The sequence below is a fragment of the Antedon bifida genome, chromosome 4 (genome assembly GCF_963402885.1).
Source record: "Antedon bifida chromosome 4, ecAntBifi1.1, whole genome shotgun sequence".
Taxonomy (NCBI): domain Eukaryota; kingdom Metazoa; phylum Echinodermata; class Crinoidea; order Comatulida; family Antedonidae; genus Antedon; species Antedon bifida.
The window spans coordinates 2,727,862-2,972,673 of record NC_136229.1 but is presented as its reverse complement, the minus strand read 5'-3'; the positions used below and the strand labels follow the sequence as shown (position 1 = coordinate 2,972,673).

The 244,812-nt window shown below is 32.7% G+C and overlaps 13 protein-coding genes and 1 long non-coding RNA gene across 25 annotated transcripts; 9 read left to right on the top strand and 5 right to left on the bottom strand.

The window, feature by feature from the left end:
• Nucleotides 1-12,294: 12,294 nt before the first annotated feature.
• On the bottom strand, nucleotides 12,295-55,463 carry LOC144840017 (E3 ubiquitin-protein ligase HECW2-like). Its single transcript, XM_078695633.1, has 26 exons — nucleotides 55,284-55,463; nucleotides 54,306-54,638; nucleotides 51,897-52,004; nucleotides 49,422-49,586; nucleotides 48,308-48,474; nucleotides 47,431-47,573; nucleotides 46,780-46,877; nucleotides 43,658-45,004; nucleotides 43,188-43,313; nucleotides 34,446-34,599; nucleotides 33,499-33,593; nucleotides 33,140-33,273; nucleotides 30,421-30,603; nucleotides 29,905-30,069; nucleotides 27,761-27,872; nucleotides 27,144-27,240; nucleotides 26,626-26,709; nucleotides 26,101-26,216; nucleotides 25,822-25,942; nucleotides 25,556-25,669; nucleotides 25,029-25,181; nucleotides 24,584-24,815; nucleotides 23,825-23,971; nucleotides 23,457-23,571; nucleotides 15,141-15,339; nucleotides 12,295-14,551 (listed from the first exon to the last, which is right to left on the bottom strand). Exons 2-26 carry the CDS (start codon nucleotides 54,622-54,624, stop codon nucleotides 14,440-14,442), a joined length of 4,806 nt encoding a protein of 1,601 aa, XP_078551759.1. The 5' UTR covers nucleotides 54,625-54,638; nucleotides 55,284-55,463; the 3' UTR covers nucleotides 12,295-14,439.
• Nucleotides 41,486-69,053, top strand: LOC144840027 (uncharacterized). Its single transcript, XR_013611822.1, has 2 exons — nucleotides 41,486-41,636; nucleotides 67,093-69,053. It is a non-coding gene; the product is annotated as an uncharacterized LOC144840027 (long non-coding RNA).
• LOC144840026 (protein tyrosine phosphatase type IVA 1-like) lies at nucleotides 56,617-69,053 on the top strand. 3 transcript variants are annotated; one of them, XM_078695649.1, is made up of 5 exons: nucleotides 56,617-56,751; nucleotides 61,979-62,477; nucleotides 64,001-64,093; nucleotides 64,385-64,590; nucleotides 66,032-69,053. In XM_078695649.1, the coding sequence occupies exons 2-5, from the start codon at nucleotides 62,352-62,354 to the stop codon at nucleotides 66,132-66,134; spliced, it is 528 nt and encodes a 175-aa protein (XP_078551775.1). In that variant the 5' UTR covers nucleotides 56,617-56,751; nucleotides 61,979-62,351; the 3' UTR covers nucleotides 66,135-69,053. The 3 variants fall into 3 exon arrangements, with proteins under 3 accessions (XP_078551775.1, XP_078551776.1, XP_078551777.1); XM_078695650.1 differs by lacking the exon at nucleotides 56,617-56,751 and adding an exon at nucleotides 59,693-59,817; XM_078695651.1 differs by lacking the exon at nucleotides 56,617-56,751 and adding an exon at nucleotides 60,310-60,564.
• A 2,395-nt stretch (nucleotides 69,054-71,448) lies between these two features.
• Nucleotides 71,449-100,653, bottom strand: LOC144840020 (arf-GAP with SH3 domain, ANK repeat and PH domain-containing protein 2-like). Of its 5 annotated transcripts, none has more exons than XM_078695637.1 (20): nucleotides 100,462-100,653; nucleotides 94,203-94,275; nucleotides 92,271-92,419; nucleotides 89,153-89,277; nucleotides 88,721-88,796; nucleotides 88,194-88,247; nucleotides 87,723-87,808; nucleotides 87,136-87,301; nucleotides 86,504-86,756; nucleotides 85,823-86,029; nucleotides 85,213-85,435; nucleotides 84,669-84,846; nucleotides 84,246-84,447; nucleotides 83,587-83,777; nucleotides 83,093-83,273; nucleotides 81,429-81,554; nucleotides 79,140-79,244; nucleotides 77,884-78,116; nucleotides 74,954-75,070; nucleotides 71,449-74,419 (listed from the first exon to the last, which is right to left on the bottom strand). In XM_078695637.1, exons 1-20 carry the CDS (start codon nucleotides 100,576-100,578, stop codon nucleotides 74,348-74,350), a joined length of 2,934 nt encoding a protein of 977 aa, XP_078551763.1. In that variant the 5' UTR covers nucleotides 100,579-100,653; the 3' UTR covers nucleotides 71,449-74,347. The 5 variants fall into 5 exon arrangements, with proteins under 5 accessions (XP_078551763.1, XP_078551764.1, XP_078551765.1 ...); XM_078695638.1 differs by having other exon boundaries at nucleotides 79,140-79,241; XM_078695639.1 differs by lacking the exon at nucleotides 81,429-81,554.
• An 896-nt stretch (nucleotides 100,654-101,549) lies between these two features.
• LOC144840193 (ATPase inhibitor mai-2, mitochondrial-like) lies at nucleotides 101,550-105,085 on the top strand. Its single transcript, XM_078695916.1, has 4 exons — nucleotides 101,550-101,700; nucleotides 104,141-104,192; nucleotides 104,360-104,449; nucleotides 104,582-105,085. The coding sequence occupies exons 1-4, from the start codon at nucleotides 101,642-101,644 to the stop codon at nucleotides 104,723-104,725; spliced, it is 345 nt and encodes a 114-aa protein (XP_078552042.1). The 5' UTR covers nucleotides 101,550-101,641; the 3' UTR covers nucleotides 104,726-105,085.
• Nucleotides 105,086-105,309: 224 nt separating this feature from the next.
• Nucleotides 105,310-109,928, top strand: LOC144840024 (tRNA-splicing endonuclease subunit Sen2-like). Of its 2 annotated transcripts, none has more exons than XM_078695646.1 (10): nucleotides 105,310-105,378; nucleotides 106,024-106,234; nucleotides 106,626-106,713; nucleotides 106,933-106,990; nucleotides 107,300-107,597; nucleotides 107,881-107,955; nucleotides 108,135-108,188; nucleotides 108,735-108,876; nucleotides 109,192-109,343; nucleotides 109,640-109,928. In XM_078695646.1, exons 2-10 carry the CDS (start codon nucleotides 106,040-106,042, stop codon nucleotides 109,799-109,801), a joined length of 1,224 nt encoding a protein of 407 aa, XP_078551772.1. In that variant the 5' UTR covers nucleotides 105,310-105,378; nucleotides 106,024-106,039; the 3' UTR covers nucleotides 109,802-109,928. The 2 variants fall into 2 exon arrangements, with proteins under 2 accessions (XP_078551772.1, XP_078551771.1); XM_078695645.1 differs by lacking the exon at nucleotides 105,310-105,378 and adding an exon at nucleotides 105,413-105,598.
• Nucleotides 109,929-110,643: 715 nt separating this feature from the next.
• LOC144840018 (oxysterol-binding protein-related protein 1-like) lies at nucleotides 110,644-140,697 on the bottom strand. Of its 2 annotated transcripts, none has more exons than XM_078695634.1 (20): nucleotides 140,552-140,697; nucleotides 139,905-140,065; nucleotides 135,511-135,622; nucleotides 134,060-134,145; nucleotides 133,285-133,497; nucleotides 129,856-129,900; nucleotides 129,100-129,176; nucleotides 128,866-128,929; nucleotides 128,400-128,504; nucleotides 127,871-127,993; nucleotides 127,155-127,284; nucleotides 126,533-126,645; nucleotides 116,604-116,944; nucleotides 116,147-116,357; nucleotides 115,426-115,523; nucleotides 114,380-114,556; nucleotides 113,171-113,368; nucleotides 112,911-113,064; nucleotides 112,468-112,702; nucleotides 110,644-112,064 (listed from the first exon to the last, which is right to left on the bottom strand). In XM_078695634.1, exons 1-20 carry the CDS (start codon nucleotides 140,670-140,672, stop codon nucleotides 111,871-111,873), a joined length of 2,958 nt encoding a protein of 985 aa, XP_078551760.1. In that variant the 5' UTR covers nucleotides 140,673-140,697; the 3' UTR covers nucleotides 110,644-111,870. The 2 variants fall into 2 exon arrangements, with proteins under 2 accessions (XP_078551760.1, XP_078551762.1); XM_078695636.1 differs by lacking the exon at nucleotides 140,552-140,697 and adding an exon at nucleotides 140,431-140,437.
• A 777-nt stretch (nucleotides 140,698-141,474) lies between these two features.
• On the top strand, nucleotides 141,475-150,599 carry LOC144840022 (WD repeat-containing protein 48-like). The gene is made up of 16 exons (XM_078695644.1): nucleotides 141,475-141,542; nucleotides 142,347-142,490; nucleotides 143,184-143,262; nucleotides 143,615-143,697; nucleotides 143,992-144,121; nucleotides 144,258-144,448; nucleotides 144,936-145,226; nucleotides 145,731-145,821; nucleotides 145,987-146,084; nucleotides 146,574-146,681; nucleotides 147,124-147,220; nucleotides 147,679-147,765; nucleotides 147,999-148,213; nucleotides 148,499-148,575; nucleotides 148,913-149,096; nucleotides 149,534-150,599. The coding sequence occupies exons 1-16, from the start codon at nucleotides 141,495-141,497 to the stop codon at nucleotides 149,630-149,632; spliced, it is 2,022 nt and encodes a 673-aa protein (XP_078551770.1). The 5' UTR covers nucleotides 141,475-141,494; the 3' UTR covers nucleotides 149,633-150,599.
• Nucleotides 150,600-151,099: 500 nt separating this feature from the next.
• Nucleotides 151,100-155,002, bottom strand: LOC144840025 (ras-related protein Rab-20-like). The gene is made up of 4 exons (XM_078695647.1): nucleotides 154,864-155,002; nucleotides 153,928-154,021; nucleotides 153,567-153,623; nucleotides 151,100-153,305 (listed from the first exon to the last, which is right to left on the bottom strand). The coding sequence occupies exons 1-4, from the start codon at nucleotides 154,899-154,901 to the stop codon at nucleotides 152,802-152,804; spliced, it is 693 nt and encodes a 230-aa protein (XP_078551773.1). The 5' UTR covers nucleotides 154,902-155,002; the 3' UTR covers nucleotides 151,100-152,801.
• Nucleotides 155,003-155,314: 312 nt separating this feature from the next.
• On the top strand, nucleotides 155,315-169,830 carry LOC144840021 (uncharacterized). Of its 2 annotated transcripts, XM_078695642.1 has the most exons (14): nucleotides 155,315-155,644; nucleotides 155,735-155,869; nucleotides 156,529-156,604; nucleotides 160,273-160,425; nucleotides 160,643-160,732; nucleotides 160,837-161,020; nucleotides 161,376-161,494; nucleotides 161,923-162,124; nucleotides 162,607-162,750; nucleotides 162,983-163,226; nucleotides 163,378-163,497; nucleotides 163,828-163,866; nucleotides 166,811-166,861; nucleotides 168,394-169,830. In XM_078695642.1, exons 1-14 carry the CDS (start codon nucleotides 155,455-155,457, stop codon nucleotides 168,720-168,722), a joined length of 2,076 nt encoding a protein of 691 aa, XP_078551768.1. In that variant the 5' UTR covers nucleotides 155,315-155,454; the 3' UTR covers nucleotides 168,723-169,830. The 2 variants fall into 2 exon arrangements, with proteins under 2 accessions (XP_078551768.1, XP_078551769.1); XM_078695643.1 differs by lacking the exon at nucleotides 166,811-166,861 and having other exon boundaries at nucleotides 155,316-155,644.
• A 975-nt stretch (nucleotides 169,831-170,805) lies between these two features.
• On the top strand, nucleotides 170,806-184,204 carry LOC144840424 (uncharacterized). 3 transcript variants are annotated; one of them, XM_078696238.1, is made up of 4 exons: nucleotides 170,806-170,907; nucleotides 180,208-180,367; nucleotides 180,687-180,936; nucleotides 181,323-184,204. In XM_078696238.1, the coding sequence occupies exons 3-4, from the start codon at nucleotides 180,738-180,740 to the stop codon at nucleotides 181,514-181,516; spliced, it is 393 nt and encodes a 130-aa protein (XP_078552364.1). In that variant the 5' UTR covers nucleotides 170,806-170,907; nucleotides 180,208-180,367; nucleotides 180,687-180,737; the 3' UTR covers nucleotides 181,517-184,204. The 3 variants fall into 3 exon arrangements, with proteins under 3 accessions (XP_078552364.1, XP_078552365.1, XP_078552362.1); XM_078696239.1 differs by having other exon boundaries at nucleotides 170,812-170,903; XM_078696236.1 differs by lacking the exon at nucleotides 170,806-170,907 and adding an exon at nucleotides 174,829-174,934.
• A 1,948-nt stretch (nucleotides 184,205-186,152) lies between these two features.
• On the top strand, nucleotides 186,153-192,819 carry LOC144841242 (polyadenylate-binding protein 1-A-like). The gene is made up of 11 exons (XM_078697499.1): nucleotides 186,153-186,661; nucleotides 187,000-187,193; nucleotides 187,583-187,701; nucleotides 187,999-188,233; nucleotides 188,934-189,167; nucleotides 189,640-189,846; nucleotides 190,075-190,225; nucleotides 190,532-190,663; nucleotides 190,776-190,915; nucleotides 191,199-191,426; nucleotides 191,929-192,819. Exons 1-11 carry the CDS (start codon nucleotides 186,466-186,468, stop codon nucleotides 192,010-192,012), a joined length of 1,920 nt encoding a protein of 639 aa, XP_078553625.1. The 5' UTR covers nucleotides 186,153-186,465; the 3' UTR covers nucleotides 192,013-192,819.
• A 1,696-nt stretch (nucleotides 192,820-194,515) lies between these two features.
• On the top strand, nucleotides 194,516-205,090 carry LOC144840380 (uncharacterized). The gene is made up of 4 exons (XM_078696180.1): nucleotides 194,516-194,683; nucleotides 197,121-197,281; nucleotides 197,936-198,021; nucleotides 198,374-205,090. The coding sequence occupies exons 1-4, from the start codon at nucleotides 194,543-194,545 to the stop codon at nucleotides 201,166-201,168; spliced, it is 3,183 nt and encodes a 1,060-aa protein (XP_078552306.1). The 5' UTR covers nucleotides 194,516-194,542; the 3' UTR covers nucleotides 201,169-205,090.
• A 4,064-nt stretch (nucleotides 205,091-209,154) lies between these two features.
• On the bottom strand, nucleotides 209,155-233,323 carry LOC144840385 (dual specificity tyrosine-phosphorylation-regulated kinase 4-like). Its single transcript, XM_078696190.1, has 14 exons — nucleotides 232,772-233,323; nucleotides 222,702-222,821; nucleotides 220,710-220,891; nucleotides 219,625-219,698; nucleotides 218,807-218,970; nucleotides 216,243-216,379; nucleotides 215,268-215,408; nucleotides 213,380-213,600; nucleotides 212,849-213,021; nucleotides 211,729-211,789; nucleotides 211,052-211,181; nucleotides 210,356-210,498; nucleotides 209,868-210,061; nucleotides 209,155-209,447 (listed from the first exon to the last, which is right to left on the bottom strand). The coding sequence occupies exons 1-14, from the start codon at nucleotides 232,916-232,918 to the stop codon at nucleotides 209,280-209,282; spliced, it is 2,055 nt and encodes a 684-aa protein (XP_078552316.1). The 5' UTR covers nucleotides 232,919-233,323; the 3' UTR covers nucleotides 209,155-209,279.
• Nucleotides 233,324-244,812: the final 11,489 nt, after the last annotated feature.

Sequence of the window (244,812 nt, the reverse complement as noted above, 5' to 3'; positions counted from 1 at the left end):
GCCTCTGTGAATGGTTCTTTAGTGTTTAGTAATTCAGTGAACTGTCCTTCAATTTCTGTTGCCTCTGTAAATGGTTCTTCGGTGTTCAGTAATTCAGTGAACTCTCCTTCAATTTCTGTTGCCTCTGTAAATGGTTCTTCGGTGTTTAATAATTCAGTGAACTCTCCTTTATTTTCTGTTGCCTCTGTGAATGGTTCTTCGGTGTTTAATAATTCAGTGAATTCTCCTTCAATTTCTGTTGCCTCTGTAAATGGTTCTTCGGTGTTTAATAATTTAGTGAACTCTCCCTCGATTTCTGTTGCCTCTGTAAATGGTTCTTTAGTGTTTAGTAATTCAGTGAACTCCCCTTCAATCTCTGTTGCCCCTGTGAATGGTTCTTCGGTGTTTAGTAATTCAGTGAACTCGCCTTCAATCTCTGTTGCCTTTGTGAATGGTTCTTCAGTGTTTAATAGTTCAGTGAACTTTCCTTCAATTTCTGTTGGCTCTGTAAATGGTTCTTCAGTGTTTAGTAATTCAGTAAACTCTCCTTCAATTTCTGTTGGCTCTGTAAATGGTTCTTCAGTGTTTAATAGTTCAGTGAACTTTCCTTCAATTTCTGTTGCCTCTGTAAATGGTTCTTCGGTGTTTAGTAATTCAGTGAACTCTCCTTCAATTTCTGTTGCCTCTGTAAATGGTTCTTCGGTGTTTAGTAATTCAGTGAACTCTCCTTCAATTTCTGTCGCCTCTGTAAATGGTTCTTCAGTGTTAAATAATTCAGTTAACTCTCCTTCAATCTCTGTTGCCTCTGTGAATGGTTCTTTAGTGTTTAGTAATTCAGTGAACTGTCCTTCAATTTCTGTTGCCTCTGTGAATGGTTCTTCGGTGTTTAGTAATTCAGTGAACTCGCCTTCAATCTCTGTTGCCTCTGTGAATGGTTCTTCAGTGTTTATTAGTTCAGTGAACTTTCCTTCAATTTCTGTTGGCTCTGTAAATGGTTCTTCGGTGTTTAATAATTCAGTAAACTCTCCTTCAATTTCTGTTGCCTCTGTAAATGGTTCTTCGGTGTTTAGTAATTCAGTGAACTCTCCTTCAATTTCTGTCGCCTCTGTAAATGGTTCTTCAGTGTTTAATAATTCAGTTAACTCTCCTTCAATCTCTGTTGCCTCTGTGAATGGTTCTTTAGTGTTTAGTAATTCAGTGAACTGTCCTTCAATTTCTGTTGCCTCTGTAAATGGTTCTTCGGTGTTCAGTAATTCAGTGAACTCTCCTTCAATTTCTGTTGCCTCTGTAAATGGTTCTTCGGTGTTTAACAATTCAGTGAACTCTCCTTCAATTTCTGTTGCCTCTGTAAATGGTTCTTCGGTGTTTAGTAATTCAGTGAACTCTCCTTTAATTTCTGTTGCCTCTGTGAATGGTTCTTCGGTGTTTATTAATTCAGTGAACTCTCCTTCAATTTCTGTTGCCTCTGTAAATGGTTCTTCGGTGTTTAACAATTCAGTGAATTCTCCTTCAATTTCTGTTGTCTCTGTAAATGGTTCTTCGGTGTTTAGTAATTCAGTGAACTCTCCTTCAATTTCTGTTGCCTCTGTAAATGGTTCTTCGGTGTTTAGTAATTCAGTGAACTCTCCTTTAATTTCTGTTGCCTCTGTGAATGGTTCTTCGGTGTTTATTAATTCAGTGAACTCTCCTTCAATTTCTGTTGCCTCTGTAAATGGTTCTTCGGTGTTTATTAATTCAGTGAACTCTCCTTCAATTTCTGTTGCCTCTGTAAATGGTTCTTCAGTGTTTAATAATTCAGTTAACTCTCCTTTAATTTCTGTTGCCTCTGTAAATGGTTCTTCGGTGTTTAGTAACTCAGTGAACTCTGCTTCAATTTCTGTCGCCTCTGTAAATGGTTCTTCGGTGTTTAGTAATTCAGTGAACTCGCCTTCAATTTCTGTCGCCTCTGTAAATGGTTCTTCGGTGTTTAGTAATTCAGTAAACTCTCCTTCAATTTCTGTTGGCTCTGTAAATGGTTCTTCGGTGTTTAATAATTCAGTGAACTGCCCTTCAATTTCTGTTGCATCTGTAAATGGTTCTTCGGTGTTTAGTAATTCAGTGAACTCGCCTTCAATCTCTGTTGCCTTTGTGAATGGTTCTTCAGTGTTTAATAGTTCAGTGAACTTTCCTTCAATTTCTGTTGGCTCTGTAAATGGTTCTTCAGTGTTTAGTAATTCAGTGAACTCTCCTTCAATTTCTGTTGCCTCTGTAAATGGTTCTTCGGTGTTTAATAATTCAGTAAACTCTCCTTCAATTTCTGTTGCCTCTGTGAATGGTTCTTCGGTGTTTAATAATTCAGTGAACTCTCCTTCAATTTCTGTTGCCTCTGTGAATGGTTCTTCGGTGTTTAGTAATTCAGTAAACTCGACTTCACTTTTGGTGGCCTCTGTGTATGGTTCTTCGGTTTTTGAAAATGTAAGCCTTCCTTCAATTTCTGTTATTCCTGTGGGCGATTCTTCAGTGTTTAAATCAGTGAATGTTCCTTCAAATGTTGTTGCATCTATTGGCGATTCGTCAGTCTTTAAATCAGTGATTGTTCCTTTGAATGTTGTTGCATCAATTGGCGATTCTTCAGTGTTTAAATCAGTGAAAGTTCCTTCAATTGTTGTTGCATCTATTGGCGATTCTTCAGTGTTTAAATCAGTGAAAGTTCCTTCAATTGTTGTTGCATCTATTGGCGATTCTTCAGTGTTTAAATCAGTGAACGTTCCTTCAATTGTTGTTGCATCTATTGGCGATTCTTCAGTCTTTAAATCAGTGAATGTTCCTTCAATTGTTGTTGCATCTATTGGTGAATCTTCAGTGTTTAAATCAGTGAACGTTCTTTCAATTGTTGTTGCATCTATTGGCGATTCGTCAGTGTTTAAATCAGTGAATGTGCCACCAATTGTTGTTGGATCTATTGGCGATTCTTCAGTGTTTAAATCAGTAAATGTTCCATCAATTGTTGTTGCATCTATTGGCGATTCTTCAGTGTTTAAATCAGTGAACGTTCCTTCAATTGTTGTTGCATCTGTGGGCGATTCTTCAGTATTTAAATCAGTGAACGTTCTTTCAATTGTTGTTGCATCTATTGGCGATTCTTCAGTGTTTAAATCAGTAAACGTTCCTTCAATTGTTGTCGCATCTATTGGCGATTCTTCAGTCTTTAAATCAGTGAACGTTCCTTCAATTGTTGTTGCATCTATTGGCGATTCTTCAGTGTTTAAATCAGTAAACGTTCCTTCAATTGTTGTCGCATCTATTGGCGATTCGTCAGTGTTTAAATCAGTGAACGTTCCTTCAATTGTTGTTGCATCTATTGGCGATTCTTCAGTGTTTAAATCAGTGAACGTTCCTTCAATTGTTGTTACATCTGTGGGCGATTCTTCAGTGTTTAAATCAGTGAACGTTCCTTCAATTGTTGTCGCATCTATTGGCGATTCTTCAGTGTTTAAGTCAGTGAACGACCCTTCAATTGTTGTCGCATCTGTGGGCGATTCTTCAGTGTTTAAATCAGTGAACGTTCCTTCAATTGTTGTTGCATCTATTGGCGATTCTTCAGTGTTTAAATCAGTGAACGTTCCTTCGAATGTTGTTGCGTCTATTGGCAATTCTTCAGTATTTATATCAGTGAACGTTCTTTCAATTGTTGTTGCATCTATTGGCGATTCTTTAGTGTTTAAATCAGTGAATGTTCCACCAATTGTTGTTGCATCTATTGGCAATTCTTTAGTGTTTAAATCAGTGAACGTTCCTTCAATTGTTGTTGTATCTATTGGCGATTCTTTAGTGTTTAAATCAGTGAATGTTCCACCAATTGTTGTTGCATCTATTGGCGATTCTTCAGTGTTTAAATCAGTGAACGTTCCATCAATTGTTGTTGCATCTATTGGCAATTCTTCAGTGTTTAAATCAGTGAACGTTCCTTCAATTGTTGTTACACCTCTTGGCGATTCTTCAGTGTTTAAATCAGTGAACGTTCCACCAATTGTTGTTGCATCTATTGGCGATTCTTCAGTGTTTAAATCAGTGAACGTTCCATCAATTGTTGTTGCATCTATTGGCAATTCTTCAGTGTTTAAATCAGTGAACGTTCCTTCAATTGTTGTTGTATCTATTGGCGATTCTTTAGTGTTTAAATCAGTGAATGTTCCACCAATTGTTGTTGCATCTATTGGCGATTCTTCAGTGTTTAAATCAGTGAACGTTCCTTCAATTGTTGTTGTATCTATTGGCGATTCTTTAGTGTTTAAATCAGTGAACGTTCCACCAATTGTTGTTGCATCTATTGGCGATTCTTCAGTGTTTAAATCAGTGAACGTTCCATCAATTGTTGTTGCATCTATTGGCAATTCTTCAGTGTTTAAATCAGTAAACGTTCCTTCAATGGTTGTTGCGTCTAATGGCGATTTTTTAGTGTTTAAATCAGTGAAAGTTCCTTCAATTGTTGTTGCATCTATTGACGATTCTTCAGTGTTTAAATCAGTGAACGTTCCTTCAATTGTTGTTACACCTCTTGGCAATTCTTCAGTGTTTAAATCAGTGAACGTTCCTTCAATTGTTGTTGCATCTATTGGCGATTCTTCAGTGTTTAAATCAGTGAACGTTCCTTCAATTGTTGTTACATTTGTGGGCAATTCTTCAGTGTTTAAATCAGTGAGCGTTCCTTCAATTGTTGTTGTATCTATTGGCGATTCATCGGTCTTTAAATCAGTGAACGTTCCTTCAATTGTTGTTGTATCTATTGGCGATTCTTCAGTGTTTAAATCAGTGAACGTTCCTTTAATTGTTGTTACATTTGTGGGCGATTCTTCAGTGTTTAAATCAGTGAATGTTCCTTCAATTGTTGTTGGATCTATTGGCGATTCTTCAGTGTTTAAGTCAGTGAACGTCCCTTCAATTGTTGTCGCATCTGTGGGCGATTCTTCAGTGTTTAAATCAGTGAACGTTCCTTCAATTGTTGTTGCATCTATTGGCGATTCTTCAGTGTTTAAATCACTGAACGTTCCTTCGAATGTTGTTGCGTCTATTGGCGATTCTTCAGTGTTTAAATCAGTGAACGTTCTTTCAATTGTTGTTGCATCTATTGGCGATTCTTCAGTGTTTAAATCAGTGAACATTCCTTCGATTGTTGTTGCAACTATTGGCGATTCTTCAGTCTTTAAATCAGTGAACGTTCCTTCAATTGTTGTTGCTTTCGTAGTATCGACATCAGTTGTTGGATTTTGTGCAGTTGATTTTTCAGCTAATAATTCAGTTGTTGCTTTAGTGGTCGCTACCTCAGTGGTTGGATTTTGTGCAGTTGATTTTTCAGCTAAAAATTCAGTTATTTCTTTAGTGGTCTCGACATCAGTTGTTGGATTTTGTGCAGTTGATTTTTCAGCTAATAATTCAGTTGTTGCTTTAGTGGTCGCTACCTCAGTGGTTGGATTTTGTGCAGTTGATTTTTCAGCTAAAAATTCAGTTATTTCTTTAGTGGTCTCGACATCTGTTGTTGGATTTTGTGCAGTTGATTTTTCAGCTAATAATTCAGTTGTTGCTTTAGTGGTCGCTACCTCAGTGGTTGGATTTTGTGCAGTTGATTTTTCAGCTAAAAATTCAGTTATTTCTTTAGTGGTCTCGACATCAGTTGTTGGATTTTGTGCTGTTGATTTTTCAGGTAATAATTCAGTTGTTGCCTTAGTTGTCTCTACCTCAGTAGTTGGATTTTGTGCAGTTGATTTTTCAGCTAATAATTCAGTTGTTGCTTTAGTGGTCTCTACCTCAGTAGTTGGATTTTGTGTAGTTGAATTTTCAGCTAATAATTCAGTTGTTGCTTTAGTGGTCTCGACATCAGTGGTTGGATTTTGTGCAGTTGACTTTTCAACTAATAATTCAGTTGTTGCTTTTGTGGTCTCTACCTCAGTAGTTGGATTTTGTGCAGTTGTTTTTTCAGCTAATAATTCAGTTGTTGCTTTAGTGGTCGCTACCTCAGTGGTTGGATTTTGTGCAGTTGATTTTTCAGCTAAAAATTCAGTTGTTGCCTTAGTTATCTCTACCTCAGTAGTTGGATTTTGTGCAGTTGATTTTTCAGCTAATAATTCAGTTGTTGTTTTAGCGGTCTCAACATCAGTAGTTGGATTTTGTGCAGTTGATTTTTCAGTTAATAATTCAGTTGTTGGCTCAGTGGTATCGACATCAGTGGTTGGATTTTGTGCAGTTGATTTTTCAGCTAGTAATTCAGTTGTTGCTTTAGTGGTCTCTACCTCAGTAGTTGGATTTTGTGCAGTTGTTTTTTAAGCTAATAATTCAGTTGTTGGCTCAGTGGTCTCGACATCAGTGGTTGGATTTTGTGCAGTTGATTTTTTAGCTAGTAATTCAGTTGTTGCTTTAGTGGTCTCTACCTCAGTAGTTGGATTTTGTGCAGTTGTTTTTTCAGCTAATAATTCAGTTGTTGCTTTAGTGGTCTCAACATCAGTTGTTGGATTTTGTGCAGTTGATTTTTCAGCTAATAATTCAGTTGTTGCTTTAGTGGTCTCGACATCAGTGGTTGGATTTTGTGCAGTTGATTTTTCAGCTAACAATTCAGTTGTTGCCTTAGTTGTCTCTACCTCAGTGGTTGGATTTTGTGCTGTTGATTTTTCAGTTAATAATTCAGTTGTTGCCTTAGTTGTCTCGAAATCAGTGGTTGGATTTTGTGCAGTTGATTTTTCAGCTAACAATTCAGTTGTTGCCTTAGTTGTCTCTACCTCAGTGGTTGGATGTTGTGCAGTTGATTTTTCAGCTAATAATTCAGTTGTTGCTTTCGTAGTATCGACATCAGTTGTTGGATTTTGTGCAGTTGATTTTTCAGCTAATAATTCAGTTGTTGCTTTAGTGGCCTCGACATCAGTAGTTGGATTTTGTGCTGTTGATTTTTCAGTTAATAGTTCAGTTGTTGCTTTAGTGGTCTCGACATCAGTGGTTGGATTTTGTGCAGTTGGTTTTTCAGCTAATAATTCAGTTGTTGCCTTGGTTGTCTCGACATCAGTGGTTGGATTTTGTGCTGTTGATTTTTCAGTTAATAATTCAGTTGTTGCTTTAGTGGTCTCGACATCAGTGGTTGGATTTTGTGCAGTTGATTTTTCAGCTAATAATTCAGTTGTTGCCTCAGTGGTCTGTACCTCAGTAGTTGTATTTTGTGCAGTTGATTTTTCAGCTAATAATTCAGTTGTTGCTTCTGTGGCCGTTGTAACAGTAGTTGTTTCTTGTGTAGTTGATTTTTCAGTTAATAATTGAGTTGTTGCTTTAGTGATCCCATCAGTACGATTTTGTGTTGTTGGATCTTGTGTAGTTTCAATTGTTGCATTAGCGATTTCTGTTTTAGTAGTATGTTCTTCTATAGTGAATATTTCAGTTGAAATAGTGGTCTCTTCTTCTTGGTTATTTCCTGTAATTTGAATATGAGCAGTAGTATAAATTCTTACATTTGAATAGCGTAGGTAAAAAAACGGAATATGTAATACATAATCACGAATACTAACAAATAATACAATTACGGACAACATTCATAAATGAATAAATTGTCTGTTATAATACTGAAATAGCCTACCTTTAGTTACTGATAGGAACAGAGAATAAGGCATGAAGTTCCCCGGTAGAATATATGTATAAATGATTTCTCCAGTGTGTTTGTCAGCACGAAAAATTCTATCTTCATTTAATTGAGTCCAGTATAGGTTCTGTTTATAGATCTGCAAACTGACAACTGGTACATCAGTTATGACGTCAACTCTGCTACCATCCGAGAGTTCCAAATATGATATCATCCGAGCGACTGTGTCTCCCCAGTAAATTCGATCAGCTATCAAGAACAAAACGATAGAATTAGCTTTACCCAAAAATATGGACTGTTCTTTTCTTTTTCACTAACCATAATCAAATATTGGTTAAGGTTCTCTATTATTTTACGTACGCACGCGAATGCAAGGATTACATTAACGGTTCGTTATTTTAGCCGATTCTCGGTACTGTAATGACGGTACAGAATCATAGGCAAATTCTATAATACAGTGTAACATATGTTTCACATGTGATTCTGTATCATGGCCATAAGATGAACCTAACCAATAGCAGACGCAACATGTTTATACGTGGACATACTATTTCCTTATGTGCACATACAGTAGGCCTATACTGTACCTACAGTACTGTATATGTGGAGTACAGAAGATCTACGGATGATCATTTCTGTACTTTATAAAAGACGCCATGCGAATGTAATACTATATTACTAATAAAGAGCTGTATTGATTTCTGACTTTTACCCCAATCACGTGGCAGATGGACATTTAGGTACCCAAACAAGTACGCTTTATTAAACCAAATTTTTCACTTTAATTATTCTATTCATACTACAAAATGAAATGGTGCAAACTACAAAGAGTTTTACAAGTGTTTACGTCCAAGTAACAATGGAATTCAAGGCCAATTCTCGTGAATTAATTCTGGCCCACTTTGTCACGGTTCTGTCGAAGTTTGTTGTGGTATATAGAATAACAGAAATTAAAATCCGGGTATTACTTACGTTTAGGTGCTATGAATACTGATATCGGTTGTATTAATCCATTTTCTAGCAATGTAATCACGCTACTACCATTAAAGGCGGCCTGTTGAATAGACGGGGCAGTCCCTCCTGTCGACCAAACTATTAGACTATAAAACACACAAAAACTAGTGAAAGTACACTCTTTTCATCAATCGACCCTCTGTTTCTGAATGAATATATCAGCTGCTGACAATTTATTTGTGGATTTTGTAGATTCAAACTAGGACGGAACCTCTATTCGGAACCCATCAAAGTTTCCCTAGAAAAGATGCACCACATTTTCAGGCGTATCGTTAGTTGAAATAATTATAAATGGTCATTAATAAAGTAACATCCATGGTTGTCTTATGCTAAGCTCTGTTTACACTGTCAAGCTAGTTTGACAAAAAAAGTGTGATGTGCCCAAATATAGTAGTTATGGACATCATCGTCACATTTTTTATCAGTTTGATAGTGTGGACAGATCTTTAAACGTACTTTTCATCTGAGTTTACTGCAATGGACAACGGTTGGATTACACCTTCAACAAGAACCTCTCGATTTTCACCGTTTAAATCAGCTGTCTCAATTGTTTGGGAAGCAGAATCAGTCCAGAATAATTGATTAGTACGCACATCAACAGAAAGTGACATATCTATGGAATGGAAATGTGAAATCGAATTCATGGATAGTTATGAAATTGTAAATGAGATGAACGTATGAAATGGGATGAAAGGGTGAAGTGGGATGAAAATGTGGATTGGAAGAAAAGTGTGAAATGGGAAGAAAATGGGGAATGGGAGGAAAGTATGGAATGGGATGAAAGTGTAAAATAATATGGAAGGGTTAAATTGTATGAAAATGTGGAATGGGAAGAAAGTGTGGAATGGGAAGAAAGGGTGGAATGATATGAAAGGGTGAAATGGGATGAAAATATGGAATTGGATGAAAATGTGGAATGGGATGAAAATGTGGAATGGGAAGAAAATGTGGAATGGGATGAAAACGTGGAAGGGGATGAAAGTTTGGAATATGATGTTTAAAGTTAAGTGATGGAAATGTGAAATTAGATGATGAAAATGTGGAATGATATGAAAGTTTGGAACAAAATAAAATTGTGAAAGCAGATGAAGTTTATATCATATGAAAAGTTAATACGGGTAGGCGTTATGTAGAACAAATCAAGTTATCAACTGGTTTGTTCAAACCTAGTTTATAAGATTTAGACATAACTTGCATAGTTGCATATCTTTGTAATTATTACACAAATCCAACAAATTCCAACCTAGCTCTCTGTATTGTGCAATTTTACAATAGACAGTACAATACATTTAGTAGTATTTTGTATGAATACAAGAACCGTACTGTGGGTGTTTGTAAATAAAAGTGCAATGCTTAACTCATTAGTCAATTACATTCAATATTTAAAAAACTAAATTAAATTTAAATCTAAATGAATGAAATAATTAACTTACTTCTTGAAACTCCTGGTATGGATTCTTCTTCAGAAATCACGACCTCGGAGGTCTCCTCTGCTAAGAAGTAGCGCCATATACTACTAGTAAATTCCTCTACCCAATATACAGCACACATTCGTCGATGAAAGTCGACGGATTTTGGGGAGAAATGTTCTGTCATAGCGGGTAGTGGTTCAAAATCAACCTCGAATTCAACATTTTCATAATCGAACAATGAGAAGTATATCCCTGGTGTTGTTACACTACTAACAATCACAAATTCACTCGTTACATCTATTGAATAAAGCTTAAACAGTTAATGACGTTCTGATATTAAGATTATGGGACAGCCAACATCATAAAGATGGGCCGTATCTAAACGCATAATATTTATTTAAACTCGTATTGACTTGATATAGGGCCTTTAAGCCCTGTCTACACTATCAAACTAGTTTGACAAAAAAGTGTGATGTGCACAAATATGGTAGTGATCGTCCCAAATATGGTAGTGATATGACATCATCATGTCCATATATGGGCACATCACATTTTTTTGTCACAAAGTTGATAGTGTAGACAAGGCTTAACCTAGTATAATATTCACCCTCGTGGTGTCCCTTCATTCATTTATATAGTAAACAATAAAAACAAAATATACATACTTATAGCAGTCGAACATTTAAGTAATCCCACAAGAAAACAGAGCCAAAGTTGGATCGTCGTTATAAACATCATTAATTAAAAAAGATTCATGATCCAGTCGTCGAGTGTGAAGAGCAAATAATCTTATATTGATCTTACGTCAAATCGATAAGAAACCGAGATGAAATATACCCTGTTTGGGAAAAATAATGCAACGTAACAATTGGTTAGTGAGTCATGGCTCAATGAATTTCAATGACAATACTGGGTTGTCAGACTGTAAATAGAAAATCCCCTTTTATTATAAAGACCACAGTATTCTATTGTACATTTCTTCGGTGATCCTAATCCTTATTCCTAGAGTACCTCTCCAAATGCATATATGATTTAGTCGCAATTGAATGAACACTGCTTTAAAAACGAAACTTAAAAAACAAAACAATTGTTAATCAATATCATGGAGATATAAAATTAGAAAGCCCCCATTGCAGATTACAAATGCGGTTTACTTTTAAATGTTTACGCCCTGTTTTGTGTTTTTTACATCCTTCTCCATTTGCAAACATTAATTATTCTTTGCTGGTTTTATTTACAGCGTGACGTCATCATGACATCATTGTAAATGTTTTCGCATGGTCCCATAAAGGAATTCATTGATGGTCACACGAATACGTGCACACACCAACATTGACAATACAATAATACAGTAGTACAGTTACGTCACTAAAGTTGAGTGTTTGCGTATCGCAGTAAAGGCCAGGGTTCAAAAGAAATCCATTTATTGAAAAGGATTCCTCTATTCAAACCGGCTACCACGCCAACAATGGACAGGATATTCGGGAATATATTTCCAGTCGAAGATTACAATTCTCGAGTACACTTTTCCCCCTCGGCATAACTCAAAACCTCAAATATTTCGCCAGAAATTGTAATTGAAAAAAAGACAAAAACCTTTCGATGCTATCTCAAATCACGGAGGAAACTCAGGGCAATATGACAACAGGACACTGAGCTCGCCTTGCCAAGATAGGAACTCGTAACAGTCCTTTGATCTTATGTATGGCGGCGACAAATACCACCAATAGTACTGTATGTACATATTTTCCGCGGGGTCTAAGAGGCGACCTGGAACTGATCGTGTCGCAACCATAGATAAACACTTTTAACTCTGGAGCTCAGCATTCTGTTGTTAGATCCCTCCAATCAAGTGTTTCCTCACTTATAGTCTACCTCTTCCTCTTCTTCCAGTACCCTTCAGTGTCAAATTGGCCATCTCAAGACATTTGGGGAGTATAGAATGCTTCTTCCACGTCGCTGCTTCAATTGAGCTTTGGCGCACACAACCCTTGAATGTGCAGAGCTGAGGTTGCAGAAATCGCCATCTCTCGCTCTCTTTAAGTCTCGGCTCAAATCCCATCATTTCCCTATGTTTTAAATTATCTTTCTGACTTCTTTTGTCTTGTTTTATTCTTCATTTGGTCGTGGTATAAGTGCATATGGAGATGTCCTGTATATACGCTATATAAACGCAACAATCATCATTACAATATGCATACCGTAAAGTACACTAGTTTACAATTTCTAAACTGCTAGGTAAAAATATTTTTTAGAAATATACAAAATATTATATATTTTTGTCATTTTTATTTAAACTTTTTGTTGAAGAAAAGATTCATGAACAATATTGGTACAAATTAAAACAAAACAGATAAAACGATGTGCTGAAAATCCAGTAAAATTTGACAACTAGATAATTAGAAAGAATAACAATTGCATATATAACTTTTTACTTTGTATAGAATGACCGCACCTCATATCTAAAAAAAAAGTCGCATGCCAGAAAAATATACAAAACACGTAATATGATACTTTATATAATATTAATTTTACAGTAATAATATATTTATATACGAAACAGTACCATACTGAATACCCCATTTTATATAAGCATTACCACGCCCTTTTTATATTTAATAAGCATTACCACGCCCTTTTATATTTTAATATACTTGAAAATACAATCAGTTACAAATTAAAAAAAATCCTGAATGTGTTGCACAATAATACGATTATTATCAAAACATTTCTGCAAAAAAACTTACGTTAAATTAAAATAAATTTCAGACCAATTGAATGTAACAAACTATATATAATATATACTCTTAATGTGCGATTTTTATATGATCATGTATCTATTTATATAAATTAATAGTATTTTTATATAACAATTATAAATTCAAATTTAAATATAGTCAATGTTATGTTATTCATGATTCTTATATTTACAGTACTATATTTGAATAAAGAATTTAAAGCACAAACTTATTGTTCGCTAGTGCCCAAGTAGTATGTGTGTATGATCAGTGTGATGTATGCTGTATTAAGCTCTGTCTACACTATCAAACTTTATCTGACCAAAAAATGTGATATGCCCATATATAGACATGATGATGTCATATTACTACCATATGTGGCCATATCACTACTATATTTGGGTACATCACACTTTTTTGTTAAACTAGTTTGATAGTGTAGACAGAGTTTTAGTAATGTATCACATATTTAATAATATAATATACAAAATGTAATATTTGTAGTTATATAATACCATGTTGTGTAGCAGTATTACACTTATATCTAACATTATACTTTAATACAAAAAGGGTTATATATAAAAGTCATCTCAACTGGAACTCCAATTGATGTCTTCTGCTGGGTATGGTGATGGCTCTCCTGGTATACTATATTTTCTACACTACTTTAGCCTAATGTATTATAATTGAATTGTTATTATATGAATATAAAAACTTATTTTTTTCTCCTTGTAATAATTAAAAAACTATGATCAACGTTACCATATAAAAATGCCATAATAGTCACCCTCATCATCCTCATAATCAGCTTAAATTATATTAATTTATCTTTATATTATTATTATATATACTATGTTATTACCTTTATTATATCTTTATTATCTTCTATTAATCTAATATTCATCATTTATGGTTATTTTAGTGTGCTGTATATGATGGCCAGGAATAGTCACTTTCATCTCTATTCTATTTCATGGTATCGTATCATTATTATTATCATTATCAAAATCACCTCATTATTCATAATTATTTACTCACAGTATTAAAATTATATAAATAAAAAACATATTAGTTTTCATATTGATATGTAGTTTATTGATAGTAAACCAGTAATTGAAACTTATGTTTCAAGACGGTTTACAATTAATGAACTACATATCAATATACTAATCAAAACCAGAGGAAAATGTTTTCACTACTGTATATTAGTTTTCAGTACATGATAGAATTACGAAAATGAAATACATAAAACAATGGTCTCGTACAAAATGTTGAAAATGATACAGATATTATTGTTAGATATGAAGACAACAAATAAGAATACAATAATGGGGATGATAATATTAATAATAATAATTCTTGCATTTTAGCTTACAAATGTGTTGATTTTATACTATTATAACTATGAATATTAAAATAATTATCTTTGAATTGACCAACAATAAGTTATATATATATATTTCTCACTATGGTTATATTACAAAATGAAAAGCATGATGGGATAGAAAGCCCTGTTTTAACGTACTTTACCCACAATGCCCAGTATTATACTTTTATAATCAGAGAACATTTGTATGTCAGTAATTTACTTTTATAACATTTGAATTTATATGTCCATTGCTAGTAAAGTCTTATATTTATTTAAATCAAGTTTTTTAATTTTGTTTTCCCTGTGATTCCTTTGTTTTAAAATCGGTGCGATTTAATCGATGCCAAACGTACTGGTCTCCTCGACAGCAATGACTAACTTCTCTAACAACATGGCGTATGATGTATACGATGGTAGATCAAGACGATTAAAACATGTGTGAGCTCTGTGGAGAAACAATGCATTAGTTGATGATATTTTAAATATAAATGATAAAATATATTCATGATGATTGTTAAGCTCTGTCTACACTATCAAACTAGTTTGACAAAAAAGTGTGATGTGCCCAAATATGGTAGTGATATACCCAAATATGGTAGTGATATGACATCATCATGTTGTTCATATATGGGCACATCACATTTTTTTGTCACATAACGTTTGATAGTGTAGACAGAATCTCTTCATATAAAACAATATGAAATTTTCTATTCAAAGTTTATATTTTAACATTTATTTTCTTTATTACACAGGTTATTATTACAAATTAAAATAATTGTTTTAGTTTCGTTACAAAGTGTGACAGTTTAGTTACAGTTACTATGAAGTGCATCTATTTACTAATGTGACAGTATTACATTATTATATTAAGCTTTGTCTACACTATCAAACTAGTTTGACAAAAACGGTGTAATGTGCCCAAATATGGTAGTGATACAGTATGATCATGTCCATATATGGGCACATCACATTTTTTTGTCACATAAAGTTAAATAGTGTAGACAGGGCTTAAGATATAACAAAGAGAGCATTACCTTGGAAGACTGGTTGATTTCCCCCATTTTTCGATACAAAATTTCCTGGGTCCGTTGCTGCCACGTAGAGCGGCAAATCCTTCGTAAGGAATACTAGAAGTGCCGGTGACAAATTGAAGTAATCGTAATCGCCGTTCGTTGTCAAAGTATTCAACGGCTGCCCAGAACCAGCCAATCACATGATGATGATCTTGGTATCCTAAAATTTAAAAACAATATTACCGGTAATAATCTAAAGCTCTTAATGTGACAACAAAAATGTGATGTGCCCATATGGACATGATGATGTCATATCATTACCATATTTAGGTATATCACTACCATATTTGGGCACATCACACTTTTTGTCATACTAGTTTGATAGTGTTGACAGAGCTTAACATATCTAAATGAACATGCTTTAAGATATCTCACTACAAAAGGCTCTGACATGTAATGGATTTAAGTAACACTTTACAACCACATACAACAATCCTGTTGAGCAGTAACATCAAGTTTCAATAAACATTTATTTAAGATGGTCATTACAAACAATAAATAACAAACAATATGTTAACAATAAACAATAATCAACAATTAATATATAAGACCATCTTTGGGATCAAAATTAAAAGTAAAACTTGTCTCACAATGACCCCTAAAATAATAATAATAATTAAAAACAAAATAAAACGGTACAAATAAATATACATCCAAAGGCAAATTACTGAAAAAATGACAATGCTGTGGGTATCAGTGGCTGGATCTCAATAGAGATACAAAAAAAAAGCGAAAAGCTAAATCAAAACGATAAAGTAAAACAGCCAGAAAAATTAGCAGAGCTTTCGGGCAACACTAGCCCTTCATCAGTGCAAGTGAATAAATATACACATACAACGGATAAAATTTAATAAATTATACAATGTGCAACATAGTTAGTAGGTTTGGTAACAAGATAAATAAAGGGTTTTTATATGCTTTCTAAATGAATGTACAGTATATAGATGATTTATGGATTTCTTATGTTATAGGTATGATCTAATGAACGATTTGAAAATAACATTGAAACAGACTTTGGTAGTAAACCAGTAACATATTCAAACATAAAAGAAGTAACTTGAAGTGTATGAAGTTATAAACAAAGGTTCTGATGCAGCTTTAGATGGTTCAAAGTTTAATATTCGAACAACGCGTAATGTAAATTTGAAGGGTAATCAGCTGCCCATATAATATTGCAATATAGTAAATGTGGTAATATAAGCGAATTATACAAAGAAAGTAAAATGTGCTGAGGAAAAAAATATTTTATCTTGTTTATAACACCAATGCATTTAGACATTTTGTTTGAAATATGTTTCCGGTCCAATTTAAGTTTTCATTAATTAAAATTCCAAGAAATAAAATTTTGTTTTTTCGGTCCAGATTTTTACCATTTAGAACAACTTGTCTAATGTCTTTGTTACTTAATTTATGCCTGTTACGATAGGAGTGAAATATAATGAAATTTGTTTTTGAAGTATTAATCAACAGTTTAGTTATTTTTTTTTTTTTTATTCAGTATATTACACAGAGGCGCCTTACAAGATGGAATCACCTTAGCTTCAAGGCGGATCAAATTAACAAATAAAACATTTTAAAACAAAAAACTAACATAAACATCAATCAAATCTTCCAGAATTAACAAGAAATTGTTGTACATAATAAAACAATAAAGCATTTTCACAATTCGAAAGAAGATCGGAACCAAAAATAAAAATTTCACTTAAAAATTTAAACTTATACGTTAAAGAAAAATCCTTGGCTAAGATATCCTCAATAATTGAGTTAGCGTCTTTGTGTATTATAATTAGGGCAGTAACATAAGAAATGAAGCGGATTCTCAACATTAAAGCCACAAGTACAATTTGGATTGTCCCGAAGTCCATGGAAGAATAAATGCGAATTGAGAGAGCTGAAACCAAGTCGGATTCTAGTGTGAATTTGGTTAATCTTATTATCACCTGTATCATATTAAGAACGTTTTTTTGTTTTAAACAAATTGGTTTTCAGTAGCAATTTTTTAAACTCAACAAGAGATGAAGAATTTTTTATTTCATTATTTAACTCGTTCCAATTTGTTATAATAGATGGGACAAAAGATAAACGATGTGGTCTTACAAAATGGAATTATTATATTTCGGATGTTACGTTATGTTATAAACTTCAATATTGTCAGAAAAATTAAATAAGGAGTAAAGATACACTGGTGTTAACTTATGAATAATTTTTAAAAACAGTATTTAGTTAAGAAATTGTCTACGTTTTTTCAATGATAACCATTCTTGTCTTAATGCATTATGACTTGTATGTTTCCACGCACCAGTACATATTCTACCTGCAGCAATCTGGATCAACATTTTAGTAGAACAGAACCAATTTTCAATCTTATTTAATTCTAAATTAAAGGTATTTAGTAATAAATCAATATTTTTGTTTGAATAAAATAAAGTTGTATCATCGGCAAAGAAAACAATATTCAGTATATCACTAACAAAGGTTAGGTCATTTAGGTAAATAAGAAATAATAAGGGTCCAAGGACCGACCCCTGTGGTACACCACATGGAACGTTCTTTGCCGATGATTTACAGTTACCAATCTGTACATATTGTTTACGATTACTAAGACAACTAGTAAACCATTTTAATGAGACACCCCTAATGCCATAACTAAAAGTTTTGAAAGTAAAATATCATGATTAACAACATCAAAGGCTTTGGATAGATCAAGAAAAGTGCTTAACAAAAATTCTTTATTTTCAAATGCATTATTAATTGAATGTATAAGTTCAAGCATAGCGTGACAGGTAGAGTGTTTTTTACGAAAACCATATTGATGATTATTTAGGATGTTATGTTTAGTTAAATATGTATAAAGACGAGTATGCATTAATTTTTCTATTATTTTTTAGAGAATGGGGAAAACGGAAATCGGTCTATAATTGTTTAAAAGCAAATTTGCATTCCTCACATTCAATATCTATCCTTTTTTTTAAACAAACATTTCCTATTTCTACAAGTAGGAAAAATAAATTTGATAAAATAACATTTAGATAATTATTTATATGATTATGGTTATGAAATTTGATACGGTCAATATTAATATCTCCCATTATATTACAATATTTATTTTCACAATTTATTTTAGTTAGTAGGTCATTTATTATTGTAGAGAAGGTATCAATATTGGAATCCGGTGGTCTATAGATAACGCCAATAATAGAATTTTTCTTATTCTTATGAATGATTTCTATAAATAGTGAGTCACATATTTCTTTTGGCAATATTAAGTCATTTCTGATATTATAATTTATACGCTTTTTAACAAACAAGCCAACACCACCTCCTGTTTTATTGCCAATGCGATCACTAGATAATAATAATAAAAGTATAATTATGGAGAAATGGATGCATTTTGCTTTCATTCAACCAGGTCTCAGAAAGGCCGATTATGCTGAATTTTAAGTTAATAGAATGTACGAGTTCATTAAGTTTATCAAATTTGTTAGACACACTTCTGATGTTAAGATGTAATAGAGATAGGTGATTACTATCTTGTAATTTGCCAGTAAAATTATTAAATATATTAATATCATAATATTTGCAATTATCAAGCGTGGATGATATTAAGATGAGCTATTAACATGTTGGATTGTTGGTCGAAATTTGAGGTCGTTATCTATCAGAAGATTAAAATCAACATTATTTATTTCTGGAGGTATATGTGATGCATGTAATTATCAGAATAATCTATATCGTGGAATGGAAGTTGAGAAAAAGTTTTATACATCATATTAATTGTACAGTATCATAAATATAAATGTAATGAGGTGCATATAAATTTATAGTTGCGCATTTTTAAAACCGAAATGTCGAGAAAGATAAAATAATAGCTAATATTAAAGTTAAAATAATAAATATAATAATTTTAGTATTGACAATATATAATTTTAGTATTGACAATATATAATTTTAGTATTGACAATATATAATTTTAGTATTGACAATATATAATTTTAATAACAATTTGACAATATAATCTTGCATAATTCTTATACATTTCTATCTACCTAGCTTCTTAGTAGATTTAAAACACACATTTTCATCTTTCTTAATACTAGCTCCTAATTGTTTGTGATATAATAAAAATAATATTAATTTAAAATTAAAGAATAAGCATCAATTGTATCAATATCACCCTTAAATGTTTCTTTTGTTTTGATTTATTCAATATCGGCTCATTACAATTACAACAGAATACATAAAAATACAAAATGAAACAAAAGCCAGGATTGTCAAAAGCGAACCCAATCACTGTTTAAAGACTTTCCTTTAACAGAAATAAAATATAATATAGGCTAAATGACGGTAAAAAAAAAATCAATTAAAATTAAAATAGTAAAATAAAGAAAAAAAAAATATGGTTAAATAAATTAAAATCTAAGACGTTAAGTACAAAAAAAAAAAAAAAACAGCAGGGACCAGGGAAAATCAAATGGAATAGAGGCAAGGAGAGGAGAAATCAGGAATGGATATAGTGTTGGCGAAGACTAGTCACAAATTCGCGAAACCTGCCAAGGAGAGCAAGGTCTCTTCAATCTGAGGGAAGACCATTCCAAAGTTTACAGAATCTAGGAAAGAGTGAAGATTGAAAACAAACAGTTCGAGCAAAGGGTGGCCTGAATAGAAGATCAAATTTATGACGAGAAATAGAAGAAAAAAAGGAAGAAACATCGAGATCAATAAAAGTGTATAAACATTTTACAACAAAAATAATAGTTTGGAAATCAATCCGAGAAGTCAAAGAAGGAAGATGAAGGAGAGCTAATCTTTCGGCGTAAGTAGGACGTTCAAAGTGTTTACCCGGAAAAGAGTATCTTGTAAGAATGCGTTGAGGTTTTTCAAGGAGAGTAAGATGGGAAGCCAAATGTGGAAACCACACAGGAGCACCATATTCCAGAATCAGACGACACAAGGATTTGTAAAGAAGAAGAAGAGAATGAGAGTCATTGGTACCAACAGTACGACGGATAAATCCTAAAGTCCTGGAGGCAGAAGAGTGAACAGTTAAAATGTGGTCGTGCCAAGAAAGGGTACTATTAAGGGTAATACCAAGGTATTTATGGCTGTTAGTTAGAGATAGAGGGATATCATTAAGAGTATAAGGGTAGAGAGTGGGATTTCGAGAGCGAGAAACGTGCATAACCTTACATTTATTTATGTTAAGTGACATTTTATTAACGTTGGACCAAGAAAGAATTTTGTCAAGATCAGATTGTAGGATAAGGGAATCAGAGTTAGATTGAATATTCCTGAAGACTACAGTGTCATCAGCATATTGATTAGAGAATATTAGATTGAAGAGTAGAGGGAAGATCCGAAATAAAAATATTAAATAACAGAGGGCCTAGTAGAGATCCCTGTGGAACCCCAGATGTAACTTGGGCCCAATTGGAGAAAGAACCATTAAAAAGCATTCTCTGTGACCGATCAATTAAGTAAGAGGAAATCCAATTAAGTGTAGTGCCACAAAAACCATAGTTGTGAAGTTTTTGAAGAAGAAGAGTATGAGAAATCTTATCAAAGGCCTTGGACCAATCCAGAAATATAACATCAGTTTTAGGAGAATTACGTTTATCAAGATTAGAAGCTAGGTGATGGTAAAGTTGGAAGACTTGAGTAATAGTTGATCGTCTTGGCACGAAACCATGTTGGGCTTTAGGAATAAGACATAGATTAGTTAAGTGAGTGTTAATATGGGTAGAAAGAAGTCCTTCTAATAGTTTACAAGGAATAGAGCAAAGAGAAATAGGTCGATAGTTTTTAAGTGTTGCACAATTACCTGATTTGAAAACTGGTACAACATTAGCCCTTTTCCAACCAAGTGGAACTTGGCCAAGAGAAAGTGACAGATTATAGATGTTAGAGATATACGAAGAGATAACAGGACCAGCTAATTTAAGAAGTGAAGGAAAAATATTGTCTGGTCCAGGAGATTTATGTACGTTTAACTTAGAAATGGCTTCGGAGACATTAAGGGCAGAGACAGAAAAATCAGTAATAGGTGAAAAGCCGATATGTGAAGAGCAGGGATATAAAGGAGTGTCAAAAGCTTCACTGACAGGAGAAAAGTTTTCTTTGAAGGAAAGGTTGAAGTGATTAGAAACTAAGGTAGGGTCAGATGATAGGTTACCATTGATTAGAAAACTAGAGGAGTTTAAAGATTTACGTTTACACTTAACAAAGGACCAAAAGCGTTTTGGGTTAGAAGATGAGTCTTTGGCCAATTTCGGGATGTATGAGTAGTAATCAGTATTGCATTGATACTATACATTGTTACGAATCTGTTGATATTTCTCCCAGACGAGAGGACTATTAGATCTTTTAGCTTTTTGATATAACCTGTTCTTTTTCTTAATGAGTTGAATAGTATCAAGAGTAATCCAAGGAGAATTTTTTTTACGAGATCTAGATTTTTTGACAGGAACAATATCCTTTACTGCAGCAAACAGAAAGTCTTTAAAGTTTTCCCATGTACTATTTATATCATTGGGATCGTAGCCAAGATTCCAAGACAAGGAGTCTTCCAGAAGATGTAGAAAAGATATATCACTTGAAGGTGGTCTATATACACATCCTATTAACATGTTACCAACAGGTAAACATATTTCAGTCCATACTATCTCGAGACGCTCAATTTCAAATTCATATTTTCTAATAACTTTAAGATTAGAATTAGTAGCAATTAAAACACCACCCCATGTCTATTACGGTCTTTTCTGAAAATATTGTATTCGGATAAAATCTCACAGTCAGTTATAGTATTGTCAAGTCAGGATTCAGAAATACATAAAATGTCAGATTTAATATCTTCAATTACAGCCTGAAGCTCAAAGCGTTTATTAACTATACTTCTGGCGTTTAGGTACATGCAGGACAAATTCTTCGATGTTGTTGAGAGTCACCGGATGAAACAGTGGAGACATCTAACGCTTCACTTAAGGATGATACGTCAAGTTCTGGCAGAAAAGAAAATGTACAACGAGGGCAAATCCATTGACTTATAACATTCAGCTTGTTGATATGCAACTCGTAGTTTTTGTTGCTAATTCGTCCACACTTAATGTGACAATCTTTAGACCAGGTAGAGCAATCAACAGATCTATGATTGAGTCCTGGATTAGGATTAATGTCACCATCCTATGCAAGTAGTATAGCATTAAATGTAGCTGTATGATTACTGTAATAAGAGCATGGAGCTCCAAACTTAATGTGTTGATATTGTTTAATCACTTGTATGGTTTCCCATTTATGAAAAGTTTACCATTTTTAAATGATGGGCATTTTCCCTCACTAACGCTTTAGCCATAATGTCTTTCAGTTCATATTTCTTTCGAACATCCACTGCCGGCAGATCTTCCATGACGTAAAAAGTATCTACCTTATTTTTTCTAGCCATACGAAGTACAGCAGATCTCTGCGGCCTATATATAAATTTAACAATGATATGTCTCGGTTTAGTATCACGGCCTTCGTTTTTTATTTTGCCTGTTCTGTGAGCATTTTCTATTGATATGTTGTTTAGTTTAAGTTTATCTTCTAACAGTCCTTGCACAAGCCGAAGTGGGTCCTCTCCTGTTTTTTCATCAATACCACCGAATCTGAGATTGTAGCTTCTGGAATGTCGTTCTATTCGCAGTAATTCAGCTTCCATGTTAACTATCTTTTCCTCCTTGGATTTGAGGTCAGTTTTAATCTGTTCAACGTAGCTAGTTTACTTGTTTCAGCTTTCATTTTTGGATTTGCTGTAAAATTCCAAAGATTCTTCGATGATTGCTTGCTTTTTTTCTAACTTATCCATTCGATTTAATAGAGCATGTTGACCTTGTTTAAGCGAGTCTATACCATCGTCGATTTTGTTTTGTTTGTTAATGTCCAATGCGAAACAACGTAACTCAGCACGTGAGAAATTTAGTGACGTATCAACAGCTGTTTTCTTATCCATTCGATTTAATAGAGCATGTTGACCTTGTTTAAGCGAGTCTTACCATCGTCGATTTTGTTTTGTTTGTTAATGTCCAATGCGAAACAACATAACTCAGCACGTGAGGAATTTAGTGACGTATCAACAGCTGTTTCTTTACCGGGACATAAATAATAAATCATAAATACTTATAGCATTTTTGGTCTAAACAATTGGTTTCTCTTTGTCCACCTATCAAATAGGGATCCTTTCTAGGAATATATTTTAATCTTAGTTGTTAATTATTTGTTAATTTAGTGTTTACTGAAAACACTTACCTCCCCTATATTCAGTATTCTTGCGCCAGTCAACAGTGTCAATTTCAGCTGTGCCAGCGATCACCAATTCCAACTCATGTGCATCAAATACTGATATAAGCTTAGAGTCAACCACCTGTATGCAAATGATTAATTAATATGCAAACTGTCTTCTAATCAAACTCTTTAACGACAATAAACATTTTTTTCCTTAGAACGCCTTCAGTGTTTAAGATAATTAATATGGTTGTTATTTGTAACATTACATTCATAACTTTCTAGTTGTTTGTTCATTAAGAACCTAGTTCACCTATTACTCTGATGTTCATGGAAAAATGCTTTATAAATACCGCTTTATATTTGTTTACAATAAAACACATTAAACTTACTTCATAGAAACCTCGTACCAGTGTTTCTGTTTGTTCTGAAACACCTCGTTCTATCCTCCACTTAACTATGCGCTCAATGTACTCTTTCTTGTTTTTTTCAGTTACTGGGATATTTTTACCGTTAGTTTTTAATTCTCTTTCAACAACCTGTAAAAATAAATGCAGTTGTTGAGTGGTTCCATTCGGCACTGACCTTTCTTCGAGTTTTCCCATGATCAAATTTAAACCCCATCTTGTCTGCCATACTAAAGACATCTGAACTGGTCGAACCTACAACCTCTCTGTTACAGGATGAGTGCCTTAACCACTGGACCGAAAAGGATGGTATAAAAGCCATTCGAAATGGAATGGAGGTTCAGTGAAACATTTACCATGTGTGTATTTTAAAGAACCCAGAGCATCTTTTGGAAGAGTAAGAGGTTACCACAGTGTTCTAGTCTATTTTAAGGGGTTGCCCAGGAATCCAGGGTCGTAGACACCAAGTAATTTTTGCCAATTTAGTGGCAGAAAAGACATTTAGTATGAAAATTAAGGGTGTTGCCTGGGCAACTAGGGCAATACCCCTGGGTCCGCCCCTGCATTTCAGCCTCAATGAGTGCAGTTTGGTGGCATATGTCAGACAATAGACCCTTATAGAAGATGAAATCATTGAATAAATCATCTAAACCTGTATGCAATTCATAACAGGTAGACTGTACGGTTAGTCCCCCACATTTCCATTTCTAATATTTAAATTCAAATAAGCCTTTTATAAATTACCTGGCCAAAAACTTCTTCGTCAGCGGTAAAGGTCAAATCGTCTAATGCTCCTGTTATATCATTGTCCTTCATCCACAACAGACTCTGATGGAATCCGCTATCTAATGATTCTAGATCACTCAAGGTACATTGTTGCCGTAACAATGCCTTGTAGAACGGACGTGTAAAGAACGCGTCTAAGAGATAGTGATGAATTATTGAAAGACCAATCACTCGTCCACAGAATCGGAACCTAAATATTTGTGAATAAGAAAATAATTATTGGAAATTATTGTCAGAAATGTTCTAAGGGGCCAACAGACAGGTATGTTCTAAGGGGCAATTAGACAGATATGTTCTAAGGGACCAATAGACAGAAATGTTCTAAGGGACCAATAAACAGAAATGTTCTAAAGGACCAATAGACATATATTTTGTTCAGATGAAGTCTTGTTATTATACTTACCATTCCATATGATTGTCCACGAAAGCAGACATGGGACTAATTTGGACTGTGTACGTATCATTGGCTGAATATTCAAATAATCCATAGTAAGGATTAAAAAGCTGCCTTGAAAGTAAGAAAAAGAATTCCCTTGATGGTCCGCCGTAGTCAAGACTGAAATAAAATCAATTTTAACCATCATTTAATACATTATTCAGGAAGGGATTCAAGGGGGGGGGGGGAGCCGGCCTGAGCCCCCTCTAAATTTCACAAATTGTAATGCAAAAGATAGCACATCAAATTAAGTTCAACACTTCATTTCAGTACTTTTAGGCCCTGGGCCTCCTATTTTAAAATCCTGGATCCGCCACTGGTATTCACTTTTCCTATCAATTTTAAGTGACAATCAACTGACTGACTGTGGCAAAAAAATCGGGGCTGCAGCAGTTAGTTTGTAAAGCATGTGTAGTTGTTTATTGCTCTTGTCCATATACATACAGTAGCATGCTACAATCCTGGATGGAGAGACAATATCATTACTGACTCACCCTTCTTCTCCAGCAAAACAGATAAATAATTTGCACTTTCTAATATCTTTGTGAGTAATAGCAGAAATCTTCCCAAAAGCATCTTCAAGAAGATGCTCACGTCTTATTGTGATTCTGAATAAAAGGTAAAAAAAAAGTCATAATAAAATATTAGAGCGATGTCATCTCTAAAGATTTATGAACATGTGATGTGCCCAAATATGGTAGTGATATGCTTAAATATGGTAGTGGTATGACATCATCATGTCCACTAGAGCTTTACTCACTTCAGTTTTGTTGGACCTTGGCCATACCCTTTGTTTTCCAATTTTTTATAAAAACTTCTGAGCTTGGCATCAAAGTCCCTGCGGTAAGGAGCTGGAGCTCTGACATTTGACCTTTGTACAACTAATGAAATAAATAGTAAAAAAAAAATTACAAATCAAAAGTCTGGAAACGATACCAGATAAACACACATACTATGTGAAGAAAATAGACACTTGGAATCCTGTGAATTAATTTCATCATTATAAGCAAATTAAATAAAACATTTTATAAACACGTACCTGGGGATCCTATTGGCGATCTAGAGCGTTGATCTGGATGCGAGGCTAATACGGACTGCGTAGCAATGGGGGCTGCTTGTATTGGTGTATAACTCTGAATTTCATCGTCAAATAAACTATAATAATTCAAGATATTTGATAGTTAATTTCTATTTTTAATATTCTAAAACAGAACGTTTCTCTGGTGGATTTTGAACCAGCGACCTCTTGTGTATAGTGTGTTTATTTAAAGTTGTTGAAATTCAAACAAAATTATTTATTGTTTTTTAAGCTGATTTTGGACATAAATTGTTTGGTTCAAATTGAAAAAAAGTTGACAAAGAAACAAAATAATTAGGTTAAGCTCTGTCTACACTATCAAACTTATTTGACAAAAAAAGTGTGTCCAAATATGGTAGTGAAATGCTCAAATATGGTAGTGATATGACATCATCATGTCCATATATGGGCACATCACATTTTTTTGTCACATAAAGTTTGATAGTGTAGACAGAGCTTTATAAAAGATTATAAATTAAGACTAACCTTAGCAAGAGTGTCACTTCTATATCATTTTCAAGACGGTTCAAAGCTTCAATGCCTTCTTGTCGAATAATGTTTAACTTATCTCTGAAATAAACATTAATACAGTAATAAATATCTATATGATTGTACAGGCAAGTACTGCAGTATCATCTTACTCTTTCATTCATACCTATTTTATTATTATTATTATTATTATTCGCGGTACTAGACGTACCATTTATTACAACAGAATGTATATATACAGTATTTCTTTTACAATAATATTTCTATAAGTTTAATCTAAATCATAATGAAGTTTAAAGCTCTGTCTACACTATCAAACTAGTTTGACAAAAAAAGTGTGATGTGCCCAAATATGGTAGTGATATGACATCATCATGTCCATATATGGGCACATCACATTTTTTTGTCACATAAAGTTTGATAGTGTAGAGAGAGCTTAACAAACAACACACACTAGTTTCGTACTGACCTTCACGCAAACTATAGAGTGTTTAAATAGTATACAACTCTCTTACCTTAACTTCGGACTTGATGAAAATGCAGACTGCCTCTCCTTCAATATATCGTTAATATTTGGTTGTCTAAGAAATGCCACCAATTTCTCATTATATGCTGAAAACAAAAGAGCATAAATATAAACTCTCTATACTTACTGGCAGAGCCAGGAAAATTGTAAAATGAAGTGCTGAACTTAAGCTCTGTCTACACATGTCATATGCCCAAATATGGTAGTGATATGCCCAAACATGGTAGTGATATGCCCAAATATGGTAGTCATATGCCCAAATATGGCAGTGACATAACATCATCATGTCCATATATGGGCACATCACATTTTTTGTCACATAAAGTTTGATAGTGTAGATAGAGCTTTAGAAAGGATTTCTATATTAAGTACCTGCTGGCTAACACAAATAAGTCGTGCATGCTTGAAAGTCATACAAGGTACTAACTGAAAAGGCAGGAGTTTTACTGACTAGAAAAAACTAAATACACAACTAACAGCACCCATGTATTAGTATAATGAGCTGTTCAAGTTGAGCTGCGAACCTACAACCAGACCAGGTCATGTGGTCACGGACACTGACTCTGCTTAAACTATCCATGCTCTAGTAGCAAGGCATCCACATACCAAGTGGTTTTTGTTCAAATGCATATTGTAAAGATGAACTACCGAGTGTTTCTATAGGCCTAGGCTGCACCGGCGGACCAACACCAACTGGTTGATGCAATGAATTCACATTCTGAAAGAACAAGTAACATTAATAATGTAAAAAAATATATATATTAAACCAACATGAACAGATTATGAATTATCAAGTAATGTAAATGTAAATGGGGGGAATAACGTGAGACTTGCAGCGTACTGGGCTGAATTGCGCACAGGTGTGGACGACACATACCACCAGAACAATGGTTGAGGAGTGGCTTGAACCTTTGCTGATTGTATAGCTATGGTTTGCGGCGGCGCCCCTGCCTTAAGCGCTCGGCCACTCGACTCGTTATAATACCCTATTTACATGTTGGTTAATTTTAATATTAAAACTCTTTATATTCATACATTGTTGAATTGTAAAACTACACATAATTTACAGATTGAAAATATTATTAAAGGGGGGTTCCGGGTTTAAAATGAATAGTAAAAAATGTAAAATATATTTGTTTGTCTCTTGAACGGTAAAAGTTTCAATTTATATAAGCGCCCAGTGAAGCAGAACGAAGGCTGTGAAATGAGGCCAGATTACAAGTGCAGCTACGGCGATATGACACTGTGTTACAGAATAGGAAATTCGTGAAATGGTCAATCTTCCGACGACTCGTTATCATTAACCATATCAATTACTTTTGTGAAATTATACTTATCTGATGTAATTTTAGTCGGTCTTCCCATTTATGAAGTCAATTTTCTATGAAAATTTATCAAAACAGTGAAAACTTAGATATGTTTGCACTTTACGTTTGCCGATTTTCGCACTGACTTAGGGAAAGCCTTCAAAATCAATGAAGCGTAACGTATACATTCCTGAGCGAGGAGAGCGATACGACGATACACGTGCTCTCTCTGCCCATGCCTGGCATCGTCACGTGATAAGCAGATACAGTATACAATACCAAACTGGTCGGGTCGAGTATACCCCGTCTATAATCACAACATGAACGATGTACAGTATTTGATTGAAGGTCGACTCGACCTACCGGAATGGTATAGATAATATAGCTCGAATGAGAGAGTTGGAATATTTGTAAACAGTACATAAGTATTGCTAATTTTAACAAGTGTAGCCTATAGTAAAAGGCCTGGTAGTATAGTATCAATTCGCATAGGGTTTTAACTGGGCCGGATCGGCCAGGTCTCCTTCCTACTACCTGGTCTACTTGCTTGATGCAGTATCCGCTTTTTTGGAGAGTAAACTAGGCCTATTTTTTAGGCCTACTTAGACGATCGGGACACCATAGGCATACGTACGTGCGGACGGCGATCGGACCTTGTTTTGCCTCAATATTTACAGCCGATTTTGTAGAACGTTTTAGGTTTAGATTGTTTAGGAGTTTGGTTGATAGGATGGGTTTGGATCCACTGAGTTTTGTTATTTATGGGCCAATCGTTTAGTAGTACTAGTAGGCTAGCTAGGCCCATGATGGGCCCCAATGTAAAACGTAGGGTAGCCATCGTGGCATGGAATCCCTAGTCAGAATGGCTCTCACCCATGACAAAAAATAATACTAGGCTAGGCCTAGCCTAGTACTTAAAGCCGATAATACGATCTGTACTATTCGAGGTATAAAAATAGTATAACTGTATACAATCTATATATAATCTGTACTAAATTTTGTATTTCATTAAATGTCAAATAAATATATGCTACTACTGTTATTATTACACTTTAGGCCTAGCTTAGAAAATCTACAAAAAATGTATTTCACAATGATCGGGTGGTTGTCGTTTGACAGGGGAGAGGGATGTAAATTAGTTGACAAACACACTCGTACATGACGTCGCGAGTTTGGAATCCACTGATGACGTGATTTTGTGAATGTCTCATGAATATTAATGAGCTTCCCTAAGCTGCTGAAAAACAGACTTTCCATGAATTTACCCTAAAATGTATATGAAATTTAATTTTTTTAATTTCTCGTTATTACTTCTTCATTCTGACATGTCTATATTGTTATAATATTTTTTATTTAATAAATAAACGATATTTAAAAGCAATTTTAAACCCAGAATCCCCCTTTAATCTTAATATTTTTTATAAGTAATCACTGAATAATTACCATCATATCAGCATTCCTGCGGACGTCATCCTCCCCCTCACTTCTGCTTCTTTCCCGGAAACCAGTTGGGAGGGGTAGCAAATTGGCACCCTCAGCAGATTGGTCCACTGGAAGACGAGGATCTATAAAGGTTGTTGTTCTCCGGGTATGATTGATGAAGAATTGCTTTAGACAATAGAAAATGTTGAGTTACATAACTTATTAGATATATTCTAATTAGGCGTAACCAATGTTTGATTGAATACCTGGTTAATAAATATGTTACAATTTAAGTAAAGTACATTACCCTTATAACAATCCAAAACTTATACTAAAGCTCTGTCTACACTATCAAACTTTATGCGACAAAAAAATGTGGTGTGCCCATATATGGACACGATTATGTCATAACTACCATATGTCTTTTCATTATCTTTATGTCATGGATGCACCACCAACACAGTGTTATCCAAGTACATTATTAATTAATACATTGATGGATCTCAGAAATAAAAAAATAAACAGTATAGTACATACCTTTCCAGATTTGTCTTTCTTTTTTTCCCATCCACTAGGTAGTTCACCTCGCTCACTAAATAAATTTAACAATGCGACCAAATCACGGTTATGTTGATAGTCCCCGAATTTGTTGGGATCTCTACGTATTTTATTCACCATGTGTTTTAATGAAGAATTTTTCTGGTACATTTTGAATGCTTGCTGTAATGGAAAAAATATAATATTAAAGTTTTAATTTATTTAGTAGATATAAATTGTTTGGGAGGTGGTAAAAATTTGAAAGGTAAATTTTTTGAGACAACCCCTATTAAGGGACACTCTCCTATTATGTGTAACAAACGAAAAGCAATACTATGGCAAAACCACTAATTAGGAGACACCCATATTCAGGTGTATGAAGGTGTCCCCTTAATAGGAGGTTCTATTGTAATCATGAATCATTTTCAATAAAAATTAAACAATAATTGGGGCGAGTTGAAATTGTTCAAAAAGACAAACCTTTGTTTGGCTTTCATTCAGATTTAATGTATTATTTAGAAACCTATCATTTCCTGTTATTTGGAAAATAGCCATATGTACTATTGCATTTGACAAAATACTAAATTAGGATTTATAAATTGTGGAGGTGTGATTTATATATATCATTCTATATTTTACATTAGTTGATAAATAGACTAAACAAATGGTAATGGCATAAGCCCATCATGGGATATAAGAATTATAACAAAAGTAATTTGTTTTAATAAAAATAAAACTATTAATAGATGAGGTAATTTATTATTACTATTAAACAAATCAATAATATTGGGTATCAATCAAGTTGAGTATAAAAGCATAAACAACATGGATGGCAAACATCAAAAAGGAAACAAAACTTGTCACATGCGGACCTATACACATGCTTGCTGCAAAACGTACAGAGTGGCGAACACAAGTGAGAATCGCAATGTCTAACGACGATTAGTGTTTAAGATGATGATGATGAAAGCATAAAGTCAAAATGCAAATATCAGATATATAATTTGTTTTCTTCACATTTGTTAAATATATATAATTGTATGTTGAATTGAATTGAGTAATAAGTGTTTCTAAAGTCAAATAAAAAATTCAAAGATGGAACATGTAAATATTAATATTTTGTTCTAAAATAAATATTAAAATATGTTTCTGAAAAAAACATGGATGGCAAACATTAAAAAGAAAACAGACCTATACACATGCTTGCTAAAAAACGTACAGAGTGGCGTACACAAGTGAGACGTGCAATGTCTAACGACAATTAGCGATGATGATGATGATAAAAGCAAAATATCAGATATATAATAATGAAAATAAGTTTTGGTTGTTGTAAACATCCTTCATTTTGAATTTCTAATCTTTTTACAAGTTTTTTTTTTATGGTTTAATTCTTTCTACTTCTTCATGTATTTTTTTTTCTGTCAACGGTTATTTTTATTTCAATATGACATGAATACAGAAAACGTTTACATAATAAACAACAGAGGTAAATAGAAAAAATTGAAAATATGTTATATAAATGTATGCATTTTTTGCCAATTTCTATACATTCATTCAGATCAAGTATGGCTTCAGACAATGATCATTTTGCTGATATGCATAAAAGGATGGTTTACTAGTACTTGACTTAAGTGATATAAAAGCTAGAATTCTGATTGGCTAAGTCTAGTGACCTACATTTAAGGATGACCCTAAGATTACACAAATCATAATTACTGTAAATATAAACCGCAATTTAACTACTATATTTCAATTTATTTTTGAGAAATAAAAACAACATATTTTTAAAAATGTATAATTTTATTGAATGTGAAATTTAGATATTTCTAAACTATTCTATATTCAAACTGTGTACTAACTCATGAGTGAGCAATGCACACATTTTTCTGTCTGCCTTCAAAACAATTTTTAAAATGTCTAAATGTTGATATATAAATTATAGATGAAAGACAGAAATCATGTATATATTTATATCTAAATATTTTTTAAGGCATCCTATAATTGGCAATTTTTCGCTGTTGGATTTAGTTGAAAAAAAAGAAGAAAAACATACATTTCTGTCATAATGCTATATAAAATAAAGAAAATCTATCGGAGTAAAAAGAATTGAAAAAATCACGACTCGATCTTAGCACTTCTGCTTAGTATGTAAGCACACTCTACCATTAGACCATTGGTATATTCAAATATGATTGGATGAAAATATTTTTAAAAAACAGCAAAAATTGAAAGAATCAAGATTCAAACTGAATACTTCTGCTCAATATGTAGGCACACTCTACCATTAGACCATTCGAATATTCAAATATGATTGGATAAAAATATTCTTAGTATCACCGCGTGATAAAACAGCAAAGGCATTGTAATCATACTTTATAGCTAGGATTGACAATAACTAATACTTATATTCCTGCGGGCAGGTGCGCCAGTTTTAAACGAGAAACATTAATGGTCCTGCTCTGTGTAATTTCACATTTACTATAAAACACAGTAGAAACAAATTACATAGTTTCAAATGTATGCATTCATGAATACATTATTTAAGAGAAATTCAATGTTTTGCATTTTTTTAATGGCTCTGTAAACTAATCTATATATATAACTTGGTTGTTCCAAATGTTGTACTGTATATCATATTACAGTAATTATTCTATTTTTAAAATTTACATTAAAGTTAAATTTAAGATGTGAATAAAGAACATAAAAAGTTAATAATCACCATATTTGCTCGGAGATGTTCAAAAAAATTCCTTTGAATTATAAACTGAACTGCAGGTGCTTTTAATACAGAATTAGAAGATGCTACAGCCGGCGTTTGTTCATCGCTGCGACCTGAATCGGTTTGCTGTTGTGCTAAAAAAAAACATAAATAAAATATTAATAACTGTAGGTCCAATGTGCACATCTACCTCATGTGCACTTTAAAGAACCTATTACGTAATACCCTGGTGTACTAGCACACACACACAGCCACTGATCATAACTGGGCCCTCTGGGAGATCAGTCTTTGACTAAAGAGGTTACCCAATATAAATAAATAACAAAATCAAATTCTATACTAATAACATATATAATTACCAGGAGGAGGAGGTGGTATGCGGGATTCTTCAACAACTGATATTGCAGCTCTGCGCTCAGTGCGATCTTGTAATGTTCGTCGGAAACTTTGATATCTGTAACAGTCAATACAATCACAGATTAGCACATACACTTACTAATTATTGATAAACATTACATACATACTTTATGCAGGGCTGTTAAATTGTTAACATTAATTTAAACAGAACTTCAATTGGAAGACTCGCATTAAGAAACAAGGTTTAATTGTTTTATGAATACGACCAACATTGTTGGGTTCCAACATTGTCTGCTTAATAGAGATTACTGTAATTATTTTAAATTTAATAACCTTTTAGCTTGAATTCCTCGATTTAAAATAAATTATATATAGTCTTAAGCTCTGTCTACACTCTCAAACTTTATGTGACAAAAAATGTGCCCATATATGGACATGATGATGTCATATCACTACTACTGTATATTTGGGCATATCACTACCATTTTTGGGCACATCACACTTTTTGATAGAGCTTTATATTAGTTATTTCTTAAAAATAACATACTTTAAAAAATTAAAAGAGACTGAAGCTAAAGCTTATATCTGAAATTAAAACTATTAAAATAAGTAATTTGCCAACATTTTAAAAATAACTCATTTGACAATGTGCAAAATAAGAACATACGTCAACGGATGTAATTTATCAGTAACAACAATTTTCATCATGTAACGGATATAAATCATTAGCCATTACAAGTGGACCAAGACGAATAGCTAAAGCTCACTATCACACTAGTTTGTAAAAAAGGCGTGATGTGCCCATATATGGTAATGATATGCTCAAATATGGTATTGATATGACATCATCGTGTCCATATATGGGCACATCACATTTTGTTGTCCCATAAAGTTTGATAGTGTAGACAGAGCTTTACAGGTCAATGTTGACCATTTATACTAAACCTACCTTCTCTCAAGTTGTTGTCTACTTTGGTGTGAATCAGTGGACTCTTGCTGTTTTCTGCTTTCTTTATTTAAGGTCGGTTTTGACCATGTTGTCGTTCGGTTTACATGGTCAATATAAAATACACGATTGTACTGGTCAATCCTAGCTTCCCAATCTAGAAAAACAAGTAGAAATAATGAAGATAACAACTAAAATATTCAATTTCCAGACTACTGGCTTCCAGACTATTTTGGCTGTGATTCCAGCCGGCCCGGACCCCCTCTAAATTTCATAAATTGTAATGCAAGAAATAGGACATCAAAGTTAAGTTCAGCACTTCATTTCACTACTTTTAAACCCTGCCCCCCCCCCCCCCCCCCACCCTTTTTTTTTCAAAATCCTGGATCCGCCACTTTTTGGAAGATACAGTACTTCAAACATGACACAGGATTGTCTATTTTCTCAATTAAACTAGATTAGATCACACATTTCACCGACTACAAAAAGGTTGAGATACAGCCTGAAGGCAAGAGGCATCAGTTAAATATACTACTACATTATTGAAACAGTTTCCGAAATTACATAAAACAGGTATTAACAATACCGTGATTAAGGACAATATTGTAATGGAAATCGGCTGGTTAATGACAATATTATGCAATCTTCCTCGATTATATATAATCTTACATTTTGAAGGCTAAACACTGATTTAGTTTCATAAAAGAAGACATGTTTTTAAAAGGAAGAGAACCTTTATTTCTAAAAAAAGGGGAACACTTTATTTCTGTAAAAGGTGGAACACTTTATTTCTGAAAAAGGGGGAACACTTTATTTCTGAAAAAATGGGAACACTTTATTTCTGAAAAAGGGGATAATTTATTCTGAAAATTTAACATTTTCTAACAGTATTTTTTATTGCTGTGATAAAACATACATTTGTTAAATGTAAATAATGATGTATAGTACTATTCAGTGGGAAAAAATATGTCAAAAATGACAAATTAAATTATTTATCACTTAATGCTATAATGAGTCTCAGAAAACAGTCAGATATTTATTTAAAGATAGTATTATATTATATTGTCCCCCTAACATTTTTTTTTTTATAAATTTTTTGTTGAATATGTCATTTTAATGTAATAGTTTCAAATCAACTTTGACCAAAACTTGGATCGAAAAAAAAAAAAAAATGATTTACCTGAAAAAAAATGTAATTTAAAGCAAAAATACTTAAATTGTCTGTCTAAGGAAGGAGTCTGTGTATGTTAAACAGAATGAATTGTAAGAGATACTTAAAGATTGATAGAGTCACATAATAAGCTTGCACTGTTGTAATAAGGTCAGGATGATAATTAATTACAAGCTGCTTTATGGTATCTGCTCATGGCATCCCACGTAAGTACAAATTAGAGGTAGATGTAAAGCTACACACATACTTTGAATCTAAAAGTGTCTCAGCATGGTTAAAAAAAAAAAAAAATAGTATTTAATAACAATAATGTAGATTTTTATAGCGCCAAATCTCCAAAAGCGCCCACGATGCTATCCCAAATCAAGAAGAAGATTAAATGGAGTTGAACATAATTATGTGTTTTGAGCCGTGATTTAAATGCTTTTTTTTCTACCAGTATAGTCTCTAAATAAAAAGAAATATTTCTTACAAAAAAACGCAGCTCGACTTGTTGACGTAACAGTTTTAATTATTGTTCTTTCTTCAGAAATAATGATTTATTATCAATTATCTTTGTTTAACAGTAGTAAACATTTTGTGTAACTTAAATATAGTCTTTTCTACTCTTGACATTCAGTATTGTAATACAGATAATCATAGTATTAACTTTTTTTCAAAGCATTTGAAATCTATTCTAACTATGTGTTCATTATCAACTCTTGTGTTAAATCTGTAAAAACCTACCTAGCGGCATTCTTCTTCAAATAAATTCAACTTAAATCCAACTTATTATAACACAATTAATATTTCCAACTTAGCAAGCAGTCCCGAGGAGAATAATATTTGTAAAAGACTACTATTATATTATATGTGTAAGTGTAAGTTGTACACACCTATAGAGAAACACAAAGATGTTGAAATTGTGAGAAAAATCTGTAATGATTAGGAGGAATGCTAAGGTGTTTCAGCCAATCACAACTCCCCAATTAGTCTGCCGTTAACATTTCATCCAATGAAACGTAGTAATTACAACAGCTTTTAATAAAAAAAGAAGAAATGACCTATGGGTCGTTGACAGCCGAGTAAATTCAATATACTAAGTGTTCTGACTCTTAAAGTATCAGAGAATTCTAGATAAATTTCAGTCAGAATAAACAGTGAAATAAAAAACTTCATTTTACACACTCTATCAAATCATCAACTAAAACAAGATGAATTAAAATAAAGAAATGGAAAACATATTGAGAATTCTTTTCTTCTTTTAATAAATTTATGATATGATTTTGTTTTTATAAAAATGTACACAAATATTTCAGAAATTAATTTGACATATGAAGTTATGATTTCTAATATTTCATTTAGAAATAAGGAGAAACTAATTTATGAGTTTTCCTTTTTTTATTATAAAAAATGTACACAGATATTTCAGAAATTAATTTGACATGAAGATATTATTTTTTTTAATTTTTAATATTTCATTTAGAAATAAGGAGAAAACATTTTACAGTTATTTTTAGGAATTTTTAGTTGAAAAAAAGGAGGCTTTATAAATGCAAGGTGCATTCCTCATTTGGTCTGTGAAGAAGTCATGTCCAGCTACAGGAAATCTCCACTGAAGTGCCTTTAATTGAAGAAGGCTTTACGATAGAAATACTAGAAAAAGGAATCTAATGGTAAAAAGTATTAATAGTAACTTTTGGTAAAATGGATTACTGTATGATGTATGATTAACTGCAGTTGACCACAATCCAACTATAAATAGTATATTCCACACATATGATTAATTTCAAGACTTCTTCTGTCAAATGTTAGAGTAATTCAAATTTATATAAGTTAAATGAACAAAGTTGAAGTAGATGATAGATATCAAAGCACTATAATTATTTATATTTAAATAGAAAATAGCATGATAGTTATGCACTTTTCAAAAATGTGTATTGCTAGATTATGATAAAAACTTAAATTTGTTATGTATCAAACAATTAAAAAATAATACATTTTATTTTATTTTATTTTAAGACTATTTTATATTTATGATCAAATAGAAAATAGCATGATAGTTATTTCTAGATTATGATAAAAACTGAAATTTGCTATTTATCAAACAACAATTTAAAAATAATACATTTACTTACATTTTTTTTACTTAGACTATTTAGACTATTATTATTATGAAAAAACATTATATAAAAAAGTAGTATAATTAATTACTTTTTTAGTAAGTTTGGTGTTTTTAAATTTAGATCTAGCAGGTCTAAATTTAAAAACACCAAACTTACAGTACAAAATGAAATAATGAAAATAATAAATAAAATAAAATAATAAATGAAAATATAATAAAAATAAAATAATAAATGAAAAAATAATCAGTGTATTGTTTATCTAAACTTATTTTAAAAAACTTACGTGACTTTGAAAATCTGCTAAGGGAACAGGAACACTTATAAGATATAGTAACAGACGCTCTATTATGATCCATGGTAACCAAATGGATTCTGAGAAACTGATTTCTAAGTATTAAACCAGGATCTAAATCCTACTCTTCAAAAAGATGAATGTAACAAAAGTCCAAAGTATATCCACTATATCAACAGTCACATCTATATCACGCTTACTCCTCTGATTGCCATCAGCGTAATAGCCCCTTCTCAGATTGTTTCGTCGTATTATATAACACGCCCTCTACATATATTTTCTCCGACACTACACCCTGCGTCATGGTAGTATATTGTCACTTCCCTTTGCAAGCGCCAAACTATCACAAATAAATTTATGAAAGTTTGTTTGATGAAAGTCCTGTCAATTGATGACTCACGCTTTGTTTACTACAACAATTTACAAATTACTAACCGGCCGGAAAACATAAAAACACAATATTAAATCATCCGAGAGGTTTAGTACCAAAAAAAAACATAGCACAGTAATTGTATGTACACCATCAATAAATATCCTTCTTAAATCCTAAATTTAAATATTATAATAGAATATTTAAACAGTATTTATAATAAGTAAATAAAACAATATACAGTAGTACAATAGAACCTGCATAATGAGAGAAGAGAGAAGAAGATCATTCTAGTTTAAAGGAAGTGTTTGTACTTTAAGTTCCTTCCTACTCCTATTAATAATTGCAATGCTAATTACATTTGAGGAAATTGAATTTGTTATTGAAGATAAAATGACAATTAGAAAAAGACTTAATAATCTTAGAAAAGAGCGGGAAAAACAACAAAGGAATTACAAAGTTTATAGAGTATAATTTCAAATAAATATAATCTCCAATAAAAAAGAAACAACATAACAAATCCGAGAGAACAAACAAACAATTCCAAAAGATGTCTGTGATTCACACACAAATAAAAATCTGTCCCAACACAAATCAACCTAAATGGCGCTGTACAGTAATATTTACTGTAAATGTAAAAGGTTATAATGGACATACATATTAAAATATTACTATTAGTAAAAATAAGAGATTTACAATATTTTATTGACAGATTACCTTTGGCATTTTAAGTGTTTTTATGAGGTTGTTTTTACTCTGGTAATTGACTACTCTAGACTAGTACATACAAATTTATTGCATTTTGTATGTTCAAATGTTTATTTATTTAATGTACTTAATACAGTAGTATTTAATACAGTAGTAACTTCTACAGTATTTTCAATGAATAACAATCGGATTCCATCAAAGCTAAATTGTTTATCTAACTCAGTAGGAGGAGCTAATTACTTAATTAGCCCTCAATTAGCATTTCCTGTCACCAACTTTGGTGCTTAGTGCACATAATTATTATTGTTTTGTATTCACTTGATCTTGAAAATGGTTCTATGATGGTACCGAAACGTCGATCTCTCTTTTTGTCATTAAATTTTATATTGAAATTATATAGTAAACGTCTTTTAATTCGTAACTTAAAAATATGTAAATATACACTTTTACATAAAAACATTACAGAAAGAGAATGAAAATATTGCCATATTTTCATTTTTCACTGTCATCAGTGTCGACCTCATTATTTCTTTAAAAAAAAAACAAACAAAAAAATACAACCAAAGATGAACTTTTTTGAAGCAGGGCTGAAATTAACACGAGGGCGGTCGACGAGAACCATATCATATACAGTATTCGCCATGTTCTAGGTAGGGCTACAGTAATAGAACTAAATACACATTGGTTGAAAGTTGGTGATTATCAAAAACATTACTAGCTTGTGTCAAACTAAAAAGCTAATTTAATTCCACAAGCTATTTGACTGTCTAAAGCTCGGTCTACACTATCAAACTTTATGTGACAAAACAATGTGATGTGCCCATGGACATGATGATGTCATATCACTACCATATTTAGGCACATCAAACTTTTTTTTTTCAAATTAGTTTGATAGTGTAGACAGAACTTAACTTTATCAACTGATATATAAATTAGTCTAGTACATTATATTGCACACATTTAAATCTATAAATTTTGGTTACCTCTCTTTATATTATACTTTTACAGTTTATTAAAAATGAAACATTATACTGTACAGATATTATTATTAGGAAAATACTATTTCTCTTAGTATAGTACCTAAGAAAGTAGGATGATTTTCCTCCAATAACACATCTCTTTATCCACTAAATAAAACATTGAAATCATTTTTAAGCATGCTTAGCCATGAACTAATTATAAAATAATTAAAATATATTTATCATAAAACAAGGTTAATTAATGTGGAATCCTTGGTTGTAATTAAAAAGTTTAATCAAAAGGACAACTTTATAAGATAAACTTCCCGATTGAATGACAAAATTCAATATCCAATTAATGCGAGTACCGGTAATGTTTTTTTAACATTAAAAAAAAAAGTCATTCAAGTACAAAAACAAATTTTGCCGCTTACTGGACAGTTCAATTTTTGTTTATATCTATCAGTGAATAAGTTAGATGAATTTTGGAGATCCATATTTAATATTCAAAAGTACAGTAAATCAATCAGTTGTACCTAAAAGTTTTGGTAAATTAAAGATGTATTGTCCCCCTGAAAAAATAATTTTTGTTGTTGAATATGCCATGATTTAATTAATCTTCATTTTTCATGTTTTTGGGGGACGATACATCTTTAAGGTTAGGCCTACCACTGCTTCAGAAGATAGTTGTAGCTGAACCAAAACATCAAGGCTTTCCTAACTGCCTTTAGGAACACATTGTGTATCTGTAAATCCCAGGCCTACTATACTATTATACGATATATTAGGAAAACCAAGGGTTTGGGGAAAGATCTTTTGTGTACAGTACTGTACATACAAATTTCATATGTATGTGAACTACTGTGCTGATAATGAGAAGAGAGTGATATATAATTATAAATGAATAGTCAGCCTTGAACTTAATGTTTTTAATTAAATTTAAATAAACGAAGATGAGTAAGAATGATAGTAGTAGATTTAGTTGCGGCGTGATTCAAACGACCTTTGCATTTCTCAAGGTCATGTGCATGTCACTTTCCGACTCTGAAATATACCGGAATCATAGATACCGTTGGATATTAAATATAAGGGGGGCAATAATTCATGGCCAAGTATTAATTATGACTATTTTTTTTGCTATTATGATGGAAAAAGCAACTGTATTTCAAGAGGGGTGGCTTATTTTTAGCATACTCGCAGCTATCTGTTAGTTAGGTAATAAAATACAATAGGTCTACTAATTACAAGAGGCAGTTAGTAGTAACTGAATGAATTATTATCGCCAGCAATTATACTTGTCATTATTTATGTTCAATGATATCTTCATTTGAACTTTGTATTATTTAGTACTATAAATAAGATGTTGGTACAGCAGTAGATGTGGAGGACATGGCTACAGAAGGTTTAGTAACAATTGTAAAGCCTTGTCTACACTATCAAACTTTATGCGCCAAAAAAATGTGATGTGCCTATATATGGACATGATGATGTCGTATCACTACCATATTTGGGGATATCACTACCATATTTGGGCACATCACACATTTTTTGTCAAACTAGTTTGATAGTGTAGACAGAGCTTAAGAGTGGTCCTATTTTAACTACAACAACTTGCATCATCGAATCATTTGGGCGGGAAACCTTGCAGAAGTACTTTTGTTTTATTTAGTTAATTAATTAAATAGGAAATTTAGTAATTAGTTATAATTAGCCAATGCCATTAGATATGAATACAGCCTTCCTTCTAATCAAATTACACATTTCTTTGGTTTCCTTTATTAAGAGAAATATTTAATTTCATAAAAAAAGGTAAACATTTTATATATTAGTTTCACTACTGTGTGGTGTTTGTGGTAACAGCATTTATATATAAATTATGCTTATTTCTGGAATTGGTAGACACAATGTGTCACCAACTCTGTGTCGGTTAATCACTCTAGCTGTTCCATGTATACCGCGATTAGCTATATTCTACAACATTTTAGCAGGTCTTTTTGACATTGTTCCAAATTCCTCTCTTAGGAATTAGATATCATGAAGAGTTTTTAAACGAATGCGAGCTCACCCTCTAGTTTTTTCAATTTGTTTAAAGAGCTTTAATTTCTTTTTAAAAAATGACTTTTTAAGCTAGGAACGAAATAAACAATCAACTTCTGTTTCTCTCTGTCTCCTAGTAAAATCTGCTAGAATACTAAACTAAAAAATGTACAAAAACGAATAAATTTTTGCACTAGAATATCAACATTCTGAGAGTCGATTATTATTATTATTAGCATGGGTTAGCCGTTTTATTTCTTGCAATGTACCAGCCATAAACAAAATGACACACGAGAGACAAATTAGGTAAAGTGACAGTTGAATATAATGAATGCATTTTAGTGTAAACTATAAACTTAAGCCCTGTCTACATTATCAAACTTTATGTGACAAAACAATGTGATGTGCCCATATATGGAAGTGATGACGTCATATCACTACCATATTTGAGCATATCACTATCATATTTGGGCATATCACACTTTCTTTTGTCAAACTAGTTTGTATAATGTAGACAGAGCTTAACTATAATAATAATCTGTAATGTTTTTAAAAGGAAATTGTAAAATTTAAAATCTTGTTCAGAACTAGAGAATTTATGACCTGTAAATATATTAAATTACTGTACGAACTAAACATCGTTTACAATATTTTATGCTCAAAGCTTGATAATAATGTTGCTACAAATAAATTTATAAAAAATTTTCTACTTCTCCTCTCTACCTCATAACATGGACTTTTACTGTTTTACCATGAGCTAAACCTTAAGCTCTCTCTACACTATCAAACTAGTTTGACAAAAAAAGTGTGATATGCCCAAATATGGTGATATGCACAAATATAGTAGTGATATGACATCATCATGTCCATACAGTATATGGGCACATCACATAAAGTTTGATAGTGTAGACAGGGCATAAGATTAAGACACTAGACTAACCAATTGCTTGAAACAGCTAATGGATACAAGTTGGCTTGTCCTTTATAAAAAATGATTATTATTGCGCATGCTCGGTGACCTCTTCACTCATGAATATTCATGAGGCAAACAGAACCATTGATTAAAAGAATACATAGGTGCAAATTATGATATAAACACTTACTTCCAGGTAATGGTTCCTCTTCTCCAGAGCTCTCATATCTTCGGTATGTAAATTTCTGTGGCGTCGGTAGCGGCGTAGGTGTATCACTCTCATTACGAACCTCCTTAGCAGTCTTGTTGATGTTAACTACAAATATGTAAATATAAAAAATAACGCACATTAAAAATAATGGTAAAAACATAACTAGACTGAATGATCATTATATAAGTGATAACTTAATTTATTAGTAACAGACTGTGGAATTTACAGGTATGTAAAAATTAGGGTATATCATATGCAAATAGAAACATACTTTAATTTCTATACTTATTTGTGATCCGGATACATTTTTTAGATCTATTTAATTTTTATGTTTTTATTTTATTTTTTTTGTATAGCCGAGCTAATCTCAAGATACAATTTATTTAATTTTTAACATTATTTTTGTATATACTAAAATAATGATTTTAAAACAAATTAAATATATGTACCTGTTAGTTTAGGTCTGGATGTCTGGTTTTGTCTTCGATGCCATATAGAATCCTTACTAGGTTGTCTTTTTGCTTGCCGACGATGTAAATCCTGTTTCGCTGACGTGTCATTATGTTCCGCGCCATCCTCTGTCGGTGCAACATCTTCATTGGTACTACTTGATGGTTCAGGCCCATCAGATTCTTCTGGAATTATAGAGGTGCCAATCTCACTTCCTTGAGCACCATTATAAACTGGTTGTGCAGAGGTTTCACCAGTTTCTTCTACAGAGTTCTTTTGTGTTTGTGATAATGGATTGTCAGACTCTTTCTGAGGAGTTACAGATTCCTTTTGGTGAGTGCTTGTCGAACTTTGAGTTGACTCGTCCGTACCATCGTTCTGGTTAGTCCTCGGCGAATGTTCTTTCTGCTGAGGAGGACCAGCTGTGGATGGACTCGGAGTAGATGCTCCATCCGATGGATTGCTCCAGGACCTCATTCTTAATTTTTTAATTTCTTCTTGAATACCCATTTGTAATTGGATATCACTCTCTGTTCGATGCCTCTGTTCTTTGGCATGCTCTCCATCTTCACTGCTAGGTCTGGTATCTTCCGTAGGATCCATGTCTTGTTGATTCTCTGTTATGTTTACTCCATAATCTCTGTTTTGATCTTCCTGTTGTTGACCTTGGCAGGTCAGTATAGTAGCGCTCATAGTTTCTACTTTGTTAGTCGCTGGCACGCCAATCTGACCTTCGTTTGACGCCTTTATCCCCTCTGAATCATCACCAATACCAACGATAGGCATTGAGGATGTGTCGTCTATCATAGGGGGTTCATGGATAGGGTGTTCTGTGTATTCGGATCCTTTTGATATATCAGTCTTACCAGTACTGTTCGACACTAAGTGGTTTGATATATCACTCTCAAGAACCGAGCCTGCTTGACTTCCTGTGTTGGATCCGCTGTCAGAAGTTTGAGGCAAATCATCAGCATTTGGTCTGATTGTTTCATTAACACTATTAGTAGTATTTCCTGTGGTTTCTAGCGATGATTCGCAAGCGATGCTCTGAACGTCGGCCAGTCGTTTACTCAACACTCCGGCAGCGGCGTGTGACAAGTCTTCGTGAGACAGATCGTTGTTAGACGTATTTGGCGTTATTGGCTCCTCGATTATATTTGACGTGTCGCTGGAATGATTTTGAGGTTTGTTTTCCTGATTTCCGTGGGATTGTGGCGTTGACTTTTTTTTTACTTTGCCGGATGAATCAAACACAGGAAGCATTAATTGTGGTACAGAATGTGACCGACAAACTGACTTTGTTGACGATGCTCTTGATAAATTAAAACCATTTGGAAGAATACCATCTAGAATATAAAAATAGAACTATCATTCATCAATGATATTTTTAAATTTTTCAATATATTTAACTTTCTCGATATATATATAGTTTAACTCCCAAACTAAACAAATTTCACACAGGAATCTGGTCAAAAATAAATGATTAACTGAAAAAATATACTGTATATATTGTGCATAATAATGAATGGTTTAAAAAGAGTGTAATATTTTGTCATTTATTAGGTCATTCATATTTTCCATCCACAATTTAAGAATTGACACCTTAAAGATGTATTTTCCCCCTGAAAAAATAATATTGAATATGCCATTTTGATTTTGACCAAAAATTGGATCAAACAAATATTTATTTACCTGGAAAAATGTAATTGAAAGCAAAAATTGGTCAAATTGGCTTCCAGCCAATGGGTTTTTGGTTGAATTTATCCATTTATTTTGTTATTTTATAAGTGAAAACATTTAAAAAAAAATTTTTTTCTATGGAAGTAATTAAATTTATTAAAACTACAAAATAAAGTCTGATTAAATTAATCTAAATTGTTTAACATCTTTAAAACAAACATGATTTAAATGTGTCTTTCTACCTTTAAAGATGATGTAACAGTATTCATAAAAGTAGTAGAAAAAAGGAGGGACCAATTTAATTTTCAAAATTAGTTAGTCAAAATGATGCAAAGTAGACTGTAGTAGGAAAGAGATAAAGGAAATTGGACATCAGTCGGTTGACCTTGGTATGTCAAAGAAAAAAAACCAATGAAACTCACTAGTAGCACTTCAGTAAAGTATTGGGACGGCGCCAGCTTTTTCAATATAGGGGGTCTTGTGTTTGGAAGAGTGAATTAAAGGTCTGCCACATAGCGTAAATAATTGATTTTAGTTTGTTGTATTGCATAAATTCATAAATGGACTTCTTGAACAAATTAACCCCTCGAATCCGCCTCAATTAATTGTCATAGGAAAAGGAGTGAGACCAGAATCCTAATAAAACATATTTGTGTAAGGCAGCAAGACTGCAACTAATTAAACTAACGAGTTACAGCGATCATGGCTGATGTATAACTTCCGAAACTCTAGCCTTCAAAATGTCATGCGTACCACGTGTCAAAAATGATCAAACGCATCAGAATCAAGATATGGAGAGGTAAGTGGACGACAAGAATTGTAATGGGGGAAATAAGATAGAATATTGCGAGATGTAGAGAAGACTCAGTGGTGGGAACTGAAAATCGAGAATGATAATTCCGTATATCCTCGGGTATAATCCCACTTCGGGTATAATCCCATGCCCTATTTTATGTCTTATATCACAAACAGGCATATCCCCGGGTATAGTTCCAGTATTGACTTTTGGTCTAAATGTAGGCCTCTCTCTAGCCAGTTCAGATGAGTTTTTACAAGAAATTCTTACAATTACTTTTTTTCCAACCCCCTAAATCGGTCCAATTTCATGTTCTAGGGGGTGCGATAATACCAGAGGATATACAGTGTATTAAAAATAAAAATAATAAATAAAAGTATAACTGGAGATGGACAAAACAAAAGATGCTGGAGATATGATTGATAAGCTCTGTCTACACTATTAAACTAATGTGATGTGCCCAAATATGGTAGTGATATGTCTAAATATGGTAGTGATATGACATCATCATATCCATAATATATGGGCACATCACATTTTTTTGTTACATAAAATTTGATAATGTTGTTTAGGAAGTGTTGGATAAAACACTGGGGGACTGACAAAAAATTGAAAGACTAACTAACAGAGAAAGCTGAAACTTACCCACGTCTTGGTCTTCCAGATGTATGGTAAAAGATAAAGTTCCTGTGATAGGGTCCGACGGGTGATGTTTGTTTAAATGTAATTGCATTGAATGTTCACTGTTGAGATAAATAAATAAATAATAAATACCAAATACTGTAATAATGAATGAATAATATCTTTCTGAACACCCCTAATAAAGCTTGGTTCCCACTAGAGACGCAATACAAGGACGTCAACGCAACATAAGTGATTTGACCAATCACAAGTGATAGATTATTCAAACTGTCGCTTGTGATTGGTCAATTCGTTTGCGTTGCAGCTTACGTCCTTGCCTTGCGTCCTAGTGAGAACCAAGCTTAAGGCAACACTTTATTAAGTCCCAACGAAGTCCACTTAATAGTGAATTATTAGAAAAGATATGTGGGGTTCGAGTGCTTGAATATTGGTTAAAAAATGGAGAATTAAGTTGGCTCCATGATTCAAAATATGCTGTTGTATTGTAGGAATGGTGATAATAGCACACTCACAATTTGGTACGAGGTGCTTATATCATTTTAAGAATATGCTTGTATGAATTCAATTATTTCATCATCATGGCGGAAACAGGTATGTGTACTTAGGTATAAAACTTTAGTAATAGGAACTATTAAAAATGGTGGTTTTTCCTACTTTTCAGCAACTCGTTGTAAGATGGTTTCGACCGGAATTGTAACTTTGCCGAGGAATCGACTGATGATTGGCCGACTCTTAACAAACTTGTCTTTAACTTCGAATTCAATCATGTCACTTATACGCGCTTGAAGGTTAAATGTCTGAAATACAAATGGCAACATTGTCACAATGAATGCATAGATTAGTTAGTTGGAGGTCATAGGTTACCAGTCTAAAATAGTGTATTACTTATTTGTCTAATGTATAAAATTAACAAAAGTGATCAATGCTAGCGAGGGCAGCAGACAACATTTTGTGATGAATAATAAACATACTAATAAAGAATGTTTTGCAGGGCCGTAGCCACCAGTAGGTAAGGTTTCAACCTGACCACTTTTTCACAAAGGCCTTTGACAACCCAGTGGATTGAACAGATATTGTTTCCTTTTCTTGGGAAAACCGCACCACTTTATTTCTCATGGCTATCACTGTTATATGAGAGTTTAAATTTAAAAGATTAACATTTCAATATTTATTATGTCATCATTAAATCAGTAGTGCAAAACTACTGTACTGTTATAAGTACAACCCTAGCCCTACTACACTTAAATTAATTATTATTTACAGTCCCAGTACTCTCCCAATACCCGACTCTCTGAAAACTGGGTCTAAAGCTCTGTCTACACTATCAAAGTAGTTTGACAAAAAAGGGATATTCCCAAATATGGTTGATATGACATCATTGTGTCCATATATGGGCACATCACATTTCTTTGTCACATAAAGTTTGATAGTGTAGATAGAGCTTAATAGATGCCAGGGTTTCTGGAAAACCAAACAAATGATGTCTGGTATTGGGAGAGTATCCCACTAAAAAAAAAAAACACTTTCTTACTAAATTTTCCCAAGACGGCATGACAGTATTCTGTGCCGTTTGCGTTCTATATTGCTGTTCATGATGCTGTAGTCTGGTACTCTTTTTACGAATGGGTTTTACCATTAATTTCACATAGGGATCCGGGTTAAAAAACATTCCCTTCTTCAAATTCTCAGCATAAATTTCTGAAATATAATCAAATGTATATCATGCTTAACTGTTGTGAAAATACATTTTTAAGGGTTACAACCTTTGACCTTCAAGGTCATCATACCAAGGCTGACAGAATGGAAGAAAAAATAGAATAGTCCCCTTTCTCATCAAATTTTGAAGCTACATGACTTTTTAATATTTGTTTTTTTTTTTTTTATAGAAGAATAATAATAATAATATCCAGTTTAGGTCATAAACAACAAATTAAAACATGGTAGTTAAATATATGAGGTACCAGATTGATCAAACTTTCTTAGCAACAAAATCGTCTTAACTTTGCCTTAAATCCTTGATTTTGTTTAGATCGGATTTATTAATAATACTAAGCAAAAATATTTGCTTAAAGATGTATTGTCCCCCAAATACATGAAAAATGAAGATTAATTAAATCAGACTTTTAATATGTTATTTTGTAGTTTTAATGAAGTTAATCCCTTCAGTAGAAAAAAAAACCAAAACAAATAATGTTTTCACTTATAAAATGACAAAGTAAATGGTTAAATTCAACCAAAAACCCATTGGCTGGCAGCCAATTTGACCATTTTTTGCTATAAATTACAGTTTTTTCAGGTAAATACATTTTTTTTTCAATCCAATTTTTGGTCAAAGTGGATAACTATTATGTTACATTAAAATGGCATATTCAACAAATTTTGTTAAGAATTATTTTTTCAGGGGGACAATACATCTTTAAGTTTATCTTAAATCTAAGATGAACAACAACCTGCCTTCAGATGAAAAACGTTGTTTTATCTGCAACAAAAACATTCGGAAAGGCTATGCTAGTGCGTTTTCTACGGTATCATGAACGCTAATTCAGTAAGATGGTCTAGAAATTAGACGAGCAAAACAAATATTTTGGGATAGGTGTGACCCATTTGACTATCCAGAAGCTACTTGTATCAAATTGATTACTTACTTGATACTATTATTGTATACAGATGATCATCAGCTTCTAAATCATCTGAAGTAGAATCCATACTGTCGTTACGTCCGTCATGGTTGTACACCGTAACCGTCGGTGAAACAGCTCGTAGTTGTCCGGAGTTGCCATGGTAATATTTATAACAGACCTTATTTACTGCTGAAAACAATACATCGAATATTTGTTTTAATCTCATCATGGTTATACTGTACAAACAATACTCTATAATATTCTAATATATATATTCTAATATAATAATCTCAAACATACATTATACTGTATACTGTATTATAATATTTGGAAGATTGTTAGATAATGGACATTGACATTTTGCTGGTAACTAACAATAAAGTAATTTTTCTTTTCATATTAACTGTACAGTAGCAACAATCTTCATTAATAATGGTGATCATTAACCATTAACATTTACAGAATGTAAAATTCATTAATTGAAAATATTACTTTTCACATATTGTACAATCTACAATGGGTGGCTGATGCTGTCAATTGTTTATTCTTATCTTACTGTATGAAACCAAGAATATAGTGTACTACAGGAATTTTACAGTTAAACGACTTTAATTTTTTTATTCAATTTTAGGCAAATTGCCAAGGATAATCACAAGTGAACTCAATCACTGTCCTTCTCTCAAAGGTGGCTCTCCTGTTCACACGACAAACATAAACACAAGATGCTATACATAAGTACAGTAACTGTAGTAACATACATAAAGGGCCCTTTCACACCTGTTCCGGCATGGTTCTGGTCTGGAACTTGCAAATCAAATCGAACGTAACGTTTTAATGCGGCTACGCGCATATCGATTGTTGCATAGCTGCGTGGAGCATTGTGAAAACGAAACATTGGCAACAATTTGATTTGCCCGCGCCAGACCCGTGCTGGAAAGACCCTTTAATAATCCAGTTGTTTTGCACCTGTAAAGGAAGCGCAAAAACTGCCCGGGAAATCCTATTGCATTTAATATACTCAGAAAGCAAGAAAACATACTTTATTTCATATATTTGTGGTTAACCTAGGACATGATTCACTTCCAAATTAATTTTACGAAAAACAACTCTTAAACTCTACACTATCAAACTTTATGTGACAAAAAAATGTAATGTGCCCAAATATGGACATGATGATGTGATATCACTACCGTACTTGGGCACATCACACATTTTTGTCAAACTAGTTTGATAGTGTAGACAGAGCTATAGGTTTGTATTGTAATGCTATGGTTTTGAATCATGTTTCTGGATTCCTACCACAACCCCCATCAAACATCCTTTAGGTCAAAGTTTAAAACAAGACATTGACTTTATAGCATTAAAGCAACATTACCATACTAAGTAGTAAACATCTCAAGTAGTACAACAAATAACCAAAACCGTTGGAACAAACAATGTCACAAAAAACACATAGCATATTTATGAGTTGACAAACAAGAAGGTCTCGAATGTCCCATAATATTGGGTTGAAGTCTAGTTATCATGTATTATATAAGTATCAGAAAAATTAAAAAGATGATATATGAAGAAAATGGGATTTGTGTGACTAATGTTTAAACATTGCAAAATGTAGAAAGATTCAATGCACAAGAATATAAATCCTAGACTTGTTTTTCTTCAATAATACAGATATTATACTGAAACATTTGTAAAGCTCTGTCTACACTATCAAACTAGTTTGACAAAAAAGTGTGATATGCCCAAACATGGTAGTGATATGCTCAAATATGGTATGACATCATCATGTCCATATATGGGCACATCACATTTTTTGTCACATAAAGTTTGATACTGTGTAGACAGGGCTTAACACTATTATTAGACAAAGGAGATCACATCTGATTTTTAGAAAGACGTGGCTGGTGACTACCAGTACACATTATAATAATAATATTAATTATTATTATTTTATTTTACTATATTTTGTTGAGGATGATACCTAGACATCAACTACAATTGTACAACCAAAGGGAAAAAATTGAACACTATTTAATTATTGAAAATTACGATAGATATTATTTCAAAATGAAGATAAGTGCACTGCACAGTACAGTACAATGATGCAACTCAAGTTATATTCATAATAATGAAATGGGTTCTATAGAACAGTACAGTCTAACGCTACAACAACACAATGATATTACTAAACCTAACCATGCGTATAAAATAGATTTCAACAGAAATCCAAGAATTATGCACAAGATTAAAACAAACACTGTAGTACAGTAAAGATGGTGGTTTATACATACTATTTTAATTATAGATTCATAAGAAATATGTTGCCGAAGGATTAGAACCTATCCACAGTAACTTTCCACTAGATCACAGAAGATCCTGTAGTGAGACTACATACAGTACAATACTTACAAAATAATTCTTAATCTTTTTGGAATCAAGATAAGTGCTTGCTGTAGCCATTAGTAAATTATATTCAAAACAATTTATAACTTGCTGTACCTTTTCTAAAGTTGGTATTTTTTTCTAAGTCCCATACCATCTGTCCTTTGCGGGTTCCAGTAACTCCACGATTTTTAAAGTCAATAAAATTTGATGGGTTCATCTCATCTGTAAAAATAATTATGTACAGTATACAGTTGAGAAAATAACGTAATAATTTAATGGCACTTACTCTACTTGTTGCTGGGTTTTTAATCTAAAATGTAGTAAATTGCTTTTTTTTCTCTAAAGATTAATCAAATAAGATATGCTAAATTTATTCCAATATTCATTCTTTTTGTGATACATTAAAATCAAATACTGTTAACAGGTTTTGTGACATTTACTTCTCGGCAACCATGTAACATTTCAATATTAAGATTTAGCGGAAAGTGGTCATAACTTAACGGTCTACATATGAATAATAAAAGAATAGCAAATGGATATAGACCATTAAACTTTAACAAGAAGTTTGATAGTGTGGACAGAGCTTTAGATTTAGACAAAAAAGTCTTCAAGACAAAATATCCCCTTTCCTTAATAATAATAATGTTTAACATTTTTGGTTGTTGAATATGTCACATAATAGTTATCCATTTTGACCAAAAATTGGATCTAAACAAAATTAATTTACCTGAAAAAAATGTAATTTAAAGCAAAAAAGGTCAAATTGGCTGCCAGCCAATGGATTTTTGGTTGAATTTATTATTTGAATTATAATATTAATATTATGTTATTTTATAAGTGAAAAGATTTTTTTTTCAACGGAATTGATTAACTTTATTAAAACAATCATTCCTTCAAAATCTGATTTTGGGTGACAATACATCTTTAAGTAGATGAGCATGTGTGACACATGACAGTTTTAAAATTCATTTTTGTATTTATTGTGTGTGAATGGAATTATTTAATTTTTTAACTGAATATTTTGAATTTTAATTTTGGGATTTGGTGAATCAATGAATGATAATAGCTAATCAGAACTAACATTTTTTTATATTTGTGCAAACCCTTTCATTAGTAAAATACTATTATATTAGTCAATACTTAAAGATGTATTGTCTCCCTGAAAAATAATTTTTTACATTTTTTTTTTTGAATATGCCAATTTATTGTCACATATAGTTATTCACTTTGAACAAAAACTGAATAAAAAAAAAATTATTTACCTGAAAAAATTGTTAGACAGTGGTTTTTTTTGTTAAAACTAAATGTGTCTTTTGTATTTTTGAAAAAAAGTGAAATAATAATTTTGTTATTTTTTTTCAGAAGTGAATAACTTTATTAAAACTGCAAAATGGCCTATTTAAAGTCTGATTTAATTAATCTTCATTTTTCATGTTTTTGGGGGACAATACATCTTTAAACCATTTTGTTACTAATTAGTTGTCAATACTTAATAGTAGTAGGCAGGGTAGCCCTACTGTAAAATAAAAATATGTAGTATTGTACACTATTTGTGTATACTCAGCTGTACATTGATAATACTGGCCAGGAAATTATACAAAATAAAACTACCTTAATACAAATCTGCTAATTCATGTTAAACAATACAGGCTTTGAATATTGTATTCTGAGGAAATGTCACCAAAATAGACACTATAATTGAGCCCTTCTGATAATTCGTGTTAAAGGGTAATTTTGGGTTTAAAATGTCTATTGTTTATTATGAAATACAAAACCTTTTCCAACAACGTGGTGAAACGAAATCCCACTTGTTTCTCTTCTGCGGTAAAGCAGAACAAGCATCATGAAAAAACTTTTTTAAAAGTTTACCTGACTTTTCACTTAAGTACAAACACTAACAGGGTAAAATATTTCTAATAAAAATAGTTTTTTCCTGTGTAAAAATAATAGTTATTTAAATTTATATATTGTCCTAAGAAAAATGCCACAAATTTATATATATGACAGTCAATTTGGCGAATTTCCACGTTATTTCAGCCCTTCTGTGTTTAAATTTTTTTTTTTTTAAGTATATATTTAGGCAAATTGCCAAGGAACCATAAGCGAATTCGTTCATTATCTTTCTTAAAGGTGGCAATCAATTCAAACATTGGCAGTATTAAACAAATGTTGATGCATTAACTACGCCTTGTGCATGTCGCAACATTGTAAATACCCTCGAGTGCGCCGCATCTTCACTAACGTAATCTGACTTGTGCATTATTTGTATAATAACCAACACAACGATTTACTCAAGGAATGCATTATACTTAAAAAATTCAACTGCAATTTACATTCCATTACCAACAAAGTCTTTTTTTAGTTCTTAAGTAATGTAGTGTACTGTGTTACCAATTTAAGCATTAATTAATTTTATTGTTTGAAGGTTTGCATGGCGAAATCAAATGTTGATATAAGTTTGCGGTACACCACGTATATTAGATCTAAAAATTAATTTTATTTGACAAATATCAAATACTGTACCTGAATTGTACAACCCAATCCAGTCAGTTGCACAAACTTCTTCTTTAATATCCCAAAATACGATCAGGCTATCCCCACAGCCGAGTGTGATCTCTTGCTTGCTAACTGATAAACTTGATAGACCTTGAAATGAGCTTCTCGCAAGATTCGGGTCACTGTGCGCCCGATCTTGACGCGTAAGAAGTCGTAGGATCGGTTGATTCGGGAATACACCCATGCTGTGTCGTAACCGATCTTCTAGATCCATCTCTGCGTTTTGTTCAGGAAACTCGCTTAAGCTATGTCTGAATTGGTTCAAGTCTTCTACTTCTGAACTCATGATTATAATAATTGCTGTAAAAAGTAAAATCAAGTTATAATTAATGTAAATTTGGAATGTGAATTTCTTTTAAATTTTAACTTTAATGTATTTGTTTTGTTAATCAATAATTAATGCACCAATCATAAACAGTTTTTTATCATATTATATTACTACTACTTTTGATTTTAATTGTGAAAATCATCGCGCATAACATATTTTTAATTATATACAGTACAAAATGCTAACTTCCTTCACTATACCAAAAGGTAGGTCATCTGCAGACATTCAAAAATAATAAACTAAACTACAGTCAGTTGTTGAGGCGCAGGAGATCAGAGCCTAAATCAAAACAAGTTCAAATTTCCATAATTTATTTATTATTTTATTTCCATTTTTATTTACCAAGGCCTGCCTGCAACATTTGTGACAACAGTAGATATTCAGGCTACGCTACAGATTCATACTGATAGTTCATACCACCAGGCACAAACATACACCGATTATAAATAAAATATGATGTTCCTACCCTTCCTAGCCTACTCCCGCCCGAGTCTAGCCTAGGCTAGGCCTAGACTAGCTAGCTGGCTGTGTGTAAAGCCCTCCTTTTCGATTAGAAAGTAAATATAAATACAGTTTATTGGAAAACTAGCACATGTCAAAAGGCTGTAAAACTATACCTGATGAATTCGGTTTCAAAAAGATTAAATAAATGTTTCAATTCTAGGGCTAGGCTATACTTAGTTCTAGGCTACGCAGGCCCTTCTCTCTACTTCCGTGCACACTGCCACACCAGCACAACGACCGCCATCGGCAGATTTGTTGTTCCTCTTCATAGCGTACAAATCACAGAGGGAAAAGCCACGCCTCCCTCATGAATATGCAAAGCAGGGTTAAAAAGTTCTTCTAATTCCCAAGCGTATTGTAGTACCAGCCTCCAAATAATAACTAATTATTTTGTAATACTAAAAATACAATTTCAAAATGTTATTTTAAAAAGAAAATAAAACGATTATAATGCTATTATTAATATTACAAATTGTGCATCAAACTTCATGATTACATAATTGGATAAAATTATCCCAGTTCAATTTGTATTGTAATTTATTGTCTTTTTTATTTTTTTCTGGAATAATACATTGTGATTTTGAGCTCAATATCATACGTATGAAATGCCATATGTGCCAGAATATTTTTCTTTTTATTAATATTAAGTCGAAACACAGTCTACTAAAGCCCACCATGCACATTGTTACTTGTACATATCTTATACATATCCCCACGTAAAATAATATAAATTATTAATTGAGTAAGATTGAGTGAAGTTCTAACTCCAAAATTAAGCAACAGAGGGCATATTTTAAGAATTCAGCAGTCTCTTCATAATGTCCATATCTATGGCTAATTTTTTAATTTATAAAGCACAACATGCTAAATAAGTGCTTTAAAAAAACATTTTTTTAAATTAATATTTCATTTAAGTATGGAGAATTTAATTATTTGTGATACTTTTAATTGACAGAAGTAGTGATTAGTATAACTAACTTTAGATTATTGTAATATGATAAAAAATTATAAAATAATATTGTTTGACATTGTGTTAAAAATACCATTTATCATATTATATGGCTTTTTGAATAAAATTGAATTGCGCCACCAATCGAATTAATAATATCATGCGGAGCGCGAGCGGGTGTGGGGGAAAGGGGGTTGGGTTGGAGAGAGGAGGAACTACTACTGACATGTGAGACTAAATACCAAACGAATTAATACCTCTATTTTAGTAATCATATGTAGCATAACTATTTATATTCTTTAATTAATTATAATTTATATAGCTTTGAAAACTATAAATAAAAATTTTTAATGATAATTATTTCTTATTTCGTAGTTAATTATGTGAAAACTCAACATAAATTTGATGATTGTCGTTAAATTCTTTTTACCTATTTATAATGTATGCGCATGCGTGTTCACCTTGGAATCTGATTTTGTGTGTGTGGGATATTTCCTATTCTTCTTCAGCACACCGTTGTTTTAGCGATTCGATTCATTCCCCAGAAATCGAAACAGCCGGTACACCAGAATACTCCTATTTTTGTTGGAAGTTTCCTAGGAATTGGTCACTCAATGTGTAAGCCATCAGAAGTAAGTTATCGATAACACGTACTACTTCAGTGTTTAATTTACCACAAGTAACAAGTATTTTAACTGTACTAAACAAAGCAATGCAAATTACCTCGCCTTGTTGCTTGGGGAATCCGTTGCTTGTGCCGTGGGTAGGCCTAGAGTGGTATAGAGATATTTGTGGGAATAAAAGGCATGAAATGGCCTACTCATTGTTGCTAGTTTAGGCTAGGAAAAACCAATGGACGTTACTATTTGTTACGTTTTATGTATTTTCACGTAATAATTCATTCTATAGACTTAATGGATATGCTGTAAAGTAGTTTAGGGATCAGTTTAGTATTGTTTCTTACAGTTTCTACTCAATAAACAATATTTATATTTTCGAATCTCTGATGAGGAAGTTATTCGCATTGACTTTTTACGGTGTGTGTGAAGCGGCCATTCATGCAGCAGCACCGGATGAATCCGGATTTTTCTTCTGTTTGATCTCAGTTGGGGCGCGTCTTAATAACTGTTGCTTTGGCTTAGACTTTAGGCCTATTAATTATTCATTTTACAATTATCCAGCCATTATAATTTTGATTGAAAGAAGAAGGGGAAAATGGAAAATAAGGGATCATTTAATTTAGTATTTTATTATTGAAGTACAATGCAGGCCTAGCTAGGTTTTTCTTGGGGTTGCAATAAAATCAACTGTTCATGTACTGTATACAGTTACAGTAGAGCATCATTAGCCAAAGAACGTATTTAAACCCCCGTTTTACCAGAACATTTAAATGAAATGTCATCGTCACCTGGGAAACTAACCATTCTTCCGACATGACAGAGATCATGGAACTCCATTATTAGACCTGATATACTGTACGGCTTGTTAATATTTATTTGGTAACGGGACGATTCGGCCCTGAGACGATTCGGCCCGGGACGATTCGGCCCTGAGACGATTCGGCACACTTAAATTTATCGGCTTTGATATGCATTTATAAGCATAAAAGCTTTTTTCCCCAAACTTTATTTTCAGAGACTATGGGATAGTACTACTAGGGATAAAGATGCAATAAAGCAAACATTTTGAAAACATTGTCGAAAATGATCATTTTTTAGTCACGCAAACGATGTAAACAAGTTACGCCCTCTGTTGGCCGCTTGGCGAATGCACGAAATAAACAAAGTTTTCGAAGTAATAAATTGAATATAAAATTACGTTTTTTTAGTAATATATTATATCAAGATTGTCAATATCAATAAATACGGATTGTTAAACACCTTTAAAAACTGGATAAATACCAAAAAAAAAATGAATATGAATTTGGTCTAAAGTGAGACGTTTCGGCCCACAAAGTGGGACGTTTCGGCCCAAAAGTGGGCCGAATCGTCTCACCAAAAGTGGGCCGAATAGTCCCGGGCCGAATCGTCTCAGGGCCGAATCGTCCCTGAACCATTTATTTATTCTTCATTTACGTTCAACATGATGGGATGTAGGCCTACTGTGTAGTCTTTAAATGCTTAAGCACCCCTGAGTCAATAATTATTTGAAATGACGCATCCATGGCGCACCTCCCGGGGGTCAGTGCATAATCAATAAAACTCTATTATAAACTAGTGTACTTTTAGCTTACTACAGTATATTTAGTTACCATTCTCTGGTATTTTGGACATAAAATGTTTTACCAGCAAGCTGCTTTATACTAAAGCTCTGTCTACAGTATCAAACTTTGTGACAAACAAATGTGATGTGCCCATATATGGACATGATGATGTCATACCACTACCATATTTAAACATATCCCTACCATATTTGGGCACATCACACTTGTTTTGTCAAACTAGTTGGATAGTGTAGACAGAATTTCCATCTGTTCCATCTAATATTTTATTGTTTTATTAATGATCAATCACTCACAATTATGATGTGTAAGCCTGACATTTATGAATACAATATACAATATATTCTGGAAAAATCAAAATGCTATCATATTGTTTAGTAATAGTAGGAACAGTATGGCATTAAAGCATAAAACAGACAAACTGTTTACTTAATACTTGCACGCATCCGTATACAATATTTGTTTTGTGTTTTGTTTGTTTTTCCATACTAACTATTGTTGTGTGATACAATAAATTTGGAATTAATTTTTTTGTATTCATTAACTACTTTTTTACCCTACATAGTCCTCTATGATAATTCAGGTATTTATGATAGGGAAGTTAAAGAAAATAAATGTTGTACAAAAAAAAAATATACAGTACAAGCTATTATTAGGGTTAGGCTCAATTGTTGTACAAGCTTGTCATTTCCTATTGTGTGTAAAATAATATAACACTTCCAAATAATAACAAATACCTTGCATTGACACCTACTGTACCTATACAAGGTAATGACCTGTTGACAATACAAAAAAAAGGTACAGGGTAATAAAAAAAAAACACTTAACTTTAATACAATGAACTTTGTTCTAAAACTAAAAACTAGTACTGTAGTACAAACAAAGTACAATACACCCAAGACAGATACACACTGATATTGAAAAGTAACTAGTTTAAGAGGCAAGATTATAGTTTTTCCTGTACAAGGTAAATGTTCTCTAAAATGCATCATGAAAATGTTGTGCAATGTTTTAAATTACTGTAAACATTTGGTTAATATAATAATCAATAACTAAAAATTCTAGGAATTTTTTGATGATGATGTAATCTACACTTAGTCAGTAGTCATTTTACTACCCAATGAGTATGATTCATTGATTGGAGGTTGTTATGATCAGAGTTGATGAAGCGTGACATTGATTTGTAATGTTGTGTAATAATAAGACTTGTCCACCTGACCTCATTAAAAATATTGAATGACCCTATAAGCTCTTCATAATAAATAATAAATATGAAATATATTGCACAATTATATGTAATGCCTTGAATTATAAAATGCAAGTTCTCGTTGTGTACAGACTCATTTTTTAGAAATTGTTGTACAGTAAAAAAATAATGTCATTGGTGTTACCACTCATCTCAAATAAATTAATTGATGTAATTTTAAGACTATCGACAGATTGGTTGATTCATGCACTTTATGTAATCAAGTGAAAGGTACAGTATTTTGGAATTTTTAATTTAAATTTTTGGAACAGATCTACAGTTTTTGTATTAAGCAGGAACCAGTGAGCGGTTAATAAACTTGGATCACCTTTACTATGAACTTCAAATAATTACAAAAAAAGCCAAATTTATTAGAAAAACCATTAAAATTATTATTATTTATGTAATTCATGCCAAGAAAAAGTTGATTAGTTTTGAGTTGATTATACTGTAGTACAAGTGCAATATTATGAGTTAGGCTGGATTAGTAAATTCATTAAAAAATACTTTAAAAGTTTGGGACATGATGTGAAAATAATCAGATGTAGATCACAATACAGTTTTGAGTTCATGGCAATCAATTTGTTGGGTAAGGAACATAATTTGAGTATTACTGTACGAGGAGCTAGCTTGGTTTAATGAACTTTAAAATGATTAATAAATACTTAACTAGATTGTTTATGCTGTGTGTTGCTGATGTAAATATGTCATGCTACTTCTACCCACACCAACTGAAAAGTCATTGCGCAGTGTCGGTTACTGCCTGTGCCAACTCAGGAATGGTATTTGAAGTATGTAGTACCTATATGTTAGATTCTCTACATAATGTATAATCGCAACACTTAGCTGACAGTATGGTACTTAGGCAGTACAAATTGTTGGTCAACACTAGTATTGGTGGTGAGATTTGACAGTTTACAATTGTGTGTGCTGTACATTAGGAGTTTCACTGTTTTGTAATATTTAATTATTTCTGTAGTAAGTATTACTTTTTACAGTTAAGATACTTGTGTTTACAGTTAAGATACTTGTGTTTACAGTTAAGATATACAGTACTGTAGTACTTACTGTTTACAGTTAAAATACTTGTGCATGTTACCAACTTTCATTTTGTTTGTTTGTTTTGTTAGTATCCTTTATGAAATGAATTACAGTACGATGATGTATATTCAATAATTACTGTATTACAAAGTACTAAAAAGCTAGTTTGTTTTGATGTTTGAACTATTATATCTCTGTTGTTTTGCATACAATAACAAAATAAAAATACAAAGCAAAACTCATTTGTCCCTGTTGGGAATTTACTACAATAAACACACTTCACAACATGTTTCAATAAAGTGTTCATGTTCATTAATTCCCTTAATCATCCAGTACCTGTCCCATAGTCCCTTGATGAAGATATAAATATGTTGTTTTTTGTAGCAAATTTTGAGAATGAGGTGTCCTGTAGGTGGTTGTCCCGATGGGAGTTCATTAAAAGTGGAAGATGTGTTGTTACTGTTGAATGCTAGTTAGAGCCTACAGTATAACAATACAATATACTGTATACAACATTGATAGTTAGTCTGCTCTATCCTATTCCACTATCCATAATATTCTTTCAAAATATCGGAATAGATACAGTATTGTAACGTATAGAATGCCTACTGAAGTATTGTGGTACAATAAAGCGGTGTCCAATTTTTGTTTGCAATTCAAATTTTATATTCTAGAAGTTGTACAGTAGAATATAACATTTAAAAAAAAGGATTATACAGTATTTTGCTTTTGCGAATTGACTTTGAATTTCTCATACTGTACAATAAAATAATATGGTGACAAAAACTACACTCTGTATATACTGTAAAGCAATAAAAGATAAATTTTATAGATATACTGTACCAGTAAATATTTGAAGGCACTCGAGTGTCGAAAATTAACAACCTTCAGTACACAATTATTTTCAGAGGTTAAAAGATATATAATAGTCAGTACTGTATGTGGAACCAGGAAATTTTAATACAGTTTGTATATGGGAAAGTTCCCTAAATAAAAGTTTTTGTTTGATTTATTTGAATGCAATCGAGTGTCGAATGTTATAAGTCTAAAGTAAAAAAATATTTTCAAAGGTGAAAATAATATCTGGAACCAGGAAACCAAAACAACATGTTCAAGTGGATTGTTTATCTTGAATATATATTCAAGTGCAAAAAAAAATTACTATGAAGTTTAGTGTATTCTTCTCCTTGATCATACTGTACAAGGAAGCTGCATTGGATAATAAAATGGATATCCAACATATAATTCGATTGTGATTGAATGAATACACATTGTACTTTTTTGAAAATTTAAATCATTTATAATGCTGTCAAGTTTAACAATTCTGTTTTCTTTTTCTTCTTGGGTGCAGTACTGGCAAAGCTGTGGTCACTGCTTTATGGCGATCGTTGTAGAGGCTGGAGAGTATTGCCAAAGCCAACACGAGTGACTAGCTAATCAACGACACGAACCTCCAGGTTGAGCTGCCGTGTCCACGACAAGCTCAGCGTTCTAACCCAAATCCATTCGACATTGCTGCGAAGACGAATATTTTATTCCAAACTGGGACCGGTGCAAAAAGAGAGATATCTCGGATGGGTTAAGCAAAGTTTTCACGAACAATCCACACGTCATTTTGTGTGCACATTAGTGCGTGACCTACCTCAACTTGAATTTCAAGGCATTTAGCTGCCTTCTTTGTCGTCTGGATAAGTTTCTCCTTCGTTACGTTTAAGGACCCATCCATGCGTTATCACGACAGTACAATGGCCCGAAGTAATAAACCGCCGCCTGCTGAAATTGAGTATAAGAATATGAAGTTCTTGATCGTCAACAATCCTGACAAGAACACCGTAGAAAGCTTTATACAGGTGAGTATTTAGAACTCAATGTTTACATACTGGTGGCTTAAGCCTTATCTACACTATCGAACTTTATGTGACAAAAACATGTGATGTGCCCATATATTGACATGATGATGTCATATCACTACCATATTTAAGCATATCACTACCATATTTGACATCACACTTTTTTGTCATAACTAGTTTGATAGTGTAGACAGAGCTTTAAGATTTAATTACATTTTACAACACTGTAGCCCGCTATAAGTAGTTGTTTTGGACTTAACGTGGGAAAAGTTTATCCAAACCAATATCATTACTTTATACAGAATACTACCAGAAACCTTTAAAGCTCACTCAAAACTCATCCAAAATTTATATTATATATATCGTGACTATACTATCTTTGCCCTGCCTCTACCATTCCAATTTCATTATAAAATATTATCTTGCTCATATTTCCATGTAGTATTTAATCTCTGTTCAAACCTGATAATAGTATTTAATGATGCATTCATAAAAATTAGTTTGCGTGGATGCCTCTTCACATGATTTAAAAGATCATTATCACATGTCATAAAAATTGCGACATTCTGCCAACATATTATTAAGTAGAGTGCAATAATGTTGTTATCTTGAAAAATGAAAAAAAAAATGATACATCTAGTTATACCATATCTGTTGTAATTAGATATTGACTAGATGGTTAATAAAATATTCACAAAAACAAACGACAAATGACGTACAGTATCCACGGTAATTGTATAGTTGAATAAAGCCATCGAAATACTAACTACTTGATAAGCGACCTCATCTGTGTGGCCATTATTTTTACAACCAAAATAAAATTCAATTCAATTCTGGTTTATTAAAAAAATAAGTGGCATGGCAGAAAAATCTGAATTGCACAAAATTTACATTATTATAAAAAATCATTTTATATTTGATTGAATGAATAACTGTGGTGTAACTAACATTTAGTTTTAACCAGCGTGGGTGTAAATTGACTTTTTAATAGTGCTGCACACCAATTGACCTGTGTCAATTATCTTATCTTAAATGAAATCCCTGTTTCCTGGTATCAAACTATTTCTATTAAAACTGTACTGTAAATGGTATCTGATGATATGACTGACTTGTCATTATTTGATTTGGTTTTTTTGTTGTTTCCATATTCGATTCATAAATGAATGAAAATAGTTTAAAATTAAATTCTGTTTTAGCTTTAGATTAGGATTGTCCTTTCTGTGAGGGTTTATATATTTCAATTTGATTATCTCAGGTAAGGAGGAGGGTTAAATGATAGCAACTTTATTTCATAAGCACTTGTCTTTAGTAACCAGAATAATAGATTGTTAAATAAAGCTCGCTCTAAACTATCAAACTTTATGTGACAACATGTGATGTGCCCATATATGGATTTGATGATGTCATATCACTGCCATATTTAGGCACATTACACTTTATTATAGAGTGTGAAAGGGCTTAAAATGTTTGTGTACCGATATTATAGAACCCACAACTCAAACCAATTGTTTTATACTTTGCAGGATCTCAAGAATAGAGACATTAAATATGTTGTGCGTGTATGTGAACCTACTTATGATGCTAAAAAGCTTGCTAAGGAAGGCATTAAAGTCCTTGTAAGTAACTTATTGATTTTTTACTATTCAAACTTTGTGAGAGATGGGATGAACAAAAGCTTTTCTAGTTGCTATTTATTCAGGATTAAGCTCACATTTCAATTTGGCCCTTTGAATTAAGCTCACCACCCAAAATAGTTCTGGTATGTACTCCTATTTTTTTGAGTATTTATTAAATTGATGGTTTATGAATTTTTAGTGTGAATATCTGCATTTAGCTAACCACACCTATCTAAAAGAAACTTCATGACCAAATGTTATTGATTGTTTGTTTTGTTTGTGTATGAATAGGATCTGCCTTTTGACGATGGCGGTCCACCCACCTCTGACATCATTGGTCAATGGTTCGATCTACTCAAGCTCAATTTTGCTGAGGTGCCTGGTTGTTGTATTGCCGTACATTGCGTGGCTGGTCTTGGTAGAGCCCCTGTATTGGTTGCATTGGCCCTCATGGAGGCTGGTATGACATATTCAGATGCTGTTCAGCTAATTCGTCAGTAAGTTGTTTCACATCCATTTTAAAAATATAAATTTAATGCAAGTTTTATAATATGAATAATAGTATCTCAGTAGGAATTTTAAAATACAGTCGACTCCGCCTAAGTCGAATCTAAGGGGACTGGTATAAAAATTTGAGTTATGCGAACTTCGACTTACAGATTTGTAAAAAAAAAAAAATGCTAGGCCTAGCCTAGTAGACCCTGTCGCGATCGCGGCCCACACGATGAGCCTTCTTGAATTGAGTTTGCTTAGCTAGACCTAATAAATGCTAAGCCTCCTTTATCGGCAATGACAAACTGTATTTTCTTTATGGTTTAAGCCGCGGATAACGTATAATAAATACATTTCGGTTCTTATTCGAAAACGGTATTCATTGTTTATTGCTATCTGTCTAGCACAAAATAGGTACCCACAAAACGACACACTTAGACGAATTTCGACTTAGAAAAATTTGACTTACAAATAAAAAATAACACAGTAAAGTATAGGAACGAATTGGGACTTTCATAAAATTCGACTTTCGCGATTTTTCGACTTACGTGAATTCGACTTAGGCGGAGTCGACTGTATGAATAATGGTATCAGTAAGAATTTTAAAATTTAATTTAAATTTAAAATATATGTATCCCTTATAATATACTAATCTATATCATTATAGTAATCTAAAAGATGTTTTAAGATGATCCCTGAAGGGAGGGATCTCCTGACTTGGCCTATTTATCTATAGATATTCTTATTAGTTAGTATTCTTATTATTGTAGTAATAACAAGTATACAGTAACCAATATATAATAATTTACTCATAATTAACATTCCTCCAATAGACAGTATTTAATTTGGTTCCTAAAAAATGAACCCAGTTCACTTTTTGATCATGATCACAATTTAAGAGAAAGAAACACATTTTTTATGAGAAAAATCAGCTGTACTCATTAAGTCTGACGTATAAGTTTAGATTGACTCCACCCAACACAATTATGAATGAATAACCATAAAACACAATGAACAAGAAACAATGGGCTGCTAAGTAAAATAAAAAACATGTCACTTTTATTTATAATTGAATGCTTGTTTAGTCCGAAACATGACATTTGTTATTAGTTTTTGTATATTATTAGAGTTGACTTCCATTTGTAACCAACAGTATTCTTGTGACTACTGTATGCAAATGACAAACACTGTATAAATGTCACTTTTATTTATAGTTGAATGCTTGTTTAGTCCAAAACAAAGTGTGATTTGTTATTGGTTTTAGTACAATATTATTAGAGTTTACTTCCATTTGTAACGGCCATACTGTATGCTTGTTACTACTGTATGTTAATGACAAACATTGGTTATTTGAATGCGTCAGAAACCACATCTGAAAATCTGCGGATGTGGTGAAAATTGTTCATCCAAAAACATTATTGACAATGTGACCTTTAACCTTTGCAGGAAACGGCGTGGTGCTATCAATGCCAGGCAACTAGACTTCCTAGAGAAGTACCGTTCAAAGAAACGGCTCAAAGTTAACGGAGAAAAATGCTGTATCCAGTGAAGACGTCCAACCTCTACATACACATACACAGATAGAAAATAGTTCCACCACTAACTGTTTTTTATCGACTGTGAATTCTTTTGCTATGTACGTAGGGAGTGTTATTTTAAAACTTCAATGTGATGCCAGTTATTTATATTGAAGTTAAAAAATTGAATAATTTAGTATTTAAATAAAATTCAATATTTATGAATTTTATAGGTTTTAAACCTTATTTCTAAAAAATGTTGGGAAGAAGAAAAAATGATGATGTGAATTAATTTGAGATTATGAAGTGCATAATATTAAATATATGTACCTCGTACAAAATATCGATTCTTAATGGTTCTAACGTTTCTTCTGGTGCACTTCACTTTCCAACGAGATTCTTGATTTCCAACGATTATATTTCAATGGAATAATGAGATTAACATGGTTTTTAATTATTAAACCAGTTTATCGTACTATCGTTCAACGACTATTGAAGTGGAGAACAAGGAACTAATACAATAAGTAAAGTTAAGCAATAACATTGACATGAGTAATGGTGATACAGTGCTTTGCAAATATATTTAATTAATTATACATGATTATTTTTCATGGGCGCTGATTATTACTATATGATTAAATTGAATCGTTTTTTAATGGTGAAAAATTCAGAGGAATATGTAAACTGTTAAACAGTAGCTCTTTTAATAATTTATGTTTTAAACAAATGAATATATTTTGAATTTTTTATTATACATCCATCCATAACACATTATATTTTTATGATAAGCAAACAATGGAATATTCAATAGAAGACTAAAGCTCTGTCTACACTATCACACTTTTTGTGACAAAACAAAAATGTGATGTGCCCATATATGGACATGATGATGTCATATCACAACCATATTTGGGCATATCACTACCATATTTGGGCACATCACATTTTATTGTCAAACTATTTTAATAGTTCAGACAGAGCTTAAGGCAGTACAGTTCCTTGATTGTTAATGCTTGAACCGAATGAAACCAAATTGACAAACATGAAATAAACCAATGTCAAATTCATTATTAATCAAAATATATTTTAAATACACTTTTAGCAACAAAAAGCACATTTTAAGGTAAAAATCTGCTTTGAATTCGTTTATAAATAAATTATAGTCATTTTTTGATGCAAGAGAAATGTTATCTTTTTCTAAATTTTTAAATGAGAAAAAAAAACTATTGTGGCGATTTCAAACAAGCAAAGCCAAAATCAAGATGTAATCTTATTCGAAGCCTTGATTCAATGGTATATGTTTACTGATAATGCGATATTTAAATGAATTTCAAAGGCATACACAGTAATTGTTTAACAAAATGTTGATGAATTTTGGCTAAGTACGCAAATAGCATGCCTTACAGTATTTTTTTATCGATGAAAATGATGCATTTCTCAGAAATTTGTAACTAGTTATAAATGTTCCCCATATAACCCTTATATAATAATTATATAATATTTGCGTCCTTTAAATACGTTTTTAATATTAATAATTGGGACAGGGAGACCAATATGAAAGCGTAAATAAGTCTGTATTGTATGCTAATTAGCTAATTAGACTTGAAACTGTAGAACAGCGGTCTTCATTAGCTTGCCGGTAAATTAGAAAATGAAGTTATGTAACGAATGCAAGTACAGTACTTCAATAACAATACTTGCAATAACAAAAACATAATTATATTTGAAGCTGGGTAAATTGGAATTGTATGAACTGTCAATCCTACAATATTAATATGGGTAGCACTATGAAAGAAAAAAAAAACATTTTAAATTTGTTCTAACAGACTAGGTAGATGCATTTGATTTGATTTCTCAAAAGCTCGCCCATTTTATTGTTCCTAATAACGATACACTTCTCTTACCAAATAATTGTATTTGTTACAACAAACAACTAGAGTACAGTTGTGCTATGGATTTTTAACTGCAATGTATATTCATCAAATACAATGTAGTGCATTCAGTTGGAAGGTCAAGGTACTATTTCTTAATTATTACTTAATGCACTGTATTGTGTGAGACAAAATATTCATGCATATTTTATTTTGCTTTATTGAAATGAATATGATATAAAGTTAAAACCTAGTTAAATCAAATTAATGTAAATTGTATTAAGCTTGGTTCCTACTAGGACGTAAACACAACACAAGCGTGTTGACCAATGACAAGCGACCGTTCGAATAATTAATCGCTTGTGATTGAACAGCTAACTTGCGTGTTGCGTCTCTAGTGGGAACCAAGCATTATAGTCGAGTTGAACTCTTTTCTTTAGGCAACCAAAGCATCAATTCCCAACTTGTGATCAGATTTCGTAAATCTTATAATATTCTTCCTGTATGGAAATCTAGCTTTGATTATCCTAATCGTCAGTGGAAAAGAAGGATACAGTACAAACCGTGTTAATATCACATGGTGTTTTGTCTATCTCGGCTCTTATAGCGTCACTAACGAAATGATGGATGCTGTTAAATAATCCACAGAGTATTTTTAACCTAATCTGAACTCCCAAAAGTTATATTCCTACAAAATGTGCCTTTTTTGTTTGTTTTTAATTTGGCAAAGGTTGAATACAAATTTGCTTTTTTGATGGATAAATTTACCCTTCTACTTAATATGATTTAAATAGGTGGAATAAACACGTCTACTTTCATGTTGTCGTAATTTACTTGTCCTATGTCACCACAGATCACGCGTCTTTTATTTCAACCCACCTTACAATAACCGCCATCACAGTAGAATAAATAGAATCATAATTATTATGGTTTTCTTAATCACACTGTCTAACTTATAACCTTATTAACGTTAAGTACTGAAATGATTTAGTGTTCCTTATAATGTTAGTCTATACTGTTTTTATTTGAATATATGTATCTTATGAATATTGGAATAAATACTTTTGAGAGTGCAGAACATTTGTTTTGTATAGTTTGGGATTCTTTTGAGACTACTGGTATTAAAATGTTTGTGACCTACTACTACCTTGTTAACTATAGTACAGTACCAGCATTCACTCACTGTCCTGATGCCATTTTATTTCTATGACTAACTCTGTCTAATTCATCACAAACTCAACTAACCATACTATGTAGTAGGCCTAGGTATTATAGAATAATGATAACCACTATCACAATTGAACATTATTATTAATATTATTTGTATACCAATTACTTTTTGTTTGGTTGTTATTGGCCATGATAAAGACGTTTGTGGTTATAACACGAATGCTAGGACTAGTGTCTAACCCAAGAAAGACCATTTTCCAAGCCTTAAGTGGACCCAAATTAGGCCTACATAGGCTAAGCACGAACATTGCAAAAGAGGGCTAGACAAAATCATATTTATCTAAATTTAACTGTGCTTCCATTGTAACTTTAAATCCTAATTCATAAGATGTATAGCCCTCCTACTATACTATTAAAAAAAAGTCCATTTTATAATAAATTTCACTTACTGTGTTGACTTTCGACGGTTGAATTCAGCCACGCTCGATGTAGTAGTCCCCAACTGCGTTTCATGTCGTCTGACAATCCCGCTATCTGATTGGCCAATAGTGCGTGTAGTCGAGACAACCATGCTTTGGCGGGAATCATCAACGGGATGTTCTGGGCATGCTCAGATCGCCTGTCTGTTGTTGCTGCAGTGTAGACGTTATCATCACTATTTTTGTCGAAGGCATGCATTGAAACTATTCTACTGAACAAATTTGAAGACCATGTTTTTCTTTTAAATATAGTATTGTTTTTAGGCTTATATGGATTTAAAGAAAATGAAAAACAAACTCCATTATCACAGCGGCTTGCGGTGTAAAAAAAATAGTTCACCATACCACCTTGCGACGTACATATAATTTGTTGTACCTAATTGAGTGCCGACGGTAACTAAACTAGTCTGGCGTAGGTTTATACTGCATTGAATTACAATCAACGCACACGCATTCTGCATGTACTTCTGGACCTCTTGTATCATCAGGTTGGAATTGGTTACGTTGCGTTACGTCCTTGTGTTGCGTCTCTAGTTGGAACCAAGCATTACCCATGATTTCTGTTTGGCGGTACAGTATTTATATATTGTAAATTAAATTATTTCTCGATATTTAAGACGATACAGTACATGATTTAGATTCATGCTCATGGATTGCACACTCATTTTCTCTAATTTTGTGTTCATAAAATTTGGATGAAAATCGATAACGCCGCCAGTAAAATGTATGCCGGCGTACGTGCATAATAACGGTGTTGGTCAATACGACATGAAATTAAGAACAATACTACTTATAATATAGATAAACCTTGTTTTATTATACTTGAAACATAGGCTTACATGATACGTATACTTGAATACGTTATGATAGAAGTCGTTCCTTCTAAACAATTCAAAAATATTACAGCCAGTACTGTATAAAATCATAAGACATTAAAGTAACATACATAACAAAGACCATTTAAGAAATGGTCAGAAATATAAAATAATTATCAGACTCTCGTCGTACAATAAATTATTAATGAAAGAAATGACGTCATTTAATACAAAAAAACCGTCTCTTTTGACAATTAGTATACAAGCTATATTGCACTAACTTCAAATGAATAAACAACAAAACGAAATCATTCAAAATTAAATTGAAATAAAACAGATCTGTACCATATATTTTTCTTACAAAGATTCATATTTCCGACTTTTTATACACAAAAAAAATGGAAAGTAAGCTATACGGTTGGTCCCTACAAAACCAGTATAATTCTGGTCTAAATACATTTGACCACCCACTATACCATCAAAACATTCGAATATATAACGGTAGATACATTGTATTGTTAGTAACGCCACGAAGACAAACAGACGCGCGTACAAATACTGATAATCCAGGAAAGCATTTTTGTACGCGCGCGTCATTATTATAATAACTTTCGTGATTGCGTCACTGGCGATATATCTTTCTTCCAAAATTGATAAAAGTTTTATATAAAAAGATTCCTTATTTCATGATTATATTTACATCCGTTAGATAAACACGTACTTTTACAGTAATTGTTCGTATATAATAAAAGCTGTCAAATATCTTAAACGCTTTCATTCAAATATAAACTACACAATATATTACATATGTAGAATCACTAAAACAACTTTCCAAATTAAAGACCACTCTATTATTTGTAATCAAATAGATTCTAATTGAGGACCATAGTTACTAAAACGAATAGGCCTACCCGGGATCCGATCTAAGCTTATTTAGTACACACATGTACGGTGGTAGATGCACAGTTCTATCATTTAGGCTACTTGTTAACATCCATCCAAAAGCCATCAAGAAATGTCAAAGTTTATTTATTATTTCTACAAAAAATCGCTTCAGTAAATCAAAAACTAATTACATTTGTTTGGTAAAGATCATATCTTATATAATAACTTTTAATTGGATTGGCCGAAGTAGGCCTCGGAGATTTAAAAAAAAAATCATACAAAAAAAATTGTGATAATTATTTACATTAATAATCCACGAATCTATGAATTCACAAGCAGTAAATTTATAACAAAATCACGAACATTACAAATTTATTTTATCATGATTTTCGTCCTGTATTTTTTGTTTGTTTCAAGAAATTATACTACAGAAAGTATACAAATGTAATGTATATTATGCTCCCTCGGAAAATTACAATAATCATTTGAATAAACTATAAAAATATTTTACGACTTTTCGTTCACCGTTTTGATCGATTTGAAACCATTTAAATAAGTTCTTCCTGGAAACAGTAACTACAAATGCCACATTGTTTACAATGACATGGTATGACAAGTATTAAATAGAAAATAGCGTTCCTAATATTATAACATAATCATATGAATGAATATTGAATAGCACTAGCATACTGGAGTTGAAACAAAAAACGAACGAACAATTAGCTATCTGCCATTATGTATAGATATCATATCATTTAAACATTGACAATGGAAAGCGTTTTAAAAGCATTTACATTCGGGGGATAGAAACATTGTTTGCACGCGCGCGTTAAAAAACTGATAACAGAAATTGTTTTATACGCGCGCGTTCAAATGCTGATAAACAGGAACAGCACATGTACGCGCGTTCACCTATGCCCTTTGTGGCGCACATCACTCAAATACTATAATTATAAATATTCAGATTACAGATTTGGAATTTTGATAAACATATTTCTAAATGTTAATTTACATCAAAAGATTTGATTCAAAACGATCTTTTTGTTATATATAATATTTCTATTACACACTAAACCTTTACTTTTTTAGAATAAATTTTAACTTTTTTTTTAAATATAGTTTTTTTTATTGACATTTTATTTTGATTAATCCAATCATCGATCATCTCCTTATTAAAACTTCATCATCATTTTAAAATTACTGTATGAAAATAAATGTTATGAAATTGAAAGAGAAAAAAATAATTATTTGTTCATGATAAGTACCAGAACAAATAACAGTGCTTTGCAGTTCACACAAATGTACATCATTACTGGCATAATTGTTTAGGTTCAGTCTATAATCATAGCGTTGTACAAGTCAGGTGTGCCTGTATTACAGGCATAGAAAGTGAGCTGACGTTTGTTTTTAAAAAATACAGATTTATTGTAGATATTTATCCACAAATTCTTTTAGTTCATTTTAAATAATTGAATAATGGAACATAAATAAACAAACTGCAAATAATTGCCTCAAAAACCAATCCTAAACATGCAAAATAATGTAAAAAAAAAGATGATTTACTTTGCCAGAGTATTATATCATTTATTTTATGATTTACTAATGCATCATAGAGCAATTAACCTGTACCTACTCTGGCAATATTTGTTATCTAATCTTGTTTGTGATCAGTCATAACAGAAGGTTATGGCATACGCATTTAAATTGAGTTTTTTCATTATTATAATAGCCGCTCGACAACCTTGGTAGGAACAAGTTAAAAATCATTGGATTTGTGCATTAAATAATTTTCTAGATTCAACAACTGGAATTTAATTAGGAATAAGTACATAAACATAAATTATAAATTACATTGAATAGTACCATAGTTCTTAGTGACACTGTTTTCTGGTACTGAAAATTAAATTGTACTTTGCTAATACAGTACAGTAAAATTGTAAGGAAAACATTAAAAACAAACTGAAAATTATAAATAGAAATGAAAAACCTAAAAAAGTACACTATATATTTATTTATATAGTGTAATAATAAATGGCACAGTAATATGTCTTATATGGCTTATAATAGAATACTGAAGGTTGGAAGAACTGAAGGAAAAATTAATTGAAACAAAAACAAAATCTGAAATCTGTATTTTTAACATTGTACTGTTTGTACACAATTTTGTGGAACACTACATTTTTTTTTTAATTGAGAAATCACTGTTTCTTATCACAAATACAACAACAGTATTTTGGAGAATGATATTTTGAGCAGAGAGGTAATTAATGCAAGTATAAGAAAAAGTAATTTGGTCCAAACAGAATAGAATACTATATGAATCGCCATGAAAACCCCCATCCAGATATTGGAATGATCCTTTAGTAGTACATTGCTTTATGATGGAGGAATTTACTCTATGGTCATATTAAGATTAAATGAAAAAATCAATCCAGTCCAGATTGAAATGAAAAAATCAATCCCGTCCAGATTGAAATGAAAAAATCAATCCAGTCCAGATTGAAATGGAAAAATCATTTAAATCCAGATTGAAATGAAAAAATCAATCCAGTCCAGATTGAAATGGAAAAATCATTTAAATCCAGATTGAAATGAAAAAATCAGTCCAGCCCACAAACATCAAATAATTTATATATTAATATTCTTTTGGGAAGGATTGTAGTTTCATTCCGCATTCATTCATTTTTGCTTATCGGACAGAACAATTAAAATAAGTAAAATTCACAAATCGAAAATGTTATAATTCAATGCATTTAAGATGACTAACTGAAGAATTACATTCCTCAAGTTTACAAATTTCTATTGCATGCGTTTGATTGGTCACCTAGGAGATCACATCTTCTGGTCCTGTCAACAACAACGTTAAGGTTCAAATCCTCCCTTGTTTCTCTACGGATATGCAGTCAGTCTTGGTCATCATATATTCAAATTTGAAGGCGAATGCATTTAATTGGTCGATTGAGGACTGGTGAAAACGCTGCCTGCAGCTAAAGGAGGAAGCCAGTGGCTACAAATGGGCCTACAGCTAGAGAGGCGGTGAAACAAAACTGACAGGGAACACGCCCCTTCGTGTAGGTTCTCCTTCTATCTCTCCAATCTGAAACATAAAATAACACATTAATTTAATTTGCATAATCAACCAATTTAGTTGGAATTACATCGGTGGCACACACACAAAGTTTTGTTGTCACATCAAGTTTTAAAGTGTAGAAAGTAGAACCCATCGTTTGAGACACCCCAATTATGCAGTAATATACTGTATGCTCTACGGCCAACCCCTATTCAGGGGACACCTTAAAGATTTGGTTTTGTTGGGTCATGAAGGTGTCACCTTAACCTTTTTTGTACTTTATTTATTTTTGTTTTTTTGTTTTTAGGCAAATTGCCAAGGATAACTATAAGCAAATTCATTCACTATCCTTAAAGGTGGCAATCCCGTTCACAAGACAAACATATACACAAGATGCTCTACATAAACAAAGTCTTATTACAAGTCTTTGGGAGTGGAGTTGTAATTTGTCATTAGAAAAAATCCTGACATATGACAGGACTTCAACCCAGGACCCTTGGATAAGTAGCCAAGCATCATAACCACCAAACCAACTCCACTCCATTATTATTTATGACTTACCCACCACTCCTTGTCGGCTTCACCTATAACTATTATTATCTCACCATCTTGGAAAGTGAGCTCATCGTCATAGTCAGCCTGACAGTCATACAATGCTTTCACTCTTTTTTTCTGTGCCTAATAAAAGTTAGTTCATACAAATTTTAGCCATTTAGCAGAGAGTCCCACAATAAAGATAATATATTACAATATGTGAATGTGATTGGTCGAAATGGCATCATGACTCACATTGTCTGCAATATATTTGTTTTGGTATGAGAATTGCCAAAATTGCCATTCCTTATAAAAAATTTTCAAACATGAAAACCAGTTACCTTAAAGATGTATTGTCCCCCAAAAACATGAAAAATAAATATTAATAAAATGAGACTTTAAATAGGCTATTTTAACGAAGTTAATCACTTCCATAGAAAAAAAACCGAAAATAATAATGTTTTCACTTATAAAATGACAAAATAAACAGGCAGCCAATTTGATCATTTTTTGCTTTAAAGATGTATTGTCCCTTGAAACACAAAATATTCTAAATTTAAATTGGCCATATCAAAGTAATATTAAAGTTATTCACTTTAAGTCGAAAATTCGAGCCAAAAACAACAAGTTTACGTTATTAACAGGTAAATTAATTTGATTACATTTCGTCTGGAAAATCGTCACGAGCTAAAGTGAACAAAAAAAACCACAAATTTGTGTTAACTGATCGGTCATATGCCCCAGTGGACGACAAAAAAAGGCAACCTAATTTTCCTTCCTTGGTAATTCTCAAATAGAATTAAAACTAAGTGGCCATGATAAGAGCTTGACAAAAAATAATATATGTATAGTAAATAAATATGCTATTTTCACTATGAATATGATTCCAGAATAAATGATGAAATGGCATTTTTTTTGTACACCTGCTTGTATTGTCAATGGCTATGTAATTACAATTTCGCATAATTATTCTCTAATGATATGGCTATTATTAGAACTATTTTCAATGTACCGTATTGAATATGCTGAATTATATATAACGAAAATCTGGCCATCACATCATGTACTTACCAATGAAAATGTCAAAGTATAGAATTACATAATTGCGTGCCTGAATTAATTCAAAGCTGTATGACAGTTTCCGATTGTATCTTAATGTTTGTATATTGAAATGCAGAATAAATTTACAGAAATAGCATCCCTCGCAAGAACAAAGCGATCATGCAATTTGAGATCTTCCGTGAATTAAATACCACTTTCGAGAATGGGTTTTAGTGGTAAAATACAAATTTATTTTTAGTCTTAAATTTCAACATATTTTATTGTATCTTTGAATCAATTGTGGTCATTTATTGAAGGACAGGATGAATTTATAATAAACTCTTTCAACTGTAAGCATAAATTTATTTGTGTTGATAGAATGATTTATACATTATTCATAGGTCTTAACCAGAAAGTGAAATACTTAATTCATTTCACTCTTCCCTGGTCTTAATTAATATGGTTAATTGTATGTATATTATTACAAATTGTTTGTTCCATGAGAAATCGTACCCTTGATAGGGGTGTCTCAAATCAGGGGTTTTAAAGTTGTGTTGTACAAATATTGTTTTGCTTCGCTGTTTTTATAATAAAGGATGTATTGTCTATTTAACCATGGATAAATCAAACCTGCTTATAATTGTGGAAGAATCCTTTAAAATAAACGACATGCTAAAATAATGTTGATGCATATCCGATGTTTGTTACCATAACGACAACTTCAATTTAGTAATCAAATACTAACATTTAATGAAAAATAACAAGTTGCGGGGAATTAAACCATGTGAACAAAAACAGCTTAAATTTCACATGGAAATGGTTGGCTGTTTTCAATGAAAATTAAGTGCACAAAGGATTATGCATGAAAAAATGCTGTGCTGACACAACAGAATGTCTTTATTGATGTAACATATAGTGACATAACCAGAATTAATAATCTGAATATCTAAAGCTCTGTTCACACTATCAAACTTTATGTGACAAAAAAAACATGTATGTGCCCATATATGGACATGATGATGTCATATCACCCCCATATTTGAGCATATCACTACCATTTGGGTACATCATACTTTTTTGTCAACTAGTTTGATAGTGCGGACAGAGGTTAAGTAATGTTTTTTAGGTGAAATTACTGGAAATGGAAATGTTGTAAGTGCATACATGCCAACACTCCCGTATTTTAGACTTGTCTCCCGGCCTAATATTGTGCTCCAGGTTTTCCTCATTTACTCCCGGATTACAAAGATAACTGAATTTTATGTATATGTGTGGTTTTCTGCATTAAAATATTTAAAAAAAGGCTTACAAGCAAATTTACGATATTTAAGCCATTGTATGACCATCTGTGGTCAGAATTTTCTAATTTTTTTCTCTAATGTAAAAAATAGATAGAGGCCGCTGTTGACCCAAAAAAACCATCTATTATTTTTTTTAACTTCAGATGTTGGCATGTATGTAAGTGTAATGTGCAACTATCTTGTGATGAACAATTCTAAGATATTTCAATGCAGTATAATAATTTTTTTTTTTTAGTTAACTCAGGCTGTTGGCAGTGAATGTCACACATACGGATTTGAAAAATATCTTAAGCTCTGTCTACACTATCAAACTAGTTTGACAAAAAAAAGTGTGATGTGCCCAAATATGGTAGCGATATGCTTAAATATGGTAGTGATATGACATCATCATGTCCATATATGGGCACATCACATTTTGTTTGTCACATAAACTTTGATAGTGTAGACAGAGCTTCTACACTATCAAACTAGTTTGACAAAAAAAGTGTGATGTGTCCAAATATGATAGTGATATGACATCATCATGTCCATATATAGGCACATCACATTTTTTTGATAGTGTAGACGGAGCTTTAAATTATATCTATGCATTTAACAGATCTAATGCATGCTTACTTGTGAATACATCTTAGGTGATGGCTTGTCTACGGTGACCTGTGGTTGGGGGCTAGGCGGTGGGGGACAAGTTGGCCTTTGTAACGTTGATTGTCGTTGTACCGGTATGGCAGGTGGCGCTACACTCGGCCTTACTATTCCATCGTGTTCTGTTATTGATCCTTGTCTGGCTACCGATCTACTAGTCATTTGTGGCAAGTTTTCAGTGGATTTGGACAAAGCTCTGGGCGGTACTATAAATAAAACAAAGGAAAATTAATCCATCACCATCTGCTGATAAAAGAATTACCTGATTTTACCTGGATCACAAATTACTGTACATATTTTGAAATAGCCGATTCAATAGATAGATAGAAATCTCTATTCTGGATATTAATTCAATATGTATAAATTGTTCCTTCCTTGTAGTCCAGTTAACACTTAAGCTCTGTCTACACTATCAAACTAGTTTGACAAAAAAAGTGTGATGTGCCCAAGTATGGTAGTGATATGACATCATCATGTCCATATATGGGCACATCACATTTTTTTTTTAGATAAAGTTTGATAGTGTAGACAGGGCTTTACAATAAAAAACACAAATTAAAGGAGAAATTATAAAAGATGACAGTATCATAAGAAGCAAGAGAGAAAGAGCTACATACATCTAGTGATGTGAATCAGAGTTTGACCGAGAGATTGAAAAGTTTTTAAACCAAAATCATTTGGTAAGACTAAAGTGTTTTGTTGATACTCAAGTCGACACAAAGGGAAGCCCTATAACTGCTCATCGATAAAATTATTCTTTAATATTTTATTTTTACTGAACCAGATACAGAAATATACCTTTATATAAGTGTTGTGTATTTATGATGCATATAGCATTGTCTGTGCTCAGAGTGAGAGTCTATAGAATGTACATGTGCAAAAAAGAAACATCAGTGACATAACAAAAATATAATATTGTATAATTAATATTATTAGAATCTAATAGAATCTACAAAATATTATCCACATTCAAAATCTAACTAAAATGATCTACTAAAGCCCTATTCAGACTATCACATTTCATTTGACAAAACAGACACGTTTGAAATTGCTGTAGTGTGGACAAGGCCCAAAGAAGTCTTACAAAAGTAATACTACTAGTGAATAGTATAGACATGTCATACATATTCATAATAATAATAATCATTATGCCCAAATATAGACATATCAAACATAATGTGAAAGTCTGGACAAAGCGTAAAAATTAGCAGACTATATTAGTTACTTACTAACTGGTGGTCTGCCGTGTAGACTAGCAGGACGGCCATGCGTTACGCCAGTCGGTTTTGGCGCTAGTGGTGGTGGCATGGGATCATCTTTGTCTAACTTTCCTGCTAGGTCAAAGGGCACAAATAAAAAAATGTCATGCAGTGAGCAAAGAAAATAAAATGTGGGTTAAAAGAGGTTAAACAAATATCCTTACTAGCCTCATTATTTAGCTCTTCTTTAAAAATTCTTTTTCCATCTCTTCTTTTTTACATATAATTCTTTTAAAATATTGTATAATTTGCTTTTAAAATGATACAAAATCTTGGTTCCTTATTTTGTACATTGAACATAGGAATCTTCAATGATATAACTTTTTAATACTGCAGTTACTGCAGAAAGGTTGTACTCATCAAACTGTATAAAGTACTACAGTAAATTCTGCAGTATAAATACATAATGGATCTACAGTAGGAGAGTTGCCAGACATTTTCAATATAATATGTTTTGTTTAAACGAAAATTAAGAAATATAATTAGCTATTTTTATATCCTCAAGCACACAATTGTAAAATTAAAAAATATTAAGTTAAAATTCCTTATTACTTAATAAGTAGTCATTATAATTATTCCTTGACGACAAGAACATTTTTTTTACAAAATAAATATTTGATTACTAGGCATACCGGCATTTTTTTTATTGTAGTTAAAATTTAACTTTTAAGTATTTCTACTAAATAATTGTCTTTATCCAATTGACATCAGTTATCTTTTTGAAAATTGTATATAAAATATCAAAATTATTATTTTTTTTTTGTAGCATGCAACCATGCTATAGAGTAATGTTCTTATACCTGGAATTCTAAAATACATCGCAGTGTGGACTTGAAATGTGGCAGAGAACCTTTGTATATGGGTTGTAGATTGCCTCGGCATTCCTTTGAATAAGAAAACAGTTTGCAAGCCTTGATCTTGCCTTTGCCTCCAAAAATTTGTAATTTTTAGATTTGATAAATTTAGCTTTTTATGCAAATAAGCTTATAATTATAATGATTCAAAACAAAGCATTTTATTGGTCCACTTAAAATGGAAATTCACTTTGCTTGGTATATTGAAAAACCCAAAAAAATACAAACTGCAAAAAATGCTAGGCCCAATGAACAAAGTAGTCTTGATGAAGGGGTAGAAAACATTTTCAGGGGGGAATAAAACGTTTTCAGGTAGTGGCTAAAGGCAAGGTGTCTAAGGCAAGAAACTGATAGGCCTAGCCTTTTATGACCTATTAACTACCGGTAAGTAGGCATTCGTAAAGGCTTGCCATAGTGGTTACGTTACCAACGAAATGGCTTGTTATCACGACACGTCCGAGCACTAGTATTGTTTATTATTCTGATGAAATTTCTGATTATTCAAATTAGTCATGATGTAAACATATGTCAAAATTCTCCCAAATATAGTAAAAACTATTGTTATACTTTGGTATCTATGAAAATTATGATGTGTAAGAAATTTCAGTTTAATAAAGTTTAGTAAAATAAATCAACAGTATATAAAGGAAATATAGTATATGTATCGTAATTTTAAAATTAATTTTGCCTACTAGAAGTGGGGGTGAGCTTATACCCTAGTTTAAAAAAAATGATGTCATCACCGATACAAACACACCACTTATTCAAGCATCACATACAGTAAACCAGACAAAAAACACAACATTATTAAAAAACCATGAATAAATAAATTGGAGATTATATATTAAGCAATATACTGCGAAGAAAACAATGACATCATCATCATCATGATGACATCATGATGATGAGCAGAAATAGTAACATTGAAAGAAGCATGAAATGATACAAAATCAGTGATGTGAAGATTATGTTATGCAATGTATGAATATATAAGATTAAAAATTGATTTATTTTGTGCAAATTTATGTAGTGACTTTAGCTGATAGTTTGGAGTTCACCCAGAGGTTAAGTAATGGATTCAACTTTATCTATTTACATCTATATTGAAATATGTAAAACATAATTTAAAAATGTAGGCTTTTTTTTAATATAGTTATGGTATGGTGGTTTAGCACATGCCCTTTATTCCCAGAGTTAAAGGTTCGATGAAATGTATGTAGAACTACCATAGGGAAAGCATATATTTAGGCACTATATGAAGAAACAGCTATCAGAAGATGTTCTAGAGGTAAACTAATAGGACAGATGGTGAGGTCATAGTTCACAGAGAAGTATGGAAGAGTTGATTTATTATATTCTGATGGATTGTCCAACAGTAAGAAATCAGGTCAAAGGTCATGCATACCTGTAACGGATGATCCCCGAACTGGGGGAACGGGAAGAACCTGGTTAATAAACGTGTCGGACGTTGTTCGTTTATGACCGTTGGGGGCGTTAAGGGCAGTGGGTTTCTTCTTTTGTACTTGTGTAGCTATGATATAGGAGAAGAAATGAATGTTAGTGGTATTATTTCATTAAGTTACTTGGCATGCAGTGTGGGTGCATTCACATGCAAATGCATAGGGTAGATTTCATCACTGGAACAGTCATTGCAACAGGCTTGCTTTGCAAAGAAAATCGTTAATATATATTAATTATTAAATTACAAGTTTAATGATTAAACACTGGAAAATACATATATATTTAAAGATAAATTTTGAATATATTAATATCTAAAGAATTGATTATTTTCATTTTTTTGAAGAAAATATTATACATTTTGTTTTAAATACTTGGCTTTACTTTGAGTCAATTCGATGTACTTGTGAAGTTCAAAATCTATGACGTAATTATTTCAATTATTGACATTAGATAAATATTAACTGAATTGGAATTGATGTTTTAAAATTTAAATATAATTTGGTATCTGATATTAGTAAGGTATTCACTATTAAATTAAAACATATTTTTCAATGACCAAGTTTCATCTCATTTTAAAAATTTGGTTACAAATGAATATTACAAGCAAATATATAACATGAACAAGTGCAATGATAAACATGGACAAAGAATTGTGCATAATTAAAAAAACATACGGTCACATGACCAATTATAAAAGAAGTTACCAAAAGATGAAAATATTGGGCTGTAATTTGCAGCACAAAGCAAGTCTTGTTGAAGGAAAGAGATGTTTTATTTAGTAGTTTGGTCAGCAGGCAGTTTTTAGGTAATATCATGCAGTGAAGCTAGTCACAATGCCTAGCTATCTCTTTGGCATAGTTAATGGGCTAGCATCAAACTCAACCCCAGGAGCTGTAGGCTGCCCAAAGGAGAAATGAGCTCTAGGCCATTTAAGGAGAAAGGTACTGTAGGCTTACCAAAGGAGAAATGAGCTCTAGGCTGCCCAAACGAGAGAGGAGCTATAGGTCATCCAAGGAGAAGGGAGCTGTAGGCTGTCCAAAGAGAAAAGACTTCTAAACTGCCCAAGGAGCTCCAGGATGTCCAAGGAGAAAGAAGCTGTAAGCTGTCCTGAGCTTTAGGAAGTCCAAGAGCAAAGAGCTCTAGGCTGTCCAAGGAGCAGGTAGCTGTGGATGTCCAAAACAAGACAGCTAGCGAAAAATGTAGGGGTACTAGGCCATAGAAACCTTTCTTTTTCTCTAAAGCCATAGAGTATAGCTAGGCAAATTGTTTAGCTAGTCCAAATTCAAGCTTGTGTTAGTCACTTGAATTTAGAAATTATGTTAAAATATCACATCAATATCTTTACACTATTATAAAAAAAGCTGCAAAAATAGGAAAGATCAGGTTATTATGGTGAAATATGTGACATCATTTTAATGTAATATTTAAAATTAATAATTATAAATGTGATATAAATATTGACACTTTTTTTAAAAATTGTTATTGCTAATTATAGTTATATTATGTGTTTTATTTCCACTCAACAAGCTTTTAAAAAACTGTTATTAACAATAACGGAATCTTTTTCACAAGTAATTTTTGTACAAAAAGAGTAGTTGATTTTCTTACTTCGTCTTGGAGGGACAGGAGGTGCATGACTTGGTCTGGTCAGCACAGATGAGGATGCTTCTCCATCGGTGCTATCTGATTGTAAACGCTCTCGTCGGTCTGAGGAAGACCTGTGCTGGAATCGTGGGCTGACTGATCCGCTTGGCATTACACTGTTTGGTCGTCGCCTTGATGGAGTTGTCTATAACATTGATTAAAATTCTAGTTTACATATTCAATGACTTTTAAAAATTAGTTTAGGCTATACAAGCAACAGTTTACATTCAAAATGTCAAAAAACAGCTTTCTCACTATTAGTTAAGCTCTGTCTAAACTATCAAGCTTTATGTGATGTGTCCATATATGGACATGACGACGTCATATTACTACCATATTTGGGCATATCACTACCATATTTAGGCACATCACACATTTTTGTCAAACTAGTTTGATAGTGTAGACAGAGCTTTACACCAGCACTGAACCAATCAAAAAAAAACTTGTTTGATATTTACCCTATTTTCATCCAGATCATCATCACTGAAGTCAACAGCATCATCGCCATTGGCCGTTGAAAGACACCACTCAATGTCGACATTCTCACACTGGATGAACTTGTCTTCTATTGCCTGCTCCAGTAACTCCTTACACTCCCAGAAATGGAACCTGTTTGCAAGATCCAGAGCAGACTCTCCAGAATCATTGGCTGTAAAGAGAAAAAAAAAATGTTTCAACTATACAGGTCACAACAATTATACCACTGTAATCTACCATGATATGTACTGTAAAGGGGAAGGTCTTAAGCTCTATCTACAAACTAAACTAAACTTTAATGTGCCCAAATATGGTAGTGATATGACATCATTGTATCCATATATGGGCACATCACATTTGGTTGTCACATAAATTTGATAGTGTAGACAGAGCTTAACAGTAATTAGTAGTCTGTTAAATGGTTACCTTCTTAAAGGTGGCAATCCTGTTCACAAGACAAACATACACACAAGATGCTCTACATAAACAAAGTCTTGTTACAAGTCTTTGGGAGTGGAGTTATATATTGTTCCTGCTAAACCAAAAGCCACTTCTGGGACTTGAACCAAGTCCCTGGGATTGGAAAGCAATCATCCTACCACAAATTTAACTACAATCCTATCAATACTAAAATACTCACCCATGGAAATATTAGCTTTTGCCTTCAATAACAGCTTCATACTCTCCTGTTTATCTTGTATTGCACATAAATGAAGCGGACTGTTTCCATCGCGCATCTTCACGTCTAAATTACGACTATTTTGAACGATAAAATCAACGATGTGTAGGTTCCGCTTGCCTTGTTTTTCTACAGCTAAATGGAGTGCCGTTTTCTGCTTCAACTAAAGAAAGATAAATAAAACGATAATTTAAAAAATTGCAATATTAAACTCTTTCAAGACCCAGTTGAAGTCTTTCCATTTCAAACAAGTTTTTTATTAGTTTAAATTATTGCCACTTCTCGTCTATTTTAATTTATGTACAGCGCATTGAAAGCTTGCTTATACAGTATGCGCTATATAAGAATGAACTATTATTATTATTTATTCTTCATGATTCCAACCTGATCAGAAACTGAAGTTAGGTCGGTTCCATCTGTAAATACTCGTAGAAGCAACGAGAGATCTGATGTAGTGACAGCTTTCTTTAGATCTTGAAGACTATCGCCTACATTTCCTGCCACTTTCAAAGCATATTTATGATCAATATACTTTGCATGGATGAAATCTTTTCTCATCTCCCTAAAAATCAGATGAAAACCGGACAATTATTTTACTGAATAATGGTAACTCTTCAAGGCATAATAGGGAACATGTCAAAATTATTTTACTGGAGTTACTGCAGTAACTAAATTGTGACAGTAAAGCGTAGTTGTCACTAGAACGCACAGCAAGGACGTATTGACGAAACAGTGCTGCAAACATTGCAGGTTTGATTTCACGCAGGTGGGGAAAAACACAATTATTGGAAGAGTATTTTCTTACGTTGCGTAGATTGTGTTACGTTGCGTCGCTAGTGGGAACCAAGCTTTACATACAACTGTATTTTGCTTTATTGTAACAAAAAAAATGGGTAGGACCAAGATATACTGCACCCAATCAACTTACATTGAACTGCCTTTTACAGGTTTCATGTCCAACTGCAGCGAGCCCTCTAACACCTCGTTAAATGTCGCATTACCCATTTTTCTAGCAATAACGAGTTGCGCGGTCGTTAGTCTATCTAACTCTAATGATTGTACACGTGAAATGTGGACTCCCATCTCACGATGAATCCCTGAACACTCTATACATGTTAAAATTCCTAGATTTGTTGAAAGCCATTTTGGGTCTGTAAAAAATTATAATATAAAGCATTTAATTAGTAAACAAATCTATTCATTGTTTTGTTTCCATGCTAGATGTTTTAAAGCTCTCTCTGATGTGCCCAAATATGGTAGCGATATGCCCAAATATGGTTGTGATATGACATCATTATGGCCATATATGGGCATATCACATTTTTTTTTCACATAAAGTTTGATAGTGTAGACAGAGCTTAAGGTTCTAGCTGGGAACAGGACAAACATCTGAAATGGCAGACTCTCAGTTTGTATGTTATTTGAGCAATCTTTGACAGTAAAATAATAGAAAATAGGCACAAGTCTAAAATGCAACTTCAATTTTTGTTGGTGTCACATCATCCAATCAAAATGTTCCTAATAAGATAGTCACTAACCTTCAGAGTTACAATCACAACATATGTGGTTGCCAGGTAATTTAGTGATTTCGGTAACAATATTTTGGGTGAGCTCTTGTAGACTGTTCTTTTTGGTATCCCCATCAAACACTACTTCTAGAGCGTTCTTTTTACTGTTATTTAAAACGGAGATCCATTCTGTCGCCTCTTCTTCAGTTTCGGCCATAAAGTGGTAGGTTCGATCACCTTTAAAAAGAATTATTAACATACCATTGTTGTTTTTGTTTCATGATTAATCAATTATCTCCTAAAAGTAAGAATTAATTATGAACTAAATAAACAAAGTATTGAAACTCATTATCGTTAACAACAGTTTCTAAAGCTCTGTCTACACTATAAAACTAGTTTGACATAAAAAGTGTGATGTCTCCAAATATCTTAGTGATATACCCAAATATGGTAGTGATATGACATCATCATGTCCATATATGGGCACATCACATTTGTTTGATAGTGTAGACAAAGCTTTAGCAGTACTCTTTGGACTACAACAACAACTTGTCATTGTTCCTGTTAAACTACCTGTAGCCCTTTCACTTCCTACTCTAACAAGCTACATACGGTTGTAAGTAAGTAAGTAAGCTGTAAGTAAGTAAGTTGTAAGTCCGAAATCCTTACATAACTATTATGCTAGAATTATATGTTTAGTATTAAACTTACGTGCAACTAAATCAAAATATTTCTTGCTGGATTCCTCCTTTGACGGTTTCACTTGGCACGTTAATAAATTCAGTTTTACGGGATCCTTTGTACTCGTGGAGTGTGCTATACTAAGATAGCCATCTTTTACAGTACATTTACGTTTCTGGTATAGACGCATTCCTTTTTCTGCTTTCTTGTGGAGGAAACCATCCTTGAAGGTACCATGGGAGACATCCGTCTCCAGTTGATGTAAAGTATAGCCTTGCTGTGTCTACAATCATAATCATATCACCAGCAATTAAATTATTACTTTACATAAACTATATTATTTTATGCTCTTCTCCTAAAGCTATGTCTACACTATCAAACTACAACATTTAACTTTGTAAAGTTGTAGTTTGTAAAGTTTGTTTAAAGCTCACTATCAAGATCAGAAATTAAGCTCTGTCTACACTATCAAACTAGTTTGCCAAAAAGTGTGATGCGATATGGTAGTGCGATATGGTAGTGATATGCCAAAATATGGTAGTGATATGACATCATCATGTCCATATATGGGCACATCACACTTTTTTCTCACATAAAGTTTGACAGTGTATACAGAGCTTACGTAGTTTACTTCAATACTACTAGATAACCTCAAGACTTACATCTCTGCCTAAAGAAGTCGTCAATGAGCCCTTAAGTGTCGTTCGTAACCCTTGTAACCGTCGTTTTTCTTCATCTTGCTCTGTCTTGATTTTCTGCAGTTGTGAGGAAAGTGTCTCCATATAGTTACGAAATGTTTCTACAGTCTTTGAACCTTCTTGATAAAAACTGTAATGGAAAACGAATGAAATTTGAATCTTGATTGAAGATTATAGTCATCAAAGTAAAATATAGTATATAATATGATGATAGTATGATGAATTCAGAGTGGATAAGCGATTAAGGCAGGGGCACCACACACCATTGTCAAAAAATTGGAACAGGTTCAAGGCTCTCTTGACCATCTCAGATAAGGACTTAGAGGTACAGTGCACACGTGCGTCTCATGTGCACTTTATAAGAACCCAGTTTTGAGAGAGTATGCGATTACCCCGGTGTACTAATCCATCTCAGCCCCTGTTGTTGTGGACAAACGAATGAGCTGTATGATAATAAATATTGTTGTTTACATCGTCCACAACTGTGTGTAATTATTTCCACAACATTTACAAAATAATGATAACAACGATGACGATAACACATTACTTACTTGCTCTGTGCATGGAAGAATTCTACCAAGTGTTGTACTAACTCTACACTTTTCTTTGCTTTTATATCATTCACCTTAAGCAGGTACTGTAAAAACGACAAAACACACTGTCATCCTTAATCAATCAAAACAATAATTTTCTAGCTAAATATATCTCTAACTAATGCCTTGAAGAAAGCACTCTAAAGCTACACTATCAAACTATTTTGACAAAAAAGTGTGATGTGCCCAAATATGGTAGTTATATACCCAAAAATGGTAGTGATATCATATCATCATGTCCATATATGGGCACACCACATTTTTTGTCCCATAAACTTTAATAGTGTAGACAGAGCTTTATAGCTTCCAGCAAATAAAGAACAATATGATGTACTATTTAAATACTATAAAATTAATGAATGGTTTTTATAGAATCTGAACTTTATCTAGAATTTACAGTTAGTTCAGTTGATCTGTTAAATGACATACCTCACACATGCAGTGTTGAAACATTCTTCTTTCTTTCTCCATTTCTTCAGCAATCTAAATATATAAATATATTATTAAGCACTATCAAACTAGTTTGACAAAAAAGTGTGATGTGCCCAAATATGGTAGTGATATGACATCATCATGTCCATATATGGGCACATCACATTGTTTGTCACATAATGTTTGATAGTGTAGACATAGATTAAGTCATCATTGCATACAAAAATAACAATATGAAATACATAGCATTAAAGGTAGCAAAAAATAAATCTAATATATATTCCTTGTATATACATAAAAACCAAAAATAAAATAGTCTTTAAAAAACAGATTTCATGCGGATTAACCATTTACAATGTTTGGAATGCTCGCTGTAAACTCTCAGTTAAAGATTTATTACTTATTACAAAGAGATGTTTTATATTTGACAAGTTACTAAAATCAAACACTTAACCTATAGCAGTAAGGAGACAATCGGGTGTATTTGATGAATTAAAGAACATGGATAAAGATAAATAGCATACCTCAGCTCCAGTAACTTCTGTTCTTATAAGTCCTGCATCTTTAGCTTGTTGTTTCTTCTCTTTTTCAATCTTTGAACTAAAAAAAAACAGAACATAGTGAAACAAACTGAATGAAGAAAAAAAATCTCTCAACATTTATAAATTAGTTAATTTTCAGTAATTACAGGACAGTTGGGAATTTCTTATATGACTTGGCATGTTACTTAAGCCTTGTCCACACTATCAAACTATATGTGACAACAAAAATGTGATGTGCCCATATATGGACATGATGATGTTATATCACTACCATACTTGGTCATATCACCATATTTGGGCATATCACACTTTATTGTCAAACTAGTTTGAGATTGTAGACAGAACTTAAAAAAAAGTGAAATGATGGAATTGATTGGATTTTGAAGACAAGAGAAATAAATAGTAATAACTTACAACTTTGTATCATACTCTTTCCATGCCTTTTCAAATGGCTTCTTCAAATCACCTTTTTGACCTTTGAGGTCACCCTTCAAAAGAGCATCTAACGGGAACATTATGATGTTGTTTATATTCTGAACCTAAATTAAGAAAGAAGCAAATATAATATGAGTTCTGACATTAATATAATATGCTCTTTCATTATCATCTATGTCAGTATTTGATTCACACGATAGATTACTACCGATTTTTACCCTTTTATGCTGATTTAGCACACAAAATTGCTACAGAAAACTACAACGTTTTTTATTTTGAGACAGGATATCATCATAATAAAATAATTATTATTAATCATATTGCAAACAAATAATAATAATAATGTTCAATTTTTAACAATCAACAGAAAAAGTAAAAAGCACAAAAAATAATTAATGATAAAAGTGCAAATTAAAAAGGTGGGAAAAATTATCACCAATGTCACAAAATATACAATCACTCCCCATGAAATCATCAACAAACTGCAGTAGACCACAATTACTGCAGTAGACCACAATTACTGCAGTAGACCACAATTACTGCAGTAACTACAGTAGAATATGTCTAACATGATCCCTTATGCACTTACATTTTATAGGTATAGTATCTCTAGAGGCATAACTGACAACATTATTGAACTGCATAGAAAGCATATAATGCAGAGGATCGTAAACATATCATGCAATGCACACAATTACCATATAAGGTATCTTAACAAAAAAATAAAATGATTAAAGATGTATTGTCTTTTGTAATTTTTAAAATGTTTTTTTGTTAAATATACCATTTTAATGTCACCTAATAGTTACCCACTTTTACCAAAAATTGGATCGAAAAAAAAGGTATTTACCTGAAAAAACTGTAATTTAAAGCAAAAAATGGTAAAATTGGCTGCCAGCCAATGGTTTTTGGTTGAATTTAACCATTTATTTGTCATTTTATATTGTGAAAACATTTATTTTTTCCAGGTTTTTTTTCTACGAAAGTGATTAAATATAAAATAATCTATTCAAAGTCTGATTTTATTAATGTTTTTTGGGGCCAATATATCTTTAACAAACCATGAACAAACAAAAAATACCATTATTCTATTCACCACATTAATATAGGATTTTTAATTCGTTTTTAATTATTATAGTACTACTACCCTTTGTTACAGGCCTATTCATAGATATCGCTACACTTTAGACCTTGTAAAGGTCTGTCTACACTATCAAACTTTATGTGACAACAAAAATGTGAAATGCCCATATATGGACACGATGACATCATATCACTACAATATTTGGGCACATCACACTTTATATTATAGTGTAAACAGAGCTTTAAAGTTTCCTTTCAAATTAATTAGAGGGGTAGGACACATAAAGTTGAGTCATTAGTGTAATTACTAATATTCCACCTGTTCCTTATAGAAAATGTGAAAATTCCAAATATAGCACTATTATTAATAAAACAGAATTCATTAATAAAATGCAATCTTGATGAGTTATATTTTTATTTTAGATAAAAGATGTTTAATATTGATTCTAAAAAAGATTAATTATTGTTTTAAACCACATTATTTGAAATTTATGATGTCATAAAATGTCGAATATAAATAACATGAAATGAATCATTTGGGGGAAAAAACTGTGAATATCGGAATTATATATTTAGGCATCTAATTATTAAAAGGCTGGCTGAAGGGGTAAAAGGGATAAGCTCAACAAATACCTAAAATCTAATGAAACATTTCAGTTTTAAATTCTTTTGCATATTGTAACTTTCGTGCTCTTTATTTTATTTACTTGATGTGCATGTGTTGTGCTTAGTATAAATACATAGAGCTACAGTAGTATAGTAGTATATGGTTTATAGTATAGCTTTAAATATTTATATATTTTTATTTTTTTGTTGCTTTTGTTTTCTTTCATTCTTTTCTCATTTGTTTTATGTTGGTTGCACCAAAGACAGTGTGTGCGATATAAATAAATAAGACAAATAAATAAGTTAAATATTTGAATTAAAAAAAAAACAAACTTAAGGGATATATAGTACTTTATAGGATACTGTATGTGAATGGAAAACGCTAGGATGTAGCAATTATTCCCTGTGGAGAATTGTAAGGAAGTAGGGATTCTATGAACAAGGTTACAAGAATAACTAGGTCAAAGGTCAATTGATAAAATTGTTGATAATAATATTAAAATGTGCTATGAATTTTTTGGTTTTAAATAATTGTTTTAACATACTTTCTGAAAATTAACATACCAGGGAGGTATATTTTTATACCTCCCTGTAGGCACCCTCTATTATTATTTTGTTCAGCATGTACCAATATCTTGAATATTAATATGATCAATAGTATACTGTAAATAATAAAATATTGAAAATTCATAATAAATCAGCAAGTGAAGTTTGGAACATATCTGGATCAATTATATATTACTAGTAAGAAATATCAAGGTTCAAGCACATCCCACACAGTATAATTAGTATAGTACTATCTGAATATGAGAGCAACAACTAATATAGTGTATTAAAATAACATTGTTTATTATACAGACAGAACAATACAAACAATATGACAGGAATGATATAAAAAGTTTATTATAACCTCCTCAATCTTTTCTTATTTCAAATACTGACCACAAAAACATAGTAAACCTCATGAAAAACAAATTAAAAGTGATTGAATCATGCAGTATACAACTCACTACTTGGTATGTCAATTAAAAAAATTGACATTTTTTAAAAACTACTTATTTTGGGGATAAATCACCATTTTTTAACACAATTATTTATTTAGTTAATAACCATAAAATGATGGTTTGTCCCAAAAATAAGTAGTTAAACATAAAAATTTGTTTAACTGACAAACCAAGTGAGTTGTACAATACATGATTCAATCACTTTTATGTTGGTTCAATGAGGTTTGCTAGGGCTTTTCAAGGTTTGTGGGGTTTAGTAATACCCACAGCGACAAGGTAGCCATAACAGGATCGATGCATAGACAATATAATACATGTACTGTACTGTATACATAATTTTTTTATATATAGTACAGTACATAGTATTTATATATTATGAGTACACTACTACATTTACAACATACCAAATTTTTCATAAGTGATGCCAGTTCCTTCATGATGACAGAGAATTTAAGAAAGGCAGTACCCAGTTCTGGTTCCTTCTCTTTAGAGAATGCATTTGCACCGAGCTTCTCGAGCGTCTCTGACAACGTCATCATGTCGTTGACGTGTTCTAAAAAAACAATGTGCAATATTGTTTAAAAGTTTGCATGCGAAGGAACACTAGTAAAGTTTGGTTTGTAGTGCACCATATGTTTCTAATTGAAGAAAGTATGGTTGAAAATGTCTCAATGAGGTTATGGTTGTTATACACTTACAACTTTCTCCAGAAGATGAGTTATAATAAGAGGAGAAAGGGCCATTGTCGGTTTATCCAGGTAACCTAGGCACAAAATAGATAGAGACATTTTCAATCATACTTTTTTTACAAAATATGTACAGTAAAAGTACAGTATGTTTCCTATCCGTTTGCAAACCAACCTTTTCTAAAATGTAGTGGTACGATAAAAACAAATACAATACAATCAAGTATATTGTATACTGTCATATGTCATCTAAAGCTCTAAAGTGTGATGTGCCCAAATATAGTAGTGATATGCCCAAATATGGTAGTTGATATGATGTCATCGTGTCCAAATATGGGCACATCACATTTTTTTGTCACATAAAGTTTAATAGTGTGGACAGAGATTTAGAGAAGCTGTACCGTACAGTTAAAGGAGTAATGTTTTGATGAGACATTTAATTTTTTTTTCCTCATAAAATCACCTGCAATGAATTAGAAAAACTAATTTTAAAAAATCTACCAGATCATTACTTTTTTTAACTACTGGACAAGGATATAATCATAATATTTAACTAAACATCAGTAAACCATGGAGGTATCTTTTTTATACCTCCATGAGTAAACTAATAAAAACTGATGCATATCGTCTGTACGATATTAGCAAGAATAATTCCTGGTTTCTGCTTCAATTGCATACTGATTTAATTGCCTCCAATTTGTTGTTCAGAATGTGTAATGAGGAGGAGGCTGCGAAACGAGAGTCTATTCCCCAGACAAAACGCTGAAATATAAACTAAAAACAGATAGCGCGATTGTACAATTCTGCCATATAGTGATGATTGTAAGAAAGAAAAATTGATATTACTGTATGTATTCATGCCTACAATACATTAAGTACAAATGTAGTTATGAATTATTATCATAAGTTAATTTATTGTAATTTATTTTGTTGAATTGTTAATTTCATAAAATAGTTTGTAATATTTAATAAAAATTAATAATTAAAGTTAATGTTCGTTATTATTGTCTTCATCTTGTTATACTGTCAATTCTCATTGAAGAACATCCACTATCTCGAGATTTGATTACAAAAAAAAAGATTTATTTTATGTAAATTTAATTGAACAATTCTGTATGTTATTAATCAAAAAAGAAAATGACAATGCTGTGGGTATAAGTGGCTGGATCTCAATGGAGATACAAGTAAAATAAGCACTGACAAAATGACAATGTTGTGGGTATCAGTGGCTGGATCTCAATGGAGATACAGATAAAATAAGCAAAGTCTAAAACAAAACGATAAAGTAAAACAGCCAAAAAAAATTGCAGAGCTTTCAGGTAAAGCTCTGTCTACATTATCAAACTTTATGTGACAAAAAAATGTGATGTGCCCATATATGGACATGATGATGTCATATCACCACCATATTTGGGCACATCACACTTTTTTAGTTTGATATTGTAGACAAAACTTAACACTAACACCTCTTCAGTACAAGTGTATGCTGTATTGTTATCTTAAGTACTATAAATGTTGCTATTTCCATCCACTTGTAAATTGGTTTAGGCACATAAATGTCATCAGATTTGTTTAGTGAAGGGAACATTAACAGAATGATGTCATTAAAAAGATTATATATGTGAGAAATGATTTGTTTGATATGTTTACCATTGCCACTACTTTGAATAGAGCGTATGGACCTCTTCATCTTGGAAAGGCATCCTCTGTCTGTGTCCAGAGCCTAAAATAATAAGGGAGAAACAAAACATTTAGTTAAATATTTAAAAGCTCAGTGAATATAGTAGTTCATTATCATGGAAAAAATGAGTCTTAGAATAACAAAATACACAGTATACAATATACTGATGATTATATCATAGTTATTATAAAAAAAATTTGAATAAAAAAAGATATTCTTTCCTTTTTGATGCCATTCCGAGAAAAAATAATAATAATTCTGGCAAATAGCGCATTATGCAAGAGCCGTGAGGCACTTACTGTAGCAGTAAAAATTATAGGCCAGAAAACTAAGAAAATTATATGAGTTAAAAAGGTGGGTTTTTATAGCTGCCTCCAGTTTAAGTTGCCTGATGCAGAGACTTTGAACTAGATTATACAGACCTCTCAGGAATAGAAATGTAGATCGATGAAATGGTTGTGAAATAAAAGCCGGTGAGACAAAAAGAAAATAATATATATCAAATAAAATAAAGTAATCAAATTGAAAACAAATACAGTTATAGATTGGAAAAGGATAGAAAACAGTGATGTTGTTTAAGCTCTGTGTACACTATCAAACTAGTTTGACAAAAAAAGTGTGATGTGCCCAAATATGGTAGTGATATGCCCAAATACTGTATGCTAGTGATATACTATCATCATGTCCATATATGGGCGTATCACATAAAGTTTGATAGTGTAGACAGAGATTAAGAATATTTAAATTGATTTTTCCCTTCATACTCGTCAATGCCCGTATAAGGAGCAAGGCGAAGAGAGACTGATGAGTATTTTCAGTGAAGTGGTAGCAATACTCAGTATTATCACCTAAATCAAGTACTGAATTAGTCTACTTTTTGGCACAAACAGTTTTTTAATCAGGAAATAGAACCCTATTGTACTGTACCAGTAACCCAGTTGAAATACTCTAATAATATAACCTAAAGCTCTGTCTACATTATCACACTAGATTGACAAAAAAAGTGTGACGTGCCCAAATATGGTAGTGATATGCCCAAATATGATAGTGATATGACATCATCATGTCCATATATGGGCACATCACATTTGTTTTTGTCACATAAAGTTTGATAGTGTAGAAAGAGCTTTAGATTTATTTTTTGCATGTATTTGTAATGTTGATAGAACTTTATAGTATATGACCAACTATAAATATAAGCCCACCACCTAATTTAGGCAAACAATTGGACACAAGACTTTTGTAAATTCTATTGTCAATGCAATTTGATTATAATATACTGTAATAACACTCCCTAATTTTCCCAAAATGTCATACCTACTATAGACCTCGTGGGTGGGACTATACAGTACAGTACTCAATCAAATTACTATTATCCTCTGAATTCTAACACTTGGTATCATACGACGTAACGCTCTCACGTTACGAAAGAAAATGATGACGGTGGTACGTTGGTACGTTCCCACATGAGGGCGTGGTTGCGGACTGGTCCATTATTATACAGGGGTGTTCTAGGAACTTTTCACTTTCGTATCTAAAGCCCTCCCTCTGGAGAGCACAGGCTATTGTCGGTTTATACAGGTAAGCTAGGCACGATATAGACCATTATTTTAAACATTCATATACAGTACAGTGAACATTGGCATACTGGAAACCATAAAATACTGTATGTACAATATGGTTGTTTTACACTGTAAATTTGTTTGTAATCCTTATTTGCTTGAGGACTATACAATTCCAAAAATGATAATAGAATGATAAAATGTTTACAGTACTTTGACTTCCTTATCAACAGTAGTACACAATTCCACTACACAGTAGTTTGTTAATATATTTCATTATTATATTTCCCTATAACAACAAATATTGCGGTTAATTTATTCTTTTCCATTCCAACAGTAGTGAATGAATCATACAGGATTTGATGGTGTCATTGTCACCATTTGATATATTTAGCATACCGTAATCATTAAAAAAAATGAAATGCTTTAAAATGTCAGAACAAATACTGTAAAATAGCCAAGAAGTAGTGAATTTAAACCTGTCGTCTAATTGCTTGTGGTCTAAAGGTATGATGCCAGCCTTGTGATCTGTACAGTATATGGTTAGTTCAAGTCTACTGTAAGAACATGCAAAAATAATCCTGACACGTACAGTACTGACAAGTTTTAATGTGGTTTACAGAACAGTAGTGAGCATGAAATTGGCAATACATCTTTTTTGGGGATTTTTATTAAATTAAATTTTATCAATAATATTACCGGGTAAATTATAATAATATATTATTAGGTCCATATTTTAAAAATCCAAATGCTACTGATTCATATCCATAAATACAGACATACAGTTGGTAATCTGTGGTAAAACAGTGAATACACTGTTATTTGTATGTTACTGTACTGAAGATCCAACTACTGTAGAACAATACACAGTAGGCTTTGAATGAACTTTAGCTATATTCTCAAGTGAACGCAGTACAGTATGGGACTGTCTCCCGATGTACAGTACAGCCCAATTTACTACCAGAAAGACCCCACCACCTTTACTTTAGTACTGTCATTACATATTGTACGATATACAGTAACTTGAAGAAATGTTATTTTTTAATGTCTTTTTATGAATGTTTTCAATCTATTGCTCTAAAAAATAGGACCATATGTAAAACAGTACCTGATATGTTTTTATCCTCTCTAAATATGTTTTTAAATAATAAATAATAAGTAAAAGAAACAACACAGAATACAAACATAGAATAGGAAACAAACTGCAAGATAGACAAAATATTTACAGTAAAGCAATAAAATTGTCCCTTATTTACCGGTATATAAAAGACAATGAATAGTAACTGTTTTAGTACTAATAAAATTAATTTGTTTTATCAATTTCCTGCTTTGATCATCATAAAATAATTTGTAAACAGTCATTGTGTATTTATCCAATGACACCAAATGACAAATATCTACATTCATATTTAGTAGTGTTCTGCAATCATCAATAATTCTTCCTCATTTGTACACTTCACACTGAATACAACTGAACTGGAAGAAAATAATATTAACAGACCATATGTTGTCTGTAAGAAAATAAACCAACCAGGCTTTCAACTGGAATTCAAATTGCATCAAATGCCTAATGCTCTGCAGCACATTCAAAAACTGATTTGTTTAAAATCCATTCAGAAATGCGTAAAAATGTGAATAAAAATAATCCATATCTCTGGTGGAATATTAAGGAAGATTTTTGTAGCTCATTTGTGCGGGTAGAGGATAAATAATAAATTCTGGATTCTGTCACATAGTGTGTGAATTACTGATTTGTCTTTTTCATAATAATAATATCTGTAAATTTGAAATATACAGTAAATGTTTAAATACAACCTTGTACTGAAATGTTATAAATAACAGGAAAATGCAACACTACTGTATATTAATTAAATTAATCAGACTTTTCTTCCCCTAAATTTCTTACCTACTGTACTGTATGTAAAATACATTTCCTGTATACAAAATTGTAAACAAAATATGTTTTTAGTTAAAATTTTTTTTTATATTTACAGTGTTCAAAGTACCGTAATTACTATATTATACATTTAATAATATACATAAAATACTTTTTTTTTTAACTTGCTCCGCCTCTGTTTTAATTTTTTAATATTCTGTGAATTCTTTTTGTCATCAGTTAAGTTAAGTTTAATTGTGATAATATTTTTTAAATGTAAACTTTACACTACTATATTTAAAAAAAAATGTTATGTATAAAACAAATTACCTCACAGTGCAACATAATCATTTGTGTACATCAATAAATGGACTTTAATAAAGGACTATAAACCGTACAGTAGGTCCAGTGTGCACAGTTATAACCTGTGTGCACTTTAAAGAACCCAGTTCATTATTCGAGAAGAGTTAAGTTAATAAACTTAATTATGAAACTCCTATAGGCTATACTGATGACTAAATAAAATAGACACAATAATACACAGAATATTACAAAATTAAAACAGAGGCAGAGCAAGTTTAAAAAAAAAAGATCAATTATGCAATTGAATAAATAAATAAATTAATAACAAATTCACATATAAAAATGAATTAATAATAGTTGCATACTGTATATAAGTTTTATTTTTTTGTTAGTTAAAAATATAAATACTATATGTTGAATATAAAATTTGAAATACACTAGGGCCCCAAGTTATGCATCTAAATGACATCATTTCAGTAAAGGTCACTTAGGAAGTATGATCAATTGAAGGAAACATTTCATTAAAGTTTGCCTTCTACTACTTTAGTACCTAACTAGTTTGACAAAAATGTGTGATGTTCCCAAATATGGTAGTGATATTCCCAAATATGGTAGTGATATTTTATTTATTTTATTTTTATATTTTTCTATAATTGTATGTAATCACATAATAAATCAAATTTAGAACAGTTTTTCTTGAGTCAAATGTACTGTATAGTACAGTAATACATCATCCCAGTACATGTACCATGGTTCAAATTATCACTACCGCACATGGGCTGGTATTATTTGCTTGTTTCGTTTTCATTTATTTTCCACACATTCAACAAAAAACAGATATTTATACTTTAGAAAAGAAAAAGATAAAAAGAAGACAATGTGTGAAAGGAGATCAAAATACTGTAAGTAAGAATTGACCACCTAAGCAGTTGTCGACATGACAAGTAAACTTTGAAAAATTGTAACATAATTCAGTTAGTTACAGTAATCACCGAATCCACCAAATAAGAAATAGCTCATGTGTGTACAGTACCGTTATAACACAAAAAGAGAATGTAGTGTATAACTTCCACCAGTGTCTTCAAATCTCTCTCAAAACCCACCTTTTGAATTTTTAAATTTCAAAATTTTTCTGTCTATGTAAAGCGCATTGAGGCTTTCAGCATAATGCGCTATATCAAGTACCAGTTATTATTATTATTTGAAAATTTTGACAAATGGAAGAAATTTAAGCAAGGCAGGAATTCCCTTCACTGCCACACATTAATGATTCATGCAATACAGTATGTACTACTGTACAGTAGTTGTATTACAATGAGTAAGAAAACAATTCCATTGACAAGCTATTATTGATTTTTGCCTTATGGCAGGTATAATCAGATGAAATGATGATACGAGGAAGTCAACGCCTTTCAATGGATTTAAGAGTGGGTCAAGATTCTGACCATGCAGCGTGAAATTTGGCCTAAATATCAACGGTCATGCACATAAGTACTGGCACACAGTATGTTTTCGCGCTGCTCCTTTAGGCAGTTACAGTATATTCAAGAGAACGGAAGCATTAGGAAACAGTTACCATGCGGTACTTATAGTTTACTACGGCGCTGAAAAAAATTGGTATTTAGAAACTCGGACTGGGTATGCTCACACCCCAAAGCACGTCTGGGAAAGAAGAGTCTATGAAAACATTTGCTGATATTGAGATACATGTAGACGGTAGTTAACATGAGATGAGCGGCCTTTTTTGTAAGAAATATTTCTTGTTTAACACAGTACTGTAGTTTAACATTTATTTATTTATTTATCCTCTCTCTCCTGAAACGTTTTCCGTTATTCCGACATTACGCTAAAAAAGTCTACATTTTTTCCTTTTAAATCTTTTTTAATTGTTTTATCCAGTTTTCTTTTTGTCTTTCTGCTGGTCTTTCTACTTTCTTTTCAGTTTCCTTCATTGCTTGTTTAATTGGCGTATCGTCCGGTAGTAAAATTTGAATAGATTTCACGATAGATGTTCTTTTATTTGTTACATTAACATTTAAACAAGAGACTCAATCAAATCAGCAATTTACTATTCATAAAATTAACAAATCACATGCAGAGAATCAGCTGTGTGCAACATGTATCATTTAATCATTAACATGTGTACATTAAATGTTACAACAGAGGGTATGTCTGGAAGTAGGCCTACAGCATTAGCCTACTTCAAGTCTTTATAATAAACTATACTGTCACTGGTCAGGTGAAAATGACATTTTCTTTAATAAAACAAAATTCAATTTATAAACTTTATATTAGTAAAAATACAATATAATCAGGTCGAACAGGCCTACTTAGTCATCTATACATCTCATCTGTTTTACAGTAAATTGATCCAGGGACCCCCGCACATCCCAGGCTTTGCAGAAGGCTAGCCTACTGCAGTGGCGCGCGGCTGCTGCAGTGTGCCAGCAGTGTGAAAAGGGTTGGGCACAACACTCTCGTACTCACCTCTTCCAACACCGACAAAGTATTTCGACAATCGCCCATTCTAGATACAAATGTTGACGTTGTTGGAGAGTTGAAGTCATCCTGACTCTCTGAAATAAAATCCGCAACAGTAATCATAGTGAATGTTTACGAAAACATGGGTAATTAAATCGAAATAGAGCTTCAAAATCCCTTCCTATCTTTCAATTCACTCGCGATACCGGAAGCTAAACATTTTACTTATGATACACAACCCAGACGTCATATTTCTTTTTCGTTAAAAATACGACTGTACGTTACGAGGCTACGATCTGAGAGGGCGTAGAGGTCAATTTATATTCACTTATTAGCGTACACAGTGGGAATGAAATTGGACACACCTGTATGAATATGCATCACGTATTCATATTAATTTGCATATGTATATTGTATACAGTGTGGTGCAAAAAGATTTATTAAAGATGAAAATGAAGATTAACAAAATAAAACTTTGAGCAGGCCAATTGCAGTTTTAAAGTTATTCACTTCCATAGGGAGGAAAAATGGTTAAATAACCAAAAAACAATTTTTTTCTGACAGACAATTCCAGTTGTGATTTTTGCATTAATTACATTTTTCAGGTGAATGATTTTTTTTCGATCCAATTTTTGGTTTAAAAAAACACACACAAACGTCCCCATTGATAATACCTGCATACTTTAAGTTTCATAATATATGTACATTAAATTTGTTATCCTTAAAAGACTGAACTTGTTTATATTGTAAATTTAAAATTGTATTCTAAAGATCTAATAATTCCATGGTCTATATGTAATTCCGAAACCTTTCTGACTTCTTCTTCACTTCTTCACACTCACATAAAATTATTAAAAGACGGATATTTTGGCCGACACTTTTAAATCATCAGGGTTCTTTCACCAGTTGAATGGCTGATGATTTGAATGGATTTAATTGTTTTGTTATTAAATTGATAACAATCGTTTTGTCATTTCCTAATTGATTACGTTATCATCCTCTCATCAAGACCAAAATGTGTGCGTATCCTATATGCGCGCCGGTGCACCGCGCGGTTGTGGTGTGGGGTGGTGGTGTGTGTATAGAGGGCGGCAAACAGCTATATTCTAGTGTGGGAATCTGTCGATCGTACGTGCAATTTTGGGTTTTTGAAAGTCGGTGATTTTTGCATATTAATCTAAATAAAATGGCCCTTTTAAGAGCAGCTATTGGACTACGCCTCTCACGAACTTTTAATATTGCTGTGTAAGTATATATTGCATGAGCTGTATGGCTATATTATTTATATAAGCCTAGGCCTAGCTAGGCCTACCTAGTCCTAGCTACTTTCCAACTCCAACCGGTACGGTGGTGTGACCACGGATGCTAGTCAAGTCGCCCCATCGCAAAGTCGCCCCATACAAAGTCGCCCCTTACACAGTCGCCCCATCGCAAAGTCGCCCCAAAACAAAGTCGCCCCGACACAGTCGCCCCATCGCAAAGTCGCCCCATCGCAAAGTCGCCCCAACGCAAAGTCGCCCCATCGCAAAGTCGCCCCATCACAAAGTCGCCCTATCGCAAAGTCGCCCCAAAACGTTAAAAAATAGTTTACAAGTGCGTAAAATGTCGCAATGATACACAAAATAACACGGAACGTGTATGCATAAAAGGGGAAGCCCCGCCATGTAGTCTCAGGTTACACGACCGGCACGCACCCCCATCATCAGAGAGGAAACCCCGACTAATCACTCCGCGGTCGCACTAACGTGCTAGCTTACCAGAGGGAAACCCCCGTAATTACTCCGCCGTTGTCGCACTACAACGCACCATCTGAAGATGGGGAAACCCCGCCGGAGTTTTACGATGATATCAGTCGCGTTCGAAATCGTTCGCGTTTAATTTTGGTCGCGATAAAATGATGTTATACGATCTAGATTATTTTTACTTTGGTCGATGAATATTTATTATTATTATTAGGCCTATATTAATAATTGATTTTTGTTTTTATTTTACAGGTCAGTATGATGAGAAAGATGTGTGCCTTAAAAAATGACAATTTGTAAACATAGTTTAAGATTATAGTATTATCCAGCATAATGTCATTTAACAGTACATAATTATTTAAATGTGAAATATTTTATAGGAAACGTAGGCTGTGTCTGTGTCTTTTATTTTATATGCAACAAATTACGTAAAACAATTTATTTATAAACATTCAGTTTACTATTATATACATAGTATTACAATGAACATTGATTCTAAGCCTGGAAAGGCAATCCCATCATTATATCCATTATAAAATTGCATCATATCACCACTATATGTCGTAAATGATGACGTGCGTGTGTGTATTCGTCGTACGTCCGTGTACGTATTATTCCGTGCCTCTTCACTGTCTTGTTTAATTTAAAATTAAATAAACACCCGATATGAGGATATTTATTAGGCATGATAATTAGAATGTTCTATAACCAAAAGGGTTGAAAAGAATTTCTTCAGTAAAATGATCATTGTGCTGTTGAATAAAAGGCGACTCGCCATCTGAAACATTCTCTGAAACCAATCGGAGCTGCGCCTTCTGGTATCTGTTTCCTCACAGCTGCTACGTCTTTCTGCTGACCGTCGGGGATTCCCCTTTTTAAAAAACACGCACACGATACTGTACGATGGTTTTTCCATGGTCAAAATGTAGCGTTTTAAATTTTACTAAAATACCTGCATTATTTTTTTTCTTCATTTTGAAAAGTCATTATCAAATTAAGACACATAACTTGTCAATAAATGCAAAATGATCAATAAGTAGCCTATAACAATCATTGTCTTACAACACTGTTATTGTTTTAACTACTGTAAATCTATACGAAGGCCTACTACACATTTATTATATTATCCTCCTAAAAATGAGCTGGTATCCACGCGTAGGTTGAAGAAAGATTCGTAATAGTGGCTCTGGTAACTAATTTTAAAATCATATTAAATTAACATTTTCGAAACTATAAATCAGGGATAATCTTTTTAGAACTTTCAAACAAGGGACTATTTCTTTAATGATTTTTAAAAAGCACATCACTCCATTAAAACCTGTAAAATAAAAATTAAAACACAAATTATGTATATAATAGGATAAACATTATAATGTATACGACATTTACTTTAGCGCGACCAAAGTAACAACGCAATCGATATCAAACGCAACCGACTACAGCGTACTACTAGCGGCGGCGCTTCATAATCATACCGAAATAAAAAAACCGTGGGCGACTTTGCGATGGGGCGACTTTGCGTTGGGGCGACTTTGCGTTGGGGCGACTTTGTAATGGGGCGACTTTGCGATGGGGCGACTGTGCCGGGCCGACTTTGTTTTGGGGCGACTTTGCGATGGGGCGACTTTGTATTGGGCGACTTTGTATGAGGCGACTTTGCGATGGGGCGACTTGACTGGATCCCGTGACCACCACCACCGTGCCCAGGCAGCAGAGAAATGAAATGGTTCAACCAGCTAGCCTCTCTTGGCCTGGCCCAAGGCTCTATAGGCTCGGCCTAGTAAGTACAGTAGTATCAGTCAGTCCGGTGATTTTTTCTTCTAGGCTGACCAAACATAGACTTTGCATAAAATTACAATGGATGACAATAGATAATAATTGATAATTACTTTTTGTATTGTATCTTTTTTTCCTGATTTTATTTACCCTTTTTTAAATTATAGAACACAGACTTGTGGAATGGCAGGAGGAGAAATGGGCAGTGGTGCTGGAAAGGTAATGACGATATAGTATTAATATTTCAACAAGAATCCTTTCAACCTTTTGCCTGGAAGTGGTAGGCCTTATTAAACTAAAAAGCTACCTCTAAATAAATGCATAGTTCAATAATCTTACTTTGCTCTCCGGAACACAATCTGATGAAATTTACTTTTAAATATTAGGGTGGCGGATCTGGAGGCTCAATCAGAGATGCTGGGGGTGCTTTTGGCAAGATGGAGTCTGCACATGAAGAGCAATACTTTAGAAAATTAGTAAGTTCAGTAATTAATAATAAATATCATGCAAACAATTTACTTTCTTCTCCAAACCATCAAACCAAAATACTAGTAGAAACATTTACTTAAATTTGAATAATTGTCTAATTTTACAATATTTTCTTTTAGCAAGCTCTTCAGCTGAAACAACTAAAGGAACATCATGATGAAGAAATTGACGCTCACGAGAAAGAAATCCGCCGTCACAACGAAGCAATTGATCGACTAAAAAAGAAAAAGTCTCAGATAGACGATGGAAGTGACAGTGATTAATACTTAATAGATTCTACTCTCATTAGATAGCAAATATGCAGTGTATACAAATAGATTAACAAATCTGAAAAAAACGCATACAAACTAAGGAATTATATTCATGGACTGTTTTCTAAGAACCTTTTACAACATACTTAACAACAGTTTCTAAAACAAAATCATGGTTTAATATAATATTAATTAAATGGAAGCTTTATCCTGTATTCTATATAGGTATTTTGATTTGCATAATGGATTTGTGATTATTGTTAATTAATAAATATTAATTCATGATAAAAATAATAGTTTATTGAAATTATATTGTGTTTTGTAAATCCACATTGATTTTGTGTGGTATGCATTAAATTACTAGAATTACAATGATTTGTTTCTTTGCACTTTGTTTTATAATTGAATCAAATTGTTCTTTCTGTAGTCTTTTAGAAGATAAAGCACTTTAAATATCATAGGCCTAGTATTTCTTTTAGTATTTGATAATTTTGTACAGTAATTCTAGTTGGACGTTAATTCATCGTTGAGGGCGACAAATTCTACGACAGCACGTGTCGGAGGCACTGATGCGTGAATTTGCTTAGGGTTTTCCCCTCCGACACGAATTTATAAAACATGGCCTAGAGAGTTTTAGTATTTAGAGACCTAACTTATTTTTAATTGTAAGTTTTACCATAATATTTTGAATTCAAGGTATGCAACATAAATGCTAGTTTTCTAGAAATAGATGTTGGCCTACCACCGGTCCTTAATGACTCAATAACAAGTAAGTTTGCTAGGCTCGGAGAAAGAGAGGACCAGAATAGGGATCCCGTTGTACTTGTACGCTGATCAGAAGAGCAACTCGCTCAACCAACACACGCACATAACTGCTAGGCCTAGGTAGGTCAAGTCAAGTAGCAGAATAAATGTATGAAGGGAATATTTGTTTGAGGGATGTGTGATAAATGAAATAAAAAAAAACATAGCCTATAGGATAATTATTTGTATAAAAAAAGTTATAAAATATTCATGAATAATTGAAATTAAATAAAATTTAAAAATATGAATTTATTGTTATATAAAATATATAACGCCGTGGCTAAAGATACGGTACCGTATCCATACCGTGTCTTTAGCCATAATAATAATAAAACTAGGCTAATTGTTGTGTTTTGACGGCCTAACCATGGAGTTGCAAAATCTAACTAGGCTGCTAATCTATCACTTTAAATAATAATAAATATTATAATAATTTCTTTTCAAATTCAAGATGAAATAATAATTAGAATTTCTAAAACCAACATGAACTATTTTATTTTAACTAGACACAAGTTCACCAAAATGTTTGCACAGCTTAGTGAACCAAGAAGAAAAAAGAGAGCTCCAACTTCTGAAGAGTCTCCGTTGCCAGTGCCGATAGCGTCCATTACCAACAAGCCAGCTTCAAATGAACGATGGTTCTACTACAATGCTACTCTGAAAGATGGCAGTGTTTATGTCGTCCAGGAGGGCGATATCCACTTTCTATACAAGATGGTGATTTTGTTTCAAATTTATTTGTATTTAACTCTTTGTTTTTCTTTACAGAATTATGAAAAGCAAAACAAAAATGTATATATGAATATTTATTGTTTGATTCCGAAATGTATTTTAAGTGGAGAGAGGCACTATATGTCAACAAATAATTCTTGGTTCTCTCTCCATGACAGTTGTCATATAATGCTTTGTATTTATTTTCTTTATTATGGTATGTTTCATATGGACAGTTTGTCTGAAATAAAGTTGAATTGAATTCTTTTTTACCTCCATAGTAATATTATGAAGCTTGTATGCCTGGTATGGTACGCCATAAATGCATAAGTGCACAAACAAATGGTATCCTAGTAGTAGTAACTATTATATCTGTTTAACTTGGTTATTTTTCTAGGGATTTTTTGGGAAGGGTATGCTCTCACGTGGTAAGCCACAACATGCAAGGTTCACTTCATCATTTCAAGGAATCAACAGGAAAAATTGTAAGAACAATGTTTGTATATGTGTGTTTATTATTTTACTAATTATGATGCCGTTTTGATGTGATTATTATATAATTATAATAGTTATATAATTTCAATTATAATTGTATAATCTTAACAAGATAAAAATAAATCAATGTCTTGTTATTTTTGCATATAAAATAAAGCATTATTCAAAGTTTTTTTATTTATTCTAACTTTATTCAACTTTTCTTACAGTACCACCAAGCGAAAGACATTTCCAACAGCAACGTTTCAAGACTGTTAGAAAACAAAGGTATGCACATTCACGGGAAAGGAATTACCCATGAAGGGGGGGGGGGGGGGTGGGGTGGAGGCCTGGAATATTATATTTTGTTCGATCTACATCTCAAACTTTATGTGACATAAAAGTGTTATGTGCCCAAATATGATAGTGATATGCTTAAATTAGTGATACGACATCATCATGGGCACATCACATAAAGTTTGATAGTATAGACAGAGCTTTAGATGACAAACCCATCTTAAATCCCACCCATTCTAAACTAAACAATAATATTATAATTATATAATAAGTGTTTCTTCTTTAATGTTTTTCTTAAAGATATGAGAGGCATTTAGCATGGTACAAGCAACTAGTTAAGAGGAAACAAACACAAACAAACAATGAACAAACAGATGGCAATTTAGCAGACGACACAGAAAAATGTGAAGGTGAAATGGAGGAACAAAAAAAGCATGGAAAACATCCAGTTCACGAAGATTCATCTTCAGTTATATCATCGTCATCTGAGGAGGATAATGATGCTGATGATAGTGCAATGAGTGAAAATACAGAAATACATACAAAATCATCAAATGTTGATAGTGAGTCAAAGCTGGGTGAAGTCAAGGCAGTGAAAGTGAGTTTGATAATGTGTGTAAAGCTCTGTCTACACTATCAAACTAGTTTGACAAAAAAAAGTGTGATGTGCCCAAATATGGTAGTGATATTGACATCATCATGTCTATATATGGGCACATCACATTTTTTGTCACATAAAGTTTGATAGTGTAGACAGAGCTTAATTTTGATAATACTATAACAGAATTATGTACATTTATTTTTTAATGAATTCTGTAAAATTATCCATATTTCTCAATTATGGATTTACCGTTCTATTAAGTTATTTTTGTTTGTTTCAGAAACTCAAAACAAACATTGTGAAAAAAGAAGATCCTTACAAAGTGTATGAATACCTACAACTAAGTCTGGAAGAGGTATGGTATTGTGTCATGTTGATTTTAAAATATATATAAGTATTTCAAAGATACCATCTTATTTCCTCTCGGGTTGATTGTAGGCCCTCCCAATTTTTTGTCAAATTGACATATTATAGACTTATATAATTTTGAGCTTTTGAACCAATATACTTAGTGTGTAATTTGTTTTATTTCAGGCATTTTTCCTGTCATATGGTCTTGGATGTTTGTCACTCAAAAATGACAAAGAGGTAAATTTAAATTATAAAAGTAAAAATAATTCTCTAGTTCTAGTTGTCCCATGACTTAGATGATCGTAGGGGTGTAGCAGATGAGATACAGTAGTATTACTCATGATACAATACACAGACATAAGCCATATCTCCCATTGGTGCCTATCTCCTCTCCGGGCTGGCAGGGTTTTTGCTGGATGGCCGTCGTTGGATCTCCTGAACCAACACCCGTAGTTGATTTTTGTTTTTAGTACCAACTGGGTGTCCCTCCCTACCATACTCCTAAAGGAGTTGATGTGGGTACCGGTTTAGTTGCCGGTGTGTGACAGTGGCTGTGTGTGTGTGGACTAGTACACCAGGGTACCAAATACTTACATATTGTATAAATCAAGTTTTTACAAAAGGCCAAATAGCTATATACTACGCCATGTATACAAAATTTGTTGATGTAATGATTTGGTATTTTTATACATCAGACTACATAGAGTAAACACTTGAATTACAAACAGGGCCTTTTAGCTAGCTAAGCTCATATCAGAAAATTTTAAATATGAATTTCATTAGGAGTCTATGAACTTGACGGATATGTGGAAAGAATTTTGTAATCAGCAACCAACTACATTCCTTGGCAACTACATCGCATATCATTATTACAGAAGTAAGGGCTGGGTACCTAAATTGGGAGTTAAGTTTGGAGCTGAATTCAGTAAGTATTTTACCCTCCTACACATTTGTATTAACGTACTAGAGTGTACAGTATACGCAGAGGCATAACATAGAGACCTAAGACCCTTGGTTTAGGAACCCTAAGTGGCCCTCCAACGCTGAAGGCCTTGGGTGTTTTTAGCCTTTTTCGAACATATTTTAATGCCTGTTCTTCTCCTCTGGGCACTGCTCATGGGACCCCATAAGCTCTAGGGCCCCTGGGTTTAGCCAGTGAGCACTCATAGCCATTACGTCACTGAGTTTACGAAGACAAAACACTTGAATGAAATTGAATTCAATGTAAATTTTGTTTCAGTTTTGTATAAAAAAGGACCTCCATTTTACCATGCATCGTACTCTGTAATTATAAAAATAGTTGATCAAAGGTCACTTGAGTCGATAGATGGTCCAAAGGAGAGATGGTCAAGATGGGCGGGGTTAAACAGGGTCACAGAGACTGTTGCTAAGGTTGGTATTGTCATGCAAAACAAGATTTCTGAATTTCCGCATTTTTGCTTGTTCTCTTTCTGCTTGTTTTTGTATTTTTATGAAAGATTTTTTGATATTTTTTTTTGTGTGGATATTTTCTGATATATTTATTGAAATGCTATATTTTATCTTTATGTGCTACTTAGTAAAAGGATTCACAGAGGCTTGTGTTTCCTGCCACTTACTTTGTAGTTTGTTTGTTGTTTTTATGAATATAAAGAATAAGAATAATAAGATACTAAAATGCATACATTGTACATGTTTTTAATTTTTAGGAAGTATTATTTTGTTATATTATGAAACCAACAACATTAACAGATGAAGAATTGATGTCTCCAAAATGCATAAGCAGTTTCACCATTCATGAGGTGGTTATGAAGAGAATAGTGCCCTCTAGAGAACGAACAAATCCCCAGCTGCCACCAGAAATCTCCTGATAGATATTTTAAGCAATACTTATATAATATACAGTACGGTATTTGAGTAGGTTGAAGACTAGTAAAAATGCAATATTTATTAAATAAAATTAAATGCAACATTATAGTCGCATATGTTGGAACTCTGCTACTGTATCTCAAGTTCAAATCGCACAATGTAGTTCCAGGAATATGAAGCATGATGTTTGTGGAAGCCAAGAAACCAATATTTGTTTGCATAGGCTCCTTGAGACTGTTAGGCTGTGCCTTGTGAGAAGGCTCTCATTGAAATATTGAAGAAAAAAAAAAAAAAACAATTATTATTAATGCTACTGTATCTCAAGTTCAAATCACACAATGTAGTTCCAGGAATATGAAGCATGATGTTTGTGGAAGCCAAGAAACCAATATTTGTTTGCATAGGCTCCTCAAAACTAATGCTGTGCCATGTGAGGAGCCTCTGGGTGAAACATTAAAACCTTATTCCTCTGAACTGCATGGATTTTGATGCATAGTGTTCTCACAAGGAGTAAACTATGCATTGAATGAGGAACTGTGTGGATGAAAAATGCATTAAGCTCTGTCTACACTATCAAACTAGTTTGACAAAAAGTGTGATATGCTTAAATATGGTAGTGCTATGACATCATCATGTCCATATATGGGCACATCACATTTTTTGTCACTGAAAGTGATGACAAACTGATACAAACACTAAAGAAAAAACACACATACTCCTGCCATAAAATAATGAAACATGATTTAATAATTGCAAACTACTCTACATACATGGTTTCATTTATAAGTATATTCTTAAAATTCTTATCTAAGCTTTGCAACTGAAACATTAAAATACTATGAAATTCAAGTCAATGAAATAAAGTTTATTTCTCGTTAAATTCATTAGTACAGTAGTTGATAAAAACCTAATAATAGCACTTTTTGAAACTTTTAAAGAACAAAATGTTAATACAATGAAAGAATACTTTAAAAGATATTAAAAGAAAACATTAATTCATGGTTTAGATTATACTGAACATTGCGTCTAGCCTCATCGCATAACTGATCATGTGACACTGTACAGTCACAAGTGACAATGTACAGTCATTTGGCCAACTCCCATTTTCAAATTTATATTTTAAATCAGAAACAGAAAAGAACATTGATAGAGTAAACATCTTTTACTGCAACATAATTATATATTAATTATAATTACCAATATAAATATTTTGTCTACATTAAAAGAACTTTAAAATAAAAATGCTTAATTATCATAAATATAATTTAATTAATGTACAAGTTATTATTTTATAAATGATTATTTTCTACAATTATATATGATTGAATGTAAATATAGAAAATAATATGGAAGGTTATTTGCATTATCATTGCTTGGAAAATAATCTCTAAAAATCACTAATTAATAATTTTTAAAAGTCATTGCATGAAAATAAAAAACTATTTTAACTACAAAACAATAACAGTTAAAATATGTATGAAAAACATAACACAAATTTGATGACAATGATCATTAAAAAATATAATTTATTAATTATAATTCATTGTTTATGGTATAAATATGATTAATTAGGTAAATACATTTATTATTACTACATCAATTATTTCTATGTACATATTAATTTATAAGACAAGGCAATACAATAAGGCAACAACATTGCAATTCCATTTCCCTTTTAAAATAAAAAAATGCTGAAAGAACATATTATATATCGTATACCGTAAATCATACTGTCAAATTATAGAAACAGTGCTCATATTCGAACATGATCTCATAATCGCGTCGAGCATAGCTCCGTATTTTTTAGTTGTATGAAAAAAATGTCTCTGGCGGGATTCGAACCTTCAACCTCTCGCTTACAGGGCGAGTATCATACCACTAGACCCATATATGGTATTATCACAGATTTTCACCCACCAGATACATTCTCTCATACAACAAACGATATTATATATCGTATTTTACTGTTAAAACCAGAACTACGATCGACTGTTCATGAATTTGTCCGCTGTTTTTCTAACTGTTTTTTAAAATCTTCATAAAAACTTTGTTAAATCAAACTATTGCTTGTTCAGAATATGTCGGGTGAATCTTTGTAATCCCGAGCCCAGTATTTTTCATTGAAGATCCAATCTGGTTCCCCGGTAAGTGGATTTGTATCTTGTTTGAACCATCGCGTATGCCATGTATCCTTAAGTTTTGTTCGTAATTTACGTGCCGCTCTCTGCTTTTCTTCTAGTCTGTGTTTTTCATCTGATGCAGAATCTGCAGGATTACATTAATAGTGTTTTTATTTTAAGTTTCATTAAAAAATAAAATTTATTTCCACCCAACTTCAAAAGTGAATTAAAGATGTATTGTCCCCCTGAAAAAATAATTCTTCAAACTCTTTTTAATAATATGCCATTTTAATGTCGCATAACAGTTTGACCGAAAATGGATCTAAAATTTGTATTTACCTGAAAAAACTGTTAAAATAATCAAATTAGCTGCCAGCCAATGGATTTTTGGTTGAATTTAACCATTTATTTTTTTATAAATGAAAACATTTTTTTAAACTTTATTAAAACAACAAGATAACCTATCTAAATCTATCTGAATTAATTAATCTTCATTTTTCATGTTTTTGTGGGACAATACATATTTAACTGTTATTTCGGTCACTTACCGATATCGCCATTTTCCAAATGCCTGATGTCCGGTCTCAGTCGTCCATCTGTCGGACAAGCAACTTTTTCTATTGCTGGCGTTAAATTGTTTAATTGTAATGCAAAGTTTGTAAAGGAATAATACTGTGGACTGTTCTCAGGTCGTTTTGTCACCCGCCACATCAACGTTGCCGAGTTAAATTCTGGTCCTTCTGGGTTGATTCCAAAATCAAGGTTATCTATGCCACCTGGACCCTATATGCAAATATAACATTTATTTATTAGCATAAATTTGTTAAAATGCATGTTCTGTGGAAAGAAATCCTTTTCCACATATGTGAATAGGAATGCTTTTTAGATCAATAGTATGAAGACAATATTGGATATTTATCATGGAAATTAGAAATTGTTGACAACAAATCAAATTAAGATTGAGTGAAAGTATGAACAAAATATTGCATACCCTTTCGACTGTGGGACTACCAGGGTTACTTTTGCTATGGCGTCGCTTTCCTTTCTCCTCCCGTGCTGCTTTCTTCGCTTGTTCGTAACTATCGGCATCCATACTGTAGAAGTATTCTGTCCAATTTCCAAACAAATAGCATAACTTCTTTTTTCTAAAATAAGAAAAAAAAATACATGAAATGATGATAATGGTGTGTTGAGTTGCTCATTGCCATTTAACATTTTTGAAACATGAATTAAAATTTAAATTGATCTTACTTTTTATCTATAATGTATCCTTCCACTCTGTGAAGGTCTTTACCAAACCATCCTGCTGGTTTGAAATGTAAGAAACATCTGTCCCCTGTTTTATGGTTGATGATTTCCATATGTCCATATTGTTCTATCCATACTTTGCCTACAATTAGGTTGTGCACAGCACTGCTAATACTGTGCCATGTGTAACTTTCTCCATACCTGTAACGATACGATAGTATTTATTGTCATTTACAAGATAAAAATAAAATTTGAATTGAACATGCAATTAGACATATGAATACAGTATATAAAGCGTCTTAACCATTCTAAAGTCGGCCCGGGCCCCCCTAAATTTTGCAAATTGTGATGCGAAAGATAGGACATCAAATTAAGCTCAACCCTTTATTTTTAGGCCTCAGCCACAACACAACATCTGTTAAGTGATCTTACAAACTTACTATTAAATACATGAATTGAAAAAGTGTTAGTGTTCTGATCCATAGTGATCATGATGCTTAAAGAATTAATTTAGAGGGTGATCAGGATCCTGAACAATTTTAGTTACAGTTTTTAGGATGTCCCTTTCAATAATAATAGCAATTTTAATAATATTGCTAGTGCTATAGCAATCTGGAAAAAATACTAACAATAGAACTGAACAACAATATAGCAGTGTATATTGAATACAGTATTCACCTGGGGTTATTCCATAATGGTGGAAGGGGAGATTTTGTGTGAATAACTAAAACTGAATACTGTTATAACCATTAACAATAGATATATGGCTGTACTAAATCCTAACCTATCACCAATAATGTTAATCAACTCCATTTATCTATTTGGCGTTAATGATGAGAAGGGAGATTTTCAGCTCACAAGACGGATTGCACAATGACTCTGTAACCTCCCACCAAGTCATAGGACCATGGCTATTTTAGTAGTGAATATATGCAAATTAGCAACAGTTATTTACTCAATCCACCAGAATGTCAGTACGAACTGGTACAGCACCTCATTGGCTGATGCAATGTAATTGTGGATATTAGAAGGTGAATTACAGTACATACTACTGATAAGTAATTTTAATATTATCTTAATCAGACAACAGTTCAGTTTAAGCAAACAAGGAAAAGCTGATAAGATAGGTAGACCTATCGTATGTACACTTTTTTTAGTAACTTAGAGACCCAGAAAATTAAGTAAACTTGTACAAGTTGATAATAAACTTACTTAGGTAAATCTATCGTAAGTACACCTTTTGGAGTAACTTCTAGACTCTTTCCCCAGAACTTTAGTTTTGGGTTTACTGAACCATGAAATTCAAAATTGGTCGCTGATGCGTGAAATGCGCTGACTGGGGGGTGATGGCTGACTTGCTCTGATAACTGCCGTAAACCATACTCTTCCCTAAATGAGAAAAAAAAAACGAATAAAGATAAACATTTTTAAACTTACTTTAAAATAAAACTACATATTTTTGTTTACATTTATAATATTAGTATATGTAGTTTGACTGTTTCTTCATATATGTATTTTGATTTTTTTTTTTTATGACCTATATCAGTAATTTTAACCAATTTTATACATATTTTGTAAATTGAAACGCAATTCAGCATTTTTGCTGCTATTTTTGTTTTAAAAATAAATACTAACAAGGGGTTATCCGCCAAGTGCGGATAACCAATGAATTAATGTTCCTAAACATTCACCTAAATATTGTACTACCCAAGAACATAATAATTAATGGTTGACCATAAAATAAGAAATTTCCATCATGCCACTAAGTGAATTTTATTTAGTTCATCATTAACTTTATTCAAACCGACATTCTATGATATGAATACGGTAGTCTGATAACCTAATTGTTAGACTGATTTCTTTGTTGGTATTAAATCAACCAGATAAAAAATGGAACAGTCCCGGTACGGATGCAATCTGATAAGCGGACTTTACACAAATGGGACAACATACCAAATAAAACACTGTACTACAGAGAAATTCTGATTCAAATATAGTACAGTAAAACCCCTATTAAGCGGACACATTAGGGACCAAAAAAAGTTTGAAATTATAAAACTATAAAGCTCTGTCTACACTATCAAACTGTGCTCAAATATGATAGTGATATACCCAAATATGGTAGTGATATGCTTAAATATGGTAGTGATAAACTTAATTGTAGTGATATGACATCATCATGTCCATATATGGGCACATTTTTTTGTCACATAAAGTTTGAGAGTGTAGACAGAGCTTAAGGTAGGTTAAAAACTTACCATGTGAGTTCAAAGGTTTCTCCTAGTAGGGGGTTAAAGGGTTTGCTAACACGTTCAATGTTTGATGCGCCAGATGATACAATAAATGTTGCAATATACTGTGAATACAAAATTACATGGTAATGTCATTACAAACAATTATTAAAGGGGAAAAAGAAGCTTGTCCTTCAACCTTGGGTTAAGGCACTCTTAAGCTCTGTTTACACTATCAAACTCTATGTGACAAAAAATGTGATGTGCCCATATATGGACAGGATGATATCACTACCATATTTGGGCACATCACACTTTTTTTTGATAGTGTAGACAGAGCTTAAAAGGAATTCTTTTTTTAAATAACCTGTATCGTGTAATCAAGTTTAAATTGTATAACATTTGAATACCATATTCTCTTTAATTAAAAAATATTTGTTTAGGAGAAGTTAATTTACAGAATTGTTTATTGTTTTATATTTCTTTTTATGTATTATACATATTTGTCTTGTAGGGGCCCTCAAGAGATAGGCTTTTGCTTTTAGTGCGGGCCCCAGTTACTATTGTGTATAAATGTGTATGAATGAATGAATAGTGCTGTATTTAATCCTAGCTGTTAAAATTATATTTTAGAGCCAAAAAATAGTACTACCTAAGCCTATAAAATAAGATTATCACCCTGAGTAGTAGTAGTACTACCTAAGCCTGTAGTGGGATGAGATCTGAAATACAAACTATATAACAATACCTTCATTCTGTCTACAGCATTGTCACACTCCCCAGCTTTGTGTAATAAACCTGCATACTCTACATATTCACTAAAACGTTGTAGAAAGCTAAGGGGTTCATTGAAGACAACCGGCATTGTCATTTTAGACAGTTCTTTACCGATGCATTGCTTTAGCACTGTCCACAAGCTGAACTGATCTCTCTTGATCATTGGACATGGTAAAATGGTCCTAAAAAGAAGAAAATCATCCATATTAATTATAAAATAAAAGTATCCGGTATTATTATATTTTAAGCTCTGTCTACACTATCAAACAAATTTGACAAAAAAAAAGTATAATGTGCTCAAATATGGTGGTGATATGCCCAAATATGGTAGTGATATGACATCATCATGTCCATATATGGGCACCTCACATTTTGTTGTCATATAAAGTTTGATGGTCTAGACAGAGCTTTAATATACAGTACTGTACCTATTTGGTTCTGTTGGTATAGTTTTAATAGTTTGATTTGTGTTTCTATCTTGTTGCGATTCTATCGCTTTAGTTGTTTCTGAGATTGTCAACTGGTTAAAGGTCCCAGGCATTCCTTCCATTAGGTCCGACATGCTATGAAAACTGTCCGTGTCACTAGAGCTTAAATCTGCTGCGTCGCAAAAAACATCGTCTGAACCTTCGAAGAACAATGGTGAACTCGATGAAAACCGCTTTGCGAGTTTTTCTTCAAGTGAGTGGTGTTCTTTTGCTAACACGTGCAAAGCATCTTCAAGCACGCGTGATTTCTCAGTTTCTTGTTCAAGTTGTAATTTTCGTAGCTGAAAAATAAAAAAATATATATTTTAGTTTGTGTTTTCCCGAATGATCGCATAATCAAAAAGGTACTGGGTACTAGCGTTCATGTTCCCAACTAATCATCCATTCATAGAAGTCAATCTGTGGTGACTATAGAATTGACCCGAGACCCGACTTTCTTCGACTTTTAAATAATAGAAAGTTTTGAATAGTTTGTTAGGATAGACAATACTATTGTCTATCCTATTGAATAGGCTATTGTTAGTTTATGTAACATAGGCCAATAATAGGTAAAATAGACCATGATAGTAAAAAAAGCAATACTTTTCATTATGTATGAAAATAAATCAAAATAGTGAGTTTTTAAGTTAGTATTTTATTTATTTATTTCAACAATATTTTACAAGGGTGGTCCATCATTAGGGACCCTCACAAAAATACAATATGACAAGACATAAACATGCAACAATTAAAATTAAATCAAAATAAATAGAAATTATACAGATAAACAAAATAAAATGAAGCACAAAATAATTAGAACCAAAAAGGAAAAAAAAAAATGTTGAGACACTTAGGCCTACTGTCTGCTATGTGTCAAAGCCAGTGCAATTGACCACAAGACCCTTGGACTGTTGACCACAAGACCCTTGGACTGGAAGAACAATAAATTTACTACAAAGCTAATACCACTAATTATAGATCACCTTTTGGAATCCACTGTCAATGACAAAGCTGTATATAATTAAAACATGGAGGGACTAATTGCTTTATGAGTAAAATATACAGATTAAATAATTATCATCCATCCTGTTACAATGCTACTGTAGTAAAAGTAAAATACATTATAAAACTAAATCTACAGAAAATAATACAAATGTTGTTATACTTTCATTGCTTTATGAGAATATTAATAATTAATTTACAATTATAAACTTATTTAATGAGAAGATGATTATTAAATTACTTCTTATCACAATTTAAATGACAACTTCAGCATAGAAACAAAAAACAATTTGATTTAATAACTGAAAAAATAAAGTATATTATTCTGAAAAATTAAACATCGTTTCATGTCAAGCTTTCAGGATTAATTAGCATTGTCTATTATTCAAAGCTTAGCTTAAAATTAGCCTCATTTGAGGCTTATGGGGTGGAGTAGGAACAGTTACAACCCTGACACTAGATCAGGTTGACCTCTGACCCAGGAAGTTGCTACCCTGCCTGAACAACCAAGCTACAGCTCCACTTTTTAATACACCATTAAAACAAGTACCATTGTTGTAGTTTTCATGCTGCTGCTCTAGCCCGCTATGTCACACGAGATGACTCATTTATTAGATGAAATCAAGCAGTACTACACTTTTGACATTTTTGTTAAAATGGAAACTCGACTATAATTTATAGGTACCAACTGTATTTCTGGTATTTATGAGTCCCATGACAATACTGTATTTTGCTGTCAGATAATCATTGAATTATTATCAAAACAGTCCAGGAAAGTTTTTGTTTGTAATATGATACTTCACACTTGAAGTATCTAAGGTGTGATGAAGTGACCTCCAGACTTGACCTTAGCAATAAAATAAACTAAATTGAGTCTGTTTCATATCAAAGTTATTCACTTCTGTAACAAAATTCACATTATAAAAAGAGAAAAGAAACGTTTAATTATAACTCAAAAACCATTGTCTGACAGACAATTGAAGTATTTTTTTGCTTTTAATTACATTTTTTCAGGTAAAATAACTATTATAAAATGACAAATTCAAAAACAAATTTGAAATAAAAAATATTTTTCAGAGGGACAATATATCTTTAAAACTGTTGCGTCAATAAGCGAGCAGCGTTTTTTGTAAGAAATATTTCTTGTTTATTAATAAACTGCTACTAAAGTATACGTATAATGGATTGACATTCAAAGTCAATGTGAAATAAAGTAAATAAATTGTATAGCCAAGAAATATACACACACTCACACCTTAAATATTATGTACAGGTACTCTATACTGTAACACAAACAACCAACCCAATATGACCAAACAAAACAACTGAAGTGTAAACTGACTATGTAACATAAGGCTCACTGAAGCGCCCTATTATTCATTCAATGTTTTGTATAAATATTTTTGCAGAAATTTAAATACAGAATTTAATAGTGTTTGTAATACAGTAACTATCCTTCAACTATAGGCTATACAATTTTATGATAATTGATGCTTTAATGGTATCTTCTTTAATTATGTACTGTACACTTTTATTATGGTAGATTTTTTTGACCAATATTATGTAACACTAACAATAATATATTAACTAATTCAGTAAAAAGCACTCGGAAGCCTTGTCTACACAATCAAACTTATAATAATGTAATGTGACCATATATGGACATCAGATGATGTCATATCAATACCATATTTGGAAATATCACTACCATATTTGGGCTCATCACACTGACTTTTTTTGTCAAACTAGTTTGATAGTGTAGACAGATAAAATAAAACACAGAAACAAAATTGTTCTTAATAACAAAGAATTACCAATTCGAAGAAATGAAATATTATGCTGATGTTCATATATTTTAACAGTCATTATATCATCATAAACCAGGATAATAATATGGTACGTTTCTGGCAGTATGCAAATATTGATGACTAAAATATAAGTGTATGCTGATCAGATAAGACCTTCCCTTTTTAAAAAAAGACTATGTTTAATTTTCAACTAAAACATTTGTGGTAGTGGTAATTAATTGACATGAGAAAATAAAACACTCTACAATTACTATACAAGAACACGGTACAGAAATTACATTGTTTTTTTAAAATTTTTATTTCATTTAGATGAAGCAAAAAATCGCCAATTATAGGATGCCTTAAAAATATTTAAATATTATAAATATATACATAAAAACACAGTAAAATACAAGATGAAACATACAAAAAATGGCAAAATTAAATAGAATTAAGAACTTTAGATATAAAAACTGTCAAAAATAATAACGATAGTCTTATCTTTAATAGAAATTGAATTGTAATCTGGTTTTGTTCATTAGATCATGGAGAAATCTCCATGATTAGATCTATAGCATCATTTAAGACACTACATTGAAAAATAAAAATCTACGAACGGTGATACTAAACAAATTCAAAATGGAAGGTGTGGGAAACTAGCGTATATGATTACCTTCACTTGTCATGCAAAATCAATTAACTTACAATACTAATATATTGCTGGTATTTGGTTTTGAAAAGTAAATTTAGTTAAGTTATACATAATATCATTAAACACAATTGGTTACCAGCATCAAATGACATAAACATCTCTATGGCAACAGTAGCGGCCATTGCTCAATCTACTAGAATTGCAATAATCAAAATGTTTAAACTAGGCTGTGAAAAGAAAAGGAATTTTTAGGAAATCAAATTTGTACATTGTTGCTTAAAATGCCTCACAATTCATACTTGTTTGTTTTTGTTTGTTTGTTTGATAGAGTACTTTATAGGGATCTCCCCTTTAGTAAAATCCAGTTATTTTTTATTCACAATTTACTGAAAACTTGCAACTTTTTCCAAGCAATACTATACAGTAAAGTCTATTAAACTACAAAAATATTTTAAAATAAATTTTTCCAAAAACCAGGGTTATCCTCTCAAATTTTGGGGTCCGCTTAGAAAGTTTTCTGTACATCATACCTTAAAGCACTGTCTACACTACTAACTTTATGCGACAAAAAAATGTGATGTGCCCATATATGGACATGTTGACATCATATCACTACCATATTTGGGCATATCACTACCATATTTGGGCACATCACACTTTTTTTGTCAAACTAGTTTAATAGTGTAGACAGAGCTTTAGGCATCAATATTGTAATGTAAATGGTATACAAACAGTTTTATGTCCCAAATGGCAAAGCATACAAACAAAATGGCCGATATTTGAACCATTATTCATTGTTATTGCATTGTATGCTTATGACAAATTTGCGTTAATTTACTTTGGAGTTGCTACATTGATTTTAAACGCAATCCACGGTACAAAGTATGTTTACAGTCTGACAAAGGTCATGCCGTTGACTCAAAAATATGTACGTGTTAAATAAAACATTATTACAGTTAATAAAAGAAAGCATTACTTTATGAAAAGACATGAAAACAATCCCACAAAACAATTATATGTTGATGTTTATTTGTACAGTTTCTATGCTACTGCAAAATACAATAGGAATAAATGATCTGATCGTGATGCGACATTTTAATCATACAGGTAGATTTGAACTCCTACTAAGGAGACACTCAGGACCCTAAAGTGTTCTCCCTTAATGATGAATAATAGTTGTCCCTTGAATATGGGTTGTCCATAGTATTAACATTGTTCCTCATTCGAATCACGTGTCAAGTGTCCCAATGGGTGTCCGCTGAATAGGGGTGTCCGCTGAATAGGGGTGTCCCAAAAAGAGGGGGTTCTACTGTATAAGATCCTATGCTATTAAATTATTGTACAGTGTATAGCTTATTTACTATCTAAAGCTCTATCACAATCTAGTTTGACAAAAATAGTGTGATATGCCTATTGGTAGTGATATGCTTAAATATGGTAGTGCTACTGTATGACATCATCATGTCCATATACGGGCACATCACATGTTTTTGTCACATAAAGTTTGATAGTGTAGACAGAGCTTAAGATTTGTTATTCCTAAGCTTGCTGTACACCATGCACTTGTTATTAAATAGAATGTTATCACAAAAGAGTTGAGTATATAACAAACATCCCATCCTGCACAGCCCCAAAAAAATACATTTGATAATTTGGTTAGTGCAGCAATAAAAAACACATTTAATTTTATAAAAATAAATAATTAAAATAGCAATTTATGATACAGTATTTAAATTGATATTAAAATATTAACAAAATTAATTCAACTCATTTATTATTTATTTTATTTACTTATTTTATTTCAACTACATCCAACAGCGAAAAATCACCAATTATAGGATGCCTTAAAAATATTTAGATATAAATATAGACATAAAAACACAGAAAAATACAATATGAAATGTGGCAAAATTAAATAGATTTAAGAACTTTAGATCTAAAAATTGACCAATAAAACACAAGTACTTGATTCCAACTAAGCCATTTAACCTTCATATTTAACCATTTGAACTGTTTTTAAATGAATAAAATATTGTCATCAACACTTTACAATTATCTGTGGATTAGTTCAGGATGTTTTAAAAGGTTCAATTTAAACTCTTTAATTTCTAAATTTTCCTAGGTATACAAATAATTAAAAAAAATTCACAAAGGCTGAAATTATTAAGATTATGGATTTAGTATCTCATTCAAGAGACTAAACACTAGGCCACAATTTGGCCTGAAAGTTACTGTACAAAACATCACGGCTTATAATCAAGAGCTACAGAACAAATTACATGGACACCTACCCAACAGATCAAGGTAGAATAATTGAAACAAATTATAAAAAACAAATAAAAAGATTATGGGTTTACTATCAGAACTAGACTGAACACTAGGCCAAAATTTGGCCGCAAGATACAAAACATAGTTTAACCAAGGGCTACAGAACAAATTACACCTACCCGACAGATCGATGTACAGTAGAATAATCCAAATATCGAAACAGTACAGCCTAGCCAAAAGTGATAAACTGTATCTAGTTATACCGATTACAAACTGCAAGTAGATTCTGCGGACTTTGACCTCTCTTCAGGCCAACTCCCATCGAAAGATAAAAGTGTCAATTCGTTTGCAAAATTTGCTGCACTGGTATTCAATATGATTTATTTGATAATCAATGTACTCTCATTAATGAACAATGATTGAACACTTTATTACGTGATATAATGCAAGAAAATATATTCAGTACTAATTTTGTAAATCTGAAAATAGTAGGATGCCTTTTTCACTAGTGTTCTGTTCTAGTGAGCTCTCACTTGGGGTGCTGGAGAACATCTGTGAAAATGGTCCTCGGTTTTAATCATATTTCAGTTATTTTTAGGATATTTGATGGACCCTTTTTGTCTAAAGCACATTTGTAATTATTATACATGTTATTTTTCTAGGTATCATCATTAAAACCATTTTTTATTTCCCTTTTCTAGCCTTTTAAATTTATATTTGTGCACATAAATTTATTAATTATGTAACTAAATAACATTGCTATCAACTTTTAATTTACATAATTAACGATTAATAATAATTATGGTACTGATTTATTACAAAAATCTTTAGAATAAGATTATGTTCAGATCCATGGAGTTATGCTTTCGTATCGCAAACAATGTCATATTATAATTAGCATCGTAATAGCAGAGTGTTCAGATTTGCTTAACTAACGCTTTCGTTTGAAAGTGTCACCGATTTGGGCAAACATCTGGTATGCAGGAGTAAATTTAATTGGTAAGAGGTCAAAATCGTTGATGCATGGATTTCCTATCGTAAGCGTCGTTCACTAATCTTGTACCTTGAGCTGTCATAACGAACGAAAGATCAGTGTCGTAAGAGGTGGCTTCCGCTCTTTTCCTGGTTTAGACCTGCCTCAGTAAACTGAGTACGATACGAAAGCATAATTCTGTAGGTCTGAACAGGCCCTTAGTATACTTATAGTTTACTGTACTCAAACTACCAGTACTTTATTACTTGTAAACTCATTGTGATACCAATCAATTAGTTTATGATGTTATCAAATAGCTATTAGTTGTAGTTAATTTATTATCTGTAGTTTACATAGTATAGTTCCAGGGGTTATTCAAACTGTGTAAAGAGGTCCTACTAAATACAAAGCCCTACCGAATGAACTTTAGAAGGTGGGTTCTCACAAAAAGGTATAATAGTTGATTAAGGCGATATAAACGATCAACGATAAATATATAAGCATGCATTTGTTTTACATAAAACAAAAGAAATTAGAAAGGTTTTCGTTCTAGAACTATAGGATAATCATTTATGCTCTCTTTGATAAAAATAATATTTTTAAAATTCCAATCAAATGACGTCATGATAAATAAAAACAATAAAACCGTTGTATTGTCACGATATTATTTGCTCTTACTACTCATGACGTCATTTGATTGGACGTGTGGAAATATTATTTTCATCAAAGGAAGCATAGATAGTTATTCTATAGTTCTAGAATGAAAAGTTTTTGTATTCCTTTTGTTTTATGAATGGCCTGTATTGTACAAGCTAATAAGAAAAAAAAACCAAACAAAATCGTTGAAGCAATTATTGAAACATACATTCAACAATTTGTAGTAATTTTTTGAAATTTATATATTTAGCAAAGGATAACCATAAGCGAATTCATTCATATACACAAGATGCTCTACATAAACAAAGTCTTATTACAAGTCTTTAGGAGTGGAGTTGTAAATTGTCATTAGACAGGACTTCAACCCAGGACCCTTGGATTGGTAGCCAAGCATCATAACCACCAACTCCATTTAAGTAGTAATTTATTATCTAATTTATGGAAATGCTGTCTTAATAAAATTGAGAGCCACATCAGATGCTGGTCCTTTGTATGCAAGAGTAGACTCTATCTCAAACAATTCAAAAAACACTTTAAATTATCTAAAGTATGTTACAGATGTATAAAAACAACATAGGCTTACTATATTTCCTAAAAACCACCCAAAAACACTCCTCCTCTGGTAAATTGGGAAATACTTACCATCATTGAAAAGAGGTGAAAACAAGTTGTCGACGCTCACTACTTTTACACTAACAGTATATGAGCATATGCTTATAAAAAACACCTTAAAATCAGAAGTTTCCGATTACGAATTATCCGAAATTACGGCCACAACCACCCCACGGCCAAGCCTAGCTTAGACCGCCGCTGAGTATCGACACCGCCCACTGAACCACAACAAAAGCAACTAAGCTCTACCACCACCACAACTGGGCCATCGCTAGTTTACGACAGGTAGTCGTAAATAAATAAAGCACACTTACTTTGCATCTAAAGTACAAAAGTACATGCAGTTACCTCTAATAGGTTAAGAAAATACCGATAAAACGTAATAAGAAACGTTGACTAACATTGAAAATGTGTAAAACAACTAACTTGCAAAAGTAAAGAAGATACCACTGTCAATCGGTAAACCATGTACAGTATCAATAAACATCAATAAACTCATTCTATTCTACCAACGATAGAAAACCTTACCGCGGTAACTATTTGAAAGGCGCCCTCAATTAGTGACGTGTACAAATTTTAAGAAGTGATATGCTAACTTTATATTTACCGTTGCTAACATCTTTTTTACAACAAAATGATTCGGAAATAATTTTACCAGATTTCATAAATACGTACTCATTCAAATCACCATCCCGTCGCGCTATTTTCTTTTTATAAAATAACAACTCTTACTAAATTTTAGGCATTACACTTTGTTCTTGTATAACAGTCTCAGTCTTAAATAATTTTGTTGTATTTTTTCTATGGTGCCCAAATTCCATAACATAGCATTTGGCAATAATATGCTCATTTCATTATTTACGCAGAAACTAAACATATAGCTATTATAGTAATCTTTTAATTTTTGTTAGAGCTGACTTTTTAAAGTAGAAAAACTTGTGGGGACTCCCCTGTACACTCTTTGCTTTTAGGCCTACTTTATTTTAAAATGTACTAAAATAGAAAAGGGAATAACGAAAACTTGCACATTGAAAAACAACATAAAAGAAATAATAACATAAATATAACTAATGAAACTAGTATTTCAGAAGCTGTCTTTATTAAACTGAATAATGACAAAAATGAAAAAAAAATACACTCATTTAAAAAACTCAAAAACAAAAATGTATCTAAAAAACAATGGTTGAAGTCTGATCTATGATATAACAAAGCAAAAATCAAATTGCATAAGATGAATATAATTAATAAGTACAGTATTTAACTGACTTTTCAGCTCAGCTCAGCCTGGGTGCCATTTTTCATAGATACAGTAAGTGTATATTCTTGTATACTTTCAATGTAACTGTTTAATTTTTAAAATTATTTTGCTTTTAAATATTGCTGATATATATAATCAATGTTAGCACTGAAAGTGTTATTCAGTATAAATATAGGAATAAAAATACTAATAAATAACATCAAACCTTATACTAAATCTAGCATTCATAATCTACTGCTCTGCAATCTTGTTTATGCACTTACTGCTGCAATTATCAGAAATCCAAGTACAAAATAAGATTAGAAGTTTAAATGTTATTTATAGTTTCGAAAATTCTACTTTTAAGTTTAATTTGAACTGTATATTTAAGGTTATATGTACCTTATTTCTCTGTAAACGGGAAAATGGCAACTTTATTGTCCTCAAAAAGTTAAGAAGACTGAATTTCAAGCTAAGCTCTTGTTAAAGCTCATGCATAAATTATTCATAAGCACCGTCCTGTGGCTTCCCGTCCTGTTTTGTAAAGTCCATAACTAAGCCTAGGCGGCCCGATAAATATTCATAAAAGAGTACACAGACAGATGGAGGGAGGGATAAATTGCTGATTGAATATACATGATAAATGAAATGAAAAAACAATGGAACTAATAAAAGTAGTAAGTAGTGAGAATGAAAACTGACCTGTTCTTGTTGTGTCATTATATGAAGGCAGTGGGTCATTGAACTGTACATCTCTTTAGAACTACACACTAGCTGCTGAACAAGTTGCTTGATCTCAACTGTTAGAGGAAAGTCTACGAGAGAAATGAGCAAATAAGTAAGGCCTAGCAAGAGAAGTACAGTAAGCAGTGAGGTGAGCAAAATATTAGTGCGGTGTAGCAGAGAAGTAGGTAGTAAGGCCTAGCAGTGAGGTAAGCAAGATATAAGTGTGAAGTACTGTAGCAGAGAAGTAGGTAGTATGGCCCAGCAGTGAGGCAAGCAAGATATAAATGTGGAATAGCAGGAAGGAATAGGAATATGAGGTGTGGCATGAAAATAATTTGTTAAAAATATAAACTTTTATTTATAATATCAAGATACTGATTTATGGTGGCCCATCTCTTATGGTTTTGCCATTTTGTTTATGTCCTTTTATTATGTTAATTTTATTGATATGTATTGCTTTTGCTATTTCAGTTAGTAGAAAGTGAAGAAATAAGTAGGGAAATGCAAGTTATGAACTTAGTAATATAGCATAGAATAAGCAAGAAGATAAATAAATATACATAGAAATAAAAAAAACAGGGAATTTCGAAATACTTACTACTCTGTTGTTTTAAATTACTCTTTAAACTATGTGATTTCTGCTGTGAAGCGGCAGCATTCTGCTGGTCTAAGAACTTCTGAAGCCCTTCAACTTGCTGCTCTAGTAAATTTTTATGTGCATTTGCAACCTGAAACAAATTAATAAGATTAGTAAATTCCCTCTTACCAAAATTATAAAGACAGAAAATGAGAGTATGAGACATGTATCAGACATTGTCAAAGTTCAAGCAGTGCCACCTTCTCCAAAATATTTTACTCTCATTACTGTACCTCAATCTTCAGATGGGATGTTAAGCTGTTGGTTTGTTTGGTATACACAAAAAGTAATGTAAAAGAGTAGGAAATTGTGTAATGATGAGTCGAGAATTTTCTAGTTCATTTTGAGCGTTTGGATGTAGCAAAGGAATTGGTTTTTCAGGGGGAAATCGTCATGATTAAAGGCCAACTCAGACATCATCGTACGACAAGTCGTCTCGTTGGGAGGAAATTAAACATGTTTAAAGTTCTTCTGACGACTCAAAAACAACAGCCAACGCTATCTCATGACTCGCCTCTTCGCGCTGCAACTCAGACAGCACCGACGAGTCAAGACATTTGTCGGGCCTTGTCGTTTAACGATGTCTGAGATGGCTTTAAGTGTCAGTCTTGAGGTTTAGGATAGATGCAGTAACAAGATACAAAGGATTGTGGATAGTGCCATTATTATATAGATACCTGAAGTACATCTTGAATACAACCTAATGGCTTTAAGTCTTCTATATCCTCATCATCCATTGGCTCTGACTTTGTATAATGGTTGCTGTATTCACAGTGTTCATACAATATATTTAACCATTTCTGAAAAAAAAAATACATTAATATGAATTTCTGACAAGAAATCACATCATAAATGATGTAAAAGCTACACTATCAAACTTTATGTGACAAACAAATGTGATGTGCCCATAAATGGACATGATGATGTCATATCACTACCATATTTGGGCATATCACTACCATATTTGGGCATATCACTACCATATTTGGGTACATCACACTTTTCTATGGTTTGCAGCTCAGCCAATCAATTCAAATTGATATAGACAATGATGTTGATACCAATATTATTAATGATAATGAAGACATAGTAATGATGTTCTTGACAATGTTGTTAATGACAATGAAGTTGATAATTAGATACTTTTACGATGCCAACAATGACATAATATTAAAACAGCATCAAAATGATCATGTTTGCCCTCACCTGGCGTGATATGAAGGCTGATTGCCCATCCTGGGCTACACTCCAAATGTGACTAGACCTATCTGCATATTGCACTGCAAAGCTTGTTGAATCATCTTTATTAATCTATCAAACAACAATATTCATTTATAAAGCCTTGTCTACACTATCAAACTTTATGTGCCCAAATATGGATATGTCATACCACTACCATATTTGGGCACATCACACTTTTTTTTCAAACTAGTTTGATAGTGTAGACAGAGCTTAAAGGTATCTTTATTTTAAAAATACATACAAAAACAATATAACTATTGCAAAAAAAAAAGAAATACTGTAATTAAATATCAAACTAGACTTCAAGAGGTTATAATTTATAGAAAAGTAGATAAAAATAAAATAATATTCTCCAATAAAAAGATCAACATATTTACTTAATTTCAACTTAAAGAACCAAAGGGACATCATAATGATTATAAAGAACTACCTTAAATTTAGCTTGGTTTAAGTACTTGAAACCTTGTCTCTTTACACCAGACACAGCATCAGCTCTTTATAAAAGAAAGAAGTATTTTAAGTTAATTTAGTTATGTTCAAATGGGGGATTTATTGTTATGTTTGCAGGTACATTGTCTTTTCTATTGTTATATTATTTATAATCTCCTAAAAGTGATTGGATTGCTCTTTTTGGGAGTGAACTATTAAATAATTAAGAAATTACCTTCTTTTGAAATAACTGATAACTCCCTTATCAACAACCACCCAGTGTGATTTTAAGCCGCCAATCCACCGTGACTTCTATGAAAACAAATTGTAAATATTAAATTAAAAAAATAATATAAATTGAACAAGAAAATAATTATAATTTTGGAATGTGCTTTTTCTCCAATCTTTATTATGACAATTTAAGACGATTTTTGGTACTTTATCTAAATGTTTCCAGTATCATCTATAACCTACTTTTCCATGATACAGGCACCACATGTGACTATAGGCTAACTCTAACCATACATAATACAGGCACCACATGTGACCATAGGCTAACCCTAACCTTACATGATACAGGTACCATAAGTGACCATATGCTAACCCTAACCTTACATGATACAGGCAACACATGTGATCGTAAGCTAACCCTAACCTTACATGATACAGGCACCACATGTGACCATAGGCTAACCCTAACCTTACATGATACAGGTACCATAAGTGACCATATGCTAACCCTAACCTTACATGATACAGGCAACACATGTGATCATAAGCTAACCCTAACCTTACATGATACAGGCACCACATGTGATCATAAGCTAACCCTAACCTTACATGATACAGGCATCACATGTGATCATAAGCTAGCCCTAACCTTACATGATACAGGCATCACATGTGATACATATGTGACACTGTATTACCGAATTTGCCTATGACACTAGATAAACATTAAGGAAAAAGTATTGAAAGCGACAAAATGTACCTTGTATAATTGCCCTTCAAACATATCCACACTTTTCTGAATTGTCTGGAATCAATAAAAATATCATAATTTAGAAATATTATATATAATTTATTTTGACTTCTCAATGTATAGCGGCAGCAAATGATAACAATAAATGGCATATATAAAATGCATTAGTATAATATTTTGCAATATATTGCAAGGTTAAGTCAACATAATTATTATATTATGCAAAGTCATTGAACCATGGCCGACGTTCGTATATTTTAATATGAAAAGGCTAATGTAACAATTTCGGTAAAAATTATATGTCTCATACATTCATTTATTTTAAATTAAAAAAATATTAGAGAATAGAGACAGTGGCATTTAAACAAATTACTGTATAGATTCAATGCGAGTACCAATTCAAAGCGAGATAAATCCATTTGATTCAAATTGTTTATTAATTTTAGTTTATTATTTAATTTAGTTTTAATCAAATGTACAGTAAGCATACAGAAACAAAGGTAGCAGTGCGAGAGTGTAACTAGAACAAATATAATGTATAGCTTTGTCTACACTATCAAACTTAATGTGACAAAAAAAGTGATGTGCCCAAATATGGTAGTAATGTATCCAAATATGGTAGTTATACAGTCGGAGAGCCGCGTTGGGAAATATGACCGTTATTGCTGAATTTTCGACTTCGCATGACGTCATAAATTTTAGAAGCCCTCTCTCGGCACAGAAGCATCAACGTTTCGCGCGAAAACATTAGCATAAAGTATACGTCATTTAATAGCTGTTTAATAAACATTAGTAGGCGAAAAATTAACCATATATGGTAAGATCAGTTCCTTATATGTTTAAGATGTCGCAGGTCACCTAATTTTCTGAATAATTTGTTGGATTTGTTGTCAGCGACAATTTCTTTCCAAAGTTCGTGTGCGTCCGTCAAAACTGAAGTTTTCTAACAGGTGTTTGTTTACAAATTTTCCATTAGTGGGATTTGCATCCCATACAGTGAATTACCAAAAAACCGACGTATATGGATAGAGTAAGTATCAATAGTCTGTTTTACGTTAAAATTGGCTTGAAACCCTATTTAAGCTTCCTATAGCGAACATTTTAAAAAAGGTCCTCATGTCATATATTGTTACGTCTCGCGGCACTAGTTCCGTCGTGTGTGGTGCATGGTGTGTTGATTGTGGTTGTTGTAGGTGAGTATATGCACGACCTGGTGGATCGTTGTCGTATTATATCGGCCTAGGCCTAGTAACATGTTCTGTTAATAATTTAAATACTTTAGTTACAATTTAGTATTATTAAAGTATCGTTACAATCCTACTCTATATTGAAGATGCATTGGGAAGTTTTAAAAAGATAATTAAGCAAATCGCAGCCTGATACAGGTATAGGCCTACCTATTCTATATAGTTAAATATTTATTTATAGTAAAATTATTGACAACTGAGGGGTACAATTTATTTATAATATTAATAATTATTACAATAAACAGACATAAGGAAATTTTGTATTTGCTGCTTTTTCATGGTAGGCCTATATCTGAAAATGTTTTCAGGTTGTTGAATAATTATACTGTATAACGATGCAATGTTTTGTTCATATCATAGTGACAATTATTTAAATAGTTTCATTCATTACATTTCAGCTATTCATTTTCATTTTAGGTTTTTTGTTGGTATCAAGACTCGACGATTTTCTGTCTCGTTCTTCAATATGAGGTTGGACGGTGGAAGCTGTAATGGTTTTCTCGATTTCAATATCATTGCTGCAGCTGATAGTTTTTCATTTTATTCGCTAATAATAATATAACATATACATTCATGCGCATTCAAGTTTTAGAAGCGTTTCAGATCAGTCAATGATAAGATATAAATTAAGTTGCAATTGATTGATTGATTTACTTTATTAACCAGAGTCACACAGATACATACAATATAAACATATAAAACAATCATAAAATCAGTACAACCGTAAGACTCACGTAAGTTAATATGATATAGGCTAAGGCCTAGCTAGTTTGTTATGTTTGATGAACAAGGTGCTATTTAAATAATATATACAGTAGTAGTAGTATTTACTATTTATATCAGTATTGTTTGAAAGATATTTGTATTAAAAACTGCTTTTTCACATTCTGTATACGTAAAAAAAAAATTGGTTGCTTGTGTGAAATGCAAGTTGTATCTAATAAAGTAATATTTATATACAAGTAAATGATGGACTTATATTTTTATATCTTGGTTTCAGCTGGGCCCATAATTATCTTTTTTTAAAACATGACCATATAAAAATACACGTTTGAGTCTCTGAAACAAACATGCCCGATTTTATAAAACATTCCCCATATATAAATTGAAAATGGGTTATTTATTTTTATTTTTCCATTTATTGTTTTTTTAACAGTTTTTTATTTGTTCTGGGCCTCTAGTTTCTCCTTCAGGCTTCTTCAGGCTTCTTCTTGCTTGGTATATGAGCAGAGCTGGGATAGACCTACCACCAGCCTAGACTATAGAATACCCAGCTACTATTATTAACACTCACTAGGGTAGGCCTACCTATTAGTATTATATCAGAATTACTCAGCCTAGCTAGGCCTAGAAAATACTATTTTTAGGCCTAGCTAGGCTAGAAATCAAGTAAGTAATTATAGTAGGTAGCCTTTCCTAGCTCAGAAACCAAATAGAACAATAATCGGTGAGCAAATTGAAATCTTAGGCCTATGACGTAATACGCCTGCATGAAAACCGTATTGAACACAGACACGATTCGGTCCGGGACGATTCGTACCAGCTTCGTAAAACGTAAACAAAGTTTCAAAATGGCGATTTTTCGATCGAAACAGAACAGAAATGTAGTAGGTTTGGTTTGATTAGTGGGAGTTGCATCCCAAGAAAGCTTAAAATTAGATTTTTATTTTAATAGATAGCTTAATAGTTTATCTTGAAAGGATTTTAAATTTGCTTTGAAACCTTATCTAGAAAATATAAAATTTAATGATTTTTTACCATCATTTAAAAAAAAATTAAAGTAAAAAAGTTTATACATAAAATAATGATATTTCTTGAAACAAAAAATCTGTGGAATTTAGATCACAGTTTTTATCATTATTTACGCTTGTAGTTCAACTATTGAAATACGTTTATTGATTTCATTTAATATCAAAATTATACCATTTTCTAAGTGTACTAAAATAGCAAAAATTCCAACATTTTCCACGAAGCGCGCCCTCACAATGAATGAAATCAGTGATGCGTTACCAACGCGGCTTTCCGACTGTATATGACATCATCATGTCCATATTTGGGCACATCACATTTTTTTGTCACATTAAGTTTGATAGTGTAGACAAGGTTTAGTCGAATATTAACAAAAGTATAAACATCAGTACTACCTGTATTACCTTTGGTAATATTGTTCAAAATAGATAATAAAAAATACCTTAACGGGTTTCACATCAAGTAGCTGTTTCATCTTTGTCGTCTGTGCGAGATCGAGAGCAGTCTGCCCTCGACTGTTCTTCATATTGCAGTCTATCCCGCACTGTAACAGCAACACGGCCGCTTCTTTGTGATCTCGATAACTAGCGCAGTGTAAGGGAGTATTTCCGTTTGCGTCAGAACAATTTATGTTAGGTGGGTTACCACTTAACACCTATTATTATAGACACAAAAAACATTTTTATTAGAATGTTAGAATTCCTAGATAATCTCTTGATCTTTACTAAAGTTCCCTATTATATACATAAATAACTTTAAGCTTTGAGATCAGTTAACCTTTGACCTTAACTGTAAAGGAAGCAATCATGCATATCCGGAATAAATAAAGGAGATTAATCAGTGAAATTTATGTTAAAGGTAAACTGTGAAATTATACAAAAGATATACACAACTCTCAAATTAGGAACTCTTTGAAAAAGGACTCTCTTAAAACAAAAATTGAAACTTTTTTGAAGTGCAATGGTCGTATCCACAATTCACACTTAAGCTCTGTCTACACTATCAAACTAGTTTGACAAAAAAATTGTGATGTGCCCCAATATGGTAGTGATATGCCCAAATATGGTAGTGATATGACATCATGATGTCCATACAGTATATGGGTACATCACATTTTTTTTGTCACATAAAGTTTGATAGTGTAGACAGAGCTTTAGGGATCATGTCAATGGAATGTCATGATATCCTAAATTTTGCAAAGAAAGCAGTTTACTTACAAGCTGTTTCAGGCTTTCGACGTCACCCTCCCTAGCAGCTGCTAATAGCGTTTTCTCGGTCTTTAGCTTAAAAGATTGTTGTGCAGCTGAAAAGGAAAAATACAAATCAGTGGTACTAATGTTGAAAAATAAACAATTATAAATACCAGATTATGCAAGGAATAATTTCAGAAACAAGTAAAACAAGGACACCAGCAAATAAAGAGGTTGAGAATATAATGTTAACATGATAATTTTCACATTCATTATTATTAAATGCAAAATCATTGGACCATGACCAATGTTCATACATTTTAATATGAAAAGGCTTATGTTACAGTTTCAGTACAATTTATATTCATCTCATACACTCAGTAAACTATTACAGAATACAGACAGAAAAACTATATAGACTGCTCTTTTCAACTCGGCTTTGTTGAATAAGACACTCAAGTGGTTTTGGTTAAAATGGTTTTTTTGGGACAGAACCATCAAATATTAACGGAAGACTTGTAGTGAATCATATTTAATTTTCTGGTGCTAGCTAGCTATGAACCTTAAATGTACAGAATGTAGTTCTATTCAAAATCAAATCATAAAAGATTATTTCCAAAAAATGGTTTTTGGTTAAAATTTAACGTTTATTTTGTCTTTTTATAAGTGAAATAATTATCTTTTTTTTCTTTTTTTTTTTACAGAAGTGAATAACTTTATAAAAACTGCAAAATGGCCTACTTAAAGATGTATTGTCCCTTTGACTAATTTCAAAAAAATAAAAAATAAAAGATTTCAAAAAAAGGTGGGTCATTTTGAAGTATCATAATAGTTATTAACTTTCACAAAAAATTTGTTGAAAAAAAAAATCATTTAACTGAAATACAGACGTTTTTTTGTTAAAAAAATAACTTTGACTTCCAGTCAAAGTTTTCGATCAAAACATATCCCATAATGAAACGCGCTTGTTTGGCTACTCTGTATGCATATTTCATAAAACTTTCTCACGATCTGTGTGAAAATACCTTTTCAACTGTGACAAGTTGTAAACAATCCTAATTAGCATATGCATAATGCGTACTCGTGGTTTGAAGTCTTTGTTTACTTTCGCTCGCGACGATTTTCCAGACGAAATGTAATCAAACTAATTTACCTGTTAATTACATAAACTTGTTGTTTTTGGCTCGAATTTTCGACTTAAAGTGAATAACTTTAATATTACTTTGATATGGCCAATTTACATTTAGAATATTTTGACCTTCATTTTTTTGTGTTTCAAGGGACAATACATCTTTAAAGTCTGATTTTATTAATCTTCATTTTTCATGTTTTTGGGGGACAATACATCTTTAACCAATCTTATTTATCATTGGTGGAAAAATAAGACTTACCAGGATGATGTCATATCACTACCATATTTGGACACATCACACTTTTTTGTCAAACTAGTTTGATAGTGTAGGCAGAGCTTTACTTACCATCTAACATGTTAACAATATCCTCCCCATATCCTACATCTCTGGCTGTTAGTCCTTCACCATTTACTATACTCACATCTGCACCATGTTGAATTAGTAAAAGAACGACTTCCTGTAAATTCAATCAATATCAATCAATTATTTAAATCAGAAATCATCAATCTATGAGATATTACAATCTTTTCTACATCAATTGCTAAAAAAAAGTATCTATTGAGCAAGTATACAATAAAAAAATAAATAAAAAATAATCAATCAATCACACATATTTAAACTATAATCTAGAGGCGGATCTAGGATTTATTAAATATTAATATAATAACTTAATAATATTAATTAATCAAGCCTGTCAAAAATAGAATAAAAAAGTAGTTCATAATATATTGCTTGCTGTGTCAAAAGAGTTGAAGTGCACACCCCTGCTCTACCTCTGGGTCCACCCCTAGCTCTACCCCTTTGGTTCTACCCCTAGCTCTACCCCTGGTTCCACCCCAGCTCTACCCCTTGGGTCCACCCCTAGCTCTACCCCTTTGGTTCCACCCCTGCTCTACCTCTGGTTCCACCCCTGCTCTACCTCTGATTCTACCCCTAGCTCTACCTTTGGTTCCACCCCTAGCTCTACCCCTGGTTCCACCCCTAGCTCTACCCCTGGTTCCACCCCTAGCTCTACCTCTGGTTCCACCCCTAGCTCTACCCCTGGTTCCACCCCTAGCTCTACCTTTGGTTCTACCCCTAGCTCTAGCCCTGGTTCCACCCCTAGCTCTACCTCTAGTTCCACCTCTAGCTCTACCTCTAGTTCCACCTCTAGCTCTACCTCTGGTTCCACCCCTGCTCTACCTCTAGTTCCACCTCTAGCTCTACCTCTAGTTCCACCTCTAGCTCTACCTCTGGTTCCACCCCTAGCTCTACCCCTTGGGACCACCCCTAGCTCTACCCCTGGTTCCACCCCTAGCTCTAGCCCTGGTTCCACCCCTAGCTCTACCTCTAGTTCCACCTCTAGCTCTACCTCTAGTTCCACCCCTGCTCTACCTCTGGTTCCACCCCTAGCTCTACCCCTGGTTCCACCCCTAGCTCTACCCCTGGTTCCACCCCTAGCTCTACCTCTGGTTCCACCCCTAGCTCTACCTCTGGTTCCACCCCTAGCTCTACCTCTGGTTCCACCCCTAGCTCTACCTCTGGTTCCACCCAAGCTCTACCCCTGGTTCCACCCCTAGCTCTACCTCTGGTTCCACCCCTAGCTCTACCTCTGGTTCCACCCCTAGCTCTACCCCTGGTTCTACCCCTAGCTCTACCCCTGGTTCCACCCCTAGCTCTACCTCTGGTTCCACCCCTAGCTCTACCTCTGGTTCCACCACTAGCTCTACCTCTGGTTCCACCCCTAGCTCTACCCCTGGTTCCACCCCTAGCTCTACCCCTGGTTCCACCCCTAGCTCTACCCCTGGTTCCACCCCTAGCTCTACCTCTGGTTCCACCCCAGCTCTACCCCTGGTTCCACCCCTGCTCTACCTCTGGTTCCACCCCTAGCTCTACCCCTGGTTCCACCCCTAGCTCTACCCCTGGTTCTACCACTAGCTCTACCTCTGGTTCCACCACTAGCTCTACCTCTGGTTTCACCCCTAGCTCTACCCCTGGTTCCACCCCTAGCTCTACCCCTGGTTCCACCCCTAGCTCTACCCCTGGTTCCACCCCTAGCTCTACCTCTGGTTCCACCCCTAGCTCTACCCCTGGTTCCACCCCTAGCTCTACCCCTGGTTCCACCCCTAGCTCTACCTCTGGTTCCACCACTAGCTCTACCTCTGGTTTCACCCCTAGCTCTACCTCTGGTTCCACCCCTAGCTCTACCTCTGGTTCCACCCCTAGCTCTACCCCTGGTTCCACCCCTAGCTCTACCCCTGGTTCCACCCCTAGCTCTACCGCTGGTTCCACCCCTAGCTCTACCCCTGGTTCCACCCCTAGCTCTACCTCTGGTTCCACCCCTAGCTCTACCCCTGGTTCCACCCCTAGCTCTACCTCTGGTTCCACCCCTAGCTCTACCCCTGGTTCCACCCCTAGCTCTACCTCTGGTTCCACCCCTAGCTCTACCTCTGGTTCCACCCCTAGCTCTACCCCTGGTTCCACCCCTAGCTCTACCCCTGGTTCCACCCCTAGCTCTACCCCTGGTTCCACCCCTAGCTCTACCTCTGGTTCCACCCCTAGCTCTACCCCTGGTTCCACCCCTAGCTCTACCTCTGGTTCCACCCCTAGCTCTACCCCTTGGGACCACCCCTAGCTCTACCTCTGGTTCCACCCCTAGCTCTACCCCTGGTTCCACCCCAGCTCTACCCCTGGTTCCACCCCTAGCTCTACCCCTTGGGACCACCCCTAGCTCTACCTCTGGTTCCACCCCTAGCTCTACCTCTGGTTCCACCCCTAGCTCTACCCCTGGTTCCACCCCTAGCTCTACCCCTGGTTCCACCCCTAGCTCTACCTCTGGTTCCACCCCTAGCTCTACCCCTTGGGACCACCCCTAGCTCTACCTCTGGTTCCACCCCTAGCTCTACCTCTGGTTCCACCCCTAGCTCTACCTCTGGTTCCACCCCTAGCTCTACCTCTGGTTCCACCCCAGCTCTACCCCTGGTTCCACCCCTAGCTCTACCTCTGGTTCCACCCCTAGCTCTACCTCTGGTTCCACCCCTAGCTCTACCTCTGGTTCCACCCCTAGCTCTACCCCTTGGGACCACCCCTAGCTCTACCCCTGGTTCTACCCCTAGCTCTACCGCTGGTTCCACCCCAGCTCTACCTCTGGTTCTACCCCTAGCTCTACCTCTGGTTCCACCACTAGCTCTACCCCTGGTTCTACCCCTAGCTCTACCGCTGGTTCCACCCCAGCTCTACCTCTGGTTCTACCCCTAGCTCTACCTCTGGTTTCACCCCTAGCTCTACCCCTGGTTCTACCCCTAGCTCTACCGCTGGTTCCACCCCAGCTCTACCCCTGGTTCCACCCCTAGCTCTACCTCTGGTTCCACCACTAGCTCTACCCCTGGTTCTACCCCTAGCTCTACCGCTGGTTCCACCCCAGCTCTACCTCTGGTTCTACCCCTAGCTCTACCTCTGGTTTCACCCCTAGCTCTACCTCTGGTTTCACCCCTAGCTCTACCTCTGGTTTCACCCCTAGCTCTACCTCTGGTTCCACCCCTAGCTCTACCGCTGGTTCCACCCCAGCTCTACCCCTGGTTCCACCCCTAGCTCTACCTCTGGTTCCACCCCTAGCTCTACCCCTGGTTCCACCCCAGCTCTACCCCTGGTTCCACCCCTAGCTCTACCTCTGGTTCCACCCCTAGCTCTACCCCTGGTTCCACCCCTAGCTCTACCCCTGGTTCCACCCCTAGCTCTACCTCTGGTTCCACCCCTAGCTCTACCCCTGGTTCCACCCCTAGCTCTACCTCTGGTTCCACCACTAGCTCTACCGCTGGTTCCACCCCTAGCTCTACCTCTGGTTCCACCCCTAGCTCTACCTCTGGTTCCACCACTAGCTCTACCCCTGGTTCCACCCCTAGCTCTACCTCTGGTTCCACCCCTAGCTCTACCTCTGGTTCCACCCCTAGCTCTACCTCTGGTTCCACCCCTAGCTCTACCCCTGGTTCCACCCCTAGCTCTACCTCTGGTTCCACCCCTAGCTCTACCTCTGGTTCCACCCCTAGCTCTACCTCTGGTTCCACCCCTAGCTCTACCTCTGGTTCCACCCCTAGCTCTACCCCTGGTTCCACCCCTAGCTCTACCCCTGGTTCCACCCCTAGCTCTACCTCTGGTTCCACCCCTAGCTCTACCTCTGGTTCCACCCCTAGCTCTACCTCTGGTTCCACCCCTAGCTCTACCTCTGGTTCCACCCCTAGCTCTACCCCTGGTTCCACCCCTAGCTCTACCCCTGGTTCCACCCCTAGCTCTACCCCTGGTTCCACCCCTAGCTCTACCTCTGGTTCCACCCCTAGCTCTACCCCTGGTTCCACCCCTAGCTCTACCTCTGGTTCCACCCCTAGCTCTACCTCTGGTTCCACCCCTAGCTCTACCCCTGGTTCCACCCCTAGCTCTACCCCTGGTTCCACCCCTAGCTCTACCCCTGGTTCCACCCCTAGCTCTACCCCTGGTTCCACCCCTAGCTCTACCCCTGGTTCCACCCCTAGCTCTACCCCTGGTTCTACCTCTGTAACACCACTTACTTACATGTAGTGTAGCTAGAACACAGTACAGTACTTCTTACAGTCTGTACTGTTCAGCAAATGACGAAAAACACCAACGCATGTGAATACCATTAACACACCATATGAACGACTTAACAATGTATAAATGAGCATTTATAAATCATAGTTTTTTTTAAAATGTTAATATTGAGAGAAAATTTGAATTAAACGACTAACCATACGGCCTGTATATGCAGCTCGATGAAGCGGAGTATCGCCAACATCGTTAATCACATTAATGTTAGCTCCGTTTTCTAATAAGATAGTCGCAACCTCCAAATGCCCAAAATAGCAGCATAAATGCAATGGGGTCCAACCAAGGTTTGCTTTGGATTTTCCTGTCAAGGTAAAAAAAAATTAAAACAAAAAATTAAAAAATTAAAATATCTACTAACTATACTTTCTGTAGTGTAGTTATATGTTGAAATTAGTTAGCCTTAAAATATGCAAATATATTAAAACAATAAGTCTGCGCAAAATAATGCTAGTAATATGCAAATATGCTTTATATTGATATTACACCTTGATATATGCAAATCATTTAAAAAATGCAAATTTCTTCAAAATTTAAAGATTACCTTAAACAATATGTAAATTTGTTTATGTAGATTAGCTTAAATTATGCAAATGAAGAAATATTATGCAGATTAGCTTAATTTATGCAAACTTAAAATAAATGGAATTTATTATTTTATGGACTTACCCTTGCAGTTCAAATTGATATTATCATGGAACTATATAGTTCCATGATATTATTATGTAGATTACTGTAGCTTAAATTATGCAAATAAAAAAAAACGGAATATACTTTTATATGGACTTACCCTTGCAGTTCAAATTGATAGATATTTCACCAGCTTTATACCTCTTGATAAGTGTTTGGACATGTTCCACTAAGCCATTCCTAGCTCCATACAGCAACTGATCTTCCAGATCCCTATCCATTTTGCATGATACTCTCTTCTACTTTCTTAATTTAAAAGAAATTATTAATTATTTAAATGTATTTTTGACTCCAAAATAAACAAACAAATATGTATTTAGCACAGCCAAGTAGTAGGCCTACTATACTACTAGCCGGATGTGTGCGGATGACCATTCCTTCCGCCTTTCTTTGTTGACCAAAGATAATTCGAGGACCAGAATAGCTCGGCTAGGCCTAGGCCAGCTCATCATTTTGATCCTCATTTTGCAACAGATCAGAAGGACCAGCGAGGTTAAATAATTGATAAAATATTATTATCACCTTATAAATTTAATATTTGTTAAGAGCAAAATGGCATATTTGTAATATACTCAGATGTGGCTACATATTAAACAAGATAGATATATTCTTCCAAATGCGACTTTCGCTAGGCCCCAATACGTCAAAATAGGTCAGTGCTCACACGCCTTGCCCCGGCTATCATCCTTGTTTTGTTCCTCGGGTTGACTTTTGCGAATTGTCGCGAGGATCGAAATCAACAAAAACGAGGATCGAGGAACCTCCTCTTTTAGCCTCTATGATCCAGACACATTTAAAAACACGCCGTCAGTCAAACTCTAAAGTTTATTAAAAAAGAAAATAATAACATTCAAAAAATAAATAATTAATCATTATTAATTCCATGAATCAATTTGTAGTACTTTAAGATCATCTGAACTAATCAATTGATCATTATTTCATTATTCTCTCCGATGGCGTTCCATATCCATCCTGCATGCAATCTCCTTATTCTAGACTTCATTGTACAGTCGTCGTCTAAAATGATATCAACATCAATCAAAATGGCGATGCATCACAGGTCCCAGGGTAATCCTCGGAAGAAAGTACAGGTATTTCTCATTTCTGTTTATCTTATCAGCGGGTGTGTACGATGCTGATTGATCCTTTAGTACCCTGTTAAGCCAAAGGAGCATGCGATTGTTTCTATATTATTAATTAAGCTAAGGCTAGGCTGCCACTCTCTGCCAGCTCAAATTAATTTGGGGGCGGAGATGCGGCTAGTCTAGGACGCCTAGAGTAGTAGGTTGGGTCGTATGTTGTAGGGCTAGGCTATTTTAGTGCAGGCCTACTAGCTAGAGCAGGAAGTGATGTAATGAGGGTACGGTTTACAGAGCTCCTAGATTCTCCAGAATTCCAAAAAAGACCTAAAGGTAGAAATAAAGTTGTATTCATTACCATAATTCATAAATCAAAAATGTATTGTATTTGTATGTAGTTTTGTAAAATCTTTTTTAAAATGTTTTAGTTTTAATTTTTAGGCCTACGTAGTAGCACTATGTATAAATTACTCCATGGTATGAATGAATAAACACTATAATATTATATATATATGAATAATAAACTGATCGAAGGAATTTTATTTATATTATAAATACTTAAATAGGCTTATATTATTAATATATATTTATAAAAGAATTATTATTTTATTATTTCTGAAATAAAATTCTTCAATTAAAAAAAGAAGCATTTCTGTAAAAACTCCAGAATCTCAATATGATATAATGAGCACTACACCATTCAATTGACTTAAATAACAATACATTCTTCCACCCGCCATGATTGAATTGAAATGAATAATTGAAAATATAATTAATAATAGAGCATGCATTTTACAATTATTTGTTGTCCAACAGGTCTCATTTGTTATTCGAGATGAAACAGAAAAGCAGCACCGGTCAGGGGTCAACGCAGTACAGTTTGACCCTGCCATGAATAGACTATACACTGCAGGAAGAGATTCAATAATTAGGATATGGAACGTTAATAGTAGTCAAACAGTAAGGCAAATCATTCATTCTTGGTTCCCACTAGGAGGCAAAACAAGGACGTAACTCAGTGGCGTAACGGCTATGAGCGCTCATTGGCTAAATCCAGGGGCCCCGGAGCTTATGGGGGCTCATGAGCAGTGCCCAGAGGAAAAAACAGGCATTAAAATATGCCGAAAAGGCTAAAAAAATCCCTGGGGCCTCCAACGTTGGAACTTGGAGGGCCACTTAGGTTACCTAAACCAGGGGCCTCAAGCTTATCTGAGTTATGCCATATACGTAACTGCACTGCAAGTAACTTGACCAGTCACAAAGCTATGAACCATCCAAAACTGTCGCTTGTGATTGGTCAACTTACTTTAATCATTCCGCCTACTTCATTGCGTTCAAGTGGAAACCAACCTTAACTTCATTAGCCTAAAGCTCTGTCTACACTATTATTATCACCTTATAAATTTAATATAATTATTTTCTTTAAAAAAGAAAATAATAACATTCAAAAAATAAATAATTAATCATTATTAATTCCATGAATCAATTTGTAGTACTTTAAGATCATCTAAACTAATCAATTGATCATTATTTCCTACCTCGTTGCATCCAAGTGGAAACCAACCTTAACTTCATTAGCTTAAAGCTCTGTCTACACTATCACACTAGCTTAATTCTTCTTTTGATTCCAAAGTATGTTGTGTTTGATTTCAGGAAGCATCTTATTTTCAGTCTATGGAACACCACACTGATTGGGTGAATGACATTGTGTTATGTTGTGGAGGCAAAACATGTATGTGTTAAGTAGTTTACCTTTTTCGTAAAATGAAAAAATGAGTGAGTCATAATAGTCTAGTCCATGCACTAGCCTCGAGGCCTACAAGCACCTACTTTCCATCACACCGCTCGCGAATTCCATGTACTGTGTAAATGGTACTATCTACACGATTTTCCGCTTACTGTTACTGCTTACCGTTACCGCTCGTCTGTGTAAATTGGCTTGATGTTGTTTTGCCATTGAAAAGCTTACAGTTATGTGACCCATCTCATATACAAGTTGTCTTTTCTGCTGGCATATAAAATGTTTAAATATTTAATAAATTAAGTTAAAGATTAATTTATTATAATTATTTTTTCATCCACAGTAATATCAGCATCTTCAGATGCTATGGTAAAAGTTTGGAACGCACATAAAGGGTTTTGTATGTCAACATTAAGAACACATAAGGTACAGTATGTTAGAAAAATAATGAGACAAAGTATTTGTGATGTACTGTAGTAAGATGTATTAGGTGCTGGAATAAGGCTCTGTCCACACTATCAAACTAGTTTGACAAAAAAGTGTGATGCACCTAAATATCATAGTGATATGCCCAAATATGGTAGTGATATGACATCATGTCTCTATATGGGCACATTATTTTGTTTCATAATGTTTGATTGTGTAGACAGAGCTTAAAGGTTTTGTTCTAGTCTGCTCATAATTTAAATATACAATTGTATTTTTAATTTTGTCTTGTAGGATTATGTAAAGGCATTAGCATATGCAAAAGAAAAGGAATATGTTGCATCAGGTGGCCTTGATAAACAAATATTCCTATGGGATGTAAACACATTAACAGCACTCACAGCTGCAAATAATACTGTAACAAGTGAGTGTAGGCGTGTGTACAGAGAGGGGGGTGGGGAAGAAGAAGAAGGAGAGGCGCAACAGGCAATATTGTAGAATAGGCCTATATAAATCTTTAAATTAAATCTAGACCTTATTATAAAATTTCATTTTTTCAGCATCGTCTCTAAGTGGCCAAAAAGATTCTATTTATAGTTTAGCAATGAATCCAGCTTGCTCTGTCATCGTTTCTGGTTCAACAGAGAAGATTCTGCGGGTATGGGATCCTAGGACGTGTGTCAAAATGATGAAATTAAAGGGACACACAGACAATGTCAAAGCATTAGCTGTTAATAAAGATGCCACACAAGTAAGTGTGAACACACATTATTAATTTATACATGATGAAATTAAAGGGACATACAGACAATGTCAAAGCATTAGCTGTTAATAAAGATGCCACACAAGTAAGTGTGAACACACATTATACATGATGAAATTAAAGGAACATACAGACAATGTCAAAGCATTAGCTTTAATGAAGATGCCACACAAGTAAGTGTGAACACACATTATACATGATGAAATTAAAGGGGCATACAGATGTCAAAGCATTAGCTGTTAATAAATATGCCACACAAGTAAGTGTAAACACACATTATTAATTTATACATGATGAAATTTAAGGGACATACAGACAATGTCGAAGCATTAACTGTTAATAAAGATGCCACACAATATTAATTATACATGATGTACAACTTATGTTCACTAAGATTACTGCAGTAATTGCAGTAGAATACATCTGGCACAGTCTCTTATTTACATTATTTAATTAACATTATTTTTGTATTTAGTGCTTGTCAGCAAGTTCGGATGGAACCATCAAACTATGGTCGCTAGGTCAACAGCGCTGCATAGCAACATACAGGGTTCACAATGATGGCGTGTGGGCGTTGCGGGCAAACGACGCCTTCACGGTATTCTACTCTGGCGGTAGGGATCGCAATGTGTATGCGACGGATATGAGAACGCCAAACAGTAGTGCATTAGTGTGTAAAGAATCTGCCCCGATTGTTAAGATACATCTTCTGCCTGATGAGGAGTCAATGTGGGTTGCAACAACAAAATCTGATTTACATAAATGGGTAAGATCTTAAGCTATGTCTACACTATCAAACTTTATGAGACAAAAAAATGTGATGTGCCCATATATGGATATGATGATGTCATATCATCACCATATTCGGGCACATCACACTTTTTTGTCAGACTAGTTTGATAGTGTAGACAAGGCATTATATTACATTCATTTGGAAACAGAATTGAATCAAGTTTGGAAGGACAAACATGAAGTAGCTTTAAGCTCTGTCTACACTATCAAAGTATATTTGACAACAAAATGTGATGTGCCCATATATGGACATGATTATGTCATATCACTACCATATTTGAGCATAACAATACCTTATTTGGGCACATCACACTAATTTGATACTATAGACAGAGCTTTAGACTATATTATTACAAGATTGATTTGGGAGTATAATTAAAATACAATACAAAATCAATCAATGTAGAATATAAGATATAACAAATTTGTATTATAATTTTATATTGTCTATTTATTATATATGTTATTTTACCTGTAGTCTACAAAAGGAGTTCAGTCGCGGTTATCGCAACAAGAAAATGAAGACAAACTTGTTCCAATCTGTTCTGAGCCTAGCCAAACAATTAAAGGTTAGTTTTTTTTTTATTTCTAATTAATTATCCATTACATCATACCACTCTGTTGTGGTGAATGAAATGATATTTTCGACTGTGGAAGATTTTTACAAATTCATAATTATTTTTTTTTAAATTTGAATCGTTCGATTTTAACGAAAAGATATTTGGTTTTTTTAGGTGGTACTAGCATCCAGCAATATCATATTCTAAATGATAAGCGATATATACTAACAAAAGATTCAAATGAGAATGTTGTATTATGGGATATCCTGAAGGTAGGTTGGATAGTGTGGTGGAACAAAACACAAAGTAAAAAATTATAGTAGATCCCTATTAAGAGGACTCCTTGGAGATCCAAAAAATGTCCACTAATAGTGGTGACCCCATAGTGGTGACCCCTAAATGGGGGTTGGCTGTAATGTTAAAGCATATATTGGCCCTTGTTTGTTTCGAAGAAAAGTGTTGGTGTTGTACTGTACTTAAATTAAGTATTAATTAGCCCTATCTACACTATCAACCTTTATGTGACAGCAAAATATGTTGTGCCCATATATGGACACGATGATGTCATATCACTACCATATTTGGGCACATCACCACCATATTTGAGCACATCACACTTCTTTTGTCAAACTAGTTTGATAGTGTAGACAAAGCTTTAGGACATTTATGATAGACAAATGGATTATGTAAACTAGTTTCTTTGCCACTAATTTGTGTGAGAAAGTTGACATAAAATGCACATAATATTAATTTCTTTGCAGGCTTGTAAAGTTGAAGATTTGGGCAAAGTAGATTTTGATATAGAAATCAAGAACAAATTTAAAATGGTGTACGTTCCTCCTTGGTTCAGTGTGGATCTAAAAAATGGGGTATGTATACTTGATTCATTTAAATAGCAACACTAATGAAGATTAATAATGAAAGAACTCAGAAACTGAGTGAAGTACTTGGCAAAATAGAGGGCGCATGTTAATATTTCAACCCATGTTAAAAGAATACAAAGTTTTCTTTTTTTTATTTGTGAAGTTATTAATGAACCGATTTCAGTAGGCATATTCTGTTAATAGTATATACCTATCTACACTGAAAAAATCAGAATGATAAAAAATAGAAAATTGTAGGCGTTATTGTGCTAACGAACAAACAAAGCAAGTACTATATTATTTTGCCAAGTAATTTATAGAATAGTGAAATCATTATTAAGTAATGATTAAAGTACTATTGAACGCCATGTGACCCACAATCATCCAATCAAATGACAGGGATTTGTTTAGGTGTTATATAATAACTGTTATTTAATTGTTGATTCAGATGCTAAATATACACCTTGAGGAGTCTGATGCTTTTGCAGCATGGGTTTGTGCAAAAGATGTTGGTTTGAATTCTATAGATGGTGGGGACACCAAAGGTAAAGTACATTCTCTCAAATGCAAAGATGTACACACAATGTATATAATTTGGCCAATCAGAAGCCACAGCTCATCCAAACCCCACCAAATGTTGCTTGTCATTGGTCAGTTGCATGATACTGGTGACATAACATGAAAGCTTTGTTCTCACTAGCTAGAAGGCAATGCAAAGATATACACACAGTGAATATAATTTGACCAATCAGAAGCCACATCTCATCCAAATCACATCAAATGTCGCTTGTCATTGGTCAATTACAGTAACTTGCATTGTAGGTCCTTGCATGGAAACTGAGATAGATCATAGTTTCTAGACACTGATGCAATAACATGCTTGATTAGCGTGATAAACCCTCAGTGAGATGATTTGAAAATATAAATGAATAAATAAATGTTCTCTTTCGATGGCTAATTATTATAATGCTTATCTTTATTAATTATTGTTACTAATTTATAGTGAATTTTGGTGGATTATTACTACAAGCATTGCTGGAACATTGGCCTAAAACACATGCAATAGAATCAGAAGAAGTAAATGGCCAAGGTAAACACACACACACATTAATTCTGTGATATTTTTTTCGTACATAAGTTAAGAAAATCGATAGTCGAACTACTTTCTAAAAAATGGTAGTGATATGCCCAAATATGGTAGTGATATGACATCATCCTGTCCATATATGGGCAAATCACATTTCATATAACGTTTGATAGTGTAGACAGAGCTTTAGTACAGTGTATATATCACATCAGTAATCATTTGTATTGTAATTCCAGTAAATGGTTTTGATGGAAGCACTGAAGACGTGAGTGGTGAAAGGACGCCGATGGGCAACGGCTACTTCAGCGTACCTGGACACACGCCCGTCATTCTAAGTGAAGTCAATGGCAGGACGATGTTCAGGTTGCTGTGTCGGGACGCTGGGGGAGATTCGGAACAGATGCTTCTACAAGATACAGTACCACAATGGGTTAATGATATTACAGTTGAGGTAGATGTTATGTAGCATGTCTCAAATTGTTATTCTCTCTTTCTAATAAGATAGTGTTGAATTATTTCTGTTTATTGTCACTTCATTACCAGTCTTTCAGAAATCTTATTCTTTTTACATAATAAAAAAAAAATGTTTAATTGTTAAATAGTTTATCCATCCTGTAATTGACAATTACTCGCTGTTGGATGCGTATGAAATTTTAAAAAACATGGCCAAAATTGATATTGATAATAGCTTGTATACAGTATATTAGTTTTTATTTCTATTGTGTTTTTTTTATAGAAAACCCAGCCAAAATTTAATAAGATATCGTTCTTCCTACAACCTCATTCAACTTCCGGTGCAAAAACTCTTAAAAAGTAAGTTTTATACATTTCTTCTGTTTTGAGAAAAGTTTTGTGGCAAAAATGATAAAATATGTATTGTTCCCCAAAACATTGAAAAGAAGTCCTGTTCTTTCCTTTGAATTACAGTTTTTTAGGTCACTTTTAGGTCAAAGTGAATTACTATAATGTGACATTAAAATAACATTGAACAATGCATTGTTTAAGAATTATATTTTCAGGACAATATAATCTTTAAGTTTGTTGACTTTGTAAACAGTATCTTTGGCATAATACTTTCATTGTGTTTTTAAAATAATATTTTTTAAAAAGTTGGGCAAAGCTATTCTGACGTTGTTTATTTAATATCTAGGGATAGGCTATCAGCTAGCGACATGCTTCAAATACGTAAGGTTCTTGAGCATGTCTATGAGAAGGTTCTTGGAGTAGAGAACGGAAGTCAACAAGGAATGGTAAATGGCAAAGAACAGGAGGGCCAAGATGCTGCTAGTGTAAGCAATGCTGAGGAGAAGGTGGAACTACTATGCCAAGATCAGGTAAGTCTTCATCTGTATTAAGCTTATCTTTAAAGTTCTGTCTACACTATCAAACTAGTTTGACAAAAAAAGTGCGATGTCCCCAAATATGGTAATGATATGACATCATCATGTCTATATATGGGCACAAAGTTTGATAGTGTAGACAGAGTTTTACACTGGTTGGTTTCATGTTAAGACTTGATCCAGGATTTGTTAACAAGGGGAGCACTAACATAATAATATTAATAGTTATTAATAGTGAGTCTGTAAAAAAAGATATCCCCTGAGCATTGTCTCATTCAAATGTCAAATGACCCTTCCTACTATATAATAAATTTAGACTTTTAAGCGAATAATGCATAAAGCCTCTATGTGCTTCACATAAAAATAAAAGTAATCCATGAAATAAATAAAATAAAATGGTTGATGGAATAAATGGATTTTTTTCTCTTCAGGTTATAGACCCAAATATGGATTTACGAACTGTACGATATTTCATTTGGAAAACAGGTGGAGATTTAACACTCAATTACAGATACAAATCAACTAACTGAATATGTAAATGAAAAATTATTTTTTTAATTGCCAAATCAGAAGTTGATGTTACAGATTTTTGCATTCCTCCTAAAATGATGCCGCGTTTACAGAGAGACAACATGTTATGGTTATACTGCAAATGGTACGTGCAAATTTCATTTCCTGTCAATATGAAATAAAAGAAAAGGGACCATATTCTTCATTTCTGTCTACACTATCAAACTTTGTGTGACAACAAAAAATGTGATGTGCCTATATATGGACATGATGATGTCATATCACTACCATATTTGGGCACATCACACTTTTTTGTCATACTAGTTTGATAGTGTAGACAGAGCTTTACAGGTACACACTGGGAATGTGTGTTGCAGTATGAGTGTGTGAGCAACCAAGAAATTGCTGATATTTTAGTAGGTTCTTAAGCTCTGTCTACACTATGTCCATGGGCACATCATATTTTTTTTGTCACATAAAGTTTGATAGTGTAGACAGAGCTTTATGATACAGCATAACTACTGTGGTGTAGACCGCAATGTAGTGGTATAGTAAATTTAAGCCAAGCCTTGGGAGTATATACTGTATGAATATATTTTGGAATATAGAGAAAGCTCAGTGTATTCAGTGCCAAATACAGTAAGGATAATGTGAAAAGGAATTGAATTAATTAACAAAAGACGAAAACAAATAAGCTGGACTTTTGTACATATGATTTTTTTTTTACATAAACAAAATAAAAATATATGCACTGATTAAAGATAGGTATTTATTGTTAATAAAAATCTTTACACTTAAGTAATAAATCAAAACATATTACTATTATAATATTTTTATTTGTATTTTATGTTTTATTTCCAATAGTAGTATTTTATATGAATTATCATATAATATATGTGATATATATGTAAATATTTATTTATAGTTAAATACCTGGAATAAAATTGATAAAACTTTCCCTTAGAAATTTGTTTTTGTGTGTAATTTGTCTTTTAAGCTGTCTACACTATCAAATTAGTTTGAAAAAAAAAGTGTGATGTGCTCAAATATGGTAGTGATATGCTCAAATATGATAGTGATGACATCACATTTTTGTCGCATAAAGTTTGATAGTGTAGACAGAGCTTTACACTGTAATTGATGGCAGCAGTAGCTATATATAAATTGAAACTTGTTTTGGCTCTTTCAAGTTTTTTTTTCATTTAATTTAAGCTGTATTTGTTGTCCTTGGCTATAAATACTGCAAACGGAAATTGAAATCATATGTCAACATTTAAAAGCTTTAATGCAAAATATAATTGGCAACAAATTCATTTCTGGCAACGGCCGCTTCTATATTCAATGCTGTAATATCTCTTGTTTAAAAGGAACACAACTGCCCCCACACTTCTTTCCCACTTCCTCACCCCCAACCAAAATAAAAATTAGATAAAAATCAAACTATTGAAAGCATTTATAAATATTTTATTATTAATGAATGGTATTGGCACAATTAGTGTTATATATGAAAATCTTTAAAATAAGTATATTTGTTTGTAAATTTTAAACCTTAACATTAATTTATTTTATATATATACATATACATTTTATATATAAACATCTCAATCCTATAAAATCACTTAAAATGTTCAAATTTATTATATTTTATTTATTGTGACCATAGTGGGTATTGTTATTGGAATTTATACTTTTTACGCTTTAACTATCTACTGTAACTATCTAATAACATGCTAGTTTAATAGTTCAAAATACAGTGTTAACTAATACATTATACATATAGAATAGTAGTACGTCATGGAATAGTACACCAAATATCCAACACAATGTACAGGTAATTATAAATAATTAGACATAATGTTTATAAATTTAATATCATTTGGTTTGCAATTAAGTAATAAAATAAGACCTTGATTTTCCGTAAATGAGTATTTTATTAATAATTTGACAAATTATTAAAAAGTAAAAATTTAAAAATTGATTCGCTCCTGATCAACATTATGTATACATAGTACTATTTATATAAAAAATGTATAAAATAATTCTGTAATAATAAAATTAATATAATTTTGTCTAGACATAATACAACGATTTACAAAATATGAATTTAGTAGTAAATCAACATTTCCTCCCTAATATTCATAATTATACACATTATGACAATTTCCTGCCAACCACTGAAAATATCTATAAATAGAACACGGTTGCTATTTTTCAGAGCTTCTTCCTTTGCGTGTTACTTCAATATTCAATTTTGATGGTAATCAAATAATTTGCTAAACAATAAACAGTTTACAAACTTGAAAAAATATTATACAAACAATCGCACTCATTTTAAACTATATAATAATACTGTTTTTGAATTAAGTATGATATGAGTATGTTAAACATGAATGTGAATAAATATGTTGATAAGTACTTATGAATAGATGATTGACAATTGGTGTATTTGATTGGGAAACATTTGTGCTCAACGGACAAGATTTTTTGTTTTATTTGAAAGGTAAACATTTGTATGTTGCTATCAATTGAGTACTATTATACTAACTAAACCTGTTAAACTACTCAATGGTAAAAATCCCATGTAAATACACCCCCAGATGTCAACATATCAGTTATCTATTTACCAGATTATAACATTTTTTTTAAAGTAAAAAATTTAACAATTTTTACTACATAAAATGTTAATATTTAATAATAATATTTAATTTCTGAAAGACTTCATTGGTTTTTCTACAAACAAAATCATAAAATGTTAACTATATTGTGTGTAAATATGTATAAATTGTATATAAAATGCCCTTAGTTTAATCAGTGACAAATGAAATAGTAACTAATCCCTTTCCTTGGACCACATGGGTAAAAATAGCTTGTTAGCCAATCAGAGGCTTAGCTAAATTAGTGTCACAGGTTTGAACATAACCCTCTAATAAATTCTCTTCCCTTAAAAAAAAATAGATATTAAAGGAATTTCAACAAGGGCCAAATCGTTTGACAATAGCCAACACTAATTAGTAAGACCTAAAAATGAAGTACCTGGTGATGTAATTGCAAAATACAAGCCTCTGATTGGCTAACAGACTATGCTTATGGTGGTCTGCATAAAAAACATCCTGTAGGGTGTGGTTCCTGTAGGGTGTGGTTCCTGTAGGGTGTGGTTCCTGTAGGGTGTGGTTCCTGTAGGGTGTGGTTTCAGCAACATAGTTTCTTACTTTCTGTTATTGGTTCTTTATCTATTGAAATAATGTTTTTATCCTTCGCCTTTCTGCTTCCCCTAGATACCTCCCTCGTTTTTCCTAGCGGTAATAGTTCTTCAAATATATATTCAAAAACTTCACATACATTGTCACCCGTTAACGCGCTTGTCTCAAAACACGGTGTCACTACGGGCGATGTTTTAGACTTTATCCTTGCTTCGTTAATCTTCAGTGCAAAATTTTCCGCCTCTTCTTTAGTCACATGATTGGAGTCCGTCTGATTGTTTTCATTTTTCGCGATTGATTTCTTAAGATCGAGTTTAGTTCCAGTAACGCAAAATAAGCAATCGTCTTTTGCAGCATCGAGCAGCGGTAAGAAACGTTTCTCCAGCATTTCAAACGTTTTCTTATTTGAGACATCGTAGGCTAGAATTGCAGCCGAAGCATCTCTGCAATAGAATGAGCTTAAACCTGAGAACCGTTCTTCACCAGCTGTGTCCTGTAATAAATAAATTATGATCAATTATCTTAACCTCTGCCTACACTATCAAACTTTATGTGACAAAAAAAAATGTGATGTGCCCATATATGGACATGATGATTTATGCAATGAACATAACAATTCCTGGTCTATTTTATTTATTTATTTTTATTTCTTTATTCTGACATAAAATTATAGGATAAGAACACAATAAAGTACCGAGACGGCAAAGTTATTTCCATTGTGGTCCTATTATTATTACAACAGAGCAAAACTTACCCATATTGCGATATTATACTGTCCCCATTGTTTTAAAGAAAAGCATGCTCCAATAGTCTAAACAGAAACGGAATTGAATATTTATAAATTTAGATTGAATGGTGTGAACATTTATTAGACACAAGGTCAAGGGGTTGTGACAGCAAAAAGCTCAATGACATACATATGCCCTTCTTAATTTAAAATTTATATTTATAGTGCCTGAACTTAATTATTACTATATATTAGCTCTTCCCATGATACATTATATAGTACTGTATGTGTTCTTTTTATGTTGGGCAAATAAAAAAACATTTTTTTAGTTTGCAAAGTTGTGAAATTTTTATTAATAGAAAATAAATGCAGTAGTAGTAAGACATACTCCAACATTATGTGTAAATTCACCATCTATGTAACGCTTGACCAGCGTTGTTTTGCCTACAAAAGCTTCGCCAACTATCACCACTTTTACGTCTCTGAAGTAAAAAATAAAGCATCATAAATTTTTAGAGTAAATGGGCAGTGTGTTGAACGTTGAACTTCTGTTTGCAAGATCGCATTTTTTTGTGTCCTTTAACTTGACATGTTACTTAGTTTGCCTCTCCTTACCAAGCAAGAGAGCAAGCAAAAAAGTTTATAAACAAGCCTATATATGGTTTACCAGATTTATATGTGAATTTTATTAATTATTATCATCAAAATTTAATATTGAAATAATAATAGTAGTGTTTTATTTAATGAATAGCTTTATTTGTCGATTATTATAATAAAATAACAATAGAAATTCTTCTTAAAGATTGGCAAATATTAGTACGATAAAAAGCAGAAAAATAAAAAATATAAAACAAAAATTCATATACAGATTACACACACAGTATTGCACAAAACTTAAGTTTTAAAATGCAGCAACAATTTAGAAGTTAAAAAATGACTATGTTGATATAAATGCATAAAATTAAAACGCTTAAAAAGTTAAAAATTGTTTCATTTACATAGTCTTAATTAAAGTACTTCGATAAATAATTGTACTTTTATTTAATATTAATTATTATTAAATATACACCTAGCCCTAAATAGGTAGGAGGTCTACTTTCCCAAATGCTAGGGAATAATGTAGTCTAGCCAGGTCTAGCCATGATAGATGCATGGATGTATACTTATTTATAAATACCTCCCTCTCCATAGGGCCAAGGCCTTGGCCCTTAGGTTAGCCCAGCCTAGCTACTACTAGGCCTAGCTAATTCACAGAAAATGTACTTTTAATTTATAAATTATAAGCACCTGACTAAATATAGTAAAATAAATAATTAAGACTTACGCCTTCTTTTTGGCAGATCCACTTTGAGAAGCAGCCATTGTTTTAACAATTCATTTCCAGTCCGTCCCGTAAGCTAGCCCCAGTCGTAGGCCTGGAGGTGGTAGGAATAACACTGGCACTCTGCTGGGGAATTTGCCGCTTTGCGGGAAGAGAGGTGTGTGGGGAGATCGCTCGTATCTCGAGAAAAATCTAAAAATATCTCTGACGACTTGTTACGTATGACACGCCATGAGTGTCTATACACATTCAGTCATTGTGAGCTGACATACAACTAATCAATACATATAAAATAACTTCATAATCAACATTTCAACAAGTTTTCAGAACAATGTAGGTACAGTACCAGTTATAATAATTCGTTTAAACGTGAGATAAAGAAACAAAAAAAGAACAAAATCTATTAGGAATTGATTCTTTTATGACACCAATGTCGTTTTACACATCGATTTATAAACCGCGCCCTCAATATTAATCGCTATTTTTTTTTTCTTTTCTTACGCCATTTTGAAACGTTGAAACGACGAGAGAATTTTTTGAGAAAAGAAAACAAACCAGCGTTTTTTCCAGTTGTATCAGGTTGTTTACTTTACTATGGCAGGAACTGGAGCAAATAGCGTTCCATTAGGGAACTTGCATCCTGTATTTCAGGGAAGCCAAAGGGGTGTTCGACCTCAAGAGTCCATGCTGAATGCAGCCCGAGAAGCAGCAGCGAGGATTGCACAGAAACGAGGCGTCTTCTGTCCGCCATCACCCAATGGAGGTGGAAGCAGTAGTTCGTCAGGTAAGGGCCTAGCTAGCTAGCAAACACATTGACTTTTATTTTATTTTTTTTTACATGTCAATTAATCAATGGCTTAATATTATTTACCAGGTGGTTTATCAAGTCAAGGATGGCAACCAGAAAAGAAGAAACGTCGTAGCCGATGGGGAGGGGAAGAATCTAAAACAAATCTTTCTTCGGCACTTCCACCAAATTTGACGAAAGACCAGGAGCAACAAGTACTTTGTAAGTACTGTTTTCACCTTTGATTTCATGCTTTACATATTTTTAAATTAACGCAAAATTAAATATATATTTTTCCTTTTGTTTTTTAAGTACTAGGGGCCTATATTTACATGATTTTATTTTACTGGGCCTATTTCTATTGTAATATAAAAAAACTTTCCTTGGCAGGTACAGTAATTCAGTTCTTATTTCAATTATTATGTCCCATTTACCCATTTTTTTCTGTAGTTAAATTGTTGTATGAAGTAACACTAAGATTAAAGAATTGAACATGTCGTTAATAACATTTATTTTTATCCCAAATTAATTTTAAAATCATCATAAAATTATTGTTTAAATATTTATTGAACTATTTTTTTTATTCAGGTAAGATATACATAATTTGTGTATAGTATTTTTTTTTGTATGTTGATTTATAGTAGTTTTGTGACATTTTTAGATAAAAACTCAATTCATATATTTGGTATTGTCATCAGTTTTAATAATGAGAATTTACTATCTTCATAATTAACTATTATCAATTTATTTTCTTTACACAATGATACATATTTCTTGAAAGATGTGTCATGTACATTCATTTATGATGTTTCAAATGTCTAAATTTTATTTGTCATTTCTAACCAGATGTTTTTCCTTTCTAACTCGCCATCTTTCCACAGTGCACATCCAGATTGAGGAATACAGCCGTAAGCTTCGAACCGGTGACCTCGGAATCCCAGCCAACCCTGAGGATAGGTTTGTTATTAACCAAACTTTTAACTCGTTTTTCTTTTCCATTTTTTTACGTGTGCTACTTGGGATCCCCAGGTTGAAGCATCGCTTCACCAACCGACAACAACAGTAATTCATTTCTTTTCAAAACTATTTTAACCAGGATTTTAACTAATCAATTGATTGAGCTATCATATTACATAATAACCATATTATTTTGACAGCAAAATATAGACTCCAACTTTAAATTTATAAAATAATAACCTATCAAAAAAATAATTATTTTTTTATTATATTATTCTAAATTACACTTTTTTTAAATACATGCAATTGTTTAAATCTTAATATGCATGAAAACCAGTGAAATTAATTTCAAAATGTTTAAATATTATTTAATATCAAGGTACAGTATTATATTAATTGTTATATGATAGAAAGAAACCAATATTTTAAGCTTGGCACAGTCAACAATAGAACAAAGGTTACTAACAAAAATCCATATTTGATAGTATATTTTGGCTAGAGTCAAACAAAATGAACAGTCAAATATGGGTAAATGTAATCTTTACTGTTTTTGATTGACTAATTTATTTCATAAACAAGTTATAGGGATAATGCTTTTTGAGTATACCACCTTTTGTGTACCTTATTCCTTGCCCCTTATACAGTATATAGCGCCAATTACACACTTTTTGTTTATTTATAGCACCATCAAATTTGTAGAGTTAAACTTGCAATGAAATCAAAATTAATTTTTAAAAACTATATTACTGTTTTTGACTAGTACAGTCAACTCTATCAATACTAGACAAAAAAAATAACCAAATAACAAGAATTTATTGTAAGATATTATAAATTTTAAAAAAAATAATTTTAGATGTAAATTTAATGATTAAATCAAAACCAGCAAGTTTAACTCTACTAAGTAATGAATATAGGCGATAGAGGGCAGTGTTTTAGTCAAGAAAGTTTGTCTTAACCTTTGGAAATTGTATCACTCACAGGGATATAAATAAATATCGGTTTACACAAATTTAGGTAACCCCGTCAAATCTGCCCTAAAGCTATGTCTACACTATCAAACTAGTTTGACAACAAAAGTGTCATGTGCCCAAATATAGTACTTAGTCATATGACATCATCGTGTCCATATATGGGTGCATTTTTTTTGCCACATAAAGTTTGATAGTGTAGACAAAGCTTTAGCTCTGTATGTGAAGCAGGCTACATACTATTTCTAACCAACAATCTTGGCCAGTCTTAAAGCTCTGTCTACACTGTCAAACTAGGTCGACAAAAAAGTGTGATGTACCCGAGTATGGTAGTGGTATGCCCACATACGGTAGTGATATGACATCATCATGTCCATATATGGGCACATCACTTTTTTGTCGTATAAAGTTTAATAGTGTAGACAGTCCATGTTGTTGACCTATTTTCCAATGGTGAACTTTAGCCATTCAAACATAATGGATGGATGGACAACTGTGTACAGAAATCTGCTCTTGCTGTATTTCATAGCTTTGGTATGTTAGTAAGTCACCTACTGTATCTAGATGTATACAGTAGTGGCCTTATATAAAGGAGTTACTATTAATAATTCACTGTTTTGTCTCGGTAACATACAGAATATGATTGGGATTAATTTGAATAAAGGCCAAAGATATTAAAGATGCATTGTCCCCCAAAAACCTGAAAAATAAAGATTTATAAAATCAGACTTTTAATAGCCCATTTTGCAGTTTTAATGAAGTTATATAGGAAAAAACCAACAAAATTAATTATTATTTCACTTATTAAAAGTCAAAAGAAACGGTTAATTTTAACCAAAAACCATTGTCTGACAGACAATTTAAGTCTTTTTTGCTTTAAATTACATTTTTTCAGGTAAATTTCTTTTGTCGATCCAGTTTTTCGTTAAAGTGAATAACTATTATGAAACAAATTTTGAAGAAAACCAATTTTTGTAGGAGGACAGTATATCTTTAATATATGTTTTAACCTTATTTAATTGGTATTCATATGGTTCAGTAGTTATGAGATAATTTATAACTTTATATATTACAGATCCTAATATAAGCATAGTATTGATTTCATAAGATAAATTAATATAATCATTCTTTTCACCATTACTTATCAGTGGATACTATGAGTATGAATCTTTCTAATACTTGGTCATGTTTTATGAAAATTTGAAGTATAATTTATAGGAGAAATTTGTTAATAGAATTATTTAAATTTATATCAACTGGCCTAGTAAGATATGGACATTCATTCAGTATAATAATTATATTTACTGATTACCATGTGCTGTCCATTTGTCTTTTTTTGTGATAGCAGGAAGTAACACAACAAGTAGCCTTGATTATGTTTTTATTTTGGTGGATACATGAGCTTATTCTTGTTAATTCTACTAGCCTTAATCAGCATGATTTTTGGTTCCCACTAGAGACGCAACACAAGGTCGTAACGCAACGTAAGTTAGTTGACCAATCACAATCGATGAATTATTTGAACTATCGCTTGTCATTGGTCAACACGTTACGTTTATGTCCTAGCGTTACATCCTAGTGGGAACTAAGCTTTAGGGATCATACAGTATTATTGTTTTAGTTGCCCACTATGAGTAATTTTGCATGGGATTATACTGAAGTTATTAAGGTAAATCCAACATGAAAGAGATGGTAAATATGGCAAGATATTTTACTGGAAACATGCAGTCCAAAAGCGTTTATCGTATTTTATAGGTGAAGTGACTGATGCTTATACAACAGTGCTATGCTTACTACAGTATAATATTAATGAATTTTGTCCCCAATTTAAAAAAAAGCATTACAGGTTAATTATGATGTTTTTCTTGTTGATAAAATTGATATACTGTACAGTACTCTACATAGAAACTGTAAATTAGGAAGTTTATATGTAATTTCTCAAAAAGAGGTCATAGGTCATTAACCTTTGACATTTCTATTTGTAAAAATGTAATTTGTCGTTGATAATATTAATGTACTCTGTTATTGTAGAATGAAGTAAATGCAGAAACTAATCTGTTTCTGTTATTTCATGCTATGTTACTATGATTTTTAGAATTGCTTAAGTTGCTAACAAAAAGGGTTTTCTTAGATTGAAAGCTGTCAAGGAGTTTACTGAATAACAAGTTATTATTATAGATTGTCATCAACAGTATTGTAATTTATAGGATTTTAAACAATTTGTGATTAATACCAGTGGTGGTACCAGTTTCCCTGCACCTCCTCTTTCGCTCACTTTCATTGAGAAAGTAGCATGTTGATCATTTCATCTTTTATTGAGAAGTCCACTATTGTTACAGTAGTCTGTGGACACCAACACTCTCCAATACGTGAATTTGAAGCTTACATTATTACAATTATCTCTTGAATGTCAAATATTACTGTATTCTTAAGGAATCTATACTACAATCTGCTACCACCACTGGTCGTTGACCTTACTGGTCGTTGACCCTACTGGTCGTTGACCCTACTGGTCGTTGACCCTACAGGTCATAAGGTACAGAGGAATAAAAACAAAGTGTGGTAAAGAGTGGAATAGCCAGAACGAAACTTTTTTGAATGTTGTCAACCTGGCATACAGTATACCATGTATTGGCATTTAACAATGAACACATCACTAGTGAATGTTAAATTAAAAACCTATAACTGATTTTGTTTTAGGTCACCGTCGCCCGAGCCGATTTATAACAATGAGGGAAAGCGGTTGAACACGAGGGAGTACAGAATGCGCAAGAGGCTCGAGGAAGAACGGCACATGTTGATTCAAGATGCGTTTTTGTTGAATCCGGAGTACAAACCTCCAGCAGATTACAAGTAAGAGAATTCTATATTATATCAAACTTTATGTGATGTGCCCATATATGGACATGATGATGTCATATGACTATCATATTTGAGCATATCACTATCATATTTGGGCACATCGCACTTTTTTTGTCAAACTAGTTTGATAGTGTAGACAAAGTTTTTATTATTACATTCAGTTAGTTGGATATATATACACTAATTTTTGTAATTCCATTTTTCGCAGACCACCTGTACAGCGTGTCAGTGACCGAGTCATGATTCCACAAGACCAACACCCAGACATCAATTTTGTTGGGCTACTTATTGGACCAAGGTAAAGAGATGAAAACTTTCCGAAGAAACCACACAAAACCGTATAGTACTTTATTTATCATTTAATATATTATTTTCATTATCATTTTTTTTTCATTATTTCAGAGGTAATACACTGAAACAGCTTGAAAAGGACACTACAACCAAGATAATGATTAGAGGCAAGGGGTCGGTGAAGGAAGGTAAAGTTGGTCGTAAGGATGGCCAACCCCTGCCTGGAGAAGATGAACCACTTCACGCTTTAGTGACAGCCAACAATGCAGAGAGTGTCAAGATTGCTGTGGACAAAGTATGTTTATGACATCATATTATTACCTCCTCCAAGGATGTTTTGTAGTCGATTGCATGTGTGTGTTTGTTTGTCTGTTTGTTGGTAGGATTACTCAAAAAGTTTTTGCCAGATCTTTGCCAAATTGAAACCACAGATAGATTTGTGATCAAGGACTACTCCATTCAATTCTGGAGGCAATCTGGACCAGGGTCCCAATTCTGGACCACTTATTATTATTTTCAGACCTGCTATTGTTAAATAATAGGGAACAATTTTCAAAACATGGTGTTCTAATATGTGTGATCTCTACTATCCTTATAATACATGTTTTATTGTATTACTAAAATCTGATTTATAACAACTTTCTTGACAGATCCAGGATATCATAAAGCAGGGGATAGAGACCCCCGAGGGGCAGAATGACCTCCGACGCATGCAACTGCGAGAGTTGGCTCGCCTTAATGGAACTCTCCGAGATGAAGATGCTGTCAGGTATTATAGAAATTCACTATACATTTAAAGATGTATTGTCCCCCAAAAACATGAAAAATGAAGATTAGTTAAATCAGACTTTGAATAGGTTATTTTGTAGTTTTAATAATGTTAATCACTTCCGTAGAAAAAAATAAATGGTTAAATTCAACCAAAAACCCATTGGCTGGCAGCCAATTTGATCATTTTTTGGTTTAAATTACAGTTTTTTAAGGTAAATAAATTGTTTTTAGATCCAATTTTTGGTCAAAGTCGATAACTATTATGTGACATTGAAATGGCATATTCAACAAAAAAAAATGTTAAAAATTATTTTTCAAGGGGACAATACATCTTTAAAGCATAACACTGGATGTAATTGTAATATATAATATTATTATATCAATATAACTGATTCATTGTAAATGTGCATTGTAATTTTTTTTTAGATGTTCAAATTGTGGCGCTTCGGATCATCGTACCTGGCAGTGTCCAGAGAAGCAGAATATTACAAGCAATGTGTTATGTACAATCTGTGGAGGCTCAGGACATATCGCAAATGACTGTAAGGAGAAGATGCCAGGAGAAAGACTCCTTGGAGTAGGCCAACCTCCACCAAGTGCGGTTGACAAAGCAAAGATGGACTCGGAGGTACTTTGTTGTAGCCTAGAATAAAACTAAAGCTCTGTCTACACTATCAAACTAGTTTGACAAAAAAAAGTGTCATATGTTGAAATATGGTAGTGATACGATCAAATATGGTAGTGACATGACATCATCATGTCCATATATGGCCACATCACATTTTTTTTGTCACATAACGTTTGATAGTTTAGACAGGGCTATAAGCTTCGTTCTTACTAGGGCGCAACACAAGGACGCAAGTGAATTGATCAATCAAAAGCGATTGATTATGTTTCGGCTTACATCCTTGGGTTGTGTCCTAGTGGGAACCAAGCTTAAGTTTTACTGTACTTACTCTATATTATCTTGCAATCTAAATGTTGTTAAAGCCATACAACACAAAACTTTTTTTTAGAATGATGAGTAACCCTGACATTAGTGCTTCCAAATATAATCACAATCACATAATTACTATAATTTTTAACACTTTGTATTATTGATGTTTTTAGTATATGTCGCTGATGGCTGAACTAGGTGAAGGTCCACCACCGCCTGTGTCTAAGCCAAGTGCACCACCCCCGTCAATTAGGCCTCAGTACAACAACAGACCACCACCTCTGATGAATCAACAAATAAACCAACCCCCTCCGCTGGTAAGTTTACTTTATTATAATATCTATTTATTGCCGTGTAAAGCTCTGGCTATACTATCAAACAATTTTTGTACTTCTTATTAGTTTATTTTAGTGTTTAGCTCTGTCTACACTATCAAACTAGTGTGATGGGCCCAACTATGGTAGTGATATGCCCAAATATGGTAGTGATGTGACATCATCATGTCCATATACTTGGCTATCGTATTCATTTTGTTTGTTGTTATTCTAGATGCGTCAACAGTATCGTCAACCTTGGATGGGCAACAATAAGCCGATGGGAATGATGGGAAACCAACATCAACAAAACCAACCTCCTCCACTGATGCGCCAACAAGTCCAGCCTCCTCCCCCAAGAAACCCAATGCCAGTGCCACCACCTCCCCCTTCAAATGCAGGCCCGCCACCACCATGGGCAATGCCACCCCCACCAATGTCGGGAATGCAAGGTGGTATGCCATCATCTATGAATTCATGTAAGAAATTCTTTTTAAAAAAATTGTTTTTGTTTTTTCCTTATAATATAAATATATAGATTTTTTGACATTGTGTTAATTTGATAGGAATTGATAAATTGAATTATGTGAAATTTTTAAACAATTCTTTGCCTTTCTTTTTCGTTCATAGTACATGGTGGCGGTCTTGGTGGAATGACACCACAATCATTGCTACCGCCACCCCCTCCTCCACCATCCAGTGATGCTCCTCCCCCACTCCCATCTTCATCATCTTGGCAAACAGCAACAAGTAAGTTTGACATCATTAGAATTAAGCTCTATCTACACTATCAAACTAGTTGACAAAAAATGTGTGATGTGCCCAAATATGGTAGTGATATTCCCACATATGGTAGTGATATTCCCAAATATGGTAGTGACATTCCCACATATGGTAGTAATATGACATCATCACGTCCATATGAGCACATCACATTTTGTTGTCACATAAAGTTTGATAGTATAGACAGATCTTTAGTGATATCTACAATTAGAGAATAGTAACTATTTGATGTTCATAGTAATGAATAAAAAAGCAATAAATAAAAAAAGCAATAAATAATATGCTTTTTATTTTTAGGTTCGTCAGCCCCTCTGCCTCCATGGCAACAACCTTCAGGTAAGATATTCAATGTCATTGCAAATAAATGAAATAAATTGATTAAATATTGAAATGCAGAATTGAGCACATGGGGATAATTTAGTAAAGTACTGCTGGTATGCTTACCATATTGACATTGATGTTACAAATTGCATGCCAGCAGAAATAAGTATACAGAGATAAAATACCTGGCTGGAATTTATCAATATCTTTCTGAATCTTGAATAGAGAAATACAGTTTTTTTTAAAGCTCTGTCTACACTATCAAACTTTTTGTGACAAAAAAATGTGATGTGTCCATATATGGATGTGATGATGTCATACCACTATTATATTTGTGCACATCACACTTATTTTTTCAAATTAGTTTGAGAGTGTAAACAGAGCTTGAGATTAAAACATTTACATAAAGAATATCATTTTCAATGCTGTTACATGACATGTTAGTACGGTACAAAATGTATTTGACAGATATAACCGATATCCAGGTATCCTTTACATAATGTATTTCGAACACGACTCGGTTTAAGTTAAACGTTTGCTACTTGAAATGTAGTTTGGCCAGGCTTGCCAGCAATCAATCATCCTCAAGCAATGCTGTCAAATGTGCATACTGCTTCAAGTTTAGCATATTAAATGGTTTCAATCTACACTGCTATCAAAATACATTAACAATTTGGCATTTGATTCGGAGCCAGTAGCTAGTTAGGGGTAGTATCACTCATGTATGGGGCGCCGTTCGGGACATTATTAATGAACGGCTCCCCGTACTCGTGCAGACATGTTAATGTAGCTATTTGATTGCAGTGGGATGTATTGATCATGTTGTTTTATTTCTGATATTTTTATAGTGTTTGAAAGGGAATTTGCAGTGGAATGTAATGATTAATGGGGGTGTTCTTTTTTCTGATAATTTTTTAGTGTTTTAAATAAATATTTTTTAGATGTTTAGAAGAAAGTGAATTTGCAGTTGGATGTAATGATAATGGAGTGTTCTTTTTTCTTTACTGTTTAAAAAAAATTAAAATATTTTTTGGATGTTTGGAAGAAAGTGTTCATAGTCAGTACAGTATGTAGTAAACAGAAATATATAAAGTTAAATATAAAAATCCCTTTTAAAAAGGTCGGGTCAAATTATTTCTTCATGGTAAATTCTTTAGTCTTTTGTTTTTATTCATTTAAAACACTTTTTATGTTTCATATTATTGAGAAAAAAACTTGTTTGAGTGATACTGTTTAATTATATTCCATTTAAAAACAACTTTTATATATGTCTTTTTTTTCTACTATATTTCGTTGTTATCGAGTTGATATAAAATTGTTGTTGATAATGAAAATTAGAGGTATGTTAATTGTTATCAATATGGAGTACTTATGTACTTGAGAAAACTGAGAATTTTATCTTAGCCATTTGTAGCAAGTTTATTGGTCTAGAAAGGAAGGATAGTTATCTGAAGGTAATGTGTTTGAGTCACACCTGAGTACAGCGGTCTCTAATGTTCTATTTATTCACTTCAGTAAATTATTTACAAATTAATCTTATTTAGAATGTGGTTTAGTAGAATGATGAATCCCTTTTTCCCTGAAGTTCCCTTTTCATAGATACTAGCAGCAATAATCCTACTTAACTAGCCCAGATTATGATGATTTTTGTCCCTTTTGTAGAAATAAAATCTCTTTGTAAAAATCCTGGCCATGCATTATGCAAATTACCAATACCACAAGCAATAAGGTACTTTTCTGTGAAAAATAAAAGTCGTGTGTGGGTTAAACGACATGAATATTTATTTTCAAACCAAATGGTTTTATCTAATTAGTATAGCATATGGAACTTAAAAATGATTTTTGTTGAATATGCCATTTTAATGTAATGATTCAGAAAAACATTATTTACCTGAAAAAAATGTAATTTAAAGATTAAAAAAATAGTCAAATTACCTGGCAGCCAATGGGTTTTTGCTTAAATTTAACCCTTTTTTTTTTGTCCTTTTTGTGAAAACATTGTTTTCTATGTAAGTGGTTGACTACTACCTAATAACCTATTCAAAGTCTGATTTTATTAATATTAATTTTCATGTTTTTGGGGACAATACATCTTTAAACATTTTTAATAAATGACCATGTGAACTATTACTAGGGACTGTGACTTTGATTTACAGCATGGCTTGTTATGCTGTAAACAGGAATTTAGCTTACAAAATCTAATTAATTTTCAGACTTTCCAGGAAATTAATTGATTTGATTAAGAATATTGGTTTAAATGCACTAATCTTGTTTCTATTCGAATCAGCTACCTTGCACAAACCCCTGTCTTTTCAATATAAAATTATAAAAATGAAATGTTGCTTTTATACTGATATTTAAGGTTCTGAAATATGTGTATTTTATAAATTACAAAACAAAGACAACAAAACCAAGGCAATCTAACAACAGGACACTGAGCTCGCCTTGCCAAGTTATGAACTCGTAGCAGTCCTTTGATCTTATGTCTGGCTGCGACATCTACTATGTAGATAATTCTCCGCGGCGCGCAGTGTCTGTAAAGAGGTTTGGAACTGATCCTGTCGCAGCCACAGGTAAACCCTTTGATCTCAGAAGCCCAGCATTCTGTTATATTGCCTTGACAAATTTAACCATGCAACAACATACAAAATGTATTTTTTAGTTCAAATGAGCTAAAACTGATTTACATATGATATTGTTGGTATCTAGCGCAATTGGTATTCTGCAATAATTTACATGCAGAGTGCTGTTATGCTTTTTTGCTGCGCACTTTTTGCACAGTGCATAATAGTAAAAAAAAGGCACACATGTGACTCATTTCAGCATGTCTGATTGGCTACATCTTCGAACCCATGTTATAATGATGTATATGGTTGGTATCAAATGTATGTTGTAAAACTAGATAATGATGTATATACCTATATGGTTGGTTTCAAGTGTACTATGTCTTTCTACATAGGGTTATCTGTATCACCCAGTTCCTCTACCACAGCGCCACCCTGGCTACAAGGTATTGGCAATATATTGTGTGGCATATATTATCATGCATGAACGGTTCCCGCCAAATATTTCAAATATTAATTTTAATATATTTTTATGGTTTTTTTGGTTTTGCTTTTTACGTTAATTGCTCTTTTGTTTTTCAATATGTCCACCTTTGCTATATTTAGCAACATAGTTGATAGTGGAGACTGAATTATGGATTGTTTTTATACTGACATGTTTTACCCTAATATGACCTAAATTTGTTTAGTGCCTGCACTTTGATTTTCATCCTGCGTGTTAAGCTCTGTCTACACTACCAAACTAGTTAGACAAAAAAAAATGTGATGTACCTAAATATGATAGTGATATACCCAAATATGGTAGTGATATGACAACATCATGCCCATAAATGGGCACATCACATTTTGTTGTCAAATTAAGTTTGATAGTGTAGACAGAGCTTAATTGTATAAGCACAGAAAACTTGACCTTGTGTTTAAATATGTTTGCTACATGTGATACTCCTTCCTGTATTTGGTTTTGATCTAAATTGTGTTAGCTATTCCAGGGAGCTCCCTGCCTATTCCAGGGACCGCCCTGTGTTAGCTATTCCAGGGACCTCCCTGCCTATTCCAGGGACCTCCCTGTGTTAGCTATTCCAGGAACCTCCCTGCGTTGGCTATTCCAGGGTACCTTCCTGCCTATTCCAGGGACCTCCCTGCGTTAGCTATTCCAGGGGCCTCCCTGCCTATTCCAGGGACCTCCCTGTGTGTTCCTTTGCTAGTGCAAGTCATCTCTGTATATAATGTAAAGCTTTGCATGTATTTTGTAAGCCTATAATTTTAGCCCTCCATTCAATTGTTTTGTAGCAACCCGTATCTTTCCACTTCCCATACCGAACTTCCTGGGACATAATGTCCCGATTTTCAAAATGTGTTTTAAATCAGTAAATGTTGACCTTTGGAGCCTAAAAGTGTTGGAAGAGTTTCTGATTATTAGAATTCAAGTTTCACAAGACTAATAGCTTACTAGCCCAGACCAAAATCTGCTTTCCCGGACTATCTACTTATTATATAGAATATATCTATTACTAAACTTTATTAGATAAAACAAATTTGTTTCTAAATGGTCACAGCATATTCTACAAAACAATTTAAAATTAAAAATAATACTATATCTATTTTTTTCCCCAATATCTTAAAGCATTTTTCTTTTTAAATATTAAATCTGAAAATTATTAGTATTTACTAAGTATAGCCATGTATCTTTCAATTAATTGTATTTTATTTAGTGTGTGTTTTGTTTTTCTGCTCAGAGAATATAAATTAGAAAATAACCTCTGTCTACACTATCAAACTTGATGTGACAAAAAAATGTGATGTGCCCATATATAGACATCATGATGTCATATCATTACCATATTTGGGCATATCACCACCATATTTGGGCGCATCACACTTTTTTGTCAAGCTAGTTTGATATTGTAGACAGAGCTTTAGTTATACCAATAAAAACAAAATATATGTTATTAATTTGTATTTATTTAATTTTTTTCAGCATCCTCAGATTCAACCACGCAAGCACAGTCTGTCTCCAGCTCAACCGTATCAGCGCAGTCACTTCAAAATATGATGGCAAATTTACCCCCATGGCATGCCATGCCCCCAATGCCTATCTCCATGCCTCCACCAGGCCCACCCCCTGGTATTCCCCCTCCACCCATCCAGCCTCCAATGCCATCAGGGCCACCTCCATCTACAATGTCAAGCATGGCATTTAACCAGCCTCCACCTCCTATGGACTTCTCACAGTTTTCACAAGCGGGAGTGCCACCTCCTCCCCTCCCTGGAGCACCAGCACCTCCACCACCACCTCCATCAAATTAAAAGGTTTTGGTTTTTTGTAATCAAGCTAGTATTATGCATTAATATAAAATATTTCAACTATTGTATTAATATTAATAACAATTTTAACAAATACTTTGCATTCTTTTAACAATTCTTGCTAAATATTTTTTTGTTTACAATTATGGAAAGAAAGTCATTCCATGCTTTGTATAGCATTAATAGGTTTGATATTACATTTTTTCCAACTCTTTCAATTTTCTTCCCAATTTTTAAAAAAAATAAAATGGTTTATATTTAATGGTGTTTTTAGTCATCAAATAAAATCTGATTTTTGTCTCAACTACATATGCTATTTCAACATTTACAGAAGCTAGTAAAATTCTCCTTTTTTAAAATTTAATATTTTATAGGAAAATAGTACATTGTTATTTGTATGTTAACTGTACCACAAATACCATAAGTAACTGTTTTGAATGTTAACTGTACCACAAGTACCATAAGTAACTGTTTTGTATGTTAACTGTACCACAAATACCATAAGTAACTGTTTTGTATGTTAACTGTACCACAAATACCATAGCTAACTGTTTTGTATGTTAACTGTACCACAAATACCATAAGTAACTGTTTTGTATGTTAACTGTACCACAAATACCATAAGTAACTGTTTTGAATGTTAACTGTACCAAAAATACCATAAGTAACTGTTTTGTATGTTAACTGTACCACAAATACCATAAGTAACTGTTTTGTATGTTAACTGTACCACAAATACCATAAGTAACTGTGTACTGCATTATGTATATGCCGCACATTAAACAATTTGGTTAAAGGTTATTTAGCATGGTGGAAACAAAATGTAATATGTGTGGTGCATAATAGTTAATATGATGTATAGTTTCTGCAAATAGTTTCTTTGAAAAGATTTTCCTATTTACATAATGATAATGAGGATGTATTCCACAGTTAAATATGTGAATAAAAGAATTTGTGCCACAGTTAAATAATGTGGATAAAAGCATTTGTTCCACTATAAAGGCTGTTTACATGGGGTTACTGTACACTTTTTGTACTAATATTAATAAATGGTTATAATTATATGATCTTTGTAAATTGAAAATAAAACTCTTAACCTCCTAAAAAGTAAAAATTGACTTCTGTTTTTTTTCTGGCTCAGTTTAAAATTAATTTAAAGATGTATTTGTCCTCCAAAAACTGAAAAATGAAGATTATTTGCAGTTTTAATCAAGTTATTCACTTCTGTAAAAAAATAAAAATTATTATTTCACTTATAAGACACTTAAGACAAAAGAAAACCATTGTCTGACAGACAATTTATGTATTTTTTTCTTTAAATTACATTTTTTCTAGGTAACAATTCTTTATTTTCGATCCAGTTTTTGGTCAAAGTGAATAACTATTATGTGACATTAAAATGGCATATTCAACAAAATAAAATGTAAAAATTATTTTTCAAGGGGACAATACATCTTTAACATTTGATAAAAAAATACTTTGTGGTTCTTTCTGTGCAGCTGTGTAATCTGTGACTGACTATTCGCCATGCTAAGTTCTTTTTAGCATAAATATTTATTTTCTCATGTTTTTTTTGTCTACCATTGTTGTGTAGTTTTGAATTTAAATGTCTAACGCAATAAGCACATTCAACATAAACTTCATTATAAATGTCAAAAGCTATGTTCAAACCTCAAGCAAAACATTAAAAACAAATTTGTTCAGAGACATATTTATTTGACATTACTAAAAAGGTGAAACAGTTATACTAAGGAAGTTGTAGAGTAAAGGCCTGCTTCCTGATTTAGTCGTGATCAATTGTAAACTATGAATTATTTATTCATGTTTTTACTGGAAAATTCTACATGAAATATTCTTGAATATGTTTGAATGATGATGTAACAACGCACAAAAGAAATACAATAGTTACAGCGTTATAAATAAATCTGCGTGAATTTATATACAGTATTATCATGAACTTGGTCCGTGGTATACAACCAGTTCATAAGTCTGGTGGGCAATTCTTTTCTTTTCGAGCGACGTGATTGGTTAATTCCGGTCACATATTGTACTTAGTGATGCGTATCATCTTCAGCAATTGTTTGTAGGAAGAACACAACACCACCACCGCTTGTGTGTATTTAAGACAGGACAACAACATTTAGATGTACTGTTTCTTGGTAACTGCTTAAAAGATTTTAAAAGGTTAGTTATTTTTTAAAGATTATATTCTTGTGAAAATGTGTGTTATTTAAGCAATAAGTTCGTGGCTACGTAAAGCCTGCTGCTGGCTTCTTCATCTTATTAAAGTGTGTGTAGGCCGTCCATTTTAAATGTTTCAGACAAGAACACCGTCATGATGATCGAGGGGCCGCTTTTTCAGAGGCAGGACACTTGACCCAACCAATTGCTTAAACAGCAGCGAATATTATGAACTGTATGATGAGCGTAAAATAAAGAATGTTGAATTGAAGAAAAATTACAATAGTACAGATTTTGGGAGAGTTCTCTATGCAGTCAACATTTTCGTTTTATTTTTTTAATTTTCAAATTATTTAATTTTGTTATTTAAATTTAAATTAAAGATTTAAAAAAAGAAACTTTTATGAATTGGTAACATTTGATCATTTCGGCTATCAGTCATTTCAGCTGACAGTTATGAACGTATTTAAAATTCATACATTATAATTTATTCACCATCTTCGCCTTTTATTGTGAAAGGTTTCGTCAGTAAGTAGGTCAGTCAGTATTTTTACTCGCCATTGTATTGCTGATGTTTTTTTGTTGGTAAAGTATAGTGCCAATATATAACAGCCGATATGCACTATGATCATTTTCACCCACTGACGTTCAACCTTCCTTTTCTGTTTTGTGACTACTGTAGTGTTTTCTTGATTTTTATAGGTACATTTAAATGTTTGATGCTCTTTGCACATGCTTTATTTGATCTGCAGTGCTAGCATTTATTCTGTTATTTACATGGGCCTACTGTATTACAAAATGTTAGCCTAATTGCAACAATTAATCAATACAACCTTTTCAATATATTTTTCACCTTAATGCTCACTTTGTATGTATTTCAATGCCTTTTGTGTTAATAGGCCAAGATGTACATTGTCTCATATTATCATGCACTGAATGCATGTTTTTCTCTAATCATTACACAATGCATCAAATGAGTACAGTTGGTGTAAAGCTAATTGTGTTTTTAGCCTCCTTTTTTGACAAATTTTAAGTCCTCTTTTTAAGTTCAACTTTACTATAACCATGGAGGAATTATTCATGCAGTAACAAAGGCAATTAAAAATAAGTAGGTTAAGATATCAGTACAATCAAACATAACTCATCATTACAATTTTGCTGTTCTTGTATTTTACAATAAACACAAAGCCAAATAAAATTTATATACAAAAATACAATAAAAACAGCTTGAGGTGCAGCAGCACGGTATACTGTACTTTACAGTACCTTACGCAAAAGTTTTAATGTTGTTACTCAAGTGCTGTAGCTTACATTAACCTACAGTACTATTATAAAGACCTTGTATTTTGAGGCAAGGAAGTGTGACTTAACATACTCAACCTGCCCTTGAGAAGTGTAATTTACACACTTAAATTTGGTATACTTTACCCACCAAAACCAGCCCATCCCCCCTCCCCCTTGAACTCCAGGTCCCCATTTAGCTCTGGGCCCTCCTTAAACACCCCACCCCCTCCTTGAGCTCCAGCTCCCCTTAAAATCCAGGACCCCTCGGTTTAGACAGTGAGCACTCATGACCATTAAACTCCACTAGTTTTCTGTCTCTAAGTCTAACCACACCGTTATAAACCTATAAACTGAGCTCAAATGTACATTGACAAAAGGTACTAACTGTACTTTATGTACATTGAATAATTTGCAATGATGAAAGACAGATAATATATGTGTCAAGTCTTAATGATTGTTTGTATTATTAATATTAGAATGATAATGAATAGTCATCAATGATACTTAAGTATCACATTTTACACACTTTAAAACTTCCCACATACATATACTTTCTTTTATGATTAAACCATTATTGCCAGTAAAGCAATGTGACATACCTTTATTACAATATTTATTATATGGTACACGTACGTCATTAAATTGTATTATATTGAACACATGTTGTTTGTTGAAGAAATAAAAATGTAACGAGCTCATAAAACGAATAACAACTACCGCCTTCTTTAGGATCGATTATTTAAACTGGCAAAAATCGATTTCAAATTCGTAACAAAATTGTTTAGTAAACTTCCTTGGTGATAAAGTAAACAATTAAATCTCTTTACAATACAATGTCTGGAAGTCATGACACATCATTATCTACTTTTTATAATTCAAATAACAACCATACCACAGCAAAGTATGTTTTATACAAGCATTCCATTTCAATACTTACCAAACATACTATAAAGCTCTGTCTACATTATCAAACTCTATGTGACAAAAAAATGTGATGTGCCCATATATAGACATGGTGATGTCATATCACTACCATATTTGGGCATATCACTACCATATTTTGGCACATCACACTTTTTTTGTCAAACTAGTTTGATCATGGAGGAAAAAATAAAGATAGTGTGGACAGAGCATTAAGCCTACCAGCTCAACTTACCTAGTATAAATATCCTTCAAAATCACCATTTGTTATTTCACCTGTAGACAAGCATATAGAATTGTAGTCAATAAAATGCCAGGTAATTATCCAAGCTCAATTGGTTGATCATGTCTGAGATTTATGAATATCATACAGTAGTTTTGAGTTGTGCAATACAAATGAAATATTATTAAATTGAACTTTATATCCCATAATGAGAAGAGAGTTTACAAAATGTAGGTTTCATTTAAAATATAAATTTAATAATATGTGATAAAAATTAAAAAATTTATGTTCATAGTATTTTCTCTTAACAAAAAGAGCCCAATATGAGTTCTGGTCGATTAATTAAGATTGATAGACAAAGACATAAAAGTCATAAAAATATTTAGTTAAGCAATAAATTGTTTTTCATGAATAAATTATTCATGAGTATACACTGCATTTACTGTAATTGCTGATTACATACATGCTTTTTAAATTTTTTCAAAATAAATAAAAAATTTAAATTAAAAAGACATTAGAAAGAGGAGCCTTCATGTAGCCCAAAATTGCATTTTGTCATACCCTGTCTACACCATCAAACTTCTTGTGACAAAAAAAAAGTGATGTGTCCATATACGGACATTATAATGTCATAGCACTACCAAATTTTGTAACATCACTGTACCATATTTGGGAATATCACTACCAAATTTGGGCACATCACACTTTAGTTTGATAGTGTAGACAGAGCTTTACATAGCATAGAGATGGGTAAAACATGAAATAAAAACAGTATAAAACAAACTACAGTAAAGTAACCTACAAAAATGAAGATTAGATTATTAACATGTTCAAAATTAAACTCTAAAAACCGCAGTAACATACCATGTAGAATAAGAAAATTGAATTCAAAACAAAAGGAAATTACCAGTAATTTCAATACATAAAATTAATCTGTTTTTAACTAGTAACATTTTTATATTACACTGTACATTTAGATACAGCCAATTTGGTATTTATTTTTGTACATTTAGATACAGCCGATTTGGTATTTACACTGTACATTTAGATACAGCCAATTTGGTATTTACACTGTACATTTAGATACAGCCAATTTGGTATTTATTTTTGTACATTTAGATACAGCCGATTTGGTATTTACACTGTACATTTAGATATAGCCAATTTGGTATTTATTGTTGTACATTTAGATACAGCCAATTTGGTATTTATTGTTGTACATTTAGATACAGCCGATTTGGTATTTACACTGTACATTTAGATACAGCCAATTTAGTAGGTTGCCATGGATCCGCAATTGACGCTGAACGACTAGACTACATGCGGTGAACTAGCTAATAAACTGTTTTTGTGAAATCTTTAGAGCAGGAAGGAGTAGGATTTATCATTGATTAAAAATGGGTATAGATGATGAAGATAATGTTACACACACTCAGCGTACATGCTACTGTGAATGCTATGAATAGAATGAACATGTGACGTCATTCAAAGTGACCTCTTGACCTTTATACTGTGTAATATATATACAGCGTACGTGCATTTTATCAGCTCATCATTCCAGCTTTGTCAGTCTGATAGTAAGCGCTAGGATGATGAGAGTTTTGTCGTGAGTATTTAAAATAGATTTTCTGAACAAATTTCAACTTGAAATGTTCTTGTAATTTTAGGTTAGCTTAATTGATTTTAAAATCCATTAAATTAAATTACTGAAATATTTTAAATACAGTTAGTTGATTTCCACTATTTTGTGAATTCACGTTACCTAATACATTCTTTAATAGTAAACTTAGTATTACTGTAGCAGTGCATTGAAAATAATTTGTTTAATGTCATTTAATTACTTTATTTTTTAGGTTTTAAATTTAAAATTTTCTAGATTTTTCATAAATGCTAGTTTTTCATCAGTGCTAGGTTTTCTTCTGGTTGTAATTCTGGGAGAAAATAGTTTGTTACAGTGTAATTAAACTTACCTGAGGCTTGATCTATAATAGGTAGATTCACGCAATTGTTCCTTGAGGGCGCTATATGCGAAGCGCAATGTTTTATTGTAAACTTGTGAACGTTTGAACATCCGCAGTGACGTGGTCCTACTATAGACTTAGTTTACCAATAACATAATTGTTTGCTTAGTTTTAGTTTGCTCATTTTGCTGGATTTTGACAACTACCAAAGGTCTCCTATCATTGGATAAAAAAGTAAATTTCTAGACCTGATTATTCCCATTATTTGTTGATTAGCGCTACACTTTCCTGGTATAAATGTCTGATAGGATTCTATAGGCAGTCAACACTGTAGATCCTAACATGCTATAGGCTAGGCTTCAGTAATTCTTCTCTTAATAATTTCTCTAGAATCGTTTTATATTTGAGGCTGTATAGCATTAGCAAAGATATCTAACAATTGTTTGCAGTAATACCATGTATTAACTGTTTTATAAAGTTACCACTTTAGAATCAATTTTTATTGAAAAATCATCTCGGCAAATTTGCTTGCATTTGATCAAATGGAAGGAATACAATGTATTAGCTATTTTTTAAATACCATGAACTGTATTAGTTCTTTTTAAAATATTTTGTACTGGCTCTTTTTTTTATTTACCATCCTGTTTACCAGAATCAATTTATTTAATTGAAAATTAATCCATGTGATGCAGTATGGTTTACATAATGGAAAATGCTAATAATATACTTTCGTAAATACAGTAACAATTGTTATCTAATTTTTTTTAAAATATATTTATGCTATTACCAGATTTATGGTGGTAATTATTATATTGTTTTTTAAAGCATAGATGCGTGCCAGATTGCATATGGCATTACAGTTCTTGTGAATATATGAGAAAGAGCCATATGCTACAAGTTATCTTATTGAATTGTAAATAAAGTAATGCTTATTAAGGGGACACCTTCGGGACCCAACAAATTTTCCCCTAATAGGGCTTTTCCTGAATAGAAATAGAGACAGAAACATAATTATATTACCCCTTGTGCTTGTTTTATGGGAAAGGTCTTATTAATAAGGTTGTCTCCCCTGTAAAAGGTTAAACTAATTAACACTACAGTAATATTCCAAAAATATGAAAGTCAATTTTTTTTTTCAATAGAAAATTCAATCATTATAATTCCAATGACCAAGATTTGTTTATACTGTATTACCAATCTGTTTATTGTTATCTTACCCATTAATTATACCCTCCTTTAGCTGTCCCCTTCTCCCTCCTAATTCAACCATTCATCTTAAATTAAAAAATGTCTGGATTGAAAACAAGACATTTCAGATTGAAAACAAGACATTTCAGATTGAAAACAAAACATTTCAGATTGAAAACAAGACATTTCAGATTGAAAACAAGACATTTCAGATTGAAAACAAGACATTTCAGATTGAAAACAAGACATTTAAGATTGAAAACAAAACATTTCAGATTGAAAACAAGACATTTCAGATTGAAAACAAAACATTTAAGATTGAAAACAAGACATTTCAAATTGAAAACAAGACATTTAAGATTGAAAACAAGACATTTCAGATTGAAAACAAGACATTTAAGATTGAAAACAAGACATTTAAGATTGAAAACAAGACATTTAAGATTGAAAACAAAACATTTCAGATTGAAAACAAGACATTTCAGATTGAAAACAAAACATTTCAGATTGAAAACAAAACATTTAAGATTGAAAACAAGACATTTAAGATTGAAAACAAGACATTTAAGATTGAAAACAAAACATTTAAGATTGAAAACAATTAATATATTTAATGGATAATTCACATTTTGGTTTAACATTAAAATAAATGCTAATGCCAAACTGGTTACTACTTATGCAGACTCCATCCTACATTTTAAAATCAAAGAGCATATAAAATGAAATGCTCTGTACGTGTCACTAGACACCTACTCTGTCTTAACCATCGTAAGTAGTGTAAGTAAGTCTTAATTCCCACTTAATATGCATTATGGCCAAACTGTCAATATGATCAATACACTGTGTATGGCATACTTTGTGGCGTACATTAGGAACATTGGCGAATAAAGGAAATTATCATAGGCCTATTAGATACATATTATATTACTCTTTTTTAAAAAATATATTGTGATTATTAAACTGTATTTCCCTTGACTAGTGGTACTTATTAAAACATTTATATGCCACATAATTGGTATAATGTCACTTGATAATGGGTGTTAATTGCTATTATGAGTTAATTCATATTCATGACACATTAAGTTATTAAATAATCAGTGGTTGAATAAGCTTGTACAGTATGTGGGATTGGTTTTTATCTTTCCTTTGTATTTTGATAGCTAATGTACTTGTAATTGTATGTTGTCATATTTGTCATGAAAGAACTAGAACAGGTGTAATGGTAGAGATCTGTAAATCAAGCAAAACATCCGAGTCTCAGTCTTGACAACATTTGTTGCAAATTTTCAATTGATTTTTTCGGGGAAATATAAATCATTCATAACATTGCCATATGGTTTCTCTGCAGATAAAGACAAACCATGTACTATAGTATGTACATTATCTCAATAACCCAGTAGGCCTACATCTACACAAGTGGTTACCCTACTAATCCCTCACTTAGCCTCTCTACACATAACCCTAGGGAAGGAGCATTGAATGCAAGGGCAGATCCAAGGGGCTGCCCAGCACTGTAATGCAAAATATAGGACATCAAATTAAGCTCAGTCCTTCATTTCACTATTTTTAGGCCCTATGCCCCCTTATTTCAAAATCCTGGATCCACCACTGAAATATGCAACATATTGTCTACCAAGTGATATCATTTACAGTGTATGTAATTATTGTATCGGTATCGTACCCTAACAACTGTTCGCACCTATAATGTTTAATTGGCCAACAACTGGTATAAGTAGTATTACGTTATTAAGATATATAGCATGGTGTTGACAAAATACTTTAAACATCTCTCTGACACATGGCATTACTGTAACTGCAGTACACACAGATTGCACAATGTATAGGTGTGAATAATGATGAAAAATATTTAGTATTTGAAGAAATATTTATGACACAATAGTATGTTTTGTGTCAATTTTCATACTATAAAGCTCTGTCTACACTATCAAACTTTATGTGACAAAAAAATGTGATGTCCCCATATATGGACATGATGATGTCATATCACTACCATATGTGGGCATGTCACTGCCATATTTGGCACATCACACTTTTTTTGTCAAACTAGTTTGATATTGTAAACAGAGCTTAGTAAACTAACAATAGCCTTTTCTATTTGACATATATTTGACAGTCTGGTAGTAATCTGTTATTATTATTTCCTTGTGCTCCCAAAAAACAATTAGTTGGTGATCATCGGACCATGATGCCATGAATACCTAAATGCTTTTATGAAAGTTGACATAAGTTCAACGGCGGACAATCAAATAACCATTTTGCCTTTGAACTCGTATATACACAGTGTTTTTTATAACAATACAATACAATAAAACTTTATTATCCCAAACTCCTAGGAAATTCATTTGATTGTGGTAATACAATTTCATAAAAAAACATTTAAAAAGTGCACAAGAAAAGGCAAGCATAACTATGGTAAATCGTCGTTTTTCCAGTTGATCAATTTTTCTCTAACAACTGTGAAATGTGTTCCGTTTCTGCTGGAAAGAAATTTGGAGTAATTTATTGAGCAGAAATAGCCCTTATATGAAGCATTAAATGTGTAATGTTAAGCTCTGTCTACAACCCTATCAAACTAGTTTGACAAAAAAAGTGTGATGTGCCCTAATATGGTATGGTATCACTTGATAATATGCTTAAATATGGTAGTGATTTGGCATCATCATGTCCATATATGGGCACTTTACATTTTTTTGTCACATAAAGTTTGATAGTGTACTGTAGATATTAAAACTTGCACTACAATAATTGGCACCCATTCAAGCCTTTTGGCTAGATTCATCCATGACAATATGTTTTATTGATTAAAGTAACTGGCACTATTAGGGACCATGATCTCTATTATTCACCACCAGTAGTCTGACAAACAAACAATTCTTTATATTGTAGTATCCAGTACTGTAATACCCGTACCAGTATTGTAAGACACAGTTTTCTACTATTGATTTCTTTTTACATTTCCTTCGTTCAAGTTAACACTACCATATTTAAGCCTATCACAACCATATTTGGGCAAATCACACTTTTTGTCGAACTAGTTGATAGTGTAGACAGAGCTTTACATTTGTGTTCTTTAAGATGTTTACATGACCTTCATTGTGTAATCATATATACTGTGTTAATTATTTAAACGAGGATTTCTCTTTACGTTATGGTTGTGAATTAGGATTGTTATGTTGTTGGTTACAAACTCTAATCAATACATAAATGAATAAAGCAAAACAACTCAAAACATAACAACCAGAGTGAATTCAATTCAATTCAATTTATTCCGGATTTTACAAAACAAACAATGACACTTAAATCACACATGCGAACGTATGAGAACCATATAATGCATTTGCTCTGGCCTAATGGAGAGTCCTGGTCAAAAAGATTGATGTAACACAATAACAATAAAGTTACGCATATTAAATATATATGTCCACCCTGTCTCCTTTTGTTGTATTTCTTTTATTCCTGTCCACCCAGGCAGCACTTGCCAGTTCTTATACTATGACGTTATCCAAATTCCTTCACTTGCACTGATGAAGGGCTAGTGTTGCCCGAAAGCTCTGCTAACTTTTCTGGCTGTTTTACTTTATCGTTTTGATTTAGCTTTTTGCTTTTTTTTTTTTATCTCCATTGAGATCCAGCCACTGATTTTTTCAGAAATTTGCCTTTGGATTTAAATATATTATATATATAACAGTATATAATTTTTTTTTTGTAGGACTCGCTAAGTTGTTAAGCGTTACCAGTTTGATGCTGATGTCAGGAGTCACTGGATGTTGCAACGACGACTGGTTGCAATATTTCTTGAGAACAAGGATTAGCGAGGCAGATTAATTGCGCATAATCTCAACATATTTTAATTAAGTACAGTATATAAGGTAAGTAGATATAGAAATAATATTTTAATTGTTTAATTTTTCTTTATCACACATTCAATAGAATTTAATCGAAAGATCAGAACTTAAGCTCTGTCTACACTATCAAATTAGTTTGACAAAGAAAGTTTGATGTACCAAAATATGGTAGTAATATGCCCAAATATTGTAGTGATATGACATCATCATGTCCATATATGGGCACATCACATTAAATTTGATAGTGTAGACAGAGCTTAAGACACTATGGCTCATTTGACCTGCAAGTTTTAAGTTTAAATTGAATTATTTTTTTAATAAATGTGTTTTCTTTCTCTTTCAGTTAATTTGTGCCAAATTTGTTTCTAGAAATAAGAAAATTATTTATTTTGTCATGGCTACGATTCCTCCAAGCATGTTTGTGGCACCAGGAAGTTGCCATTCAAGTCTACGCAAGTATCAGCAGATACAGAAAAGGCAGCAGTCGCAGGAGATGGACATCAACTCCAATAGGAGTGAAATTGATGGCTGCCATGCTAAGGCCATGCCAACCACACCCATCGGTTCGCCAATTGGGTCGCCTACCCCGCCCTGTATGTTTTTATCTATTTTTATCTTTGTGGTAAAATAACAATTTAAAAAGTATATAAACCTCATAGACATTATTAGGGCTGAGTTGTTTTGTTTTTGTTTTTACTAAAGGCAGTGTAGGTTATCTTTGTGGTTAAGATGTCTGGCTACCCTAGAGTCTTGGGTTCAAATCCCAAAGATGGCTACCATGTATTAAAGTATAAAATATAAGTAATAAAACTTTTGTGTATAAAGTATCTTGTGAGACAAGGTTGCCAGCTTTCAGATGGATAGTGAAAACTCACGTAATGGATATCCTTGGCGATCTGCTTAAAATGATATTTTATTTTAATAAATTGGGAATTTTCACTTGTTTTACATTTATTTTACTAATTCTTCCTACTTGTAGTGTCTCCTTTGAACAAGATGTACCAGTATTTTCGTTCATTCAGTAACCCAGGCATAAGTGTACCAACCACACAGGCTGATGTTAAGCAAGTTGGCGCAGAGCAAAGACATTTTGACTTCTCACCACAAGGGGCTCCGGGATCGGATCAAAGCAGCTCCCCACTGACCTCACCAAGATCAGATTCTGATGCTTAAACATTGCTGTGTATTAAATATAGGACGTATTGAGTGTACCTCCATTTAGTGTGTATCTATCTACGTCTATTGAGCATGTATATTAGAAAGCTCTCCAATACAGTATTTAGAATGGTATTAATACAAAGTATATTGTGTGTTGTTATTTTGATTGTAAATTATCCTATTTTTGCTGCAGTAGCTCATAAACTAGTATTAATTTGTTGAAAAAAGAAAATTGTGATTTTAACCGGGATGGTGTACTCTCACGAAGCCTGGGCCACGCATTTTACAATGAGTTTATATTATACTTGAATATGACAATGTTTGGGCATACAGTATGTATGTAATTGGAAAATATTTGCTAGGCCAGGTCTAGAATAATTGATTTTGGAGGACAGTCCTTGTATCTTTACTGGTATAAATAACTGTAGGGATGGAATATGAAATATAGTACAGTGTTTGTGATAAATTTAATTACCTTAAATTGTTTTGATACCAAATGTCATTTTCTATTATACAGCGCTTTCAAACTATTTAAAATCTCGGACATGAAACTAACTTTTATTTGGCCTAAAACATCAAAGGGTGCATACAATTTTTATTTTTTTTTGTATAGCATTATCTTGTAAACTGAAAAGAAAATATTTTAAAAACAGCTTTCAAGAAAATATATGGAGGTTAATTGAGAATATTATTGTGAAAATTGTTGAGTACAAAACAAGTTTAACTGCTAAAAAATGGTGCTGTTAATATTCCTTGAAAATAAGGTTCTGTTTTTATACTTTTTCTTCTTCCGTTGGTACAAGTAATACTTTTTATTAAATGTTTATATTCCTCATAATAATTTGATATTATACTGTTGTATATTTATTATTTACTTACAGATTAATAATGGCCCTGATTTATAGTGGGTTAGTGCTCACACTGTCCACACTATCAAACTAGTTTGACAAAAAAGTGTGATGTGCCCAAATATGGCAGTGATATACCCAAATAGGGTACTAGTGATATGACATCATCATGTCCATGTATGGGCACATTTTTTGACAAATGGTTGCTTACAATAAAAGGTGTTTCATATCAAATTATGTGCTTTGCTCTAGACACTCTGTAACCAGTAGATGGATTACGTACTTCAGTAATGTGAAATAGGAACACTTTCCCTAACTGTGTTAATGTGTAAGTAGTTGATTGGTACCTGTAATATTATTTTATATATGGGACTGTAGAATACAACAATACATGTGTAAATATAGTATAGTAAAAATATATATCGATCAGTAACCAGAAATATAATAATGTATGCATTAATAAACGATATGGAATAAGTGTGTGATATACTCCCAATCCCAATATACTTATAACAACTGTAGGCCTATGTACTGTACACTATTATATGCATTTTAAACATAGAGAAATTACACTGTGCTAAGAAATTAATTATATACAGTAATTGTAAGATGTACAAATAATGCAAGTGTAACTCCATTGTGCTCCATTCGTCCTCTAGCTCCATCCATCCTCCAGCTCCATCCATCCTCCATCTCCATTCATCCTCCAGCTCCATTGATTACTCCAGCTCCATTCATCCTCCAGCTCCATTGATTACTCCAGCTCCATTCATCCTCCAGCTCCATTCATCCTCCAGCTCCATTGATTACTCCAGCTCCATTCATCCTCCAGCTCCATTGATTATTCCAGCTCCATTCATCCTCCAGCTCCATTCATCCTCCAGCTCCATTCATCCTCCAGCTCCATTGATTACTCCAGCTCCATTCATCCTCCAGCTCCATTGATTACTCCAGCTCCATTCATCCTCCAGCTCCATTCATCCTCCAGCTCCATTGATTACTCCAGCTCCATTCATCCTCCAGCTCCATTGATTATTCCAGCTCCATTCATCCTCCAGCTCCATTCATCCTCCAGCTCCATTGATTACTCCAGCTCCATTCATCCTCCAGCTCCATTCATCCTCCAGATCCATTCATCCTCCAGATCCATTCATTGTATGATAAAATAAAATAGTAATCCAATCCATAGAAAATACATGAGTAATCCAGGTCTGTAGGAAACAGATATACATGTGTGCTATTAACAAGCCTTATAATGCAAGATACATCGTCTCCCTTAATAGTTGAATAGGTCATTTCAATGTCACAATAGTTATTGATTAATTAATTAATTAATTGATTGATCACTAATTTAAAAAAAAAATTCATATAGGCCCTATACAACAAACAATACAAAACGCAAAATCACTTTGGCAATTCAATTTAAAAATAAACTATTAAATCTGAAGCCCATTGTCTGGAAGTTATTTTGTTTAAAAAAATGTCTTTTTTTATAAGAAAATCATCTTTTTTGGCAAGATTGAAATAACTTTATTAGAACTACAAGTGACTTATTGAGTCTAAGTTTGATTTTTTTCATGTTTTGAAGGAGAATACATATTTAAGATATAACCTCTCTATATTCTTTATTATAACATTATGTGATGTTGTTTGAACAGTTCATCTTACTCTGTGATAGAGTATTATTGTTATTAATCAAGTACAGTATAGTTATTATGTAGATTATATACAGTATAAAATACTGTAGTCAACCATGAGTCAGAACTGTTAACAGAACAAATTGAGTGACTTGTTATGTTCATTAAAATGTAGAGAATGGATTGCTGTATTTTAAATAATAAAATAAAAGAAATCATTTTGGTTCATTTGAGTTTTTGTAGTTGCTGTTATTATTTTTTTTTATAATTTTTTTTTCATTTTTTAAAATTATTTTTTATTATTATTTTTTATTATACTTATTATGATTATTAAAGATGTATTGTCCCCCAAAAACATGAAAAAATAAAGATTAATAAAATCAGATTTTGAATAGGCAAGTTCACAGTTTTAATAAAGTTATTCACTTCTGTAGAAAAAAAAATCATCAAAAATAATTATTTCACTTTATAAAAAGACAAAAGAAATGGTTAATTTCAACCGAAAACAATTTAGGTATATTTTGCTTTAAATTGCATTTTTTTGGTGTAAAATGGTTTTTTTTTTTAATCAAGTTTTTGGTCAAAGTGAATAACTATTATGTGATATTAAAATGGCATATTCAACAACAAAAAAATGTAAAAAAATATTTTTTAGTGGGACAATATATCTTTAATATTATAGGGACTAAATTTCAACAGGGAGTTGTAATTTACAACTCCTTGCTTTCACGACACGACAACATAGCCTACTTCCAATTTCTAATACTTGCCAAATGGCTTCCAAAGCATTTGCCAAGTCTAGGCATATTGTTTTCAATTAAATTTAAATTTTGCTTTTATTTCGAATTCACGACCATGAACAAGCTAAAAAACTATTGCAGGAACTTTAAAGAGATAAATATACCCCCAAAAAAACTATGAAATACCATGACGGTTTGTTTGTTTTGACGAGCGTCTGCAAGTTTTAAGTTATCCTTTTTTGATAGCTATACTAAAATAGTGCATGTCTAGAAAATCGATATATTGATGACCTCACAGAAGTTGAATAAAATCTCGAGTTAATATCTGTATCTTCAATGTGTGCCGAAGTATCTCGTCGCTCTATATAAACTGAGCTCTTCTCTCAGTTTCTGAGCGCTAAAGTTATTAATTTTTATTATTTTGAACTTTATAAATAATTAAAATTCATTGTTTTCTATCAAGAACACTACATACAAGTCTTGACAACCGAAGAGTAGGCCCTATTGTTTTGTTTCTGTTTTTTTTTTAGTATAATGCGCGAAACTTACCCCTCAATCAGGGGAGTTTTTCGATTTTATCATAGACATTGAATCTCGCATAGAATCGTCTAGTATTTAATCGATCTCAATAATTTGGAAAAAAAATTATATTAAAAGGTTCAACAGAGGCAGTCAAGGAAAGTTTGCTTCGAGTGATCAATAATTTATGATTTAAATTCCGTGCGCCAGCGTGTTTCCATGTCCCTTGTCTTAAAATCATAATAATTCTCATTAACTGTGTTGTCCCCTTCCTTTCTTCAAGAACAAAGGCATTCACGAACGGTCTACATGTCTGATCCTTTGTAAAAGACAATGGCCTAAGAGGTGTGTGGCTTACTTCTTGAATTTAATATAATTATTTAAAATTATTTTCTTGTGACAAAATAATTGGCGTCAACGACAGTTTCCAACTTATGTTTGTCTTACTGGATATTAACTTTCAATGCATACTGGATAGTTAACATTTTAAAAATGAACACTGAATAATTATATAATAATATTACGTGTACGTATTGATACATTCAAAAGTGAGAGAAAGGATTTTAACTGGTAGGCCCTACTGGGCATGGTATATTAATATTAGATCGACTGCCTGATTTTTCATAAAATTATAATACCGCCCTCTTTAGTGATGTGGTCCATGCCAGTGTAACAAGGCCGTGATATATTAATACGCTACATTTCACATTAGTTTTTATAATATAAACTGTATTTTATATACTAAAGAATATAAAATAAAACGTGGTTTTATAGTTAAATATTTTTATTTCAAGTAAACTGGTATATAATTTTAAAATGTTCTATTTTATAGTATTCTACGAACTATTTTGCGGAAGCATTTATATCGTTTTTAAAACGGGCGGTATAAAGCAACCATGTGAGGCAAAAAGCCTTTCGTCCCTTACATTTTCTGGATTACGCTTCTCAAACGAGGCTTGTGAGCAAAAAAATTGCTTCACGACCCGTTAAAACATTTTGTTATTTGGTATTTCAAGCACAAAAAAAACAGTTGTAAGTTAAGTAAAACATTAAAGATTTTTGAGTATCACAGCTATCAAAGGAGAGTCATATAGTAGCGAAATAACTGCCTGAAAAAAAACCGACAACCGTCCATATTGGAAGAATTCGTATTTCGTCAATTTCAACTTGGTCACGCAAATTATTTCAGTTTGTAATAAACACGTTACCAATCCATCAAGATGAATGCACAAGGAGTTTCCAACTACCCCATTGCTTCTTTATATGTGGGAGATTTGAATCCTGAAGTTACAGAAGCTATGCTTTTCGAAAAATTCTCTACAGCTGGGCCCATTTTATCCATTCGTGTGTGTCGTGATGCCATCACCAGACGTTCTCTCGGCTACGCCTACGTAAATTTCCAGCAGGCCGCAGACGGTAAGTCACTCATTTTTAGATATTCAAAAAGTTTGTAATTTGTGTTATTTTGGAGACAAATGAAGATCATAATTATCTTCCAAAATATATAAAGAAACATTGAGTCTATCTATAATTATAAAGTATGAATAAATTAAAGAAACCAAAATCACAGCAGTATACTTCCTACAATTGGTTGAAATAGATTAACAAACTGAAACTGTAATGAACAATAAATAGTGGAAACAAAACTTAACGAATTTGACCTAATGTTTCGGTTTTATTTCACTAAACTTTCTTTATTTATATGTATCTTTTGTATATTAAAAAAAGTAACTAAATTTGTTTTTTTTTTACAGCTGAAAGAGCCCTTGACACGATGAACTTTGACGCTATCAAAGGTCGGCCAATCCGTATCATGTGGTCCCAACGTGATCCGACTTTACGTCGTACTGGCATGGGAAACGTCTTCATTAAGAACTTGGACAAGTCAATTGATAACAAAGCTCTGTACGATACGTTCTCGGCTTTTGGTAACATTTTGTCTTGTAAGGTAAATATGAGGCCTGTATATAATATTTAATCTTTATTCTTTTTCCAGCACTTTTCCTCGGTTACAAAAGCATCTTTAGAAAATATGAATGATAGCGCCCTCTAGGCGTGTCAGTAGCAATATGGCGGATTTTAATATTGTCGAGCACATGTAATATCATGAATAAATAATGTTAATATCGAGATTAATTAATTTGTCTTTTGAAGTCTTTGAACCTGAAAAAGCAATACATTAAAGTGTAATATAATATTAATAATCAATCTTTGGTTTCTTTACATAAAAATGTCCATTTTGTATACACTAGGCATCTCAATGCAGTCAAATAATAAATAGAACCTCAATATACAATCATGTTTGATTTAATGGTGTTTTTTTTGCCTGTTTTGCAGATTCAGTGTGATGAAAACAATGAGTCCAAAGGCTATGGTTTTGTCCATTTTGAGACTGAAGATGCTGCCTCAAAAGCTATCAGTAAAGTCAATGGCATGTTGCTTAACGGAAAGAAAGTGTAAGTACAGTAAATTTGCATTAAGTTTTAAAGATGTATTGTCCCAAAAACATTAAAAATAAAGATTAATGAAAATCAGACTATTTTGTAGTTTTAATAAATCACTTATCACAACTATTGTGTGACATTAAAATGGCATATTAAAAAAAGTTGGTTCAGGGGACAATACATCTTTATTTAAACTTGTACTATCAAATTTTATTGTATTGCTATTTCTTGGGACATGAAATATGTTGTGAAGTATTAACAAATACACTCAATTGTTGATTGAATGATTTCAAAATGTTGCTATTATAGATATGTAGGACATTGGATTCCTCGTAAAGCCAGAGACGCCGACATGGGAGATAAGATGAAGAGTTACACAAACGTTTTTATCAAGAACTTGAACGACGAGGTCTCAGACGATCAACTGGTTGACATGTTTAGTAAATACGGAAAGATCGTCAGTGCTAAAGTGATGCGTGATGACGGTTCAAAGAGCAGAGGCTTCGGTTTTGTAAGCTTTGAAGATCATGATGCTGCATCGAAGGTAATTGTATGAATGATTAGGTCATCCGTGTAAAGCTCTGTCCACACTATCAAACTTTATGTGCCAAAAAAAAAATGTGATGTGGCCATATATGGACATGATGATGTCGTATCACTACCATATTTGGGTATATCACTACCATATTTGACAGATCTTTGAGGTAGAACTAGCCGTATGCAATGCCTAGTACAAATGATTACATGCTAGTTAGCTAGCTAGTTGTTAAATTAATTATCCAGGTCCTGTGTACCATCTAGTAAATGCAATGGATTTTAATAAATGATATGGAAATGACGATATCTATTCCAAAGTTTATATTGACATAAAAAAAATGGAAGTTTAGTATTCATACTGTCTGATCCAATATCATTAAACCCTGTCTACACTATCAAACTTGTGTGGTGTGCCCAAATATGGTAGTGATATGACATCATGTCCATATATGGACACATTACGTTTTTTTGCCACAAAAAATTGATAGTGTAGACATAGCTTTAAAAAAATGTATGCATACTTGATGGCTATACTATATTAACAGTAACAGTTTCAGATTATTAATCCAGCACTTCATAGCTTGATTTTACACGAACCAGTAATATATTTAAACTAGGCCAAATTGAACTGACTTTTATAAAGGGTACATACAGCTAGTTTTTAAAGTTTTACTGTAATAAAAATTCAATTTGTGTGCATGTTTCAGGCAACTGAAGATTTGAACAACACCGATATTGAAGGTCGTCTATTGTACGTCGGGCGCGCTCAGAAGAAAGCTGAACGACAAGCGGAACTTAAGCAGAAGTATGAACGACTAAAAGCAGAACGAATCAACCGCTTTCAAGGTGTTAATCTTTACCTTAAAAACCTAGATGATGAGATCGACGACAAGAGACTGCAGAAAGAGTTTGAGAAGTTTGGTACTATTACAAGTGCAAAGGTAATTCTGAAAATATGGATAACAAAAAATGTAAATTTAGGCCCATCTTCATCGTCGTGAGTTCCACAATCAACAAATTGATTATTACGGAACTAGGAGGCGTACTAGAACGCATACTTTTAAAGTAGTGTCTGTGTGTGACACTGGCAGTGTAAACTAGTACACCGGGGCAAACCCCCTACTCATCTTGAAAGATATACTAGGTTCTTTAAAGTACACATGAGCATTTGTGTACACTGGACCTACTGTTTATAGTCCTTATCAGAGAAGACTTGTTCTACCACCAGAACCATGGAGCGAGTGAGCCTCGAGCCCTTGCTGATGTTATGGCTACGTATTACGGTACCACTATCACGCGCATGCAAAACAGTAAAGAGTGGGGGTGGGCCCCGCCATCAGACAGTTGATTGCCGTTTATTTAAACTTTAGAAGTGTATGCTAGACCTTGCATATATTCTAATTTTTGTTTAAGGTTATGAGTGATGAGAAAGGAATCTCGCGAGGCTTTGGCTTTGTGTGCTTCTCGTCTCCCGAGGAAGCAACGAAAGCAGTAACAGAGATGAATGGAAGGATCATTGCAACTAAACCTTTATACGTGGCTCTGGCACAGCGCAAGGAAGATCGTAAAGCCCAGCTGGCTGCACAACATATGCAACGCATTGCTGGTATTAGAGTTCCGGTAAGTCACAAATTATTATATTCATTAATTAAATCTTATAGTACTGGCTATGTCATTTTACACGGAGACTGTTGATTGATCACTTTATTTCAGAATAAAATTTCCATATATGCAATGCAATAGAATACAAAATGGATTTGAAGATGTAACATTTTCACTATTCAAAACTCTTATTCTAAAACCATAGATGCACTTGTGTACTAACAACCACACCTTTTGTTATTGTAGGGTAATGCACAGCAGATAAACCCAGTCTTCAATCCTGGCTTTGGGTACTTTGCTCAGCCTGTTCAACCACCACCTGCACGATTGTACCCAACAAGTCAAATGGCCCCAGTTAGAAACCAACGTTGGACAGGTGCTAACCAGCCTAGACCAGGTCAGTTTTAATCTATATTTCTACCACACTCGAGTGGTTGGAGTACTTCTGTGTTAAGCATATAGAGACATGATGTCATATCACTATTGTAGTTGGGCATATCACTACCATATTTGGGCACACACACACTTTTCTGTCAAACTAGTTTGATAGTGTAGACAGAGTTTAAGCATTGGCTAAACACTAAAATAAAGAAAATTAAGAAGTAAAAACATTTTCCTCTATATGACTACCTACCAATAGGTATATGATGTTAGTCTTTTTAAACATAGGGTTTAATTAAAAATTCTTCCATTTCGTTTTTAGCTCAACCAAATGCCGGTTTTCAACCACTTGCAAACGCTCGTCAATTTGCCCCTAGAGGAGGAAACCCAGCTATCCGCACTGCCAACCCTGCTAGAGTCCCCATCCCCCAGCACCAACAGCAACGTGTTCCAGGTAAGCAAAAAACATTTGAGTTTCTCAGTTATATATAGTGTACAATTCAAGGTCATAGGCCATTTTTATAAATGCTTATACACTAGATAATGTATTCATGTTTCCCTTACAGGTGGAGTCATCCCTCAGACCGCTATTCGTGTAGCCACACCCGGTGGCATGCAGTCAGTGTCAACTCAGCCACGCCCAGTGAAATACGCCAACGCTGTACGTAACCAGCCTGTTCCTGGACAGAGTACTGGCATACCTGTGGTAAGTATTGTCTAAAGAAAATTATCTACCAGTCATTAAGCTCTGTCTATACTATCAAACTAGCTTGACAAAAAAAAGTTTGATGTGCCCAAATATGGTAGTGATATGCCCAAATATGGTAGTGATATGACATCATGTCTGTATATGGGCTCATCACATTTTTTTGGTCACGTAAAGTTTGATAGTGTAGACAGAGCTTTGGGCTTGGATCGCAATCATACTGTGTGAGGTAATCCATTATTAGTCTTTGTACTAAATTGTTATTTTTGTTTTTGCTTCATAGGAAGTACCACAGCAAGCTGTACAAGTGCCAGGCCAGGAGCCACTGTCTGCGTCCAACTTGGCCCAGGCAAACCCCCAGGAACAGAAGCAGATGTTAGGGGAGCGTTTGTACCATATCATTCAGCCCAGTCATGGCGATCTAGCTGGTAAAATTACAGGCATGTTGCTGGAGATTGACAATGCTGAGTTGCTTCACATGTTGGAATCCCGTGACTCTTTGACCGCTAAGGTAAGCTGTTGTGGTTTTTATTTGATTCAAATTACATTAAGCTTGGTTCCCACTAGCAACGCAAGGATGTAACGCAACGTAGGTGATTTGACCAATCAAAAGCGATGGATTATTCGAACAGTGGCTTGTCATTGGTGAACTTGTTTGCGTTGCGCGTACATCATTGCATTGCGTCTCTAGTGGGAACCACGCTTTAAACTCTGTCTACACTATCAAACTTAATGTGACAAAAAATGTGATGTGCCCATATATGGACATGATGTCATATCACTACCATATTTGGGCACATCACACTTTTTTTGTCAAACTAGTTTGATAGTGTAGACAGAGCTTTAGAAACAATTGATGGCATCCCTCGGAAATAGTAAGTAATGGGTAGCTGTTGTCAGGGATTGTTACAGTGGTTATATCCTCATTGTTTTTGTTGTAACCCATAATGCATTTGTTTTTGTTGTAACCCATAATGCATTTGTTTTAACCCATAATGCATTTGTTTTTGTAGGTTGATGAAGCTGTAATTGTTCTGAAGGCTCACCAAGCCAAAGAATCTGGAGGCAAACCATCCGTTGTAGCTACTGCTCAGTAATACTACAAGTATATCCGAGAAAAAAAAAAATAAGAAAACTACTATACGACTCTCCTTTAAAGATATAAAATAAGGAAAAAAAGCTAAAAAAATGGTAAAAGTAAATCATAAAAACGGTAAAAAATATCTTGAAAACAAACAACTGCCAAGTAACAAAACAGAGAAGCTATAATTACAAAACGAATATGAAAGAAAATGGGACACACAAAAAAAATGAAAAATAGGAAATGGTGTTGAACACGCCAGTAGATGTTGATGATAAAAAAAAACATGCTTAAATGCAGACTCTAAAGTAACTGAAAGCTATGCTATCTATAATAAAAAGAAATCACTTTAAAAAAAAATATATAAAATACATAAAAATAGAAAAATCTGTAGAAAAATACCATAAAAATATTGCTTACTAAAACAAAGTAGGTATACATGTGACCTCGTTCATTTTTTGACAATACTTTTTTTACATTAAATAGACTAAACAAAAAAATGAACTACAATATTTAATTTAATCATTCACCACGCCCAACTTATGTTAATAGACGTTGTTGTTGGTAATACAAATTCACTATATAATTGTAGTTATTTAAACACAGCACAAACATTGTTTATTTGTTATGTGGTTTTTGACATTATTTCTTGTGTTCTTCATTGTACCACTAATTCTGTCTTGTGTGGAGGAGATCTTAAATCTCGATGTATTGTGAAGTATAAAACTAGTATATTTTTTTTGTACTAAGTCATTTACATGTACTAATGTTGGGTGAAATTATCTTGAAAATACAATAAAAAGCAAATCATACAATTATATAATATGTTTTGTCGTTATTTGTTTGGAATTCAGTGTTTTGCCAATGTTTAGCATGGAGGCTATCCGCATGGTCGACCGTGTATCTATATGTTACAGGCAGCTATAATCAATCGACCATCTGATAGAAAACTGTACATTAAGCTCTGTCTACACTATCAAAGTTTGTGACAAAAAATGTGATCATATTTGGGCATACCACTACCATATGTAGACACACACCCTTTTTGTCAAACTACTGTAGTTTGACAGTGTATTATCAAAGTTTTTGACAAAAAAATGTGATCATATTTGGGCACAACACACCCTTTTTATCAAACTAGTTTGTAGACAGAGCTTTACGCACATAGTCAACTGTGCCAATCGGAAAATAATATTAAGCACTGTCTACACTATCAAATTAATTTGACAAAAAAGTGATTATATAACAATATATGCCCAAATATGGTAGTGATATGACATCATCATGTCCATATATGGGCACATCACATTTTTTGTCCCATAAATTTTGATAGCGTAGATGGAGCTTTACAATCACAGTTCATCGTGTAGACAGTCCTTATCGTCATTTATGAACACTAGTATAATTGTCGGTTGGTGCATGGTCAGGATTTTGATTTCCAACATTTATCATGAATAATTATTATATAAGAAATTATATAAGTGCGCCGCCAGGCATGCAGCAGCCATAACCTATAACAATACGTCTATCACACTATTATCAAAACGCACTAAGTGTGACTGGGAATTCTTTGTCACTAAAGAATGGTATTTGTGTTAAAGAGAATTTTATTCCCTTCCTTTGAAATCGTATCCGAAGTAAAATCAGCTCACGGTAGGCCTACAGTTAAACAAAAAATTTTAAACATCAACGGTAAATAAATAATGATTGACTCTATGGGCTTATCACTTACTTTGGTAGATGGCCTATTCTCAGTATACCCCTGAGTTCGAATCTCGAGTGCCAAGGGCCTACTTAACGTGTTGGTTCTAATTTGAATACTTAGGCAAATCATATAACGTTAGTTAATAACTTTTTTTTCTAAAAGTAATAAGATCACATGGTTAGACCTTCGTGGCCAGAGAGGCAGGATCGTGACATGAAGTTATCAATGTTTATTACGCGCGCGTGCCAATAATGCGTACTTCTCTCTCCGTTCGTACTGTAGACTTTACTTTTCCCTCCGAATACCCTTCCCTCCAGCAGTGAAATGCACTTTTTTTTTAAGTAGGCCTAGTAAGCTAATACAATACATTTATAAAAAGTCTATACCTAATATTATTTATTTCCTAAAATAAATATTGAAGTGATCTAATAGGCCTACTGAGTACACAAAAGTCATAAAAACATTTATAATCAGTTTGGTGGTACAATACATGATTTATAATCAATATTGATAATCATGATAAGAAACACATTAAATATTATATCCTATTTGAAGTAGGCCTATGACCACATTTAATTGTAAACAAAAAATAACAGAACAAAAACAATTGTCTTCGTTTACATTTTGTGTGGCTCTCATAAATAGTATTTAAAATGCTACATTTACCTAATTATCAAAATTATAAGTAGGGGTACTTAAAAACGAGAATTCATTATATCAAAGCGAGGCTTCCGATTTACATCAGGCCTCAAGGCTGCGTTTGCGCATTTAATAAAGCCACACCTTGACGTCATATGTAGAAAATGGTGGCAAAGAGAATTCGGGCGAAATGCAGTAAAAAATGGTACACCAAAGATGTTGTATTCCGTGCTGCCGCAACGATTCCAGGACCTGCGAGAAAGCTATTTCTTTTCATGGAATTCCGAAAGACCCTGTAATGCGAAAGAAATGGCTGCATAAAATAGATTTTACAGAAGACAGAGTAAGTTTATCGAAAGCCGCCTTAACTGTTTATCGTTTGATAGGCCTATTTATTAGCATAGGCCTTGCGCCTTTTAAATGGAAGAGGCCTATTCAATTTGAAGGTGTTGGCTTAGAATAGGCTAAGCGATCATCGCGAGCAGAGTGATAGAATTGTTTTTAAAACCTAGCACTATTTACTCTGCTAAATACACTTGATGTGGAGTAGTTAGTTTACTATTTATATGAAAATTAATTCTTATTCGATAGTTCGGAAATAAAGATTGCATTCGAGTTAAAACACATGTTTTTATCCAATGTGTGTTTGGATACCGTACCCGTGCAAACAGGTGGTGTCGTGTGTGATCGGCGGCGGCGGAGACGCTACAATGTTTATTCGGCCTAGGCCCTAGGAATAAGTTGGCCTAGAGTATTTTCGGTCGCATAAATTTAAATATTCGTTACTGTTTCTATCGCATATTGAGCATTCAAAAACAATATTGAATTAATTAATATGAATCACACCAGATGGTAGGCTAGTAGAAAAGATACTTTGGGAACAAAAATGTTTCAGTATATTATTGCTCTCCATGCTAAAAAGATCAGAAACTAGTGGGGGAATGGTATATTGATTGGTGATATTTTCAATTGATATTTGATGGTAATAATAGATTAAAGTAAAAACTTTTAAACACAATATTTTAAACGCATATTCATCGGCTGGTAAACGCAACTGGGCTTATTCAATTATTTTAATTAGTTAAAGAAACATATGTTTTTGAAATTGTAGGCATTGTTTAAGTTATATGATAAAATAGATACAACAGTAAAATTTCATAGAAATACCAGTCTGAATGAATAAAATGTGAGAATTTAAGGTAAATTTGGCTTGTATCATGTAGTCTGCTGTATCTATTTTCTATTTTCACTATACATTTTATATTATTATATTATAAAGAAACAAATTTTGGTTTAGTCATTTTTACAACTTTGTTACCAAGCTCTGCTTTTTGAAAGCAATTGTTTTGTATTTGGCCAATAATTGCAAGTGAATCAGTTCCCTGAAAAGTAAAAGAAGAAATATCACCTAATTGTACGAATCACGTTGTTATATCAGAGTTATGAAGATTGGGTTCGGTTTTGCTTTATATAATTTTTTGTTTAGCCCCAGTTAACTCATTAGGCCAAAAGAAGGGTTATTATTATTTATTCAGGCAAAAGATACATTGTACAAAATATAATACAAATCAACAAATTTAACAAACACGACGCAAGGAGAAAATATAAAATCATAGTCACTAGCTGCCAGGAAAGCACAAAAGCAGCCTAAGCCACTGTCACCAATTAGGTGTGTACCCTCCAACCAGGTTACTGTACCTTCTTTATAATAGATGATTGAAATAAAAAAAATCAAAAAAAATCACTTAATCTTTTGAGGTACCCCTTCAAAGCCGTCACCCTGTGACACAAAACAATTTTGGGAAAATGGCATACACATTATATTACTCCAATATACACTCAGCAGCCCCTCCCCACAATTGGGGGGGGGGGGGGGGGTGTGTTATGTTTATTCTCTTTAAAAAAGTAGTGAAGCCATGGACCTAAAGACCATGGTACAGCTGAATAGATGAGATGTTATATAAAAGGGAGACACAGGAAGTGTACTAAATTTGGAGGTCGAAATGGTTCAATGAAATCTGTTTTGTCTTCATACACTATAAACCAATGCTATAGATAATACTATTCTTTTTAATGCAATCATGAATGCTGCTTTATACTGTATTTTCCATTGTATACATTGTGTGTTTGTGTACTGTTTAAAAGCTTTAATAAAAGCTTTATAAGCTAAGTCCTAAAATTCACTTTGAATGTATAAAAATTATTTTTATAGAAAAACACTATACAGTGATGCAGACATACACATTGTATTAAACTCAACCTTATTCAAAACCAACATTTCTAATACTGTTAGTTCACCCTCCACTTTTGTCGTTTTGCTGTTTATTTGTGTATAGTAACCCGTGTTATTAATTTTGAATTTAGATGAAGTTTTTTTGTCTTAAACTAGAAATTTTAATTATAATTACAAGAAAGTAATCTAAAGCTCTGTCTACACTATCAAACTTTATGTTAAAATAAAATGTGATGTGCCCATATATGGACATAATGATGTCATATCACTGCCATAATTGGGCATATCACTACCATGTTTGATAGTGTGTGGACAGAGCTTAATGTACTTAAAATCTTGAAAATGTTTTAACTTACGTCGTACTAAAAAAATATATGATTTTATAAATAAATCTATGATTAGCTTATCGGTGAATTTTGAGTAATTTTTATCACTTAGTATAATCTTAATAATCACACACCTAAAATAAAATGTGAGGATGTGCTTAAATAATAATCAAGTTTCTTATCAATAAAAGGTGCTTATTGTTATTATTATTTTTCCACAGCTCAAGAAGCATACCAAGGTGTGCTCACTGCATTTCAGCCCAGATGACTTTGAACCGTATGAGTTGCGGCGGCGTATGTTACGTAAAGGGATCGTACCCACAAGATTCCTTAAGGATGAAGACGGTCTACATAACCTTCGACCCATGAGGAGAAGAAGAAAGTAAGGAATGATTTCTGAGATTAATCTGATTACAGATTTCTCTTACACTACAGTCAACTCTCCCAATACTGGACACGTTTGATTACAGATTTCCCTACATGCAACTCTCCTAATACTGGACACATTTTTTTTATATTAATACACTAGTTCTCTTGCACACAAATCTATGAACAATTTAAATGAACTGTATGTAGCAACTAATACAGAAACTTTATTTGTCTCGCTTAAAACATACAATAAATTGATATGTTGTTGGCAGGCTCATATAAAATCATACATTTATTTGAGAAATATATATTTCAATATGTAACCAATATATCTGTAAATTAAAAAAATTGAATAACAATAAATACAATAATTCCAAGTCATAACTCAAGTTTACAGTGCATTTTTTGTCCATGAAACTAAATTATGGAATAGCCAATGGACGTATTCACCAGTCATACTTTAAAGTGAGATATTTCCCTTAAATATTAAGTATTTCCCTTAAATTGTATTCACTTAGATAGGAGATTTTTTTTAATTTTAAGGGTACAGTAAGTGTTTCCCTTAGCCTATAAGTGTGAATGGTGAACATCTGAAAACTCCCTCAAGTTTCGAAAGTAGCTTTAATCTTTGGAAAGGCGCTTAATAATTATCTTTTTTGCTTCGCAGTGCAAACAAAGTTTCAAAAGAGCCGATACCTTCTACCATCGCCAACCCAGTTGCCACCGTAGCACAAAGTCTCCAGCTTCCTAACAGTAAGTAAAATATTATCTTCAGCTCATTGATAGCACAATAAATATATATATAAATCCAAAGGCAAATTACTGAAAATAATGACAATGCTGTGGGTATCAGTGGCTGGATCTCGATAGAGATACAAAATAAAATAAGCTACAAGCTAAATCTAAACGATAAAAAAGCCATGAAAAATTAGTAGAGCTTTCGGGCAACACTAGCCCTTCATCAGTGCAAGTACAATAACTATATATATATATATAATTATCATAGTAAATCCAAAGGTAAATTGCTGAAAAAAATGACAATGCTGCTGTGGGTAATACTTAGGTATATAATAATAATATTGTTATTATTTCTTTTTTTCCATAGTGTCCCCAATTATTCCTGGACGTATTATGTTGTCACCCAATCAGATTCCATTTGCATTTCCATTTCCATATGGTATGGCCCCTTTCCTTCATCCAGCAGCTCAAATGAACTCCCTACTTTTACACAACCAGATGGAAAATTCATTGCTGAGAATGCAGGCACCTCACGCAGTTAACTCTCAGAATGTTGCCACACTTAGTGTACCAACTGTACACCCCCAGCAGCTGAAAGAATGTGTTCCTTCTCAAGTTTTAACAAACGACGCTCCAATTGATCTGACGCAACTGAAGCAAGATGAGCAGAAAAACAGAAATAACTCGCAGGTTCTGCAGCAGCAACCTCTGCCACAACTTAATGGCAGACCAGAGGCTGTAAATCCGATGGTGTTAGATCCGAAACAAGTGAAGTCAAAGACGTCGATACTTTGGCCGATGGCGAGACTTTACCATCGAGGCGAACGTCATGCTGAGGAATTAACCAGTGAACAGTTTGAGAGACAGCAAGCTGATGCTGCACTTAGACAACTCACAGCACAACATCAACTTATGTTTGCATCAATGAATAAACAGCAGGAGCTGTTTCCAGTTACAGGCTTACAATCAACCACAACTCAAGAACCGATTGTATTTCAGACTCCAACCTCATCAATACCATCTCATCAGAACCAGTTTGTAGGTCACATGCCAGATAGCTTGCCACCTAATATACAGCATATTTTGAATAGTGAAGGTGCATTTTCACCCCAAACTCCGTCTTTGGACTTATCTCCACAGGCTAGGACGTTAATGCCGCAAACTGGGTCGTCCGTGCCCCAAACTGGCACGTTGTCGCCCAAAAGCGGCACATTATCGCCCCAACCGGTGGTCTTAATGCCTCAACCTGGGACTTTATCGCCCCAAACTTGCCCCAACGTTGACATTATGTCTAATTCGGATGTAAAGATTTATTCTTTCTCGCGTCAAGATAGTAGTAAAAGATCTTTGAATAATATCATAAGCCGTCTTAGAGAAAAGGTTACTGAAGACACGCCAGCCAATTCAACCAGTGAATCCAATATTCAGAATGGAAAAAATGGTTATAGTAAAATGTACTCGCCTATAGATTTAACAGTGAAGGATACGAATCAGGTGGTGACAATTATGAAAGTAGTTGAACAGCAAGATGAACACACAACAACAACAAAACTAATGATAGAGCTCCCTCCAAAGGAATACCATTCAAGAAAGAACTCGGCATCATCCAAAGAGTCACGACAAATTGTCCTGAAAGTTGTCCAAAAGAAGGGCAAGGAAAGCAATTGGCAGATCCCAATGAAGGATGATACAACAGTTGGCAAACTAAAAGAAGAAGATTCAGTGTGTGAAGACATGCCACTGGATTTGTCGGTACGTGAAGAAAAGTGGGTTCATAAAAATGGAACTACTGATTCTGGTATTGAAAAGAGAAGTGATTGGGATGATCTTCACTCTTCAGAAGTGTTTAACGCTTCTTTGTCTTACAGCAAGCAGCTGTACCAGCTCCCACTTGCGAGGAATTCCTCTCAAAAAGATGAGATTAGCTATGACATCCTACAGATGTTGTCTAGTCATGATAATCCCACCCAACTGTTGGAGGATCAAGACTTCACCCGTAGGCTTTTTAAGTTTGTTGGGACTTGTCATGCGTCATCGTGCAAAGTGTTCAATTCTTCTGGTGAACAAGAAGTACCTGACGAGGCTCTTGACCTTAGCGCAAATGGGGTATCGATTCCATATTCGGAAAAAGATGGTAATTCTCAGGAGAGCGGAGACCAACAATTGATGACAACTTCTCAAGAACCAGAACAGAAAACTACTGGTGATAAAAACAAGAATTGGAAGAAATATAGCATGACGTTTGACAAACGACTAAGAGTTTTACACGCTAAGGAAGCTGCTTTGTTCTATGAAACCATCTACAACTTTCAGATGCCAGAAGGCAAAATGGATGAATCATATCTTCTGAAGAACTTTTCAATTCAAAAAGTTAGTCTTCAAGGTGTTCCAGATCAGTCTGTCTATTTCTGTAACAAATGTGTCAAGACCTTAAAAGATGTAAATAGTGCACTGGAGCACGTGAAGAAGCACTGCGAAAGAAAGCGTTACAAGTGCAACCAATGTTCTAAGACGTACTCGTCTGTTGGTATGATTGAAAGCCACGTCGAGCAGTATGTACCACTTAATGAAAAAAAGTTGGAGTGCGATGTCTGCAAGAAAAAGTTTGCATTCCGAGGGTCTTTAATGATGCATTTGAAATTAGTGCACCGCGACATGGAAGTTGTGCGTTGCAACTTATGCCATAAGGAGATAAAACGACACTATCTCAACACACATATGAAACGCCATCGCAACGAGCGACCCCACAAGTGTAACATTTGCGGAAAAGGCTTTGTTGCGAAAAAAGTGCTTACCACGCATTTGAGTATCCACACAGGATATAAACCGTACAAGTGTCAGTATTGCGGCAGACGTTTCACCGTCAAGAGCAACATGCAGCTTCATGAGCGAACACATACCGGTGATCGGCCGTTCATCTGCACTGTCTGCGGAAAAGATTTCATCAATCGTGGAACGCTGAAGGGACACATGCTCACACGCCATCACATCAATCTCGGCAAGGTTCATAAGTGTCGTCATTGCACAGACAGCTTCACTAGATTGAAGACGCTGGTTGAACACATGGAAAAAGCGCATAAGCATCTTTACAGGAAAGACAACGAGACAACGCCAGAATCTCGCCCTCAAGAAGAAGAGTTAATCCAAGATGGTGCAAAGTAAACAACTAACAAATTTGCTTTTCATCATCAATTACAAAACAAGCTCACAGTGGTCAGTAAATTTTTTAATTTTTTTGTTTTTTATTGTTTACATTCCAAAAATGTAGTAAGAAGGGCATTAGAATTTTATTTTGTTTTATTACAACTCCCATATTTTTGTGCATAGTCTATATCTGTCATATTTTGTAGTTAGAATGTAAAGAATTCAAAGGCATTAGGTTGAATCGCTATTGGTCTCCTGCTTATACCCGATTCACACGTACAACACAAATGTAACAAATTGTTTTAGGTATATCTCCCAAGATAATACCTTACCGAGTTAAATCGCTTTCACACACATTCACTGCGTAAAAAGATAGCTGCTTATACGCAGATACGTATACAGTATGCTTTGCTTCATTGATGCTACATCGATGTGATATTTCTCTCGGAAGCCTGTAAAGTTTGCCGACTTTTTCCGAGATTTTACATCGATGTAACATGGAAACATTGTGTCTACCAATGTAACAATTTCATTATTTTACGTGTGAATACGGCTCAAAGAAATACAAGGTTCACATCTCAACTTCTCATCTATTGACTACATTGTCAAACAAAATTTATTTGCAATAAACCATATTTTCAAACTGAAGGCATTAAGTAACGGCATTATCCTGCATTGAACATTGTTATGTATTGCGGCATTATTTTTTATAAACGTTATTTATTACGTATTATTAAATCATTTTATAAAATCGCGTAGTAAGTTTATTTTATTAATGGACATAAAATTGAAACGAAGTTTGTTTTTAAAAGTTTTTGTTGAAAGAAATTTGATTATTTAGTTTTTAAAAGTATAATTGTGGATATTAAGGAATATACCAATTTACTATAGATTGTTATTGTTTATGTAAAAATTGCTATAAAGAAATTGTCATCTTTATGTTTTATGTGGTATAAGGTGTAATTATCAGGTTGTTGTATACATTTTTTCCTATAATTTTTATCTGCCTAGAAGGTAGATATATATTTTCGTACTGGTTAGCAGTTTGTAGTTTATTTTGTAAGTAATGTTAAAATGGGGAAATATTGTCGATGTTACAAACACAGGCACGTAGAGAATTGGGAGGGAACTTTTTATTTTACTTGGGAACTTACTTGGTCACGGCTTTTTTAAGGGATCATGTCAAACTTATTCTACTGCAGATACTGCAGTAATTACACTTTTTACTGCAGTAATATATTTTCATGGTTTGTTTCAATGTAGAAGTTTATGAGGCAATCACTACATTGTGTATGATCACCCAAAACTTGCTAAATTATTGCATTAACAAATTGAACAAAATATAGTTACTGCAGTAACTGCAGTAAGTGCATTTTTTACTGCAGTAATATATGTTCATACTAAGTTTGTTTCAATGTAGACGTTTATGAGGTAGTCACTGCATTGTTAATGATTACCTAAATATAGTTGTAACTGCAGTAGAATAAATGATGACATGGTTTCCTAACTGGAAATGTATTATGCTAGTTGTTGTTTTGTATTGCAGCTGATGAAAGTAAGAATTTTAAATGTTTGAACAAATTTGAAACCGAAACAAAATATTTGTAATGGTAAACTATTTGCCAAACGTAGTTAAGGTATTAGAAGGTAAATAGTTTTTAAATATTTTGTTATGATTGGAAATGAATATTATTAGAGTTTATTGAATTTATTAGAGAGGCATTGTAACAATACCATATTGGAATCTACACCTACCTCGTGTATTGAAATATTATATTTTGGTTTATCAAGTGCATTAACTATTAGTAATTTTATTTTATGAAATAATGATGATTTTACCCCATTTTGATTAGATTTTTTTGGAATTATACAAATTTTTTGCAATTATACCATTTTTTGCAATTCTTATGCCAGCAATGTGTTGTCAACGTCAAGCTTCCTTGATAACCATGGCAACGCTTTATTGGAAATGATGCATGCGCGGTAGGCATGTATGTCGCGCATAGATTGTGAAATGGGAAAATTACTATGACAACTTACTTACAAATTTTGTATTCTATCTTTTAATTGTAGTATTATATAATAATTCTTACGCTGATGTAATTAGCATCTGGTAGTAGTATTACAATGCATTCCTTATCATGGCCAGTAACAACATTCTGTTGATAGTATTTAATGTTCCATTGTATTTACCTGTTCCTCAGTCCATTTTTTTCTGTCTGTTTACCAAATATGGGAATTTAATAATAATAATTAAGTACTACTACTAAACCTACAAAAGAAATACTTTATATACCACGGGCTAACATTTTATTTGATTCTTAAAAGTTTATATATATATTTTTTAAAGCTTTTTTCTGGTTAATACCACAAAGCTTGTCTACAAGACAACTTATATATTTTAATTATGTGTGTGATATATCAGAAAATGATATTTATTTTTAGGAATCCTGTTTTTATTTTGAGATTTTGTTTACATTTTACAAGCCAGGGACCAAACCAAACTTATAAAGAAGTTATAAATAAGTAATAGCCAATATAATATAAAATTAATAGTTACTTACTATAATATTAATACTACAGTGCCAGTATAATAATTTTTGAATATTAACCCTCTGCACATTTCATCTGAACAGGTAAATTAATTGTGTACTTAACTATTTAGATTTGTTGCTTGGTAAAATATCAGATATATTGCCATAGCAACCAGGCAATACAATATTCATCCTGTAAGTTATTGTTATCTTGTACATATGGTTGATTTGGTGATTTTGTTTTTGTAATGAAATTATTGCCACCATGACATAAAGTTCATGCCATTTTTACCCGAAAAAAGGATTCCTTTTTTTAGAGTGAAGTTGGGTAATATGACCACACATAAATGATTTGTATAAAAAGTGGATTTGAGTCTTGAGTCTATTGGTGTTGGGTTTATTTCTCAATTGGTTTATAAGGTGTCCTTTATATACTTTACATTAGGTGGTGGGCTTATTATTTTATCAAGGGTGGGCTTATATTCGATTCATATAAGTACACACTTTAAATTTAGTGTACACGGTTTTAGTTTAACTATTTACCGTCTATTAAGGCCAGTATTTATTTACATTTTTGGGTTGTTGAAATTAAGTAAGTTGATTGTACTCCGTGTACGCTTTACGATAAAATGGAAGACCAATTTAGTTTTGTATAATATAGTGCATCTGATGGGCATTTGTATTGTGTATAAATAAGATATTTAATAATCGGAAGTAAATAATAATTTTTGTTTAGTGCAAAAAGATTCTTCACACCCCACCTAATAAATGTGATTTAAACATTGCAACCAATTTTGAGTGGCATGGAAGAATTCTTATTGGTCATTTCTGGTACACCATATATGGATGTACTACACCATATATGGATGTACTACACCATATATGGATGTACTACACCATATATGGATGTACTAGACATAGTGTACTACTGCAATAGTTCCGTTCAAACTGTATAGCGCCACCTATTCTCTTGATTGGCGTCCACTGTTGTTGCAGCTATTGTCTGCTTTGCTAGCAGTAAATAAGCCTAAAATAATAAATGCTTAATTTTTCATGAGATTGGAAAAAAAATATTGTTAAAAATTATATAAACAAAATGTTGGCATCTGCAGCTGTTGTGGGCAATTCATTGGGGGAGCTTTCGTTTTGTGAGAACTGTCGCTTTCCACCGCGGCACAGTTTGGTCTGACCTAGTTAGGTCATCATTCGTCGCAAATCGAAAGATCCCGAAACGTGTGTGTATCGTAGTAGTATAAGCTAAGATGTATTTGTCAAAATGGGCATTTTTTCGGTAACAAGAACCATTAATGTAATAATGATAAGGGTTAATGTGCTACCTCCACTAGAACATTGTGATTTGTATTAATGTTTAAGGTTAAAAGCGTTCAATGGAATAAAATGTTTGCCAGTATACTAACAAGTACTGTACATGTTACCTAGTGTTCTATAGTCACATGTTTTTATAACATTTAAAAAATATAGAAATTTTGGTCTTTTTAAAAATAATTCCTGGTATAGTACAGGGACATTTTTTAAAAATGGCCAAATGTCGACCGTTTCATTTTCTGACATAACTGGTTACTATGTCAAAATTAACATGCGCTGAATAATAATGTGATAAAAGCAGAATCAAATAACGTGTGCTAAGTTACCTCAACAAATAAAATTTGGTATTTTTTCTCAAAAAAATCCCTATACTATATATAGTACAGGAAAATTTTTGAAAAATTGCCAAATTTCAACACTTTTTGACATAACTGGTTCCTATATCATATTGTGACATGTGCAGAACAATAATATATTCTGCATATTTTAAAAAATCAACATTTTGGCAATTCAAAAAAATCCTGGTACTATAGTACAGTACATGGAAATTGCAAAATGTTGACCTTTTATTTTTTGATATAACTGGTATGTCATAATTGACATGCATAGAGCATGTTATCTCAACTTATTTTTAAATGTCAATATGTTGGCAATTTTTCCATCTTTGTATTGTACATACCTGGTTACTGTATCATAATGTGAAAAGCACAGAATCACATATACTCTGCGTATGTTACCTCAACAAATTTTTAAAATCCAGTATTTTGGTCATTCCTCAAAAAAATCCCTGTACTATAGTACAGAGATTTTTTGCCAAATTTAGACCCTTTTATTTTTTTTGACGTACCTGGTTACTATATATAATAATATGACATGCGCAGAATCAAATAATATGTTCTGCAATGTTACTGCAATACAAAAAATATTTTGGTAATTTTTCTAAAAATTTACTGTACTATAGTACAGGGAAATTTTTGAAAAATGGGAAATTAGATATAACTTGGATGTATTTAATAACGTAATACTTGTAATTTATTCAGAACATTTCACAGCCGTTTACAAAACAGACCAGTACCATTCAGTACATTATAAAACAACTATGTCAATTTTTTTTTTTTTTTCATATGGGTTTTTTTAGGAACATTAAACAATGTATATGTAGCTGTCACTTGATAGAGTCTAACAGACTATTGCAAGGCTATTGCTAGAAAAGAGTCTAGCTGTATGCAATGTTAATACATAATATCCATTTCCTTTGATCCCATGAATCATACTTGTTACAACAGAATGCAATTGAAATTTATTCTGTATAGATGGGTGGAAATAGCCTTTTGAGTCAACAAAATTGCAAAAGTCTAAATGACTTGCAATAATCAGTTAGACAGTATCTAGTGACAGCTACAGAATCAGAGGGAGTGAGATAACATTTCATTTGATCCCATGAATAGTATACTTGTTACAACAGAATGCAATTGAAATTTATTCTATTTAGATGTATTGATAGATCTTGATGACTTGCAATAGTTTGTTAGACTCAATCTAGTGACAACTAAAGAATCAGGGGGAGTGAGATAACTTACCTTTGATCCCATGAATCGTATACTTGTTACAACAACAAAATGCAATTGAAATTTATTCTATATTGTTCATCTGAATTTTAATCACCCATAGGTTTGTAGCACAGCAAGCCTTCATATTAAATAATAATTTCAATTGATAATACTTTTATATATTTTCACAAATTGCGCATTCAGCCTGTCACAAGAGAGTGGTTTAATTTCTCTCATCAAATCTATTTTAGACTTAAACTACTGTACTACCACACACATCTGTGTGCCGTATGAGACATTTAGTTGACAGAATGATGTCATCACGGTCTTTGTACCACCAAATTTGTACAAGTAGAAACAGGCTTATTCCTAATAACTGGGCTTATTCCTAATAACTGGGCTTATTCCTAATAACTGGGCTTATTCATAATAACTGGGATTATTCCAGTAACTGGGCTTATTCCTAATAACTGGGCTTATTCATAATAACTGGGCTTATTCCAAATAACTGGGCTTATTCCTAATAACTGGGCTTATTCCTGAATTTGTATGGTAATCGTATATCTATGTCAGCATATCACTATTACGAGTTCATCAGATAAAATGTATTACATCAATTTATAAAAAGTGCCAACAAGTAAAACCAATTAGATTTAATTAAAATCAAGGTATGGATTATCAAGGAATTATAGTACTTTATAAACAAATGTAACTTTAAAAAAAACCAATAACAATTTAATAAATATTGCTATAAAAACGTTATAAATTACTATAATATTAAATATTTGATTTTTAAAACAGTACAAATAAGTAAAGTAATGGTAGTACGTCAGAACAGGAACAATTCAAAGATGTTCCATTGTGTGTTGTTGCTCAGATATATGTTAAAGCCCCCTTCCCTACGTTTTTTAGACCTAATTTAAGATCACAAACTATATTTAATGTAAAAATAATACTATATGGTCCTATTGCGATAACTTTTTTCGTCTTTAAACGGTTAAAAATGTGAAAAATAAGTCGATTCTAATAATTATAGTGGCCCGCTATAAATCCCAAAATGCATTGCGCGCGGATTGATATTTTTGTTTTTCACCTGTAATTCGCCCACTTTTCGATCGATCGTGAGGCCAAAACAAATGGAAGACTCCTAACTTTTCAGCGAAAATACCGGGTTTTCCCCAATTTGTATCAACGGAGTCTGGCAAAAATAGAAAGACAATTAATGCAGCAACTATACAACGTCAGGCTAGGTATATAGCTAGCGTACGATGTTCGTACGTTACCGATGTTTACCAGCTAGGCCTACAAAACTAAGCCTAGCTAGGCTAGGCCTAAGACCGTCCACGAGAGGTCGATCGCCGCGAGCTACTTAGGTAGTGCATTGTTTCTCACTTTTTACCATAATTTTCCATAAAACGTACATTTAAGACAAGGAATGACATGGTTTAATGTTTTTAAAGTGATATATATGTATTATTTTCCAAAAAACGTCCAAAATTGCAGGGAAGGGGTCTTTAACTTTAATTCCCACTACATGAATGTAGTATTGACCATGCAATCACAAGGAACAGATCATGCCAAATGTTGCATGTGATTGGTCAAATTACTAGGATGCAATACATGGATATAGGCTACTTAATATTGACCAATCACAAGGAACAGATCATCCCAAATGCACCAATAAACAAACCATTTCACATGTACATCATTGTGTTAGTGTCGAGAACCAATTAGCTTCTCAGAAAACAACATGAAAAAATTGTTGTCGAAATCATCAAAATATCTGAAAATGTACTGCTTTTGTACACCCTATAAAGGAGACACATTCTATGAAACACGATGGCTGACTCCTATTCAGGGGATAGGCCTATACTTTCTTGAGTTTTGAATAATAATAATAATAATAATAATAATAATAAGAATTCTACTGTATTGAATGTACTTCATGTAAGGCCAAGGGTAGTAAGTTTGAGACAACAGTATATTAATTGCAAACTTTAAGCTCTGTCCACACCATCAAACGTTATGTGACAAAAAAATGTATGTGCCCATATATGGACATATATTTGGGTATATCACTACCATATTTGGGTATATCACTACCATATTTGGGTATATCACTACCATATTTGGGTATATCACTACCATATTTGGGCATATCACTACCATATTTGGGCATATCACTACCATATTTGGGCAGAGCTTTACAGTTTGAAAACACTTGTTAAATATCCTATACATTCTCTCAACAAATAATTTATAAAATACACTTTCCTAAAATCTTTTTCCTTCTAAAATATTATTAGTAGAGAAATAATCATTATGTACATATATATCTATATACATTATTTACATGTCATTTAAATGCATACATCACCATTCTATAAAACCCGTGGAATGTTGTAACTACAGCATTAAGATCCGCACTAACATGTGGTGTCTTAATTTGGACGGAATATAACTTAATTTAATTTGCATATTATTTAAAATAAATTTTCTTTTAATTAACTTTCTACATTTAACAGTTATTTAAATAATAAATCAGACTTTGTAATTAAAATTTAGTAAATTATCAATTAATGTAAAATATGATCATATATAATTATTCATTTAATCAGGGAAGATTAAGATTATATGATTTTTCCATATAATTTTACTCTTCCCCTAAATTTATGTTTTATATTATCTAAAATGTCAAACTGATGGTATTACTACATTTCTATATTGGTGGTAAATATATACTAGCGCCCTCTTCAGTTTTGTCTGTGTGTTCTGCTTCAGGTTCGTCTGCTTGTTTGTTGGTAGTTGTTAGTAATTGCTTGTTGTTGCCCTTAGCAGTGACACTCGGAAAACCGTTCATATTTTCATCTAATAACATTGGTTTTACCTAAAAAACAAGTTTAAACAAAAGAAATTAATTTAAATAGAAATGTATAGAAATAAGAAAATAAACAGAAAAAGAGCAATATATTCACCATAAATAGCCTGGGGTGGGTTGGGGGAGGATATGATTTGACTGCTCAAATCGCTACTTTTAGTATGAATATTTTTGCTATATATATATATATTTACTGTAGCATGAATAGGCAGGCTATTTTTAGTATGAACATATTCACTATTAAGCTCTGTCTACACTATCAAAGTTTATGTGACAAAAAAATATGATGTGCCCATATATGGACATAATGATGTCATTTCACTACCATATTTGGACATATCACTACCATATTTGGGCATATCACTACCATATTTGGGCACATCACACTAGTTTGATAGTGTAGACAGAGCTTTAGATGTAATACTTTACCTTATTCACTGGTTTGTCTGGTGCCTCTGCAATGGTTCCATTAACCATGGTTTTTTCCCTAATCTTGGCGGCGCTGTGCTTAGCACTATGCTTAGCACTGTGCTTAGCACTATGCTTAGCACTGTGTTTAGCGGTGTGCTTTTCGGTGGTGTTTTTATGCTTTGATTTTATGTCAACCTCAGTTTTTGCTTTAGCTGAAAATGAAATAAAAACAAATTTAATAGTAAACACAATAAAAAAGCTAAATATTTAAAGTAAAAGTACTCAAAAATATTAAGAGATTCATCTAGTATAGATCTTCAATAAAATCATAAATTATCAAAATCACATTAAAAACATCATAATCGCATTGACATTTTTTTCCATAGAAAAAAAATGACTTCTCGCAGAAAGATGGACGTTTTTGTTCCTATCCTTTGTATTGTTTATTTATCTTTGTAATAAATAAATATTATAGGGTATACAGAATATACCACAAGATAACTTACGTAGTGATATTAGATTGGAGCCTGAATTTGCTTTTGAGATGGGTTGAGACGTTGGTTTTGCGGCTTTGCGGTGTATCCGTCCTTCTTGTATCCACTCGTGCCTCATGGCTTCGTCTGGCGTCATTCGATTGTCTGGATCCCACCTGCAAAAATCATTTTATTTAAAATGATTTTATGTCTCCCATGGATTAGACATGCCCCAAGACTATGTTATTGTTTATTATTATGTTAGTCCACCAGTCGACCTTTCGTTTTCTGACAACTGTGGTTTGCAGAATGTCATACAAAAGAATTTGGGATCTTAAGATAGTTGTGAGGAATTTGTTGGGTGTTAAGGAACCAACATCCCATCTGAAGGATGATAGTACCAAGGGGCACAAGCACTGGTCTCAAAATCATGCATTGCATTTTAAAGCTCTGTCTACACTATCAAACTATACAAAAGTGTACCAAATATGGTAGTAATATGCCCAAACATGGCAGCGAAATGACATCATTATGTCCACATTTTTTTGTCACATAAGTTTAATAGTGTAGACAGAGCTTTAACCATTGCTCATGTTATGAATACTTTTTCTATAATATACATACTTATATTATTAATAATTAATAAATTATTAATACATCTTTAGGTGGTTTTATGGGAGTTTTTGGGTGTTTGAACAGAGTTGACAGTGTATTAAAATTGTTTCTTACTCTAGGCATCTTTGTATAAAATCTAAGAAGTTTGCATCCGTCGTCTTGATTGCATAACTAAGGTCTTTAGAGTTTGGCCGTCGTTTCTTCCCTTTACTGTTTGTTAAGCATCTTGGATTTCCCTTGGAATCTAAAAAAAGAAGTTAAAAAATAAAATTTCATTACTATTGAAAAAAATAAAACAGTGCAAAAACAAACATTGTAACCTTATGTAACCTTTGACTGAAAGAAAGAAATTAACGACAAGGCAACAAAACAAAGTATATGGTACATATAACACATTGGATAATGGCTATTTGTAACTACATTTTAATTTAGGAGGTTCTCACATATTATTCATTTGACATTTCAACCCAGGGTTCCACTTTAACATGTCAAATTATTATAAATAATTGTTACAAAATAAATTTACGAAACATTGATTCAGGTGAATGCCCTGAGGTACGTGGCTTGTCAACACGTGTTGTAATGTTAAACAACATTGCGGTTAATTAAATCACCAATACCATCACGCCTTTAGGTATAAACGGAAGTTAATAATTACATAGAATAAGACAAGGTACAAACGATAGGAGGAGATTGGTGAAATACTACACCACAGAAAACACACTCATAGCGGGATGTGTCAATCTTAATGTAAATTTACGGTATGACATTTAATTATATTAAAACCTTACCAAAGAATAGTCTTTTTCTATGTGCTTCGGCTGTTAGGTGATTTGGTGGCAGGCCAAGTATCTGTAAAAATTAAACAATAATTAAAATGTAAAACCTGTGATTCAGAATTAAATAATTTTTTCCAGTCATTGGGGTGTTAAAGATGTATTGGATGCCAGCCAATGGATTTTTGGTTGAATTTAAACATTTAGTTTGTCATTTTATAAGTGAAAACATTATTATTTTTTTTTTCTACGGAAGTTCACCATAGTCTAGGCTATCAAAAAAGGCAGCATTGCAATTTTGGATGCAGAGCGTAGCACAGACATGCAAACTACAGGTTGATTTTCTAACGTGGATCAGTTGAAAACCAACCAATCAAACGGCAAGGATACATTCAGGTATGTATCCCATCATGCTTTTAACTAGGTTGCGAGTACTCAATCATTTAAATCAATTGGATGTCAGACATTTGCCTCAATGTTTGCCAAGCCTATTCTTTTATTCCTATTGTTGAAATCTTTACTGTAATTCTTTTCATTATAAAGGTATCAATGACTACAATGAGGGATAATCACACTCTTATTGCAAAATCAAACACAGTAGTGTAGAAATAATGCTAAAGGCACAGCTTCCAAAAAGGCATAATATTGATTGTTTTTTAAAAATAATTATATAATTATAAATTCGCTTGCATGTTTCCGTCAAAAGGCTTTGTCTGATGTCACTAATATCTAAATGTTTCTTGTTGTTTGTTGATTTTTTGTGGTACATTATATTATATTTTATGTCTTTCAACACTGGTAATGGTGACGTATGGTCATTGTAGGGTGATGATGAAATAAAATAAAGAAATACATTTTATCTTTAATAATTTCTTTTTGAGAAAAAAAAAAATTTACTGGAAGTCAATGTGTTTTTGTTTGAATTCAACAGTATATTTTGTCTTTTTATTTAGTGAAAACATTATAATTGTTTTTCTACGGAAGTAATACTGTAACTTTATTAAAACTGTGAAAGTCTTTTTTCATTAATCCTCATTTTTCACGCTTTTGGGAGACTTTATATATCTTTAAATAATAATGCTAAAGGTAAAAACACTAGGTATAAATACTGAAAAGAGAGTCAACAAAAACGTACCTCCATGATGCAGGCTAGCTGCTCAACCTCATTTTCGCCAGGAAAGAGCGGGTAACCCGTATAGAGTTCAGAGAGAATACAGCCTAGACTCCACATATCAATAGGTAAGCCGTAAGTTAAACCCAGTATCACCTCAGGAGATCGATAAAATCTTGACTGGATGTATGTGTAAACTGTAACAGAATTAGATTTTTTATAAATCAAAATTATGAATTTATTTCTTTGATTTGTTGATATAAATCATGATAAATTGGAATGCTATTGGGGTTTGAAATCATGGGATAGGGTTGGGGTACATTTCCCTGCCAATGGAAACATTATTATATTTACAAATGATCACTACCTATTTGGTTCAATTCACCTTATAATGCATAAAGCTCTGTCTACACTATCAAACTAGTTTGACAAAAAAAGTGTGATGTGCCTAAATATGGTATTGATATGACATCATGTCCATATATGGGCACATTACATTTTGTCAATGTCATAAAGTTTGAAAGTGTAGAAAATAATAAAATAATGTGTTCAAACCTCTCTGATGCTCATAACAACTTGATCCAAAGTCAATGACCTTAATTGAACTCTGACCCTTCTGTCGTAACAGTATGTTTTCTGGCTTCAGATCGCAATGAATGATATGTTCGCGTTGCAGCATTTTGAGACATTGTAGTAATGCTGTTGCGAATCGCCGGATCAATGCCACACTAAATCCTTGGAAATTGTTCTTTTTAATTAATTCATACAGATTCATTCTGTAAAAAGAAAAGCAATTAATTAATTAATTTAATTAGATGCTAAATTATAAAATATACAGTCAAATCTCCCAATACCTGACTCTCTGAAAACCAGAAACTCTCCCAATACCGGACTCTCTGAAAATCAAAAACTCTCCCAATACCGGACTCTCTGAAAACCAGAAACTCTCCCAATACCGGACGCTCTGAAAACCAGAAACTCTCCCAATACCAGTACAACAGTTCCAAAATCATTTTTACCATTACACATTTGTAAAACCAGACATATTTAGCCAGCCCAAAAATATCCGGTATTTGGCCGAGTTGACTATATATATATATTGTATATTTTGTAGTTAATTCATTTTAAATGGTGTATGAGAGTTTTAATGTTAAATTTATTGTTTACTTCAGTCATGTCATTGTGGTTTTTTAAAGCTGTGAATTAAAAAAAAAATCATAACCTTAATTATTTCATAACCTTAATTAATTTCATAACCTGAATTAATTTCATTATTTTTACTCAATGTTCATTGTTATTATATCATCTGGCTAAGTGCCGCACTTTACAGAAATGGAATTTATTACATAGTTCCTAACATATAGGAATATTTAAATGAAAAACAACCATATTCTATTACAAATCATTAACTGAACATTTATGATACATTATTCCAAATACAGTTTACCCGATCATAACAACGTTTGTACTTGAAAAATCAAAGAACTAAAAATCTATTTTAATTTACAAATCGTATTAATTGTGATAGATTAGATTATGTGAAGAGGAATGACAATGCTTTCCATTGGTGTAAAAAAATCTGACTTAAAAAAATCAATTCACATCAAACCAGACAAAATTATCTCTGATGTAACATTTATTGGAGAGCATCATGTTTCCTTGGTAACAGCACTAAAAATGTCACATGATATTTCCTACCAGGAAATATCAATGATAAACCCATCAACGCAACAACATGTGTAAAATGATTTAATTATATCATAAAAACATCGGAATAGAATTCAATTCACTTAATCCATCAAATAACGTATGTAAATGATTTAATTACATTAAAAAGTCGAATAGAATTTGATTCACTTTCAAACAGCGTATGTAAATGACTTAATTACGTTAAAAAGCCGAAATAGAATTTGATTCACTTTCAAATAACGTATGTAAATGATTTAATTACATTAAAAGTCGAAGTGATTCAATGTATGTATAGCCATAATTGAAAATGTGTAATTCCTATCAACTTGTTTTTTTTTTGCCATCGTAAACTTTGATTTGGTATTTGGAGCAGGTGCAACCAGCAAAGATCAGCTGTCAAAAAATGAAATAATGGCAACAACATGACAATCACGTCGGCTGATTCCTATTGCGTAATCAAATAATTATAGTTGTAATAATAACCTAGTATGCGCAATGGTGGGAATAGTGACATGTTTGAAGGTTTGCATCGAAAATTAGATAATTCATGTGGCTATAAGAGTATCCATATCAATACCTATTCTTGCACCTGTGTGACACCTGTGTGCCCACTAAATATTCTCAGAATTACAGTTACCATCACAGGGGCAGATGCAAGAGGAGGCCCAGCGGCCCGAGTTGAATATATATCAAACCATATTTAATTATTATTTATTTTTTTGAATAAAAATAAAATAAATACTATTTTACTCACCCTAAGAGTTCAAAGGTTATACACAGGTGGTTCCTAAAGTAGAAGTATTCAGACATGTGGATGACATTATGTGAACTGTCTTTATCTTTCCTCCTCAGCGCATCAAGAATTTTTACTTCAATTAATGCTTGGTGGTGAAACCTGTTGAAATTAATATAAATATCATAAGTTAATTAATCTATTGTCTCCTGGCTTGTATATTAAGCTCTGTCTACACTATCAAACCTTATGTGACAAAAAAATGCCCATATATGGACATGATGATGTCATATCACTATAAATTTGGGCATATCACTACCATATTTGGGCACATCATGCTTTTTTTGTCAAACTAGTTTGATAGTGTAGACAGAGCTTTATATATATATATATATAAATAAGTATGCTTTGATTATTACATTGAAATGAGTAAACAAGTTTAAATATTGCTTGACAGGCTGCGTGGGAAAAGTGTTATTAGTTACTGTTATATGTTGTAAGCAAGTTTGTTTAATACGTTATTAGAAATCAATAAGTAATTATTATTTGAAATTAGGCCAGGTAATTTGAGTTTTGTTTGATTACGGTTTCAAATTTGTGTTGGATATTAATTAGGATTTGAGGTTTCTTAGAGGTTTCTTTCTTTCTTCATCTTTGCCTGTGTCATAAGAGGTAACTGACCCAGATCAGATTAGTCCTATAGTGTATTTTTAAATTTATCGGAAACTCAATTTTGATAGAGAATAGGTAGGTGAAGACGAAGATAATTATTGTGTGTTTGTTTGTTTTTATTAGTGTTTCCCTGCACACACACAAAACATTGAAAAAACAAAGTTACACTAGTTTAAAAAAACAAACAAAAGGGTGGGGGGTGGGGTGACAGAAGAGGCCAAAATAAGTTTGGACACAAACTTTAAGTTATGGTCACCAGATTAAAATAAAAATAAGTAAATAAATAAAATATTGAAGGTTAAATTAAGAAAAAATTATACAAACCTTTTCTTATTGCGTATAATCTTAATTGCTAATATTTGACCAGTCTTGTGGTCTAAAGCTTTCACAACTTGACCGAATGACCCTTTACCGATCACCTCCAAAACTTCATATCTATACACAAGATGGTCATGTAGAACCTAAACAGAAATATAATTTATAATATATAATGTACAGACACATAAAAAGTTTATTTACCATATTAATTCAAATAAATGGCCCACTCTGAATAAACACCTCCTCTGAATAAACGCCTCCTTGGAATAAACGCCCCCTTCGAATAAACGCCCCCATAGAACATCCTTTGGAATACACGCCCCCCTCAAATAAACCCTCCCCCTGGGCCGTTTATTTTTCCCGCAATTAAACGCCTCGCCACATGCATAGACACAATTTTTATTTGTACTAGAATTCAATGACTTCCATGATCTACAATTTAACAAGAATTTTGATAAAATTTTTACTGTATTTTATCACTTCTCAATATTAATTGTGTTTATTTTGTTTCATATCTCACGGGGAATTTATTATTATTTACATGTTACCATAGTACACCAAAAAATAATCACTTCTTCATGCACTCATGATACAAAATAAGTAAAAAAGAATCATAATCAAGAAATGTTTCAACTTCTACTAGTTGGCCAGAAAATATTTTAAAATTATTTTTAGCTAAGACAATATTAAAGAGCACCAGATACATGTTTTGTATTACTGTAAATAGATATTAAAAGATATAAATAAAATCAAATTGAATAAATAATAATAAATGAAAGTCTATAAATAGTAAAATAACGTATCAGCAGATGTCTTGTGATAAGTAGAAGAAATTCTATAATCTGAGCATTGGAACCAAGGCCTTCGGATTATGTTAACTTTATTATACTATTGCTATCTAATATAATAATTATCTCTCTGTATCTCTGTTTCATAGAATATTGATATTTATCACTATGTTATTTTTCCTATACGTTTGGATCCCTTGTTGCTAGGGGATTGGAGAATTTGAAACACAGACTTTGGTTGCTTAATTTATCTTGCTGTTTCAATATTTGATAAATTAGTGAGCTGTTGTTTCGAATTGGTAGACGATGGACAAACTAAATTGCGTCTGATATGAACAGTATACTGTCTGATAAGAACACTATATATTGCAGGGGTTCTGAACAGACAGTACCCAGTCCAAATGCGGCCCACGATTGCATTCCATATGACTGTCAAAGAGCTACTGCTAACTAATAATAAAATAAATAAAAGTGATGTACGGTTTAAAGATATATTGTCTCCCTAAACATTTTTTGTTTCAAATTTTTTGTTTTATATGCCACTTTAATGTCACGTAATAGTTATTCACTTCGGAAAAAAAATTACCTGACAAAAATGTAATTTAGAGCAAAAAATACTTAAATTGTCTGTCAGAAAATGGTTTTTGGATAAGATTAACCGTTTTGTTGTTGTCTCTTTATAAGTTAAATCATTATTTTTTTGGTTTTTTTTTTACAGAAGTGAATAACTTTATTCAAAATGGCCTGTTTTTAAAGTCTATTTTTATTAATCTTTATTTTCATGTTTTTGGGGGACAATACATCTTTATGGAAACAATTTTCTGCAGTAAATTTATAGTTTACTGCAGTTGTTAAGGTAATACATCAAAAGGTCATGGTAGGATGTTGACAAAGATGAAAAGGAAATATTTAATGTTTTTCCTGTTTCTGTTCTTTATTATCTCTCAATAGCATTGTCTGATTTTTTTTTGCAGGTGGCTTTAAAAAAATTTGTATATTTTTTTTCATCCATTACCATCTGCATGTATTGACAATCAAATTAAACATAACAAAATCTCCCCAGGAATGGTTCATTTCGTTTATAAAATGTTTGTCTGCTATTGATAAATCTTAACAAAACATTGAAGTACATTAATGATGATGATATCTAATATCACTTTTATTTACTGACTTCAATAACCATTATCCCACCCACCGCTGACACTCAGGGCCATAGCACCCGCCCCTCACCCAAGATATGAGCACTGCAATTTCCATTATATTTGATAATAAAATATATCTGTATCTGTACGGTTGTTAAGGTTTCAACCTGACCAATTTTTCACAGGCCTTTGACAACCCACTTGCTTGAACAGAGATTGTTCCCTTTTCATGGAAAAAAACGGACCACTTTATTTCTTGTGAAAGTGGATACGAGATAAATGTAATGTAGCGGGACAGTGATTTCAAGAACTAGGAGCCTGTTTGGACTTTACAATTTACACATGTATTGTAATGGTCGCATGTGGTGTAAATTTTTAGATAAACCAGCTGTTTAAAAAACCCAACTAATGAGGTTTTTCTATTTTTTTTTTCAATTTTCTTTTTCTTTTAAACACCTTAAAAGGCAAGTTCATTAACCACAAGAACAATTTGACTTTATATGAAATGTTACCTTATTTTGTCATTTGTACATTTTTGTAGTCAGAAAAGTTCATCTGGTTAGTCCCAAGAGTAATTTAGGTAACACATGCCATTACAGAGTTGAAAGTCCGAACACAGCCTATGAACAAACAGGCCTACCTTAACATAGGAACCGTTTTCATCATCGTAACCATTGTTGTTGGAGGCTCCTTGTATACCCTCTATCTTCTTAGCTTCTAATCCCAAGAACCATATCTCATTGTACTCCTGCATTTCGGATTGCTCAAATGCTGTCAGTTTTTGTCTGTACATTGATAAACACTCTGTCATGGAAAAAAAAACAGATCATGTTTTTGGTTTATCCAGGTAAGCTAGGCATGAAATAAACAACTTAAATACAAATTGTATAAGATGAACACCAATGTGCCAATATTATTTGCAAGATTACAAAGGGGAAATATACTAATTTTAAACATACAAATATAAGAAGATACAAAAAAAGGGTGGTGAACCAGATAAAAGTAGCACAAATTGGAAAGGAGGTTTACAAAATTCATTTTTTTTTAAATTTTATACACATCCAACAGCGAGCACAAACTCCCAATTACAGGATGGATAAACTATTTTATAATTTATCGCGCTTATAAACTAAGTCTCATTTGAGGCTTAGGGAGTGGAGGAAAAATCTTGGCACAGAATTTAACCCCGGACCTTGGGAAGCATGTTAACCAACAAGCTACAGCACCACTACCATGTATAAATTGGTTCATTTTTGCTGCTGAGGTTTCTTGTAGCTTTAGCTATTATGGAATAAAGTCAAATAAACGACAAAGTAATAATGTAAAGTTATATCATAAGTTGGTGTATTAGGTTACAAAGAAAGCAAGAATTAAAATGATGAGTCGGTGTTTGTTAAAAAATGGATGAAGATCGATATGAGAGATTTCTGATAAAGATGAGCAAACAGATAATCTTACCGTTTGGAGACAAAGGGAAGCCACTTGAATGATCTGCTTTAGCCTTCTCTTGTTTAATATCTTTCTTAAAATCACTGAAAAAAAGTTTATTTATTTATTTTAACTACAAAATATTTAAAAAAAAAGTTATACTTCAATACAATTTGTCTTTATTCATCTCATACTACTTTGTAGGGTACTTTTTAAATTAATTAGTTTCTAAGTTAATTAAATAAAGACATATTCATCTACGATCCCATATTTAACCCACTCTCTCATTAAAAAGAAATACACTAATTAAGATGACATAGTAATGACACTGATGAGTTATTACATTTGATCTATATTTAGCAAATACCGAAATCATTAACAATAAAATATTTCTTTTTATTAACTATTTTTTATTTGTATACTTGGAACACTAAATAACAAAAGCTCTGTTCCCTAGATAACTGAAAAGTGTTATTAATTTTGTATCATTGTACTGCTTTTGAATGATGCACAATTTATGTTTAACCTGGCCACAGGCAGAATTTTACAAAAGGTGGTTCCCCAGGTAACAGACCTGCTAAATTGAAATTGATTATTATAGTAAACAGAGCAAAACCTAGAAATGTTTCCCAAATTATTACTTATTTTGATTATTATATATTGGTATTTACTGTTATTGTGGTTGCTCTAGATTGAGATCACAATAAAATAATGACCTCAAGTGATAGCAATGATGATTAAAACTAAAAACACGTTTAATGTTAAAAAACTAATTAAAAGCATGGTGTGAGTGAGTGGCCGAGAGGTTAAGACAGTGGAACCGTAATTACGTAGCCATAACATTGGCAAGGGTTTGAGGTTCACTCGGTCCATGGTTCTGGTGGTAGAACAAGTCTTCTCGTATAAGGACTATAAACCGTAGGTCTAGTGTACACATCTCTGTAGCTCATGTGAACTTTAAAGAACCTAGTACATCTTACAAGACGAGTAGGGGTTATCCCGGTGTACTAGTACACACATACACAGCCACTGATCATAGCTGGGCCCTCTTGGAGGCCAGTCTTTGACTGAAAAGGTTACCCAGTATAAATAAATAACAAAATTAAAATACTTACAAACTTGTATGATGCTTTGTTACTCTCTGAGGTTCGTTGATTTGTTTCTGACTCGTGACAATGTTTCCGTGGACGTTAGACAGGTGCGGCAGACTGTCAATATTGCTGTTTTTCTGTGAAAGAGTGAGTTGTGGAAACGTTGTGTTCGTTGAAGCCACCGGCAAGTTTTTAGCGTGATGTTTCTGAAATAAAGAAGAAGACAAGTGATTATTTGATTCAATTAGTTGTAGATATTCTATATCTATATATAAAGCTCTGTCTACACTATCAACCAATTGACAAAAACGTGTGATGTGCCCAATTATGGTAGTGATATGCCCAAATATGGTAGTGACATGACATCATGTCTATATATAGGCACATCACAATTTGTTGTCACATAAAGTTTGATAGTGTAGACAAGGCTTTAGACTTAGAGAGAGAATTTGTTTAGAAAGGTTTTAAAGAAGGTGGGACTAATAGGATCAATATGGAATACGTAATAAAAATGTTTTAAACTACTGAAGTGGAGTGAGGGCGGAGAGAGGTCCAATACCTGCTCTAGGGCAGATCTTTCTTCTAATATGTCATTTTTGACATAATTTAAAATCTCTATTGTTGTATATTTGAATTTGAATTTTTAATTTCTTTATTTGGTAATCAAGGTTAAAAGACAATACAATAATACATACAAAATAGAAAAAACAATTGCACAGAAAAACAGGCCTTGATTACAAGGAATGCCAAGAAAAGTTAAAACCTTATTTCCACTTGGGTCCTAAAAACAAGGAACTGATAAAGAACATACTAATTATATCTCAAGAATCCTTTAAAAAATTGGTATAGAATATAAAATTACAATTTAATTTTAAAATTACAATTGTATAAATTATTATTCTTATATATTTACATTATTATGATGATATAGAATAGGACAATACACATAATATTATTGTATAGTATTTTCACCATAGTACTAATGATAAATGTTGAAAAAGCGTATTATTAGAAATGTTTGTGTTGAGATGGACTGTCAAAATGGACTTTATTAACAACTAATTTACACAAACCAACAGTGGTGTTGGTAGTCTCTGAGTGCTAGCTTACCTGGATAAACCAATAATAGCCCTTTCTCCTTGAACACTTTAATAAAACTAATTATTGGATATCAAATTATTGGATATCAAATTATTGGACTGAATATTAGCTACATTGTTTGATTTGTTTGTTATTGTGTTGATGATTAACAAACATGTCCCAAACAAGATTAATGTGTTTTTTATGATTAATTTGTCTTCTGAAGGACTCTGCTTATTTTTTTTTTCATTTACAAGGACTACAAGATTTATAATTATCATCAGTTCATCCAATTTACTGCTCTTTGCCAAATGTTATATAAACAATTGAAACTATTAATAGCAAATGTATTGCAAATTATTTTTTATGATGATGTAGTAAAGGTTGGTTCCCACTAGCAACACAATGCAAGGACGTGATTTGACCAATCACAAGCGATAGATTATTCGAACAGTGGCTTCTCATTGGTCAACTCGCTTGCGTTGCGCGTAAGCCCTTGTGTTGCGTTGCTAGTGGGGACAAATCTTAAGAGACAAGAACGATAATGAAAGCATGACAATATGTAATTTTAAGTAAATTCATACACTATGGATTTTAAAATGTCAGAATGGTATTATGATGGCAGGGCTGCATACGCTGAGGGTCTGTGGGTTTGAGGCAACTTTCTTATTTTCACCGATTTTATTATCATTTTTCACACTATAAAGTATACTACCAATACCATTAAATAATGACATGAACAAAAATAAACATGTATGGTAGTACTGTATATTGAATAATTTAATGAATCTTTTTATAAATTGTAATCTAACTTATGATGTAATTGTAAATGTTTTGTTTTGTATTACTGTAATTTCTGTCAAGGAAGACAATTTTTTGTACATATTTATATATGGAACAAATAAATTTGATTTGATATTAATTAGCTAGTTATACCTCAGTTGTTGGTAGTTTAGTTGTGGTCATCATACTTGTTATCTGTAGCGGTTGTGTTTTTGTAGCACCAAACTTGACCGTCTCTCCCGGCAATGTCCTATTAACACAGTCCTTCTGATTCTGAAAGTCAAAAAAATAACATAACATTAATTAAGAATGTGATACAGTATCTAGGCTGTTGCTTAACAGCCTCTGAATCATGGGTTAAAATCTGCACCTGGTTTCATTACATCTCAGTAAACTCACGGGCGATACCACTGTCTTGGAGGGGAGTTCAGGAAAAATGTTTACTTTTCGGGTTATGTTCTCCACTTGAGGGGATAAGGCCTATGTCGGTTTATCCAGGTAAGCTAGACACGTAATAGACTTTTATTACACTAAAATTACATACAAGATTTGAACTTTTGACCGTACAGTAGTTTATGTGCAAGAAATGACATACTTCTCAAAAACTAAGTATAAGGATATTTAAACTTCATAATACAGCAGCTGCTATTGACAATAATGAGTACCATATTGTTTATTACAGTAGTTCACACAGGTAAACTACCAAACTTGTCTACCTGGAAGATTTAATTCAGGCTACATATAGTTTTATTTTATGCCGGTGATCTCACTTCACTTCAACAGTGATGGGTATATAATTATAACAATGATTTAAGAACTGGATAAGAAAGGGTGAGACACTCAATAAAATACCAGTCGTGTCTTCTCAGTCATTTGTGCAGTTTGAAAGAAAACAGAGGTTTATAGTATGATAAGGAAAAAGCTTGTGAACTTTATTTGACATTTTTACAATTGACAACATTATATAGTTAAAGGCGTATTCTAATCAATTTATTAAGAAAGAGTAAGACACTCAATAAAATACAGATTTAAAAGCAAGTGTAAAATTCCGTCTTTATGCAGTTTGAAAAGACAACAGAGCATTATAGTATGATAAGAGAACAATTTTGTGAACTTTATTTGACATTTTTACAATTGACAACATTATATAGTTAAAGGCGTATTCTAATCAATTAGCCGGTTTAGGCTTCAACAACATCCAGACCTCCTTTACGGTGTTTTCTTACGGAACGGAAACTAACAGGATTACGCGTCTTCCTTTCAGAGAGGGATAACGAAGAAAGAACAGTGACACAACAAAAGCAACGATCAATATCATGTGATCAATGCAGGTAGGGGAACAGCTTCTTCTCCCTGATCAATGATCCACTTTCAAGGTAACAGAAACAAAGCTAAGATGTCATTGAATCAAAAGTTACAATATCGATGGAGGATTAAGTTATGGGGAAGCTTCTGTTTTTGTACCAGGTTAATGTGTAACCAAAACAATAGAAGCATTGTGATGATGTTGTCGTATATTTATCGATATGACCTTTTTTTTTACTGGTAAACTCTTTTGATACGCAAGAAACTAATTATACTGCTTGTACAGTAGTTTCATTGGCCAATTTAAGAAACAATGTACGGTAAAGCTCTGTCTACACTATCAAACTTTATGTGACAAAAAAATGTAATGTGTCCATATGGACATGATGATGTCATATCACTACCATATTTCGGCATATCACTACCATATTTCGACACATCACGCTTTTTTTGTCAAACTAGTTTGATAGTGTAGACTGAGCTTAATAGATAAAGTTTATGAATAAATTATTATATTGACCAATGAGGACGAGGCAATACAAGAGATAATTTGACCACCAGTCATTATTATATTACAACCAACTAATAAAGCTTTTGACTTTGATGACATATTCAGCATGGTGAATTGTGAACTGCTGTTACATGTTGCGACATTCAATGCATTTTGCCGAAACAATAGCAGGCGTTTCATGCGTAACAAATCAATACTTATTATTCTCTCAAACTTTTTTGTTTAAGGTTAAAACTTTTGGAAGGAAATTGAATTTGATTGAGAAGGGATTAACATTCACGGGATTTACAATCATTTTATTTTATATTTGAATATTGAAGAGATTTACCACATTGAAGGGATTAACAACACTAAATGATTACAACATTAGATTAGATTTACAAAATTGGCAGGATTTAACAACATTGAAGGGATTTACAACATGAAGGGATTTAGACATTAAGGGATTAACACCATGTTTTAAAGGGTTTTCAAGTACTTATCATATTTTATCTATAACATTAATATAAGAGATTTACAAAATTGGCAGGATTTAACAACATAGAAGGGATTTATAACATTAATATGAAGGGATTATAACATTGAAGAGATTTATAAAAATCTAAGAGATTTACAAAATTGGCAGGATTTAACAACATTGAATGGATTATACACCATGTTTTAAGGGATTTACATGTACTATATCATATTTTATCTATAATATTAATAATATTCTTAAGTTCTATACTTTAAAGACAAAAAATAAATATCAAATTGAAAATATAAAATAAAAATAACAGAACAAAATAAAATATTTATTAAAAAGAATTAGAAATTATGAAATAAAAATAACTGATCAAAATAAAATATTTAATACAAAAATTTACTGAATGTACCATTGCAATAATAGTAAGAACAACGCAAGAAAATACTATCATGCAAGGTGTAAGTAATATTTTTATTGCTTTCCAAGAACAGTACAATTGATAAAACAGCATAAAATATGAATGAAAATAAATACATAGAATAATACAAACTTTAAACTTAAAAAATTAAACATGGAAAGCAGGGGATAACCCTTGAAGCCCAAAGGCTTGTTTCCAAAGGGGTGATTTTATTTTATTATGGCAACAACGGGGTTTATGGATGGCTAACCTTAACCTCTCTATGTACCCCACAAGGGGTACGTGACGTTAGTGTACTCATCGCCATAGGGATAAGAAAACAACTCTCTCCTAATAGTAATAACTTTATATCAATTGTAAAGAAAAAGTACTCAGAAATATAATTAAGACAATAATAATTTCAAAACTGTCTCCTAAATAGTAATAACAAAAATTACTCAGAAATCTAAATATAACACAATCAATAATTTTAATGTTTCATTAAGTTTCAGTTTATTTATTTATTTTGTCAATTAATTAATTAATTAAATTTTACTTGGATATTTGTTTATTAAAATATAATTAAATGCAAATCATGAAATACAATTTATGCATTTTCTGATTATGCCACAAAGAGCTTTCATGTTTCTGTAACCTTTCATTTCACCATGCAACTGTTGAGTCGCAAAGTCATTCACCGGGAATCAGAAAGATGTCTAATTTTCAACTCAACTTAAATTTTCAATCAAGGCTATTATATAAAAATGATGGCACTTTTGTACTGTTGTATTTTGTACATACAGTCGGCTAAAGCTGCTGTCTACACTATCAAACTTTATGTGACATATATTACACTAGTTTGATAGTGAAGACATAACTGTACAGAAGGTGTTGATAGACTTTGTATAGAGGCCACTGATTTAAACCATCTTGAAAATTAGCAATCACTGACCAAAATGCAATGTTAATATTAATATCCACATGAATTTTGAATATCTATAGCTGTAGTATAAATAAAATATCCTCATCCACAACATGTGCACAGCACACCATAAATGGTCGTCTTCAATTATTTTAACCATAAATCTAGCATCAAAATGATAGGGTTACTCTAGGGGGTTATGTGGGCTACATAGGACACAAAGGTGGGGGTCGAGAGGTGGTTCCAACACAGCAGGAGAGCTAATTCCAAGGCCACTTAAACACTCACCTATTTGCCGTTTTCAACTTTGCCTTACTTTTTAATAGTCTTGTCTGTACAAAAATTTGGTGGAGAGGAAACTAAAGAATGTAAGGTCTATATACCACAAGTTTTACCTCCTGGGTGAATATATTATTTATTGTAAAAACAAATACACCACACAAAATTCAAAAGGCAATGCTAGTCATTGAATTCAGCTGATCATTAAAATTGACAATTTCACCATGTGGCAACTCTAATTATTCAGTTATTCAAATAATAAAAAGAAATAAAAACTAAATTTATCTATAAATAAATAACATCAATATCTAAATATTTAATATAATCAGGGGAAGAGTGAATTTTATTTCCTGATAATCTGCACAGAAGACATATTTTCATTGTTTATAAATTATAAATTATATATTCACAAATCCTTTTCTCTTTCTATTTTATCATGAGCTGACGAGTCAGTGACTTAATTCTTCACAGCTTGGGACCATCAGTGACAAATTAAATAAAAATTAATTTTATTATTTTTTATTTATTTATTTTATTTTTTTATACATATATTTTTTTTTAATTTCATACGTATCCAACAGCGAGCACAAACTCGCCAATTAAAGGATGGATAAACTATTTTATAAATTATCATGCTTATAAACTAAGTCTTATTTGAGGCTTAGGGAGTGGAGTTGAAAAAGTAGTGAGTTACAATATAACCCTTGCACTAGGTCAGGATTGAACCCCGGACCTTGAGAGTGGAAGCCAAGCTACAGCTCCACTATTATTTTGTCAACATTAAATGTATGAGTCTCAAGTATTAAAGTAGAAGATATACAGAAATTATTATAATCTTTCTAAAATCAGCTTGTTCTATTTAAGACTTACTGTATACAACCCTGTTACTTAAAGTACTATAACACGCTAAGTCATCTCAGCCTTTCATACTTAGCCTTCGGTTATTCCATTGTGTGTTTGAGTCAACAGCGTCACAACACTTTTCAAGTGTTTGAAAAAATGTGCTAGAATTGATCAAGTGTTTCGTCTCATTGTCCGTCACTATTTACATTCGCACTTCAGAAATCAATTTGACTGCTACTGAAAAATTCTCAACGGGTTCGGCGTTACTCCAGTTTCAGAACGTTAATTTACTTTCTTATTTAACTTTTCATTTACTGAACAACGCTCTACTGTTCAATATCAATTTGTTACTTTTTATTCTTTGCTTTTTAAATGGATTGAACAAATGATTGAACAATTGATTTTTATGTTAGCTATACTGTGAATGACACCAAATTCAAACTGTTACTTAAAATTGAGAATCATTTGAAATGTCTTTTGTACGGCATCTGGCTCAATGATAGGACACCAACCCGCCATAGTATAAGTTGATAGAGTACTCAATGATTCTGTTTTCGTTATTACTTTGACTACCCTAATGCTAGGACACTACCCTGTCATGGTATTATTTGATAGAGTACTGACTGACTCTGTTTTCTGTATTTACTTTGACTGGCAGTTTACTAAGATGATTAACATACTAAGAATGTAAAGCAATCGCACAATAGAGGCTTTAATGATCACCTTTTGTTATAAGACAATAGAAGTATTTTATTTATTGTTAACACTATTCCTTTTTTTGTCTTTAATACAGACCAAAACCACATTACAAAACAAATTTCTCTAGCTTTCCACACTTTCTCTTTCCAACACCAAGGACTTTTAGACATTTTCGACAGAATATAAAGAACACATAAAGGACACTATTTGTATAGTACAGTAGTACACAAACAAATTTAGAAAGAATAAGAATTTTTAATTTAAACAAGGTAAAATTCATTAAATTAATTTAAATCACTGTATTTTGATATTTAAAATAATAATTCAATTCAATTTATTTTATATCAGAAAAAATGTCATCCATATCAACAAATGTACAGTACAAACAGAAAAAGAAAATTCGCAAACTGTATAAGCTCGATATATAGGATACTTCTCCATTTACAATACATAATAATAGCAATAATAGTAGGCCTGGGTTTAATTCAAAAGCTGTCGTCAAGCCAAAAGTCAAATGTACAAGATTCAGAATATGATAAATGCATCTAATCATGAAACTCAAATTATGATTTCTTTTTTAATTTTAAAAACTTTCAGATATATTTTTCAACTTCTCTTCATCTAATACCTCGTCTACTCTATGCTATGTGGCTATGTGTAACTACATTTGTCGTTTGTACCATTCAACTATTAATGTATCGAATCTTTCTCGTGTTTGCGTATCAAACAATATGCGACCTAACGACACTAAGTACTGTTGATCTAACGCAAATACAAAATCTTGACCCGGCACAGATCGCGCCAATAAAATATTTGTTGCGTGCACAGATAATACAAAGTATATTGTCGAATAAATACGGTAAATCAAACACTATATCATTACAGATCTATCTCATTTCAGAAGTGTCAGTTTCAATTAAATATAATTATATGCGAAGAATTGTATGATTATGAGTTGTATAACTAGTATAAAATACTATTGTTAACAATGTCAAGAAAGAATTAAGTAAGGCAATACAAATATTTTGCTAACATGTACAGTTGATACACTGCTGTAAATGAAACATTGTACCAGATATGTAGGGTGGATAATTCAGTGTACTAAAATTTACATGACATTCTATACATGTGTATTTTAAAGTACTGTGATATGTGGTCCAATGGATTGCTCATTTTTTTGAACAAGAGGTTCTATTCCAGCCAGACATTTAAATTCTTCCAAACAGCATTGAAACTTCCATGCCTAGTTATTATGTTTGGTATAAACATAATCTTATGTTCAAAATAAACAACAATTTGTGATATAAATTGGCCTACATTCAAGATTTCTAGTTCATAACAAACTGCATCAGAAATTCATGAAATAGTGAGAGTGCTTATAGTACGATGCTATAAAGGAATGAATATAACACACCCAGGGTTCACAATTGGAAACAGGCCAATGCCAAAAAGTAATGTTAGAATACAACTAAAAAATCTTCAGAATTCCTACTTTGTAAAAAGATTATAGTTAACAGTGTATATTTCAATCCACAGCTCACAATTGGAAACATGCCAATACCATATTAATGTTAAAATACTAACTAAAAATCTTTGGAATCCATATTTTAAATACAGTAAAAAGATGAATATTAATAATACCAGATGTCTAATTATTAGGCATGATTTGAATGAACCCAAGACCCCGGAATTTGAAAGCCATCATCTCAACCACTAAACAGTTGAAATACAGTAGATGATGATTGATGAGTGTCAGAATCTTCAATCAACTTCAGTATGACAACCATGACCGCGAGGCAATAATCACATCCATCAAAATCACACATTTTATTTGTACAGGTACAGTACACAGTAGTCTACAAGCAGGTTATACAGGTGTTTCTTACTCTTACTCACAGGCATACAATAAAAATGATGGTATAAAGTGATAGTACATAGTAAAGCTACACTATCAAACTTTATGTGACAAAATGTGATGTGCCCATATATGGACATGATGATGTCATATTAATACCATATTTGGGCATATCACACTTTTTTTGTAAAACTAGTTTGATAGTGTAGACAGAGCTTTAGTTACTGAATGTTTAGATATTATTATATGATGGATTATTTATAATATTATTTTTCTAAAAAAATGTATGGTGATCGAGTATCTAGTCATGATATTGTTTTACTGACTTAAGGAACGTGTTTCTCCTTTTTGATTACACAATAATCCCAACAACATGGAGGGTTCAGTTTGTAAAATAAAGTAATTGAATTATTTAAAAGAACAAAACATGTTGCATTCATTATTGGGCCAAATAACTATAAATTTAGTTATTAGGAAAAGGACACTCAAAATATTTCAATTTGAAAATAAAAGGCTGCAAAATCATAAGATTTGTGTGAAAACATTTTAGGATGCAGTTCTCAGAACAACTGAGAACTGTAGGTTAATCCAATTTTTAGGTCCCCCAATGCTTCTAAAGCTCTGTCTACACCATCAAACTAGTTTGACAAAAAAAGTGATGTGCCCAAATATATGGTAGTGATATGCTTGAATATGGTAGTGATATGACATCATCATGTCCATATTTGGGCACATCACATTTTGTTGTCACATAAAGTTTGATAGTGTAGACAGAGCTTTAGACAACAACTGGCATGTTACAACTAAGCTACCACAACCAGCACATTGTTCTGATAATATTGTTCAAAATAAGAAGACTACTTATTATAATAAATAGGTGATTAGCTTTTGTATTCTTTAGGAAAACTCAGCAGTTACTATCAATAGAATTTAGTAATTAACAGGGAGAGAGTGGTAAGCAACACTGACATTGAATTCATCAACTATTGTATATTCTCTAAATATGAATCTATAATAATTACTGTATTGTACTAAAGTTCATCATTTTCCCTTCATTCTTTAAAGATGTATTGTCCCCTGAAAAAATAATTTTTAAAATTGTTGTTGTCGAATATGCCATTTTAATGTCACATAATAGTTATCCACTTTGAACAAAAATTGAATCGAAAAAAAAAAATTACCTGAAAAAATAGTCAAATTGGCTGCCAGTGCCAGCCAATGGGTTTTTGGTTGAATTGTACCATTTATTTTGTCATTTTATATGAGAAAACATTATTTTTTTAGTTTTTTTTTACAGAAGGGATTAACTTTATTAAAACTACAAAATAACCTATTCAAAGTCTGATTTAATTATTCTTCATTTTTCATGTTTTTTTTAAACTAAAAAACATTGAAAAAAATAAATTTTATTTCATAATCAATTCGATATAAATTTCATAATAGATTTTTAACAAATATTTAAAATGTTTATTTCTGATTTACTGAATACAAATACAGGTAAATAAACAAGAGTTAATACATCAACATTTTATCTAAATTTAATCTATAATTATATTTTTATTTAGTGAAATTATATTACTGTATATTGTTTGTAACTACTGTGGAGTAGCTTTGCGTCAGGGCGTTGAGTAATTGGTCAGATGTTTGCCCTACTCTGACGTAATATTTGTACTTAATATTATTAGTATTGTACAAATTATGTCAGAGATAAAAATCTGACCTATTAAAATTATATTCTTATAGAATTATTTTATTACTCAATTATATCACCTTACAATTCAATGTTGTTAAATTGATGGTTCCGGATTTCTTTACAAAAAAAACCCCTACAATTATTTGAACAAGCATCATATAAACCACTACCTTAAAGGTGATAAACAAAGTAAACAAAAATAGTGGATAAACACATTGTCATATTTGCTAGAAATTGATATTAAAGACATTTTCATAATGATTGTTTTCAGCGCTTTTTTATTTAGTGTTTTTGAAGAATGAAAGAAAATTATAATTCTTTCAGAATTTGTTGTTACTTGTATGGTATCAGCTTACAATTCATACATATATCTCAGTAAATTTACAGTTCCGGTGACGGGTTTATTTCAGAAAAATCCCAACAATATTTGAACAGGTATGATTCATTGATATTAACCACTACTAATACGGATGTGTCATACTAATGCTATTACAATTCTATATTCATAACTTTTTTGGAAATCTATTGTTACCTAAAGCTTACAACAGTATTCTGTACAAATTCCTACTATCTAGTACAGTAGTACAGTAGTACTCTGTATATCATTAAATTTGTTGGTTAGTGTCCCTAAAGTGTCCCTTCCTGTTCTACTGTATTCGTCAACCGTCTGTAGGCACGACCTAGATGGTACGCAAGCGGAACGGGCGTACCATCTAGTATTATTAAAAGAAACTTATTACAGTTTATACTTTGTATGAAAAAAAAAATCTATTTTGATTATAAACTTGGAAAATAAACTAGATGTATACAAATGTTTACATTCTATTTAAATAAATAAGTGTTTTTGTTGTTGTTTTTTTTAACCATATTTAATGAGGATGATCCATCCAGCTATTGCTGATCATTAGGGACCCTCAGAGGTTCACAAGACAAACATATACACAAGATGCTCTACATAAAGATAAACAAAGTCTTATTACAAGTCTTTGTTGGCCATAAGACATACTGTACCATATATGATTTAGCTTAAACATGAAGGAATCTGCCACAGTTGAAGAATGTAAAAGAAATAGAGCTCAGCTTTAGCTGGCTAAAACAAACCAACCCATGTGCAACTACAGCATTTGCACAGTATACATGCTTCAGCTACCACAGAGACATGTTTTAAAAATTAACTGATGATGAAACCAGGGATGAAAACATAGAAAGTTATTCTCACAACTAAAAAAAATATAGATAAACTAGACTCCTACCATTCTAGCAATAAATGGCGCTGTGATCTCTCGTTTCCTTGTCACCAAGCTGCCCTTCTCCTGGGCTGGGGGCAACGACAGCGGCATGTCTGAAACTGGGTTAGTCCTCTGCATCGGTTGCACATATACTTTCAACTTTCTACTCATGATTGGCTACTAACAACACCAGACATTGATTTTTAATGTACTTATTCAAGTCTGGTAATGGTAGTAATAAAATATCTCCATTTGTGTGAAACATAAAACTAAAGAAAAGCGAGGTGTATATATAGAATCTCCGATAATTATCAGCTATGTTCAATTTCCTTAATCACTCAGCTATAATATAATCAATGTAATAAAATGCCAATGTCCAGTTGTCTTAGCTATAACATTTCTAAAAATATATAACAATGTTCTTTTCTATTCTTCTCAGTTGCTAGTGATGATGCTATTGCTCTTTAATAACTTTGCCTGTGTTGAGGATTAGTTACCCTGCCATTCAAATGTCTCACACACAACAGCCAATAACAATGCTTTGTCAGTGACTCACCTATTGTACAATGCACTCACCCACCACAAATTGACCAATCAGTAGACAGCCTTCAAACATCTTTAATCTTTTTATTTAGATCAAAACTTTTAGTCTAGAGGGAGCCCTAGAAAATGGAGATCTTAGATCCAGTATCAAAATAGTTATTACAATGTTCAGTACATATATTTGGGGCACTACACATTAATTAGGGTACTGTATTATATTATTTAGGATACTGCAGTACATTTTTTAGGGTACTGCAGTACATTATTTGCAGTACATTATGTATGATACTGGAGTACATTATTTAGGATACTGCAGTACATTATTTAGGGTACTGCAGTACATTATTTAGGGTACATAGTGCATAACGGCAATACCTATCATTTATGAATCCCAAAAAGGTGTGTGGATTGTAAACATATTTAATTCAATTTTTAAAAAAGGCTTACAATTTAGATGCCTCTCAAAGTCTTATATAATTTGAAACTGACAAGTGACAGACAATTTAAGTATTTTTTTGCTTTAAATTACATTTAAATTACAAAGTAAATAACTATTATGTGACATTAACATTTTTTTTAGGGGAACAACATCTTTAATAAAAAGAAATTAAAATGCAAATTTATTTTGTACATGAATGTGAATTTGTGATGCAATTGTTCGTATTTATTTGTTTGCGTAGTCTATATAATATAATAGAGTATATTATTTTGTACATGAATGTGAATTTGTGACGCAATTGTTCATATATTGTTTGCCGAGTCTATATAATACACTACAGTATTTATTGAACGGACACTATGTCTCTTTCTTGTTTAAAAATAATACATATTGAATGTTTTTAATGACAATGGACAAAAAGCCTGTGCAATACAAATGACAAATACATTACAAATTAAATAAATCTAATTTTAAAAAGGAATAAAAATTAGTATACAATAATTTATTGTTTGAAGGTTTGCTTGGCGAAATCAAATATTGATATAAAGTTTGCGGTACACCACGTGTATTAGTTCTGAAAAGAACTGTTGAGTTTATCGACGTTTCGATCAATATACTTTGATCGTCCTCAGGAGTGAATGTATATCAATATACAATAATTTCCGATAGCACGCAATTGGTTTATTCAATTTTATTTACTCAAAAACAAAAAAAGCAGATATAAAAGGGAAGAAGAGGCGGTAACACCTACACAGTTTCAGGAAGGAAAACATTTTTAAAAATGAGTAAATAATAAATAATTTATTTTTTTATTTCATATTCATCCAATAGCGAGCACAAACTCGCCAATAACACGATGGATAAACTATTTTATAGTTTATCATGCTTAAGTACAGTATAAGTCTTATTTGAGGCTTATTATAATAGGCCTCAATCAGGTCAGGTTTGAACCCTGGACCTTGAGATTGGGAGGCAAGCATGTTAACCACAAACCTACAGCTCCACTACAAACTTACAGACACATTTAAAATACGCAGCACATGGAATGTAACTGATATGAGACATCTGTTCTGTTCAACAAAAAAAAGTGTACAAAAACGGTGGATGAATTGCGAGTAATATGTTGTGGATTATAAACAAACATTTATGCAATTAATTGAAGTAATTAATAAAATAGTAGAAAAGTGATTAGGAGGCAATATACAGTAGCAGAATGAGTGACAGACCAGCGAATAATTTCGCCAGTGTAGCATAGCAATAAATACAATACAAAAACTATGTTTCTGGACTCAAAAATTGATTAGCAATATTGCCAAAAAAAAATTTTTACATGAAATTTTTCCCTGGAGACAGTCAGTAAATTGACAATAAATGATGATTTGTACATTTAATTATAAAATAGACTTGGTAGAATAGTCCATTGCACAGTAGTGCAATTACATAAGAACTAGATCTCTATTGCCAAACACACCACACGCCAGTCACTTAATGACCAGCACTTTATTATTCTACCTATCGTGTTACACCAGTTCATAAGGTCAACACACTACCAATTTTTTTGTGACCATTCTCTCCTTATTGACATAACTCTATGTAAATTTTTGTCCAGATATCCTAAAGCAATTAATAACAATTTGCCGTCTTCAAACAAAACAAGCTAACGCTATAAAGAAAATATTAAATTACATAGTAAGTCTTGATTAAAAGGTTTTATTTAAAAAGGCTAAATAGGGAGTTTGAATAGACAAGGGGGTTTAGACTAGGTGGAGATGAAAGGGATTTTAAAAATAAAGATACCCAGATATTTTGTTTGCGATAACTATAACAGGTGTTATGAAAGATGTTTTCAACAAGTCTTCCTGTGTCATCTGTCATTTAGTCACATTGTCCCTTTAGTGGTGATTGGGGACAATTGGACATATCTGTGACAATTGATTTTATTGGGTTTAAAAATATATAAATGAAGAATAAGACCGTTGATATTTACTCATGAAATGGATACAAATTGATTACTTTAGACACTTAATTGGAAAATATAGACTTATGATTAAGTGTGTTTTAGACCTGCAGGTTTAACTACTGTAGGTTGACTATTCAGTTTGTTGACTGGCTGTTGGGGATGGCAGGTCGTGAGGTGGTTTCCCGATTAATCGTATGATCAAAACGGTACTGGGTATGATCAACTAGCGTTCGTGCTCCCACCTAATCATCCATTCACTTGGGATCGTAACTAGTAGAGCAATGTTCCTACTCTAGCCTGTATGTTTATCTTTCAAAAAGATGTACAGCAAGGAATAATTTCACCAGTGTAGCATAGCAAAAAGCTATACAAAACAACCTTACTTTATTGCTACACATTTCTAAAATTGTTTAGCAAAAAATACAATACAAAGCTATGTTTCTCGACTAAAAAATCAGTTTGATTAGCAATATTGCTAAACAAAATTTTAAAATGAAATTTTTCCCTGTACAGTATTATTATTTATGTTTCCTTCCTTAGGTTTTTTTTCTATTAAAGATACTGTTAAACTCACATACATAAAGTGAGCCTGAGAAAAAATAAATTCTGCAAAACAAACCAAACAAAATTGATCTTTTTGAAGTAGGAGACTCTAGAATCGACAAAACAACCTTCATTTAAGACTTATTACTTTAACAATAGAAAATGATTTACAATGTAAGTTCAAACATAAATGTCTTTAATGTCAAGGCTTACAATGTTGAATCATACATGAATGTTAGATCATTAATGCTATTTTCACCTTTATCAGCTGCTTACTTCACTAAAATCAATACCTAGAAAATGATTGGTCATTTCTAGTAATTTCAGCAAAGATATAGATTACACTGCAAGGACATTCTGCTCCAATTAATTACAAACTCTTTTTTTAGATTTTGCTTTTTTATAATTTTCCAATCTAAGACGACATTGGTTTAATGATATTGATGAACTATTCAATCAACTTCCATGTTAAAAATAAGACTTCAATCAATTATAAATAAAAGCATTATTACATAACAAGGGGCCTATGACGTTGTCAATATACATTACTATAATATTATCATTAGGGCAAGGTATGTTTGCCATTGTGATTCAACTCAAAATTTACAACAACTGCAAGCGTTAGCGTTAGTTAGACATTGATGATTTTAAAACAATTGGTTGTGTTGGTTTACAGAACTACTGCTAATTTGGTGTCATACAGTTTGTATTTTAACCATTTCATCATATTTTGAATGTTTTATATGTGACAAGAAAGAAAATTTTTGAGCCAGAGTGCTTGACGAAATAAAACAATTGAATTAACTGAATGTGTCAGTTGTTTTTGGTTGAAGAAGAAATAGTTACAATCAAACAAAATGTAAAGTAAATTTGCCCTACTCATTATTATCAAATTAATAATAAATTTTTAGAAATATTACTATAAAACATCTTTTTGCCACTTCTTTGTTATGGTAATGGTTTAACATAAACAATTGAAAAAAAAAAATTATAGAAAAAAAAATATATACATTGTAGGCAGGTATAATCATGGTGTGATTGATAACATTGTGTTGTAAACTACGCAGCTATGTAGTGATATCACACAGTATGTGTGCCATTATAGGTTTTACATACAGTACTACCAACAGATAAAGACAATTGTGTTTCACTGATAACTGTATGTAAGTAAACAATGCAAGACTAGACTAGTTTTGGTGGACCAAAGTTGGAATCATTCTAAAGCTCTGTCTACACTATCAAACTAGTTTGACAAAAAAAAAATGTGCCCATATATTGACGTCATGATGTCATATCACTATCATATTTAGGCATATTACTACCATATTTGGGCACATCACACTTTTTTGTCAAACTAGTTTGATAGTGTAGACAGAGCTTAAAAATATTGAAAAGAGATTTGAGTTTAAAATTAAAATTCAATGTCCTATAATAAAATATTTCTAGTCTAAAATTTAAGTATGGATAATTTGTGTACTCTTGAACTTCAAGAAAAAAAAGTGGTTTTAGACTCCTTAACATGGATAAATTAAGTGTGTTGCCTCTCCTAATAACTTGGCTAATAGTACATTGCCAGGTTGTCTAGATCAAAATAAGCATTTAAAAGATTACGTGACCATAGCAACATAACAACTTCCCTTTGTGAAGACCCGTTACGTTATAATCCCTTATATATTTCTGTTCAGTTAGGTAATTAGGGTGATATTGTTAAGCCAGTGAATAGAATAAAAGAGGTATGGACCTACATGTACACCTACCTTTCTAAGTACTTAAGGAGTTAAACATACATATAGTAGGTAGACCCACAGGCAGAATAGTAAATGCCAAGCCCCAACAACTGCAAGCGACTAGAAATAGTTAGATGTAGATGATTTTAAAATTAAAGACGTAGGAACCTAAAGGAACTAATTGTCAAGCCCCCTTTCTAAGTACTTAAGGAGCTAAACATACATATAGTAGGTAGACCCACAGGCAGAATAGTAAATGTCAAGTCCCCTTGCTAGGTGTTCACTTAAAAATAACTAAGCCTCAGGATTTATTTTGATAACTGAATTTGATAATTACTTATAGGAACCAATTGTCAAGCCCCCCTTTCTTAGTACTAAGGAGCTAAACATACATATAGTAGGTAGACCCACATGCAGAATAGTAAATGTCAAGTCCCCTTGCTAAGTGTTCACTTAAAAATAACTAAGCCTCAGGACTATTTTGATAACTGAATTTGATAATTACTTCCTTACCTGTATGATTGTAAGTTACAATAATATTTACAGGTTCTTTTGTATATCAGATATTTTGACTGGGTCTCTGGAGGCCCACGCTACAGGGTTACATAATAGCTTTCCCAATTAAATAAGAGGTTTGAGTTTAAAATAGAATATCATAACATTGTGTGCGTACAGTATGCGTGAGAAAGGAAGTCATTAAACATTCCAATTAATGACAAATATTAATTAAATGGTGACGATTACTATCAAACGAAATTTGAACATTTCCAATTGGTAATTTATTAACAAAGGTGTTATTTTTAATTAATCCTAAGAGATTATTTAGTAACTGCTAATAACATTTATATCTATAGTATGGGATTACCCAGATAATTGGTTCTTTGTGAGATTGATTTAACCATGTATGTGCATAGGTCTGATCCAATGTTTATTATTGGAAAGCACTAAATGGGATCTGAATCACATGCATTTGTAAATCATCATTATACTAAAATGATTATAGATAGATAGAGTAAAAAACTGGAAATTTAATAAATAAATTATATTTTATTTATTTATTTCAACAATATTTTACGAGGTTGGTCCATCCAGCCAAAGCTGATCATTAGGGACCCTCACAAAAATACAAAATGACAAGACATACATAAACATGCAACAATTAAATAAAATTAAAATAAATAGAATTTATATAGATTAACAAAATTAAATAATGCACAAACAAAATTAAATTGGCCATCTCGTAGAGAAATGACAGGTAAAAGGAAGCAATTAAACAAGGATGCCTGCCCATCTGTGTGGTAGGACAGTAAGTATAGCATTTAATTTTGCCCTGGCACTATTTTAAGCTTTGTCTGTTATGTGACAAAAAATGCCCATATATGGACATGATGATGTCATATCACTACTATATTTGGACATATTACCACCATATTTGGCTACATCACACTTTTTTGGCTACATCAAACTAGATAGTGTAGACAGAGCTTTACAATCCAGGATTCACCACTGGTTCCTTTGCACCATTTATAAAACTATGAAATGCTAGAGAAAGTTAAGTAAATAGTAAAGATAAAAGGTAATAGAGAATAGGTGTTAGAATTTGCATCGAACATCCTGATTTCTGATAAGAGAATCAATAACCAATGATATTGCTTAGATTTGTCACGTTTGATTAACCTTATCAGTAAACTACATGTATTTGGAATAGAGGTTAAAGATTTTGGACGTTTACATGAGAAGGGATAGATTTAAAGCTCTGTCTACCCTATCAAACTTTATGTGAAAACAAAATGTGATGTGCCCATATATGGACATGATGATGTCATATCACTACCTTATTTGGACATATCACTACCATATTTGGGCACATCACACTTTTTGTCAAACTAGTTTGATAGTGTAGACAGAGCCTAATATCATAGAATATTGTATGGATTGGTAGAAGTAAAATAAGCAAATATTATTACTTTATTCACCATGCAAACCTTCAATACATATTGTGTTGCTTTCATTTCATCTTATTTATTTATTTTTTCTGTGGATTATATCTTTTTGAGCAGCAATTTACTGTGCTCAGGTAGATGAGTGAGGTCATGCAGCCTCAAGACTTATGTTTTTGTTGATTAGGTCTTGAGTGTAACTTAATTTCAATCAGACTCTACCCCAAGAGTCTTCTCTATCTAGGCTCAGAGGTATTGGTACAGTATTATAAATAGGGTTGGTATGACAAACTAGCTCAGTTATGAGCATTAGGCCTACATACTTTATCATTTGTTGTTCCTGTGATTGCTAGACATATTATAAGAACTAGATGGTCAACTCAAATGTAATCACAGCTCAAAAAATGAGTCGGTCACCATGGATCAGAAAAAGACCACACAATATGGCTACATCGAATTGGCCAATTAGATACCCAAGTACAGTAAGATCGTTGTATGCACAAATCATTGTTTAATGGACTATAACAAGAAATTATTAATTTATTGTCATTAACAATTTAGTTAATTTTATAAAAATACCGTATTAAAAAAAAAAATTCACCCTATTGCAAAATCTTAAGAGTAAATGAAGTAATTTCTAATAATCACACCGTCACCTTCCCCTACGGCGTAAACAATAAATTAATATAAATTTTGTACAGTAGTTAGAATTGATTATACATTAGTTACCTTTCCATGGCGGTAATGAGAAGAAGGCCTCTTGGCAGCATGTGACTTGATAATAGGTAACATTGCGGCCTTTCTATCCTTCTTGTCGTTCACTCCACTTGATCTGTAGACACAATGATGATGACAGGTTTAATTGTCAAGACAAACACTAACCAAGTCCTTGGAAAACACAAGATCAGAATTGCTTTATCCACAACAGTAATATTAGTAGTAGAGTGACTAGATATTATATTATGCAGCCAAATATGAAATTTAGCAACACAATATCAGAATTTAACATGCGTTTGTTTTAGTTATCAAAATGTAAACAAGTCAAATACCCAAGTAGCTAGGCTAGGTGAGAAAAGTATAATGTTCAAAGCAAACACTATGATTTTTGATAAATTTATTAGAGGTCTAGCTATGACTCACTTTTGTGTAAAGAAATAATTTATATTTCCTAATTTTACTGTAATGTCTGGTACAGTAATTGTATTAGTGTTGTATTTTTTAGATATGTATGATTTGAGACTTGATTGCCTTTCCATGATTGATTGATTACTATCTTATGCCTAGACTGGAGTAAACAAAAACAGCACTAGAAGTTACAATTATTAGGCCTAGACTTAGCTAATTAGGATGATGAAAAGAATTAATTGTAACTATTAAATAAATAGCTTACCCTTCTCCTCCTTTTCGAAAACTCATCTTTTCATTTGCAGTCAAAAGCTCAAATAAACAGCCAAAGACACACTTTATATTTATTTATTTCTTACTACAGTATATTTAAATATGTTCGACTAGGCATAGGGTAGTGTGATCAATATTATGCAGTATAGTGAAAGCTGATGGCACATATAGAAGAGGCCTAGCCTATGTCTATGTGCATCCTCCTACACGACACGTTTACAACAAACGTCGTCGGCCCGACGAAGTAGGCCTAGCTAGCTAGGCCGCCTAGGCCTAGACCTAGCCTCTAATCTAGCTCTGTTCAGGCCTATGAACTGAATAAATAAACTTAATAAATATCAGTATAGTTGATCAAAGATTACAGACGAATACATTTGTCAAGTTCTTCCTCATTTCCATAGTATAAAGTACTTTTTAGGTTTGAAGTTGGCTGTCAAGTTTACTTATTTTTTGTCCCAAAACCAGTAACAGAATAAATGACGTGACGTAGAGCGCAAAGGGAACGCCCATTGAATCACGTGAGATAAACATTCGACCAATAGAATTGCTCCTTCGACTCCGAAGCTTTAAACCTTGAGATAATTCTTTCTCCAAGTTTTAAAGTGTTTGTTATTGTTAAAAAGCAATATATATATATAAATTATTGTCATATTTGTTGTTGCATTATTATTACTACTGATAATTAAATTAACATATTTATTAATAAAATAGTTTTCCATTAACCTAAATCAAGGATAATGTCTGTAGGTCTATAATATTGTATTGTAAACAATTATTATTAATTCGATTTTTAAATTATTAGGGTGAAAAGGTCACACTTTCGGGACACACGGCTGTTACGCCTATGGCACTTGTCAAATATACAATGCGGAAATCGATAAATAATTTTATTTTATTTTGAACCGTTGAACGAAAAATATCCGTTTGAATTGTGTCGTGCATTTTGAACGCGCGTGTCAACTGTGTATTTTGTATTGAATTCTTATAGGTTGGTTTCTCTAGGACGCAACGCACGAAGGCACGCACAGTAACACGCAACACAAGCAATGTTACCAATCACAAGCGAAATATTCCGATTCACATGTGAGTTGCGTTTACGCCATATTGCGCGCATCCCAGTGGGAACCAAACTTAAGACTGATGACGTGACAAGCTGCAGTGTGGACAAGGTCTATACTTCTTCAACAACTACTCACTATATCCCCGGCGGCGGGGTCCTTACACTTTCCGATAGCATTCTTTTAATTGCCTATTATGCCTATATTTCGTATTAAATTATTCATTACAAATCGATTTTGTTAACAATTGAAGTAACTTCATTTTGGTTTCTTTGACCAGGTAGCATCGATTTGAATTCATTGGATTTTACTTCATGTTGTTCTCAACAAGAGATTATCCATTGGCTCGCTGTCAATAAATCGAGCATGGTCAGTTCACGCTGAGATGTGCTTTAATTACTTGGAAGAATGGAGGTATAAAATAAGTACCTCGATGGTAGGATCGCGAGTATTGCGCGAGTTATCTCAAAGCTCTCTCGAGTAAGTTGGTTCCTACCTAGACTTGCTCCAAGTCTGTATTTATTGTCTTTTTATGTTAGTCCATGGATTAAAGAATAGAAGGATATGCATCGACGTGAGATCAAGGGTTCCTTGACTCTCGCCGACAGACCGCGGACCGCCCACAATGTTACAGTTTAATTAACCGCATGGTAACAACGAAACGGTCGCGTGCCTAATATATTGTTTACTGCACACTGTGCAACGACATTTAACCTTGTTGGCTACGCTTCGTTCGCGCGTTCTTTGGTTTCCGGTCCTTCATAGAAACTTTACTGCTACCTACAAATCGTTTGCAGACACAACTGGTGATTGCTTATTTTTTATCTAGAAAATAGAAAATATTGTTGCACTGAGACAATAACTATTTGTTGTCTCAGCCTACATGTAAAATTACAAAATCAGCAAGAATACTAGGCCTAGGCCTTCTAGGCTTACTAGTAAACCATATAATTTGCCGACATTGATACTGCTAATCTTAAGTGTAGTAGATACAACGTGTAATCATGATCTATATACTCACCGTTGTCTTACTTCTTGTGTGAATAATAATAGGTACTTCGTTTGTTCGTGATTAAGTTTGCCCTGCGTGTACTTTTCAAAACGACCGCTAGGTAACGTATCGCAACTATACCGTACATAGCCAGCCAATCTCGGATCAGGGATCGCTGTTTTCATTCAATTAGGCCCGGTGATTGGATGTGATGTGGATGACATAACCACTAGCCAATCACCAGGCACTACAATTTAAATATAATCACATCGATAATTAAGGAGATTTATGAAGAAACCACTGCTTCCATATATTAAAAACACGATTGTTGTATGTGTGAACACCGGCCACGCTAACAACATACATGGTCAAATGCATAATTTAATATTCTATAGATTAACGCAATTTTTAATGACAGAAGATGGCAGGCAAATAATGATAATTCAAATATAAAAATTGCATATTTTATTATTATTACCAACTACTTAAAATTACCAGTGGTAAGAAAGTGAACTTTTCGTAGTCCGATTGTGATGAAACTAAAACAGAATTGTTCAGCAATATATTTTTGTTGTCAATTAATCATCGACGCAGACATGTCAATAGAACATTCAGACTGCGCATACGATTTCTACATGGTTACGTTTTGGTCTCAAAAAAATGTAACAGTTGATTCGCAGCATTTTACAGAGGGCCGCGGTTAGAGACACGGAGTTCAATGAGCGTGTTTGTTTGATTGGCAGCAGTGCTTTAGTATAGGCAAGCGCGTTGTAAAATCGTTTGATGTCACCGTCGATGCATATCCTTCTATTCTTTAATCCATGGTTAGTCCACCAGTCGACGTTTCGATTTTTTCCTGAAAATAGTTTACAAGCTCAAGTAGTATACGTATGAAACGCCATATGTGCCAAAATATTTTTATTTTGACTAATATTAAGTCAAAACTCCGTCTGAAACTCATACTAGTTCCTACCCACCAAAGTTAGCGATAACTGTTCCCATAAATCTTACCCGGGGTAAAATAGCCGAACCGGCGCATAGTAAAATGTTGGAAGAAGATATATATTTATAGGACAAATATGTAACTGTTACCAACACAGTGCATAACTTGAAAAGGGATGAATCGTCTTATAAACAAACCCAAATTTATCGTTTTACTATTGTAAAACAAAACGAACAAAAATAACTAAAACACGATAAACGTAAACGATTTTGTTATAATTCCATGTTGTCATCATCAATATTGATAACATTAAAATTATAAATGATTCAATGAGGGCGGCATACTACTTGAATGATGATGATGATGAAGAATTTACAATTATGACTAGCGCCCGCTTTCATCGCAATTCCCTACAAATCTTAAATCTTACAATTGTCGTATTCGATTGGAAACTTTCGTTGTCAACATAAATATTCGTCGAGTAGGCTACTTTTTGTATTCAAATGGTAAATTTTAAACGGAT

What these genes read in the sequence shown, in the direction of transcription:
- LOC144840024 (XM_078695646.1), top strand. Translation starts at nt 106,040, where the DNA reads ATGTTTGCACAGCTTAGTGAACCAAGAAGAAAAAAGAGAGCTCCAACT. An exon ending in AAGACTGTTAGAAAACAAAG is followed by an intron (nt 106,991 to 107,299) that starts GTATGCACATTC and finishes TTTTTCTTAAAG; the next exon opens with ATATGAGAGGCATTTAGCAT. An exon ending in TACAACTAAGTCTGGAAGAG is followed by an intron (nt 107,956 to 108,134) that starts GTATGGTATTGT and finishes GTTTTATTTCAG; the next exon opens with GCATTTTTCCTGTCATATGG.
- LOC144840193 (XM_078695916.1), top strand. Translation starts at nt 101,642, where the DNA reads ATGGCCCTTTTAAGAGCAGCTATTGGACTACGCCTCTCACGAACTTTT. An exon ending in CGAACTTTTAATATTGCTGT is followed by an intron (nt 101,701 to 104,140) that starts GTAAGTATATAT and finishes TTTAAATTATAG; the next exon opens with AACACAGACTTGTGGAATGG. An exon ending in TGGGCAGTGGTGCTGGAAAG is followed by an intron (nt 104,193 to 104,359) that starts GTAATGACGATA and finishes TTTAAATATTAG; the next exon opens with GGTGGCGGATCTGGAGGCTC.
- LOC144840380 (XM_078696180.1), top strand. Translation starts at nt 194,543, where the DNA reads ATGGTACACCAAAGATGTTGTATTCCGTGCTGCCGCAACGATTCCAGG. An exon ending in CCCATGAGGAGAAGAAGAAA is followed by an intron (nt 197,282 to 197,935) that starts GTAAGGAATGAT and finishes TTTGCTTCGCAG; the next exon opens with TGCAAACAAAGTTTCAAAAG. An exon ending in AAGTCTCCAGCTTCCTAACA is followed by an intron (nt 198,022 to 198,373) that starts GTAAGTAAAATA and finishes TTTTTTCCATAG; the next exon opens with TGTCCCCAATTATTCCTGGA.
- LOC144840020 (XM_078695637.1), bottom strand. Translation starts at nt 100,578, where the DNA reads ATGATTACTGTTGCGGATTTTATTTCAGAGAGTCAGGATGACTTCAAC. An exon ending in CGACTTCTTTAGGCAGAGAT is followed by an intron (nt 86,757 to 87,135) that starts GTAAGTCTTGAG and finishes TTATGATTGTAG; the next exon opens with ACACAGCAAGGCTATACTTT. An exon ending in ATGATCTGGATGAAAATAGG is followed by an intron (nt 83,274 to 83,586) that starts GTAAATATCAAA and finishes TCAATGTTATAG; the next exon opens with ACAACTCCATCAAGGCGACG.
- LOC144840025 (XM_078695647.1), bottom strand. Translation starts at nt 154,901, where the DNA reads ATGGCTGCTTCTCAAAGTGGATCTGCCAAAAAGAAGGC. An exon ending in GGATCTGCCAAAAAGAAGGC is followed by an intron (nt 154,022 to 154,863) that starts GTAAGTCTTAAT and finishes TTTTTACTTCAG; the next exon opens with AGACGTAAAAGTGGTGATAG. An exon ending in AGTATAATATCGCAATATGG is followed by an intron (nt 153,306 to 153,566) that starts GTAAGTTTTGCT and finishes TATTTATTACAG; the next exon opens with GACACAGCTGGTGAAGAACG.
- LOC144840018 (XM_078695634.1), bottom strand. Translation starts at nt 140,672, where the DNA reads ATGGATAGGGATCTGGAAGATCAGTTGCTGTATGGAGCTAGGAATGGC. An exon ending in ATCAGTTATTTCAAAAGAAG is followed by an intron (nt 128,930 to 129,099) that starts GTAATTTCTTAA and finishes TCTTTTATAAAG; the next exon opens with AGCTGATGCTGTGTCTGGTG. An exon ending in GTATTCAAGATGTACTTCAG is followed by an intron (nt 127,285 to 127,870) that starts GTATCTATATAA and finishes AATTTGTTTCAG; the next exon opens with GTTGCAAATGCACATAAAAA.
- LOC144840021 (XM_078695642.1), top strand. Translation starts at nt 155,455, where the DNA reads ATGGCAGGAACTGGAGCAAATAGCGTTCCATTAGGGAACTTGCATCCT. An exon ending in AAACCTCCAGCAGATTACAA is followed by an intron (nt 160,426 to 160,642) that starts GTAAGAGAATTC and finishes CATTTTTCGCAG; the next exon opens with ACCACCTGTACAGCGTGTCA. An exon ending in ATCTTGGCAAACAGCAACAA is followed by an intron (nt 163,498 to 163,827) that starts GTAAGTTTGACA and finishes TTTTATTTTTAG; the next exon opens with GTTCGTCAGCCCCTCTGCCT.
- LOC144840026 (XM_078695649.1), top strand. Translation starts at nt 62,352, where the DNA reads ATGCGTTATCACGACAGTACAATGGCCCGAAGTAATAAACCGCCGCCT. An exon ending in CCGTAGAAAGCTTTATACAG is followed by an intron (nt 62,478 to 64,000) that starts GTGAGTATTTAG and finishes TATACTTTGCAG; the next exon opens with GATCTCAAGAATAGAGACAT. An exon ending in GCTGTTCAGCTAATTCGTCA is followed by an intron (nt 64,591 to 66,031) that starts GTAAGTTGTTTC and finishes TAACCTTTGCAG; the next exon opens with GAAACGGCGTGGTGCTATCA.
- LOC144840017 (XM_078695633.1), bottom strand. Translation starts at nt 54,624, where the DNA reads ATGAGTTCAGAAGTAGAAGACTTGAACCAATTCAGACATAGCTTAAGC. An exon ending in TGTTTTGCTGGAGAAGAAGG is followed by an intron (nt 25,182 to 25,555) that starts GTGAGTCAGTAA and finishes ATTTTATTTCAG; the next exon opens with TCTTGACTACGGCGGACCAT. An exon ending in AAATCAACCAGTCTTCCAAG is followed by an intron (nt 14,552 to 15,140) that starts GTAATGCTCTCT and finishes GTTTCTCCACAG; the next exon opens with AGCTCACACATGTTTTAATC.
- LOC144840022 (XM_078695644.1), top strand. Translation starts at nt 141,495, where the DNA reads ATGGCGATGCATCACAGGTCCCAGGGTAATCCTCGGAAGAAAGTACAG. An exon ending in TGCAAATAATACTGTAACAA is followed by an intron (nt 144,122 to 144,257) that starts GTGAGTGTAGGC and finishes TCATTTTTTCAG; the next exon opens with CATCGTCTCTAAGTGGCCAA. An exon ending in AATCTGATTTACATAAATGG is followed by an intron (nt 145,227 to 145,730) that starts GTAAGATCTTAA and finishes TTTTACCTGTAG; the next exon opens with TCTACAAAAGGAGTTCAGTC.
- LOC144841242 (XM_078697499.1), top strand. Translation starts at nt 186,466, where the DNA reads ATGAATGCACAAGGAGTTTCCAACTACCCCATTGCTTCTTTATATGTG. An exon ending in CCAACAGCAACGTGTTCCAG is followed by an intron (nt 190,664 to 190,775) that starts GTAAGCAAAAAA and finishes TTTCCCTTACAG; the next exon opens with GTGGAGTCATCCCTCAGACC. An exon ending in GTGACTCTTTGACCGCTAAG is followed by an intron (nt 191,427 to 191,928) that starts GTAAGCTGTTGT and finishes TTGTTTTTGTAG; the next exon opens with GTTGATGAAGCTGTAATTGT.
- LOC144840424 (XM_078696238.1), top strand. Translation starts at nt 180,738, where the DNA reads ATGGCTACGATTCCTCCAAGCATGTTTGTGGCACCAGGAAGTTGCCAT. An exon ending in TGGGTCGCCTACCCCGCCCT is followed by an intron (nt 180,937 to 181,322) that starts GTATGTTTTTAT and finishes TCCTACTTGTAG; the next exon opens with TGTCTCCTTTGAACAAGATG.
- LOC144840385 (XM_078696190.1), bottom strand. Translation starts at nt 232,918, where the DNA reads ATGAGTAGAAAGTTGAAAGTATATGTGCAACCGATGCAGAGGACTAAC. An exon ending in ACAAAGCATCATACAAGTTT is followed by an intron (nt 219,699 to 220,709) that starts GTAAGTATTTTA and finishes ACTTTTTTTCAG; the next exon opens with TGATTTTAAGAAAGATATTA. An exon ending in TTGTTATGAGCATCAGAGAG is followed by an intron (nt 213,022 to 213,379) that starts GTTTGAACACAT and finishes ATTCTGTTACAG; the next exon opens with TTTACACATACATCCAGTCA.